At 47.3% G+C, this 288,358-nt stretch overlaps 1 protein-coding gene across 3 annotated transcripts; it reads right to left on the reverse strand.

Annotated features, from left to right (window-relative positions):
• Nucleotides 1–15,687: 15,687 nt before the first annotated feature.
• LOC146771981 (phosphoenolpyruvate carboxykinase [GTP], mitochondrial-like) lies at nucleotides 15,688–231,837 on the reverse strand. Of its 3 annotated transcripts, XM_085640278.1 has the most exons (12): nucleotides 221,366–221,678; nucleotides 147,426–147,680; nucleotides 127,997–128,181; nucleotides 124,421–124,624; nucleotides 123,574–123,761; nucleotides 123,186–123,348; nucleotides 122,806–123,024; nucleotides 116,003–116,140; nucleotides 113,917–114,012; nucleotides 18,571–18,660; nucleotides 16,907–17,029; nucleotides 15,688–15,971 (listed from the first exon to the last, which is right to left on the reverse strand). In XM_085640278.1, the coding sequence occupies exons 1-12, from the start codon at nucleotides 221,389–221,391 to the stop codon at nucleotides 15,703–15,705; spliced, it is 1,956 nt and encodes a 651-aa protein (XP_085496404.1). In that variant the 5' UTR covers nucleotides 221,392–221,678; the 3' UTR covers nucleotides 15,688–15,702. The 3 variants fall into 3 exon arrangements, with proteins under 3 accessions (XP_085496404.1, XP_085496406.1, XP_085496405.1); XM_085640280.1 differs by lacking the exons at nucleotides 15,688–15,971; nucleotides 16,907–17,029; nucleotides 18,571–18,660; nucleotides 221,366–221,678 and adding exons at nucleotides 91,286–92,066; nucleotides 231,640–231,837; XM_085640279.1 differs by lacking the exons at nucleotides 15,688–15,971; nucleotides 16,907–17,029; nucleotides 18,571–18,660 and adding an exon at nucleotides 91,286–92,066.
• Between the last annotated feature and the right edge of the window lie 56,521 nt (nucleotides 231,838–288,358).

Genomic DNA, 288,358 nt, shown 5'->3' on the forward strand with positions numbered 1-288,358 from the left:
TAAATATTTTTTATATATGTATATCTAAAGGTTAATGGATGAAAAAATGGGTAAATAAGTGTCTAAATGGATGTTTTTTTTTGTAAAATTAATTATATAACTGACTTATTAACAGTATCTTAGTGAATACAAGTATTAATGAGTGATGTTTAAATATTTAAATATCTGTATCAGCGTCTCGCTTTGTGTATAAGTGGCTGCATGGGTTGGTGAGTAGCTACATGAGTGTGTATATGGGTTATTAGTTCGTTTTTAGAGTATCAGTATGAGTGTCTGTATGGTTCAGTGGGGGATGTTACTTAGCGTATGGATGCATGAATGAGTGACTCACTGTTTGTATGTATTTTGAAGACAGTATGTGAGCAGGACAGTATGGGTGGATGAGTGTGTGTATGGGTGAGTAAGAGAGTGAATGACTGTCTCAATAGTGTCTTTATGAGTAAGTCCATATGTTTTGAACTAGTATATGTGAGTATTGATGTATATAAGTGAGGATATATGAGAGTGAGAGATTGGAAGAGTTCCTGTATAAATAAGTATGTGTTTCTATAAGTGATTGTTTTAGAGAGTAAGTATGTGTACGTTTCTGTAGAAGTAAGTGTACTGGTGTGTGTATAGCTGTACATGCAAGTAAATGGATGTTTATTTGCATGTGTGAGTATGTGTGTGAGTAACTTTATGTATGAGTGTAGGTGTGTAACAGGATGTATAGGTGTATGAGTACATATGATGACTGAGTACATGTATGAGTGACCATATAGAAGTGTTGATGAATGAGTGGATGCGTATGTAGATTTTGGAATTACTGAATAGGTTGTTCTAACTGGTATTGATATCTCTATAGTATTCAAAACCTTAGTTTGTATTTTTCAATGTGTGTATCAAAGTTTATATTCGGATAAGAGGAGGTCTGCCACTCTTACACAAGGATGATGTCATCAGTGATGTCATCAGTGGTGTCATGAGTGATGTCACTGACCATGTCATGAGTGATGTAATATGTGACGTCATCAGCAGTGGATTGCGGTCACGCGAGTTATAGTTAGCTGAACTAACTATAACGGGGGAATGTCAATGGTTTTGTACGAGTGAAATGTCCAGCTAACTATAACATGTGTGAAACCTATGGTTTTTTCAGTAAATTTGCAAGGTTTTTTAAATGCTAATTCCTAACTATAACGTGTGTTAAACCTATGGTTTTTTCAGTGAATTTGCAAGGTTTTTTAAATGCTAATTCCTAACAATAACGTGTGTGAAGCCTATGGTTTTTTAAGTGAATTTGCAAGGTTTTTTAAATGCTAATTTATGAATGTATTATTATATTTTTTAAATATTTATTTTACAATAAGCTACCTATGTATATAGTTATAGATTGACTATATCCTGTAATATGGAATGGCTCAGCTCTTTTTTTCTTTTAATTTGGATAAAGTTGAACAGCATAGTTAATATATTCTATAAACTTCTAAACACTTTAATTTTTGAAAAAAATTTTTTAAGGGTTTTTGACCGTGCGCGCACCATGCACGAACGGTGCGCGCATGCGTACGCGCTCCGTGTGCGCATGCGTACGTGCTCCATGTGCGCATGTGTACGTCGTGCGTGCTCTGTGCGCGCGTGCTCTGTACGCGCATGCACGCGTGCTCCGTACGCTGGTGCTCCGTACGCGCATGCGCGCGTGCTCCGTACGCGCGTGCTCCGTACACGCGTGCTTCGTACGGCAAGTCATGTGATTAAGAAACAACACTTTTCATTGGTTTATAGTAGTTTCAGGTCATGTGATTAAGAAACAACACTTTTCATTGGTTTATAGTAGTTTCAGTTCCAGAAACTTTCAACACCACACCCACTCCCCTCATTATTTCTTCTGATTCCCTGGGAGAAGGAGCTGAGCAGCTTTTCCAGTACTCCAGTACTTGAGAATGGCAGACCAGCAGTCATCTTCTGGGAGTGAGCAGGAGACCCTTGTGCCACAGAGACAGAGGAAACAGAAAGACTCTTTTATATGGCAATTTTTTACATTTCCAGAGGGGCAGAAGAAGGTGAATGCTCCGAAAGTCACCTGCACTATTTGTGGTGTTGTCTTATCAAGAGGAGATCCTAAAAAGAAATACTCTTTTAGTATTTTCACTATGATCAGGCACGTTAAAGGAGTACATCCTGTGGCTTATGCTCGAGCTGCTAGAGACAACCCTCCAGCAGCTCAGCCGAGCACATCCGCAGTAGCTCAGCCGAGCACATCATCGGCAGCTCAGCCGAGCACTTCATCTGCGGCGGCAGCTTCACCTGTTCCTCTGGATATACACCCTCTGTTCAAGAGGCTGCATATACGGTGCTGAAGAACCGGGCTCATTAAGCCTGGCGGCGCAGGGTACGCCTGAAATCTTCTGTGTTCGCCTTCCAAATTACAGAGACACGGAACACTCTGTTGGCATAGGAACTTCAATTTATTAGCTGCAGCTAGGTACAGTTATCCTAGAAGTACATCAGTGGTAGGTTCTCAGGAGACTGCCACTTCAATCCGTGGCTCACAGTCTTTTGTAGCGCTTGAATCCCCTAAAGCAACAAGCCCCTCAATGTGCAATAAAAATACTAATCATTCATAAGAAAACATTCTTCGTACAAGATACAGGATAATGGGTAATAGAAATTCCTTCCCTAAGGTCGTGTTCTCTACCTGACCCTATAGGTCAGGTGGCATGGCCATTCCTTGGTTAAATTAATTTACGACAGGACGTGTTTGCGTGTTGCAGATGGTGATTCGTAAAACAACTGGAGGGGCCGAGAACGGTCACCAAGGGTCAATAGATGGTTATCTCGGGGGTTAGTTACTTCGAGCTAAGTTTCAGAATGTACTTCGCTCAGAGAGACAGAAAAGGTTGTGTAATATGTTACAGTATAAGTTTGTAAAGAAACGCTACGAAAGTTGCCGGTGCCTGAGTGAGGGCAACAGCGTAATGGTGTCAATGCGAAAGATGGGGCCGTTATTAAATTTCCTCAGTTCAATGTGTGCAATGCTCTTCTCTCTTATGGTGACACCAGCATTCCCCTAATAGAGAGCAAGATACAGCAGCACACATGCAGCACCCCATAATTTTTTTCATTTTTTTGTTCCTCTGTTCCTCAATTAACACAACGGCTCTTTTTAGAGCCACCTAACATCTAAACACTTAAATTTGATTTTTAATTCTATTTTTTTATGATTTTTTCCACCGTGCGCGCACCCCGCGATTTTTTGAAAAAAAATAAAATGTTTTTTTCACCCTTCGGGGTCCTTCAGGTACCCCCTGACAAAAGCTAGGGGGTCAGGAACTCTGTACCCTGCTCCCTTTTCACGTTCTCCACCTTTCTTTTTCACTGTCACACACAAAATGGCGGATGACACTTCCTGATTTTGACCGATTCGAATGTTGACTGACATGTAACCACCAATCACAATTACGCTCGCGCACGTTAGGGTGCGCACACGGTGCGCGCACGGTGCGCGCTTATAGATATTTATGTACTTTTAACTGCAATTTTCTCAGGAACTACTGAACAGATTGAAACCATATATGCAAAAGGCACATCCCTGACCTGCGGACTACCTCTTTGCCAAATTTCAAGTAATTCTGTTCAGCCGTTCGGGCTGTATCTTCGACTAATGGTCCTATGGGAAAATGCATGGAGAAAACACGTTTTGGGACCCCCCTTTTTTCTCAGCCCTCGCTTGACGAATCACCCCGAGACTTTCAGGGTAAGAGCTGAGCGGAGAGCCCCATTCGTTTTGAAAATTTCGCAAGGATTCGTCAACCGGCGCCAAAATTATTCAAAATAGAATTTTCAGATTTCCTATGGGAACTCGGTCCTAACTATAACTATCTACTGGCGACCGCCAGTAGATAATATATATATATATATATATATATATATATATATATATATATATATATATATATATGTATATATATATATATATATATATATATATATATATATATACATATGCATTCATAGATATGTATGTGTATATATTTACATACATACATAAACATATATATACATCTGCATATCTATATAAATACAAGTATAAATGCATGCATACATATACATATATGCATACATATGTATGTTATGTACATGAAAGTTTGAAAACCACTAATAAAAGCAAAGCTAAAAAGCCACCTAATTACAAACAGAATTGCTTTAACTTAAACGAGGCCGAGACCTATTGCATTTTAATGCTTGTTAAGCCATGCTGCACAGCAGTGGCGTTTCTCACCAGCATGGCTAAAAGCATTGGCAGAGCCAATAGGTCTCATTGGCGAGACCTGTTGGGCTTTGCTAAAGGTTGTTTTATTTTTTTTAATCTTCACAAAAGGTGGCAACTGGTAGCTGTCACTCCACCACGTTGCACCAGATGGCACGTGAGGAACGAACGCTCGTTCAGTCAGTACTGCCACCCCTTGCTCACCTCGCCCTGTGGCCCTGAGAGCAAAAGACCACAACAACAGCTGTCAGCGAAAACACAGGGGAGGTGGTGGGAGGAGGCCGGACTGTGCCCCGGGCTTCAAGGCCACCTACGCCTGCCGCCCTCTGCACGTCGGTGCCGGGCCTACCGCCGCCGAGCCAATTCCGCCCATTTCCGCAAGTGAAGGTGCGTTTTATATGCTCCACAGATTTGAAAAACAGGTGGCGTTAATCGTTATCGTGTTTACATCTGGGAGTTAACCAAGTTTAGCACGTCAGCGGTTTGGGCCAAAGTGGGCGGTTTAGAAACGTTCCTGAAAAACAAAATATTGGATACACCATACGTCGAATGCATTATGGCGCTGCACCAGATCCCATTACGTTCAAAACAATATGGGGCTTATTTATAAGCCCCTTGCGCCGTCGGTACGTCACTTTCTCCCATGTTAAAAGTGACGCACTGGCAGCGCAAGGGGCTTGTAAATAAGTCCGTATATTTCGTACATTTCCTAATAAGAAACCTGGCGTCATGTCCATGTAAATGGGTGGGGGTGGACCGTGGAGGCCTCCTCACCCAGATATGAAAAGTCGAATGTCACAGACGTCCCTGGAGTTTAAGCTACCATGTGTTGGTTGCACGCAGATCCTGGAAGCAGAAACATTAACATTGGAATAAGCCATTTTTTTTGGTGTCGGGTAGAGGCAGATTTCTACAATGTGTGGGTCAGAAAGAATTATATATATATTTATTTAGGGTCCCGCACAGACCTTAATGGAGTGTAATGATGGGCTGTCTCAATAGTGTTTTTGGCAAACTCTAAAATAGCCAAGAGAATTAAATTGCATCTTTCTCCTACTGCACAAATGGTTCTTTTGAAGTATTTTCCAAGCTAATCATAGTGCCCTCACAGACATTGGAATTTCACTCCTGCCACCGTCGTTGTGCCAACAGATTTAAAAGAGATTCACTACTGTCCAGGCTACATAGCCCAAGTCATTAGCTGCAGAGCGTGAGACGGATACAGACGTCCGTGCGGAGAAAACCATTAAGTGGCGATCGTTTTGACGGCACCACCATTTTCCAGTTGAATCCTTCACTGTGAAGAATCCCTGATTAGTTCAGATGTCGGCTGAGAACTCTAACGAGAGAAAAGGAAATTAAAATCCCATATTACCCTGACTGCAGGCAGCCAGCCCTACTTTTTTGTCCTGAGGAAGACCCGTTCTAGATGCACACAACCCTGCACGATTATATAGGGTCGAAACGTCGACGTGCTCTGTCTAAATCGTCCACGCACTTCCACAATCAGAATTGGGAAATCATGTCCAATTGTGGTCAATGCTCTTGATTTGTGGACTCTATCTGTATCACTTTATGTTTGTTATTTATGTGATTCGTGTATATGGCAAATGTGATTTTTTGTTAATGAGTCTATGTAAGCACTGAATGTTTTATGTTGTATCTGTATTATGGTTGGTCAGACCTGTAAATGCACAGCTTTTTGAAAAATTTCCGGACACTGATTATAAAGTAAAAATTAATTTAATTTCTGAATCCTTTTGTTCATGTGGATATATTTTTTCCCCCTCTCCATGAATGAATGTTTATTGAATAAGGTTTAGCATTTATTGCAAGTGTAACTAAGCTTACCAATTCCCGACAGAACCATTTTTTGCCTTTATCATTTTTTACATAGCCCAAGAGACTTAAATGGTGACTCGTCCCCCACCAGTCTTCGTGGCCTCATAGATTTGAATGTCATTTTACATCTGGGCTGCCTCAGACCCTGGGTTTTAATATGTTATTGTCGTGAAGAGAGTCAGCGCCCCCCACGGACTCCAATGAGGTCTACACTACACTGCTCGGCCTTAATGCTCTGACAGACTGTCATGGAGTCTCCCTCTTGGTAACTTCTCTTGCCCTTGCCCAGAACTGTCCAGATCTCTTCACTCTTCCCAGCACCCGCCGCTGAAGTCCACTCTGTCAGAGGAGTTTTAATGCATGGCCTAATCGGGCATTTGCCCAGGGCTCCCTCTTTCCCAAAGGGCCCCTAGTAAAGTGAATGGCCTTTGAAATTCCTGCTATAGTTACGTTGCTCGTAACAAACAGCTTTGGGGCAGATTTATGTTTTCTGGCGCATCCCTGCAAATCAGCAGGGATGCGCCAGGAAAGATGCGTCACGCAAGGTTACCCTTGCGCCACCACAGACGCGCTGCAGCGCATCATGGAGCAAGGATAAACAGATGCGTGACGCATCTGATGGCATAAGGGCGGCGCATTGCTGGAGTCGTGTCGCAAGCACGACGCAACTCCAGCAATGCTCAGGGGCTGCCCATACCGAACATGCTGTGTGATGCCTTACGCCTGCTTCAAGCAGGCTCAGGGTTTTGACGCAGCAGTGTCGTAAAAGTGACTCAGTGAAATCTTGTAGATTTCACTGCGTCACTTTTCCGAGGCTTTTTCTGACGGAACGCCAACCCTGCATACATTAAACCTGACGCAGGTTTAATATAGCGCAGGGCATTACAACGTGACACATCTCCCTAGATGCGTCACGTTGTAAATAAGGCGCAACATGGCTCATGGTTTACGCCGCCGCTGCGTCACAGAAGTGACGCATCGGCGGCGTAAATGTCTCGCAAGGGGCTTGTAAATCTGCCCCTTTGTTTCCATTTGACAGCAGAGCATGCCTAACAGACACTTGAGGCCAGATTTACTAAGGGTTTGCGCTGGAGCACAGTCATGTACAGTGATGCTAAGCAGCGCTAAATCTGGCAAGGACGTTTACTTTCCAGTGCTAAAAAGGCATTTCACTTTGGAAACGTACGCTTTTCTCAGACCAAATAGCACTTTGAGCTTCTTTGCTCCGTTTTGCACCACTTTGCATCAAGGGGGTTGTGTTACTTGGGTTTCAATTGGGCTGATTAGTGATAATTTTTTCTGCAAAGCCCGATCTACTATGATAGCTACTAAAATGTTTTTATTTCTCCAAATACTTCAGATATTGCATATGTGTAATGTTTAAGAATTTGTCTAGGCATAGGATTCTGTACTGGAAAGGAATGCATCCCGTGCAAATCCTATGCCAGACAGCCCACTCTGCACTCATGGTGCAGAAGTTGTTTGTGGTGCTAGGCAGCCTGTTTGTGCACCTGTGCAATGGTTAGTGAGCAGCAGTAGGCTATGCTTATTAAATATGGATCTGCTGTCCTTTCTTGCACTGAGATGCATTAAAAAGTCTCTCACATTAAGGCAGTTGGTGGCAATTAAATAGAAAAATAATATTTGAGCCATTTCTAGTTACTTACTTCACTTCACCTCTTCTACATTAAGCCTCAGATTCTGTCTTTCCATCTTTGCTTCTCTATGTGTACCTGCCTCCTTTTTCCCTACCTCACCTTTGTCTTCCTTACCTCCCTCTGAATGTACCCAATACACCCCATTCAACCTCACCTCTCTCTACCTCACTACCGAACTTGCCCCCTCTATGACTCTTTGTTCCTACATTTTTATCTATCACATTTGATCCCTTCTTTCTACTTCAACTTTCTCTTTAGATCATCCCTTCTTTGGCCTCACTGTACTTTTTCCATCTGACTTCCCTGTACCTCTCCTCCATCTACTTTACTACTCATGCAGGCGCATCTCTATCTTTGCCTCATCTCTCTATCGCACTCTCCATGCCTCTACTACTCACCTCTCTCTCTACCTCACCACTCCTCTCACCTCTAAAGCTTGTTTTTCTCTAGCTCACATCACCCTCACTACATCACTTCTCTCTACCTCACCACTCTCTCTCTTGCTATCCAACTTCTCAATTTACTTTAACATTTGCTCACTACCTCACTTCTCCACCTCATGTTACTCTTGTTCAACCTCTGTTCCCTTTCCTTAGTCCTCGCTAAATATTTTACTCCTTTCTAGCTACCTCTATATTTCTATCTCTACTCCATTTTCGCTATCATAAACTCCTCTCTGTCTCTGTCTGCCTGTCTGTCTGTCTCTCTCTCTCTGTCTCTCTCTCTCTCTCTCTCTCTATTTGCCACTCTCACTTTCTCTCTCACACAAAAACATATATCGCTCTGGATTGCCTTCTTGATTTCAACTCCTCCCTTCCACCTCAACTAGCTCTTTCAACCTCTTTCTTTATAGATCTCTTTATCTCATGACTTTCGCTTTTTCTATCCCACAACTCTCTACCTCTGTATAAACCTCAACTACCTTTCTCTATTTCAAGTATGCCTCTCAGCTTCTTTTCACTCTACACCACGTTTCTCTTTCTACTCTTCACCGCTCTCTACCTTTCTCTCTTTCCCACTACCCTCTTTACTTGACCCATTTTTCTATACCTCTTCGCATTTTGCTGTCTCTCTTCCTTGCATCTCTTTGCTTTTCCTCAAGTCTCTCTGTCTTTGTCTGCCTCTTGCTACCCTTACCTCTCTATTCATTTACCTTTTTATACCTGACCTCTCTCCCTGTACCTCAGTCTCTATTGGCGTGTTGTCCATGAATTGATGTCTGGTGAGGAGAGGGGAGGGGAAAGGGGGAATAACCTTCCATATCTCACAGTGAACCATGTGAAGGAGCATTTTTCTCTCAAGAGAATTCTAGTGCGTGTCTTCCTTCTCATCTGTATTCCCACAAGGGTTATCTCTGGCCTATTCGGTATGCACTTCTTGTCCCTCTGTATCATCCCCTGTATCTTCCACTGGGTGTTCCCAGGACTCTAGCACTTCCGCACACAACCCCGCAATTGGATGTCTTCTCATGTCACGGGCATCCTCCCTAATCAGAGCTCTCTCTTCTGCTCTAGCCCAGCTGTGACATCTTTAACCCATGTCGCAGCCGCTGGTCCCGCCCTGGATTTCCACATCCTTGCTATGCGTCTCTTGGCCAAAGCCAGGGCCAGATCTAGGAATTTAGTGCCCACTTTCCTCCCCCGAGGTCTAGGAAACAACCCCAGCAGGCAGATCACCAAGGTGCAGGCAAGAGTGCGACCAAGTGTTGTGTTAAGTTTGCGTATCACTGTCTCCCAGAATGGTCACAGATGGTGACAGCTCCAAGTCATGTGACCAAAATCTGTGTCTAGGAATGTACATTTGGGGCAGGTTTGTGGCTTCCCTTCAAAGATGGCCCATAATATGTGGCATGTCAAATAGGTCATGTGGATTTAATTAAAGTGGGTTTATTTCAGCCTCCTATTCCTGGAGACTCTCTTGGGGTATGCCAAGATCTTACACCACTCTGAGTCTTTGAGCACCTGCCCCAACAGAGTAGCTTTGCAAGCAAAGCTCATTGGTTACTAAACAATTCCGCTGGGCCCAGTTCCTCCTGATGGGCTTTGTCATGCCACTGAGTCACCCACTGGAGCTACGCCACTAAACATTAAAGCTCAAAGTTATGGGCTTCTAATCCGCCCTCAACCAGGAAGGGGGGTGGGGGTGGCAGAGGGCCTCCAATGAAACTATGTGGCACCCACCGTCTCATATCAATTCCCTAAGGAGGTTATCCAGTTGCCGACACCAGGAACCCAGTTTCTTAACCGGGAGATTAGTGAAGACATATAATAATCTCACCTGCATGACCGTTTTGGACAACAAGATCCGAGCTATGATGGGCTGCTTCAGAGATCACTAAAAAGGGACACAGGACTAAAGGGATCTAAGAGCGTCCCCCAGGTTACCCTCCCGTAGGTCTTACAAAGAGTGGAACACACAGATACCCAGATACCGGAAGGTTGCCGAGGACCAGATCAAGTCCTGTGGCCTTTGGGCACCTGCTATTAAGGGGAACAGATATATCTGCCAGACTCCACGACACCGGCATACAGGGAACTGCCCTAGACTGGATCCGCTCCTTCCTCGCTGGCCGAACTCAAAGAATTAGACTCCTGCCATTCTCGGAACCCACAGAGATCAGATGCGGAGTACCCCAAGGATCCTCCCTCAGCCCCACGCTCTTCAACATCTACAAGGCCCCCCTCGCAACCATCATCAGAAAACACGGACTCAGCATAGTATCCTACGCCGACGACACCCAGCTCATTCTCTTCCTCACCAAGGAACCAAACATCGCCAGGCACAACTTCCAGGAAGGAATGAAGAACCTCACAACCTGGATGAGCAGCAGCTGCCTGAAACTCAACTTTGAGAAAATGGAAGTCCTCATCCTCGGATTCACCCCCTCTGATGGGGGGACGACACCTGGTGGCCCCCGCCATCGGCATCACTCCTACTCCCACAGACCACGCCCGCAACCTTGGCATCATACTAGACTCCTCCCTCACAATGAACCGACAGATCAACGCTGTATCCTCCACATGCTGCAACACCATCTGCATACTCCGCAAGACCTTCAAATGGATCCCGCACACCCCCCGAATCCAGGAAGACCCTCAACCACACACTCATCACCAGTGGACTGGACTACTGGAACGCCCTCTACGCCGGAATCAACAAATCTCTACTCCACAAACTCCAGACAGTCCAGCACGCCGCAACCAGACTTGTCCTCAGCATCCCACGACAAGACCACATCACCCAGCACCTACGAGACTTCCACTGGCTCCACGTCAAAAAAAGAGTGACCTTCAAGCTGCTCACACATGCCTACAAAGCACTCCATAACACCGGATTCCAATACCTCAACAAACAAATCTCCTTCTACGCCCCCAAGAGAAACCTCCACTCTGCTGACCTAGCCTTGGCCGAAATCCCTCGCATCCACAGAGCCAGAACGGGAGGCAGATCCTTCTACATCACGGCCTAGACCTGGAATGAACTCTCCCTCAGCATCAGATGAAGCCCCACATTGCAAGTATTCAGGAAGAGTCTTAACACCTGGCTTTTCAAATAACCGAGCTGCCCGAATCCCCCCATGCCTTGAGACCCTCACGGGTGAGTAGTGCGCTCTAAAAATCCCTGATTGATTGATTGGTCTTATTGACCCAGAGGCCAGAAAGTGTCACAGATTCACCCAGTAGGGTTGCTGCGGTCTCATCTTCCATTGGGTCATCGTTAAGATAGAGCAGCAGTTCATCCTCATACAAGGAGATGATATGTTCCCTGCGCTCTACTGTCACTCCATAGCCCGCCTCCTCCTGGTGGAAAAGCTCAGCCAGTGAAAAATATATATATTTTTTCCGGGATTGAGGCAAATGGGACTGCACTTATCTAGGTGTAAGATAATATGTCAATAGAGAGTCGTAAGGTGCTCAGGGCCGAGACTCACACCCCTAATTCTCCTGGGACCACAGAGATCCCTCAATAACATAAAAACCTGAATGATCCAGTACCCTTAGTTGTAGTTATTCACGAATGCAGTATAATTGCATAAATGAGTTTTTCATTCATTAATATTCTTTAGCCACGCAGTTAAACATGACATTGATTCAGCAGGTGTGTTTCAATCCCTTTATTCGTGATTTCTTCTTCACAATAGATAACACCGCAGCCAACGCGTTTCGTCCTCTCGGACTTCTTCAGGGCTTTATTTTACGAGGAGGTTCATCCCAATGTCGTTATTTTAAAGACAGGTGGAGAAACAGTCTGCGACAGCCAATCTGGTATTTGGACTTTATGTCTGGGGGTAATGCTTCAGTCAGTATTACCCCACTGTTAAACTTCTGATTTCCTATGGCTCGCATAACGGCGTGGAGTTAGCGATGTGTGCTATCTATTGTAAAGAAGAGATCCTGAATAAAAGGATTGAAATACGCCTGCTGAATCAATGTCATGTTTAACTGTGTGGCTAAAGAATATTAATGAATGAAAAACTCATTTATGCAATTGTACTGCATTTGTGAATAATTGCAATTAAGGGTGCTGAATCATTCAGGTTTTTATGCTCCGCCAGTGACTCAATAGCCAAAGCAAATTGGAGAGGGAATAGTGGACACCCCTGTCTGGTGCCTCTATACACATTGTATTGTGTGGAAATAGTGTGGCTGTTTTTCCCGAGTGGTGGAGTAGTGTATAGCAACTTAACCCAGTTCTCCCCAGCCCCATTTTATACATGACCTTAGAAAGAAAGTCCCACCTCACTTGGTCGAAGGCCTTTTAAAGGTCCACCAGCATGATGGTAGCGTTATGGTGGAGCAAAATATCTGGGTGATAAAGAACATGGTATAGTCTACGGAGGTTTAGAGAGGTGCTCCGCTCCGAGATAAACCAGTTTTGGTCTTGGTTAGGGCCAGGATCTTGCTAAGAAATTTAAACCTTAGTTAACAAGGATAAGGGACGGAATGCAGAATTGTGGGCACTCAGTACGTTGGATTTGGGAAGTGGAATTACCATCGGGTCTCTCGTGGATGCAGATAGAGAACCTAGTTACAGCAATTCAGCATATAGAGACTCCAGCCGAGGGGCCAAAGTCCCAGCAAAAGTGGTATAAAACTCCGCAGGTAGGCCATCAGAGCCCAGGGTTTTCCTGAAGGCCATTTTTTTAATGGCAAATTTGATCTCCTGAGTCGACACTGGGCCTCCCAGAGCTCCCCGGACTCCAGGGTCTAGTTAACGCTAAGGGATGTGGTCCAAGAAAGTGGTCAGGATCCCCGGTATGAGAGGGTCTGGACGCTTACAAAGGGATTCATAGTATTCCTGGAACAATGTATTGATCGCCCTGGGTGAGTGGAGTGGTGTGTCATCACTCGACAATATCTGCACAGTAGGTGCCCCCGGGATTCGGGCCTAATAAGCCAGACCAAGAGCCTGCCCTGTCTACTCACCTCGTCATGTGCCCTAGCAATATAGGGCCTGATTTAGATCTTAGCAGAAGGGTTACTCAGTCACAATGATGACAGATATCCAGTCCACTGAAATATAAATCCAATTATATCCTATGGGATTTATATTTCGGCAGATGGGATATTATTCACCGTTGTGACGGAGTAACCCATCCATATGCTATCATCACAACAAAGAAATCTAGGGTCCACTAACATACTAGATCAAGCAAATAGAGCACTTAACATAATCATACTAAATAATAAATCCCATCAGCCACCAAAATAGCAGCCCACGTCATTTGGGATCCGATAGCCCTTCCTGAGCCCTCAAGTTGATCAAGGCTGCAGATTGAACGGGCAACTTTAACCTCTCCATTCATCTCAGATGAGGTATATGGCCTGAGTCTTTATATGGCTATCTTATATATTAGTGGTGGTGATGGAAGCAGTGCAAAAATGAAAAGGTGGAAAGTGATAATGTTAAAATCATCAACCAGGACAGAAAAAAACTTTTAATAATATCTATCTGAGTGACAAAGTTAAAAACAGTGTAGAGCCAGTTTTAACAGAATAACTGCTCCAGTCCAAAAAACAGAGCGTCTACATGTTTCAGCCTAAGGATTGAATAGTAACCCGGCTTTCGTCAGGACCATCAAGAACCTGTGCTACTGCTGTGTATATCGTGTAATCCCAAAACAGTAAAAAACACCAATGAAAAAAATAACCCATCCACCAAGATCTAAATCAGGCCACTAGTCTTTATAATAATGGCAGTACAGGCACTCAAGTATAGTGTTGTAGTGCTCCCTGGCTTCCTTGAGTCGGGCCTGTGCGGCTTCATCAGTCCCTAGTATGTTATCGAAATCGTGTAGCTTACCACCCAACTGGCAAAGTTCCTCATTTAGCTTTCTCCTCACTCCAACTGACTGCCACAGACAGTGGCCTCACACCACCCCTTTAAATGCCTCCCACTCAAGGAGGCCAGATGATGCAGAGCCCTGATTGATTATGAGCAAAGTATTCAGTGATAGCAGTGCTTAATGAGTTGCTAAAGCATGAGTCCTCTAGGGACAGGAGATTAAGACGCCACGTGGAGATATCCGAGCGCTCCTCAACCGGTCGGAATTCTAAAGGTAATGGGCTATGGTCAACACTGTGCGTCCCAAGTATTCCATATGGGTCCCATATTGGTCAAGTCTGGTGGAACAAACAAACACATCCAGTCGAGTATGCAAATGGTAAATGCGGGAATAATACAAGTAGTCTTGTTCCTGCCCAAGCTGGACCCTCCAGATATCCGAAAATTCCCAGTGTTCTAACCAGTCCCTAAGGCCTTCAAAGGATTTATGTGCCAAGGCCCCGAGCGGGAAGGAGGGGGGTAGAAAGTTCAAGTGTACCATCAGCCACTCAGTAAAACCCCCCACTCCCCCAGTAAAATGTCATAGGTTACTAAAAGAGCTAGTGGGGTTGACAGCACCTGGAAAAAGCTACTTGGTCTTGGTTCGGGCATACACGCTCCCCAGTGGAATGTGCTTGACTAACAGTTTACCCCTAATCAGTACATATCATCCCTCTTGGCCGATTGTGGAGTGTGTAAGTTCAAAAGGTGTCCTTGCCTTTATCCATATAAGAGCACCCCTGGAATAGGCCAAGTAAGAGGTAGCAAATAATTGTACCTGCCATCTATGCAGTAAGTGGTCTACCCCCCGTAAGGTGAGTCCGTTGTAACATAGTCATTTGCACTCCTTGCCTCTTCAGATATCTGTGAATGTTGTGGCATTTAGGGCGGACCCCATCCCCCTGATGTTCCAGGACATAAAGTTTAGGTAAATTTAGGGTCTGCCATTTAGTAAATCAGTGCATGTGACCCCTGTGACGATCCTCAATCACCCCTGTGGCCCACCCGCTCGGAATCAACAGGCATTTCAACCCCTGAGACAAACGAACAAACCCCCAACTACAAAGTCCCTAATCCAAGAGCAGCCCAGCAACAGCCGGCCACCCAATCCTGAAAAGTAAAAAACATTGTTAATAGTCTGCCACCTCAAGTCTCCTGGCAGGGGCTAATTTGGGTGTGGAAGGATAGGTAGTATGTGCTTCACCAGTGTTGCGCCATCCCATTTCTAAGTGTTTGCCCAGGGACATGAGCCAGCTGGTGTCGTAGTTATCAAGAACTCCAGGGACCTTAGATTGAACAATAACCACATGCAGGGGTCAGAATCATTAAGCCTAAACAATATAATTCACCTGCGGTTTCCCCCAACTATATAGGTACTCAGTCCCAAATCATAGGCAGCAGCGCAATAAAACCCCAGTGCAATCCCCTCAGATCAGGTTGTCCACAGAGTGTGGGGTCACTTTAGGCAGGTTCTGCCCATTAACTATAAAAGTGTCTGATTCGCAGGCCACTGGTCTACATTCCGAAGAATGACAGTTTCAGTATCTGTATTTTGCACCAGTGCTAACTCTTCCACTGCAAGCAGTGCTGCCGCCCACTCCTGTTCAGTCTGGGAGGGGTACAGCCTCTTCAAGGATCTACCATGGGAAGCACCTCTTGTACGCTTCCTGGGTCTTTGCCTAGGTATTCCTGACTTGGGACTGGCTTTGGGGAGAATCGACCATCATGGCAGAAGTGAGTGGTGCCATCTAAAATGGAGGAGGCTTCAAGTGCTGCTGCAGTCTCCTCCTCCTCCTCTGAAAAGACCACCAGCCGCCGATATTCCTGCTGGATTGCCTCCAGCTTCCGGCGCCGTGCCTTGGCGGCCAACTCCTTCCGATTGACTTTGGAAGGAGTAGCTGTGTATCAAAAAGAAAAAAACAAGACAATTGTAAAATATACTCTTAGAAAAACAGTTAATTATACACATAGTGGCATGGTAGAGTAGCACTATAAAGCACAGTACATAACATTTTAAATCTCGCCCGTCCTTCTTCCTTCCACCCGTCTTTCACTTTTTAGTTGAACAGTGCACCAGGTGCTCTTCTCCATAAAACTACAAAGTGGAGTTGAAATCAGATAGATGAGGTCATTGGTTACTCAATACTCCCGCCCCTATGCCAATTAAAGGGTGTCTAGTCTAGTTCACTCCTCAAATGTTCACAACAACTCGTACTTACTTAGGACATCGGATGGCGGGCGGACAAAAGTCCGACCGCCATCCTCACGCTAAAAAGGGTGGGGGTCCCGTGGGGACAATTAGGAGGATGCGCCCGCTACAGTGGCGGGCGCATCCTGGTTTTTTTTCAATCTGGTGGGCGGTGCCGAAAGCAATGCTAAAAATACATGTTGTGCTTTTCCAAGCACAACATGACAGGCCCCGCGCGGAGCCTGTCACGTTTTGCTTTGAAAGGCAGGGGGGTACCATAGCATAGGTACCCTCCATGGGGGCCCCCAAGCATACTCTGCATGCCTTTCTGTGGCGGCCGGCAATGCTGCCATGCAAAGGCATTCCAAAATGCAGATTATATGGCTGGTGGTGTGTTCAGAGAGACACCACCACCATATTGAACCCTTTTCCTCCTGGTCGACATGTGGGGGGGTCTGATTCTTTTCTACAAGGATGGCGGGAGGTTTGCCCCTGCGGAGCGGCGGCGACTACCGCTGGCCTGGCGGGGGCAATCCGCCCGCCATCCTAATGGAGCCCTAAGTCTCAACAGTACAGTTTACATACAGTACACCCTTGCAGTGAGTGTACTGTCAACAATAGTTAAGGATTATGAATCTAACTTACCACCGCCCCCTACTGGTGCTGGCACTCCACCTACCGCTCCATCGTCGGTATCGGCAGCAACTGCCGCATCCTCTCCCTCCGCGTCGCCTTCGCTGGCCCCGGCAATGGTGGTCGGTAGTGCGCCTAGAAAACATTACACATTTATTAGGCGTCATATACACCTCCCCCTAATGGTCAGTAGCAAGATTGATAAATGAGTTAATAGTATATAACATACATCACTAGTACAAATCAGGTAGTAGTAGAGTAGACACTAATAGTTATATATGGTCCCCCGAGGGTCATTCTAGCCTTTTCTTAGTTAGCCCGAGCCATGCAACCATTTTACCTTTGTGTCTCTTATTTTTGCACATGTGACGTTACCTTGCAGCTTTTTGTATAAGACACCTTTGAGCCCACATGACCTGCCTCACACTGCTACTGTCTACGCATTGCATACAAGCGGTCAACAAAAACATTAACAAGCCACTTTTTTATGAAGTACTGGTGTACTGTTAGTCCATATTGCTTATCCATAAATGCTACACTTTTTGGCACGGCTGAGAAATGCTTGCAAGTTGCAATATACTAACGCGCACCATTTCATTTTTCGCATTACAGACGGAAGATTCCCTTCTACGAACCAGAGCTTTGCAGAGCTTATAAATGATGCAACAACTACCAGTACTAAGTTCTTCTAAGGTGAGGGGTCCCTTCACTCAGAGATCTTCATTGATAAATTTATATAAACTAAATTCCTAGGGGGATGGTGGTGCTCCCTTCCACCACTGTTCAGTTATCATGATTTAATTCCCAACTGTAAGTAAGTGTAACAATGTTTATTGTTTTAATGATATTGATTTTCCGGTTGGTGCTGCATTATATAATAGAACAATGTACAGAGCTTCTCAATTCAAAATAAACATTTTGAACTTACATAGATTGGTGGTATTTGGTGTGGACTTACACGAGGAGTGAGCAAATTAAAGGAAGGGTGTGCATGTGCATTGCTTCCACGACTGAGAAGTTGGGTGTGTTACGTTCTGGGTTTTCTACTTGTTGGGTATCTTGGGGGGAGGGTTCGGAGACCTAATAGTTATGACTAGACAGTACTATAGTCGGGCAGGAGATTGTGGTGGGTTCTGAATTTCTGATTGAGGTGTGTGAGGAAGGTCCAACCTACCATCACCAACATCCTATTTTCTTGTGCAAAGGTCTGTATGTGCAAGATCCCTACAACAGTAGTAGTATGTCCTATAGGCTATCATATCAAAATAGTAATAAATCTGGTTGGGCATTTGTTGCTGTGAATTGTCAAAGCCTCAAGATTAACAAAGACTCAAGATCAATAAGACTAGAAGTAGTACAAGAGGACGACCCAAAGGACTGGAATCTATGGCTAGAGCTACTGGTGAATCTGAGTTTTATTTACAACCTTTCAAATAAAGAGTGGTACTGGCCAACTGGGCAAGCTTAGCTACTACAGTACAGACAGACTGATAGTAGTAGTAGTACAGAGAGTCATCATAGCAGAGGCAGGGATAACAAGATTTTTGAAACCGTACAGATCGAAGGATAATTGTTGGTAAAAAATAGCATTGGGAAACTGAAACAATAGTTTGTGAAAAATATGGTGCAGTAAAAGTTATGGAATAGGAAATATTATTAAAAACAAGAAGACTTACTGGGGCCAGCAGAGGAGCCCTCGTTGGTGTCCTCATGGTGGTGGTGTTCTCCCGCCGACTGCCCACTCCCTGTCTGCCTGCCCCTGGGTGCTGATGAACAGGAAAGATATAAGAAAGAGACAAACATTGATGGATGGTGTCAAACAAATACAATATTTTTAAAGAACGGTCAAAAAACACCTATGTAAACAACAATTGCAATAACTAAATTGACCGATCTCATCTGGTCAACAAGTAGTATTGGGGGATTCGCGGATCGACTACTTAAGTTACTATTTATCAACAGTAATCTAGTCTTCCATTCTGATTCCAGAATACTAAGTTACAACTAAGCCTAAGTACGACGTACCACCCGACCTAGCCCACCTATTCCAGGGGTGCCAATTGTACATTAAGTATGCATTTCCACTTCTTTTTTGTCCTCAACAATGCATATGGTCAAATGGAGGACACATGACTACATTTTTTTTATACACCAAATTTTGGGTTGATTGATTGATGCTGATGTTCTGCTAGTGCTAAGCCAATTACCACCACTCATTGAACAAACTAGAAAAGGTTCTAATAAAGACTGGCGTACTAGCAGCACGTGACGTAACTGAGGGGGCATCATGCATACCACTAAAAAATTACAAACTCATACAAAGTACCTAAACCTAAGTATCAATCCGCCCCTCTCTCTTAATGACAGGACAAAGTAGGGACTAGAGTCACTGTAGCATTACGTAACTTAATTTCTCTAAAAAAAACTCTTACAGAATCACGCTAAGCGAGCGCAAACGCAAAGTTGCAAACAAGTAAGATTAGTAGTAGCGCAGAGGAGCACCTGTGTCATAACAATCACAGAAGACTTTTAAACGTAATTAACCTGGAATGTAAGCAGCAACATTCTAGCTGGTTGGAAGAAAAAAAGATATTCGTAATATAAAACAGAGCAGAAGAACAGACACAAAGTAGTGATAATTAAATAGTTACTCACCAAGACCCGGGACCTCCACTCCTAGCAGGTCCAGCAGGTCCTGCTCACGGTCCAGGATGTCGGACCACCGGTGCGTCAACTGCGCCTGAGTGCGCCGGACCCCAGAGCAGCGCAACACTGCCCGGCGCACCATCCCCCACCGCTGTCGACACGCCCGGAGGCCGTACCCGGACCCAGGCCTGCCACCTGCTGTCAGGGTTGAGGGGAGGTGGCGCTGCACAAAGAAAATTAGTGCAGCCAACTCCATCTCCCCAAATAAGGCCCGTGCCTGCACCCCTTTGAAGAACCGGGGTTTAACCCAGCGGCGTCAGGGACACGCCTAAGATCTTCGTGTTCACCTGTCTTGGTATACAGAGACACGGAATACTTCTGGATGGCATCAGAGACCAAGTTTATTAGCTGCAGCTAGTAACAGTGATCCTAGAAATACATCACGGTGTAAATTCTCAGGAGACTGCTCATTTTACTAAGGCGAGATGTCTCCTTTTATATCCAATATTCACATTATAAATGTACACCCACTGCACAAAATTCTAGCCAATAAGGTACATTTTCAAACAAAGTGTCACATAACAAAAACTCAATTTACAGTATCCCAACCCAAAAGTTAATTATTAGGAATGTCCCAAAATTCAATCTCCACAAGCCGGGACAAACCTATAATTGAAAGCATAACCCATGTAATGAAGAAACATAAAAAAAGAAACGGTAACAGATGCTGAACAAGATAAGGCATGTGCAAGAAACTAAAAGTTAACGATGTCCTGAACATTGATTGGCAATCTCAGACATAGATCGATCAGGAAAATTGGCTTTGCGGGGTCAGTTTCAGGTGCAGAGGTCAGTTTCTTACAGTTCATTTCAGAGTCAAAAAGAAACCTAGTTAATGTATACATGAACTAAGAAGGCCAGGCCACTTTATTCGCCAGGCTACCTTCACAGGCCTACGTGAGGGCAACACCAAATGGTGGCACAGAACAAAATGGAGTCAGACTCGAGAATTACAGAACCTCAGACCCTCCTTTTGCCATTACGTAGGCAATAACCTAAGACTCATGTTAATCTGAATCTAGGTCTATGTCGATATTCATGAGGTCATCAAGGTGTTGCTGTAGCATCATCTTATTATTCTCTACTTCTCTCGGGGACAGGTCTCCGAACACACATAGTAGCACAAAGACTACAAATGGCGGGACCACACTGGATGCAAAGACAACAAGAGAAAAGGATGGTTAAAACCATACCAAGGAATGTCAAAATCTTCCATCCCCATTTGGACAGCAGTCCACAAAACCATCCCGTCAATGACCAGTCTCCTTCGTCTACATGGATAGACTCAGAGATTTTATACAACCTAGAGATGGCTTGGTACACTGTAGGGGCATTATCTGGTATGTAAACACAGCAACTGGATCCAATCAATTTACATACTCCTCCTCGATCTGCAAGTATGATGTCTAATACCATACGGTTCTGCAAAGTCATAAGGCGGTCCGCTTGAAGCTCAGCTGTAACATTACTAAGAGCACCTGCCGTCTCATTAATAGTAGCTTCAACAACGCGGACAAGCTGTCGAATATGCCTACTATTGATCATAGGACCCCAAAAGGGTAAAAAGCCCTTGAAGAAATCTCCTACTTCGTGTGCTGCGGTATCTTCCTTATTGAAGACACCTCTACCATATCTCGTTCTATGATAGTCTGAAACAGTAGGGTATGTAGGGGGAAGAAGAAACACCACATAACACGTTCCTGAAAAATCAGGTGGCAACCATGTGTAGGCTCTGTCATGACAAACAAAATATGTGCCTTTAGCTGGCACAAACGGTGGAGAAGTCCGAGATGAATACTCTTACCTAGCTGAGCTTTCGGATTCCGACCATTACCTTGAAAACAAAAGTGGCTTCGGTGGGGTACAATCCAAATAGGGGGAGACCTTTTTCGTCTCTCCTTCTCTGTCAAACTGGTACTATATCCAGTCACGTTCCAACCAACGTAAGCCTGCACCTTATCCTTAGGGATAGCATTATATGCATCAATATCTAGGATCATAGCTACTATTCCCCTTATTAAGGCACTATTGCTCGAGTTATCTTTAATGGAACGTAAGGGGTGTACCTCATTTGCATAGATAAACATGGTCTGAAAAGCCCACACAGACCCATTAAAAGAAAAAGGCAAAACCAAATATGGCATACCTTTATCTTTCGTATGAGGCATAAGACCACAAACCCAACAATTAGTGGTATTTACTACTAACTGATGCTGATGCAACCACTGTATAAACGAGTTGTTGACAAATTCTGATCTCCTTGTCTGTTCATGTTCAGGCAACGTATAAAACTGGTGCAAAGAAACAGTAGTGGAAGAAAGCATAGGTTGGGAGGTGGGTGCAGATATCTGTTGTATAGCATAGACAGTCCAACCCACACAAGCCAATGTGATACTTAAAAACATTAAAAAGCACAATATTATAAAACATTTGCTATGTATCAATGTACAAAATCTTGTCTCAAGATCTATTCTCTCAACATCTTTCAGTTACAACAGACTCCATCCTCTAACGTGCTGTTCGCGGCAATTTTTCTTCTTCACTCAAGTGTGCGTCCAGGCGTCCTAGACGTCCCTTGAACCGCAGACCTTTCGTCAATACGCGGGCAACCACTTAAGTTCTTATACTGCGACCCTGCAAAAGAAAAATAGTCTCTTGTCTGAAAGAGTGTAATTCACAAAAAAATTCAAATTTTATTTGTCCTTTTTAGACCTTAAGTTGTAGCGTTCTTTACCAGGCACAGTTTGATCCTGAAAGAGTGTCTCTGGGTGCGTAGTATCAAGTCTCAAACACGGCGGCACAGCTTCTTGCAAGACTTTATCATCCGCACGTTCTGACTGAGTCCATTCCAGATGTGCATCGCTAAAAGGTACAAATCTCGGAACCCTTTCACTCTCGGAATCGGCAACACCTTCCCGGACCCACTTATCGTACGGTAAGGGCAAAGGTATCTTCTTACAATGGGTACCATGTACCCAGTTTTTGTTGCCGAACACCTTAATAGCAGTCTGAGTTGATAACAGGACTTGGTATGGACCGGTCCATCTTGGTTCCAAGTTCTTTGACCTCTGGAAATTCTTGGTTAGAACCCAGTCGCCAGGTTGAATCGTATGGCCTGCGTCTACAGAAATTGAAGGCAAAGTGTCATGGACCTGTTGGTGAAGAACACGCAATTTAGCAGTCAAATCATGTAAGTAGTCAACCAACATAGGATACTCGATATCACTGTACTTCTTAGGCCTCGGCACAACCCAGACATTCACCGGGCGTCCAAAAACAATCTCGTATGGGCTAAGTCCCACGCGAGAATGTACTGTCGTTCTCGTGGACAAAAGTGCCAATGGTAAGGCATCAGGCCATGTAAAACCAGAGCTCGCTTGCACCTTGGCCAACTTCAGCTTCAGAGTGCCATTATAGCACTCGACCAGGCCTGCTGATTGGGGGTGATTCGCAGCGTGAAACTTCTGTTTAATACCCAGACCCGCACATACTTTCTTCATAATCTGACCCACGAATTCACTTCCATTATCACTCCATACCATCCTCGGCAAGCCATATCTGGGAAAGAATTCTTTAAGCAAAACCTTGGCTGTAGACAAGGCAGTATTATCCTTTAGGGGGTAGGCCTCTATCCATCTGGAAAAGGCACAAACAACCACAAGGACATACTTTAAGTTATTGCATCTTTCCATATGAATATAGTCTATCTGCAGCACCTCGAACGGATACGTTGGAGGAGACAAATTACCCGCTGGAGTTGGGGTTCCCTTTCCAGGATTATGCATCAAGCAAATCATGCAGTGCTTAACCAAATTTTCAGCACACTTAGGAATTCCATCATTCTGCCATACCGGAGCCAACAACTTACATATCCCTTTTGAACTAATGTGAGCCAACCCATGAGCCATAGTAACCACCGGAAGCACATATGCATCCGGCAACAACCATCGCTGGTGCTCTGACAACTCAACCCAACAGCCTGTTGAATCCAACATTCCCGTACTCTCTCTCCACATATTCAATTCTTTCTCAGTAGCTTCTGCCTGAATCATCTTCACACTTTCTGTTGTATCTTCACACAACTTTTACACAACTTGTCGACACTCCCACACACATTAAAGGCCATATTCTTGACCTTGTGTGGACGACAGACACAAATGTCACTCTTAAAGATGTTACTCATTGTATATGGTCAGATCACCATCTAGTCTCTTGTAAGATACCCATTGATGGCCATATACATATTACATCATCAGAAACCAGGAGTACCCGTAATTGGACCGATGTTGATTTAATGGCCTTAACTAAGGTACTACTGCCATTGAATCAATCCTCAAATTTGGAACGTAGTCTGGACCAAGAATATACGGGTCTAATACAGAGCCTGGCCCAGGCCATTGACCAAATAGCGCCAGTAAAAACACAGCTGATAAGGGGTGCTGGTAAGGGGGCTCCCTGGTTCACGCCTTTATTAAGGGAACATAAAAGAAAGCTCAGAGCCTTGGAAAGGGGTTGGAGGAAAACCAAGCAAGACACAGCTAGAAACCTCTACAAAGCCTCCCTTAATTCTTATAAAAAGCTTACCGCTCTAGCTAAAGCGGAATATTATGAGTCCCGGCTAAATAAGGCAGCCAACATTCAGAAAGAGACTTTTAAAATCCTGTCAGAGCTAAGCAAAAAATCTGACAATTCCAAGTCCCCTATAGACTGTAACTCCTTTCAGGCGTACTTTCTAGAAAAAGTGAAGGCCATTATCACGGAAATAAAGAGTGGGTTGTTAAACGGAACTGCCACAACTTCAACCTCGCATAATCTAGCTGGCTGTACTATTACAGCATTTCCAGAGCTGGATGAGTTGAGTCTGGAGAAACTGATGGGAAAAACTAAATCTGGCTCTCCAGCGGATCCGTGCCCACCCAGCGTCTTTCGTGTAGCCCGTCCTCTATTGGAGAAATGTATCATGTCTCTCCTCAATAGATCTCTGGAAACAGGGTATATACCGGTGGAATTCAAGGAGGCACGTGTAAGGCCACTGCTGAAGAAACCCGGTGCGGATCCTGCAGTGCTAAAGAACTAGAGGCCTATTTCCCAACTGCCTTTCCTCTCCAAAATACTTGAACAACATGTATTAAAATCCCTGTCCCTGTATCTGGAATCTCACCACCTACTCCATGAGCGGCAGGCAGGATTTCGAGCTCATCACAGCACCGAGTTGGTGATGCTCTCGGTGCTGGATGAATTAAGAGGCATGGCTGACCATAAGAAACCGAGCGCCCTGATTCTGTTAGATCTATCAGCGGCGTTCGATACGGTCAGTCATGCCTTGCTTTTGGAGAGATTGAGAGACTTTGGGATCAAAGGTCTGGCCTTTAAGTGGTTGCAATCCTTCCTTTTGGGAAGAACGCAAAGGATACAACTGGGGGAACACACATCTGAGGTGGGGACCCTGGAATGTGGGGTGCCACAGGGCTCTGCCCTATCCCCACTGTTATTTAATATCTACCTACAACCGCTGATTGCATCACTGGCCAGTAGGGGCTGCAGAGTCTTTAACTACGCGGACGACACTCAGCTGTTGCTGAGTGTCGATAATTCAAGTACCGCACAACTCAATGCTCAGAACATATTGAGGTACACTGTGCAATGGATGACTGGAAACCTATTAAAGATCAATCCAGACAAGACCGAGGTATTGGTGATTCCTTCTACCGCCTCACCCTGGAGTGACCTCTATTGGCCAGCTGAGTTGGGCCCTGCTCCAAAACCAAGCATGAACGTAAAGAGTTTGGGGATCAAACTGGATTGCGACTTGTCAATGGCCAGTCAAATTTCATCTGTGGTGGGGAGCTGTACAAACATCATCCGACAGCTACGAAAGATAACCCCGGTCCTCTCCCAGTCAATGATGCGTTCAATTGTAGCAGCAACTGTCATCTCAAGGATAGACTACGGAAACGCTCTCTACCTTGGCCTACCCAAAACTCTTACTAACAGGCTGCAGGTCGTGATGAATGATGCTGCACGACTAATTTTTAGACTCCCAAGGAGAACTAAGGCCTCTCCCCTGTTACACAGCTTGCATTGGCTCCCCATTAAAGAGCGCGTGGAATTCAAAAACTTATGCACAGCTCATAAGGCAATCTATGGTCAGGCACCAGCTTACATCACTGAGCGTCTGGCGGTGTACAGTCCAGTGAGAACACTTAGATCCTCAGACTCTCAGCTTTTGGTCTGCCCCCGTTACAAACTTGTAACTAAGGGAGGAAGAGCCTTCTCTGTATTAGTCCCTCAGCTATGGAACACACTGCCTGAGGTGATGCACAGGGAGGGGAATCTTCTGCGATTTAGAAGGACGCTAAAAACATTGCTGTTTAAAAGAACCCTGGGAGTAAACTAGATCAAAAAGTGCCTCTCATTCTGTGTTTGCCGAGTTTGTTGTCTGTTACCATCGATTTCCGCGCGCCTAGAGACCTGTAGGTGATTGGGCGCGATATAAATCCAAAATAACAATAACAATAACAACACATTCCTCCTTCCACAACCCATCTGGCAGAACCTGCAACATACATCCGACTCGTCACATTTTTCGCCGTTTCTCTCGCTACTTCATCTGCAAACGCATTCCCTTGACCCACATCATCCGTAACCTTCTTATGCGCACTACACTTCACTATCGCAATTTGGGTCGGCAAAGTAAGTGATTCAAGAAGTTCACTCACTAATTGTCCATGCTGAATTTTCGTACCATGGGAAGTAAGAAATCCTCTCTCTTTCCACAAGCGACCAAAACTGTGAGCCACGCCAAATGCATATTGGCTATCAGTATAAACATTCACTCTCTTTCCTTTTGACAACACACACGCTCTAGTCAATGCTATCAACTCGGCTGCTTGCGCTGAATTCTGTGCAATACGTGCTGTTTCAACAATCGTGTGCAAAGTTGTGACAGCATATGCTGCAGTCGTCTCTCCATTCGGAAGCTTAAAGCACAAACCATCTACCCATAGGGTACCATCAGGATTCGAAAGAGGAGTATCTTTCAGATCAACTCTACCCTTCGTTTCCTCCTCTGTCCGGAGAAAACAGTCATGCTTTTCCTGAGCATCTGTCTCTACAGAAATCGGCAACAATGTAGCTGGATTCAATGTGTTGCACTTCTTGATGTGCACATGGCTAGCCAAAAGCGTCAACTCATAACCTGACAAACGCGCACTGGTAAGATGTTGAGTCTTCGTTCTATTCAATAGGGTATCCACTGCATGTGAGACCATCACAATCAATGTATTATCCAATACCAAACCAGCAGACTGTCGGATAGAAACAGCCGCTGCAGCTCTTAGACAACTAGGCAACACCCTACCTACCGGATCTAAAGTAGCTGAAAAATACGCACATGGGTGCTGCTTGTCTCCAAATTGTTGCGTCAACACTGACAACGCACAACCTTCACTCTCATGTACATAAAGTGTAAAAGGTTTACTGTAGTCGGGGGTACCCAACACCGGAGCAGAACACAATGCATCACGCAATTCGGAAAAACTCTTCTGACATTCGTCAGACCAAGGAAGAGGGTGTGGGGTGTGGTGTGTCCTTAAGAGTAAGTGCCAACAAAGGTTTCGCTAGCAAAGAAAAATTCGGAATCCACTGTCTACAGTACGAGGTGATACCTAAGAAGGCACACACCTCTCTCTGTGTGCATGGCACAGTCATTTGGGCAATCGCTTGAATACGCTCTGGTGTCAATCGCCTTCCCTCCTTCGACAAGAGATGACCTAAGTAGGTCACTTCTTGGTGGCAATACTGCAACTTCGAAGGTGACACTTTATGATGAAGGTCAGACAGGTGTCGCAACAAAGAAAGAGTAACTTCCTTACAAATCTCTTCATCATCAGCAGCAACCAACAGATCATCAACATACTGGATAAGAGTAACACCAGAAAGCAACGCAAGAGTATCAAGCTGAGTTTTCAAAGCCTGACTGTAAATGGAGGGACTCTCACAATAACCTTGAGGAGCGCGCTTAAACCGAAAACTGCGGCCTCCTAAAGAGAAACCAAAAATATCCCTACTTTCCTCAGCAATCGGAATACTGAAGAAAGCGTTCTTCAGATCAATAACAGAAAACCAAGCAGCTGAGGCAGGGATCATAGTCAATAAAGCAGTAATGTCCGGGACAACAGGAAACTGTGGCACAACAATCTTATTGACCTCCCGAAGGTCAATCACAAACCGATACACAGGTAGCTGAAAAGAGTCAGTACGCTTAAGGACAGGCAGAACAGGACTGTTGCACACATTACCTCTCGTTTCTTCAACCACACCTTTCTCAACCAAATCATAGATAATAGCTAAAAGAGCTCTTTCGCCATCCCTGGAAATTTTATACTGGGGAATGCGAGGTAATTTTGCATTCAACTTAAGGGTAACAACATAGGGTGGAATCTGCAAGAGACCAACATCATTGGGACCTGTAGCCCAAAGTGTATCAGGGAGAGAACGCAGTTCCAGTGGAAGACGATCCTTAGACAGATACATCGGGGAAATCACTTTCTTACCCACCGTAAGATGTACTCCCGAAGGAGAACAATTAATGTCGCATGCAATTTTTTCAACAAGTCCAAACCCAACAGATTCTCGCCACAGCCCGTCGCTAGAATAAGGGGAGCCTCCAATTCACAAGGACCAATAGAAAGGGGCAAAGGACAAGAAACCGGATTACGAACTGGGGTGCCAGAAAATCCTACTGAAACATTGGTCAAGCCAGACAAAGGTGCGCCGGGGAGTTTAGAGTGCATGATAGAACTCTTTGCTGCACCAGTATCCAAAAGAAAAGGTTCTACCACACCTGATGTAATCACCTCAACATAAGGTCCACTCTGGTCTACTGAAACTGACACTACTCCCTCCCTTTGTCCATGGCTGTCCTAACTATCATTAAAACCAGCACTCTCACTTCCAACATAATAATCATCAGTGTAGTACTGAGCAGACTGGACGGTCGGAGCATTCTGTCGGTCAAAATAATTCATAGAATTCTGAGGGGAAAAGAAACGTTCATTCTGGGGAAACGTACCACGTCCCCTACCCCTAGGTACTTGTTGGAAACCACCACGACCTCTCAGACCAGATATACCATTCGCAAGCTGTAGCAAGATCGGGCAACTATTCTTGAAGTGACCTTCTTCTTTACAATAAGCACACTGATTAGGGCCTAACGGGAGTCGCGAAGCAAAAGACTCAGGCTTCTGCAACAGTTTCTGAAACTGTGGGGGTTGCTGAAACTGAGAAGGTTGCTGAAACTGGCGCTGATTAGGGCGAGGCGGATAAGCCTGCTGCAGAAGAACTTTCGTTTTTAATTCTCTAGTCTTCTTCTCTACTTTATCCTTCTCATCTTTATCTCTATTCTCATAGTATTGTGCAGTAGCCAATATCTGAGCCGAAGAAGAAACAGCCCATGAACTCTCAGAGTCCTTTAACATATTAGAAAGTTCAGGAAGTAAATTAAAAACAAACTTATCTACAAACAACCTCTGACCAAATTCTGTACTCATATCCTTACCACTATGATCAATGAATGTTTCCTCAAACCTAGTGACGAAATCAGACACACTCTCGTCTTTCTTTTGTTTGCATGCTGCTAACTTGTCCCAATTCACCCGCAGAGGAGGCATCATAGTTTTCATTAAATTAATAATCCTACCAGGTAGTTCTGCAACTAAGGGTTCAGGTTTGGCACCTCCTACCTGCCGACCATCTGCAGCAGTAATATTAACCCACGTATCTCCTAACTGGTGCGTGATCCTTGTGACGGATCTTCGCCCACAAAGGTTGAGGAACTACATTACCCATCAACATCTCTATGTCCGCCAAATTCATAACACACGCATCAACTGTCTGAGACAACTCCTTATAATAACCAGCAGGATTTTTACGGGGGTCAGGCAAAGTCTGCTTAAGAGCCAGGACCTCAGCTCTCTTCCAAGGGACATGCACCCACACTCGCTGAAAATGAGCCGGTGCAGCCGCAATACCATGAGCGGCATCAGCCACAACTGCCTCTCTCCATACAGGGGGAACCTCCCTCATAGGATACTGGTTCACTTTTCTCCTAATAGAAGGGTCAGGTTCGAACAATGACTGAGGTGAAAGTCTAGACCTAAAAGTAAGTAGTGTCTCCACCGCTTCCTCAACATCAGAACCCACTATCGTCCCTTTAGCAAATTCAGACTAAACATTAAGTAATTCCAGTGGAATTGAACTCAACTCATTATCTTCCCACTCCTGACGAAGGAAGGTACACATGACATCAAAAACATACCTTTGTTTTGGTGCCTCCCACTGTAGGAAGATATCCATAACCACTTGTGGACTATACTTGGAGGCATTCAAAACCCATCTACGAGCAAGGAGATCTAACACTGCCCGCACTTCCGGACCAGGGAGCTGACTACGTCTCTGCTTACGTTCAGAAACAGGGGTCATATTCAGTGACCCAAAGAAAGGAGACAAAAGACTAGTGACAGTCTCAGTCATTCGTTGCCGAGCAGAAGGAGAAGAAGTTGACATGAGGACAGGAGACAAAGTGTTTTGAGGTGACAGAGGCGTAGGGACAGAAATAAGAGAAGTCGAAGATAAAGGAGTGTAAGGCAAAGGAGTTTGAGGCAAGGCTGGTGGCAAGGCTGGCGGCCCTGGAGGGGGCTGCGCCGGGGGAGGAAGAACCACCTGTGAAGCAACGGGTGGCTGAACTACAACAGGGGGTTGAACGACAACAAGGGGTGCAACAACTGGAGGTAACGGAGGTGCAGTGGCACCCTGCACAAAAGGGGGTGGTAATCTCAGTAAATGTAACATTAAAGGATCCTTTTCAGGGTCTACAGTCACATTTGAAAGGGGAGGTGGCAAAGCCGGGTAACATTTGTCAATGGCCATGCAATGTTGTCTATCTGACACTTCAATCGCACGATCTTCTTCATCTTCCTTAAACTGCCTAGCAGCTTGCATTACCGATATATTCCTTTCCTTCCTATCTCTCTTAGCTTGCTTAATTTTTCGCTGTTTGGCTTCCTTACGCCAAAGGCGGAAAGAGTCAAACATCGCCGGCCGGGCTTTCTTCTTAAATAGTGCAACTTCTAGGTTATCTAAAACATCTGATTCAAAACTACCATGTTGGGGCCATCGTAAAACACCATCTTTCCTTGTATAATGGACCCATACTTTATTAAAGGTAATGGGACCTACACCATGCTTTTAATAGAGCTCATAAGTTGGAGTTCCAACCGGAGCTATCGGACACGAGTCCTCCAATCGGGAATCCCTATTGCAACTACAACAAAACCATTTCCTAAATTTGCTAAAACCAGGCATCTTTTAGCTCACTAGTCTTGCTTCAAACTTCAAGGGGTCATCAAAAATGATACACTCGCAAATATACGAACACCCCGGCTTCGACTATTGCAATGGCCGAATCAAAACCGAGAAACAAAACAAAGTCGTGGGAGTGACCCACTTGTACTTAACCAAAATGTCTGTCACGCCACCAGAAGACCGTCTAACGTCTCGCCTTACAAATCATCACAAGAGGGTCCAAGACAGGGCGACAGTCAGGGCAGCAGTCCTTCGCAGCCGTCGGAAAGGGGAAGCCTCGCAGAAAAAACCTTCGGTCCACGTCGACATGCAGGGGTCGATGAAGTGGCGGCCGTCCTCCAGAATTTCCTCACGGGGCTCCTCACAATCTTCGGGCTTGGACCAGTACCGCTGAAGTCGCCCAACGTTGGGCGCCAGTTGAAGAACCGGGGTTTAACCCAGCGGCGTCAGGGGCACGCCTAAGATCTTCGAGTTCACCTTTCTTGGTATACAGAGACACGGAATACTTCTGGATGGCATCAGAGACCAAGTTTATTAGCTGCAGCTAGTAACAGTGATCCTAGAAATACATCACGGTGTAAATTCTCAGGAGACTGCTCATTTTACTAAGGCGAGATGTCTTCTTTTATATCCAATATTCACATTATAAATGTACACCCACTGCACAAAATTCTAGCCAATAAGGTACATTTTCAAACAAAGTGTCACATAACAAAAACTCAATTTACAGTATCCCAACCCAAAAGTTAATTATTAGGAATGTCCCAAATTCAATCTCCACAAGCCGGGACAAACCTATAAGAGAAAGCATAACCCATGTAATGAAGAAACATAAAAAAAGAAACGGTAACAGATGCTGAACAAGATAAGGCATGTGCAAGGAAACTAAAAGTTAACGATGTCCTGAACATTGATTGGCAATCTCAGACAAAGATCGATAAGGGAAATTGGCTGTGCGGGGTCAGTTTCAGGTGCAGAGGTCAGTTTCTTACAGTTCATTTCAGAGTCAAAAAGAAACCTAGTTAATGTATACATGAACTAAGAAGGCCAGGCCACTTTATTCGCCAGGCTACCTTCACAGGCCTACGTGAGGGCAACACAAAATGGTGGCACAGAACAAAATGGAGTCAGACTCGAGAATTACAGAACCTCAGGCCCTCCTTTTGCCATTACATAGGCAATAACCTAAGACTCATGTTAATCTGAATCTAGGTCTATGTCGATATTCATGAGGTCATCAAGGTGTTGCTGTAGCATCATCTTATTATTCTCTACTTCTCTCGGGGACAGGTCTCCGAACACACATAGTAGCACAAAGACTACAAATGGCGGGACCACACTGGATGCAAAGACAACAAGAGAAAAGGATGGTTAAAACCATACCAAGGAATGTCAAAATCTTCCATCCCCATTTGGACAGCAGTCCCCAAAACCATCCCGTCAATGACCAGTCTCCTTCGTCTACATGGATAGACTCAGATTTTATACAACCTAGAGATGGCTTGGTACACTGAGTCTGACTCGAGAATTACAGAACCTCACCTTGTGCGCGCCGCCTTCCACAAGGAAGGCGGTCGCGGCTCTGGCTGCGATGAGCCCTACCCTTTGACATGGTTCTGGGACGGGGCGGGAAAGAAAAGGTAATAAAATTTAAAAAGTAAGTAAAGGAAATAAATAGCAGGCAATAGAAAGAGTGAAAAAGTAGCTAAAAAACAAACAAAAAGTAGACAAAAACCAAAAATATAGAAGCAGAAAAATAGTTAGAGAAATAATAAATAAAAAAGATTAAAAAAAAGTGGCTTCAAACAAAGGATTGAAATGATGCAGGGAGGATTGAAAATCAGGCACCAGAACCATGCAATAGAGTGAAAAACAAGATGGCCGCGCCCGTTGCGACCACGTGCGCAAGTTCGCACTCCAATACTGCATGCCTCGCAGCAGCGCACGTGCTGCCCAGGCTCGACCTAAAAATTCATTACGTACAGTCTGGGTATTACTAAAATCTATATTTTGGAAGCACCATTTCATCTTAAACGTTTTTGCCCATTTCGTAGCAGTCTATCTTACACTGTGTGTAATTCAAGTTCAAAATGATCCATATTTACATTGCTTTCTTTCCAAGGCTGGGACCTAGTAGCACTAAAAATACCGAAGACACTATTCTCCACTGCACCAACCAACATTTAACTCTGTGGCTCTTTGGCTACACCCAGGCCTCTGCAGTGCATTAACTAAGAGAGGTTTCATAAAGTACCATAGTGCATTTGCCACGACTTAACTTAACTTTTTGCATGAATTTCTCATGTAAGCTGTGCGCTATTTTGTATGTAATTACCAGAAGGTTACGGATCAAAGAGATTACAGATAATTTTTTTAACCACACCTTTGATTTGCCTCCTCATCCCTATATACCCTGCCCCTCGCCTCACTTACAGCACCCACAACTCTTCAGTCTCAGTGCTCCCATAAATTACATCACCCCCAGGGGTCTCTTCAAACCATTGCCCACATCACTTCGCTGCCAGCATACATCACAACTCTTCACAAAAGGGATCACTACAGTGCTCCCATCATTTCACTTGCAGCCACTATTACAACTTTCTACCAAGCAGCCATGCCATCACTTCACGTTCAGCACCTATATCTGTAGATCCCTAGTGGTGACCCTTTGACTTCACTTGCAGACCCACCACACTCCTTCCCCCCCAGAATCTACCACAGAACTTCACCTTCAGCACCCACACAATCTCTTCCTATTTAGCGTCCATGACATCTCTTCAACCTAGTCACTTCCGTGTCTGCACCCACCCCTCTTTACCGCTGCACCTACCCTACCACCTCATCCCATCATCTACCACCTCTCTCCACCCCAGCACCTACAACCCCTTTTCACACCAGAACCAACCACCTCTCTTCACTCCAGCACCTACCACCTCTCTTCACCCCAGCACCAACCACCGCTCTTTACCCCAGCACCTACCACCTCTCTTCACTCCAGCACCTACCACCTCTCCTCGCCCTAGCACCTGCCACCTCTCTTCACCGCAGCACCTACCACCTCATTTAACCCCAGCACCTACCACCTCTCTTCACCCCAGCACCTACCACCTCTCTTCACCCCATCACCTACCACCTCTCTTCACCGCAGCACCTACCACATCTCTTCACACCAGCACCTGCCACCTCTCTTCAACCCAGCACCTACCGCCTCTCTTCACCCCAGCACCTACCGCCTCTCCTCGCCCTAGCACCTACCACCTCTCTTCGACCCAGCACCTACCGCCTCCCTTCACCCCAGCACCTACCTCCTCTCTTCACCTGTTCACCCCAGCATCTACCACCTCTCTTCTCCCCAGCACCTACCACCTCGCTTCACCCCAGCACCTACCACCTCTTTTCACCCCAGCACCTACCACATCTGTTCCCCCCAGCACCTACCAAATCTCTTCACCCGTTCACCCCAGCAACTACCACCTCTCTTCACCCCAGCCCCTACCACCTATCTTCACCCCAGCACCTACCACCTCTCTTCACCCCTGCATCCCACATATTTGTTCACCCAAGCACCTACCACATCTGTTCACCCCAGCACCTACCACATGTGTTCACCCCAGCACCTACCACATTTCTTCAGCCCAGCACCTACCACCTATCTTCACCCCAGCACCTACCGCCTCTCTTCAACCCAGCACCTACCGCATCTCTTCACCCCAGCACCTACCGGCTCTCTTCACCCCAGCACCAAACATATCTCTTCACCCCAGCACCTACCTCCTCTCTTCACCTGTTCACCCCAGCATCTACCACCTCTCTTCAACCCAGCACTTACCCCCCCTCTTCACCCCAGCACCTACCTCCTCTCTTCACCTGTTCACCCCAGCATCTACCACCTATCATCACCCCAGCACCTACCGCCTCTCTTCAACCCAGCACCTACGCCCTCTCTTCACCCCAGCACCTACCGCCTCTCCTCGCCCTAGCACCTACCACATCTCTTCACCCCAGCACCTACCGCCTCTCCTCGCCCTAGCACCCACCACATCTGTTCATCCCAGCACCTACCACATCTGTTCACCCCAGCACCTACTGCTGGAGCGGCTTAAATATTAAAAAACGATATAACCCCTCCATTCTGCATGTTTACATTTAAAAGATTAATTGATTAATAGTAATTATACTAATTGGTTTGCAGTATTTACTCATCAACCTACTAATACATGAAATACACGTGGGAATTGCTTTTGCATGGCCTAATTAATAAGTAAACTAAATTGTGTACGCATAGTAATAATAGACAATTAGAATATTGCATGATAAGTGTTGCTTTCGTGATGCATTTTGTGATTTGTGCTTTATAAAGTGAGTATAACCCGCAATGAGTGTTGCTTTTGCTAGATAAATACACACACATATGGGTTTTAGTGAGGGAATAACATTTTATTAGTCATTTCTATGTATTAATTACGTTTTTGTGTTTCTTTTGCTTAAGTTGGCCATTCGGGCCTGCCTAAAGATGGCTGCCTCTCATAACCGACATGACTGACAACACTCTATGAGTTTCTGGGTGAAGTGCGCATGCGCCACTACTAGCAACTGTGGCCTGGACCTGACCCCAGAAGAACATGTACCCCTCAAGGACGATCTGGGCTGCAAGCCAGATGCTCTGAAAGAACAATAAAAAGATACTTTGGACAGGAAAATTATGAACTATATCTAAAGAGACATTTAGCGCATGGGAACCCTGTTGAACAAATTTGACCAACCAATCAGAGACATTCAAAATTAATATTCGATACTTTTGGAATGTGATTTTACTATAAAATACCATAGAATAGAGAGGTTGTATGCGGCGCTTTCGATTTCCTGACGTTATGCTGACGGAGAGGACGGTGACACTACAGGACAGCTGTTCCCTTGACTCTATGACGGACTGATCGAATGAACTCTTACATTTGAGTAATAGAACGACCGAATCTGACTTAGAGGACGGCTTTTAGTCAGAATAGGTAAATATGATGATCAACTACTAAATTGATTAATGAATTCTCTTGCATTATTTAGATAAAATTTCATTTATTGATTACAGAAATGCGTTGAGTTGTTTATTTCCAAAATGAATTGATGGTTGAGAACTGTAGAATAAGGGGATCAAACCAACAACTAGGGTGATCTATGGCCTATTTATGAGAGGGATATCAAGAGGAGAATGTAAGTCTAAATAAATAGGGAAACTAGAGAATCAAATAGAACAGGTATTCCCTTTCATTGACTTGCGATATACAGAAAACGAGAAAATGTATTACGAACCACCGGACAAAGAGAAAAAGACGTGGTTTGGTAGAATTAAGAAATGGTTCAAGAAAGACAAACCAGTTAAGACTAGGGAAGGACAGTTACTTCCTCCACCGAAAACACCCGCATCTTTAATGATTGCGAAATATGGGTATCATACTTGTATTTGGTTAGACAATTGGGTAAAATATACCAAGGACGATGGAGTCTTGGCATTCCCAGAACATGGTTCCTTTAATTTGGCAGTTTTGAGAAATCTACGTGAGAGAATGATGTACTTAGAACCAAGGCCTAGACCGACGCAGTTTGAGGCATTGACGGAATGGGAAGACGAAATGCATGAACGAGAAAGACAAAGAAATGGTAGAGGTTCTAGGTATCTGTTTGGTAGGCCATACGGACATGAGACGCATGCTGATCGAATGAAAAGATGGCGGAATGCAAGCATGACTGAGGGTGTGTTTCCTGTAAGAACGGCAGGAGAAAATGAAGGAAGAAAGTGTGTAGAGAAAAGACATAATGTGGAAACGAGTGGGTATGAAGCGAAAGAATCGGAAGATGATGTTCTTGATGATGTGTTTTATAAGAATCCACCTCCGTATCGACCAGAACCAGAAGCATTGACACCAATGCCCCAATGAGAGAAACATTGCGAACTATTAAAACAGAGACTATGTCACCAGAGTTAGGGAAAAGTAACTCCGTGAGAGAAATAGAAAAACAGAAAGAAAGTAGAATAAATGGGGAAAATTCGACAGAATTGGCCAAAACTACTCTAGAATTAACTGAGAAAATAAGAGAATTGACCAAGAATCTAGAAGCTGTAACAGTTCCAGTAACAATAGGTCCAGTAATGCCCATATTTGAGAAACAGAAGGATAGTGAACATTGGTTAACAGTACCCTATAGAAGCAATAATTTGATTGAGAGTCCAGAACGAAGTCAAAATGAGAATCCGTGGGGACCGACAATAAACATGTTTGAACCCAGTGTTTCAAATAATCCATTCATAAGTCAAAATTATACAGAAAAGAGTAGAATGACGATGGAAACATTTTTAGAACCACAAAAGACTCCAGAACAAGGCAGTATAGAAAACCCAGTAGGACCGTCTGTAGAGGAATTAAGTGAATGGCTAAGAGGATTACAGAAAAAAGATAAAGAATCCCAGTCAATTGATGTGGCTAAATTACGAATGGTATTAGAAGAATTGATAGTAGGAACTATCCCTACTGAAAAATTTAAAACATATCAGGATGAAGAACTATTATTTTTGTGTAAAAGTGTGACATGGAGAGCGAAAAACTTGCACGAGAAACTAGGAGAAGTAGCGAAGGAGATGGGAATAGACATTGAAAAGGAAAAAGCTTTGCAAAAAACTTATCGAATTGACTTCACCGAAAAGGATATTGAAAACCTAAATACTACAGGACGGATAGGTCAGATTAAGGACATAATCGCTCTGTTGAGAAAATGGGGAGATGTGGATAAATGGAGAAGTAGATGGTATAGAAAACGTGACGATGCCTTAGAAAAGACAGTATCAGCATTTCCAGTTAGAGAGAAAGAAAAGGTAGCAACAGAATACCCATGAGGGAGATTCCAGGAGGAGGATATGTGCATGTTCCCTGGACAAGACAGAACATTTTGTCTTTTACGAATGATTTCCCTCGAGTACGCGAAAAGCCTGTCGAGTGGTACCGACAAGTAGACAGATTTGTAAAGTTGTCTAAAGTTCTATGGATAGATTTAAATAGCCTATTTGACATAATAGTGCCAGCAGATTTGTGGACAGAGTGCAAGCTTATGATTAACTGGCCTACATAAGAATACCCTAGGGATCCTAAGACAGGAGCTCCCGATCCAGAAGTAATGAAGAAATATGAACAAGTTATGGCATTTTTGAAAAACAAGGTACCCCCTAAAGAGACAGATTGGGTAAAAATTGACAGAACACATCAAGAGAGTAAAGAGTCAGTGCATGCATATTATGGAAGGTTAATTCAAGCTTTCAAACAATTCAGTGGAGATGAGAACCTGAGTGATAAGGATTTGAGTCCTTTCGTGTACAGATTTGTATATGGTTTACGACCAGACATTGGTGATATGATTAAACAGCATACAGTTGATTGGCAAAATAAGAAAATAGACCAAGTGTTGAGACATGCTAAATATTTCAGCGATGAGATTGAGGCCAAGCAGCGAAAACTAAAAGAAATGGCAATGTGGGCACAGGTAAAAGTAGCAGAACGACAGGAAGCTCAGTTAGTGGAACAAGCAAATAACCCAGGAACTAAACCAAGATTCAGCCCAGGAAAGGGGAAAGGTAATATAGAAGAAGCTAAAAAGAAGTTCCCATGCCATAATTGCGGTAGGTTAGGGCATTGGAAATCCGAGTGTAAATATCCTCCAAGTACTAATAATGAAAATCCATCATTGAATCCACAGGTGCAGAAAGAGGTGAGTGGTCAACTGCAGCAACAGCAGCAGGTGGTTACCTCACAGAATCAGGTGCCAAAACCGCCTTTCCCACAGAACAGAAACACACAGAAGTATAGTAATGAATCGGGATTCTACAATGAAGAACAGGTAAATAATCCATCACGCGCTCGCGCTGTTTCGCAGTATTGGCTGCAGCACGATGAGAGTGATTGAGAAGCAGGATATTGACGGTGCCGAAGGGAGGAAGAAGAGTGCGTACTTGGCGCAACTCTAGAAGTAGACCAGACAGGACCATTTGTAGATGGGAAGGTTAATGATGAAAATATTACTTTCCTAGTGGACACTGGTGCTACTCGATCAACTGTTAGATCAGCTGATGTAAAGAATCTTCCTCTTTCGGATGAAACAATCCAAGTAGTTGGTGTGTCCAACAGACAGATAAAAACATATCTTACAGAACCGGTGAAAGTCAGTATAGGGAAATTCTCTGAAATGCACCGCTTTGTGGTGTGTGACACTAGTCCTGTGAATTTGCTGGGTAGGGACTTGTTGTGCAAGATGAATTGCACCATATTTTGTACACCTGATGGAATAGCATTTGAAACACCAGATGAAGATGTATTGTATAAAATGACTATAGCTAATAGAGAAAGTGAAGCTATTGGAACATATGCAGTATTCAGCCCTGATGAATTGCCCAAAGAATTGAAACTATCGGTAAAAGCAGAAGTCTGGGATTTCACTGGAGAAGATGTAGAGCTGATGAGAAATGTAGACCCAATAAAAATAACTGTAAAAGAAGGAGTGAGTTATCCAAATGTTCCCCAGTATAAATTGACACCTGAAATAATTGAAGGAGTAACTCCAATAATTGAGAAAATGATCAAGCAAGGAATTCTGAGAGAAATAATGAGTAGCCCATGTAACTCACCCATAATGGGAGTGAAAAAGCCTAATGGGAAATTCAGAATAGTACAAGATTTGAGAAAAGTGAACAAAATTGTTGTGCCATGTTGTCCCATTGTACCAAATCCATCAGTGATTTTGTATCAGATTCCCCACGATGCGGAATGGTATACAGTGATTGATCTATGCCATGCATTCTTTTCTATTCCCTTGCATCATGACAGTCAGCAAATTTTTGCATTTCGTTTTGGAGACCGTATCTTGGCATGGTGCCGAATTCCACAGGGGTACACAGAAAGCCCCTCAATATTCAATCAGTTATTGAAGAAATCACTGGAAAGTGTAGAAATGCCCGAGAACTCAGTGTTAGTCCAGTACATCGATGACCTCCTTGTGGCATCGAAAACACGTGAAGCTTGTGAGGTAGACACTATAGCCTTACTGAATCATTTGGCAGATGGAGGATTGAAGGTATCCCCAGCCAAACTGCAGTTTTGCAAGAAAGAAGTGCAGTATTTGGTACACAACATTGAGAAAGGACTAAGGAGAATAACAATAGACAGAATCAGAATAATAAAAGGAATGAGAGCCCCCATGACCCAGAGAGAGGTGAGAATGTTTCTGGGAATGGTAGGGTACTGCCGTCAGTGGATCAGTAATTTTTCCCTGATTGCAAAACCCTTGGTACGACTGACCCGAAGTGATGTAAAAGATCCCCTTGAATTAAACAAGGAAGAATTGGCAGCATTTAAACAGCTGAGAGATGGCCTATGTGAAGCACCTGCCTTAGGTATGCCAGACTATGAAAAAGAATTTGAATTGTACTGTAGTGAGAGGAATGGATGTGCTCTCTCAGTGTTAACACAGAAACATGGAAAATTGAGAAGACCAATTGCATACTTTTCATCAATGCTTGACCCAGTGGCTGTAGCTTTACCTGGGTGTCTGAAAGCAGTGGCTGCAACATGTCGAAGTTTGGAGCAGAGTGAAGGAATTGTGATGGGATATCCTTTGAAAGTGTTTGTACCTCATGATGTGGCGATACTCTTGACAAGAAGTCGTACACAGTATATGACACATAGTCGGCTGACTAAGTATGAAAAGGTCATATTAGGTGCAACTAATGTGAGTCTTGCAAGATATGTGAATGTAAATCCTGCAACATTATTACCTGATGCTGAAAATGTGGAAGTCAGAGATGAAGTAGATCATGATTGTTTGGATGTACTTGATTTCTGCACAAAGCCGCGACCAGACATAAAAGATGTACCTTTGCCAGAAAGTGATTTTGTGATGTTCGTCAATGGGTCATGTTTGAGAACAGGAGAAGGAGTACTGAGTGCAGCATATGCACTATGTACAGTTGCAGCAGTTCTGGAAGCATCATACTTGAAAGGTGTCAGATCAGCTCAAGTGGCAGAATTGGTGGCCCTGACTCGAGCATGTAAGATTGGGAAAAGTGTAAGAGTGACTGTGATAACTGACAGCCAGTATGGCTTCGGAGTTGCCCATGATTTTGGCCAACTATGGCTACAAAGAGGTTTCCTGACCTCAAGTGGAACTCCTATTAAGAATGCTGAAGTGGTTGGGAAATTGCTTGAGGCGATACAGCTGCCTAGGCAACTGGCTGTGGTGAAATGTGCTGCCCATAGTCAGGGTGATGATTACATCACTACCGGAAACCACTATGCCAACGACATGGCGTAGTATTGTGCGCGTAATCAGAATTCTGTCAATCGGGGTAGGGAAAGAGAATTGTTTTCTTGCTCCTTGATGTTTACTAACGTTGTAGGAACATGGGAAGAGGTGAGGCAATTGCAAGAAGAAGCAGATGAGGAAATGAGGCAGTGGGTAAAAGCAGGATGTGCACCAAGAGAAAAGGACCATGTGTGGGTTTATCGAGATGGAAGACCAGTCATGCCAGATAGCATGATGTCTACCATGTCACGGATGTATCATGGCCAGGGACATCTAGGGAGAGACGCCATGATTAGGTCTTTTAAACAGACCTGGTACAACCCAAAATTTAGACTTGTAGCAGAAAGTCTATGTCAAAGATGCCTAATATGTCAGCAATACAATCCTGGGAGAAAGACAGTGGTGAGTCTAGGAACAATAGGCCGAGAAGGAGGGCCTTTCACGAGAATGCAGGTGGATTTTATTGAGATGCCTCCTTGTAACAGATTGAGGTATGTGTTGGTCATAGTCTGTCTGTTCTCCAGGTGGGTGGAAGCATTTCCAACAAGGAGAAATGATGGAATGACAGTGGCAAAACTGCTTTTGAGAGAATTCATCCTCAGGTTCGGGTTTCCAGTAACCCTTGAATCAGATAGAGGAGGACATTTCCATAATGAGATCGTAAAATTGATTAGTGAAGCATTAAATGTACAACAGAAACTGCATTGTGCCTACCGACCAGAGGCTTCTGGTGTGGTTGAACAAATGAATGGTACGATCAAAAACAGAATTGGGAAAATGTGTTTAGCCACAGGAATGAAATGGCCTGATGTCTTGCCTCTAGTATTAATGACCATCCGAGCGACACCAGACAGAACTACAGGGTTGAGTCCTCATGAAATAATCATGGGACGTGCAATACGGCATGTGTTTATCCCAGTCAACAACCTGATGACAATTACTGATGACATGGTGTTGGAATACAGTAAAGGCCTGGCTGACGCAGTTCATTCTGTGTTTCATCAGGTTGGAGCGGATGCCACCACTCTTGAAAGGAAGCCAGCCCATGATCTGAGCCCAGAGGACTGGGTACGGATAAAGGTTCACAGAAGAAGAAACTGTTTGGTTCCAAGCTGGGGAAAACCAAGACAAGTCATTCTGACCACGACAACAGCTGTAAAGTGCGCTGGACTGAAAAATTGGATCCATGCCAGTCATACTCTGAGGATTCCAAATCCAGTAGACAGCACTGAAAAAGAATACTATGATGAATCAGAGTCAAGTACTGAATCAGATAACGAAGAACTGAAAACACAAGAAAACTCTGAAAGGGGGGAAACAGAGCCAAGTCAAACTTTGGTCCCCAGAAGTAGCTCTCTGAGAAGAAGGTTGCAAATTTCTGAAACCAGTTCAGAATCTGAAAACGAAGAAGGGACAAGAATCCCTAGAAAGGAGCATAAAAAGAAGAAAGGAAAAAATAAAGAGGAAGAAGTAAAAGAGATTCGAGAAAAGGAAGTTCCAGATGAAAGACTGAGAGAAATTCCACCTGAAACAAAAGATCTAGACGAAGAAGGGACAGGTACAGAGAGAGAGGGACAGATTGCGGAAGACCCCCGAGGAGGTGTAGGGAACTGCAACATCCAGCTAGGTGAAGGGACAAGTAGTCAGCAGGAAGATTGCATGTCGGAGACCCGAGGAGGGACAGAAGTAGGGAAAACAAAACAAGTGGTGGAAAAAGAGACTGTTGAAAAGAAAAAGCAAGTTGAGACAGAGTCTGAAGAAAGCGAGAACGAGATGCCTGAAGGTCGAGTTCTGAGAAAGAGAGCTTGGAGAAATGAAAAGAATGAAAAGAATGACAAAGGAAGTAAACTAAAAGAACTGCTAAAGACGAAGTCTGGCCAAATAAAATAAAGAGACATAGATATCGGCTGACTCGAGTAAAGTCACCAAGAGCTGAACAGGTGAATGAAGTCACGAGTCAAGAGAAATCCAAAGGAAAAGAAACAGTCATAATTAAAGAGACTGGAAGAACAAGAAAACCTAACCAGAAGTATAAGTCACCGGAATGGACGTACGTGGCCCTGCCTGAAGAAAAACAAGAGGCAGATAGTCAAGGAAATCCAGAGGAGGCTATACTGAAAGTGGTTGAAGAAGAAGAGTCAGAAATCCTGAGAGTTCTCTTGTCCGATATTGGAGAAGAAGAAGCGGAAATTCAGGAAATTCTGTATCCAGATTACGAAGGGGAAGCAAAGGATGATGAAATGCCAAACTGAATAAATCCAGGAAGCTGTTGATGAAGATATAATTAAGTTACAAGAAATCAAGTAGTATAGAATAGAGGCTCAGAGCCTTGAACTAGAAAATTAGTCGTGAAGTAGAAGAGGCTAAGTCAAAAGACACGGTCCATTTTAGTAAAGATGGCTAACATAGAGAGTAGTAAAGGTAGATGTACCTTCATGAAAAGATGGTGTAAAACATGTTGCTGTTGTACAGGATTACTAATGCTTCTGTGGAGCATACTTGCTCTTGTGATCTCATTTAAAGTTATTATAGATACATTAGAAGGACATGGTGAAAATAAAACTAACATAGGTAAAATTGCAAAGGTAGTACCAACTGTAGAAGCTAACGTTCATTTACATAAAGATAGGTCCATAAACGATTTCGCTAATAATGTGTTTTCAAAATTATTGTATGAATATGTAAAAACAATGGATGTAAGGGACTGCTACGTCTGCATGCAGTTACCTGCCTCGGTTGCAGAGGGAGTGACTTATCATCACCTACCGGCAACTTACGAAATAACATGTAGTGTAATAGCTAGTTTGTTTTATCAAACAGGGAAATTAGAATATTATTTTTCAGATGTAGATAACATTTTTGCGCTAGTACCTGCTAATAGTAAATTAAACAAGGTGAAACCTGCTAAAGTATTAGGTGAATTTTTCTTAGAGACTAGTGAACTAACATTAGAAGAAGTATTTAAAAATAATTTGACTTGCAGTTTGCAGAAAGAAGAGAAGACATTTCTAGATATGGCTGAAGAAAGAAGACATAAAATGCATAGAAAGGCATCGGAAGGAAGGGTTGAGAAAACAGCTTGGGATATGGAAATGGAAAAACATCTGATGAAAGGAGAGTCTACTCCAACTATAGCTTTGGATAGGCCTCAGAAAGGAAAATTTAGTATAAGAAGGAATCAAACTGTATATGATAATTATTTCTTAGGTAATAGTGAGTGCCATGATACATACCAAATCATGGGTGGATGGGGATTCAAAGGTGGAAGAGATCCAGTTTTCCCTGGACTATATTTTATCTGTGGGAACAAGGCATATTATCGTTTGCCAGACCATTGGTATGGCACATGTTATGTTGGCTTGGTATTTCCAAAAATCTTTCACATGGACAGAGGAGAAGATGGTGTACATAGAAAAAGAGAATCTTGGACGGAAATTGTAGGTGACATTTTTGGAGCATTGATACCAGCAGTGAGAATATCTCTGAATGCAAATAAAATTAGAAAATTGTCTACAGTAGTGGATCGCTTGTCAACAAGCACCGCTGGAGGATTTTTATTGGTTAATACTGAAATGGTTGCCATGCGTGCTATGGTGATGCAAAATCGACTTGCCCTATTTATACTATTGGCAAAAGAGGGTGGAGTCTGTGGAATGCTGAAAGTTCAACATTGTTGCACTTACATTCCAGACGAAAGTAAAGATCTAAAAGTTTACATTAGAAATATTACTGAATTGCATGATGAAATTGTACCACTGGAGGTTGAAAATGTATGGACAAGAATTGGAAAGAAAATAGCTGCTATTAAAAATTTCTTAGTTAAAATAGGTAGTACATTTATAGGTAAAATATTATTTCCATTAACATGTGTGATTTTTTTACTTTTAGTGTTAAAATTAGGGTATATGTGTTGTAAAAATAAGAAAACAAAGAATAAAATAAAAAGAGAAAATCTTAAAAGGAAAGGAAAAGATCCAGAAAGAGATTTAGAAGAGATAACATTAGAAGAATGGAAAGAAAGTATTTACAAAAAGGCAAAAAGAGAAGAATATGAAGAAACTGAATTATGAGCAAGAAAACATTTCGAATTTTCCGTAAAAGGGTTCTAAAAGTTGGTGTTGTTGTGGTGATAAAATCACCAAAGAGGGGATTGCTGGAGCAGGCTTAAATATTAAAAAACAATATAACCCCTCCATTCTGCATGTTTACATTTAAAAGATTAATTGATTAATAGTAATTATACTAATTGGTTTGCAGTATTTACTCATCAACCTACTAATACATGAAATACACGTGGGAATTGCTTTTGCATGGCCTAATTAATACGTAAACTAAATTGTGTACGCATAGTAATAATAGGCAATTAGAATATTGCATGATAAGTGTTGCTTTCGTGATGTGTTTTGTGATTTGTGCTTTATAAAGTGAGTATAACCCGCAATGAGTGTTGCTTTTGCTAGATAAATACACACACATATGGGTTTTAGTGAGGGAATAACATTTTATTAGTCATTTCTATGTATTAATTACGATTTTGTGTTTCTTTTGCTTCAGTTGGCCATTCGGGCCTGCCTAAAGATGGCTGCCTCTCATAACCGACATGACTGACAACACTCTATGAGTTTCTGGGTGAAGTGCGCATGCGTCACTACTAGCAACTGTGGCCTGGACCTGACCCCAGAAGAACATGTACCCCTCAAGGATGATCTGGGCTGCAAGCCAGATGCTCTGAAAGAACAATAATAAGATACTTTGGACTGGAAAATTACGAACTATATCTAAAGAGACATTTAGCGCATGGGAACCCTGTTGAACAAATTTGACCAACCAATCAGAGACATTCAAAATTAATATTCGATACTTTTGGAATGTGATTTTACTATAAAATACCATAGAATAGAGAGGTTGTATGCCACGCTTTCGATTTCCTGATGTTATGCTGACGGAGAGGACGGTGACACTGCAGGACAGCTGTTCCCTTGACTCTATGACGGACTGATCGAATGAACTCTTACATTTGAGTAATAGAACGACCGAATCTGACTTAGAGGACGGCTTTTAGTCAGAATAGGTAAATATGATGATCAACTACTAAATTGATTAATGAATTCTCTTGCATTATTTAGATAAAATTTCATTTATTGATTACAGAAATGCGTTGAGTTGTTTATTTCCAAAATTAATTGATGGTTGAGAACTGTAGAATTAGAGGATCAAACCAACAACTAGGGTGATCTATGGCCTATTTATGAGAGGGATATCAAGAGGAGAATGTAAGTCTAAATAAATTGGGAAACTAGAGAATCAAATTGAACAGGTATTCCCTTTCATTACAGCGGTTGGAACAATTGCCTCCTTAAAAAAACAGACTGATGATGAATGAATGTTGGTGTTATGGGCCCCACCAGTGAATGTAATAAATGAGTGTGTTAGTAGAACTTTTGGTCTGTGACGAAGGGAGGGATTTTCTATTCCATGCTGCATCAGTTTTCTTCGTAGCAGAGTTATGGTTCCTTATTGTTTTGGTTTGGTTAGTATTGCTTGTAAATAGCTTATTGATCATTGATTGGTATTGGTCTATGTACTAAACACTCTATGTTGTTGCACCTACCTCCTCTCTTTACCTGTTCACCCCAGTATCTACCACCTCTCATCACCCCAGCACCTACCGCCTCTCTTCAACCCAGCACCTACCCCCTCTCTTCACCCCAGCACCTACCGCCTCTCCTCGCCCTAGCACCTACCACATCTCTTCAACCCAGCACCTACCGCCTCTCTTCACTCTAGCACCTACCTCCTCTCTGCACCCCAGCACCTACCTCCTCTCTTCACCCCAGCACCCACCACATCTGTTCATCCCAGCTCTCAGGGCGCCTTCCCAGGTAGGTATCCGGGTCCTGATTGGTCGCCCAAGCATTAGTGTGGCAGGGCACTTCCCTGTGGTGGCATGCGGTGTTGTTCTATATGCCCTTAGGACTTCATTGAGAGCCACTTGAAGATCCCTTTTCTCGACTGTAGCCTGTTGAAAAGTCTTCTTTAAAGTGGCCATGAACCTTTCAATAGTCCCGTTGGCCTGCGGCCACAAGGGCGTGACTTTGCGGTGCTTGAAATTCAAATGCTTTGTGAATTCACCAAATTTGTGCCCATTAAAAGGAGGGCCATTATCTATCTTGAGTTCCTTGGGAACACCCCATGCCTCAAACACTTCGTCTAACACCGCAATGGTGCTTGATGCACTGGTGGATGATACGAATTTGGCTAGTGGAAATCATGAATATTCATCCATTATTGCCAGGACATAATTTCCCGATTGAAGAGGTCCATAAAAGTCCATGGCAAGTTCTTGCCACACTCCACTGGGCAGTTTTGTCATTTGCAGAGGAGCTGGGGGAGCTCCTTGACTGACTAGTTGACATTGGGGACAGTCTTTGAGGGTGCGTTCCACCATTTGATCTAAAAGCGGAAACCACACCCGCACCCTGAGGGCTCTTTTTGTCGCGACCACTCCCCGGTGGCCTTCATGGGCGAGGTTGATGATGCCCTGACGTAATTGCGTCGGAATGACAATCCGTTGGTCCCTCAGCAAGAGACCTTCCGAGGTAGCAGAGAGTTCATCACTCACATGTCGGAATGCTTGCATTTCTTGTCGGATTTTGGGATCACTCCCTTCCTCTTCACTGTCATGTCTCCACCGATTAGTCTGCAGTCGACGTAATACTTTCTGCAGGATGACGTCTTGCGCAGTGGCCTCTTGAATGGCTTCCAGGGGAACTGCTGGTGGTTGAGCTTGGTCCACCACGAAGTGGATGTATTCCTCGGCCATCGATGATCGTGATGCCGGTGATGATTGAGGGTGTCGTGACATGTAGTCAGCCGGATTTGCCGAGGTGGCATCTTTGACCTGGGGTTTCCGAAGATGGTGACAAGCGCCTGATGATCGGTCACCATGGTAAAATGTTTGCCATAGATAAAGACATGGAAATGTTCGCAGGCCCATACAACTGCCAGACTTTCTTTCTCTGGTTGAGAATACGCCTTCTCCGTGTCCGACAAACTGCGACTGGCGTAAGCTACAATGTGCCGCTGATCGATGTCATTGTCTGACTGAGCCAAAATTGCACCCAGGCCCACAGGGCTAGCATCTACAGTTATCTCCGTCTTCCTCCTGGGGCTGAAATAAGCTAGGTTGTCGGCAGACTCAACTGCAAGTTTGATGTCTTGGAACGCCCGCTCACACTGAGGAGTCCAGACAAAAGGCTGTCCCTGCTACGTGAGTGTTCTGAGAGGGTGATTAATCGTGGTATAATCCTTTATGTATCTGGCGCAATAGCTGGCCATGCCCAGAAACGATCGAATGTCACTGACATCTTGGGGACTCTTAGTGTCATTGAGCGCCATCACTTTTTCAGGGTCCGGCTTCATCCCGGCTCCAGAGAACACATGTCCAAAAATTTTGAGAGTGGATTGATGGAATTCATACTTGTCCTTGTTTAGGGTCAGATTGGCTTCCAAGAGGGCATGACATAGCCGATCCAGAGCCTTATCATGTTCCTGAACGTTTGACCCATACACGAGAATATCATCACTGTAGTTCAACGTGTTGGGTATATGGTGTATAGTCTGGAGGATGGCCTCTTGAAAGATCTCCGCAGCCGAGGAAATACCAAAACTTAACCGTTTGTATCGAAACAGCCCCAAGTGAGTTGCGAATGTTGTTATGTATCTCGATTTTTCATGCAACTCCAGCTGGTGGTATCCCTTATTCAAGTCAAGTTTCGAAAATACCCTGGCACCATTTAATGCAGAGATCATGTCACTCAGATGGGGCCCGGGGTGACGTTCCCTTTTCGATGGCAGTGTTAGGGAGCCGCATGTCAACACATAGACGCACCTTTCCGGGGGTGCCTTTCTTCGGCACGATGACTACTGGCGACACCCATGATGTGGGACGGTCGGTCCGTTCAATGATGTCGGTTGCTAATAGTTCTTGAAGTTCATCCTCCACTGCTTGCTGAAGGTGGAAAGGCACTCGCCTGGGATGTTGTGCTACAGGCCTTATCTGTTCATTAAGTCGAATTTGGCATCTGTTCATCTTTCCCAGCCCGGTGAATAGCTTGGGGAATTTGTGTAGAATGTCCGGGTCATCACTAACCCTGTATAGAATCTCATCTAGACGAAGGCGCTCCGCAGTGGGTAAGCTGAGAAGACAATCAGCCTCCGGACCCTCAATTACGTGTATGAATGCCGGCACAGACATGGTCTGGTGCCTGAGTGTCGTTGGGAATTTTCCTAGACAGGGAAGGGGCTTCTTCGATATCCAGGTAAATACCCTGACATGCGCTGGACTCAAAGGCGGCTGCGGCTTCATTTTCTTGTATTCCGTCACAGGGATATAATTCCGTGACGCTCCACTGTCCAGAACAAATTTCGTGGCGTGATTCCCCACACTTATATTTAGTCTCGGGTATTTCTTGAGTTGGTCAGGATCTGCTACCATACTAGCGTATTCAATAGTGTATTCTGATTCACAGGACCCTGATCGGGAATCCCTGGATGGTGACCTCCTCGACCATTGGGACCTCCTTGATTCTCTGCTGGAGTGTGAAGAGCCAGAGGACGACTGAGGTCGATCTTGTACGGCTTTCACATGGTGCCGTCTGGTGTCAGGGCGAGGGGGCCTTGTCCTTTCATTCCTTCTTTCCCTGCGATAGTCTCCACACATTGCTTCAAAATGATTCGTTCGTCCACATTTCCGACATTGCTGACCCATGGCCGGACAGGCATCTATGTGCGGAAAGTCATACCCGCACCGATAACATTTTCTTGAGCTATCTTGTTTCTTGTCTCTCCGGCCTGACTCATGACACCTACGCTCTGTGTATTGATGGCGAGAGGACGGTCGGGATCTGTGCTGTCGCTCTCTCGAGCTTCTGCGACTACTGCTGGCCTGCACTCAGCATACCTGCTCTCTCATTTCAGTGCGCCCGGTCTCCATGCTCTTGGCGTGTTCCTCCGCTTGATCGTAAACACGGGTCATTTCCTCAATCTCATCCAGATTGTGACTCTTTCTCAATAATCTCCTCCTAAGCGTCTCGGATTGACAAACATCGATTATTTGTGATCTGATTGCATCATCCGTTGAGAACGCGTCAAATTCGCAATACCTGGACAGTCGACGTAGTCTCGTTATGAATGTGCTCATCACTTCCTCCTTCCCTTGACGGGATTGGTGAAAGGCATATCTCTCGTAATCCACGTTTCTCTTATGTAGGAACTTCTTGTTCAGAGCGTCTCGCACCTTATCATAGGTTCCTGTGTCTGCCGTCGGCAGTTCTTTGATTAACTTGCTGATTTCTTTACCCACAAGATGGCGCAGTGCAATCACCTTGTCTTCATCCTCTGTCACTTTTGATCCCTTGATATAATCTTCAAAGTCCTCGAGCCATTCCTGCCATCTGGGGCCCATGCTCCCTCCAGTCGTCAGCGTTAAGGGTTCTGGGGGGCGCAGATGTGACACACCCGTCAGGAGTGGTTTGACTTCATTTCTTTGTGGAGAGTTGTGGTTCGACATCTTGGCAGTACGCTTTTGTTTCTTTCTTGTCTATGCACGTGCTTGTTTGTCGTTTCTTGTTTGTATTGACTTGGGCTTGTTCGTTACTTCACGCTTGCTTTGGCTCGGGCTTATTTGTTATTTCCCATTTTCATTAACTTGTGTTTGTTTGTTAATTCACGCTTGCTTTGGATGGTGCTTGTTTACTTTTCAGGCCTTCTCTCGATCAATGCTTGTTTGCTTGGCATTGCCTGACTTCAAAATGGCCGCTCATGAACTTCATAGGGGTGTCTTTCAAGGATGCCTGACTCTAATTTGGCCGCTAAACAGAAACTTTCACCCCCATGAGATTTGGCTGCATTCCTTCTTCAGGCTCACCGAGCTTCATTCGGCACTCACCCGCAGCCACTTCCACAGGCGCAGTGTCTCGCACACCTTTTGGTCACTTCGCCTATCCAGGCAGGCTCAGGGTAAGCTCCCGACTTTTTCCTTCGCGCGCGTGACGTTCCTCACGCATCGGGGGTGAGCTTTTCCGCTCTTGGCGCGCAACGGCGCTCTTTCTTCCGATCACTTTCACGAGGCTTCAGCAGTGCCTCGGACACCTCCCGATCACCGGAGCAGCAGGCAGAATCGGGGTGGGCTCCCGATTTCTCCTCGTCACTCGCGTGCCGACTTGCACGCATCAGGGGTGAGTCGCAGTTGGGCGCGAACCGGCGTTCTGCTTCAAATGCCCTCAGCGTTCGCTGGCACTTCTCCTCGGGGCCCTACGCGACTAGCAACTCGCAGAGCAGGTGCAATCACCACTGGCCTCTTGATCTGGGCGGTGGGCTTACTTCGGGCACGTGCGTATCGACAGCGTTTTCCTCCTTCACGCTACAGGGGACGGGACGCTTCTTCCTGAGGTTCGGTGGGTGGTGGGCTACACCATCCCACCCTCGTCGCCAGTTGTAGTGTCTTTACCTAATAATGACAGACACTATATACTTTTATTACGAGCTTTATTCAGTGCTTCTTGCTCAGTCCCCGTCCCTACTCTAACTGCCCTCTTCCTGCTGTGTCTCCTCCTCTTCCCTTTGGCCCCGTAGGTCCGCCCACCCAACTACTAGAATGCTCACTTTCTACACCTCGTAACCACCATATATCCAACAACCAACAAATTCCCATCTCATACGAGCCAGCATGTGTCACCCGAGACGCCTGGTGGCGGAGGGGTCCGGGCACAGAGTGTAATGACAATAAAAATAACTCTGTATTAATAGCAGCGCTGGACATTCCCTGACCGGCGCCTGACTCCTGTGGGCTGTATGGGGGAAGGGAGGAGGCAGAAAGGATGACTCTGGGGCTGGCACACTGCTCCCAGGCGCTGCACCCTGTGATTGAACCCTGTGTCACAGCACTGCTATGTACTAAATACAAACACGCCACACTACTGCTATTGGGTCCTGGGCCTCCACAGCAGCCCCCCGGAGTGCCCCGCACCGTGCCGCGTCTGTCTGCACCCCATTGAGCGCTGACCGGCAGTAATACTTGTGATGCAGGGGCGCCACTTTACTTCCATTTGTCCTAGGTCAGCAGTGGTTCCATTTACCCTTAGCCCATTGAGCCCTGCGCCCTGCAGTCATGCCTGGCCCTCAGTGGCCTTCAGTAGTAACATTGAGCCCTATGTCCAGAAGTACCACCTTTGGGCTTTGCACAGAGTGACAATGGCCCTGCGCATGGCAGTGCTACCACCGGCCCGTACCCTGACACTACGACCATTGTGTCATGTGGGCTGCAATACTGCCATTGATGTCTGCACTCGGTAGTAATAGCCTCACAGTGCTGGCAGTTCTGGCGGTATCATCACGAGACCTTAAGGCTAGAAGTTCCTCCTGGGAGCCCTGTGGCTGGAAGTTCTAACACCAGACTGTGTCTACTGCGATTCCGTCACTCAACGCTAGGCCACAGCAGCACTACTACTGAGGCCCGTTCATTATCACCAGAGGTCAGTGGGCCGCAGGGGCAATATTGCACTCTGCAGCTGGCAGTATTATCAACAATTTACTGCCCAGTAGTTCTACCATTGTGCACTGTGGCATCAGTACCGCTATCAGTTTCTAGCCTGGGAGTTCTGCCTTTGCACCACACAACACGTGTAACACTCCAACCCATCCTTCTCTAGCTCACTTCGCCACCTCAGTTTGGACCCAGGCATATCCAAATCAGCCTTGGTCCTGCTCCAGTGGGAACAGTCCAGCCCAAACTGCCAGGCCAGGTCCTCCCTGAACAGGAACACAAGCAATTCAGTTTCGTTCTAGTTATGGGCTTGTCAGCTGGGTACAGCTTGCTTCCAGTGACACAGTAAGAATGGGACCCATGCCTGGGCATACCCATAACACTTATGGCGGTACATGAAACACACAAAATGTGATGAGAGGCTGCTTACAATAAGTATAACCTCTGGCATTCGCACAGGGCAGCACTCCAATTGGCATGCGTATGCCCACATGGGTCCCATGCTCACTTTGTGTCACTGGAACCAACCTGTATCCATCAAATGAGCACATACCTAGAGCGAAACTGGTCTCAGGATGCTTCTGTTCTGGATCAGGGAGGACCTGGCTTGGCAGTTCAGGCTGGACTGTTCCCATGGGTTGTGTGATGGAAAAATGCAGGAAAATACTCGGCATGCCTTTACCACACATTTTTTACCAGCATTTTTTAGGACGCATATGCTTTTACAGTGGATGCCTTTACCATGCATTGTTTATATATACTTATATATATAAACAACATATTTTTTGGGGGGAGACACCCACAACCCCGAACCTACCTTAAATGTGTGGTAAAGGCATATGCTGTAAAAGCATATGTATTCTAAAAATATGCATGGTAAACAATGCGTAGTGAAGGTACTACGTGGTAAAAATCTCGTTGTAAAGGCTGTTTCCTGTTCCTGTGAGGAGCAGGGTCAAAACTGATTTGCATATGGCTGGGTCCAAACTGAAGTTGCATGGTCAGCAAATGAACGATCTGTCGGAGTGCTACCCTGAGTGGTTGCCAGTGGTTAGACTTATTGCAAGCATCCTCCCATCACATTTTGTGTGCTTACAGTATCGCCATTGTGCCCTGTGGCCAGCAGTACTGCCATAAATTTCTAGCATGGTGACACTGCTACCAGATTGTGTGGTCAGCAGTTCACCCATGCTGCCATCAAACCTTGCACCTACAGTAATAGCCCTGCACTGGCCAGCACTTACATGGGGTCCCGGCCTAGCTAGCAATGCTGCCATGAACCCGTTTGGATGTCAGTACTGCCAAGTCCTGTGCCTTGCAGTGCCACCAGAGCTCAGTGGTCTTCAGTAGTAACTTTGATCCCTAATTTCGGCAGCACCACATTCAGGCTGTTGGGCCGGATGTAGCGTCATGGAGCCCTTATGCATCAGTCCAACCCTGGGGTTCAATGCCTGGCGGTCCTACCGTAGAGCGTTCCAGGACCATGAATCCGAACTAGATAGCGGTGCCATCATGCCATGTGGCAGCATTACACCATGAAAACCACACGCACCCAACAGAGCCATCATCAACCCACGGCAGTGCTCTTGTGGAACCTTCGGCCTAGTAATGCTGCTGCTGAGGCATGCAGCAGACGGAACTGCTACTAAGCTTACTGCCCCTAAAAACCTGCGCACAGCAGTAACACCATGTGCCCCTTAATTCGCCCATGGGACCTTGGCATCTTCCATCTGTCCCGACGGCACAGCATTACTGGGAGAGTGCTACTGTGGGCCCAATAATACTGCTACGAGCCCAGAGTACAGCTGAACCCTGGGAGTACTACCATCGAGTGAGTTAGAGAGTGAGTGCACAGCTCTACAATGAAATACTCATGCAGCGGCTTCCACCACTTGAGCCAGCGGACACTGGCACTTAACCCTCGCCCTCCCCTTCTGGTTAAACATAACCCAGAGAGGAGAGATTGCAGCCCTGGGCACATTCCTGAGACTGAACACGCAGGGCTGACATTGGCCGCCCTTGGTTCAAAGGGCGCCCACTCCCCAATCACTTCACGGCGGCTGATGTGGTTGAAGATTAGCGGCCAGAGATACACCGAAGAAGCAAGAGATTTCTCTCACAGACCTGACTGCACGGCTTCAAGGTGAATTTATGTAGCGAGGTCGAGTCTGGCTACCTCGAAGGTTGTGCACCGATCTCTGCCACAGCTGGCGCATTAAATTCCCGAGCAACATGGCACAAAACACTCACAGAACGTGACATCGGCGATATATATCTGCTTCGGCTCTCGCAGAGTGATGCTTTTCAAATGAACCGGCTCTGCACCAATCTGTGTGTCAACCTGCATTTAATGCAGAAAGCACTGGCGCTCTCAACATTCTGGACAGGTCCTGCACGAGGCTGGGACTTCGCAGCATCTCGTGCACGCCGCGCCCATGTAAAATACTCTTGTAGATGATGGTACCTGTTTGCCTAAGTAGAGCACAGCTACTTAGGCTGTGGCGGGACCATTCCAAATAACAGTGACCAACTGGGTGACAGCTTCTTCTGAACACGTGAAAAAACAAAACTCCATTCATTTGTAAATAGCCCCAAACGTTCAGTTTGCTCTCAAAGTTTCATCTTGAAATCACCACTGCGTTGATTTAAGTTTCCATCCTGCATGGGAATTGCTCTTCAGACCGTAGACTTAGAAGGGCTTCTAAGTCGGGACTGCCAGCTTTCTTTTCATAACCTAATTTAAAAAATACATATCTTTTAGCATTTGAACTGGGGATAGGGACAAGAAAAGACACAGCCATCCTTGAGCTTGCAAGGGAAAGGAAGATATAAGAGGGGGAATGGAAAGTGCGCGTGTGTTTGTGAGAGGAGCATTTCATTGATAGTATAGGGTGTGAGATTGTGTGTGAATGGTAAGGGGAGCAGTGGCACAGAAAAAGGGAGTTTTCAGAACGGTTGTGAGGAGAAGATGAAACTATAAGACGTGCAAGAAAGATGTACAAAAGAGATGCGTAAGATACAACCACGAGATAACTGCCAGGAAGAGTGACTAGGGAGACGGGTCAAAGCATCCCATGTGAGCCAGCCAGTGGAGATCCTAAAGGCCCTATCAGTAGCCCTCCTTCAGTGCTGCACCTTGTGGTGTCAGGTCTCAGGCCCACATGATGGCAATGAGTGACACAGACACCAGGTGGTAGGGTATAGTAACTGGCCACGAGCACCTGCACCCGGGCCCTTTTATTGGCGGGGCCACGTCATTGTGACACCCGTGATGGATGGGTGGGGGTGCAAGTGTGTCCAGCCCTCAAGGGAGTGGCTGGTAATACAGCTGCCTGCTGAACACTAGAACGTGTCCTGCAGGACACTACATTCCTCCCCAACTTTATTTAAGAACAACAATAAACATTAGCCCAACCTGTGGGGACAATCAAACAGTCAACTAAACACCACAGAGTCCATCAGTCTTACGAGTCAGGTGGCGGGAAGATGTGAGACATGGGCTGGTGACTCTGCCTGCAACAGCACCATCTCGGCGGGCACTCGTAGTTAAACCTGAGGGGTTCAGGACACGACCGCTGGCTTGGAGACGTCCGCTGCATACCGTCAGCTCACTGATGATGACGTGTCTTGCAGTCTTGCGTGGCTCCACTCTGCTGACGTCGGGGATGGTCTGTGGTGAGTTCTAACAGTTCATGCAATGGGATGAATCATGAGCATGGATGGAGTCCATGGTGAGAGTTCACGGAGGTGTTGCCTGATCGATTCTCTCTGTTGAACAGCTTGGCTGTAACCGATAACCGGTCGGTGGGGCAATGTTACTTCTCACTCTCCCGCCTGGGGAGGCCCGTTGTCGGGGTTGCTACAGGACTGCAGTAGGTCTGCGCTGGGGCCGCTTGTTTGCCGACTGGAGGCAGCTGGAGGACCACCGAGGAGCCGTTACTTAGTCGCACGAACAACCCTCGAGGGTGGATGAGTCTTGGCCAAGACATGCTCTTGCTGCCGCGGTTCAGGTGTAGGCCAGGTTCGCAAGTAGCCCCTGGTTTCTTTTGTCGGCTGGTGTGGCAACGGTGTAGTACTCCAGTCCATCGGTACTCTGGGAGTGGTGTTGCTTGACGCATGTGATGAGGGCTGGCGTGATGGCAGTTGCCAGCCATATGGTGAGTCGGAGTAACAGGTGGTGGTGACTTGCTGGGAAAGTTGGATGTCAGGAGGGACTTAGCAGCCATGTGTCTCCGCCTTGCCGAGGTTGATCTTCGGTGGTGGCACGCCACTTGGAGTGTGCGACTCCTCTCTTGCCTGTCTTGGGGCCACTGCCAACTCAATCTTGAGGCAGTGTGAGGAAGGACACTCAGTGCTTATCTTCACCCATGGCATCTGCGGTCAGGAGCAGGGATGCCGTTTGACTTCGGCTGCCGATGCTCGGGGATGGACGGTCACCTGGGAAAGCGTTGGGGAGAGACGCGGTTTGCGCTTGCTGCAGCTTATGTTCGGTTCTCCTGTGGGGCTGTGTCCAGGGACGTCGGTCCGCCTTGGTGGCTGTCTGGTGTGTCTGGGTGTGCTCTTGGCTTGCTGTGCGAGTCCTCGGTCTTCTCCCCTTGTTGGCCTGTTCAGCCCTCCTGTGTTCATATGGTTCTTCCAGGTGACAAGGCTGTCACTCTCCTTCCTTCAAGGGTATTGCGCTTGAACCTAGAGGCGGCACCATCGTGGCGCCTGCTTCTTCCTTCGTTACGGTTTTCTTGTCGGGACTGGCCACTTCGTGTAACGTGCTCCTTGCTTACTGTGCGACGAAACGTCCGGCCACGTGTCACCTGTTGATGGAGCACATGTTGCTGTGGCGGCCTGCCACGTGGAGTGTGCAACTCCTCTCTTGCCTGTCTTGGGTCACCGACTACTCCGTCTTGAGGCAGTGCAAGGGAGGAGACTCTGTGTTGTCTTCGGCCCACTGTGGGGCTTCGCTGGTGCAGTAGAGGTGTGGCTGCTCTCTGTGCTGCGTTCAGCAGTGCTTCTTTATGGAGATGTCTCTCTCTCCCAGACGCCTGCCCGTGCTGTCAGACTCGCTGGCGCCACCTTCTGTGCATCTCTGACTTAGTGAGCTCCATCTTCTTCTTGGGCGCTTTCTTCTGGCAATTGGGCAGCTACTTGTGGTGCACGCTCTGCACCAGTCTTTCTTGTGCTGTTGGTGTGGATGGATCCCTTGTGACGTTGCTGTCTGTTCGGCTTGCTGCTTTGGGCCCTTGCAGACTGACTGGCACAACTTGTCAGTATTCAGGGGTTTCCGAGTTTCGCTGGTGGTGAATGAAATGATGCCCTGCTGGGGTGTACGGTTTCTCTTGTCTTGGTCCTGGCTGCTGTGGTGATTTACAGCCACTGAGAGCGTGTGGTGTAATCAGCGTCAGTCCTGGCTGTGTCTCTCACAGCCTTCCTCTCCATTTCCTGCGGAAACCTTTCATGCCACCACTCTCTCTTTTGTGCGTCCATGCAGGGAAGGAGAGCGTGACAACAGTTTACGTTTGCTCCTCTGCTTGCAATGGCGGTAGACAACTGCTAGGGGGGCATGCAGCGCACAGTATCCTTTGTGGCTCGCTATCTATCAGGGCTTCTTTGCTGTGTACACCATTCCTCTACTCTTCAGGAAGTAGTCCGCCCACTTGGCCAGTATGCTTGTTGTGGCTGCTTGGGAGTGCAGGGCACTGGAGGTGATGATGTGGGGTTTGTACCACGCAATGGCAGGTTCGGCATGGCATGAGTCTCTGTTTTGTTGGCGCTCTTCTGGACTGGGGCAGCTTTGGGCGTCTTGGCATTCTCCGTTCTGGGGGATGTCATTTTCGCCGGTGCTGCACTCTCGTTCTCTCTCTGTTTGGGGGAAAAAGGTACACAGTCTCACTGACCTCCTGCTGCATGGGCAGACAGGCCGGCGGCGCGCTGCAGTCATCACCACATCAGAATACCTGCTGAGGGTCCGAATCAGGTTTTGGACGTGAAGAACCGGAATAACCCACTTACTGAGTCTTGGCGGTGGGGGAACTGCGCAAGTCTTCCATACCCTCCATACGTAGTAAAGAACAAGTTACTTACCTTCGGTAACGATGTATCTGTAAGAAACATTAGTTAGTTAGATTCCTCACCTTAGAATATCCCCAGGCGTCAGACTGGATCCGGAAGATTTTTCGTCAGCAATACCCCTTGCGCGTCGCTAGGCGTCGTCTGCGGCTCCGCGTCCGTCGTCGGCGTCGTGCGCCGGAATGACGTTGTCGGAGTACTTAGACTTCGCCCTCGCGCGCTGACGTCAGTTCTTGTACATAGCCTTCCGCGCCAGGAACGCAGAGCCATGCAAGATACCGACACTGGTGCCAAAAAATTCTAGGGCCCTGAAAGGGAAAGCCTTAACCCTAGATGTCAGTTCGCAGAACGGGGAGGATGGGTGGGTCGGTGAGGAATCTAACTAACTAATGTTTCTTACAGATACATCGTTACCGAAGGTAAGTAACTTGTTCATCTGAAAGAAACACGTTAGTTAGATTCCTCACCTTAGAATAGATACCCAAGCAATACCATCCCCGGTGGTGGGTCTGCGAACCAAGATCACACCAGAAAGTCCTGGAGGACAGAACGGCCAAAGAAGCCATCCCTCCGGACTTGGCTGTCGAGGCAATAATGCCTGGCAAACGTGTGTAGCGAAGCCCACGTTGCCGCCTGACAGATGTCCTGCAAAGGGACACCCCGTCCCAAAGCAGTAGTAGCCGCTGTGGCCCGAGTAGAATGGGCGCGCAGCCCAACAGGAGGGTCCTTTTTTGCCAAGGAATAACAAATTTTGATGCACAAAACGACCCACCGAGAGATGGTCCGTTTGTGCACAGCTTTCCCCTTCTTAGCACCCACGTATCCAACGAAAAGTTGGTCGTCCACCCGGAACTGCTTTGTGCGGTCCAGATAAAAGGAGAGCGCACGTTTTGGGTCCAGACGGTGGAGCCTCTCTTCCTCTTTGGAAGGATGCAGAGGCGGGAAGAAGGTGGGCAAGGTGACAGACTGCCCAAGATGAATGGGGGTCACCACTTTCGGAAGAAAGGAGGGACGAGGCAGAAGGACAACCTTGTCCGGATGAACAGAGAGAAAAGGAGGCTTTGATGATAAAGCCTGGAGCTCACTCACCCGTCTAGCCGAGGTGATGGCAACCAGAAAAGCAGTCTTAAGCGTCAGCAGATGAAGAGGACAATTATGAAGAGGCTCAAAGGGAGCGCACATTAGAAATGTGAGAACAAGATTCAAGTCCCACTGAGGCATTACAAAAGGGACAGGAGGGAACGTGTGAGTAATGCCTTTTAGAAAGCGTGTAACTACCGGGGACTTGAAAAGAGAAGGCTGATCAGGAAGCCTTAAGAAGGCAGAGATGACAGCAAGATAACCTTTAAGGTGCCCAGGGCAGAGCCCTGCCGGGCCAAGGAAAGACAAAAGAGGAGAACCTCAGAAAGAGGGGCGGAAAGGGGATCCACAGCCTTTGCTGTGCACCATGCCACAAATCTGTTCCACCGGCAGGCGTATACCGTCTTTGTGGAGGGACGCCTGGCTGCCAGAATGATATCACAGACTTCAGGAGGCAAGTCAAATGGCATCAACTGCCGCCGCTCAATCTCCACGCATGGAGGTGGAGGCTGGACAGGTTCGGGTGCAGGACCGTCCCCTGCTGCTGCGACAAAAGATCCTCCCGAAGGGGCAGACGTAATGGAGGATCGGTCAACATACTGAGTAGCTCGGGATACCAGTACCTTCGTGCCCAATCCGGGGCCACCAAGATGACTTGGGCCCGGTCGTGCCTGATCTTCTTCAGCACTCTGGGCAGAAGTGGTATAGGCGGAAAGGCGTACAACAGACCGCAACTCCACTCGCGACGAAAAGCGTCGCCGAGCGAGTGCCGCCTTGGAAATTCCAACGTGCAGATGCTGACATTGCGCGTTCTCTTCGGTGGCGAATAGATCTAACCAAGGCTATCCCCACTGCTGAAAGAGACCTTGCGCCACTTCGGAGTTCAGACGCCATTCGTGATCCATCATGCACCGGCGGCTGAGTTCGTCGGCTCTGGCGTTCAGAGAGCCCACCAGATGTTGAACCACTAGGGTGACGCCCTGGTGTTCCAGCCACGTCCAGAGGCGCAGAGCCTCCTGACAAAGGGTCCACGACCCCACCCCGCCCTGTTTGTTGTAATACCACATGGCGGTGGTGTTGTCCGTGAACACCTGCACGACACTTCCCCTGACAGAGGGAAGGAAGGCTTTCAGTGCAAGTCGGATCGCTCTCAACTCCAACAGGTTGATGTGGAGGCGAGACTCCGCCGGAGACCAGAGGCCTCTGATCTCCGCCTCTCCCATATGGCCACCCCATCCCAGGAGGGACGCATCCGTCACTACGACATGCTCCGGTCGGGGAAGGGAGAGGCTCTTGCCCGTGACCCAATCGCAGTCCGTGAGCCACCACTGCAATTGCTGTGCAGTGCCCTCCGAGATCAAGACAGGGTACGACAGGTTGCCGTGATGCTGGGCCCACTGAAACTTCAGGTCCCACTGCAGAGCCCGCATGCGCCGCCTGGCGAGATGCACTAGTAGGATGCAGGAGGCCATCAGCCCCAGAAGCCGCAACTCTAGCCTGACCGAAACCCAGGATAGAGGCCGAAAGATGGGAATCAGGGCCTGAATATCCCGGACCCGCTGTTCCGGCGGATAGACCCGGAACTGCGCCGAATCGAGAACCGCTCCGATGAAGAGGAGCTTCTGAGAGGGACTCAGGTGTGACTTCGGCATGTTGATGGAAAACCCCAGCAAATGCAGGAGATCCGCCGTAGTCTGGAGGTGGGAGACGACTGCCTGGGGCGAGCCCGCCTTCAACAACCAGTCGTCGAGATAGGGGAAGACTGGAACCCCTGATCAGCGCAGATGAGCTGCGACCACCGCCATCACTTTCGTGAACACCCGAGGGGCACTGGTGAGGCCGAAGGGGAGCACGGTGAACTGAAAATGCTCCTGGCCCACCGTGAACCGCAGGTAACGCCGGTGGGCCGGCAGGACGGGGATGTGGAAATATGCGTCCTGCAAGTCCAACGCTACCATCCAGTCTCCAGGGTCGAGGGCAGCTAGAACCTGAGCCAAAGTCAACATTTTGAACCGGTCCTTCCGGAGGAAGGCATTGACGTTCCTGAGGTCCAAGATAGGGCGTAGGCCCCCTTTGCCCTTCTTGGGAACCAGAAAGTAGTGGGAATAACAACCACGACCTACTTCTGGGCTCGGAACGCGCTCAACGGCCTCTTTGGCCAAGAGAGCCAAAACTTCTTCTCGCAGAAGACGCAAATGATCCTCCGAGATACGGTGGTGCTGCGGTGGCATGGCTGGAGGGGTCGTCTCGAAGGGGAGGGAGTAGCCCCTTCGGACGATTTGCAGCACCCACCTGTCCGAAGTGATGGTACGCCAGTGGAGCAGGTGATGGTGAACTCTGCCGCCCACTGGCGAGGAATGGGCCGGAAAGCTCGGACTAGGAAGGCTTGGAGGCGGATGCTGCCGGGGTGGATGTGGGCTGACCGCGTCGTCCTCCAGAACCGCCTCGGCGGAAACCACGTCCGCGACCGCGCACAGGTTGGTTCTGCGGCTGGTGGCTAGGCGGACGTGAGGAGGCACCCCTTCCTTGGCCACGAAAGGGGCGAAAGGCGGAAGTTTGCGACCACGGAGCCGAGAGGCCCAAGGACTTGGCCGTAGCCCAGGAGTCCGTAAAGCGATTCAGCGCACTGTCCACTTTCTCACCAAAAAGGCGAGTGCCATCAAAGGGCATGTCCATGAGAGTGCTCTGGACATCCCCCGAAAAGGACGTGGACCGCAGCCAGGCGTGACGTCTAAGCGCCACCGTGGTAGAAATCGCCCTACCCAGCGAGTCCGTAGTGTCAAGCCCACATCGGATTGCATGTCGTGCTGCATCCCTCCCATCGGCCAGAGCCTGGGTAAGTCGTGTCTGGGCCTCCTCCGGACACAGGGGCAGCACGTCCTCCACCGTATCCCACAGAGAGTGGGAATAACGGTCCAAAAGACAGGCGGTGTTCAAGGACCGCAGACCCAAACTAAGGGAGGAGAACAGCTTTTTGCCAAACTGTTCCAGTCTCTTGGAATCCCGGTCCGGCGGAGCGGTCGGGAAGGAGGATTGGGAGGTAGAATCCTGGATAACCAGGCTCTCGGGGGTGGGGTGTTGGGACAGAAAACTGGGGTCGCCCGGAGTAGGGCGGTGGCGCCTGGCGACGTTCCTGTCCACAGGAGGGACTGTGGAGGGCTTGGACCAGGTGCCCTGCAGAACGTCAATGAGGGCCTCATTGAATTGCAGCAGAGGCTCAGTGGAGCTTGCTACAGACTGAAGCACCTCAGTGAGGACGTTAGTCCTCACAGCCACGGCAGGCAGCTCGAGCCCAAGGGCTGCGGCCGTCTTGCGCAGCACCACAGAGAAAGCAGCACCCTCCTCCGAAGCCACAGTCGGAGGAGAGATGAATCCAGTGTCTGGAGAGGTATCCAGACCACTGGCCTCCCCCAGTTCATCTGCCCAGTCCTGTGACAGCTGAGCCTGAACGGCCATAGGATCCTCAGACCCCTCCCAGTCGCCCCCGTCATCCGATTCCTGGTAAACAGGAGGAAGGAGCGGAGCCGGACGATAGACATAATGTGTCTCTAACGGCGCCGTACGCGGCGTCCATCGACGCCGTAATGGCGCCGGATCCGGAGCAGGGCTGAACTGGGGCTCGACGCCGAGCGGAGCCGGCGTAGGAGGTGGAACCAGTGTCGAAGCCGGCGTAGGAGGTGGAACCAGTGTCGAATCCGGCGGAGGAGGCGTGACGAGGTCGATCGGCGTCGGCGGGGACTCGAGGACGAGTCCCTTGGAAACCTGCGGCGTCGGGGCCGAAGCCGGCGACGGCGCCGGGGCCGCAGCCGCCGGCATGCAAGGTTGCCCAGTCGGGTCCGCGGGGCCCGAAGGCGCGCTAGCGGGCGTCCACGGCTGAGCCAGGCTCCTCATGGCCGCGAGGAAGGCACTGACTTCCGCCGGCGCCGCGTCAGTCCCAGGGACCGGCGGGTATGGGGACTTGCGCGGCGCCTGCGGCTCCGCTGGAGCCGCGGGGGTGGAACCACCCTGACCCTCGGCCGAGTCGCGCGACCGGCGAGGGGAGTCCGAAGAGCGGTGTCGCCTCTTGGACTTCTTGGAGTGCTTCGACTTACCCGAAGACTTGGAGCCAGACGAGCGATGATGGCTGCGGCTCCGCAACCGATCCTTGGACCTCCTCCTGGACCGGGATCGAGAGGGGCGTGGAGCCGAGTGGCGAAGCTCGAGGAGCTTACGGGACCGCTCCCGTCTAGCCTTCGAGGTCAGGGCCTTGCAGTCCGAACACGACCCCGCGTCGTGGTCGAGGCCCAAACAGTAAAGGCACCGGCGGTGATGATCCGTAACCGACATCAAGCGGTTGCAGTCAGCACAGGCTTTGAAACCAGGCATCCTACCGGCACCGGAGTCGAGAAAAGATCAAAAAGGATCAAAAAACTTAGTCAAAAAAGACTAAAAGGGGTAGCTCTCCCGGATCTGCGCTTACTGGCGCGGAAAAAAGAAGAACTGACGTCAGCGCGCGAGGGCGGTGTCTAAGTACTCCGACGTCATTCCGGCGCACGACGCCGACGACGGACGCGGTGCCGCAGACGACGCCTAGCGACGCGCAAGGGGAATTGCTGACGAAAAATCTTCGGGATCCAGTCTGACGCCTGGGGATATTCTAAGGTGAGGAATCTAACTAACGTGTTTCTTTCAGATAGGAGACACAGGAGCCTTCGTCTGCAGGAGGAACCCAGATTTATTCAAATAGTCTGGGCTATGGAACAGAGTCCCAAGCTAGTCAGAGACAAAACCCAGGAGGCTGCTGCTTTACTCCACAGCCTACAAGCCTTTTATACTTTTTCATTGCAGTCTTTTGGCTGTTAGTTCATTGTTCAATCAGGGCAGTGTTTGCAGTTGATAACCAGATCCAGACAATGTTTGTAGGTGGTGACCTGGTCAAGGCTTGGTACACAAATCATTGTTCACTCAGTGTGATCAAAGCTGGTCTTGCAGGTCATTGTTCACTCAGCTTGATCAAAGCCCGGTCTTTCAGGTCATTGTTTAATCAGCCTGATCAAGGCACAGCAGACAGACCATTGTCCAGATAACCTGATCACGGTGTCAAGGATGTTTACCAGGCTGGGAGCAGGAGATGGAAAACAAATCATTTACCCAAGGCTTGAGTGTCTCATGGTTTCCTGTTGAACTGCAAAGAACAGGGGGGTTGGGTGTGCGACAGTTCCTGGGCAGAAATGCAGTCTGCAAGATGGTTTTTGTCATGTCAGTTAGAATGTTCCCAGGCATCAGCAGAAACGACCAGGTGGGTCGTGTGGAAATGTTTTGATACGAGATGGCAATGAAAAAACAATGGAGTCTCTGTACAAATTATGCAGATCAGAAGAACACTTTTCCTCAGACCCTCCTTTTGCCATTGAGTGGCAAATACTTTAAGAAATGTCAATGTTCATAAGGCCATCTGTTTCTTTTTGGAGCATCATCATCATATTGGTGTTATGAATGTAAGAGGGTGGAGGTTTGATGGTCTGGACACACATTGTACAGAGCACTGGCAAGCACTGAAAGCACAAACAGCAGGAGACCAGGACAGCTACTCCCAAGGCAAGGAAGATGAGGACCCTCCACCCCCACTGGGAAAGGAGGCCCCAGATCCAGCCTGTGAGGGACCAGTTGTCTTCATCCAGATGAATTTCAGAAGAAAGGCGATGCAGACGCTGGATGGCATTGTATACTGCAGGTGCGTTGTCTGGAATGTACACACAGCAGCTGGAGCCGATCAATTTACACACACCACCACGATCAGCAAGGATGACGTCAAGGACCATGCGGTTTTGGAGCGTTATAAGGCGGTCCGCCTGTAGCTCTGCAGTGATGTTGGAGAGGGTACCAGCTGTTACTGTGATGGTGGCCTCAAGGACCCTGGTCAGTCCTCGTATAGCCCGACTGTTCGCCATGGGGCCCCAGAATGGAAGGAAACCTTTAAAGAAGTCCCCGGCTTCCTGGCTTGCTGCATCCTCAGCTGATATGACGCCCCTACATGAGCGGCATAGAGCGCCCTTCATCAACAGGTGGTAACCTCCATTGGTAGAATATGTTGGTGGCGGAATCTAGAAAATGTTTGTCGAGTGGTTGAGTTGAATACTACCATCTCACCGAGTTCATCTGGTGGTAGTAGCAATGTGGATGAGCTGGTCGGGCAAAAAGGCGCATTGGCATTGCCAGATCTGTTCCGCCAGAAGTCATCCCGAAATGTCCCAAGGACAGAATTGGCAGTACCATTGACAGTGTAGGCCTCCTGCATCAACATCCACCATGCAAGACAAGACCCAGAGATGGAAAAGGAGTAGGGAAAGAATGGGACAGGGTGTATCATGGAATGCGGCATCAGTCCACAAACCCAACAGTTGGAAGTGTTCATGATCAGCTGATGGTGATGCAACATTTGGATGAAGGTGTTATTGAAGAAATCTGCACGGCGGGGCAATTCGTGGGCTGGTAGTGTGTAATACTGGTGCTCTGCAGGAGTCGGTGTAGGAGTTGGTGAGGTAACAGAATGGTAGATTAGTAACAGCCAACCAAGGATAGACAGGATGAGGGAGACAAACAGCATCACCACGGTGGCAATGAAGCATTTACTATGTCGGAGACTGACATATTGTTTCTGGATTCTAGTGTTTTGGACGGCATCCATTGTGTTAAGCCAGGGACCTCTAGTGGCTGTCTGTGATTGGTGGTTGCTTCACTGGGTGCAGGTGCCAAGGGCCCTATGGCGTACCTTAGTCTGACACACCAGCACTACTCTCAGCCGGGGAAGATCACAGCCCTACAGCCTATAGGCACTTGGCGAAGTCAAGGGCAAGCCTTCCCTCGGGGGCGCAAGTTATAGCAGTCGGAAGTAGGGACAGTATGGTCGGGAAACAATTGTTCTTGGTGTTGAGCAGAGTTAAGGGAGGGTTCCACCCTTCCTTTCAGTATGCTGTCACTCTCTGCTTCCGTAGATGTAGAATGCAGTCTGGCATCGCTGAATGGGACAAACGTCGGGACTGTTTCTGAGTCTCCTTGTCCTTCCCTCACCCACTGATCATAGGGGAGGGGCAGAGGCACACGCCTGCAGTGAGACGAATGCACCCAATTCTTCCGACCTTCTACTTTCACGGCGGTGCGGGTGGCCAGCAACACCTGAAGGGGCTGTGTCCAGCGGGGCTCGAGGCTCTTGGTCCGTTGAAAATTTCTCACTAAGACCCAATCACCAGGTTGAATGACGTGTCCTGGGCCCTCACTTTTGTCAGGTATGGCCTCATGCACCTGGTGATAAAGAGTACGAAAGGTATTAGTTAGACTGTACAGATAATCAGTTAATCCAGGGTATTCAACATCAGACAGTTTCTTAGGCCGTTGGACACCCCATACATTGGCAGGCCTCCCAAACACAATCTCATGGGGGGATAGCCCTATCCTGGTGTGGGCCGTTGTTCTGGTAGACAGTAGGGCCAAGGGAAGAGCATCAACCCAAGAGACACCCATCTCGGCTACTATTTTGGCCATTTTAGTTTTTAGGATGCCATTGTACACTTCCACTAGACCTGCTGACTGGGGGTGGTTAGCTGCATGACATTTTTGTTTTATACCCAATGCTGTACAGATATATTCCATAATCTGAGCCGTAAAGTGTGTCCCGTTGTCACTCCAGACCAAGCGGGGCAAACCGAATCGTGGGAGGTACTTTTTTAATAGCACTTTGGCGGTAGTGATAGCGGTGCAGTCTTTGACGGGGTAGGCCTCCACCCATCGGCTGAAGGTACAGACCACCACCAGGACATATTTCAAATTGTTACATCTGTCCATCTGGATGTTATCCATTTGGAGGACTTCAAAAGGGAAGGTAGGAGAAGAGAATCCTCCCTTAGGGGTAACTGTGCCTTTCCTGGGTTATACATTAGGCAAATCATGCATGTTTTAACCAGCTTTTCAGCATATGCTGGTATCTTAGAGTTGTACCATGTAGGTTACAACAGTTAACATATCCCTTTTGCACTAATATGTGCAGGACCATGGGCCATCGTAACTACTGGTAGCACATGACTGTCAGGTAACATCCATTGTCTTTCCATAGTCGTACGGACCCAGCAACCATCAATTCCCTCCTTTGCTAATTGCTCCTTCCACACCCTTAGTTCCTTAGGAGTAGTATGGGACTGAATATCAATCACACTTTGTACTGTGTTTTCAACCATGCCCTCGTCTGTCACCCACCTAGCGGGACCTCCTACATACATCCCTTCCCTTTTTCTAAGAGCTCTTTGTCTGGCCGTCTGGTCAGCCAGGGCATTGCCTTTCCCAACATCATCTGTCACTTTCTTATGGGCTTTACATTTTATAATGGCTACCTTTCTGGGGAGTGTCAGGGAGTCTAACAATCGGTGAATTAGGTGGCCATGTTGAATCTTGGTCCCATGGGAAGTAAGGAAATTCCTTTCTTTCCATAACCTCCCGAAGTTGTGGGCCTCCCCGAAGGAATATTGGCTGTCAGTATAAATATTCACCGTCATCCCTTTGCTTAACTCACAGGCTCTAGTGAGGGCCACTAATTCTGCTGCTTGAGCAGAGCACTGTGGAATCTGAGCTGTTTCTACTACTTGCCCTAAGGTCGTGAGGGCATAGGCGGCTGAGGTGTTACCATCTGGCCCTCTGAGACATGATCCGTCCACATACAGTGAACCTTCTGGTTCTGCTTTCGGGGTATCCTGTAAGTCAACCCGTCCCTTCGTCTCCTCCTCTGTCCTTAATATGCAGTCATGTGGGTCTAAGTGGGCATCCTGAGTATCCAGGGGGAGTAATGTGGCGGGGTTTAGTACAGTGCATCTTTTGATGTTAATGTGGCTGGCAAAGAGTGTCAGTTCATATCCTGTGAGACGTGTGCTAGTGAGGTACTGTGTCTTGGTGTTATTAAGGAGGGTATCTACAGAATGGGGGACCATCAGAGTCAGGGGGGAGTTCATGACGATTCCCGCACTCTGACGGACCATGAGGGCGGCCGCAGCGGTTGCCCGTTGGCATCCTGGGAGAGCCCTTGCAACAGGATCTAAGATGGCTGAAAAATAGGCACATGGCCGATGGTGACCACCGAACATCTGGGTCAAGACAGCGCATGCACAGCCATCTGTCTCATGCACAAAAAGAAAAAATTGTTTGCTATAATCAGGAGTACCGAGGACTGGAGCAGTACACAGTGCCCTCTTTAAATCTTGGAAGGCCTGCGCATGCTCTCTAGTCCATGGAAAGGAACTGTCTGATATGTCTTTAGTGGTGAGGGCAAGAAGAGGTTTGACCATGGCCGAAAAGTTGGAAATCCACTGTCTACAGTATGAGGTTAGGCCTATGAAGGCTCGCACCTGCTTTTGTGTTTGTGGGGCCGTCATAGCATTGATAATGGCTATACGATCAGCGGTGAGCTGCCTTCCCTCCTTCGAGAGCAGATGACCTGAACTGCTCTCGAAGCTTTTTCAAAGAGACTTTGTGATTATGGAGGGCAAGGTGGCGTAACAAACAGATAGTAGCTTCTTTACATGCTGGGGCAGAATTTGCAGCAATGAAGTCATCTACATATTGTAATTGTGTGGAATTATCAGGGAGTTCCAAGGAATCTAGTTGACTTTTTAGGACTTGAGTATAGATACTCGGGCTCTCGGTAAAACCTTGAGGGGCACGGCAGAATCTAGAGCTCCGCCCACGAAGGGAGAAACCAAAAAAATGTCTGCTGTCAGGATGTATAGGAATGCTGAAAAAAGCATTCTTCAGGTCTATGACAGAAAAGTGCGTGGCGTCAGAAGGGACCATCGTTAAGAGGGCTGTAATATCGGGGACAACAGGATATTGGGAGATTGTTATTTTGTTAAGGGCTCTTAGGTCAATTACGAATCTGTATATTTTAGGGAAGAGAGCATCTCCATTGGTCTTTTTAAGAACAGGAATAATGGGACTGTTACAGATATTGCCATGTGTTTCCTCCACTACGCCCTTGTCCATCAATTCAGATATTATTGTCAAAAGGGCCATTTCTCCTTCCGTGGGTAGTCGATACTGCCGGAGGCGGGGGAGAAGTGCACCTGGCTGGATGCGTACCACATGAGGGGATATGTTGAGACACCCTACATCAGTGTCTGATGATGCCCAGAGGTAGAAAGGTAAAGACTGCAACTCTGGCGGGAAGGGACCGGACAGGTACATATAGGAAGCTGCGGTGGGAGAAATTGTTAGGGATACACCTTGGGGACAACATGATATGGCCGCATACAGAGCTTTCAGTAAATCCATGCCTAACAAGTTTTCACTGCAACCTGTAGTAAGGACCAAGGGAGTGTCAACATGTGCAGGGCCAATATCGAGAGGGAGGGCTTCAGAGACAGGGCTGGTCACAAGTGTTCCTGCAAAACCCACGGAGACATTCATATTGCCAGAAAGGGGTGCCTCCGGGACTGACAGACGTGCAATAGAAGACCTGGTGGCCCCAGTATCCAAAAGAACATTCTGATCATTCCCCACAACTGACATTTGAACATGCGGGCCCCTTTGACCCACTGGAATTTGCACTCTGGTAATACCCCTTTCCTGGCTGTCCTATGCTTGGTAGGACCCTGTCTCATCAACTTCGTCATAATCATCATTGTAATAAGTGCATGTGGCTTCGTACCCATCAAACCTATTGGCCGGGCGCTGCCGGAAGGGAGCATCATTCCTGGGCCTGCGTTCTTTATCCTGTGGATGGGGCGGGCCATGGTCCCTAGTCGTCCTCCCCTCCCTGGGAGCGCGAGGCCGAGTCTTCCCTGTTCGGATATTTTCAGCTAACACGGGACACTCATCTATCCAATGGCCGTACCCCTTACAATAAGCACACTGATCTGTTTGGAGGGCTCCCGTACGTTGAGGGCTGGAGGGGGTAGACTGGCGAGCCCTCGGAGGGAGTTGGGGTTGGGGTCTGAAATTCCCGCGGGCATCGGGACCTCGGGGAGGGTAAGCCTGCTGCAGAAGTGCCTTAGTCTTAAGATCCCTAACCTTCTTACTTTCCTTGTCTCTATCTTCGTTCTCCCTATTCTCGTGATATTGTGCCATAGCCAAGATACCAGTCATTGTTTGGGCAGACCACGTACTTTCAACCTTCTTAAGCCTGGCGGAGATCTCAGGAAGCAAGTTGCTGACAAACTTAACGACAAACACTGGGCCAGAACCTGGGGTCCGGGGATCCAAACCACTATGTCCCTTGTATTCTGTCTCGAAACGGGTAAAGAAGTCAGCCATATTCATATCTTTTCGCTGCCTACAGGCGTTTATTTTATCCCAGTTAATGACAGTTTCCGGCAAAAGTGTTTTCATAAACGTCATTTTACCGGGCAAAGTCAGGATGGCAGCTTCTGGTTTAGTTCCTCCTACCCTTGCTTCTTCCATAGCCTCTTGGTTAGCCCATTTATCTCCCAATGCCACTTCATGATCAGTATGTCGAATCTTGTCCCAAATTTCAGTGAGGACAACCGTACCAAAAAGTAAATCTATATCCTCAAGAATGAGAGTACCTGCAGATATAATCTGACCTAATTCTCTGTAAAAGGCAGCTGAATTCTTCCGGGGATCTGGTAATTGTCCTTTTAACTGTATTACTTCTGACCTTTTCCAAGGAACATGAACCCAAAGCCTGCGCCAGTGTGCCTCAACAGCCCCTCGGCCATTATTTTGGCCATCGGTAAGTGCGTTAACAAAGACAGGGGCCTCTCTCGTTGGCATAGCTGTTTCTAGAGGGGTGTTGGGAAAAGCGGTCATATCACGGTAAGCCATTAAAGTAGACATAGCGCCAAACATCCCCTCTCCCTGAACATCGCCTCTTTTTATTTGTGACCTAAGGTCCATTAATCCAGTGGGTATCTGCATAAGCGCATTCTCAAATCTTTGCATGACCAGGGTACACAAGTATTCAGCCCAGGTGGTCTGTTCCATAATCGTCCACTGGGAAAAGGTGGACCATATTTCTTTAAAGGTATAAATATTCCCGTTATTTATCCCACATTCACACTGTTGCTTCTGCAGGTAATTTTCTCGAAGGGATGAAAAGCTGACTGCAGAGCGCAAGGAGGCCAGTCGGGGGGAATTCAACAATTTATATAGATCCTGCTTAACTGTAGACCACGGGGAAGTAGGGAAAGGGCGAGTAGGGGTAAAGCCGCAGGGGTTGGGCGGATGGGGACTTATTGTCATTCCCGCAGCGAGGACAGGGTTAGCGTGCGTGGTCGGTGTCATAGGAAAAATAGGGAGGGTCGGTGTGACAGGGAGAACAGTAGGAGGGGCGGTGGGGGCAGGAGTGGGCAGTGGCGGGGGGACATGCGGGATGTGAGGCGTCAGGGCAGGGTACATTGGGGCATATGCAGGCGGGCTTTCTTTCTAGCATGGTATCAAGTAAGGAATCACCTTCTTCTCTCCCTTCCATATCGCCCTTTCCGTTCTCCTCACGAGCTGGATAACATTTTTGTACCCAGGCACCATGCTCCCTATCGGCTATTTCTACCGATTTTGTCATTTGATTTTGTAAATTTTCTCTGGCATTGTCGGCCATTGACATACGTTCCTGTTTTCTTTCTTGAGCCTTCTGCTTTCTAGCTCTCTGCTCTATCTCTTTCCTCCAAAATCGGACAGATTCAAATATAGACGGGCGCGTTTTTCTTTTCATTAATTGTTCCTCTAAGTTGGAGAGAACTTGGGAATTAAAGGAGCCATAAAGTGGCCACTGTAATTCCGCGTTACTTTGTTTCGTATATTTTACCCAGAATGAGGAAAACATTATGGCAGAAGGACCATGTTTAACATAAATTGTATGGCCAGGGGTCCCTTCTGGAGGAAGCGGACAAGCCGCTTCCTCCAGAAGGGACATAATTTCTTGAACTTACTACTGACTGGCATGCTTGTAAACAGATAACAGACACCAGCGGGTTTTAAAAAACTCACCTCGCTTGCTTGGCTTTTGCAAAAGTCAATAACAGCAGAATCATACAGAACAGACACCAGCGGGTTTTTAAAAATTCACCTCACATGCTTGGCTTTTGCAAAAGTCAATAACAGCTTGGCTTTTGCAAAAGTCAATAACAGAATCATACAGACTTGGTGGGTGATCAGTCCACCCTTACCTTACAGGTGTAGTTCTCTTCTGCAGACGTAGGGCTGTGTCCTGCTCCAGAAATTATTTGCTAGGGGACTCCAGCGAGAACGCGGTCATGTGGCCCAGACCGGGTGGGGAAGAACAGCGGGGCGAGTCGTTCGGCTTTACCAGATTGCAAGAATCCCTCGGGTAGGGCGCCTCCGTCGGAGTCTCTCCGTGCACCTCCTCACATCCACCGGGCCTGACCTTCATGCTCGTGGAGTCCTTATTCGGGCGCCATTTGAAGAATCGGAATAACCCACTTACTGGGTCTCGGCGGCGGGGGAACCGCCCAAGTCTTCCATATCCTCCATACGTAGTAAAAGGAGACACAGGAGCCTTCGTCTGCAGGAGGAACCCAGATTTATTCAAATAGCCCGGGCTATGGAACAGAGTCCCAAGCAAGTCAGAGACAAAACCCAGGAGGCTGCTGCTTTACTCCGCAGCCTACAAGCCTTTTATACTTTTTCATTGCAGTCTTTTGGCTGTTAGTCCATTGTTCAATCAGGGCAGTGTTTTCAGTTGATAACCAGATCCAGACGATGTTTGTAGGTGGTGACCTGGTCAAGGCTTGGTACACAAATCATTGTTCACTCAGTGTGATCAAAGCTGGTCTTGCAGGTCATTGTTCACTCAGCTTGATCAAAGCCCGGTCTTTCAGGTCATTGTTTAATCACCCTGATCAAGGTCCAGCAGACAGACCATTGTCCAGATAACCTGATCACGGTGTCAAGGATGTTTACCAGGCTGGGAGCAGGAGATGGAAAACAAATCATTTACCCAGGGCTTGAGTGTCTCATGGCTTTCTGTTGAACTGCAAAGAACAAGGGGGTTGGGTGTGCGACAGTTCCTGGGCAGAAATGCAGGCTGCAAGATGGTTTTTGTCATGTCAGTTAGAATTTTCCCAGGCATCAGTAGAAACGACCAGGTGGGTCGTGTGGAAATGTTTTGACACGAGATGGCAATGAAAAAACAATGGAGTCTCGGTACAAATTATGCAGATCAGAAGAAGACTTTTCCTCAGACGTCTGCTTCTATTCACTGAATGGCTCCTACTATGTGTTTACTCTGAAAGGGATACGGAGAAAACTCCGTTCCAACGCACAGCGCACTGAGAGCAGCCCCTAAGGTTTCAATCTAAAGCATAAACATTTTACATCTTTCACTTATCATTTAAACATAATACACACATGTGATAAGTGAACGATGTAAAATGTATATGCTTTAGATTGAAACCTTAGGGGCTGCTCGCAGTGCGCTGTGCGTTGGAACAGAGTTCTCTTTGTTTCCCTTTCAGAGTAGATTTGTTATAATACTCACAAAAAATACCCGGCTGGTGTGACAACCATACCAAAATGTAAGTTGAGAAATAATGAGAAAGGTTAAAAATTGGAAAGACAATTATTTTTGTAAAGACGAGAACCCTCACTCACCCAAAGGTAACATGCTTCATCATTGGGTTCCCTCTTGCACAATGATGAAGCATGGGTAAATATTATAGTTTAGGAGTGGTACCGTGGATGGTAACAATTCCTCCTTGTATGACTTTGTAGTGAGATTATAGAGTAGATTTGTTCAAAGGGCCACAGGCAGGTCCTCAAGCTCACAGCAGTACGCATTGTTCATTAAACACTACATTAGTATCTTAAACTTTTGGAAATGATCAAACTAGGTGTGCAGGTTGGAACCGATCCTTTGTCTTAAAGATCCTCCTATGTGTTTGCCAGTACAGCGGTGTCGCAGTGGACCACTGGGTGGCGCTGCATATATCACTTTCTTCATGCCATGCGCGGTGCACAGGCAATCTGGACATTCACACTCAGGCTCAGAGTCCTCTCTTCCTTTTGTGCCTACTGTGAGAAGTTGGCCTGGTATATGCTGTCCACTAGTTAAAGTGGGCATTTGGTGTGCAGCAGTTGGGATTCAAGCTTGCCATTGCTTTACCAGATAACCTTATTGAGTGACTAACTGAAAGCCACTGTAGGTACACAGGTACATATAAACCAAGTCTACTGAACTTAGAGTTGGATAAGTCAAGGGTCTAGCACACCCTTTCTCCAACTCAAGAGAGTTTAGTAGTTCCCACTAGGTTAGGTAGGTGCCACACCACATAACACTAGTATGTCTTCTAGGACAGAACCAAGTGGGGCTCTGACCACTAAGTAAGACCATATCCCATTCCAAGAATTGAGGAGTTTGTGTACTGCTAGGAAACTGAAGACAGGAAAAAAACCAGAACTCAACGCCTCATAGAGGCTTTGCTTTTAGATGACCTCAGAAAGACCCCAGGGTCTGATGAGGCAGGCAAGTTGGGTGGGACAGCAGAAGAGGAAAGGTCGGGAGGTGAAAACCTCTATGACCTGACCCTGATGCTGGCTAGGAGGATCAAGATGATTCTAACCTGAACAATCCAATTCTTCCTGAAGGTGAGGGAGAAGACCTCAGTGGTCCTCTCTTTACCCCACCTGGAAGGGTTAACAGTTTACCAAGAAGATCAAGATCTCCTTCTCAGGAATCTAATCATTCTGGTACTTCTGTAGGGAACTCTATTTCTCATAGGACTTATTCTCATAAAACAGAGTCCTCTTATGATAAGAAGTGCCAACTGCTTGACTTCGAGAGAGCTAAGCTCAGAATCAAGAGAGAGCAATTGGCCTTAGATAGGGAATCCCTGGAGCTTCAGAGAGCTTCTAGAAAGTTCGGACTAGAGCCCCATGGTGGCAGAAACAGTGTCCCTAGAGGTAGAGAAAATACTCATGACCATAGGAACCTGAACAAGATTGTCCCTCCCAACCAGAGTGGGGGATGACATCCACAAACGGATAACTGCACTGGAGAGGGCCTGTAAAGTACAGAGGGTCCCTCAGGAGCAGTGGCAGCAATCTTGTGGCTCTCATTTGCAGACAAAGGTAGAGACAAGCGCCTTACTGTTCGAGAAGAGGATGCTGATAATTATACAGTCTTGAAGAGTGCACTGATTGATGGGTTTGGCTTAACCACTGAACAATACAGGATTAAGTTCAGAGATACCCAAAAGGCACGGACTCAAGACTGGGTTGACTTTGTAGATTGTGCTACTAAGGCTCTGGAAGGCGGATTACTTTGCAGTAAAGTGTGTGATTTTAAAGGATTGTACAGTTTAATTATGAGGGAGCAGATCCTTAATAATTGTCAAAATCAGTTGTTGCATCAGTGCCTGGTGGACTTTGATCTGACCTCTTCCCAAGAATTGGGCCAGAAGGCAGACAAATAAGTCAGAACCAGGGTGAGGCAGAAGGTTCAGAACCAAGGTGGTGACTCCAAGTAGCAGGATTCCAAAAACTCTGATAAGGGTGGGGAGAAGGGTAAAGACAAGACGCCTTCTCAAGGGCCCCAAGAATCTGCATCTGATGGGGAGTCACAATCCAACAAGGGAAACGGCAAGAAGAAACCATGGTGTCAAATCTGTAAACAGAAGACCCATTGGACAAGTGCTTGTACCAAGTCCAAGGACTCAACTCCAGCCACCATTGCCCCTAAGGCAACTGTTCCCCCTAGTTCAGCTCCAAGTGGTGGTACTCAGAAAAGGGTGTAGTAGGGTTAACCCTGGGATCTGAGATGGACTCTGGCCTAGTCAGAGTTCCTACTCAGGCTGTACTGATCTGTGATGGAGGCATGGATAGTACCTCCTTATTTGTCAGTCCCAGTAATCTGGGCAAATACAGACAGCAGCCTTTGATAAATGGAAAAGAGGCCTTGGCAGTCAGGGACATAGGAGCAAGTGTCACAATGGTGACAAAAGATCTTGTGGCTTCTGAGCAAATCATACCTGGTGGGGGTTCCCTTTGAGAGGGTTGGGATTGATATAGTTGGTCCCATGGATCCTCAAACTGCACCTGGGCACAGATTTATACTGGTGGTGGTGGACTAGGTATCCAGCTATCCAGAAACAATTCCCCTTAGAACCACCACAGCACCTGTGGTGGCAAGAGCCCTCCTGGGGATCTTTTCCAGAGTGGGTTTCCCTAAGGAGGTAGCATCAGACAGAGATGCAAACTTCATGTCATATCTAGTTACTTGACTGCTATGTGGAAGGAGTGTGGAGTAAATTAAAAATGTACATCCCCTTATCACCCACAATGCAATGGGTTAGTTGGAAGGTTCAACAAAACCCTCAAGGGCATGATTAAAGGTCTCCCAGAAAAGCTTAGCCACAGATAGGACATACATTTGCCCTGACTTCTCTTTGCCTACAGAGAGGTTCCACAGAAGGGGGTTGGTTACAGCCCATTTGAACTTCTGTTTAGACATCCAGTTAGGGGTCCATTATGTCTAGTGAAGGAGGGATGGGAGTTACCTCTCAAACCCCCTAAACAGGATATTGGGGACTATGTACTTGGTCTCCGCTCCAGGATGGCTGAGTACATAAAGAAGGCAAATAAAAACCTTGAGGCCAGCCAGGAATTGCAAAAGGCCTGGCATGACCAAAAGGCTGTGCTGACTGTTTACCAGCCAGGACAGAAAGTATGGGTGTTGGAGCCTGTGGCTCCAGCAGAGCTCCAAGAAAAGAGGAGTGGCCCCCATACCATAATTGAGCAGAAGGGAGAGGTTACCTACCGGGTGGACCTTGGAACTCCCAGGTGTCCCCATAGGGTGCGCTATGTCAACAGGCTCAAACCATATGTTGACAGGGCTGACATGGGCTTGCTCATGGCTACTGATGAGGTACAGGAGGAAGAGAGTGATCCACTCCCTGACCTGCTCTCACAGAACCCTGATGATGGTTTAGTAGATGGTGTAGAATTGGCAGGCAGCCTCACTGTCCAACAACAAACTGATTGCAGAAAAGTTCTCAATCAGTTTAGACATATGTTTTCACTGACTCCAAGTCAGACTACCTGGTGCACTCATGAAGTGGCACTGGGGACAGCCTGCCTGTTAAAAATACGATTTACAGGCAACTTGACCACGTCAGGGACTGTATCAGGACTGAAGTCCAGAAGATGTTAGATATGCGTGAAATTGAACCCTCAGATAGCCCTTGGGCTAGTCCAGTAGTCTTGGTATCCAAACCTCACACCAAAGATGGTAAAAGAGAGATGAGGTTTTGTGTAGACTACAGAGGTCCCAATGCAGTCACTAGGATTGATGCCCACCTAATCCCTAGGGCAGATGAGCTTATAGATACTTTGGCCTCCGCCAAGTTTCTGAGCACATTTGACCTAACAGATGTCTACTGGCAGATCAGACTAGCAAAGCCAAAGACAGCATTTTCTACCCCTAGTGGGCACTACCAATTTGTGGTAATGCCCTTTGGTTTGAAGAATGCACCTGCCACTTTTCAAAGGTTGGTGAACAAAGTCCTTACAGGCCTGGAAGCCTATAGTGCAGCATATCTAGATGATATTGCTGTCTTTAGCACCACCTGGGAGGATCACCTTGTTCACCTGAGAAATGTTTTGGAGGCCCTGCAGAAAGCAGGCCTAACTATCAAGGCCACCGAGTGCCAGATACGGCAGAGTCAGGTTGTGTACCTGGGCCACCTTGTGGGTGGAGACCAGGTTCAACCATTGCAGAGCAAAATCCAGACCATAATGGACTGGGTTGCTCCAAACTCCGGTCAGAGCTTTCTTGGGCGGCGAGGACGGCCTATGATGAAGCATGACACCAGGTGGTGTGTGAGGCCAGTCCTTCACTTTTTGTGAGATGCCCCCACTGGACATGCATCTCTAGTAATCCTGTAGGAATCCCAACTAGGGACAGCCCCATTTGTGTTTATATGTCGTATTGGAGGCTGGCTAGTCCCTAGGTCCTGTGCCTCTAGTTCCCATCCCTAGTTAACTACTAGGGCTAGTGTGTGTGACGTACCCTCATAAGTCCCTAGTATATGGTATACTATATACCCAGGGCATAGGTACCCCAGAGACCTCTCAGGGGCTGCAGCATGTATTATGCCACCCCTGGGAGACCATTCAAAATGGCACAACAGGTCTGCTACAGCAGCCTGTGCAAGGTGGTGTATGCAACCCTTACTTAGATATAGGTTCACTATAGCTATCCTAATCACTGCACATATAAACCTATCAGTCACCCCTATGGCAGGCTTTATCAATCCTGAAGGCAGGGTGCTGGGTTTTATATGAGAGGGTGCCCATGCATGAGCAGAGCCCCTCTGCAGCTTTTGGAACCTCTATTGCGAGGTTGTTTGTAATGCAGCCAACCATATATACTTAAGTGCATTATAACCTCGTGGTAAATGCTAACTTTAAAGCGGCTGCATGGAAACATGTCGTGTTTGGTGTCAAACACCTTGGAATCATACCTCCACACCAGTAACTGGTATGGGGGTATGATTCCACCCTACTAGAGGGAGAAACATGACAGCACCGGTACACCCGGTACCAGCTTTACAAACCCTGGCATCAGAAAATGGATGCTGCCAGCCACAGGCACAAGTCTGCCCTACTGCTGCTGGATGAAACTCCGGCAGGGGACGGCTGGACAATAGGTTTCCTGTCACAGGGAGTTGTGACCACCTGTAAGACAGGCTTTAGTGTATTGGGGCTGGTTGGGTACACTGAGAGTGCTTTGATGTCTGCACTGGGGGCACATTTGGTGTCCCTGTGCATAGTCCAGCTCAAACCAGTTGCTGGGGATATCAGCCCCTGCTCTGGCTCGAAACTGGACAAAGGACATGGGTGTAGCCTCCCCTCTGCCCTGAACCTCCCATAGGTGGTTCCCCAGAGTGTATCCCACCACTTCCTTGGGTAAAAAAGTAGGAACCCCTGGTTATAGGACTTTAGATTTACCTGGACGAAACTCTGCTACAGAAACCAAGTACTTCAACTATCTACACTACATCTACGCAGCTCCTGAAGGACTCCGAAGATTTTGCAACACAGGAGGTGGGTTCCTAAGCTTCCCCGAGGCCGACCAGTGCTCTCAGCAAACGTGAGACCCGCAGCCCTCGTGGGGACCGTGCAACCCGAACCCCTGGACACCATGCATATTTGCAGCAGCATATGCTTTTTGGCAATCTTTGAAGCTGTGCTTTGGGCTACTTGTAGTCCAGACCCCGAGCAGTGATTCCACCGAAAATTACTGGCCTACACTACACGAGTGTTCCGAGGGCTGGTATTTTGTGATTCCTCTTGAGGTCCCTTCGCGATCCATGGTCCGTTGACCTGTGGGTACCTGAGAAGGGTACTTTAACTTTCATTGGGATTTCCTGGTTGCTCCAGACGTGCCCTGATTCTCCATTGCTTGGGGAGTTCAAAGGACCTTGCTGGTCCACACCGAAGCATCTTTTCTCTGACCGCGTGGGTTGCAGTTGCCAAGGCTTGTTGGTCTCCAATCCGGACACTCACCCCCCAGCACTCAACATCCTTCGTGGTACAGCTCGCCTGAGGACTTTGGTCATTGTCGATATCTCCTGGTCCCCGTGGCTGCAGAGTCAAGCCTGTAAGGGAGTGCGTTGCAGAGTCCGTGGTCAGGTGGAGGCAGTAATGAAGAGGGATTCTCCCTGAAGACTCGCACAGAGGGAGCCTGAGTAGTGTCACTTGCCTGATACTCCCACATCAGAAACCTCCTCTTCCCATCATAGGAACATTACATAGAAAAAACACTGGGCCTTGTAAGACTAAGAAGAGATTAAGGAGGGCCCTGAAGCAGGCCTGCCCAGACATATATGCGACAAATCGAGCCCGCAGTGGCCCACCCAAATGCACCCTTGGCCCACCTAAATAAAAATTCCTAGAGCCGGGCATGATGTGGGCTATTGTTTATTGCCCAGAACGTTTACCGAGTCTCACGGGAGGTCTATATGGAATCAACAGGGTGATTCTACGGATTCCGAGATAGCGGTGGCCTGTTTATAGAATAGGGAACTGAAGATAATGTCTTGCAGTGGCCAATAGAGAGTCGGAGTGGACGACACCTACTTACACACAGGATCTACTAGGCCAAGCCACGGGGCTTTCATGAGCTAAAAGGTGAAAGGCCGTTTTGGGAAAAACAAACAAACCTGGCGTTTGTTTGAGAAAGGACTCGTCATGTTGTGACAGGCAGTGTAACTAAGGAGAGAGAGCGCGTGCAGTGGGCTCGGTGCAACTCCACAAACGTCAGAGGTTGTAGAGAAAGAAGTTCTAGCACGGCTTTTAAAAGTTGTGCTCCCCGGCCCTGTTCAATTGTTTTCCGACGTGCCCCACCCCTCCCCCCTACTCCATTGGACTTGGCAGCCTTCGAGTGCTCTTGGGTACCTCCTCCACCTTCTGTTCTGACCTTCGATGGTAGAACTGAGGCTGCCCCGTAGGCGAACCAGGCAAGCTTACCTCGCCGGTACTAGAGGGGGGCTGCTGCACCCTGTAAGCAGCCTATAGCGATCAGTCGGTCGATGTCCGGGGGCATCGTTGTTGTAAACCTGTTCTTCTGGCTTGAAGCATCATCCAGTATCCTGTAAATTTAGGCCGGCTGGCTGGACTGGCCGTGGCGGGCACCGGGCTTTCCCCCGTAGGCCGCCAGGGTGGGGGCCAGTTTTGGGCCTCTGGGGGGCCGATTTTGTTACAGGGACGTTTTTGCAGCATAGCTGCAATATCGGCTCTGTAACAAAATCGTCCGAAACTGACCCTGGCAAAGAGCTCGGCCGCCCCCCAAACCCCAGGGGGGCGGCCGAGCACTTTGCCAGGGCCGGTTTTGGTTCTCAGTCCAGCCCTGGCCAACACTACTGTCTTCGCGTTCCTCCCATGGTGCGGGATTTAAAGCGTGCCTGGCGTGTGTGCGAGTGAGAACAGGAGACCGTGGCAAGGAGAATGGGATTATAGGACATGGTTCAAATCTGAACAAAACGTTGGTTCCCCTGCTGCCCTCTACCATTATCTCCCTGTGGACGTGACAGACTGCGTGGCTTTGTTCTCTTGTTCCCTGTCCCGGGGCTGCAGAAACATTTTCTTCCCTTCACTAAAGTAGGATCTCCCACTTCACACGTTTCTGTGTTATACTTGCAATTGCCCAGTATCCAGGGTCTTAGCTGAGGATGTGTGGGTCCAGCCGTCTCCCCCCTGCCCCGACCAGTTGGGCTGGCTTTTTCGGTTGCCTTCTAAAACAAAGCCTTGGACAAATATGTAAAAGTTTAGTAACTACATGTTTGGGGGAAAAGGTGCAGCCACAGACTACTTGACTACAGTTTGTGTGGAAAATACTACTTCAATGGGGCAGGTGCCATCACTCTTGGCTCGCAGGACACCTACTTTGGTTTGGGAAAGATTCCTCTAGTATTGCTTCGAGTTCGAGCCAGCACCCCTCTTTTTGTAGTGTACTCTGCCACTCTGTGCTTGCTGTGCAGATAGTCTCCCATTACTGGGATTATCTCTCGCCAATTTCTGCTTGTGGTGGGACGCTGTTCCATGCTGGTGTTATCTTTCGCAGTCGAAACAGAATCGGTGAATCTTTTCTCCTTTTGGTTCCAGGTCACATGCTGAAGATGTCAGTAATCTGAGTCGTTCTGTGCGAGTGCTTGCTTCCGCGATTGTGTTCTAATGCTTAAACTTAACCCAGACATGCCAAGCCTCCCGATTCAGGCGGGAGACTGCCGATTTCAAGACTAGTCTCCCGCCTCCCGATTCAAGCATCCCGAAACCAGATTCCTCGGGGTTTCAGCTGACCGGGCTTGGTAATGTGTAAGGTGCTAATTCTTCCAGCTATAGTCAGAGTGGCGATGCAGGGGCTCTAGAAGGGGTGAAAAACCAACAAAGCCTCATTACCAAGCGAATGGTCTTTTAAAGACCTGTGAAGTACTGGGGGGGGAGGGGGAGGGGTGGCTGTGTGTGTGCCCGGGAAGCTGTTTCAGCCCGGGCTGCCACACACGAGGGGGAGGGGGGGGGGGCGTATGCACTGCCAGGCCAGTGCACAACACTTGCATCACCCTCTCTCTGCCTGCCATTGCGCTCCATGCTTCTGTAAGGTACGAAAAAAACGTGCATTTGCGTTTCAAATGTCCAGTCCTGCAGCAGCACACTTCCAAAGCCCATACATGACAGTAACCCGATTCAAGGCTCCTTTCTCCCGATTTTTTCTTAAAAATCTCCCGCTTTGCTCTTCTGAAACGTTGGCATGTATGTGAACCTGTTGGTGTTTCTCCATTTTTAGGTCTCGCCTTACTATCGCGTAAGCGATCGCAAAGCGAGACTATTATAAAAGGGCTTTTCAAAGTGCTCCCAAAAGCGGATTGCATGGCTAGCACACGCACAATCACGCGCATCGTGCCGCCATGCACTCCGCTTTTGGGAGCACTTCAAAGGGTCCGCTCCCCCGCCTGGAATGCGCTCCCCCGCCCCCGCCAAGCGTACGCGCCACGCTCCGCCGGGCTTGTGCTTGTGTATCCAGTGAGAGACTTCCTTTTGTTAGTTTCAGTTTACAGTTAGCTATTAACTGTCATCAAGCTCCCCCGCCAAGCGCGCGCGCCACGCTCCGCGGGGCTTGTGCTTGTTTATCTAGTCAGAGACTTCCTTTTGTTAGTTTCAGTTTACAGTTAGCTCCTTTCCATCTCTTCTCTCCGCGCCTTCATCCTTCACTTTCTGTGCGCTGTCCTCCCCCTTACAGTCACTACCTCGCTGCTCATTATTTATCTCCCCTTTCTCACTGCCTCTCCTAACTTTTCTCCCTCCTTCACAGTCTCGCTTTCTCTATCCTCTCTCCAACCTTTTCATCCCCCGATCCGATCGCTCAGTTTCGCACTCCCTCGTCTGCCGCTCTACTTTGCCACTCTTTCCCTCACCTGACACTCTTTAGCCACCCTCCTGAGTCCTGTTGTTACCCCAGCAGGTCACTCGCTGTGCTGCCCCGCTCTTTCCGTAGCCTCGCTTCCTATACTGTCCCTTCTCCTCACACCCTTTCCCACTCTCTCCTGCCTCTGCCCCACTTCACTGGTCTCTTTGACGTCTCTCCCCTTCCCGCACTCCATCTCCTCGTGCCCACTTTTCTGCCCCGTCTCCCTCGCTGCATTCCCTCTGCTGTCCTTTTCTCTACCCCTTCATTCCCCCTTCTCTCTTCTACTCAGTTGCCTCTTCCGCCCCTCTTCTTCAGTTTATTTTACTTCCTGCTGCCTTCATGTCCCTTTCTCTTCCCCGCCTCCTCACCCACTTCTCCTGTCACTGTCCTGCCCAAGTCTTCCTGCTCATTTTCTCTAGTGACTGCAGCAACAGCACCCGCCCCGCCTCGGCTCTCCCCTTCCCCCGCTCCATGTTCCTGCTGTAGCGAGGGGCAGATGTCCGGGAATGTCCCCCGAGGGTTTGGCCCATTCCTTTTTCTTCACCTAGAAGCGCGTCGCCCGCGCCCCCTCCCGAGGAGAAGATATTCATTATTCAGCAGCTCCACGGAGGGGGCAACAGAAGGTTGTCTGAATGTAACGGACTCTGATCTGTCACAGATTGCAGCGCAGCTGCCCAGCTAAGGACTGCATTACACTCAGGTGACCCCGCCAACTCCCTATCTTTCGCCACCGCAGGCTGTGCTCATAACTCTACCCTACCTACCACCAGCCCAGGGTATACACCCAACACCCAACCCAGGAAATACCAAACATAATAACCCCTGCTAAAAACCGACCTATCACCACGTTATACAGGTGTTCCACTACCCGTCCCTAGACAACGTCCTCCAACCACAAACAAGAACCTTGCGGGTATCGGAGCGCTTTACCTGCAAGATGTCAGGAGCAGATACAAATATAGTAGAGAATCTATGATTGAGTCTAATACATAGAAGTAGCTACCACTAGGGGGAAAAAAATATACATTCATTACAAGGTTATATACAAATTTTTTAGAAACATAATATCCCTGAGAATATAGTTCAAGAGTTGGTGTGATAGATCCAATACAAAGTAGTCACTAAAAATCCGGAAATGAAATGTTTCACGTAAACTTAGCCATGAGAATCGATTTCACTTCTTTTTTGAAAGAGGCAGTAGAGGGGTTCTGTCTCGTTTCTGGGGGTAGGGCATTCCAGATCCTAGGGGCCATTCCTGAGAAGGATTGGTTTTATGTTTTTTTCTTGGCAAATCTTTGCGGTTTCAAAAGAAGATTCTTGGAGCTTCTGGTGGATCTGTTACCACATGAGAGTGACAGTTTTTGTGATAGATAACTTCGGGTATTGTGGTGTAGGGCCTTGTGTGTCATACAAGCGATTTATAGATGAAATCTCGCCTCGAATGGTAGCCAATTGAGAACTCTAAGGTCCGGGGAGATATGACAGTTTCTTTTGGAGTCTGTGATCAGTCTAGCCGCTGTGTTGATTGTGGCTCTTAGCGGGGCAGTCGTTGATCTGGGAAGACCGCAAAGGGCGACACATCCATATTCTACTCTTGGGATTACTAAGGCTTGCACAGCCTGTTTGAAGTCATTTGCGGGCAAAAAGGGTTTCTGTTTTCTTAAGGTGTTTATTTGAAAATGTGCTCCATTTGTAGAGGCACTGATATGTTTCTGCATGTTTAGGTTTCTGTCCAGCGTTACTCCCAGTGATTTTGCTGAACCGACAATGAGTGGTTGACCTTTGAGTGCTGTTAGGTGATTCAGCCAGTCAGGAATGATGGAAGAATGGTTGAGTGGGGGCGATTAGAGGAATTCATTTTTGAGGGCGTTTAGTTTCAGATGGTTTTCGGCCAGCCAGGATTGAGTTTTTTCCAGCGTTGAATTGAGAGATTTGATGTCCCCAAGTGAATGGATCTTTAAGTAGAGTTGCGTATCATCTGCGTAGATGTGATAGTGGACCTTAGATGCGCTGAAGAGTTCGGTGAGTGGTTCCATATAGAGGTTGAAAAGAGTGGGTGAGAGGCATGATCCTTGCGGTACTCCTAAAGTTACTGGCACGGGATTGGATAAGGAATTGTTGACCTTGAATCTTTGTGATCTGTTTTGGAGGAAGGAGGTGAGCCAGGTAAGTACAGAGCCGGATAAACCCATTCTGTGTTTCAAGAGGTCTAGCAAGTTGTCGTGTTTGACTGTGTCAAAGGCCGAAGATAGGTCATGCAAGATTAGTAAACGAGTTTCGTTTTGGTCAAGGATTTTTAGTGCGTCGTCTATTATGAGTGTCATGGCTCATTCTGTACTGTGCTCTGCCCGGAAGCCAGATTGGTATTGGTTGAGCAGGTTGAAATGGACTATATGGTTGCCCAACTGTGTATGAACACATTTTTCTAGGAGTTTGGCCAGAGTGGGGATGTTGAATATTGGGCGATAGTTGTTTAAGTCCGATGGGTTGGCCGATGGCTTCTTTAAGATAGGGGATACATGTCCTGCTTTAAGGATATCTGGGATGGTTCCTTAACGGAGGGATATGTTTATGATCTTGGTCAACAGAAGTAGTACAAATGGTATTAGAAGTAGTACAAATGGTATTAAGTCTTTTAGGTAATTTGCGGGGAGAGGGTCTGTGAAGTGGTTGGAGGGATTCAAGGCCATCAGATTTTTTTAATGGATTCTTTACTGTAAAAGTTGAAGGAGGACCATGATGCGTTGTTTGAGGTCGAATTTTGAAGAACTGGAGGTTCGGGCTAGTGGTGTGGTAATTGGAGGGACTGTTTGAGTGTCCGTGAGAGTTATTAAGTCGTTGAGCAGGTCCGTCTTTATGTTTCCGTCGTCCTAGTAAAGAATGCAGAAAAATCCTCGCAATTGGGTCTTATGTCTGGATTATCCTGGCGGAGGGGGGGATGGGGCATCCTTAGTTTGCGCTTTGATTAATTCGAATAGTTTTTTGGGTCGGTTCTTAGCTAGGTTTGAGTGCTGAAGAAGTCCGCTTTACATCGTCTGACCTTTCTAAAATAGGCATTTCTCGTGGTTCTTAGAGCCTTGAGGTGGTCAGCGGATGGGATAGATCTCCACCGTCGTTCGATTAATTCGAGAGATCTTCTGTCTTCATTTAACCTGCCGTCATACCACGGTTTTGAGTCTTTTTTGGTGATTCTTTTCAGTTGAAGGGGAGCTACTTTGTCTAGAAACGTGCTCATGGAGTGGAAGTAGTGATTGGTCAGGCTATGAGCATCGGATGATCCTTCAAGGGGGAGCAAGCTGTTAGGGATGGAGCTTGAGAGTACGTTGGAACTGATATTTTTCATATCTCGCTTCCAAATTTTCCCTCTCGTGGGTTGTGTAGCCTTGGAAATAGGTTGACCGAGGTGTGCAGGAGCAAAAGAAACAAATACATGTTTTGCTTTGTGTAGAGACCTGCAGGGTACTTGCTTGTCATATCTGTGTGAAAGAGTATTTTTTCATTTATACTTTTGTTTGAAACATCGTCATTGCTAGACATTGCTTTTAGTTCCAACATTTTGATCTGAAGAAGTTGCTCGGCTGGGTTCCACTTTACTTGAAATTTGAAAGGAGAGAGATGTACTCACGATCTCTGTAAGACGCGTCTGAGTGTATTATGTGGCTGGGGATTTGCAAACTGTCACCCTTTTGTTGATTTTACCGGATTCCTCATAGAACTTGTGCTTCATCTGAGGCGACATCACGAGATCTTTCGAGATACTTGCTCACTCTGGTATTAGACATACCTGCAAAGGTTAGACTATCCCGTGGAGCACAGCGACATCACAAAGAGATGCTGATAGACTTCCAGAAGGATGTTTAATTGGGGTGTAACCAAAATAAATCCCCACCCATATTTAAGGGGGAATACTCCACAACCCCTACCCCTCACGGACACCGGCCTACGACGAGACTGGTAGTTGGCAGTGACATACTATTGTGGCAGAGCCAGCTTTACCTGTGGATTGGAGTGGACCCACTGGTCTTTCCCTTGTAAAACCTGAGCAGCATCTCAGACCTGGTGTCCTTTGTGGCCCTTCCTCACAGTCAAGGTTTTTTTGCGCATACACACACACATGGAGTATATGTGGAATCATGTCCATGGGAGTGTGTGGTAGACTGCAAAAAATGCTAATTCTCTTGTAGATTGGCTGTCTTTTCCCTCTGTGGATGCAAAAGCCTGCATGCTTCTTCCCCTGGATCTCTGCCCCGACACTCTAATAGTCATGATAGTAGCAGGGGGCAGCCACAATTCTCATTTGCCAAACCAGTTCCATACTGTACGACGGAGTATTTAACCTTTCAAGGAAACTTGAAGTTTGGCTGCCTCTAGTTCCTGCCACTGCCTCTGGAGTATGATGAATCTGGTCCTATTTAGAAGCCACAAACAGGTTAGTGTCAGGATTGTGAGGAGACCGTTCCTCGGCCCAACGAGCATATTCATGGGGATGCTGGAGCCGTTTCATACTACAGGGCAAGACCATGCTTCATTTCTACCAAAAGTGCGGCTAAAGAAGAGTATGGTGAAATTCCAGTAAGAGATGAAGAGCAGGTCCCTCACCAAGAGAGGAAGAGAGAAATCCAGATAGGTGAAGTCTACATGGAGACATCTAGAGTGATCCTAATGGAGCGGGTAGTACACAATTTTGTATACCCCCCTATTCTGCATGTTTATACTAATTAGAATAATCTATTAATTGTAATATTATTAATGTGTTTGCATGAAGTTTAATCAACATTACTAATGTACGAAATACACGTGGGATTTGCATTTTGCATGGCTAAAATAATTTGTAATTAACATACGTACGCATACTAATACTAGAAAAATAGAATATCGCATGATATATGTTGCTTTTGTGACGTTATCATATGTTGCACCAGATGACATCAATGTGTGAATATGAACGCTTTAAATGTCGCCATACGCTAGATAAATACAAGCACACAGAGGAATTAGTGAGGGTTTAACATTTTATTCGTTATTTCTATGTTTTAATTACTTTTTGTGTTTGTTTCGCTTAAGTTGTCCTTTGGGCCTAAAACCAAGATGGCCGCCTGACTGACTCGACGCGATGGCCACCATTCCACGAGGTTTCGGGCGAAGTGCGCCTGCGCCACCACATGTACCAATGGCCTCGGCATGACCCTAGACTTGCTGTGCCCAAGCAAGGTCACGATGGGATGCTCGCCAAGTATTCAAACAAAGGACTAATGCAAGGAACCGGATGGATCATGTCTAATGACATAACCTCCTGAACTGTGTGAAACCTCACCAGACGATCCAAACCAACCAATGGGATGAGCCCAAATTTTATAAAATGTATCTTTTAGACCTTACTTTCATTATAAAAGTGACGTTAGAATAGAGAGGTCATCTCTATCTCTACTGCTCCCGTACTTTACTGACGGAGACGACGGTGACTCTACATGACGGCTGCGTTCCTGAATCTTTGACAGACTGAATTGCTGCCCAATTTCTTGATGAACTGAGGACTACCTAAAATCTATGGGCACTGATCGATGCTTGCACATCTCTGGTCCTTGACCCAATCTTTGGGACTGTAGCGTGCTGCATGAAGAACTTTCGAATTCTGACTAATTGACGACCAAATTTGATGACTTAGAGGACGACTGATAGCCAGATTAGGTAAATATGGTGTTCTGTGATTTGCGTAATGATTAATAAATGTATTAGATGGAACTAAATTCTTGCATTAATTAGATAAACAAAAATATTGATTAACAAGAAAATGTGTTTGGTCGTTTATTGAGAAGAGATAGATCAGGATCTTTGAGTATGTTTTAGCGGGAATAAATCATCACTCCAATCCAACTAAATGATCCATTGATCACGTGGGAGGAGTATCTTAATGTTTAGGTTTAAGGTTTGTAGATATAAGAATATTAGTGTATAGATGTGTGAATAAATCTCTCTCCATAGGTCATAAGGTATTCTTTCCATGTCTGCGCTTGGAACATTTATCTCTCCTGTAAGTGCAGACCAGTTGAGGAAATTTGATTACGGCTCCATCTTGCGTATTGACACCATTGCGATGTTGCCCTCACTCAGGCACAGACAACCTTCGTAGCGTTTCTTTCATACTCTGTACTGTAACATGTTAAACGACCTTTTCCTGTCTCTCTGAGCAAAGTACATTCTGAGACCCGGCTCGAAGCAACTAATTCCCGTGATAACCATCTATTGACCCTTGGTGATCTTTCTCTGCCTCTCCAATTGTTTAACGAATCACCACCTGCAACACGCAAACACGTCCTGTTGTAAATTAATTTAACTTAGGAATGCTCATGCCACCTGGCCTATAGGGTCAGGTAGAGAACACGACCCTAGGGAAGGAATTTCTATTACCTATTATCCTGTATCTTGTACAAAGAATGTTTGCTAGTGGATGATTTGTTCGTTTTTATTGCACATTGAGGGGGTTGTTGCTTTAGGGGATTCAAGCACTATAAAAGACTGTGAGCCACGGATTGAAGTGGCAGTCTCCTGAGAACCTACCACTGATGTACTTCTAGGACAACTGTACCTAGCTGCAGCTAATAAATTGAAGTTCCTATGGCAACAGAGTGTTCCGTGTCTCTGTACATTTAGAAGGCGAACTCAGAAGATTTCAGGCGTACCCTGCGCCGACAGCATAATTCAGCCTGTTTCTTCACAGTAAGATGTGAAGTGTGAATGTTGGTGTTATGGGCCCCACCAGTGATTGAATGAGTGAATGTGTTAACGTGATGTCTGGTCTGTGATAAAGGGATGCTATTCGGTACGGGTTTTGCCTTGATTCCCGTTACGCAGGTTTCCGCGCTGCAACAATCCGACCAGAGACACAAGGACTTGTCAGGCCAGAATCCCCAAAACCTAACTGCAGGGATGCAGTACAATTTAGGACAGCAAGTGTAACGAGCCTACACCTTCCCTGCCCAGTTCCCGTAGGGGAAACCAGGGTCAGCCTAGATCTAGCCCCCGGGTGATCAGTCGCTGTACAGAAGTCTTGGATCGTATCTGGGAATCAGAACCTATTGCCTTTCTTTGTTTTTGTCTATAAATGAATTTCAGCTGGCTTATTAAACCTCCCTGTAAATAGGAAATATTGTATTTACAAAAGTAGCTGTTCTGACTGGACTTGGAGTTTATTAATTGTCAATGTGGGTGCTCCCAAAGAGTTAAACTCCTAAATATAGTAATGTGGTTATTCAACTGGAGTGCAACATAACCTTAGTCTCTTGGATACCTTGCTAAATGAATGAGCCACACTGATTTTCCTTAGTGACCAGTTATTGCAATAGGACAGAAGAACAAACCTCCAACATTTTTCGCAAACAGACTTGAGTCTAGTAATCCAAACTCACAGCATAGTTCTTTATTTTTCTTCAACAAGTACAGAAAACACACTTCCCTCAATTTATTTCTGTACAAAGAGAGTTAAAAGGCAAAAAACACCGAAAAGACCAAACCCAATCCCTATTTCCCTCCCCTTCCTCCCCACAGAAAGCTGTCTATGGTTCATGATGAAGAGTGTCTTCCCTGAAAAATAATCAGATTTTTGTCCTTAAAAAATCATGTAAACAATGGAATGTTTCACAGTTTCACCCCTTGTAGGAGTGTAACCATTACTCCCTCACTAACAGAGCAGCCAGGCAGTAAAGACTTGCACCTTCTTCCTTCAGACACTCACATCTTCTTCACCCGTTCCTCCAGCGCGTCCAGCTCACTAACTACCTCACCAGGCAAGTATTGGTTCACCTGTTCAGTCAGGTAGTGCCTGACCTCGCCTACCTCCTGCTCCCAGAATCCCTTGGGTAGGGAGAAGAGCTCATTTGTATCAATTGGGGGCAGCCCTTGCAAGTCCAGTGCTCCTTCTGCAGGCACATAACCAATGGGTGTAACCCGGGCACCAGGTTCGCCATCCACACGTCGGAAGATCCAGTCCAGGACTCGCGAGTTCTCCCCAAAGCCGGGCCACAGGAAGTTGTTTTCGGAGTCCTTTCTGAACCAGTTGACGTGGAAGATCTTGGGAAGGTGGACAGATGGACGGTTCTGCATGCTCAGCCAGTGTGATAAGTAGTGGCCAAAGTTGTATCCAAAGAATGGGCGCATGGCGAAGGGGTCATGCATGATGACTTTCCCTGGGAGACAAGAAAGAAGGGAAGACGGTAAACAGCTGTATATTTTGGGTAACGTTGCCAAGTCCTTATAGACACCATGTTGGGTCAGACTCACATAGTTCTTAGAGACCGTTTGAGTTGTGGCTTTCACAGACCCCAACAAGGAAAAAGCTCTCAAAGACACTACATCCGGTGTGTCTCTCCTAATGATAACATGGTGGCTTTGCTACCATATATCTCAAAAACACCATTCTGAGTGGGCCACTCCGAGACTCCTTAGGGGCGCTGTTACAAAGTTCTTAGACTTCATTGTTTAATAAACTGTTTTACTAGCTATTCATGTACCAATCAACAGGAGAAGAAAATGTCAGGGGGCATGGAACAGTGACATCCCCCCATTTGCGAGTACCAAGCACATTAGTCCTATCTGTACGTAAAAGTGGATTGAAGTAGGTTATTAAGTAAAGAAGTCCAAAGCAATTGTAGCATTAAGTTGATTTATTGAGGGAAGTTATATTTAATAGCACTCCACCACAAGCATGTTGGCATCAGCTCAGGCCTAGCCATTCTGAGCTCCTCCGTCTGATTGGTGGCATCTACTGCACATCAGGGTTCTACAACACCTCACAGACACCATAGACACAGAGAGCAGACATTAGATACACAGCATATAAAACTGGATATAACAAAGTGCAACATAGCAAGAACAATTACTACATTTATAAACACAATGGAGTGCCTTAGTTGGAGGCATCTCGATATTGTTCGTTTCCCACCATTTGCTGTGCTTCTGTGGGTGGTTCTGAGCCTCATTTATTGTTTGTAGGAGAGTAGGGTCTGCTATCCTATGGCCACCCCAAATTTTTGCTTTTTGCTTCACTGGTTTTTGACATATTGAGGCTGTGGGCCTGCTAATCAGACCCCCAGCCTGCTGTTCTCTCTAACTAAATTGACACTATGCACCCTAGGTGCATAACCAATTGGAAGTGGATCACCCTGTGAGCCCATGTACCAGTGTACACTAGGTACCCAGGGCATTGGTGTATCTAAGGCCTGCCAGGGGCTGAAGCATGTATTATGCCACCCCTGGCCTGGCCTAACAAATTTGACACAACCGGCTGATCACTCAGCTGGGGTAAGTTGGTGTAACCACCTCTTACTTAGGTGTAGTATATCTATACCTAACCTTAAATGGGACACCTGGTAACCTATAAGTCACTCCTATGGCAGGCCTTAACAATCCTGAAGGCAGAGTGCTTGGTTCCATGTGAGATGAACTGAGCCTGTCTGCAGTGGTCGGAACAACTTCCTTCTACCGTTTCCAGATATCGTCATACCATATGCTCTTAAGTGCATTATGAACCTCGCGGTTAAATGCTATCTTTGGTTTGGCTTTATCAAAACATGTCGAGTAAGGTGTCATACGAATTGGAATACTAACCCCTCGCCAATTCTGGCGACGGGGTTAGCATTCCACCCTTCTAGAGGGACACGACATGTACAGTACCTGAAACCCGGGTAAAATCAGACATAGCCTCAGCTCCACAAAATGGATGCTGCCACCACAGACACAAGTCTGCCCTCCTGCTGCTGGGAGTCCTTCCAGCTTGGGAGGTGTGGACAAAGGGTTCCCTGCCAGGGGAGGTGCGTGCACCACCCCAGACAGAATTTTGTGTATTGGTCAGGTAGGGTTTGAAAGGAATCAGACATGCCTGAGGCTCACAAGGAGCCTCGGTGCATATGCCAGTTCAAACCGGTCCTGGGGCACACCAGCCCCGGACCTGGGGCGAGCTGGACAAAGGATTGCGGTTGTAACCACCCCCCTTCCTGGTCCCACCCTTAGGGAGGGACCTAACAGGTAGTCCGGTCCCTAAAATCCGCTTAAAGGTAGGAGCTGTGTCCTAAGACTTCAGACATCCTGGAATCAACTTAACTACAAAGAAGAAGACGGGAACTTCGACGCTCTGCTGCACAGAGGACTGAAGGAAATCTCCCCTATGGTCAGGGAGTGACCATCTTGCTAACGCAAGCACCAACCAGCTATCCAACGTCTGCTTTGCCGCCGCCTCCCGCCGGAGCCCGAGCCCAGAGCCCGACAAGACCTGGACCTCCAGACCTCTCACCGCCCGATCCACAGTCCCTGAAAAGAAGGAACCCGTGGAGGCACCGAGACACGTGGAGCCAGCCATCTTGAAAGACCGACGACAAGCTGCAAGCGCGACAACAGAGGCTCCCTCCGAGTTGTGCTTTGGGTCCTGAGAAGCCCAACCACCGAGCAGCATCTGCACCAAAGGTGAGCCCTCCAGCATCTCCACGATCTGCGTGGGGCCCCTCTGCACTTTGCATCTCGACGCGCCTGCCCGGTCCCTGGCCTGTTGGCTAGTGGCCATTTTGGCGACCTATTTTGAAATCAACGACGCTGGTCTGGTTGCTCCAGACTGGCCCCAGCTGCTCTCCAAAAGAGCAGCCCCTCTGACCTTGCTGGTCAGAACAATCAGCTTTCTTGAATTTCCACGACTCCTGCCTTTGCCAAGGCTTGTTTGCTTCTTTCGAGTTGCCGACACCGCCGACAGCGAGAGCCTGCGTGGGACAGCTCGTGACTCGACTCCTGGACGTCGTCGACCTTCAGGGACCACGTGGCTGCGGAGACAAGCTACACCTCTTTGCCTGTTTACACCCGACATCGCCTGGTACCTACCTGGTGCCACGCCGGTCACTGGCTAGTGACTGTGAACACTGTCCCCTCTGCTTTCAGGTCTTCTACAACTCCGATCCACCCTTGGATCCACCGCATCTCTTCTGGACCGACCGCCTGCAGCATCTTTGTCATCAGGCTCCATTGAATCGATAGAAGAAACCCGACGCACTTCGAGACCTATGCACCCGCTTCCTGTGGGTGAGGTAAAGCTGGCACTCCGGTGCCCAAGTGTAGAGAAACATCTCTAGTGTCTGTGATTTGAATCTTAAGATCGTAGTCCATCCAGAAGACCCTTTCTGCAGTAACTTTTGAACTTTTACGCACCCATTGAAAACCTATGGGAGCCCGCGTGTAACTTTCCTCACTGCACACGCGACCCGTGGACCTCCTGGTCACTAACTGAAGTTAGCTCCTTGTAGGCCCAGCGATTCTAGAGGCCCTAGGCCTTTTCACTTTCCTGTTCGTGGTACTTATACCACTATTTTAGTATATGGTTTGAGTGGCCACCAGGGCCCATCCATATAAAGTGCAACTTCTGTATATTATAACGTTGTCTTGTTTAACGATTTGTGCTCCTGTGCTCATAAAGAGTCTAGGGGATACTTTGAGTAATAAATACATATATATTTTGAATATATATCTGTGTGGTGTCCTTTCATTGGTATAAAGGGGGGTTACATATGGTAAAACAGCCTGCTTAACACGCTTTAACGAGTTTAGCCTCAAAGACTGCTTAGCCTACGCTACCACTAGGGCAGCTAGTCCGAAAAGGTTGACTTACAACCACACCATAAGGGTTGCTTGGCATGGTACAAGGTGGTCACTTTAACTAGTGAACATCATATACCAGGCCAACTTTTCACATTGGTGGCAGCGGTGGGATTTGAGCTTGCTGTGTTTTACCTCTGTAATCTCTTTGTTACCAATTGAAAGATCATACAGGTACCTTTGGGTACATATAAAACAAGATTAGATATACTTAAGTTCTACTGAACTTAGTTGTTGTAGAGCAAAGGGAGTAGCACACCCTGACTACAACTACTAGATGGGTTTAGTAGGAAAACCCAAGTGTAGGTAGATTGCAACACATCCACCCACACTTAAGAGCAATGGAGGGGGCAGAGGGGTCCAAGGTACCCATCTCTGTCGAGAGTGACCCCCAGAGGGCACCAACTCTCTTTGCTACCCTAAATCAAAATGAGCTCAGGCAGTTGGCAAATATCAGGGGCCTTAAACAGCCCAAGAACCCTACTTCTGCTGAGCTCAGAGAACTCTTACAGGCTGATGAAGATCAGAGAGCTCTCAAGAAAGCCTCCCAGTTAGGCCCCTTAGGGACTGGAACAGGAGGCCCCCCTTCTGAAGATGCTACTGAGGTACCCCTTTCCAATAGTCACTCCTTAGATGAGAATCATACTACAGAGGATGAAAGTGATAAGGGTACTGATACAGAAGGTAGTGGGGATGAAGGGAGAACTAGCCCAGTGCCAAGTGTTATACGTGGCCCAGCTAACCTAAGGCTATTGGGGACTGACAATGGGATCATCCCATTGGATCTCCCTAGTGGACTTAACCAGGGGCTTGGGAGGCAAAGGAATCACTCAGGTGAATCTAATGCTTCTCATGCCTCTAGAGGCTCTCAAGGTCACTCCAGGAGAAGGATGCCCACCCCTCAGAGGAGGGAGTATGAGGCCAGAATGCAGGAAGCCCAGCTGAGGATCAGGAAGCAGGAGCTAGAAGTAGCCCTGATGGGAGAGAAACTGAACAAGGCTAGGCAACCTAGAGAGAGTGGGTCTATACCCACTGGTGGCAGCATTGTCCCCAAGGTCAAAGATAGGGTCTTTGACAATAGGAACCTGTCCAAGGCTGTGCCCCCCTACAAAAGTGGGGATGACATCCACAAATGGATGACTGCTCTTGAGAGAGCCTGCAAAGTGCAGCAGGTTCCTGAAGACCAGTGGGCAGCAATCTTATGGCTCTCCTTTGAAGGAAGAGGCAGATATAGACTCCTCACTGTTAGGGAGGAGGATGTCAGAAACTACAGAGCCCTGAAGAGTGTCCTAGTTGATGGGTTAGGCTTAACCACTGAACAGTACAGGTTAATGTTCAGAGACACCCAGAAGACACAGACTCAGGACTGGTCTGAATACATTGAATGTGCCACTAAGGCTTTGGAGGGTTGGTTGCTGGGAAGTAAGGTAACTGATTATACAGGATTGTACAATTTGATGATGAGAGAACAGATTTTAAATAACTGTCAGAACCAGCAACTGCATCAACACTTGGTTGACTCAGATCTGACCTCTCCCCAAGAATTGGGAAAGAAGGCAGACAAATGGGTCAGAACCAGGGTTAAGCAAAAGAACCAGAACTAGGGCCAAGGGGGTGATCAGAAGAAAACAGACCAAAAGGGTGGAGATCAGAAATCTAAAGACCAGAAGTCTTCAACAGGGCCCCAAACTAGTACTAACGAGGGTGGGTCCCAGCCTAAAGGGAAGAAGAAAGAAGGTCCAAAGAAACCCTGGTGCAAATCTTGCAAGAATACAACTCACTGGACTAGTGATTGTAAGAAGGGTGGAGCCCCCAACACTGTTGCCCCTAAGGCACCTGCTCCCAGTACTACTGTTAGCAGTGTTGGTCCCCAGACAAAGGGTGTAGTGGGAATCACTATGGGAACTGAAGGAGATTCTGACTTAGACAGAACCCTGACACAGGCAGTCTTGATCTGTGATGGGGACATGGATTTGTCCCTGACTGTGAGCCCCAGTAACCTGGGCAAGTACAGACAGACTCCTTTAATAAATGAAAAAGTGGCTCAAGCCTACAGGGACACATGTGCCAGTGTCACTATGGTGACACCAGGCTTTGTGGACCCTGGACAGTACATACCAGGTGAGAACTACCTGGTGACCAATGCCAGCAATGCCACTACTTCACATAGTGTGGCAGTTGTTAACTTCTCATGGGGAGGGGTAACTGGCCTCAAAAGGGTTGTGGTTAGTGCAGACCTCCCAGTAGAATGTTTGTTGGGCAATGACCTAGAGAGTTCTCTATGGTCAGAAGTGGAGTACAGGACACATGCAGAGATGTTAGGTATATCACCACATGTCCTTGCTGTGACCAGGTCACAGGCCAAAAAGTGCCTTACTGAACCACAGGTCTTGGATCCTGGAACAATGGACCAAGCACCTACCAAGAAGAAGAACAGGAGGGTTAAGGCTGTGCCTTCCCCCCTGCCTCCAAGTGATGATCAGCCTTCCCAGGAAGATGATCTAGAGAACCCTGAAGGAACTGTCCCTGAAGAGCTTGAACCTGATCAGGTTGAGTTTCTGGGGACAGGGGGACCTTCCAGGGCTGACTTGGGGCAGGCTCAGTTAACCTGTCCATCTCTTGAACCCCTCAGACAGCTGGCTGCTGCTGAGGCTGCTGGGAATGCTCAAGTTACCCATAAAGTGTATTGGGATGATGGGCTCCTTTATTCAGAGGCTAGAGACCCAAAACCTGGTGCAACCAGGAGGTTGGTTATACCTCTGCAATTTAGGGGCTTCCTTCTTACCTTGGCCCATGATATTCCTCTAGCAGGACACTTAGGCCAGAACAAGACTTGGGACAGGCTTGTCCCTCACTTTCACTGGCCTCACATGAATGAAGATACCAAGGAGTTTTGTCGCTCCTGTGTAACCTGCCAAGCCAGTGGCAAATCAGGTGGCACAACAAAGGCCCCCCTAATACCACTACCTGTGGTGGGGGTCCCCTTTGAAAGAGTGGGAATAGATATAGTGGGTCCCATGGATCCTCCCACTGCATCTGGGCACAGATTTATACTGGTGGTAGTGGATCATGCCACCAGGTATCCAGAGGCAATTCCCCTTAGGACCACTACAGCTCCTGTTGTGGCCAGGGCCCTGCTGGGAGTATTCTCCAGAGTGGGGTTTCCTAAGGAGGTGGTTTCAGACAGAGGTACCAACTTCATGTCAGGATACTTGACAGCTATGTGGAAGGAATGTGGTGTCAACTACAAGTTCACCACACCTTATCACCCACAATGCAATGGGCTTGTTGAGAGATTCAACAAGACCCTAAAGGGTATGATCAAAGGATTACCTGAAAAGCTCAGGCGAAGATGGGACATCCTTCTACCCTGCCTTCTGTTTGCTTACAGAGAGGTCCCACAAAAAGGAGTTGGCTACAGCCCCTTTGAATTGTTGTTTGGGCACCCTGTAAGAGGCCCACTGGGTTTAGTGAAGGAAGGATGGGAGTTACCTCTCAAAAAGCCTAAACAAGACATAGTGGACTATGTACTTGGTCTCCGCTCCAGGATGGCTGAGTATATGGAGAAGGCATCCAAAAACCTTGAGGCAAGCCAGGCCTTACAGAAAGCTTGGCATGACCAAAAGGCTGTCTTGGTTGAGTTTCAGCCAGGACAGAAGGTATGGGTGTTGGAGCCAGTGGCCCCAGCAGCACTCCAAGACAAATAGTCTGGACCCCATACAATCCTGGAAAAGAAGGGAGAGGTTACCTACTTGGTGGACCTAGGCACTCCCAAGAGTCCCCACAGGGTACTCCATGTTAACAGGTTAAAAGCATATGTTGACAGGACAGACATGGGCTTGCTCATGGCTACAGATGAGGGACAGGAGGAAGAGAGTGACCCTCTCCCAGACCTGTTGTCTCAGAACCCTGAGGATGGTTCAGTTGAAGGAGTGACCCTTGGAGGCAACCTCACTGAGCATCAGCAGATTGAATGTAGACAGGTTCTACAATCATTTCAACATATGTTCTCACTGATACCTAGTCAAACTGACTGGTGTACCCATGTGGTGGACACTAGTGACAGTCTCCCTGTAAAGAACAAACTTTACAGACAACCTGACCACGTCAGGGACTGTATAAAGGCTGAGGTACACAAAATGCTGGAATTAGGTGTCATTGAACCCTCAGAGAGCCCCTGGGCTAGCCCAGTGGTTCTGGTCCCCAAACCTCACACCAAAGATGGCAAGAGAGAGATGAGGTTCTGTGTGGATTACAGAGGACTCAATGCTGTCACTAGGACAGATGCACATCCTATTCCAAGGGCAGATGAGCTCATAGACAAACTAGCTTCTGCTAAGTTTTTGAGCACATTTGACTTGACAGCTGGCTATTGGCAAATCAGATTAGCTGAGGATTCTAAGGCCGAAACAGCATTCTCAACCCCAGGTGGGCATTATCAATTTTTGGTGATGCCCTTTGGTCTGAAGAATGCACCTGCCACCTTCCAAAGGTTGGTGAATCAAGTCCTTACTGGGTTGGATGACTTTTGTGCAGCATATCTTGATGACATTGCTGTCTTTAGCTCCACCTGGGAGGATCACCTGATCAACCTGAAGAAGGCTCTTGAGGCTCTGCAAAGGGCAGGCCTCACTATCAAGGCTACTAAGTGCCAGATAGGGCAGAGTAAGGTTGTGTATTTGGGCCACCTTGTAGGTGGAGGCCAAGTTCAACCACTGGAGAGTAAGATACAATCCATCAAGGACTGGTCTCCTCCAACCACCCAGACTCAAGTTCGAGCTTTCTTGGGCTTGACTGGGTACTACAGGAAGTTTGTTAAGAACTATGGGTCCATTGTGACTCCTCTTAATGATCTGACATCCAAGAAGATGCCCAAAAAGGTTCAGTGGACAGTAAGCTGTCAAAAGGCATTTGATGACCTGAAGAAGGCCATGTGCTCTGCACCTATCCTGAAAAGTCCTGAATACTCCAAAGAGTTTATTGTCCAAACAGATGCTTCTGAGTTGGGTGTGGGAGCTGTGCTGTCACAACTTAATGTAGATGGTCAAGACCAACCCATTGCTTTTATAAGCAGAAGGTTGACCCCCAGAGAGAAGAATTGGTCAGCTATTGAGAGGGAGGCCTTTGCTGTGGTGTGGGCCCTGAAGAAGCTGAGGCCATACTTGTTTGGCACTCACTTCAAGATTCAGACCGACCATAAGCCCCTCTTGTGGCTAAATCAGATGAAGGGTGAAAACCCCAAACTGCTTAGGTGGTCCATTTCCCTACAGGGGATGGACTTTACAGTGGAGCACCGGCCAGGTACAGACCATGGGAATGCAGATGGTCTGTCCAGGTACTTCCACTTAGAACATGAAGACGAGACTGGTCAAGGCTAGTTTAATGTCCCTGCGTTTGGGGGGGGGGGTTGTGTAGGAGAGTAGGGTCTGCTATCCTATGGTCACCCCAAATTTTTGCTTTTTGCTTCACTGGTTTTTGACATATTGAGGCTGTGGGCCTGCTAATCAGACCCCCAGCCTGCTGTTCTCTCTAACTAAATTGACACTATGCACCCTAGGTGCATAACCAATTGGAAGTGGATCACCCTGTGAGCCCCTGTACCAGTGTACACTAGGTACCCAGGGCATTGGTGTATCTAAGGCCTGCCAGGGGCTGAAGCATGTATTATGCCACCCCTGGCCTGGCCTAACAAATTTGACACAACTGGCTGATCACTCAGCTGGGGTAAGTTGGTGTAACCACCTCTTACTTAGGTGTAGTATACCTATACCTAACCTTAAATGGGACACCTGGTAACCTATAAGTCACTCCTATGGCAGGCCTTAACAATCCTGAAGGCAGAGTGCTTGGTTCCATGTGAGATGGTGCTCTGGCATGAGCTGAGCCTGTCTGCAGTGGTCGGAACAACTTCCTTCTACCGTTTCCAGATATCGTCATACCATATGCTCTTAAGTGCATTATGAACCTCGCGGTTAAATGCTATCTTTGGTTTGGCTTTATCAAAACATGTCAAGTAAGGTGTCATACGAAATTGGAATACTAACCCCTCGCCAATTCTGGCGACGGGGTTAGCATTCCACCCTTCTAGAGGGACACGACATGTACAGTACCTGAAACCCGGGTAAAATCAGACATAGCCTCAGCTCCACAAAATGGATGCTGCCACCACAGACACAAGTCTGCCCTCCTGCTGCTGGGAGTCCTTCCAGCTTGGGAGGTGTGGACAAAGGGTTTCCTGCCAGGGGAGGTGCGTGCACCACCCCAGACAGGATTTTGTGTATTGGTCAGGTAGGGCTTGAAAGGAATCAGACATGCCTGAGGCTCACAAGGAGCCTCGGTGCATATGCCAGTTCAAAAAGGTCCTGGGGCAAAGCAGCCCCGGACCTGGGCCGAGCTGGACAAAGGATTGGGGGTGTAACCACCCCCCTTCCTGGTCCCACCCTTAGGGAGGGACCTAGCAGGTAGTCCGGCCCCTAGAATCCGCTTAAAGGTAGGAGCTGTGTCCTAAGACTTCAGACATCCTGGAATCAACTTAACTACAAAGAAGAAGACGGGAACTTCGACGCTCTGCTGCACAGAGGACTGAAGGAAATCTCCCCTATGGTCAGGGAGTGACCATCTTGCTAACGCAAGCACCAACCAGCTATCCAACGTCTGCTTTGCCGCCGCCTCCCGCCGGAGCCCAGAGCCCGACAAGACCTGGACCTCCAGACCTCTCACCGCCCGATCCACAGTCCCTGAAAAGAAGGAACCCATGGAGGCACCGAGACACGTGGAGCCAGCCATCTTGGAAGACCGACGACAAGCTGCAAGCGCGACAACAGAGGCTTCCTCCGAGTTGTGCTTTGGGTCCTGAGAAGCCCAACCACCGAGCAGCATCTGCACCAAAGGTGAGCCCTCCAGCATCTCCACGATCTGCGTGGGGCCCCTCTGCACTTTGCATCTCGACGCACCTGCCCGGTCCCTGGCCCGTTGGCAAGTGGCCATTTTGGCGACCTATTTTGAAATCAACAACGCTGGTCTGGTTGCTCCAGACTGGCCCCAGCTGCTCTCCAAAAGAGCAGCCCCTCTGACCTTGCTGGTCAGAACAATCAGCTTTCTTGAATTTCCACGACTCCTGCCTTTGCCAAGGCTTGTTTGCTTCTTTCGAGTCGCCGACACCACCGACAGCGAGAGCCTGCGTGGGACAGCTCGTGACTCGACTCCTGGACGTCGTCGACCTTCAGGGACCACGTGGCTGCGGAGACAAGCTACACCTCTTTGCCTGTTTGCACCCGACATCGCCTGGTACCTACCTGGTGCCACGCCGGTCACTGGCTAGTGACTGTGAACACTGTCCCCTCTGCTTTCAGGTCTTCTACAACTCCGATCCACCCTTGGATCCACCGCATCTCTTCTGGCCCGACCGCCTGCAGCATCTTTGTCATCAGGCTCCATTGAATCGATAGAAGAAACCCGACGCACTTCGAGACCTATGCACCCGCTTCCTGTGGGTGAGGTAAAGCTGGCACTCCGGTGCCCAAGTGTAGAGAAACATATCTAGTGTCTGTGTTTTGAATCTTAAGATCGTAGTCCATCCAGAAGACCCTTTCTGCAGTAACTTTTGAACTTTTACGCACCCATTGAAAACCTATGGGAGCCCGCGTGTAACTTTCCTCACTGCACACGCGACCCGTGGACCTCCTGGTCACTAACTGAAGTTAGCTCCTTGTAGGCCCAGCGATTCTAGAGGCCCTAGGCCTTTTCACTTTCCTGTTCGTGGTACTTATACCACTATTTTAGTATATGGTTTGAGTGGCCACCAGGGCCCATCCATATAAAGTGCAACTTCTGTATATTATAACGGTATAAAGATAGAATATCGACGGGAAAATATCGACTAGCATTAATATCGTGGTAAGAATATCGACTGTGAAAAATATCGTAATAGAAAATATCTTTTTAAAAAATATCGTTTCGTGAGAATGACAAAAATATCGTCATAAAAAAATATCGATGAACAAAATATCGTTGAACAAAATGTCGTTTCATATAATATCGACAGAAAAATATAAGTTGTTATAAATTTATAAAAAAATATGTATTATGTTTTTAAAAAACTTACAAAACTCCTACTAGTAATAATATGTGTTAAAAAATATTTTCTACAAAAGAATTGTTAAAATTTTAGTAGCGGGTTATTGGTATTATAGGGGATAAGGGTGGGTAGTAATTTAAAATTTGGTTTTTAAAAAATTTATAAAATATAAACAAATTAGAAAATATTTAAGAAATCCAAATTTTAATTTGAAATTTCGAATTCTTCACGAAATTAAATTTGTAATTAAATTTTATAATTTCAAATAAAAATTTTAGGAGCGGGTTTTTGGTATTATAGGGGATTAGGGTGGGTAGTAATTTAAAAATGTAGTGTTTAAAAATTGTATAAAATATTAATAAATTAGAAATTTATAATGAAATCAAATTTTAACCTCGAAATTTAAAATTTTATACGAAATTTATTTTTAATATTAATAAAAAATATTACATTAATATTGAAGAAGCGTTATTTTGGTATTATAGGGGAATAGGGTCTAAAAAATAATTTAGATAGAAAAATGTATATTGTTTACTAACCTGCACATTTCCTGATTTATGTTGGATTGGAGTTAGAATAGTAAATTATTATAAAATATAAACAAATTAGAAAATAATTAAGAAATTTAAAATTTAATTTTAAATTTCTAATTGTTTACGAATTTACATTTGTAATTAAATTTAAAAATTTCAAATAAAAATTTTAGGAGCGGGTTTTTGGTATTATAGGGGATTAGGGTGGGTAGTAATTTAAAAATGTAGTCTTTAAAAATTGTATAAAATATTAATACATTAGAAATGTATCATGAAAGCAAAATTTAACATCGAAATTAAAAATTTTACACGAAATTTATTTTTTAATATTAATAAAAAATATTAAATTAATATTGAAGAAGCGTTATTTTGGTATTATAGGGGAATAGGGTCTAAAAAATAATTTAGATAGAAAAAATTATTTTGTTTACTAACCTGCACATTTCCTGACTTATGTTGGATTGGAGTTAGAATAGTAATTTATTATAGTTTACTATCCAGCACTTTCCCTGAGTTATGTTATGTTTGGAGTTAGAATAGTAATTTATTATGGTTTACTATCCAGCACTTTCCCTGACTTATGTTGGATTGGAGTTAGAATAGTAATTTATTATGGTTTACTATCCAGCACTTTCCCTGACTTATGTTGGAATGGAGTTAGAATAGTAATTTATTATGGTTTACTATCCAGCACTTTCCCTGAGTTATGTTATGTTTGGAGTTAGAATAGTAATTTATTATGGTTTACTATCCAGCACTTTCCCTGACTTATGTTGGATTGGAGTTAGAATAGTAATTTGTTATGGTTTACTATCCAGCACTTTCCCTGAGTTATGTTATGTTTGGAGTTAGAATAGTAATTTATTATGGTTTACTATCCAGCAGTTTCCATGACTTATGTTGGATTGGAGTTAGAATAGTCATTTATTATGGTTTACTATCCAGCACTCTCCCTGACTTATGTTATGGTTTACTATCCAGCATTTTCCCTGACTTATGTTATGTTTGGAGTTAGAATAGTAATTTATTATGGTTTACTATCCAGCACTTTCCCTGACTTATGTTGGATTGGAGTTAGAATAGTAATTTATTATGGTTTACTATCCAGCACTTTCCCTGACTTATGTTATGTTTGGAGTTAGAATAGTAATTTATTATGGTTTACTATCCAGCACTTTCCCTGACTTATGTTGGATTGGAGTTAGAATAGTAATTTATTATGGTTTACTATCCAGAACTTTCCCTGAGTTTGCAATTTATTTTTGATCAAAAGGGTATTTAGTCCTCTGGAACGCGTAGACCCTCGGTTTGAGTCGTCAAATACTGTAACTACATATTCTGTGGGAAAGTTATGTCAATCCTGGCTGCGACATTCCACCTTAGCATCTGTCAAAGTTCATTTATCGAAGTTACATGACAAAATAGATTTGAATTATTTTGTTAAAGGTCCTGTGGGTGGCAGAACCAAAAGGTGGGCGTATGCTATTTACAACGAAGTGTGGAAATTTTCGCAAATTGAGGCGGCTTCAAGATGGAGAGCTATTGACCAAGCAAACATGGAAAAGGTTTTAGCCGTTATAGATAACAGCATTAGCACTCTCTCTTCCAGAATTTATACATTAGATAATATTGTTTCGTCAGTTGTTGATATTGTGCATGATGATATGTCTGTGTTATATAATGGTCAAAACCAGTTGCGTTCTGTTATGCAGTTTGCATGGACATTGCAGACGTTAAAGGCAGGGAGGGTCCCTTGGGACTATTTGAGCACTACATCGTTATTCATTCCTTTTAACATTACTGATAAGCAGCTATTTATGTCCATGAAAGATGCTACATATTCATTATTACATATAGAAAAATTAGAACCGTTACCTTTCTCTGTGGCGGAAATCAATTCAGTCACGTGGCTTATATACGGGTTGATAACTCTACCGTTCGCACTTCTTAAGTTTACGTCTTGTATGAAACATTATGCTCTGGGTAGATATGAACAGCTGGGCACCGCTTTCATACATGAGGTTTGGTCCCTCCCCTTTACGTATAGATGTACTAGGGACGGAACTGAGGTTTATCTGAAGGGTGAGGAATGTACCACGACACCAGATCATTCCTTGGTATGTAGGCACATTCAATTACACGGTGCATGCAATGTACAAGCCCCGATTTTGGCCTGCGTCCTACGAGGTGTCCCAGTGCCTGTGATTACGCCTTCTTTGACGCTGCTTGCAAACAGTAGTTATTTAATTTTGAATAATGAAGCTTGCTGCGGGATGTTAGTGGGAATCCCATATATAGTAACTGTATCGGAGAGGGTTGTCTGCTGCAATAATATTCTCTTTTCACCCCCGCACGGGCGGGTGGATGTTTCCATCTGGCCTTCGATTCCAACCTTGAAAGCAGAGTTCAACAAGTTGAGCAGAATAAGAGCTGTATTGTCCCAAAAAGAGGTGTCATTGACTTCCTCTCGTGAAACATTTGTCCTTCACGTTGCTAATACGCGCACTGAGGTACAGGCGGTTTTGAATACTGACCTCCCCCTACATTTCGGAGCTTTGATCCTAACTATTTTCAATGCCTCGTCCACGACCGGCCTGGCTCATTTTTTTAAACTTGTAGGCTCAGGCCTCGTGACCTCTTTCCAAACTATTTTTGGTGTGATTCCGGCATTTTTTCATTCGATTTTCTCGAGCATCTTTGGAGGTGTTCCGTTGCTTCTGGCGCTGGTGGCAGGTGTGCTGCTTTTACTTTTCATACTACGGAATGGCTGCTGTTTCTGTGCCACACGAGCACCTGTCCCGTCTGCATCTTCTTCGTGATAGGATGCTTGACTTTTATGGTACTCTGCCATTGGCGACTTTAAGCCTGGCATATGGATTATCCTTCAGGTATTCCTACTTCACCTGCGTGCAACCTGTATTTCACTGCCTGGATTGTCCCTTTGAATGGCCTCTGGATTTGTGCTTGACCAACACGGTGTCTCCGGTGCCGGATTTCGATCGACTGATGAGGCCCTTAGTGACTCACGAGTTGGCCTGTTCTGGTGTCCGGATTATGGCTTGTGGTGCGGCGCATGGTATCCTGGGTAATTGGGACATATCAACGGCTGCCTACGACTTCTTGGCTATGAGCTATTTAGAGGAACATTCCGGTTGCCCTCTGATTGTGCTAGAGGCTCCGATGGTTGAAGAACACGTATGTTCCTTTTCTTTAATTAATTGGATGGCTGAGACTTTTAGTGGCCCTGCAAACGATTTTTTGTTGGAAGCAGTTGCCATGTATGCTGCCTATACATTCATGGATTAACTGAACTATCCTCCTTTGCGCCTGTGCTACTGGACAGCAACCTCGCGCAGCATTCATTTTTTTTTCCTAATCATTGTGTTACTTATAGTATTTGGATGATAGTAGTTGTTAATATATGAAGTAAATTGTACATTTACTTAGCAAGTTTAAATAATTTTAGTCAGCTATCTAAGTAGACATGGATAAGGTAGTTAATAAATGTTTTTACATGTAAGTTTCTGGTCGTTGTTGATAAGTTCAACATGTTCTTTTTTTTACTCTAAAGAAGAACACTTTTTAATTTAGGGAGTTTATCTACTTTATGCTAAGTTCGAATGAAAAAAGCAATGGGATTTTACTTACTTCAAGTGTAGTATGACGTTTTGTAGTTGTAGTCGTAGGTTTGTATTTTCTTCTCTCAGCAAGGTAACCGTTTTTCTCCAAGTTTGGCCCAAAAATGGTAAATTACGTTAAGTGTATAATTGTTTTTATATTAGTGAGTTAATTAATGGTAGCTTTTGATTGGTTCAATTAGTGAAATTTCAAAATCATTGGTCGAGAACGTTATTTTGAATTAGAAAACCGTTAAATAATTATATGTGTGAATAGTTTTGTAAAGTAAAATAGTTAAAAAAAGTGTGTAAAATAAAAGAATAGTGCATATCGAGTTGGTAATAAAAAGACGATATTTTTTGTATATTTCTATAAGCAGATAGGTCGTCGATGTTAGTGTAGTCGATATATATGTCTAAGGTCATGTTATTTAAAATAAAGTCGATCATGTAGTAGTCGATATTTATGTTGTCGATATTAGTGTGAACGATATTAGGGTTGTCGATAAAAAAAAATCGATATTTGTGTGAATCCTTGTTTAAGTATAGGATGACGATATTAATGTAAGCGATATTTTAGTGACGATATTTATTTCTGACGATATTTATGTTAACGATATTCCATCATGGAACCATTATAACGTTGTCTTGTTTAACGATTTGTGCTCCTGTGCTCATAAAGAGTCTAGGGGATACTTTGAGTAATAAATACATATATATTTTGAATATATATCTGTGTGGTGTCCTTTCATTGGTATAAAGGGGGGTTACATATGGTAAAACAGCCTGCTTAACACGCTTTAACGAGTTTAGCCTCAAAGACTGCTTAGTCTACGCTACCACTAGGGCAGCTAGTCCGAAAAGGTTGACTTACAACCACACCATAAGGGTTGCTTGGCATGGTACAAGGTGGTCACTTTAACTAGTGAACATCATATACCAGGCCAACTTCTCACATTGTTTTTTCTAGCTTTCTGCACCGGTCTATCCCTGCTTAAGCAGGCTTAGAGCTTCCGCCTCCCTCCTGTGCCGATCAGTCTCCCTTTTAGCGTCTTTCAAGTCTAGGTCCCTAAAAGTAAGGCAACATCTGTTTAAATCCATTTAATCTAGACCGTTTAGTAGCACAAGGGGGGCTGGGGCTTGAGGACTGCTCGGTGCCCTAATATGCTGACAGTAACTCCAGCACTGCATCCCAGAAGCCCCTAAAGAAAGTCACCATTCGCTGACATTTCATACATGTTGGGCGGGGGGAGATGGGGTGGGAGGGGCGAGGGGGTTTGTTGCGAGAGAGTATCTACTAATATTCCAGAGTCTTGTTCTTGTGAAGTATACATGGCGTGAATATTTAAATTGGATAAGCTTGTAGGCTGATGATATGGCTATTGGACTAGGGGCCATCAGTGCAGTAAGCCGCTCCACTACATCCAAGGGACCAACGTAAGCCTCCTATGCCTCTATTAGTACTGAGAAGGTGCCTGGCGTATGCATCACCACTGCTTTAAACATTCACATTATCTTTTTATCTGTGAGTTTAGACATGGTGAGTTTCACCACTAATGGGTGGATTGGGGGAGCTCCTCAAGAATGGTTTGGTAGAGTGTCAGTGCATGGCGGAGCTGTAAGCAGCAGAAGAACTGGGGCTATAAAAGTCCAAACTCCTTCCTCACGGTTGTGAATGAATTTGTAGACTTACAATTGACCACAATCCCTATTATAAAGATGTCAAGTACACCCCAGCCCTGGAAACCCTCAACAGCTGCAACACTATGTCGGGAGTATCCCTGCACAGGGATGGGTTTCTCTTGTTAGCTTATTTGTCCACCCCAGGGCATGCAAGGTGTCTCTCCTTCTTACCAGTACTATCTTAGTGGCTGGTAGATCATCACTGCTGACACCTACCCCACCCAGCCCCCACAGATGTCATGTATAGGTGTTATTCCATTCATCACCCAGCTCGCTCAGAGTATTCCACGGTAACAAACATACAGTCAGTCATGACCGCTAAGTAAAACGCTTGGTAGTATGCCATAAAATCTGCCATGCCTGGATCCTCGTCAAAGACCGATTTACAATACCAGGTCAGTTCCAATCTGGCAGCTTGACTATTCCATAGACCCCCTGTCAAAAGAGAAGAGTTCGGGCCGGTTCACCCAAGAATCAGGACATGCCAGAAAGGGCCCAGTAGTTTATACCACCCTACTGGCCCCATTGGGGGCAGAACTCCCCCACCCCGAAGTCTGGTGGTAACTGGAGGCGGGAGTTACCCGCAGTAAGCCCTGGCATCCTTATGAGCCTCCAACCCAGGAGACTACCCAGAAGTCTTTGTGTCCCCCTTTCCGGGGGACGACTGGAGAATTTGCCCCGAATCTTTCCCGGGAGATGGCAGAAAGCACACTGATGCCAGGGATATTTCTTAAAGAAATAATGGGATGGGGGCTGTCTTGACATCATATACCCCTAACATTATTTGATCCCCCATGAGGACCAGAGCATTCCCATGGCAAGCAAAAGGAAATCTGCATTCTTTTAGGCGTAGTTTTGGCATATGGTTTTCACAATTGAGCTAAATCCCAATTTCCCGTCACTTGCCATGCTGAATGGCAGCACTATTCGGACTCTGGGTCAGCCAACAACCAGGAAACCGTTCTGAATTTAGACATTTCTGAAAACTAAACACCCAATGGAGTCCAGGTTGGCGCGACTTGCATGGCTCCCACTAAGTTTTCTTACTCAGAATGCCATGGAAACCCAAACTTTGGGTAAAATCACCTATTTCCCTGACATTTCTTTGAGAGAAACTTCCGGGATATGTAGTGTTCCACAAGTTCCTATCACCATGCGTTTCCACACTTCTCCTGATAAAAATGGTACCCTCACTTCTCTAAGCAATCATAACAGGAGCGGATCAAACCAGAGACCATGCACTTTGCATGGTCTCTAATTTGATCCATTCCTGTCACAGGTGCTAAATGTATCTGGTTGGCGGTTAAGCTCAGTGCTAGTCTCAGCCACAATGCAGCTATGGTATGCAAGGAAGACCTGGCCTGGATTCAGTCATATGAGGGCAAAAATGTGCTCCCATTTCAGATTATTAAAGTCTTGTCAAAGTCTATCTGAAGGACTGCTAGTACCAGGCCATGGTTATAGTGCTGTTAGTCGTGATATACATTGACTTTTGTGACATCACATATATTATAGCTTCAACATAAATGAAATTGTCGCAGCAGTTGACTGGACACTCAGGTTTACGCACTGTGGTTATGTCCACCTCAATGGAGTTTTGCGGTATCTCACCCAATTCCCTTGCAGCTGTGTGCGTGGTCAATAGATATGGTCCAGTGTGCTGGAGTGTAACTTTACTAATTCTACGGAGAATCCATTAGTTCCCAGGGCTTTCTATGAGGACATTTGACCAATAGCGCCAGTCACCTTTTTCCTCGGTAATGGGGTAGTCAATAGGGTCGCTCGTCATGTCAGTGAGGCTCTTCAGTTAAAGATCTGCTACGGAGGCCTCAGGGTAACACTATTTGAGAGCGCCCTCCCTGCTAGAACTCAGTGCTGCTGCTGGGTCTGTTACTCTCTGCCCTTCCGTATTTCAGGTGTATACGAAATGGTGTATATTTTCCTTTTTAGTCCCCAGTCCGTAGAATAAGTTTACAGTTTTATCATCTTGGTCGTAAAACTGGCTTTGGGCAATAACCACAGATTTTGGCCTCTTCTGTGAGAAGCTGTCGATACTGCAATTTGCCATTCTTAATATCAAGCAGTGGCGTTGCTGTCTGTATAGTCCCTCCACGTTAAGGAGTACCAACTCTGCAGCACAGATTTCCTCCTGCTTGCCATGCTTTATTTTCAAGATGTAGTCTACAGCCCTGCCTCTCACTACGGATTAAAATGCTTTCCATAATATTGCTGGGGAATCAATGGAACCTTTGTTAAGTCAATGGAATTTCTCGGTTTCTTTTTGTAGGGCCATCCTAAGACTAGTGTTGCTAAGACTAGTGTTTTTTTAACCCCAAGCATTAAGTCGTTACATGTTGGTTTGCTGAGCCTTGCCTCCCCTCCCTCTAGTCCTTAGCCAATTGGGGTGTACTTTGAGAGCCCTGTGGCTAAAATGTCTACCTCGGTTACCATTCTCACATTCGATAAAAAAAATTAAAACAAATAGAACTTAGAAATGGATCTGTGCACTCTTGAAAAAAAGGCGTATTATTGGTTGTAGGCATGGCAGTGCTGCCATGCATAATGTAAGCTACATGCCGTCACAAAGCAGCTGCAACAAAGTCCTCCATTGGAGTCTAGTGTGCCATGTCTGTTATTAATGGGTTATATCACTCAATTGAAGTTTACCCCACTGTGATCTCTGCAGGAGGCTGTTGGATCAATGATCAGGCTCTACCTCAAAACAAGCACACCAACCATCTGAGAGAGTACGCCACTGGCTCTAGGAAGGCTTCGGGATGATTGCCCTTCACACCCTCTGCGAAGCCCACGCATTTTAGACTGATGTGGCAGGCTCGTCCCGCTGCATCCTCTACTTCATCTATTTAGAAGATACAGACTTGTTGGCTTGCACCTCCTTAACCACTTCAAGTTTGGATATTCAGTCCTGAGCTTCATTGACTCGATTCACCGTATTCTTCGATCCTGGTGGGGGAGCACCACACCCATGCCCACTTCCCTAATATTGATCTATGGAGATGAGCATGAGAACTGGATCATCAGTGAATGAATTCTGCAGAGACTGATGAGTCAAGGTGGCTTGCGCCTGCATTGTTGTGACACAGCCAAACCCGGGGTCCATCGGTGCTATGCCATCTAACTTCGCAAATGTATCCATTTGACCTTGCTTCAGGATGAGGCTGGGTTTATCTTTATTCAAACACTCAGAAAGGGGGTGGGAGAGGAATGTAATTGATCCACCATACATCCTGCCAGATACAATAACCAAACAACGCAGTGTAAATTCCCTTGGGGTGTAGTGCAGAAAATTGTGTTCTACCTAAATTCATGGAGGTCTTACTTTTAGATAACAAGGACCCTCACCCACTAAGAATGAGTGCTTCATCCTCTGGTCCTGCTCCTCGTTGAGCAAGTCCCAACAGGCTTGAAAGATGGAGCGCTTAGTGGATGGGTTGCCTAGGCGATATGTAGAAAGGGCTTGTAAGAGGTGACTGAGGATCACCTGGAGATAAACAGTAGTTTATTTATAACTTTTTTGCTACCTTCGCCAAGGTTAAAAAGTTGAGTCTGACATGATGAAATAAAGTAGTCCTATGTTCTCCGTACTGGTCAATGAGTTTCTGCCTAGTGTTGCCTCTATAGGTCGGTAGCATTTGTTAGCTCAAAGGAGTAATATGTAAGCCTCAATCAAAATCTTGTCCTTAATCTAGATGTGTGTAAAGTTTTGAAAAATAGAGAGAAAAAAGTGTACAAATGACAAACTACAGTGAGAAAGACAATAGAGAGCGTTTATACTAAACTGTTTGTTGCATCGCCTCTATAGACCCTAGTGGTCTGTAGTTCATGCATCATGAGGAGCAAGGGCCTGGTGAAATCCTAACAGTCAGACAGTCGTTACAGGTTACACAGGCAAGTAACCCCTGAGTTGCAGGCTCATGACCTCAGAAGGGTTTATCTTTAGCCATGGCATCTCAAGGGTTTGGCCTTTCACCATTCAATCCCACCACTTTGTAGAGCGACTGCATCTCTAAAACGGATTGTATGCCTACCATGCTGAAAATGCCCAACAGCCTCTTGTACGTCCCTCATCTAGAGACCTAGCTCATGTCCAGTAATGGATGTAACTACTATACAGCCCTTACACGTGTCAGGTTACGTAGAGGTCAAACACATACACACCCCATCTTAGGTTAACGCTGCTGATCTGCTTTTTTTTATTTTTTACACAATACTAGGCAGACCCTACTACTCACAGTGAAGCCATGATGGGCAAGGATCCTGCATCTCAGACCTCACTGGGTAAGGTCTCTGCCAAGCTACTTTCAGACCACAATGAGTGGGCTGGCATACCTCTAACCTTGAAAGGCACTTAACACTTGGCATCCACTTCTCAAAGGCCCCATGTTGGGTGACTCTCCCCATGCTTCTGCCAAACAAGTCGATGGAGGCATTCCCACAGCTGTCACATGCAGATTGGGTTTGGCACAGGTCTTACCTTTATGTTCAGCTGCTGCCGTGGACTCTGATCGCATAGCGGCACCGACAAACACCCCGTGACGCCAGCTGAACGACTCGTACACCAAAGGCACTCCTAGAAGTGAAAGATGGCAGAGGTCACAACACCGTAAAGAAACTGATGGGGTTTCAAGGGGTAAGGCGGGAGGCCTGAGAGTTAGGCGGTGACCTTTAAGTGGTACCTCACAGCAAACCTCGAAGCTACTGCTCCACAATAAAAATGCCACTGTCAGATATGCTGCGTTTAATAACTGGGCTACATTGAGTTTCAAGCATGTGCAGAACAAGATGAAGTCATCACAGACTGAAACTGATCATGGGACCTGCTGAATGTTTCCCAGATACCCAAATAGTGCCCCAGGTGTTTTCACTACTTAAGGCATTTCCAAAAGCAAGATTCAACAGGTCCTGAGGCTCCAGGGTGGACTTCCCTGAGATTCACAGGGATCATTTTAAGCAGCAAGGTAAGGGGACCCACAACATGACTTGGAATACAAATAATGGAAAGATTACTTCTGCAGTTTAGATGAGGTCATAACCTGATTCATGTGCGATGTGACATGGGAGACAGAGACAATGGAGGGAGGGCCATGTTAAATAAGTGGTGCGCCTCAAGATAACCAGCTCACCACAAATCCCATTTATAAAACCATAATTGGAAGATTGTGGGCAAAGATATGGGGGTGGGGCTTGCATGTGGGAAGTAAAGATCCACCCCACATGGGTATTCACTGAGGGGAAAAGCTACTGAAGTAAACAGCCAAGTATTGAGAGTGAGAGCCAAGTGATGAGAGAGGCTATGAGCAGTAAATACCTGCCCCCATGGAGCTATGTATGGGTGAATGGCTGTGGATATTAAATAACCAGCCCTGCGGGCTAATAATTGTGGTGACTGTCTACAGGTAATAAATTCCCACTCCTCAGTAGTGGCTCCTGGTGGGAGTGCTGCGGGGTGGTGAGGCGGGACGGGGGAGGGGCAGGGTAGGGGGTAGTAAACCACGGAATACGGCCAAATTGAGGTAAGTACATAAATAGATAAAACTAATTACATTACGCACATTTGGCGTTGCGGCGTGCGCAATGTGATTTGTTTTATTTATTTATTAATGTACTTACCTCCGTTCGGCCGTATTCTGTGGTTTTCTACCCCCTCCGCCCCGCCTCACCGCTCCGCAGCACTCCCACCAGGAGCCGCTACTGCCACTCCTGGGTGGTAATAATGGAGCTGAAATGCTGTGGGCTGTGCATTCTAATCCCGAAGGATGTATAATGGTGATATAAATGATGGGAAAAGCAATAGGAAGAATATACCCTCTAAGATTTTAATGGACATTTAAAAAACGCCATGACCCCGCATTTTATTGAATAATAGTATGCACTGAAAAGAAACACTGGAGGTGAAAACTATCTTCTATAAACACCCCCTGAGGAAGATCGTAATGGAGGTGAAGACCTAGGAGCAGTAAATCCCAAGGCCTGGTGTATAAATGGAGGTGAAAGTTTCCAGGGGAGAGGAGTTGGCCTAACGGCTAGGGCGGTCGACCTCGAATCTGGGGAACTGGGTTCGAGTCTCGGCAATGACGCTGAACACCCTGTGATTCTGGGCGAATCACTTAATCTCCCTTTGCCTAACAAAAATGTAATGCAATTGGTGCTCATGTAGAGTGCTTCGATACCCGATTCGGGTCAAGTTCGGGCTATATAAAACTCTGTAAAGTAAAAATTTTAAAAACAGGCAGTGAAGCCTCAGGCCCAGAGTACAAACGAGGAAAAAGGGAAAAAAAAGGCTAAGATCAATGAAATTCCAAGCCTGGTGTTAGCAATGGTGGCTATATATTTCTCAACAACTTTCATGTATTTCGGGTTATGAGCAATGGTGAATGCCTATGGGCGTCAAATACCCACCATGCGTATATGAAGCAAGATGGGGAAAACCCTATGAAATGTACTATTTCACTGATAAAGATCACCCTACCTCCTCCACCAGCAGTGCTCCATCACCTTTCATCAGCAGCTGATGGCATCACTAGCCCCCCTCTCTCATGTATACCACTAACTGGACTTACCTTTGGGTCTCCGGCCCCCAAAGATGATTGCTTCAATGGGCACTCCTTCTGGCGACTCCCAGGCTTCATCAATGATGGGGCATTGCCCTGCGGGAGCACAGAAACGGGAGTTTGGGTGGGCACATGGCTCCTTGTCACCTGGAAAACAGAAGGGAACAGATTGAGGGTTAATATAAATAAACAAAAATGTATTAAAAAAAGGGGGGGGGGGGGAGAAGAAGACATCAAGCATCCCTGAGACTATGTGACGATAACACTCCGCCCCCTCCACCTTGCAAGTAGAATGGTCTCCATGACCAACAAGCATTGGCATAGCCAATAGGTCTCGCATTTGGGACCTTATAAGTGTTTAGCCATGCAACAGTTGGTGTTGTTGCACCAAGGATATTGTGCTGCATAACTAAATACTTACAAAGGTCCCAAAAACGAGACCTATTGGCTATGCCAATGCGTGTTCATTTTTGAGATTTTGTGCGGTCCACGGTGTCTGCTAAAGTTTCATGTCGCCCAGGAGTGTGAAAGGTGGCTCGGTGACAGGGAGAGTGGATGAGGGCGTGTAACAAATGATCCTTTAGAGTGCAGATTGGATCTGACAGTCCAAGGAACTCCCCCTCAAAGGAGCTTTTTTTTTTTTAGCAGAGTTTTATATAGCGCAAACTTGACCCAAATCCAATCAGGTATCAGAGTGCTTTACATAGCACCGGTTACGTTACATGAGGACACACATTCATTTTGGTTAGGCACAGGGAGATTAAGTGATTTGCCCAGAATCACAGGATGTTCAGCGTCGTTACCGAGGCTCGAACCCAGTTCCCCAGGTCCACACAGACTACATGCATTTACACAAATTTGCTTATTTAGGTCTTTCTCGGAAAAGGATCATGACGGACCTGCACACATATACCGGCTGTTTTGCCATGGGTACTGCGCAAGCGCTGTGCCGGCGAAACCTGACAACACAGATGGCTTGTGCAATAGGATCCTGTAATTTCCCTTTCTTAGAAGGGTTACTCGCAATCGGTGATTATCTGGCAAATGAGGTTCAGCGTTCCCTGAAGCACTAAACCTCGAACCGGACTGCTTTGATATGTTTTAGAGAAAACCCGGTAATTCTGGCTCCTTTGGAATGTTATTTCCAGGAAGTACGAAGCCCCCGCCAAGAGACCTTTATATGTATTGTGCGTTTAAAAAAGTATAAATCAGTCAAATCATAACAAAACTCCCTCTATAGCACAGTTCTTCAAACTGTGGGGCGCGCCCCCCTGGGGGGGCGTGGATGGGTTCCCAGGGGGGCGCGAAGGCCTCTGCAAGCACATGTAAATGAAGACGCCTGGAAGTGCAGCGATGTTTATTCGCTGCATTTCCAGGCTGTCTTCATTTACTCCGAAGCCCTAAGAGTGCCGTGGGGCAAGAGGTCAGTGAGTGTGCTGCTGGGGGCTCACTGGGCAGTGTCTGGAGTCTTATTAAGACTCCAGCACGCCCACGTTTTTCACCGGTCTTTAAAGACCATTTGCATACCTTAGGAAACAGGTTATGGAGGCTGTTTTGTTTTTCTTTTTCCAGTAACCCCTGGGTCCCGGCTCTGCCTATTCCTCCTTAAATTTGTATTTTACATATACTGCTGTAGTGTGAAAATGCATTTCATGAAAATTAATATAAAAAAAGGGTTGCCAATAGAAAAAATACCAGCCATGTATGTTTAAAGAGCCTGCAAAGACCTTGCTTTGACACTAAATAGGTTCTTAAATAAAAAAGTAGGTATTCATTTGTAATTTGACTCTGTCTGTTCCTTTTATTTTCAGTCATGAAACATTCAGGCAGCCCTAGAACACATTTAAAAGTGCTTTATATTTGCTTTTCCCAGTATGCACAGATAAAGTGCTGAAAATAGGGCTTTAGGTGACTGTTTATTTGTGTACCTTCTGCAACATCAGAATAATGAGCTGGCAACCCTAATCATAAGACTGGAAGTTTGTTGCAGGATCAGCACATTATTTATTTCCTTCACCCTCGATTCCCTGATTTAATTCCATAGTAGCAATAGTTTAACTTGTATCTGAAACCCTACGCCCGCCAATAACATGCTGATTAACTTCAAGTGTCTGGGAATTCAACCTGCATTCGGACAACTCACTCCTCATTCTCACCCTGCACTCACAGCGCATAGTTATGGTTTTCCCGCATTTGCCACACAATCCATCATCTGCTGTATAATTTGCAGATTAAAAAATGCAGCAACACGTTACCTCATAGTGGAAGGCCCTTTCTAAATGTTGACTGGTCACCTTTCTGTTGCTTACTGCTATATGTGGGTGTTAATGTGGTACTTATGAGGGGCAATAAAGGCCAGGACAATGTTAACAAGTGTAAAAGTAGCAAAATAGTGCAGTAATGCCATCACAAAATATGCAGCATAATTTGCCTTTGCTTGCTGCAGAATTTAGTCAACCATGCTGCATGTTTTGGTCTTCTCCTGCCGCATAATTCCAATGGCCCTGTATATAGTGCTATGAGGTCCCAGCCTGTGGCAGAAAGCACTGTGAACATGCAAGTCATTATTTTAAAACAGTATTTACATACTCTAAGCTAGGCAGCGGCAACATGATGCAGTGATTGAGATAAAACAAGTTCTTACAAAACATACTTTTTAGTAATAAGTAATCAAACTGTATCAAATGCAGACATTTTTGTAAGTGTCTCCACTATTCCAGATTCCAGCTGATAACTCCTTTACATTACATCTTAAAAAGAATAGATCTTTGCCACCATAAAGCTTTAAGCAGATCCACTGGAATTATTCAGCAGAAGAGGACAACATTATGCGGCAGGGTTGACTAAATTATGCAGCAAGAAAAGGTAAATTATGCGGCACAATGCGCCACATTTTGTGGTTAATATTACTTCATTATTTTGTCATTTTAACTCACGGTAACACTGTCAGGGGAAATATTTCACCTCATTAGTACCAGTGTAGCACCCAAATACAGCAGTAAGCAACCACAAGATTACCAGTCAATCTTTGCAAAGGGCCTTCCACTGCTCCGGAACACTTTGTCACGCTTTAAGTAACTTTTGTTCCGTTTGAGCTAGAATCAAGTTTTTTTTGTTGAAATCTGCAGAGTATGTAGCACATGCAATACACTGATAATTATGTGGAAAACGCTGCTGCAGAAACTCATAATTCCATGGTTTCTTTTTTAACTTTCTGCACTACCACCCGCACTTCAATTTCAGGCAGAGGCATCTCAAAGTCAGTATTAACCATTCAGGGGCAGTTTTTTTGTGAAAGCTGAGTCCATGGGGTGGCAGGTAGAAGGCCAGCAGGGTGCATTCAGATGCAGAGCCCTAATCCTCTCGACCCCTGGGGCCTCACAGTAATGGTCTAGGAGACAGAGGAAAGGAGCGAGATTCATAGATATTGTCAAACAGAAGGCCCAGAATAGGGAGCACTGTATGCGGACTCATTTTTATGTTTACAAATGGTCTGAGACCACTTCTTCAGCGAGATACCCCAAAGAAGGGGACAATATGAGTGTTTTTGTTTTTTTAAAAGGGACATTCATTAGTGAAGCTGGTACTGCTGCCAAGTGTGTAAGTGGCCACTGCTGGTTATCATAAAGGAGCAGATGCAGCAGGACTGGGGCCCATGGATTTTGGGGGGCCCACTGCATCACAATTATGACCGTCTACCTTTAAAAAAAGGGGCATCAGAGCTTATTGTCCTTTCAAGCATTAGGACAGAGGTGATGATCCATCATGGAGGGGAAGAGGTAAAAAAAGCAAAGGAGATAGCCTGCTACTCAGGACTGCAGTTATTATTAATGCAGCAGGTATAGTTGCATTGGGGTCAAACAGTGTGAGGGGCTCACAACACCCCAATTATGGGTAGCAGTTTGTTTGGGATATCTGTTTTTGTTTGATGCATTTGCTGTTTTATAAGTCTCCTATTTGGTGCAGTTCATAAGCTATAGAAAAAGTATTCCTGAAATCATCTTATAAGCCTCGCTTCCTGCACGCAGCCATGTCCCTCCCGCTCCCCCAATCCTGGTCATGAAGTTTTGGAGGGGGGCCTGACCTCAAAACATTTTGCTTAGGGGGGGCTCAGAGTTAAAAAGTTTGAAGACCTCTGCTCTATAGCCATGCATCATTTCCTGGATAGATGTCATTCTCACGTTTTCATTTTGTTTGCATCACGGCCATTTTGCATATTTTGTCTCCTGCTACTTGTCTAACATTTTATGCATTTAAAAAATGTTTAATGCTTGAATACTGGTTGCATTGTCCCCCCGGAGCTTTTGGTGTCAACACAACAAGTGTGGCACACCTGGGCATACACGTCATCAATTCAGTCATTGATTAAAAATTAAACATTAAAGTGCAGGTACTCTGACTCCCAGGATACCTGGCTGCAACGCAGAAGTGCAGATACGCTATCATTAAAAGTTTGCTAGTTAAAAATACGGAACTGTGCCTTTCAAATTCAAAAGTGCAGCTACCTAATAACTGTCCATTTAAAGCATGGATTTTCTTGTTAAGGGGCGGACCTCCCTAGTTTAATGAGTCAAAGCCCATTTCGCTCTCGTTTTATTGAAGAAATGCAAACGTCTGTCTGCCTGCTAAATCGCTAAAACATTCCCCCGGTCCGAAACAGAGAGGTCTGAATTGAATCATTCTAATATAAGGCGGATCTCATAATAAAGTTCCTGGCTTGGGAGCCGTGTGCTGACAGTACTCTACGTGCGCATGGGCTGCGGGACGATGACTTGTGAAATGCCTTTGGTTTCTAGGTCATTTCTTTAATTAGAGACCAGTTCAAAAGATGCTCGACCTCTGTGGTTTGTGGCTAGGTGCGAGGTGTGTGAGCCTGAAGGCCACCCTAAAAGAAAGGCTGGCAGCAAGATGAGCAACAGGGCGCGAGGCTTGCAGAACTGAGCCTCACTGTACTGACTGTACAGTATTCTGAGAACTGCTGCTATGAGATCCCCGCCCCTGCACACCTACTGGCTGTACATCCATGAAAATGAATGCGTCCGTCTGTAATGCAGCTGGTGCTCAAGTGAAGCACTCCGATACCTTCAGTTCGCGTTGGCGCTTAGTAAAATGACTTTAAAAAAAAAGAAAGAACAGCAGGAGTGGGAGGAGATAGGAAGCACAAGCAGAGGGAAGGGTAAAGCAGCACGAAGGAGCAAGAGGGCATGGAGACTGTAAGCCCAAAAAAACAAGCAGGAAGTGGGATAAGGGAGGGGGTGGCAAATGGTGAGCACTTTAGCGGCCGCTTTGATGTTCTCAGTGGCCGCGCGGCTCACTGAGAACATCAAAGCGCCCGCGAAAGAGATCAGGCAGGCTGACAAATGGTGCGCGCGCCCGGCGCACATGCACTGTATTTGGAGGCCTGAAAAGCACTAGTCTGCACTTCCAGATCCCCCTTTAACAAAAGCTCTCGCGAGAGCAGCGCTAAAGCGCTGGATCAGACGAGACCTGAAAATGGAACACATGTCCCTTCTTACCCTGCATTATCCACTAGTTTCTGGTGTCATAACTATCACAGGGTTTACTCCCTCTCTCGATGTGCCTCGAACTCAGTTCTCCATGCCTCCCAACTCTACCACTGACCCTCACAGTTCAGCTCCCCGAGCATCACAAATCTCAGCACCCAAGTATACATCTGGCCCAGGCGTCCAGGTGGACACGGGCCCCAGTGAGAACCATTTCATCTCTTCAGAAAAATGCATCAAGTCTCAGATATCCTACGTGCCAGCCGTCAGTGGGCTTCTCCCCCCCATCCTGAGTATAGCAAAGTCACTCCAGCCCAGCCAGAAGTACGTATGCTACTGGTAGTCACAGCACTTCAGTGAAGCCCAAGAAAATGTTGTTTTCTGTATCGTAACCGCTACAGGGACAATTGGTGTTTGGGATTTAACTTTAAACTTGGTCTGAGCATTTCAGCATAGATTACCTCCATGCTGTAAATATATTTTTGATACAGTTTACTAAATCAACGTTTACAAATTAACAGCCACAGTACTTTTGATATAGGTGGAGACACATCATTCAGTAAAGGCTATTAGGGAAACATGAAACTAAAAAGGATATGTCTTAGAAGCAGGTGGGGCAAATCTATCTTTGACTCGTACTAGCCATATCTGTCCCTGTGCAAGCTGTGCAGAGATAGCTCTCTTGCAAGAGTGACAGTGATAGCACTTTGGAAATAACAAAAGTCTGTCCTTGGAACATACCAAATGTGGCTGTGCCGAGTTAGCAGGTTACAGCACCCACTGTGGATGTCCACGGGACAGGAGTGAACACAGCGGAAAGGTTGCATTCCTTCCAGTACTCATCTTATTTCATGAATAATGGAAGGCTGGAAAAGTAAGTTAGCCTGGTCAGAATTGTAACTTGAGACAAGCAGCTCACAGGGAATGTCTACATCAAGTACTAAACATGGTGTCATGTTGTCTCATTGTAACACTGTGCAATGCGGAATGGTCAATGGGTCTTCGCTGCATCTGTCATTCCGCATAAAACGGACAGGCTTTCTGTGTGTGCGCCATAAGAGCACACCGGACAGACCATTTCTATTTCCTTGATGGATCTCACAGTTCCCTTTTGCCTCGGATACAAAGGGTGAGGGGGACATGCTTGACGGACCACCGGGTCTGTGCTCATAGCGCTGCTAAGCAGGTCAGGATTTGGGTATGCCTGTATGGATTGTAACAAAGACTAAAAGGGCCACAAGTCAGGGGGCATAGACATGATATGGTTACTAAAGGGAATCCTCCATTGCTCCCCTCAAAGGCACTCACCCTGCTTCCATGGCTTGCCAAGCCAGGACACGACCGTAGCCCCGGAAGGCAGAGGCTCGTCGATGCCCTCCCAGTAGACGCCGCCTTCACTGGTCTCTGCCACATTGGTGAAGACCGTGTTCTTCTGCATGGTCCTCATGGCATTGGGATTAGTCTTCATGGAGGTACCTGGCGCTACGCCAAAGAAGCCATTTTCAGGGTTGATGGCTCGGAGGCGCCCTGCAGAGGAGACAGAAACAAAGGGTTAGGGGGAGATGAAAGGGGGAGCCTCAGGGAAGGAAATGCAGATGTGTCGAACGAGTGAGTCGAGAGAGAGAAGTGAGAGGAGGTTTCACACATGAAGCTAGCAGAAGAGAGCCGCTTGTAGGAAGGATGGTCACCTTCAGCGTCAAACTTCATCCACGCAATGTCATCCCCAACACACTCCACTTTCCAGCCAGGCAGGGAGGGGCTCATCATGGCCAGGTTGGTTTTCCCGCAGGCACTGGGGAAAGCTGCTGCAATGTACTTCTTCCGTCCCTGCGGATTCGTGATTCCTAAAATCTGGAAGAAGTTGGTGAGAAAGACATTTATGAAAATATGAAGCCAATCCATCTTTCTATGCCCAGCTCTGCCAGTCATTCTTCACTTCGGTCTTACTCTGCAGTTTTACTCTGCTCACTAGCGCGTGATTAACCCATCATCGCTTAGCCTTGAGCATCCTATGACCATCTCCCATGCCTCCCTTCTCTGGCCCTTTTCCCCCTCTCACATTTTTGCTGTACTTACCAACATGTGCTCAGCCAGCCAGCCCTCATCTTTGGCAATGCGGGACGCAATGCGCAGTGCGAAGCATTTCTTGCCGAGCAGAGAGTTGCCGCCGTAACCGCTGCCAAAGGAGAAGATCTCCCTCCGATCTGGCACGTGGGCAATCAGGGTGCTCTCGGGATTACAAGGCCAGCCATTGGTAAGCGGTGCTTTGTGGGAGGCAAGGGGACCCATATGCATGAATGTCAAAAGTACAGTCTGACCAGGCTGAAAGAACGAAGCTTATGCCCACATGTCATGCCCTCATACCCCCATACTAGCGCTTGTTCACACTAAAGAAACTCCTCCCCAGCGATGCTGGTCAGTGGTGGAACTCTTCAAACTTGTCCCCTTGAACCCCCACTCTGGAGACACTCCAATACCAGTCGCAAGCAAATGTCTCCACCCAGCTATGGGATACAACTTATTCCACCCTCCAGCCATTCCCAACCAACCATTCAATACAACACTCCCATCGGCCACTCCACACCCTGTAATACTAAACAAGACACTCAAATACAATCCAAGTGACACAATACTCCACAGCCCCCACAGTCGTGTAACACTTCACACAGCCAGTTTCTTGATAATCCACTGCTCTCCCCAAAACTACACAACAAGCCACACTGCTTCTTCTGTCCATAATCAGGAAAAAACCCAACTCAACATATCAAGGAACACGCTACGTTGGACGGATGGGAGATACGCTACTACTTCTTAGTGAACCTCTGGCTCTCCGGAGATGGGAGATACGCTACCACTTCTTAGTGGACCTCTGGCTCTCCGGACTGGAGCTCCATCTCAGATGGCTATGAAGCTACTTAGTTACCTCGCAATGGCAGGGGTCGTCCCACGGAGTGTAGGCACTTCACAAACTCCTCATCCCCAAGAGTGGCCAGCACACGGGACCCCATCCGTGTCATTATTTTCATACTGGCAACGACGTATGGCGAGTCTGTGACCTGGACTCCGATCTTAGAGAGGGGAGATCCAATAGGACCCATGCTGTACGGAATCACATACATGGTGCGACCTATGGGGCAGACATGATACAATGCAAGGAGCATTACCATACATGGGGATAAGGTTATAATCAGGTAGATTGGAGACAGCGTTTCACTGGTGTGAGAAAAAGAAAGATTAAAAAGTAGGGTGTTATTAAAAATGGAAAGAAAACATAAGGGAGTCAGAGGTAAACTCGAGACAAAATAATCTCCCTGTGATCGACGGTCACAGATGTTCTTATTACAACGAATTTGTTCTAATTTCATAATTCGCTTGGAAAAAGCAAATGATATCATATGTAGTATGCAGCATTTAATGATAGGTTACTAGAGGCATCACTTTTAATCCACGAGCACCACTGGCACATGGCTTTTCCTGTCCTCCCTCAATAACAAAGTGAGATGATGGGCAGTATGTGGAGTGGTAAAAGGCTTTTGCCATTTTTCAGCTCAACGTGGATGGCACCAACTAATTCTATGCTTAAAGACTTTCCTGCAAAAATGGCAAAAGACCGTCAATGTTCAAGCTCGGCGTAGATGGCACTATGCTACTCTTATGCTTACAAACTCTGCTGGGAAAAAAGGCATTTGAGGCGAGTAGTTTGAGAGTGTTCCATATGAAGGAGCTGCACTCCACCTAAAACCTGGAACTACTCCGGGTTCCTATTGTGTGTGTGCATAATCCATGGGGCACTCCAAGCCTGTAAAATGGCTGGGTATGGATAAGATCAGAAAATGCGCCTTTTTTATAAATAAATACACAAAGGGAGTGGGTTAGAGAAGCATTGAAACAAGGGAGATGTATGTCGGTCAGAGAACATGTGTCAGGTAAACATGAAGAAGGAGCTACACAACAACAAACCCCTGTGGCTGTCCTTCTGCTTCAGCTTTTTATGTTAGAAAATGGGTGGACCTCGTATGTTGTTCTCCATTAGAGAGTGGTCAGAACTATACAATGGCGGCGCCCATAAAGCTTGCATCCTTTTCTTGATTTAAGCGCTCTGAATTGAAGGAGTGAAATGGCAGATCATACGCGTTACTGAGATACTACAGCAAGGGACTCTGGAATCCCACTGTCACCGTGATACTCCTTGGTGACTTGTGGTGCCTGGAGTACATGTAGTTCGGGTACTTCAGTGGTGTGTCCATATGTTATAGAGGTTAGTGCCTGTAGTTAGGATTAGGTAAGGGTTTCCGGTTAAAGGCATGTTTTGCTTTCTTAATGAATCTGACATCAGTCAACAAATCTGGGCTTAAATGTGTTCCACTTTGGTTCTTTATGACAAGCTGGGTGCAGATCTGTTTATTGAGGGCCAAAACTAAAACTGATATTTCGAATTTCAACTCCCCTAGGTACAGGTCACACGGATAAACAGAATTACACCAAACTTGCCATGCAAATGGAACTTTACTCAAGGGAGTAAGTGCATTTGTTTAGTGTGGTGTAAACCCGGTCAGTAGTTTGAGAAATTAGAATTTAAAAAGTGTTCCAGTCTAGACTTGAAGAGGTAAAATTTTAGCGATATCAATCATTAATTTACGAACCCTCCACGCATTCAGAAATCCATGGGCGGGGGGGGGGGGAAGAGAAGAGAGAGAAGAGAGAGAGAGAGAGAGAGAGAGAGAGAGAGAAAGGAGAGAGAGAGAAGAGAGAGAAGGAGAGAGAGAGAGAGAAGGAGAGAGAGAGAGAGAGAAGGAGAGAGAGAGAGAAGGAGAGAGAGAGAGAGAGAGAGAGAGAAGGAGAGAGAGAGAGAAGGAGAGAGAGAGAGAGAAGAGAGAGAAGGAGAGAGAGAGAGAGAGAGAGAGAGAAGAGAGAGAGAGAAAAGAGAGAGAGAGAGAGAGAGAGAGAGAGAGAGAGAGGGAGAGAGAGAAGAGAGAGAAGGAGAGAGAGAGAGAGAAGGAGAGAGAGAGAGAGAGAAGGAGAGAGAGAGAGAAGGAGAGAGAGAGAGAGAGAGAGAGAGAGAGAGAGAGAGAGTAAAAGAAGAAGAATAAAAAGAATTATTATTATTATTGTTATTGTGTTGTCGCTGCTATTACCCAACACGGAGCACCAAACAAAGAAAAAAGATACATACGGGAACAGGGTGAAGCTACCCTAAAGCACGTGAGGGCCCCCAAAGGAACCCCATCAAAAAAATGGATATATATATATATTTTTTTTTTAAACATGGTGAGACTCAGAAATCATGTGCTGGATTTGTGAATTCTAGAGCCTCCCAGAGTCCAAAGGTTTGCAAAATCCTCAAATGAAAAAAAGAAGAATGGATGATGCAGCTGGAGGTGCCACACGCGAGGTTTGGCACTCGGCCCTGCGGTCAACAATGATGCACAGGCTGGAGGCCGCGGTTGGCAGCCTGCAGTGGGTTGGCGAAGGAACTAGCAAACGGCCAGACCCTGATCCCAAGCCATGTCTGTGGCCAGTGCTACCCCCACCCCCCCAGAGGTACTGTCGAAGGCCCCCTGTGAAGCAGGAATTGGCTTCCCATAGTGGGTTTGGCCACATGCCAGGCCTTAGCCCTATGTGCCAGCCCTCACTGGGCAGGGCGTCTGCAGCAGGGACTGGCTGTCAATAGAAGATTGGGGGCAAGGAGCAGTTTCAGACGATTTCAAAAAACTGAAATTCACTGAAAAACCAAAGGTTAAAAAAGTAAAGCTATGGTTACCAGTGCATAATTTTGTAAGTTAGTTCACCTAACCATAACTGGCCATTTTCAGTAATTTGTGTTTGGGTTTTAGAATCATAACTGCACTTTAAATGTGATTTTTTCAATGAATTTCAGAGGTGTTTTTTAAAACACATTTTAAGGTCGTATTACCAAGGCTAACTATAACTTGAATTTAACCTTTCGCTGTTTTCCACTCAATATATATATATTATCCTCTAAACAAATTGGTGTTAGAAGGAAGTTAAGGTTGACTAATATTTCAAAAAGTGGCTATACCATAAAACAAATGTGGTCTGAAACTCACAGGTTGAGATGGTGCTTCCACCTGGCGATCCAACTGACCCTGCGCTAAGTCAACAGCACGAGTGAAAAATGATTTTGCCCCCCCCACCCCCCTTTGAAACTTCTGAATTTTGTGACTAATCTGCATGAAAGTCGTCACGCACTTAGATGTATTCTAAATTATTGTCATTGCCAACTTTGGTAGAGATTAGTCAAAAGGGGAAAGTTATTAAGGATTCAAACATCCATTTTCCAATGGCGTGAGATAGAAAGAAAGTCATTAAAACAAGGGGTAAGAGAAAGAGTGTTAGAATAAGGGATGGAGAGGGCATTCTAATAGGGGAAGGATTGAAAGAGCACTTTTAGAATGAGGGAAGGGAAACTTGCAACCAAAAATAGACAGCTGTCAGAAAGCAGGGGGAAAAAAGTAGGTTCCTCTCACATCCAACTTACCCTTCATGCACCCTGGGAACCGTGCACCAGCCGCCCGCTCAAAGTCCTCAGGAGACATCCAGTTGCCCAGCTGACCCTTGGCACCACCAACAGGAATGGGCACAGTGTCCCGCTGATTTTCGGTCACAATCACAGTCTTTGATTCCACTCGTGCCACATCCTTAGGATCCGTCCTGGTCAGCCAGCTACAAGAAGAGCAACAATGCCGGCATGATTAATATAAAAGATACGCCCCAAATAATGACTTTAACCCCAATAGAAATGAAGAACAGTGGACGTGGTGTGTCGGCTACCAGAAGAGCAGTTTACTTATGTGTTACAAGGGTAGGTGTCCAGATAGGCTCTGAATGGCCACCTTAAAGAGGACTACTCAATCCTGATTGGCTGGCCACAACCTGAGCAATAAGCTATGGCAGCCATTACAGGACTCTGGAACATGGTCCCTGCATCCTGAAAACAAATGAAAAAACATATAAGAGGCAGGCAGGGTGAGTTCAACCGGACACCAATAGGCATGTGGGGGAGGGACTCTCCAAAGAGTCCCCTTCCCCATGACTGGCTGGCCACAACCTGAGCAATAAGCTATGGCAGCCAATACAGGACTCTGGAACATGGTCCCTGCATCCTGAAAACAAATGAAAAAACATATAAGAGGCAGGCAGGGTGAGTTCAACCTGGCACCAATAGGCATGTGGGGGAGGGACTCTCCAAAGAGGCCCCTTCCCCATGACTGGCTGGCCACAACCTGAGCAATAAGCTATGGCAGCCAATACAGGACTCTGGAACATGGTCCCTGCATCCTGAAAACAAATGAAAAAACATATAAGAGGCAGGCAGGGTGAGTTCAGCCGGACACCAATAGGCATGTGGGGGAGGGACTCTCCAAAGAGGCCCCTTCCCTATGACTGGCTAGCCACAACCTGAGCAATAAGCTATGGCAGCCATTACAGGACTCTGGAACATGGTCCCTGCATCCTGAAAACAAATGAAAAAACATATAAGAGGCAGGCAGGGTGAGTTCAACCTGACACCAATAGGCATGTGGGGGAGGGACTCTCCAAAGAGGCCCCTTCCCCATGACTGGCTGGCCACAACCTGAGCAATAAGCTATGGCAGCCATTACAGGACTCTGGAACATGGTCCCTGCATCCTGAAAACAAATGAAAAAACATATAAGAGGCAGGCAGGGTGAGTTCAACCTGACACCAATAGGCATGTGGGGGAGGGACTCTCCAAAGAGGCCCCTTCCCTATGACTGGCTGGCCACAACCTGAGCAATAAGCTATGGCAGCCATTACAGGACTCTGGAACATGGTCCCTGCATCCTGAAAACAAATGAAAAAACATATAAGAGGCAGGCAGGGTGAGTTCAACCTGACACCAATAGGCATGTGGGGGAGGGACTCTCCAAAGAGGCCCCTTCCCTATGACTGGCTGGCCACAACCTGAGCAATAAGCTATGGCAGCCATTACAGGACTCTGGAACATGGTCCCTGCATCCTGAAAACAAATGAAAAAACATATAAGAGGCAGGCAGGGTGAGTTCAACCTGACACCAATAGGCATGTGGGGGAGGGACTCTCCAAAGAGGCCCCTTCCCTATGACTGGCTGGCCACAACATGAGCAATAAGCTATGGCAGCCATTACAGGACTCTGGAACATGGTCCCTGCATCCTGAAAACAAATGAAAAAACATATAAGAGGCAGGCAGGGTGAGTTCAACCGGACACCAATAGGCATGTGGGGGAGGGACTCTCCAGAGAGGCCCCTTCCCCATGACTGGCTAGCCACAACATGGACAGTCATTATAGATGATGTGGGCATGTTCCCTTTTGAAATGCATTGTAGTAAATGCCAGGTTTTGAGGGTCATAAAAAGGAGCACATATAAAGGGCGATAACGGCTTTTAGTTCGAATATAAATCTGTTGAGTGTACCATACTCATTGTAAGATTTGTGGTGTGTTCTACAGTGATGTTATCATGAGAAAAACGCTGACCTTCTGCTGAGATTTGATGAACCATGTTTGAAAAAAAAAGTGTTTTCTCTTATGATTTTCTCATAGAGATTATGGAAGGTGCTCCAGGAGGCAACACTTTTTCTATATTCACACTATCTTCCTTAGCCATCGGAGTACAAAGTTTGATGTTCGGAGTAAAACATATACTTTCAGCAGCAGCCTGTCAGTTCTCTCCCCTGCGTTCTGCGAATCTTTCCAAGGGGTTCTATTGAACAACTAGAGCAGTAACATTTCTATGTATGACAAAACCATAGCACACTTTAAGCCATCTTCAAGGAATTCAAGCTGGAAAACCTAAAGAATTTCCTTTAAAAATTAACAAAATTATGGGGTGTTCTTTTTGTCATAGAAATGATGGCTACAGTGCTAGAAAGCTAAAATGAGGAAAGGACAGATTTTCTAGGAGTTCTCAAAGGTTCCGTATCTATTTCAGTAAAATATTCGGACGCGCAGACTGGAGCATGCTATTTCAACACAAGTCTGTCAGTAAACTCTGTTGTGGTCAACTGCAGCTTTACCACAAAGTTTAAATGAGCAACAAGAGTGCTAACATTCTGTATTTAGGATAAAAGTGTGGCACACCTGAGCTCCATCTTGATGGAATCAAAACTAGAGAATACAGCAGTAAATTTTAAAAAAAAGTTTTTTTGTTATAGTAATTATGGTCAGTGCTCTAGACAGCTAAAATTAGATCACAATCTCTGTGTGGTCTTAAATATCTTCCTCGTCCATTTTAGTAAAACATTCTGACATGCAGAGTGAAACATGCACTTCCAACACCAGCAGCAGTGTGTCAGTTAACTCCAGTGGCGGCTGGTGAAGTTTGAGAGTGGCGAGGCTGGACTGCACACGGGAGGGGAAGGGATGAGGGGGAGGCAGCTTTGGGGTTCACTTTAGGGGGGTCAGCATTTTTTGGGAGGCCGGGCGCCATTCCCCATGCAAATCTTTTCAATTAATTGCATTTCTCACTCTTTCATCTGCATAGCCAGCAAAGTATGTGGCTAACCGAACAATTATGGGGCACCATATTTCTTAAATTTGCATTGCGGAGTTCATTTTGTGCGATTTAAAACTGTAAGCCACACAGAAAAATAAAGGTTAAAATGCATTAAGTGATTAAGAAAACTTGAATGCAATATGGTATAATATCGGTACATGTAGAGAATTAATAGTTACGTTTCCTTGCCAGCAGGAACACCGAAAACACTTGGCTGCTTCTCTTAAATCGCATTTATAGAGACTGTGTGGTGTGTGATGGAAATCATGTGCAACTTCTGTCCTGCAACAAATTCATTTATTGAGAGATGCTGTGGCGGGGCTGCAGACCGGCGCAGACTTCATAAACAGTGTGCCCCTATGTGGAGGAGCCTACATCATACACTTAATTTCTCTGGCATACTGATACAGCGATTGGCAATGAAATCTTAGACCACTGCACTGGATTAATATTAGGCGAGTCGTACTTGCAGGGACGAATTGATCATTATTAGACTTAAAGTTAGAATCAAATTTAACAGAGTCCGAGCATCAAAAATAAAATGAGGGTCATCTGGGAGCTGCAGTGTCTGCTGGTATCCCTGGGCTCTGCATGATCTCGGTGTCTGGACGGAGTCTATTTGTGGTGGCAGCCGGGCGAGGATAGACCGCGCACCCTCAGAGCAGAAGCCACATGAATTTTCTGTAGCACAGGAGATGATGCGGGTAGTTTTCCTCATAGCCAAAAACGGACACTCATGAGTCCAGCGGGCACGGTAGACAACAGAGCCGTCGTATTGTGTGTCATTAAGCATATGGCTCGCGTGAACACCTTTACCGCATACAATGCCCTGCCGCATTGCCCAACAACTGCTCTTGAATAGGAGCTGATTTGCAGCCAGTGTCATCTCGGTGCGAGGCAGAGGCCCCCCTGACCTCCCACCTCCACTGCCTCGTCTTTTACGGAGAGGGCGGCAGAGGGTTTGCACCTCGCAGTCCATGAGCTCATTTCATTACAGCTGAAAACAAATACTGGGAGAGTTCGTCTAGCAAGTCATTCGCTCAATAAAGACTCTAGAGTAACACATTGCGCAATAAACAGACCACACCGTGTCTTTAGCGTAAAAGGCCATTTATTAGGACCAGGCTGCACAACATTAACAATACCAAAACATTATATGAATAAACTTTCCCCCAACACTCTACCATCCTTCACTCCTTTCACCCACTCCACACTCCCCTTTTGTACCACTCCATGCCCCTTCCGTTCCTCACCATTCCACAAACCTCCTTGCATCCTCCCGGCTCTCCTCGGCCATTTCACTCACGCCTCCAATACCCCCACCTCGTTCACTCTTCCCCCCCCCCGAGGGATGGGTGTGCCCGCTAATGACTCCCCCCACCCCTCCAAAGTACCGCCACCCCGCAGCCTGTCCTAAACTGGCACGCTGTAGCCAACCCTGTAAACCCAACCCTCAACTGCAGGGCGGGTGGGTGGCCTTTTCTAAACCCTCCCGATGGTGCCGAGCGCAGGAAGAGGAAGTCGCCTTCCTCCCCTGCGCTCATATACCCACCCCCTAACTCCACCCCTTGACCCTACCTGGTCCTACCCTCGCGCGAATGACCCCGGGGGAAGACTAGTCTGCGACTCTGCTTCCCCCGGGGCCCGGCATCGCGCAATAAACAGACCACACCGTGTCTTTAGCGTAAAAGGCCATTTATTAGGACCAGGCTGCACAACATTAACAATACCAAAACATTATATGAATAAACTTTCCCCCAACACTCTACCATCCTTCACTCCTTTCACCCACTCCACACTCCCCTTTTGTACCACTCCATGCCCCTTCCGTTCCTCACCATTCCACAAACCTCCTTGCATCCTCCCGGCTCTCCTCGGCCATTTCACTCACGCCTCCAATACCCCCACCTCGTTCACTCTTCCCCCCCCCCGAGGGATGGGTGTGCCCGCTAATGACTCCCCCCACCCCTCCAAAGTACCGCCAACCAGGTAGCCCCCTGTAGGGCGGGTACCTGCCCCACCCCCTAGGCCAGGACCCCTCACACATCCCTGCGACACCAGATTGCCTCATTCCAGAGCTTGCTGACCACATCCCTCATTTCCATCATATAATAGGCGTTCCCCAATCGAGACAGATGCACCCCGTCATCCCTAAATAGCAGTGGTTCCTCCAGTCGTAGTCCCGGGTGACTGATCACCTTGACGTCCTTCTCCCCACAAAAAACGCGCATTGCTCTGTTCAATTTTCGACGCGCTTTCTCAATTGCCCCATGCTTAACAGCTCCCCTCCAGATCCTCCTCGGAACAAACTCTGTCCATGCAATGCAAGCCCCCGCCAGTCTGTGCTTAAGTACTTCCAAGTCTCTCTGCATCAGCTGTAAGAGCGCCAAACCCGACAGCCGAACCAAGTCATTTTCCCCCAAGTGTATAATCAACAGATCCGGGCAACCCTTCTGTGGGACCATCTTCGCGAGCCAGGGCAGTAGTGCCCCCCATCGCATTCCCCCTTTACCCCACCAGTGCACTTCGTGAAGTTGTCCTCTGAGTCCCAGGTTACGGCCGTACACCTGTTGCTCCGCATATTTCGACGCCCAGTGCACAAAAGAATGCCCCACGATCCATGTGACCGTCTTGGCCCCAGGGCCTCCCACGCAACCTAAGAGAGAAACAGAGGTGAGAGACGCACCAAGAATGCCAAACCCCGCTCCATCCAACCCCCCACACCCAGCACCCCGCCCCGTCACTTTCGCACGTAACGCTCACAACACCTTGACCTCCACCTCCCAATCTGTCGGATCCTATCCCAGGACCACCCCAGCCGAGCAGCCGCTGTCGCCGCCCCAATCCGGAAGGAGTGAGTTCCAAAACCCGCCGGCTCCAAACCCACACGCACCAACGCCATGCGCAACACCGCCAACAACTGGCCAGCCGTCACTCGTGCCCCAGACATGTGACAAAATATTTCCCCTACCCCAAGCTGCCGCACCCTCACAAAAGCCTGCCACTCAGCCACCGGGCACACACCCCCTCCCTGATTCTCATTCAGCCAAACCCACTTACCCCGGCCCAACTGGTCTGTCTTCGACCGACCGAGCCAAATCCCCAGGCGCCCCGCATCCAATCTGACGTCCTCATACCTCTGCCCCTCCCCAGCCCGCGTGCCCAGCAACTCAGACACCCGGAATGCCCCAAAAAACATCCAGACCATGCACAAGCGAAAAACCCGAACCTCAAACTCATCATAGCAACAGAGCGGCAACGCCGCAACCAACCGAACCAACACCTCAAACGTTATGGCCTCCCGCGGCACAGAGCCCCCAACCCGCTCCCTACCCCAACCCCGCAACACCCTACTAACAATCACACCTTTCGTAGGGTCAAAACCAAAAAACAGACAGCAATAAAAGGACACCCCTGCCAGCTTTCCTGAAATGGTTGCCGCCGACAACCCCTTATCCATACAGTGCAGCACAAACTGTAACACTCCACGCTCCACCCCCACCTGTCCCCCAGCCTCAGAAACCCCGCTCCAACCCATAAAGGCGACAAACTCTGCCCACGCCCGTCTGTAGGTCCGCCTGGTGGTAACAGCAACAGAATTTTCCACTAGGTCAACCACCCTCACTCCCCTAGGGCCCAAATGCCATCCGGCAGCCCCGTCTTGCACAGATCCGCTCCAGGTGCCAGTCGCCGGAATCGCTGCCACTGCGAACGAGACAAAGCATCCGCAATGTCATTATTCGCCCCTGGCACATGCTTGGCTCGAAAAGTCACATTCAGCCGCAAACACTTCAGCATGAAACTCCTCAACAAGCGCAACACCCTCAGGTCCCTTGCCCTCTGCCGGTTGACCAACTCGACCACCGTCATGTTGTCCACATGGAACAACACCGCCCTGTTTTGAAACTCAGAACCCCACACTTCCAGTGCCACCAACAAAGGAAAGAATTCCAAAAAGGCAATGCTCCTCCCCTGCTTCCTCCAGTGTTCCGGCCAGGTCTCTGCACACCACCTCCCGTCCCAGAAAATGCCAAAGCCATCCGCCCCAGCTGCATCCGAGTAAATTTGGATTTGCCAAACCGTGTTTTCCTCCACAAAGTCCAATGAGACCCCATTGAAATCCATCAAGAACAGCAACCACGTCCGCAGATCCGCCCTCACTCCCATGGAGATCCTGACCCTGTGGTGTGGAAGCACTGCCCCCGACATGGCCATGCCGAGCCGTCGGCAGAACGTCCGCCCCGCCCTGACTACCCGGCACGCAAAGTTCAAGAACCCCAGCAGCCTCTGGACCGCCCGCAGCGCAATCCGTTTCTCACCAATCGCCCACTGGAGGCACTCCTGAATTTCCTCTACCTTCGCGGCCGGGAGCCTCGCTGTCCATTGTATGGAATCCAGCTCAATGCCCAAGAATGTCAAAACGCAAGCCGGCCCACTCGTCTTTTCGGGCGCCAACGGAACCCCAAATCCCTCCGCCAACTCCTGGAACCCTGACAGAGCCCTGCCACAGTCCCCCGAACCTGCCTTCCCCAGAAAGAGGAAATCATCCAGATAGTGCGTGACATCCCGGTGCCCAGTTCGCTGCGTGAAGGCCCACTGCAGGAAGGTGCTAAACATCTCGAACAAGGCGCAAGAAATCGCACACCCCATGGGCAAGACTTTGTCCATGAAGATGGCCCCCCCGAACTGCATCCCGAGGAGCGCAAAATCCGCCGGGTGAATAGGCAGCAAGCGGAAAGCCGACTTCACGTCACATTTCGCCAATTCCGCCCCCGGCCCACACACCCGCACAAGGCGGATCGCATCGTCCACCGACGCATACAGCACCCGGGAATCCTCCTCCGCGATGAAGTCGTTCACTGACTGCCCCTCTGGCCACGATAGGTGATGAATCATCCGAAACTCACCCTCCTCCTTTTTGGGCACCACCCCCAGTGGAGAAACGATCAAATCCTCCATCGGCCAGTCATAAAAGGGGCCCGCAATCCTCCCTTCCTCCACCTCCTTCAAGAGTTTAGCCGCCACCACCCCCGGCAATTCCTTCGCTGACTTGAGGTTGTCGGCCCATCTCCGTGATCTGGGACCTTGATACCCGACCCGAAAACCATCCGTAAAGCCCCACTGAATCTTTAAGGCGGCCTCCCTGTCCGGGTAGAGGGAGAGCCATGGGGCCATCTCCTCCACCCTAACCGGTGTAGGGGCCCTTCTGTCCAGGCTGCCCCTTCCCCTTGGCATTCCGCCATTGTTCGGAAGGAGTGGTGAGTGTAAGGCATTGCGTAAGGGGGTGCTTCCCCCCGCACTTAGAGCACTCGTGCTTGAACTTGCACGGGTACCTGGAACAATACCCCCTATTGTAACTCCAACAGGCCCCGGTATTGTAAGTGCCGGGCTTGCTAGACTGTCCGGCCCCACCTGTGGGTGCTGTGGTCCCCCCCGCCCCAGTATGGGCGGGACGCGACTGAAAAGACCGATACGAGACCGGCAAACCACTCGCCGTGTGAGTTGATGCGGATGAATGCGTAGACGCCATCCATTGCATCCACAATTCCTGGTCCACCTCACCCCAGTGCTTCTCGGGGTTCGCACTGACCCGCGCCCTGAACTCCTCATCGTAACTCAACCACGCGAAACCCCCAAACTGCATCTGAGCCTTCCTGATGATATCCATGTATTTCAGCAATGCGATTGCCCTATCGGGATGTTTCTCGCAATAGATACTCGCGTAAATGAGAAAGGCAGAGGTCCAATTCTCCATATTCACCGGCACCCGCGGCCGCCTAGTCAGCTCCCACTCTTCCTCCTTGGAGCCCTCTTTGGCCTGCACCTCCCTATGCAATAATTTAAATACGTCCACGTACTCATGCTTCCAGATCTTCCCCTTTATTTTGTCGGACAAGTGCGACCCCAACGGCATAGCCAGGCCCATGTAGGGCAGTTTTTTGGGGAGCTTACTCCCCGACGCCTCCTCCTTACCCCCATCCTTCTCTGTCTGCACCCCCGCCGACGCCACCGCCTTGCCCCCAACCGCTTTGTCCTCACTCGGGAGCCCACCCTTGGGAGCCTCCACCACCTCCCGCACAGAGCCGTCTCCCACCCCAACCGACCTACAAGCCTTCTTTCTTCCCCCATTGGGACCCCCGTCCCACACCGACCACCAAACCCGCTCACCTGTCAAAGTCGGCTGTCGCTCGCTGAGCCGTCCTCCGGAGGGGGTCGCCCGCCGCGTCTCTACCGTCTCCTTGTCCGCCGATCTCCGGGGGACCTGTAACACACCAACCTCTCTGTTGTCCTTGCCAGCGCCCGTCTCGTCACAGTCATCCCGCACTTCCCGTCCTCCAGCTCATCACTTTCTGCCTCATAATCCAACTCCACATCTGCCTCCACACCGCCAGGCACCCACAACACCTCTCTCGCCGCTCTCTTCACACCCTTGCCATTCAGTTCACCAGACATGCGTGACCCCTTCCCCCCCGCTGCCACTGCCCGTTCCCGCGCTGGAGGGATGGCCGCCGCGGACCGCCCTACTGCTTCTTGACGGCGGTAAGGGGCCGTCTTGCGCCCCACCGTACTCCCCTTAACTCTGCCGACAGCCGCCGGCTTGGATCCCCCCCGCCCCCCAGGTCGCTCAAACCTGGGCGGGCCCCGGCACCATCGGGCCTCAAAGCCGTCCTGGCCGTCCCTGCCTGCGTCCGCGGACCCCTGACAGCCCCCCCCACCCGCCCCCTCGCCCTCTCCGCCCTCCCCCGCTCCTCCTGCTCCGCCCACCGCTCCTCCTCCGACGTGGGCGACGGGGGCCCCTCCGCCTCGGCCTCCCACACCGCCCCCACCCACCTCTCCTGCTCTGCCCGCCGTGCCTCCTCAGCTTGCGCCCAAAGGCGCTGTTCCCGCAGCCTGTCCTCCCAAGTCCACGCGCACCAACCCGGAAGCCGTGGGGGGGGGCGGGTACCCAAAGACCCCCCCTCCAAAATCCCCGAAGCAGGCTGACCAAGCCCCACCGGTGGCACGACCCCTCCGGGCGGAACCTCGGGGACCCCCCCTCCCGGCCGCCCCGCGCCGCCAGCCGACACACCAGGGGTCGAGGCCCGAGACCCCCCCGAAACAAATCCAGGGGCCCCTCAGCTTCCAAAGCCCCCCCCACTCCCTCTACACCAGCCAGAACGTCCACCGCCTCGCCCGCGGGCCCCAGCCCCCCAGCCCCCACCCCCACCACAACCTCCGCCACCTCGCCCCCCCCAGCCGCCACGAGCTCGTCCCCCGGCCCCCCCACTCCCCCACCCGCCCCACCCTCCACATCGCCGGCCCGCCCGGCCGCAGCCGCAATCACCGGGGGCCGCACCTCCGCGGCAAACGTCGACGCCACGCCCCCGTCCGCCTCGTGGGCCCGGAACGACAATTGAGGGAAACGAAGACGCGGAGGCAGGCTCCTGCGCCGTCCTCCGTGCGCCTGGCTAGCTCGGCCCGCACCCCGCCCCCTCCCCCGCAGACCCGAGAGACACAGAGGTGGCGGCAGCGGCGGCTCCTCCTGACACGCCAGTACCGCCGCCGCCACCCCCGCCGAGGCTGCCCGCGGAACCCTCTCATAGCCCACCCACGCCTCTCCCAGCACCCCGGGCCGCAGAAGATCCTCCCTCCCGGCCCGCCCCAGAACCAACAACGCCCGCCTCACCTCCTCAGAGGTCGCCGCACCGTTGCCTCCGTCACGCTCCATAACCGCGATGTCCACCGCACCCAGAAACCGCTGACACCACGAAAAACTCTTCCCAGGCCTAGCCCTACACTACTCTACACACACTCCCCTTTTCTAAACCCTCCCGATGGTGCAGAGCGCAGGAAGAGGAAGTCGCCTTCCTCCCCTGCGCTCATATACCCACCCCCTAACTCCACCCCTTGACCCTACCTGGTCCTACCCTCGCGCGAATGACCCCGGGGGAAGACTAGTCTGCGACTCTGCTTTCCCCGGGGCCCGGCATTCAGAGCAACATGATTTGTGCTATTGCTGTACTGAATTACAGTGAATCTAGCGCACCAGTGCTTGGACCAATACGTTCCCAGTTGTGTAGTATAAAGCGCTCCACATAGAGTGAGTTAAGATCCTTTGCCCCTATTCCAACTTTGCTTTACATAATCCTTCATGACTTTTCCTCTTCACTCGTTTTCAGAGGTGCAGGGTGGTGAATTAATTTGGGGTGTTTTCTGACAGGTGCTGGCGTGCTCTGCTCAATGTGCAAACAGGGTTGTTTCTTGAAAGGCCATTGCCTCTGAAAGGGCGCAGTGTTTTTCCGTGACCTAGAGAGGTGGTGTGCTAGCTCAGTAGGTTAATGCTCTTACGGCAGGCCTGTGAGATTCTTCAAATGCAGCATGGCTGACTCAACCTTTCATCCACCCAGTGTCAACAAAAAGAGTACGATTAATTATTGTAACCGTAACACCTTTTTTCCAAAGATTTGAGGCCCTGTTTAGATAGACCTGGATGAGAGATTGGGTATTTTTATTGTTCGTAGCACAAAACGGAAAACTGGATTAATTCAAGTTGACATTAACCCAAAAAGAACAACTTGAAGAAAATGAAGAAAATACTCGCTAAGCTTTTTTTTTTTTTTTTTTTTTTAAGCTTACCCCTCTTTGTGCCATGGCCCACGAGCAAAGTTGGGGGTGCACTAGGGAACCATCGGGGCCTTCAATTGTCGGGGAAGCTCAAGCTTCTAGGCGAGGCTGACACGAACCTGCAGTGCGCACCACCTTTTCTGCTCCTCAGCTCCTGGCCACCAGTGCAGGCCCAGTAACATAGAGACACTGAAGCTGGAGCTCAAAACATGGTGTCTGCATTAGGCCCGATTCTAGAGGGTGGGCACCCAAACATGAGCCTGGCCCACCAAACATGAGCCTTGGCCTTCACAGTGAATCTGCCACCCATGTACAACAATAAAAAATGTTTAGATAAATGGTGATTTATGATCCTGCTGGAGAGCAATCATTTGTCTGTTTGTAGTTTTTAAATGCAGATAAACTGAATTTTATGTGGATAGCTCAGTGGGTTAGTGCCTTTGTCACAGAGATCCCTGTGTTACTCGCAGTTCAGAAGTTGCAATCCTAACATAGAGCTGCATACAAACTTTGGCTTTTTTGTGTTGTGATATAGTTAGAACGTCCACCGTCTTTCATTATTCTAATGCTTCTAAAAAGAGTTTGGGCAGTTATACATTTTTATCAGTAAGGTCAACCCCCAACCACTGGAGGACTCTTTAAATCCTGAGTTTGTTCTTCTCCAGACCAAATCTTCGTAAAATGTATTGCCCACCAGCATGGATGACGCGATTCCTACACTTGTAATCCTCATTGCCTTATGTGACAGTCCCAGTAGAATTACTTATTTTCTCTGTAGAACGTGTGCGTGATGTAAAGTACTGTGACACCCTACACTGATATGAGTAGCGCTATACAACAAATGAAATGCATATGAGAAAGGGGCAACGGAGAGATGAGGGGCACTGGTGGAGGGTGGTAGTGAGGGAATCCGAGGAGGAGTTCATGGGGTGGGGGAGGAGCTATGGAGAGATGAGGGGCACTAGTGGAGGATGGCAGTGAGGGACTCCGAGGAGGAGGTCATGGGGAGGGTGGGGGAGGGGCTATGGAGAGATGAGAGGCACCGGTAGAGGGTGGTAGTGAGGGAGTCTGAGGAGGAGGTCATGAGGGGGAGGGGCTACAGAGAGATGAGGGGCACTGTTGGAGGGTCGCAGTTAGGGAATCCGAGGAGGAGGTCAATAGGGGGGGCCATGGAGGGATGAGGGGCACTGTTGGAAGGTGGTAGTAAAGGTATCTACCGAGAAAGAGGTTATTTGTGCGGCTCCAAAAATTTGTTTCGCATCAGCACTAAAGCCGGCCCTGACATGGCCTTTCTGTTTTTGGTTAATTAATTAACAGTCGGGTCATTAGGGCTATTGTGGAACATACTTTAAAGTACATGTTAATTACATTTACTGCTATATTCAAAGTTTTAAGTTTGAAGGTGATTTTACTAGTGTTTTTTCCCAGGAAGAATGAAATTGGAACCGGATGGTGGCTGATATGGGGCTGGGGCCCAAGGTCAGCTGTGAGATAAGGTGCACTGGAGAGGAGTAGTGGATAATCAAGCCTGAAAGGGAGTGTGTTGCGGAGTCTGGGGTCAGGTGGAGGTAGCAATGAAGAGGGATCCTCCATGAAGGCTCGCACAGAGGGAGCCTGTAAGGGAGTGCGTTGCAGAGTCTGGGGTCAGGTGGAGGTAGTAATGAAGAGGGATTCTCACTGAAGGCTCGCACAGAGGGAGCCTGTAAGGGAGTGTGCTGCAGAGTCAGGGGTCAGGTGGAGGTAGTAATAAAGAGGGATTCTCCCTGAAGGCTCGCACAGAGGGAGCCTGCAAGGGAGTGCGCTGCAGAGTCTGGGGTCAGGTGGAGGTAGTAATGAAGAGGGTTTCTCCCTGAAGGATCGCACAGAGGGGGCCCGAGAAGTGTCACTTGCCTGATACTTCCACCTCAGAAACCTCCTCTTCCCATCAAAGGGACATTAAATGGGAAAAAAAACTGTTTTTGAGAGTGATAACATTGAGAAAGATTTGGAAAAGAGTACGTTTTACTAGGCCTTGTAAGACTAAGAAGAGATAAAGGAGGGCTTGTAAGCAGGCCTGGCTAGACATATAAGAGACAAATCAGGCCCGCAGTGGCAAACCCGAATACACCCTTGTCCCACCCAAATAAAAATTCCTGGAGCCGGGCCTGGTCTGCATAATCCTGCTGTTCACAGCCGCACGGGAAGCATACAACTCGAGTCTGCGCGGTGAGTGATGACAAACTGCGCAGACTCGATTTTTGAGCAACCCGCCTCCCTGCAGCCTCTACCCCACCCTTTCCCAACTCATCACAGGGTGAGACCCACCCCCAATGACGAGTTGGAAAAGGGTGGGGTGACCATCCTCTCCACTCCTTGACGGACGTGTAGCCCCAGTGTTACAGGGCTTTAGTCTAAAACGTCGGGGCTATTTTTACCCCCAAGTTATCAGGGGGTGCAGACTGGTCCTTTAGGCACTTTCTTTGCCGAGCTGATGACCTCACAAGCCTCAGGGCTGTGAGCTCCTCAGCCCGGCAAAAACTATAGACTCTGGGCCCACCCACAGACAGCAGATTAAGGGAATGCATCGGTGTAACTTGACAGTGACAACACAGTGCCAGAATCTAATCGCAGCAACAAAAGTCTCATCCGAATCGGACTCAAGAAATTTGCGTTTGTACAATTTTTTCGTTAAAACCCCCCCCCCAAAAAACGGATGTAAAGTTAGTCATTGTAAATTTGTTATTTTTATTTCTTTTTTGAACATTCCTTGCTTGCGGTGTTTGATATTGTGTTCCTCTTGCCTGCTGTGTTTGATTCTCTGTCCTGCTAGTTTTGTACGTTCTATTTTGTAACATTTCTCTCATGTTACGTAACTGGTTCTATTGTACAGCGCTCTGACACCTTCGGGTAAAGTCCGCGCTTTATAAAAATGCATAAATAAATAAAGTGTGTATTTTAACTTTGACAATGGCCGACCCTGGGGGATTAAAGTAAAGGGGCGGAGCCCCGACGCCCTGGTTTAGAAACCGCCACTGGTGAACTCCCAAGTAATCAACTGCAGCATCACTACAGGGGTCTAATGAACAACTAGAGTGCTAGCAATTTGCATTCAAGGCAAAAGAGGTACGCCTGAACACCATTCTGTTGAACTATGAGCTGCTGGATTTACAGCCTTTCATTAAGAGCAGTCTGAAGTAAATCAGCATTGAACTGTTAATGCAGGCATGGAACCTGAGAGTTAAAAATGTGAGAAGAGGTCTGCGCCATAGTAATTTAATCCACGATGTATTTTTAAAGGGCTAAATGTCGGTAATAAGAGATATCTGCATAAATAGAGCATCCAATATCCGTGTGTCTACTCAGCCTCCTGATCTTCTCAGTTGCTTAACAGGTCCCTAATGTATATTAACTTTGTGACTATGGTCTTATCCCTGCTGTCACCAGTGATGTAATTTGACAAATCATCAGCGACGTAATATGTGAGGTCATAAGCAGGGCGCAATTTAGAGTTAGCTCAGTAAACGGTAACTGGTGAATTTCCAGGATATTAAGTGGGCCTTCTCGCGGTGCCCGTGAGAATAAAAAGGAGCCTTTTCATGGTATCTGGGAGAAAGGGAACTTTTCACAGTGCCCAGGTATGAAGAGTACGCATTCCCACAGTATCCTGAAGGACGCGGACCTTCTCATAGGGCCCATGGAGAGATGAGTGATCTTCATAGTGCCTAAAAGAGAATAAGATCATCTCAAAAGGGCCATGGAGCCCTGGAGTGGCTCATACAATGCTAAGGAAGATGAGGGATGCCTTTTAAAGTGCCTGGAATTCTTTCTCACAGTGCTCAGCAGTAGGATATATTCACACAGGGGAGAGAAAGGGGCCTCATCACAGTGACCCGGGCAGGAGGCCTTTTCACTGTGCCCAGAACAGAAGGGGAATTGGTGCACAGGAGTAGATGCCATGTTTTTTCTAGCCGGATTACCTTTTTACTAGTGCACATTACAAAATGGATGTTTTGTGTATAGCGGACAACCTGAGATATAGCGTTCTTTGTGGGCATTGTATACCACAGCTAGCAGATTTGTGCGTTTTTGTACGTTTGAGCCAGAACCAAAAGTCAATTTTTACACAGGGGCTTTGGTCAATCCTCTTCATCCACTGGTCTGTTCAATTAGTATTTGCATTTTGGTTCTATCCACCACAACATGGAGCGTAGGGTGGCTATCAGCTTACTCCTGTTATTGGCTTTCTTCACTGCAGTCAATGTCATTTTTACGTATGATCATCCACCCAAAAAGCATTCCACTTCAGCGCAAGGGATGGTGACATATTGTTTATATTTCTACTTTTATTTCATTCTTTTTTCATTCATTTCTGTGATAGGTAATTTTAATTGATTTGTTTTTCACCAACATATGAACATCACCTTTAGACGACAGCAATTTCCAGGTCGGCCTACCAGAACATACAGCTGTTTGCTGCTAAAGACAGATTGTATGCTTCCCAAGAACAGAGAGGCTTGAAACCGACCCACTGTTTAAAATTGTTTGGCTTTACTGTCACTCTTATTTGTCTACTTTGTATTCGCTGGCTTGCCTAGTCCATTTTGTGTCTGTCCAACCCCTGGAGCATTGCCAATTTACTTGCGTCTTTCCACTCTTCACTTTTAGGGAACAGTTTTTTCTTTGGCCTAGAGCTCTTCATGAGAGTGCATGCGTTTTCCAGTTGTTCTCCTGACCCTTGGCATATCTGGAACTGTTAAGGTTGAAAAACAGAGACGTCCCTGTCTATTGCACTGTGCAGCCCTTCTGAAGGACGCCTTGTATCGAGCGGCTCCCATCGTTCTTGCTTAGTCAGTGACCTTCGTTTGCTCCAGCAAGTCATCTACTGCTCCACCAAACAGGTAGTCTCCTGTATGTGGTCTATTGACCAATTAGGCCTATACCTTTGGTTTGAAGGTTGGAATCATGAGTACTGTGTGTTTTGTCACTACTGTTCCAATACACAATTATCTATTGGCAATGTCTGCGGATGATTTCGCGAATGTATTTGATCGGGTCTTTCCCTCTTGAGTGGCACATTTTAACCTATTTTTATAGTTTTCTGGTGGATACAGCATGAGGTCTCACTCTCCATTGTTGATGAAAGCATCTGCTGAGCTGATTAGTGGAGCTCACTGTTCTCTGTTTAGTTGTGCTGCCCTGTCTGTGTTCTCCTAACTACATACAGCCTTCTGCTGTGTTTGTCTGGTGGTGGCTCTCTTATGGGCTGTTGTCTCCATTAAGAAATCCACAGATATATTGGTTCTAATGTATCCACAGGTCTTGAGGTAAGGCCATATATTCCTTCCCCTCTCAAAGTTACCACCTTTAGTGAGGCTGGTTCACTGATGGCTTCCTTACCATCGTGAATTATGCTTTGAAGGAATTGGCTGGTTTCATCTCCGTTTTGGGTGTAGCGATTCTTGTAGGAAACCTAACGGTCTGTTCTTCCGCTAGCTGTACTCCTTACGGGCCGGGTTTCTCTTCCTAAGAGTAGGGTACAGGCAGCGCTCATCGGGGGGTGATGGCTGGGTGCTGGAAGTAAGGATGCAAGGAGCGCTGCAACAACTCCAGTAAAACCAAACTGGAATTCAGCGATATGGAGATTGGTGTTTACGTTTCTTTCTCTGACTGCAACTTTGTAGGATTTTGTAAAGTGATCTATGATCTATGTGATAGACTTACCTGGAATACAGTGAATGAGAAAGGAAAGGCTGGGTGCCTATTTTTATCTAACACACAACACAATTTAAATACCGGTCAATGAACTGTACAATATTTCAGAATATATCACCAGTTACAAGAGCACAAATGAAGCACGGTTTTTTGTAATTCTGAAGTGTTATGGAAACAAAGGGTTTTCATATGATCGAAACAAATCAAGACATGTTACTCAGTGATGCACAAATGATAAATACTCGCTGAAAACCGACACGTTATCGATCATGTGTGCTCTGTATAGTTTTATCAGTATATCTGTGCAAAGTTAGTGGCCATTTCAATGGAATATATGCTGCCTCCAAATGGCATTGTCCTACCTCCCATGCTTTAATCATGGATTTGCGACAGTGTGCTCCAAAATGCACCCAAGGCTGCAAATCACATCCTTACCTGCTGCTGAATGGGCGTGGCTCATTTGCTACACTTGATCTTTCTGTGACGCATTAAAATCCCTTCAGTGATATTACATTGATGACAGCACCCCCACTCTGAAAATTGTTCCATCAACACTGGGGGGGCGGCCTTCATGGGTAGGAATCTACTACCCCCTGTGGTGAATATGCTGTTACATCCTGCCATTAATTTTTCATCCCAGCGTGTGTCCTCATTTAAGGGGACATTTTTCTTCCTCACCAATTGAATGCTCACCATCCTAGAGCTCCCATAGAGGTTTTGGGGTTGCTTTTAGGAGTTCTTCCACTGTCTCTGTGCCTGGCGTGGGGGATTTTTGAAGCACATAATCTGTGATCAATAGCCTTCTCCAGTAGCAGCGCTGCCATTTCGACTTCAGGCATTCATTTCTCTTCTCAAAGCCGCCTCGATGTTGACGATTGATCCCCTCTTCTTCTGGTATATCTTTCTCCCTTGGGATGTCCTTGTCCTTTCTTTCAGTCTCTTGAAGCCAAGCGCCAAGGTTTATCTGCACTGAGGTCTCGTCTTCGGCCCAGTCGGCTCCTTGGTCTTTGAGGTTGTTCGACTGCCAAATATTTCAGCATCTAAGGCTGTTTCCTTTCTTCAAATACAACTCTTGTGGCTTTCACTTTAAGGAATTGTAGGTGCACATTTTGTTTCTGATGTCGAAATTACTTTTTCTGAGATTTTCTCATACTACTGATGCAGACTCTTGCAGACACTTTCTGCTCCCCCATGGATCCTCCTGCATCTGCTTCTTCTGGGACATGCAAATCTTCTTAAACTAATAGTCCTACAGCCTTTAAAGATGGTATCTCCTGCATCTTCAAGGTTTTAGAATTACATTTCTCACCAGTCTTATGGCCTTCAGGTTTCTGATCTTTTGGAAGACGTGCTAGTTTATGTTGTCACTTCAGGCAAAAACGAAAGGGAGCATTTTCTTAAAGGCTTTGAAGAACCTTTTTCCTTTGTTTTTCAGCGATTGTTTTCAGCATCTGTGTACTTTTTCTCAACGTCTCTGTGCTTTGCCGCCAATTCTTAATTTGAAGAACCGGTTTAAACCTAGCCACTTTTCTTTCCCCTGATTTTTGGTGGCCGTCTACCTAGAGTTCACAGCGATGTGTCAAAACCCAACAGTGATAAAAATTCTAAAAGAAGGCTACTGTGGCGCCTGTTCAACACTCAAAAACAAATAAAATAAATAAATAGCGAATGTTTCGGGATGCCAGGTTTAGATGGTGAAATGATGCACAGCATGGGACTCTAGAATAAGTTCCACATCAAAATAAAATGATCTTCAAGTACCCTGGAGGAGAGAGAAGAGTTTTTTTTTTTTTTAACAGTGTCCAGGATGAAAAAAAGTACATTCTCACAGTGCCTGTGCAGTTGATGGTGTTGCAGTGGAGGGTCTCACAGTGAGCATTTCCTGAATCTTTCAGTGTCTCAATTCTTGTGTCAGCCAAGTAGCTAACCTTGAAGCACTTCCCTTCTAGTACCTCCTTGCAATTGTTAAAATGCCTTGGAAGTAGTCCTTGGACTACCAAATGCAATTCAATCCCATAAAGACATAAAATAAATAATAACTGCTCAGTGTGCACTATATAAGTGCCAGGTAACAAAAACGCCCACCCACGCCCTGCCACCCCGCTGCCTGCTCTTACCAGTTCTCATATTTGCTCAGTCTCTTGATCATGCCATCCTTCTGCAGCAGTGCAAGCACACTGCGCTCCTCTTCTGGCGTGCCATCACATATGTGGATGCTGTCTGGTTGGCATAGCTTGGCACTGCTCACCACAAACTCCCTCACCCTGCCAGATAGCAGGTCCAGATCCCCATTCAGGACCCGCAGAGCATGCACTGAGCGACCTGGACTCTTCTGTGCCGCTGCACATTGTTTCAGCGAATGGGAACAGATCCTGCAAGGGGGAGGACACGAGATCATAAGAAAAGAGAACACGCGTCAGACAGTGCAAAGACTAGGGCGTGGTTTCTTTTTAGATTGGCAAAACATTCTATTCTGCCTTTGCACTATTTCAGTTCAACTCAGGGCAGCCCGCTCTAAGGTTTTGTCAAAAAGCAATAACAGACCATTTCCCCTAATTTCTGTACATATAGACAAAGCTTACAACAGTAAAATACGAATAACCCCTTCACCCCCCTCCCCCCCCCCCCACCTCCCCCTCCCTGTCTTTTCCTCTTGGGGTTTTCTTGATAAGCCAGGGGAAAAACCAAGGTGTGCATATCATCCACACAAATGAGTGAAGCAGCATGGCCAATGTCTTTCTTACCCAACTGACTACCCCATTAACGTATAATATATCAGATAAAGTACCCTCTGACGTACAGTATAAGGATATTGCAAGTCACCAACAGTTCCATCACCCTCTAGAGGAACGAGACCAAAAGAACAAATTCTTTATGGGGGTCATAAATCTCCAAGGTGACTTGTAATAGCCTTATAATGTACAGCAGATTATATTTTATTCTTTAAAATACATGGTTACGCCATACTTGCGTTTTCATGTTCATTGAAGACTAGAAGAATAAAAGCAGAATCTTTAGATTGCAATTAAATGCAACAAAAGCAGTTCATATTTTTATTTATTTATTAGAATCAGTTTAAGGCAACTCAAGTTAAAAAGTGTTGTGGCTCAAGTGACATAAAACATCCAGAGATTGTAGCTTTCCTATAATAACCTATAGTGTGAAAAAATAAACATATTGCTATAAATATCTCATTTCTGCTGATCACTTTTTCTATTCACAAAAACCTAGCAGAGGAAGTATACACGAGTTCCTGGTTTCCCTGTTTAAACTGCAGCTGTAATCATACTCCATGACCCGCCCTTCACCCTTGTTACTGGCTCTGGCATCTGAAAGAGCTATTATGTTTACACCCATGAAGAACAAAAGTATACTCTGTAGTGCAAAATACATACAATAAAAAGTAGTTACAAGTGTGTTGCAAAAAGAAAGGTAGAATCAGTTTAAGATTAAGAAAATCTGCTGTGGCTCAGAACGTATAGCAATATATACTATGCTGTTCCTGTAGTTACCTAGGTGGAAAAAATAAACATGTTGCCACAAAAATCTAATTTTTGCTGATCACTCTTTATTTTAGAAAAAGAAAATCAGAGGAACGAAAAGCCATTTCTCCTTTTAGTTACTTAAATGAAGCTGTTAACTGCTTTTCACCTTGGCTGCTGGCAGGATACGTTATGATTAGGTCTCCCGGTTTTATTGTATTTATTTTTTCAACATTTCCGTCTGTATTTATCCACATTTATTTTTTGCTAATTTGTTCTATATTCATCCATTTTTATTTTGTGTTCACTGTATAAATGAAGCAGCAATAAGTATTTTTCCACATTTATTTAAATTGTAAATGTATACTCGCATTTCAATGTCCTAATGGTTTCATCGGTATACAGTGCAATAGCGTGGTCTGAAAACACTTGCATTGTAGAATAGCATAAATAACTGTAGAACTGCCCTTAGTTAAGCTTAATTAAGAAATCTATTGTCTTTTTTTTTTAATCTCCCCTACTTCTCAATCGGTACACTACTGACCTGGCACTCATAATTGACAGTAGAAAAAAAAAAATCACCCAAGCAGGCCTATTTTCCATATTTTTCTGTATTTAAAAATGAATACACACAGGAATATACATAGTTTTCTGTCTGTATTTATCTGTAAAAATCAGTAAAAACGGAAAACAGGGAGCCCTAATTATGATGTCAGAACTCCACTGAAAAAGTTATTACAGTTGATCAGGTCCATCATTTATTTATTACAGGCCTCTAGACACATCACAACTCGACTGCAATAAGGAAATTAGAGACTGGCTTTTATAAAGTAATTGCAGGCTTCTATGTATTAAAAAGGCATAAAAGGGCTGCTGTACACTCTAATGATGTATTCATAAATGTGATGTGCACGTGCCACAGCGGTTAAGGATAAGGTCCCTCAAGTGTTTGGACAAATATACGAGGCATAGGAGCACGCAGACACCTGTGCAGTCAAGGAATTAATACAATTTTAAATCAGACTCTAATATGAATCTATCTTTTATTGATGTAAAGAGTATTCTCCACGGCGCCACTAAATACAAATTACTAACTAGACGCATGTTTTCAAAATGACCGCAAAAGACAAACTGAATCATCGTTTCAACACCATAGTATAAACTTGGAGCTTTCCAAACACGTGGCCTGGCCCATTCCTTCTGCCTTTAGAGATGTGCTTGCTCTTACTCCAAACAAATACAGGGAAATATCTGACCATGCTTGAATCATCACTAGCAAGAGAATACCTCATAATGGAAAGGAATATTCTACATAGGGACCAGATAGACTTCCCACCCAAGTAGCGAACAACAGACAAAAACGTTGTCTTTCCACTTACTCACTTTAGAAGGCGAGCTTAAAACTTTTGAAATGCTTAAGATACAATTTCAACTCCCTGCCTCCCAAGAGGGGAATTTCTTACAACTAAAACAAGCCCTATCTCGGAGACTAGGACCATTTCCTTGGATAGTTGAGGATTCCCCAGTATTACAATACTTACAAATTTGGGGGAAATTCAAAGGCGCAGTCTCTGGATTTTATAATCGAATAGTGCATAAATTACACTCATACCCATTACTTGCACAGCTCCATGTCAAATGGCAAGGGTTAATTACTTTAGCTTATTCCGATGAGGAATGGGAGGATATTATTATGAACATGGATAAGGGTATCAGAGAGGCCAGAATGAAATTTACTCTTTTCAAAATTCTTCATAACTGGTACTGGTCACCACAAAAACTCAAGTCAGCAGGTTTACTACATCAATCAACCTGTTGGAAGTGCCCACAGGTGGACTGCGATATACTACACATTTTATTCCGATGCCCAATTTTGAAGGAATATTGGTCTTCCGTAACTGCCTCTCTACACAGAGCTATACAAGTGTCCATTCCTTTAACGGAAAAATTAGTTCTATTACATGATGTTACTGATCTCCCAAATCTCACAAACCATACAAGACGATTGATAGCTATTGGACTCACTGTAGGGAAAATTTGTATATTAAGACATTGGAGAACACCACAATGCCCTACACATGACGAATGGCTTATTGAAATGTATAAAATAGCATCATATGAAAAACTCATTTATAGATTGCAGGACAATGTTGCAACTTTCATCCAAATTTGGAACCCCTTTCTAGCTAATAAATGTTCTATTTCTGGTAATATTTCAGATTTTTCTTCTAGTTAAGAACTACAATAAGTGAATTACTTCTGTTTTCATTTCCTTATTAATTCATTACCATCATTATTTATATTCATGCTGTTGATGTTATCATTAGGCCTGTTGATGCTGTAGCCACGAACACTGTTAATTGAATTTGGACTTACTGTTCACCTATTTGAAATTGTTGAGTTAGTGGGAATATCTTGACTTGAAATAATATATTTGTATGATCTTATCGCTACTATCTTCCAACTATCTATAATACATGGTTTACTACATACTGTATACTATCTTTATCATCTTCTCCCTAGTCCACCTTTCCTATTTCTTCCTTTCCAGGTTTTATGAGTACCTCAACTATTGTATCTTTTGATATCTGTATTATCCTTTTTATATTTAAAAATCTGAGAAGGTAACATTTCATAGTAATTTATTGTGTGGCCATAATTTGATTTATTTATACTCCCTTTTTTATGTATTGTTTATAAACTGACATGTACTTCTCAATAAACATATACCAGAAACAAAAACGTTGTCTTCCAAACTCTGATGGACGGATATGTAAAGAACAAGAACAGTGCACACATATTTGCTTGCTTTTAGGTACTTTTGAAAAGCTGTTTACCTCACCGGGCAACCAAGACGAGACAGGAGACTGGAATTGGGGAAAAAAGCATACGACATACTAAATCTATGGTATGCCTTAAACAGTGCTTTAAATGGGCCGGTACTGTCCGGTACGGAGTACCAGCACTTTTTTTTAATTTGATAGAGAGTGTAGCGGCACTTCTCAAAAGAAATGCAAGACTTTTAATTGGAAAGTACCGGCACTTCTCAGAAACACGCAGGTACTCTTGTATAGAGTACCTGCATTTCTATTTTTCCATTTCAAGCACTGCCTTAAACAACTATTAACGCAAGCTAAACAACAAGAAAAACACACACATTGCCAATAGGTGTGACATTGGCTTGCATCCTTTTGGCTTCTAGAATGCTGGATTTGTCATGGTTTTTGTAACAAGCTTTGGCAGGCCAATAGGTCTCGCCTATGTGAAAGCTAATGGGTTTGCTGTAGCCATGTTGTAGTGCAGCGTGACTGCGCAGCATGGCTAAAAGTAAAGCGCTATGCTCAGCCAGCACTTTTTTCTAACTTTACTTTTTGCCATGATGCTGTACAACATGGCTATAAGACACAGGCAAAGCCACTAACGTTTGCATAGGCAAGACCTAACGGCCTTACCAATACTTGTTATTGTCTCCATTTACCCCTATTAAGGTTATTGGGGTTTTGTCTGCCATTAACAAGTGGGACTGCTTTGCCACGCTTATCTCAGTTTGTCCTCCAAGCATGCAAATCGTGCATTTTATTTACATTTTGCATCACATCTGATCTTTACTGGCTGTTTGTTTTAGTAGAGGAGTTAGCGCACTGTCAGACTCTTCACGAGACAAGTTTCTCCTAGTTCCCAAAAAGTCTTAAGAATTTCTTCTCATGGTCTGAGACTTTTATAGCCTCAAATGGGGCATGTTTTCCTATTTTCCTCTGTGGCTATGCCCATACCTTAATTATGTTGACAACACAGGAGTACATCATTTTTGTGGTTTTGCTTACTTGAAACGTTTTCTGTCATCTTTGAAGAACCTCTACAAATCCTATTGAAATGCCCTTTGATGAAAGATATTTAAACATCGCTGCATCTTCATTCCACATGCCACAACATAAACCACTTCTTTTTCTGATCTGCAACCGAAGGAAAGTGGCATTTTGAGTGGAGTGCATGAGAGCAGAGAGTATGGCCCAGATGTACTAAATGTCAGGAAGCACAACTCACTGTTAAAATCTATTGTGCTGCGTTTTGAGAATAGTATACAAATTGTACAGTCCCTTATTTACAAACAGTGATGCACTGATGACGTCGTTGACCATGCTTGCACAATTAATGCCATGTTAGTGTGACGCTAAGAGTCATGGCAGGGATCAAATGCAATATAGTGGGGTCTTGCAGGACATTTGTACTTGAGGTATACCAATCTCTACAAATGTCTACGTGATGAGAAATGTCCACAGATAAGCCTCCTAAAATGCTTTCGTTGCATCTTGTGATACCCTGCCTGCCCATGGTTTGCCCACTGGTTTCATGTATGGCTAGGATTTAATGCAAAGGCAAGTTCGGGCTACTTTAGAAGAGTTGGCTCTGTGTGAAATCATAGGGCTATTCACAACATTCCCACCCTAGTATACCACATTCGCTACGCAACTCAAAGCCACTGGCTGCGGCACCCGGTCTACGTTTCAACAACTTTTATTTCACACAGGAAAGTTGATTGTTGCTGCAGTCTGATATGTCTGGCATCAAGTAGCGATGCATTGCCTGGCACAGGTGCCCTTGACAACGCATATGCCCATTACATTTTTAGAAGAATTTAATACAAATGTGTGTGCATGTGTTTGTAGGAGGGAAGAATAAAAGTGGCAGCACTTGTGTGTCTGTGCAAGTGGCCACACGTGAGCGTTTATATGTGTGGACTATTTCATGTCAAATAAGATGGAACTGCCAAACTGAACCAGACAAACCTATCGGCGCGATGATCGACAGGTCCCTCAAACATTTTAAATATGTTAAAAGTACATTATAGTATGTGGAACACAAGGTTTGATGCAGAAACATTTCCTTTAGTCCAATGTGTGGTTGTTGGCAATCAAAGTGGCCTTGTAGTATATAATACTAAAGAATGCGCGCTTTATTATAACTACATTTTCATTGAGTGCATCAGGCTCATTTCATTTGTTGTTTAGTGTACTCAGGATTGCACAGTTTCTGTATAACAGATCATATCAAAGAATGCCAATAATAACGAATAGCTAGTCAAGGACCATATCAACTCCCGCTTTGTGTGAACATGGTTGTGTTGCTTCTGTTTGCAGCAGTGACTGTGTAATAGTTTTAATTCTTTATTTTTTTAACTCTGGAAGCTTATTCGTCACTCCAGCACAGGCCGGCATGCAGTGCTCCTTATGCCTGCGAAATGCTGTAATGTTTAGATTACTTCTAGAATACCAATAACCGGTGCTTGGAGGCGCAAACAGCGACTGGACGTGTTACCGTGGGCAGTACTGTCTGCTACCTGGTTTACAAAACATCCTTATGGTGCATCGTGACTGTGCAGAGCCAACCAATACACAGTGCCCCCATCTGTGTGTGTGAAGGTGTTCCATAAGAGCTCTCTTGCAGTGATTTATACTAGAAAGGTTAATCCCAAGAGAAAATGGACACAAACCAACAGCCAGCCCAGAATTCGCACAACAAGGCAGTGTGCTCTTTCACAAAACAGCCGACCAACTAAAAAGTATCGCCATCTGAGTGCGAGCAGTGGAAGAACATTACTCTGTACTTGGTCCACACTCCACCAAAGGGACGAACACACGAAGAGGAAGTGCAGTCTGCATGCGCTAACCAACAAGATGTGGACAAGAACAAAGTAACCCCCACTCCTTTTTTAACATCTTCTTTGTCATTGTGTAAAATCAAAAAGTGCTCCCACGTAGTCCGTAGGCCGCATCATGCCCCGATCTGCAGCAGAATGGGATTGACCCGATGATGAAGCATGCTACCAAGGGGTAAACCTGGTGGGTGAGGGTTTTTACAAGAAAACCTTTTTTTTCATATGTTTTTTTCAGTATAGAGTTATTTCGCATGACATAGCTGGGTTTCTATTTTTGGAATGATACTGAATAGGAGATGAAACAAAATTGTACGCATTCATTTGTAACACAGCTTTTAGGCCTTCGTTTATCTTAATTATTAATCAATGTAGCTCTAGAACACATTTAAAAGTGCTTTCTATTTGTACATGATGTATGAAGTATACACCGATTAGGACTAAAAATACTGGCTTGAAGTGATTTTGCTTATTTATGTACTGTGCGTTACATTACAACACCAGTGGTGCCTAAATCAGCAGCATAATGTAAACTCATTGCAACCCCTTCCCCTGTAAAACTCACTTAAGGGTCCCCAACCAAGGCTGCCTCTTGTGCTTGAATGTCTCTCACTTGCAGTCTGCAACGGCCTATGAGGGGCCCCTGAAAGTTGACATCAAGGCGCTGGGGGTTGAGGGCTCTATGCATTCCGACAATTTGCGTTTCTTGTAAGGTTCCTTTTTCTTTTAACTGACGAGTAACGCTTATTTAGGCTCAGCATACATGCGAACCCTCCTGGTTCAGGCAAGAGACTACCGATTTCAAGGCTTCTCTCCCGTCTCCCGATTCCTACATGCAAGAACCTGATTCCTCGACAGGCGTCTGCCGACCAGGACTGGTCTAGTGTGATTCAGCATATGAACTGCCATTAACCTGCTCCTGCAGGCCAGTGCACAATGTTTTTGTCACGCTTTCTCTGCTTGCTGTAGAGCTTTCTATGTGCTGCTGACAGGCAAGAACAAAATATATATGTGCATTTCTGATATCCCACCTAAGTTGCAGCAGCACACTTACAAGTCCCACGCATGACCATAGCCCTGACTTAGGCCTCGCCCTTAATAGAAGTCAATAGGAGAAATACATTCTCTCTGTTCTATTTTTTAAATCTCCAACTTTCCTCTTCTAAAATATTCTATTTTATTGTAGAGAAGGAGAACGCCAGTAATTCCAGGAAACACTGATAATGTCCAGAATCTTCTTTTATTTGTAGATTACAGGAAGTAGTAGTATGCAGGACGGAGCCCACGGCATAAGCAGTTGCGGGAGCAAGAACCAAACAGCAACTGACCAGGCATGGAATCAAAAATGACATAACGGTATTCTAAACATAACATTTTAGTAAATTAAAGGAACAGTAGTAAATACCACATACCCTTCCCCCATATAATACAAAACTTTAATATAATACATAATCATGAAATTTGACAGGCGTTTTACAAACTCGTTGATTACGTGCAGATGTCATAGCTAGTGAATTATAAGAACGAGTACTAGGTGAAACAACATTAGAGCAACTTGGGGAAGAAAATGCAGTAGAATCAGAGTTAACCAATGCATTATGAAAGTTTATGATGTCAAAACCAGGTCCAAAAGTAAAATCAGTATCATCTTCATTAGACCTGTTGCCATAACCGTTGTTAAATATGCTAACTTGATTGTCAGTAAGTTTCACAATATTGTTCTTATTCCACCAACCTTTGTTTTCTAAAAGGACAGGTTTGGTGACCCTGATAACCCGAACTGGTAGTGTGAACTTAGATTGGCCCTTGCAAACCTTGTAGGTTTTTTTTATGAGAACCCAATCATTAGTTTTGAGATCAGGGCCAAGAGATGTAGAAAACCCATCTTAGGATTGCTTTTGCAGTGATTGCTTTGCAGCAACTCTAGCTTTAATTACTTTTGGAATGGTAGCCAATGGCAACCAGACAGTACCTTTTGTCTGAGGGTAACAAATTAAAAGGTCCTGAAAAGTCCAAGGCAATTGTTTTTCAAGGGGAATCAGGGAATGGAACTGGAAGTAAAGGCTTCTTGTTGGTTTTTCAATGTTTGTCGGAAACAACACAATTAGGGCAATTATCTATGAAAAGGGCCACTTGTCTGTCTAAACCTGGCCACCAGTAGATGTCTTCTAATCTTTTATAGGTAGCGGAAATACCTAAATGGCCTTCATGGCCAATCTTGATGATCTTCTCTCTGAGGGTAGTGGGAGGTAGAAACAAACATTCCTCACGCAAACTCCATTTTCAAAAGACAATAATTCACTGATTTGTGCAAAGCACTTTACACCTTTGCTCAAATTTTTATTAGCAGGCTATTTACTCTTAATGAACACCACCACTTTTTTGAGAGTCTCATCAAGTGCCATGGCAGAAGCCCATTCATCCTGTGAGATGCTGCCATTGCACATGGAAACAGCATCTATAAGACCAACCACACAATCTTTGTGGACATTATTTTCACCTTCACTGCAATCAGGGAGAGGAATACGAGAAAGGCAATCAGCCCGGATGTTTTTACCCCCTTTGAATATATTTTATAATAAGATTATATTCTTGTAATTTGGAAAGTAACCTAACCAGCCTGGCAGAGGATTTTCCCAGACCATTGCCAGATAATAAGGAAACCAAAGGTTTGTGAACAGTGAAAATCTCACACTGAGTTCCCCAAATGTATGTTTAGAATTTCTGAACTGCCCAAGAGCCTCCCGTTCAATCGTGCTGTAGTTGCATTCAGTAGGTGTTAAGGCACGGGAGGCAAAAGCAATGGTGTTTTCTTTGCCATCATACCATTGTCCAAAAACTGCCCCAAGACCTTTCTGACTGGCATCCACAGACACAAAAGGACTGGCGTTAGAAACGAATGGGTGTATGGCAGGTGCATTGATAACTAAAAGTTTTATTTTTTCAAATGTCTCACATAGAGTGTCATTCCATTCAAATTCAGTACCTTTCTTGAGGAGACACCTTAGTGGTTGCACTAATTGTGCGTAATCAGGTATGAACCTGGCATAGTATTCGCACAGGCCAGGATACAAAGGTAAGGCGTCAGAAGCAGGAGGTGGATTACGTATAGCTTCTACATTACAAAATGTTGGTTTGATGCCTTCACTTGATATAGTGTGACCCAGATATTCAACTGTATTAACAAGTAATATACATTTATTAGCTTTTACAGTCATGCCTCTGTCTTGTAAAATAGTTAGTACTTTGTTACGAATTTGTAGGTGTTTCTCCTTGGTTTCTGTGTGAATTAATAAATCATCTTGGAATGCTTGCACTTGCGAAAAACCACCAAACAAACTGTCCATGAGTTTTTGAAAAACACTCGCGGCTGAAGCGAGGCCAAAAGTTAACCTAAGATACTTAAAAGCCCCAAAAGGGGTTACAAAGGCAGTAAGTGCTTGACAGTTAGGAGAAAGTTGAATTTGGAGGTAGGAGGAGTGTAAGTCAATAGTGGAGAAAAACTTTTACTTCCCAATATTTGCTAACCTTTCGTGTATGAGAGGTAGGGGGTGGCAATCGACAAGAATGTTTTGATTGAGAGATCTTAAATCCACACAGTCTCAGGTCCCCAGTCTTTTTTTCCGTAAAACAACCGGAGAAATCCATTTTGATGAATCTATAGGAGAAATGATACCTTCAGTTTGGAGGTCATTAAGCAGAGACTTTAAATCCTCTCTGATACTAAGAGGTACATGTCTGACCTTATGCACTATGGGAACAGCATTTTTTTTTTAACATAATAGTGTGTTCGTAGCCTTTGATAGTGCTAACAGAATTTTTAAATACATTTGGAAAAGCTTTTTAAAAATCTTCAACAATTGAGTCTGGTTGACTGACAGATAAAATATTTGAGGGAAAATCACCTAAGATAATTGGAGGATCTTGTCCAGGACGATACCTAGAAGTCAAGGTCCTTCCATCCAATGAAGTCTCTTCCTTTGATGCCTACTAACATTTTGTCCTAACAAATCTGCCCAGACACTCCAGACTGTCCTAAAAATAACCCAGCAGATCAATGTCTTGTTCCCCGAAAACTTTGGGGTTGATATCAGAGATAAGATGTGGCATGTCATTAGGCCAAAATTTGTAAAATGTACAATCTGCTAGAATAGTAACAGGAGCTCCTGAATCAGCCATGGCTAGAATAATTCTACCATCAATGGAAATGTCAACTAATGGCCCTATAATAGGTTTGTCCGAAGATTCAGGGACTTCGACAGTAACTAAAATATTAGCAAATTGAGAAGTACAATCTTGGACATCAGGAGTGTCCAAAGAAATGCTTGAAACTTTAACCCTACTTGATGGTGTAGTATTCATACCACTCCTACATACACCCTGAAAGTGTCCAAATTTCTGACATTTAGTAAATGTTTTCCCTAAGGCTGGACAACTGCGATTGTTTGCTATGTGGTTTCTAGAACCACACCGAAAACAAACCAATTGGCCTCTTGAAGGTTGATTTTTGTTGAAAGTCTGTTTAGCATTCATAGCACACACAGTATTGTCACCAGAAACCAGACTTATATTAGAAGAAATTGCGGACTGAGTAGGAAGAAGTGTAGTTTGGTTAGAATGACCAGATAAAACCTTAGATGTAACAATTGATCTTTCAATGCTTTTAGCAATATCAATTGTTTCAGCCTGAGGTTCCGTGTGGGACGGAACGACACTTTTGAGTGGTGACGAATATGGATGAGTTTGGTGTCTACGAACCGCAAATGACGAGTATAGTGGGTGTACTCAGTTTCGCTATGCAACCACGTATAGTTCGTCTTATTTTTGGGTTTATTCATCCGAACCCTCGGGTTCCATTTTAGATACAGCATCCATTTTGTTTCTTGCCCTCAAGTAGCCAGCGAACGGACTTTGTCCGCTTCGTGACCCTGGGATTCCCAAGCTTACACGAGGGACACGTGTTTCTTTGAGGGTGACTTTACGATGAGGGAAATGACACGGCGAAGGCAGATGGCCCCGCTCGAGGCTCATCTTGCCGTGCCGTTCTATTGTTTCAGTCATGCATACATTGGACACGAGGTCTTTGATCCCGTTATCAAGTTTCCTTTATTACTCCCAACACTCTTTCCTAATCTGTTGTGCATCCTTGTCCTTTCTTTGCATCTGTTTTCGTTCCCTTTTTCTAATGGGTTTACGGTCAGGATGGAAAGTGTTTTATTGCGGAAAAGATATGTTTTTACAGTTGGGAACCGGCAATACTGTTGTAATTATGTTCCGGCCTCCTGAAACATGAACACTATTTTGGTGAAGTTTATTGTGGGAACTGTGTTGTAACCTTTGTTCGCCATACTGTGCAATGGCAAAAATGTGTATAAAAGGAGCGATCCACTTTTGCAAATCGAAGCAGTCTCCGAGAACCTACACGTTGTGTACTTCTTGTGACTTCTGTATCCCTGCAGTAAATAAACGCTGATCTCTGACGTCGCTGGAAGTGTCCCGTGTCTCTGTGTTTTGTACGCCGGAACAGGTAACCCACGAAGGTTTCAGGTGTTGTTCCCTGGCACCGCTGGGTCTTAGAATAACCCAGTCCTTCAGTTGGCGCCCAACGTGGGGCGACATCAACGGTACCGGTCCAAAGCCCGACGATCGTGAGGAACTTCGTGTGAAATCTCCGAGGGAAGGTGCACCCCGCTTCATCGATCCAGTTGTCGAAATAAGTGGCCCGAAAACTTTTCCCGCGAAGATCCCCGCCTCCTGATGGCTGCGACGGACTGATGCCCTGACTGTCGACCTGTTTTGGCGCCTGGCGTAGTCCTTTGTACGGCGAGACGATAGACGGGCCTTCCTGGTGACGCCATTGTTCTCTCAGTTAAGTATTTGTGGGTCGCTCCCAGTGTTCCTTCGTTGTTTGCATGGTTCCATAGCATTTGTGGTTCTTAGTTGTTGGATTTTATTTGACGATTGCAATTGCCAAAAACCGAGGGTCTTGCATTTTTGTGCGAGGACATCATAATTCGATAGCCCTCGAAGTTTGTATACTCGGTTAGTGTGCACGATGCCTGGCCGTAGTACTTTGTTTGGGTTTCTCAAATGTTGCAGAATGGATTCCCGGCTGGAGGATTCGTGTCCGATACCTCCGGTTGGAACTCCAATTTACGAGCTCTATAGTCGCCATGGCGTGGGTCCTATCGTATATAATGAATATTGGGTCCGCTACACTAAAAATGATGGCGTTCTTAGTTGGCCATCACATGGTAGTTTCGAAACTGCCGTCTTAGATAATTTGGAAGCTAAACTGTTTAAAAAGAAGGCTAGGCCGGCCATGTTTGATTCCTTCCGGTTCTGGCGGAAAGAGGCTAAGCAGAAAGAAATCAAACAGAGTAAGAAAAATAAAAAAAGAAGGTGTCATTACGGTGATGCGAAATGCAGAACAGTATCAGCGAGACAAAGATGAGAAAGAGCAAGAAGTTAGTGTTCGAATTCATCATATGGCAGTGGATAAATGTTATCCGGTGTTACCGTCTAATGCCGATAAGACGGGAGAAGAAGCGATAGAGGATTCGCTACTATCTTATTTGTTGAAATCGCCCCCTCCCTATGCTCCTGATACTATGGGTCCTGTGATTCTACCTCTTCCTCAACCTGCTGTTTTGGCGGCTGCTGGTCAGCCCGCCGTTCCTCCCGCTCTCCCGAATCCTCTTGTACCGCAGATCGTTCATCCTCCTTTGCCGGCTTTTCTTCCTACTGCGCCTCTCCAAGTCCCTCCTCAGCCTGTCGTTCCCGCTACTCCTGGTGCCGCGTCTACTTCTACTGCCTCTACTCCTACTGTCGCTGCGCCTACACCTTCTTCCTCTTCTCCTTCTGTTCGTAGCCGTCTCCTGACTGCTGTTGCTACTCTTTATTCTCCGCTTTTTGGGCCAATACTCGGCTCGACTCTTTCAGATGTTGCCCAGAGGCGCAGCCAGCTTCCTGATGGTAGGGAACGTGAATCGTTGGTAAAAATGGCACGTAAATGGATTCGTAATCCTGTTAAATACTCCTCGCGTGTAGTGTTTGAAACATTTTCCCAGTTTAATGCGCCCACGCAACGACTCGTGTTTGAGGAATTGTGTAAATCGTTGAGGGAGGAGTGGGATCATGATGTGGTCGATAATGTACCGTCTGAGGTTTCTGAGCTCCAGCATCAATTCACGACTGGCGGGATTGTAGGTGATAAGGTTCGAGATGCTCCAGAACGCCTGTTATCCTTTCGGTGTACAGTGCAACCTCGAGCATTGTTTAAAGAAGAGACCGCAGAGTGGATGGCGCAACCTGGTCAATATCCTATGCGGGAAGTTCCTCCAGTGTGGATGCCAGGTGATCCTAATGCTAACCCTGCTGTCCCAGGCCGTTTTCAGAGAGTGTGGATACACCTCCCTTGGAAACGATCGGAAGGTGAAGCAAACTTTGCCTGATCCTCGTAAAAATCCTGCAGGTTATTATAAGGAGCTGTCCCAATTAGTGGATGCTACTGTTATGAACCTTGCTGATATTGACATGTTGTTTGGTAATGTAGTGCCTCAGCCGATATGGGCGAAAATTCGTCACGAGAATCACGCGGCCGAGTTAGGCGGTGACTGGGCTGCCCTTACGACGGCAGACGCTCAGCAAGTTGGTGGGGCTAAACCTGAACAGCTTATTGTGGAGCTGCCCCAGAGGATAATTACCCTCATGAAGACGCTTATGCCAGCGATGCGTGTCAATTGGGACAAGTTGTCCGCGTGCAAGCAAAAGAGGGATGAAAGCGTCTCCGATTTCTTTACGAGATTCGAGGAAGCATTTGTTGATCATAGTGGTCAAGACATGAGTTCGGAGGGTGGTCAGCGGTTGTTCGTTGTTAAGTTTGTATCAAACTTGTTGCCTGAACTTAGCAACAAGTTGAAAAATTCTGAGAGTTCGTGGGCTGTTTCTACCACTGCTCAAATATTGGCTACGGCCCAATATTACGAAAATAGAGAAAAGGAAGAAAGTGAACGTGCAGATAAGAAAACGAAAGATCTTAAAACTAAGGTCTTATTGCAGCAAGCGTATCCTCCGCGCTCAAATTTCAGTGACTCGAAACAGCCAAATCGATCACAATCACAGTTTTCCAGGTCGCAGACGCGAAATGACTCTCCCGCACCTCGTTTTGTGTTGGGATATAATCAATGTGCATATTGTCGAGGGGAGGGCCATTTGAAGTTTAATTGTCCAGTTCTCCGTGATAGGAACAATGGTGTGTCAGCTCGAGGAGGTCGTAGTGGTCCTCAACAAGCTTCACGTGGTAGAGGTCGTGGAGTTACTCAGAATCAGGCCGAGCGTCTTGCCACATCCTCAGACTCGCAGAATTGTTTCGATCGACGCGACCTCTCGTCTGGTAGATCTGCACAGTATCATGTGGATGACTATTACGTCGAGCGTGATGTTGATACGGATGGTATCTACTAGGACAGCCATAGACAAAGGAAGGGAGAAGTATCAGTTCCGGTTGATCAGAGAGGGCCCTATGTTGCAGTTGCTGCATTGGGCGTCGTTGAGCCTTTTCTGTTGGACACTGGTGCAGCGAAAAGTTCCATTATGCATTCGAAACTCCCTGGCGCACCTTTGTCTGGCTTAACGAATGTTTCCGTTGGATTCTCTGGCGCCCCCGTTAGTAATCCAGTTTCTAGCCCCTTGCCCCTTACGATTGGGTCTCATGAGTTAGAAGCTCCTTTGATTTTGACTACTGGTTGTGGTGAGAATCTTCTGGGCTTGGATTTGTTGAAGAGGTTACATGCGACTTTGTACTGCTCTCCTACAGGTGTGGAGCTTACATTGGGTGAGAGGGTGATTTCTCTTATGTATCTATCGATCGATAAGCTCCCACAGGAATTGAGTTCTCTTCCGGCTTCTTTGTGGGCGACAGGTCCCAATGATGTGGGCCTGCTGGATATACCACCTTATGTTGTTCAATTGAAAGTTGATGCGCGCTTACCACGCATACCACAGTATCACCGTTCACCCTTGATGGTGAACGGGCACTATTAGCGATCATTTATGATCTGATCGATAAAGATGTTATCGAGGAGACACGAGGTAACGTGTGTAATAGTCCCGTGTTGCCTATTTTGAAGCGAACTGATCCCTCCAAGCCTCCCGTGTACCGTCTAGTCATTGACCTACGGGAAGTAAATAAAATTGTTGTCCCGCAGTTTCCTGTGGTGCCCGACATTACAGCTTTACTGACTCCGATTCCAGCCTCTGCATCATGGTTTTCGGTAATCGATTTGAAGAATGCGTTCTTTAGCATTCCGATTGCTGAGGAAAGTCGTGATTTGTTCGGCTTTTCATTAGGTGGTCGTAGCTTCCGGTTCAAACGTGCACCTCAAGGCTACTGTGAGAGCCCATCGATCTACAGCCAAGCTCTTAAGAGTCAACTGGATGCATTTGTGCTGCCGACTGGTGCGGCTTTGATTCAGTACGTTGACGATTTGTTGGTAGCTGCAGACACTGAACAAGTTTGCAAGACTGCTACTGTGTCACTGTTACAGCATCTCTGTGGTTTACACCACAAGGTGTCACCTTCTAAACTACAATATTGTTGTCAAGAAGTTACCTACTTAGGTCACTTATTGTCAAAGGCGGGAAGAAGGTTGACCCCTGAAAGAATCGCAGCAATTGCTCGAATGGCTGTGCCGACAACTCAGAGAGATGTGCGTGCCTTTTTAGGTATCACGTCATACTGTAGACAGTGGATTCCAAATTTTTCACTGTTAGCGAAGCCATTGATAGCTCTCACGTGCAAGGATGTTTCGACTCCCTTGGCATGGACGGAGGAATGTCAGAAAAGTTTTTCTGAACTACGTGATGCGTTGTGTTCGGCTCCTGTGTTAGGTACTCCTGATTACAGCAAGCCATTCACACTATACGTCCACGAGAGGGAAGGTTGTGCGTTAAGTGTTTTAACGCAACAATTTGGTGGCAAGCAGCGCCCGTGTGCATATTTTTCCTCGACCTTAGACCCGGTAGCCAGAGCGTTGCCAAGTTGCTTGAGGGCGACAGCGGCAGCAGCGGCGTCTATTCGGCAGTCCGCAGGTCTTGTCATGGATAATATGCTCATGGTGATGGTTCCGCATGCGGTTGACACTCTCTTGAATCGGACAAAGACTCAACATCTGACGAGTGCAAGGTTGTCTGGGTACGAGCTGACCCTTTTGGCAAGTCATATACAGATTAAACGTTGTAATGTACTGAATCCGGCGACATTGTTGCCGATTAATATGGAATCAGATGATATACCACCACATGATTGTTATTTACGAACTGAGGAAGAAACAAAGGGTCGTGTGGACCTGAAAAACACTCCCTTGACAGATCCTGATGGTACTTTGTAAGTGGATGGTTCCTGCTTCAAATTGCCGAATGGCGATGTGACGACTGCGTATGCTGTAGTGACGTTGAGCACGGTTGTGGAAACTGCGAGATTGAATCAGAATTCAGCACAAGCGGCAGAATTGATTCCATTGACAAGAGCGTGTGTTTTGTCTAAAGGAAAGCGAGTGAATGTGTTTACCGACAGTCAGTACGCATTCGGCGTTGCGCATAACTTTGGAAGACTGTGGAGAGAAAGAGGATTTATGACATCGCATGGTACGAAGATTCAACATGGGCAGCTCGTGAATGACCTTTTGGATGCACTTACATTGCCTAAAGTGGCGATCGTTAAATGTAGTGCACATCGAAAAGTGACGGATGACGTTGGTCGTGGTAATGCGTTTGCGGATGAGATTGCTAAGGAAACGGCTAAGGATTGTACGACCCGAATGTATGTTACGAGTTCTGTGAGGTGGCCGACGGAGACTGGTATGTGTGAAAATACTGTCGAGAGTGTGAAAGCAATTCAGAACGAAGCTACTAAAGCTGAAAAGACCAAGTGGAAAGAAAGTACGGGGAAGTTGGATATGCATGGATGTTGGGTTGACCTGACGGAATGTCAGAGGTGGGTGTTACCAGATGCGTACGTATTAGCTGTTGTGACGATGGCTCATGGGTTGTCACATATTAGTGCAAAATGAATATGTAGGTTCTTGTCCCCTGTATGGAAGAATGAGGGTATTGCTAAGTGTGCCGAGAGAGTGGTTAAGAATTGTATGGTGTGTTTGATGCATAATCCTGGCAAGGGCACCCCCACCCCACCTGGTCATTTTGCTCCTCCTGTCTGTCCCTTTGAGGTTATTCAACTGGACTTTATCCATATGGAGAGATGCAATAACTTGAAGTATGTTTTGGTTGTGGTTTGTGCGTTCTCCAGATGGATTGAGGCCTATCCTCTTAAAGATAATACTGCCCTGTCCACAGCGAAAATCCTGCTGAAGGAATACTTTCCTCGGTATGGAATGCCACGGATCGTGTGGTCGGATAATGGAAGTGAGTTTGTGGGAAGTGTAATGCAGAGTGTGTGTAAGGGCCTTGGAATTCGTCAAAAATTCCATAGCGCTAATCATCCTCAGGCAGCGGGTTTGGTTGAAGGGTACAATGGTACCCTGAAACTCAAACTCGCCAAGATACAGGCTACGACTGGTCTATCATGGCCAGATGCCTTGCCTCTGGCTCTCCTATCAACCAGAGCGACTGTACACTCTCGAGTAGGGCTTAGCCCATATGAGATTGTGTTCGGCCGCCCAGCGAACATTTGGGGAGTCCCGAGACCTAAGGCTTTTGATAGTCTTGAGTATCCAATGCTAATTGATTATCTTCATGATTTGACCACTAAACTACGGTTAATCCATCAACAGGTCTTTGAAGCTCTACCGGCGCAGACAGAGGGTCCTGGACATCAGCTCCAGCCAGGCGACTGGGTCGTTACCCGAAATTTTGGTCGGAAACGTAACTTGGAGCCCAGATTCGTAGGACCCTTTCAAGTCTTGTTGACAACGAGGACTGCGGTTCGACTGGAGGGCCGGAAAAACTGGGTCCATGCTAGCCACACGAAAAAGGTACCGATCCCCTTACCAACAGACGGTTGGGTGAGAGCTGGGATTTCGGCAACGGAAACTGAGACTCCTTTACACTTTGGGCCGTTTAGTGACGCTCAACCTGTAAGAGATGATTTGCCACTGCCAAATCCACATGTGGAGTCATCAGTAGCAGAGAACCCGAGGTCCGACTCGTTGTCCATTTTATCAAACACTGTTGCGCCAGCTGAACAATTGTTTACAGAACAAACTCGACCTGGAAGAAGTCGATACTTTCTTCGTTCAAGGACTAATAAAAATTAAGTTGTATATTGGTTTTTCCTTTTCCGGTGCGATGAGCATTATGGACAATTACATCCTTTCTTTTTGAGTTTTTTATGTCTTCCACTGCTAAAGAGATTTGTATTAAAATTGAACGTTTTGAGAAATACCTACCATCCGGGTTACCGTAGGGCCGTGCGGGTACTCCTTTCTGTTTAGCAGGTTTCTGACGCTAGGTCGGTTACTTTTGTCGATTCCTGGGAACTCCTGGGGATTGATAATCGCTACTCAGAACGAAGTGCGTCAAGTACGTCACGGACGGTTTGTAGAGGATGGCGTTCTCCAAGCTGTTGGAAGTAGAAAGGATGTCGGCGCAGAGATCAGAGATATATAGGGTTGTACGAACAAAATGTTTTCTGTTTCAGGTGTTCCTATTGTTTCTGACCGTATCTATGCTAGTGGTGGGTGGAGTGTATTTTGGAGTATCGTTGTTATTACCTTCTGTTCCACCTACTCTTTCTCCCAAACTAAGCTCCCTCACCACTGTTTCCCCACATTCTTTTCACCCGTTGCCTCAACATGAACAGGTTAGACGTGCGGAATTTATGAATAACTCCTTCGTTCAACTTCTACATCAGCATCAGCTGGTGATGAATACTACCAATTGTTGGGTGTGTGGGTTAATGCCACATACCATGGATAGGGGTATTCCATATTTGGTCCTTCCTTACAGCTCCCAGGGCTCAGCTCGAGCATTCCAAACTATGTTCCGTAGTGCACTAGATTCCTACCCCAGTCGAGAGCCACGTTCTGTCAATTTTGGTTCTGGGCCGTATCACAAGCCTTTGGCGATAGCGATAGCGGATTTAGATAGAGATGTTTTTGATGCATCGCTTATCCCAGATGAAGAAGTGCAGGCCTATAAGGATCTGAGCGAGGCTGAGTATAGTACGTCAGTGGGTGATAGACAGCTTAAGAGCTCGTCCCCAATATGGATTGTACCACACCTCGGTAATTTCTGCTTGAAAGGTTTGGGTCAAAAGCCGAGAGCACAACTTGGGAACAGCGCTTGCACTGACACGTATGTTCTACCGATGCTCTCTTCCCCTGTTTTTCTGACCGCTAAGGGCACTTATTTCGTATGTTATGAACGCGCATATACATGGTTACCCCGTGATTTTTCGGGTACCTGTTATATTGCGAATCTTTTACCACCGACTTTCACAGTTGCCTCAGACTATCACAAAACTAGAGTTTTGAGAGGCGTTATTAGTAAAGAGGATACTGCCGGTCAAGAAGCAGGAGACTTCTTTAAGGGTTTCTTGCCGTTTTGGGGACCTATGGTTAATAGTAGGAACCTAAGACAGTTGACCCGTGTAGTTGAGTCGACTGCTAATATTACTGCAAGTGCCCTTGGTAATTTAACAGCTGAACTTCAGGCGGATAGACTCATGACATTGCAGAACCGTATGGTTCTAGATGTTGTTCTTGCAGCTAGAGGTGGTGTGTGTAAAGTTATCCATTCGAGTTGTTGCATTTTTATTCCTGACAATGCTCCAACTGTTTACCAAGCCATCTCGAAGTTGCACAAGATTTCCGAGTCCATACACGTGGACGAAGGTAATTGGACGCTTCTAGGATGGTTTTGGGGCCTGATGTCAACTTGGGGTTGGAAGATTCTGATGATCGTAGGGGTTGTTGTAACGTTTCTGTTCACGTGTTGTCTTTGTGTACAGTGTGGTCCTGCCTTATGTGGCCTCTGTGCTACAACGTGTATAAGACGGCCATCTGTTACCAAGGAGACGTTGATGAATAGAATGATGTTTCAGCAGCAGCTGAACGATTTGATGAATATTGAAATAGACTCCGATCTGGACTAGTGCTTGCCTACATGAGGGCAAAAGGAGCGTCTGAGGTTCCGTGTGGGACGGAACGACACTTTTGAGTGGTGACGAATATGGATGAGTTTGGTGTCTACGAACCGCAAATGACGAGTATAGTGGGTGTACTCAGTTTCGCTATGCAACCACGTATGGTTCGTCTTATTTTTGGGTTTGTTCATCCGAACCCTCGGGTTCCATTTTAGATACAGCATCCATTTTGTTTCTTGCCCTCAAGTAGCCAGCGAACGGACTTTGTCCGCTTCGTGACCCTGGGATTCCCAAGCTTACACGAGGGACATGTGTTTCTTTGAGGGTGACTTTACGATGAGGGAAATGACACGGCGAAGGCAGATGGCCCCGCTCGAGGCTCATCTTGCCGTGCCGTTCTATTGTTTCAGTCATGCATACATTGGACACGAGGTCTTTGATCCCGTTATCAAGTTTCCTTTATTACTCCCAACACTCTTTCCTAATCTGTTGTGCATCCTTGTCCTTTCTTTGCATCTGTTTTCGTTCCCTTTTTCTAATGTGTTTACGGTCAGGATGGAATGTGTTTTATTGCGGAAAAGATATGTTTTTACAGTTGGGAACCGGCAATGCTGTTGTAATTATGTTCCGGCCTCCTGAAACATGAACACTATTTTGGTGAAGTTTATTGTGGGAACTGAGTTGTAACCTTTGTTCGCCATACTGTGCAATGGCAAAAATGTGTATAAAAGGAGCGATCCACTTTTGCAAATCGAAGCAGTCTCCGAGAACCTACACGTTGTGTACTTCTTGTGACTTCTGTATCCCTGCAGTAAATAAACGCTGATCTCTGACGTCGCTGGAAGTGTCCCGTGTCTCTGTGTTTTGTACGCCGGAACAGGTAACCCACGAAGGTTTCAGGTGTTGTTCCCTGGCACCGCTGGGTCTTAGAATAACCCAGTCCTTCAAGCCAAGGTGGGATTACGTGAGGTAAGAAGGCGCTATTGGATCTTCTTGGAATAACAATAGAAGACAAACTGGTCCCTTTGAATGTCAACATTGGGGCCAAACTTACACTTCTCAGCTAGAACCCTCAAAGTTGCTACGTAATCTTCCACAGACTCCTCTAAAGATTGCTTGCACATGGTGAAAGTAAATCTCTCTAATAGAACACTTGTTGAGTCGGAATACTGTTTGGCCATGCGTAATTTAGCTTTGATGAAAACATTCCATACAGTATCTTCAGATGTAGGAGAAGGATAGCATGATAGATTGTCAAAGACCCTGCGACCAGCTGTGCCCAGATGATTTATTAGCAAAGCTAATTTCCTCGAAGGAGAGTAACCATCAGCATCAATGGCCGTAAGGTAATTTTCGAAATCTCTTAGCCATTCGCTCCACTTTAAATCAGACTTGCCTGGTTTTGACAAAAAAGGTGCGGGCTGAATAACTCCCTGGCTGGACGCCATACTGAATGAACAAAGGATGTAATAAAATTGAAAGAATTGCACTGAAAAAACTACAAATGCACAAATTAGAAATAAAAAAATATATAAATAAAATAACGAGTGAGCCACCGAGAAGAGAAGTATAATATATGCAATATGGACTTATTAGTTGATAAAACAGGCACAGAAAGGTGTGCGAATCACAGTGTGTCACACCACAAAAGATCCAAATGGAAAGGTGAAGGCAGGAAAAAAATTAAATTGTTAGACTGTGGTGTGCGAATCACCGGTGGCGGTATCGCACTTGGTAGAAGCAGACACTTACTGTAAATAGCATATGGTGTGCAAATCACCGTTCGAATCGTCACACAAATGAGAGGCAAACAATCGCTGTAAGTACAACGCAGTAATCCAGTTTCTGACTCACCTAAAATGGCCGCCGCTGTGAGTGTGTCATCAAGGAGTCTCCCAGGATGCACCGCGGCAACTTCCTTTCGGCGACGTCAGAGGAAGCAACAGGGAGAACAAAATGGAGGACGAAATTCCAGAGGAATTAAAAATTTGTGAACATTTGTGACTAGAATTTTCAATTCTATTAAGGACAACGGAGGCGAGGATTATGCTTCTCATTCTTTGCTTTATTACCAACAGCAGCCAATAAAAAAACATCTTTTTTATTCCAAAACTACAAATCCCATGAATGCAATGCATCAGAATACCATAGAGACTATCAGTACATAAGGCCCAGCTGAGGCAGACACCTCCTCTTTCTTTGCGTGACCGATAACTGTTAAGTCCAGAACTTGAACAAATCACTCCTTCTTGAACTGAGATCTTGAACCATTGTCCATGTGAACTAACATCCGAAAACCAATAGGCGAACTTCGGCTCCGAGGAACGAAACTCTGAAGATCAAAACAGGCGAGCGACCCTCACATCGCGAAGGGGAAAGCCATTCCCAACGATATCCTGAACAGAAACAAGTTTCACTTGCCACTGGAATCTAAAACAAAGATAAAAATTCCGTAATAACGGTAATCTCCCAGACAATGTTCCAATCACAATGGTATAAGAACTACAACAACAGGGTGGGAACAAGAGAGAGCAATAAGGCAGTCAGTATATTGCAACCTGAAATCATCATAACTTGATTTACATCTATATTCAAATAACATATAAACTCTGGGTGGGATAATCCTCACCTCCGTTGTCCTTAATAGAATTGAAAATTCTTGTCACGGATGTTCGCAAATTTTTTATTCTATGTCAGGACCGGAGGCTCCGATTATGCTGGTTTAAAGCCGAGCCACCACCACTGATGCAATATCCATTATAGGTTTGTAATAAAATGACTTAAAGGTGGACTCATTCGACCAATCCACAGTATTCATGATGTCAGCTAAGGTTACACCCAAGGAAAAGGATTTAGACGCCATTGCGCCACGCACAGAATGCGCACCAAACTGAGACACATCAATGCCTGCTTCATTCATGAGCCAACGCACCCATCTCGCCAAAGTAGCTGAGGACACTGGGCGAAAGGGTTTCTGCAAAGCAATCAGCAGTTGACCCTGCAAGTCAGAACGGAAACTGGATGTACTCACCTCGTACGCTTTCACACATTGCACCACACATAAGTTGGGATTATCCGGAAAGGCCGGATAAGACACTGAAGTGGAATTGCTTTTGGTCCGTCTGGAAATAGTGAAAGTCACCCCTTCCGGGGAAAACCGACGGCCCGCGAGATCCAAAGCTCGAATATCAGAAACTCTCTTGCAAGAGACCAAACATAATAACATCGCCAGTTTGGCGGAAAGCTGTTTCCGCGACAGGTGCTCGTTAGGTGGCCAAGAATCCAAAAAGCGAAGTACCACCGTAACGTCCCACAAAAAAAGAGTACTTTGGACACGGGGGCATGACCATCCAGATACCCTTAAGTAGTTTGCACACCAGAGGGTGTTCTCCCTCTGGCTTGCCCTCCAACGGAGCATGCCCAGCGGAAATAGCGGATCTAAAATTGTTGACTGTCCTATAAGCAAAACCAGAGGACGCCAAAGAAGCCAGGAAATTCATGACCATGGTGACATTAGTTGCAGTGGGATCGACGTCCCGTTGAACACACCAGCTACACCACTTGTTCCATGCTGATGAATACCGCCTATGGGTACTATCTGACCACGCCTGCTTGACGAAGGCAGAAGCGTCTGTCGAAAGTCCCGGGACCTGCCATCTGTCCCTGAAGTTGCTTGTTCAGCCGTGACGCAAACAGGTCCAACTGACACGGACCCCATAGGAGATTCAACATCCGGAATACTCGAGGGTGTAACCCAAATCGCTGTAATCCCGTAGGTACCGGGAGTGCCAATAGGCCACCTCGTTCTTCCGGCCCGGGAGGTATTCCGCCACTATTGACAGATTGTACTGAAGGCAATAATGCCAAAAGTCTTTGGCAATCTCCGCCAGGATGCGGGATCGTGTACCCCCAAGTTTGTTCACGTAACGGACTGCTGATATGTTGTCCATTCTTAGTAGAATGCAGCAGTTCATCTTCTGCGGGGAGAGACTGCGAATTGCGAACGATCCCACTAACAACTCCAGGCAATTGATGTGAAGGGAGAGTTCCTCCGGAGACCACCGACCCCCCGTCGAGATCGGACCGCAGCGGGCTCCCCAGCCCCAACGACTGGCGTCCAATTCGATCACTACCTCCGGATTGGACCCAAAAATGGCTCTGCCATTCCACGATTCCATGTGGTCGAGCCACCACAACATTTCCCACCTCGCTTCCTCTGAAAGAGGGATCTGATCGGCATAGCTGAGGCCTTTGCGGAGATGTTGAATCTTTAATCGTTGGAGAGCACGGTAGTGAAGGGGGCCCGGAAATATGGCCTGAATCGAGGAGGCCAACAAGCCTACTACCCGGGCTATGGATCTCAAGGACACAGTCCGCTTGTTCACAATCAACCTCAATTCTTTCTTTATCGTTCTGATCTTGGGTGCGGGTAGGAGAAGCTGGCAGGTGCGAGAATCCACCTGAAAGCCCAGAAACTCTATAGACTGCGTAGGCACCAGAGCGGACTTCTGAGAATTCACAATGAAGCCCAGATCCTGAAGAAGGTGAATGGACCACTCTAGATGTGTTGTCACTAGATGCGGACACTGTGCCATGATAATGACGTCGTCCAGATAGACTATCAGCCTCACCCCGCGCGAGCGAAGTGATTCCATTACCGGACGAAGGTGTTTCGTGAAGCACCATGGTGCTGACGAAAGTCCGAAGGGAAGAACCGCGTACTCGTAACAGACGCCTTGCCACAGAAATTGAAGAAAGCGCCGATGAGGAGCGTATATGGGCACGGCCAGGTAAGTGTCCTTCAGGTCCAGCCGAACCATCCAATCGCCTTCCTGCAGCAGATCGCGCAGCAAATGGACGCCCTCCATTTTGAAATGGCGGTAAATGATCCAGCCATTGAATTCCTTGAGGTTCAGAACCAACCTGTACCCGCCCCCTTTCTTCTCGACCAGGAACACGTTGCTTAGAAAACCGAGAGGATGCGGTTGAGACTCGACAACCGCCCCCTTCTGTAAAAGGGAATGTATTTCGCCCGTGATAAAACTCTGATCGAGTTGGGAAAAATGGATGGGAGGGGGGGTGGGGAGGGGGGGGTACGCTGGACGGGGGTGTTGAACATTTCCAATTTGTAACCCTGTACCGTTTCCAGGATCCAGGGATCCTGCGAGAGCGTTTGCCAAGCATGCAGGAAACATTAAATGCGACCCACCAACTGTACCTCCGAACAAAGGATAAGTCTCACCTGCTAATCCGGAATCCTGGTGGTTTCCCTGGTTACCACCGAACCTGCCTCTGCGGAACCGGTTCCGCGCTCGTCTGGAGGGGTAGAAGTTGGAGTTCCCAGAGTAGTTATCCTGGTAACCTCCTCTGTTGTGTTGTTGACCGCGCTGGGCGCCTTGGGGATGACCTAGGCCGGACGACCGCCCTCGATTTCGTCAGGGCCCTGGCGAAAACCGGTCGGAAGGCTCGTCGTAGCGACTCCTGCGCTTTATCCAGGCCGCTGAAAGTAGCCACGAATTTGGTGAGCTCTTTCAAAAAGGGTTGTCCGAAAAGGAGACCCTGGGCTACTGGACCTGCCTCCGAGGAAGACAATTCCGCCAATTTCGGGTCGAGCTTGAGGAGGATCGATCTCCGCCGGACTCCTTCGCTTGGAGACCCAAATCCAGAAGTTTTGCCAACAGCCCCGACAAATCTAGAAGTTTATCCTGGCATGACCGCCAGGCGCGGTCAATGCCCTTTTTTGGGTCCTTAGAGTATTTCCTAAGGTAGGTCATCATGGTCGGGTCCACCTCAGGAGTTTCCGCCACACGGGCTGCCAGGTCAGGCCTGGGGCACTCAGACTTAAGGCGGGCCCTTACGTCCTTTTCAAAAGGGCGGAGGTTTGACTGGAGGTAATCCGCCACTTCCTGCAAGGGGGTCCATGCCGTTGAATTGGGGTGGATGATATCGGACGGGTCGAAAGTCAGGTGTCTAGGCGGTGGCGTGGGCTCCGTATGATGCTCCTTTCTAGTCTTTTTAGCAGGCTGCGCGCTTTCCTCTAGATCGGACTCCCCGTCCGCCGAGGAATCCCCCTTGTCTTCATGAGAAGACTCAACCTGGTCAGTGCACGCCAAATAAGAGTGATCATTCGCAAGGGCCCTGGAAAGCCGAGCGAAGTCCTCAGAGTGGGGGTTAGAAGCCTTCTTACTAGTTGGCTTGGGGTGGGTACTTGTAGCCGGAAGCCATCCTTGCTGTCGTGCATAATCTTTCAAATGCCGTTTCAGGGGCGCAATCGCCCTTACCAGCGCTGGGCTGACAGAATGCTGAACCCCAGCATCTAAGGCTTCAACGAGCTCTTGCTCAAAGGAACCCGCAGGTTCTGACTCGTAATACTCCGCCTCATAAGAGTATTCAGCCATGGTGCTAGTAACACGTATACCATTATAGCACAACAATGGTGCGAAGGGAGGAGTAAATCAGGGGGAGAGGAACAACCCCAAGCAGGCCAGGCACAAAAATGCCACAATACTTGATTAAAACAGTGGAAGGAGGGCCTGCTACCTCTCTCAGCAGAGCCTATGCATATATTGTACAGCCCGAGGTTTAATTTCTCCTTGGGCGTCAGTCGGGGCACAAATACGGGCTTTGAATTTGAAAAAAACAAGCATTTCCCGCTCTGACAACAACTCCGATCAGACCGAGATCGGAAAATGGCCGCCGCGCATGCGCGGAGACGGCCGCCCGTGAAAAGAGAAAGAGGACGCACGCGAGTAGAGACGTGCCGTCTTCAGGCCCCCAGTTACTTCCGCTCCACTCAGAACGAGGCTGCGGGCGCAGAGCGCACGGCCGAAGCGCTCCCAGCTGATCAGCACAGACGCGAGCGCTCCGCTGCACGAGCAGCGTGACGGTAAGGAGGGGACAACGAAGGTTAACGTCGCGTCAATAAATAAGTAGCCAAACGCTTTAGCAGAGCGAAACTCACAGCAATACAGCAAATACAATTATAACAGCGCGCGTTCTACATATGAAAGCTAATTATCATATACAGTGCGCATCCAACCCATACACCACAATCATAAGAAAAGCAGTAAGGGAGAGGCACTTAACTGGCTGCGGAGCAGCAAAGAAAGAGGAGGTGTCTGCCTCAGCTGGGCCTTATGTACTGATAGTCTGTATGGTATTCTGATGCATTGCATTCATGGGATTTGTAGTTTTGGAATAAAAAAGATGTTTTTGTATTGGCTGCTGTTGGTAATAAAGCAAAGAATGAGAAGCATAATCGGAGCCTCCGGTCCTGACATAGATTTTGGAACGATGAGGTGGGAGCGGTAAGAATGAGCCAGGCAAGCGACTTTTGAAATAGGAGTGCGCGGCCCAATATAAGAAAGCTTGCGTGAATGATAAAATTGACAAAGTTTCGACCCACCTCAAAACTATGTCCCGAGAGGTCGTCAGGGTGCCAGGCACTCAGAGAAGGTAGTCCGGTGGGCTCCAAATTAGATGCAGGACAGCACAGAATAGGTGGAAGAAATTACCCCACTCCTGCTACCAATATGTAGAGGAGGGGAACGCCAAAATTCCAGGAAACGCTGATAATGTCCAGAATCTTCTTTTATTTGTAGATTACAGGAAGTAGTAGTATGCAAGACGGAGCCCACGGCATACGCAGTTGCGGGAGCAAGAACCAAACAGCAACTGACCAGGCATGGAATCAAAAATGACATACCAGTATTCTAAACATAAGATTCTAGTAACTCTTCTAGTAACTCAAAGGAACAGTAGTAAATACCACATCTATAACCTACAGAGGTGTCTGTACCCAGGGGCGTAGGAGACACTAAAATTCTGGGGGGGACAGGGACAACCTTGTGCACTTTCCAGTGACCCTATACAAATCACCGCCCGTTAAACAAATACAATTGCATACTTTCGAAGTGAAATATTGAGAAAAGCAGGCATGTAGTCACAGTTTGCATGTATGCTTTATTGTTATTTACATTCATATAGTAATGAGACCAAATGTTTAAAAAAAACATATATATGAATCTTGCATCTTAATGCACAAAGCAAACAAAGGCCGCTGACTTAGGGTGGGGGCGTCGTGTTTGCAAGTGCATTTGGGTTTGAAAAGTACCTGCTGCTGCATTCCTGGTCTCCAGCAATTTTCAGGCAACAATAAAAATGTGAAGATAACTTTGGTGATTAATGTTCTTTTTTGAGAGAGATCGAAGGCTTGTCTAGTGAAAGTTTTAATTCAATAGGTCAGTGAGTTACTGCTTTTGTCTGAGATATTCTTTTGGTATTTGAAGTTTATAAGTTAAAATCCTAACATTGAACAGTGAGCTATTAACCGTCATCAAAGAGCTGCATAAAAACTTCAATGTATAGATTAGAACGTTATGATTTTTCTCCAGTCTTTCCCTATCCTAATGTTGGAAAATGGGTTCATTAGGATAGAAATCAATTCTGATTATTGTAGAGAACCCCCCAACCATGGTGTTAAGTTTTACATTCTGAGTTTGTGTTTCTCTAGTGTTGCAAAGCCGCCCTGGGCACTCCCCAACTTTTTGCTGACTGGTACTGGTGGTACCTGACTGACTGACCCTGGCCTCTGCCTAAACAGCCAGTGCTATTCTGGCACTTAAAAATACAGTGAAAACACCTACATACACTAGGGTTCACTATGGGTTAGGGTACCCCTATGATTGGCATGACCTCTCCTATAAGGCCCTAGTACATAATAGGGCAGGGGGATTAGAACTACTTTTAAGTCCCTAGAATATAATAAGGCATGGCAGTTTAGAGGCCAGCAGCCCTTTCTGCGCTTGCATGTGTGCACTGCTGAAGCCTGAGGTCAGTTTAAAAGTAGCCCTGTGTTATAGGGCTGCTTTTAAAATGCAAATTGTGCCCAAACTCGACTTTTGGGTTTGGGGAACTTACAAATTGATCAACTACAATGTTGGGGCAAAATTAAGTGGAAAAATGTTTTCCACTTAACTATGGCTGTATCATATTTGCTACATAATACATCATCTGCTGCATAATCTAACGATTTCCTCCAAAACAATTTTGTAGCTCAAACGGATCCCAAATTACTAAAAGAAATGCGACTTGTGTTGCTGTGAAGTTTAGGGCCCTTTGCAAAGGTTAGTAAAGAAAATAATTCCTAAGAAAACAATTGGTCCCAGACACTCCTAATGACACTCAAATTAATACCTGTAGGAGAGTGTAGTATGCAATCAATTCATACAACCAAAAATGTATAATGTAAAGGCACATTCAACAGGGAAATCTCATAGATAAGAGGCCAACCAAAGTCAATTAAATTGCAAACAACAATTTATTACCCGCTGATTCATATTCATAAAATGCAAACTTAGGGGCTGACTACGATGGCAGGCGGACTTCAGTACCACCGCCATCGAATCGGGGAATGGGACCGCTGGCCTTTAAGGTGGAGGCCCCACGATAGGCATTACAATGCGACTACCACTACGGTGTTCGCAGTGCCTATCTTTTACAGTGCAGCAGGTGCTGCTGGCTGCATCATCCGTCGCAAAGTTAAAAAAAAAAGGAACATGTTAAATATATCAGTGCCTGCCACATGGTGCAGTGATATGTTGTGGGGCATCATAGATGCCCCCCAGGACCCATGTCTGAGGGCCAGGGGTAAAGGGGCCTGCTACGGGCCCCCAATGTCCCTTTCGCCAGCATTTCCATGGCAGGTGAACCGCCATTGATAAGCTGGCGGGTAAGGGACATCGTAATCCCTGCTGCGGTGCATGGTAGGCACCACCAGCATTGTAGGAACCACGAGCCCCTCCACCACACCGGCAGGCTCAAGAAGCCCGTCGGGTGCGTGGTGGTTGGTCTTTCCGACTGCCAGGTAACCACCCGCCATTGTAATATGGCGGGCTGTGATGCAGTCACCAATGGCGGTGGGACCGCCACTGACGGGGTGACGTGGCGGTCCCACTGCCATTATAATCACCCCCTAAGTTTGGTGTGCATGCAAATCCTACATTGCCAACACCTGGCAAGTTGCACTGCTAGTGCTGGAAAAAGGCCAATGGAGGTACCAATGGGTGAGGTGGACTGGCCTCAAGGGTCTTGTGACCTCAGTGACAGATTCACTGTCGATCTAGGATGTGCTTCTTCATATGCCTGCCCGTAAGACTGGAAGTGAACTGCAGTATGGATTGTGGTGGACAGGTCCACCTGCGGGTGCTAAGACACCTGGGCTTCTAAGGTCTATCGGGCCTTCTAAGGTGTAGCATCGGAATAAGCTTTGTCAGGAGTGAGGTCTGGTGGACTTGTCATGAAGGCTGAACATGGTTCTCCAGTTCCAAATTCAGCAGCTCTGGCCAGAGTGCCACATTCTCTCCCACACTGAACACCATACTGCCCCACTGAGAGAAACTCGCACTGTCTTCAGCACAACTCAATTGTGCTGCGACTAAATTCAAATTATGCACTAGACAACAGTAAAATGCTGCCTGAAAAAAAATGAATTACACCCTGGAAAAAGCAAACACTCATAGGGAATGCAAGAATAAGCAAAGCATGTGAACTGTAATCAGAAAAAAAACATGGTTACATTAACGGTTTTAAACTCATTATTCAGAAATCAGTAAGTGATTTTGCCTGAAAAGTTCAAGACATGGCTACAGGACCAGGAAGGGACCCCTTTCAATGTCCATTGCTTATATCCTTTCAAAATGTATGCAGTTTGGTTTAAAAAAGACCACATCCCCAAACACAGAGCCGCATTTTATAAGCTAAAATAATTAAAAAGTTGAAAACGATCATATTAAACGTTTCCACTCGACCCATCAACCAGGTATTGCAGTCCCTTTAGGAATGGCACACTTACCCACCCTGGGAAAACAATGTTGTTCAAAGAAAGAAGATAAAAAGAAAGTAGCGCTTTCACTGGCAAACTCTGTAAAGTGGCGCTAATGTGTGTGGGTGTAAATAACAGTCTGGCCTGTCTGCTGTCCACTCTGTATTGCTTTATTTAGGTATTTAACTATTTTTTCTCTCCATTCCGAGGTTTTTCTTTTCAATAGAAAACGGTCAGAACATGAGGACATTTACAGCCAAAGTGTTCAGCCTTTTTTGGATCAATTTCACAGGGGAACAAATAAAGAAAAGGAGAGGCAAGAGAGAGTACCTTAAGAGCTGCCTTTTGAAATCAGCACGTAAGCAGGAGCGAGACAGAGACAGAAAGAGATGGAGGAATAAAGAGAGGAGGGCAGCCGCCAGAGGCAGGTCAGGAGTAGTGGACACGGTCCTTGCCATGAAGGAAAAGAGACCGCGTTTATTTTTTAGGTCTCGTATAGAGCAGCGCATGCGCTGCCTCTGCGAGGCATCAAGTAATCAGTAGGTTATGTGAAACTCTAGGTAATTTCTCAGGCTGCTTGCCATTGGTTTAACTCTGGCATTGCTCTTCTTATCCGGCTTTTTATTGGCTGTTGTTCCCATACTCACTTTCGGTTATTCCGGAAGCAGCACAGCCCAACTACAGTTTTTATCCGCTTTTGTGTGTTCATATGTAGTTGGTGAGCACTATATTCTTTTAGGGTCTCCTAGTCTTCCTCTTCCGACTTCACCACAGACTCACTTGCGACCCCCACAGAAGTCGGTAATGAGGAAGGAAGTCCCGTGCTTTGTTCTGCTCTGGGTGCTCGCCTATATTATATAATTAAGCTGTTTGGGATGCCATTCACTTTAAAAGTTTATTTATTTTATTTAGTGTGGATAGAACATTTCCAGGATATTAAGCCTACTGCCCAGGCTCGAACATGGATCCCCAGCTCCGAAGCCTGCAGCTCTGACTGCTGAGCCACGGCTTCTCGCTCTGGGGAGACCTGCTGGAGTCGATAACTCTGGGCCGGGCACCTTTGGTCACGATCCCCATGGAGGCCCACGGGAGATCCAGTGATGCCACTCTACACTGATTGCTGCCAAACTGTGCTGAGATCAGCGGGTCCCCCTAGAGACACCATTGCAGCAGAGCAGCGGTCCCTAGGCAGGCCACTCCGACCACTGTCCCAAGGAGCCCGGGGAAATCACTGAGCACCGCTCATGTTTTTTCCCGTCTGCCTCCCACAGCAGCACAGGCTCGGTGCTTTGGCAGCGGCTTGAGTCGCAATCAGCTATTGGCACCGGGAAGGGGGTCCAGCCCACGACCGAGCCACGTCTGATGCCTAGCGCCACTGCTTGCAGGCCCCAGAGGTCAGGAGATGCCTCATGTTTGCCTTTATTCACTGTGAAGGGAGGCGGCTGCCAGGCACAATCTGCAGCGGTCGCCTTCTCCTGGTCGGGTACACCCGAGGGCTTCACTGAGCTGCTCAAGTCCTCCGCATAGCCTTCAGGATCATGTGGGGTATCGATGGGGCTCAGGGTCGCCGGATCATGACAGGATTAAGTGGGGCCCAGAAGGAGCTCCGTGTGGGGACCAGAGGCGGCCGCGGCGCGGACCAGGTCAGGTAAGTTTTCAAGTTCTTTAACTTTATTTTTAACCCCCCGGCCCCCGCGTTCCCACCCCCCTCCCCCCCGCGAGTATCGTGAGCCGCGACTTTTGTGCCCTTCTCCGAAGCCTCGCCAAATTCCACGCGCTTTTGCTGCTCTCTCTCGTTTCGCTCACAGGCCTGAATACTGGAAAGTTAGCTCAGCCTTAAATCATTCCAATGTCTGTTAAATTAGTACAATAGACTTGAATAGCAGCAGCAGTTATTTACAGCCCTGTGAAACTGTGAGACTATGTCAGCAAAACACTATTGAATAATTCTGCATTTTATTCTGTCCACGGGGGACATCATTCTACCAAGCATTAAAACAAAATAAATGCGAAATGTACGGACGTTATTTTTCACGTAACTGTGAGACGATCTGCAACTCTTTTTTACCCCGTACCACTCTTCAGTCCCCCGATTTCTTATCTTGCCCTTCTCTGCTTATTTTTTTCCGCTTCTCATACCTCTTCTCCTTGTTCCACTCTTCTCTCCTTTTTTGACTTTTTTATCTGTTGTAAATTCCTACTCACTTTCAACTCTCATTCTCTGTTCTGGCTGGCATGTTGTACTATGTTTTCCTATGTTATGTTGTGATGTAAGAGCACGCACTAGAATTAAGACGTATTTGCTAGCGTTTCAGCTCAAGCTCCACAGATTCAAATTCTCACTTGTGAATGATTTACTGTGCTCCCCGGAAGAGCAGTACTGGTGTCTGTACTAGAATAATGGTGTGTCACGTGAGCACTGGTCTTGCAGTCCTGGTGCTCCGCCGCAGCCATTCTAAGAGCAGTGTGATGCCTCACTGTGGACACCACAGCTGTGGTAAAGATGTCTCACTGGCACTTCTGGAAAAACAGTACTGGGTCCTCACTGCAACCTACAGAACGATATTTACTGTGACCACTGATAGAACAGTACTGTCACGTCACTGGAAGCACCGGAGTAGTGGCACTGGCATCACTGGGGACACAGTGCGGTTCGCTCATTAAGCCTACTGTAAGAGCAGGAGCGTACAGTACTGGCGCCTCGGTGTAATGAGCGGCAGAGCAGTACTGGTGCAGTGCCAGATAGTGGTATTCAGGGCTCACTGGAGGAACAGCAGCGCTGCCTCGATGAGAGCCAGGGCTTTAACTGGGAAGGAAAAACTGTGTGTGTGTGGGGGAGGGGAGGGGTCTCTCAAAGGTACCTAGCCTATGTAATTTAGGGCGTGGCTTAAAAAACAAGTAAACTCAAACCCTTAGCACAGTGTGCCCCTGAATGGTATTTTGCTGTTTCTATCATTGCATTCAGATATATAATACCGCAAGTAACATTACAACTACAAGCCAGGACTGTTGGCGTTGTCAATGGTTGTTAGTTGCATAAGATAAAAAATAAACAACTATGGCTTCGTTGTCTAGAATATTGAAAATGCCACAGTTTTGAAATGATGAGACTGAAATAACTATAACCAGTTTCTTTGAAGTTACATCAAAGGCAGTGAAGGGTAGTGTTGATGCAGAGTTACCGTTTTTTAGGTCTCGGCTAGCGATGGCTGCGCTTGCGCAGTCTCGCTCGCGAGACATAATGACTTGGGTGAAGAGGGGCTTGAACCCGCCCCTCTTCTTCCCTGTTCTCCATTGGCTGGCCTAGTAAATGCTGGCCAGCCATTGGAGAAGAGGTCCCGTCACTCTAATCCTGCCCCGTCCTTTTCGGATCGGGGGGCGTGTTTTTTGCGAGAAGTCTCGGGGAGGAGACAACAGCAAAACACGCCCCCCAATCCGAAAAGGACACTCCCTTTCTCCGAGGCATTTTCTGCTGTGCCTCGGAGAAAGGCGGTGGTGTCCCGGCGTTGCTCCCTCACCTGATCTCCTTCGTGCCAGATACAGTTAGTTGGACAAATAAACCTGCTTATTGTAATGCTGTCAAGAGGAAGATGACAGCTACGAGGGTCGCGTATGCTCAGCACGACTGGGAAGCCTGCTATTATGGCAGCAGAACATGGTCGTCCTCGCCCAGCCACGCAGGAAGCTTTCTTACGAGGGCAGTGGAGGATCACGGAACAGCACTGTGTCCCGATGAGCTGGAAACGGGAGCAGAGAGCGTGTTTACACTGAGGCGCCCTCCCGCCTCCTCCGTTACGCCATAGCCAGGAGTGCCCGTCTCACGTCACAAGCTGCCTCCCGCCTGCTGCACGTGACTACCACTAACCCCGCACCCCCTCCCCCCGGGCTCTAGTAACAACAAAGGGCACACAATACAGCAACACTGGTGTGCTGCTAGCTAAGCTTTACGGCCATGTGCTACGCTCCTTCACAGGCAGCTTTACACGCACGGGGCTGATGAGCACACTGCACGCCCCCTTAAACAGGCAGCGTGGAACGCGGAAGCACTCACGTGCTGCGCTGCCATCCTCCGCCTCACTCTGGTCTCGGGGCTCCGTACCCATCTGCAGTATAGCCTCCCTCTACCCGCGCGAGCAGATATCTGGCTCTTTGTTGCCGCCTCCTGTCATTGCACAAGTCCCTCCCCAAAGCCTGCCCCGCTCTGGGTCAAGGTCTCGTCTAGCACATGCTGCACGGAAAGTCCCGGCGGCAGGTCGGTAGGCACATGAAGCCACATCCGGAAGTCAGATATTTGGAAATTGTTGCTTGGTCACCGGTGTCATGTGCCTTCACCGCTAATGCGTATGTATACCACTGTTACAGGGGCCTTTAAGTGGGCTGGGTCCTGCCAGTGCTGTTTTAAAAAGCAGTTGCTAAGAGCTCCCCGTTTACTTTATGCCCTCACCCTCGGGGTGGGAAACATTTTTTAACGGTTTTTAATATAACTTTTTTTTAAATTCTATACTGCGTGAACTTTACCCGAATATATTGGAGCGTCTTACATTAGCACCAGTTAAATTGCACAAAGACAACGATCATGTTATTTTTAGTAGGCACGGGGATTGTCCAGAATCACGCCAGCTCCAAGGTCGGCAACTCTATTCTTACGCCGCAACTTCGCCCACAAGAAATAAACAATTTTCAATGGTATATACAACGAAGCCATATTTGTTGCTTATTTATCTTATGCAATCAACAACCATTAACAAAGTCAACAATACTGTTTGTTGTAGGTGTAATGTTACTTGTTGTCTTGTAGATCTGCATGCAATGACAAGCAGCAAAATACCAGTTGCTAAGCAGCACAGATTTCTAGTTTAAAGTGTATAAGCGACGCCTTTAATTATGTTGGTCACGCCCCTTTGGGAGACACCCCCCTCCCCACCCCGTTTTTTCATCCCACTTAAAGCCCTGCCATTACTGTAAATATTTCTCTTCCAAAAACACAATAGAACCCTACAAGATACTTCTCAACCCCTTTTGGTGGTTATTAGACGCTTTTATTTTTATGGTCTGGCTTGACAGGCAGCTGTCGCCTGACTGAGATAACTACCAAGAGAGGGGCATTGGCTCGGCCCACGTCGGGGTCGGGGTCGTAGTACATGTTTTGATTGGGCAGAAGTTGCATGCTTCCAGAAAAATCAGTGCATGCCCTCCCCAAAGCTGTAAGCTGTGATACCTTTTTAGGTCTCGGCTAGCGATGGCTGCGCTTGCGCAGTCTCGCTCGCGAGACATAATGACTTGGGTGAAGAGGGGCTTGAACCCGCCCCTCTTCTTCCCTGTTCTCCATTGGCTGGCCTAGTAAATGCTGGCCAGCCATTGGAGAAGAGGTCCCGTCACTCTAATCCTGCCCCGTCCTTTTCGGATCGGGGGGCGTGTTTTTTGCGAGAAGTCTCAGGGAGGAGACAACAGCAAAACACGCCCTCAATCCGAAAAGGACACTCCCTTTCTCCGAGGCATTTTCTGCTGTGCCTCGGAGAAAGGCGGTGGTGTCCCGGCGTTGCTCCCTCACCTGATCTCCTTCGTACTCCCACGCTGGCTCCTGCGTGGTGTCTCCGGTCTTGCTGTTTAGGCCCAGCTCGCCCGGCAGCCTATTGCCTTCCTCCGCCATCCTTACCGGAAGTAGATCTCGCCCGCCACCGGCTCCTAAGGCACCGGAAAACAGACAGCACAGACTGAGATGGTGGCCCTTTTCTGAAAACATAGACACCTCCCCGTGAAGCCTTATAAGACTTCGGGATTTGCAAAAAAAACCTGTATTTTTGTCTCCTTTTCGTTTTTACCGTTATATAGCGCGAACTCAACCCGAAAGTATTTGAGCTCGTTACAAGAGCTCCGTTACACAACACATTTTTGTAGGTAGGAAAATTAAGTGCTTTGCCCAGAATCATAGGATTTTGAGCCCACGCTAAAACTCGAACCCGATTCCTCCGTTACAAAGTCGGCAACTCTGGCCATTACACCACATTATCTCCCGCTCTTACATTTTCCTTTGATTTAATTCAATATGCTTCGTAATGAATAAAAAATAGCATCGTGCATTCGAAAGTTGGGAGGTTTCCCCCCTGCGTAAGCAGGCACCTGGCTCCATTAAGTCATCTCTAAACAGAATTACTATCTCACAAAATCCAACATACTCCCATTCAAAGATGGCCGCCGTAAACCCGTCTGCCGTAAACCCGTCTGCCGTATTCAGCACGCTCATGCATTCGACTGTTTACCAATGCGGCAAACCGAGGGCTGTTCTGACTGCCTCCAGCTTTCCGGGCGGTGGCGGCTACTTGGTCACGTGAGAGGCTCGTCACGCAGGGCGGAGCTCCGCGGGCCCAGCCGCCGCCGAGGTCTCTGCGCTTCCGTCTGAAGCTGGGAAGGAGGAAGCACAGCCTGGACAAGATGGAGTCGGAGTCTGTGATCGAGGACAAGACTATCGAGCTGATGGTGAGTCAGTGGCTCAGACAACAGCTACCACTCAGGTCCTATGATCGCAGTCGGTTGCGTCTGTTAGAAGCTGGACATTAGTGACGCATGCTTTTGCCCGGTTGGAGGTTGACGGCCTTCTCTCTTACAGCTACTGAATCCGTCTCCAAGTCAGGGATCTTAGCCCCACTCCCACTACAGTGTGGATTGTCCTCTCTACTCATCCAGTGGGGTGTTCTTGTCCAGTCTGGGCCTTCCCTTCTTCTGCTGAGGAGTTATTTTTCTTCCCTTAGATGTTGGGTTTTCATTTTCCTCCTCTTCCAATAGAAAGAGGAGTGCAGTGGAGGCATATTTCCTAACTTGATCGAGGCAGCCCCCCCTGCCTCTCCGGTATGAGAGAGTCTTTCCATTTCCCGTTGGGGGATCGATTCCCTTCCTTATTTAGTGTGGGGGTGTCCTGTTATTCCATCTTCCTCTATGTGGAACCTTTCTTTTGCCCACCGGGGAAGGCCTCTTCCACCATAAATCGGTAGGTGTCTACCCATTATTTTAAAATTGTAGTTTCCTTCAAAAGCCAGTCGCTGGTCACACAAAGGTGGTTGTCTCTTTCCTTCAGAGGTGATGTTTGGGGTACGGTTTTGTACCTTGCTCTTTTCACCTTTATGTATTGGCAGCGACATTATATTGTACTACCTTGCCCATCCTTTACTCGGAAAACAAACGTGAGAGAGTGCCTGGTGTTTGAAGGGACGGCACCCAAGTATATCCCTTGAACCCTGCATGGGAAATCTGACTGGTGGGGAACGTCTTTGAGAATCTGGGTCCTCTTCTATGACAGGCAAAGAAGCACAGTTTGACGCATGTCCAGCGGTTCTAGAGGGTGAGACAAATAATCTTAATCGTTTTCCTAGTGGCGGCCTAATTTAAGTTCTATTAAATAACAGGTGTTCAAACCCTTATTCAAAAATGTTTGGATTATGGTTTTTGTTTTAGAGCTTAAAAGGGCTCTGAAAAGCAGGCACACATTTAATAGACGGTTCCTTATATCACTATTTGTGTTGACTTATCGTAATCATTCTTCCTATTTGTCGATGCACTTTCTACTTATTATATCATGCGACTAAGTTCATAGGAGCAAACTGCATTGACAACATTTACAACTAAATATGATTAACTCTTTACCCATCACTAATATTGTTTTAAACTGCTCTTATATGTATGGTTTCATGTTCATGTGCCTTTGTGTTTTTGTGCGCTGTCAACTGGTATATCTAGAATCCGATGACAAACTACATGTTTGTTGATTGTTAGTCTAATTTTTTTACCCCGCCCATTACGTAGAAAGCCACCTGCCATGCTACATTTTGTCATTTGTTTGAAAGGCTAGTTACCAGATCGCTTGGAAACATATGTTCCATTGGTACACCTTCAAATGTTTTTGCGTGAAAGTTTTAACACCAACAGTTGGGTAGCTCTAGATGCTGTGGTCACACACCAATTTGTTAATGGGAAAAAAAACAGAGTATGCCGAATTTAGTTTTAAACAAACCGTCTTGTAAATAGATGGCCATTTTGACTCCCGTTTATTACGAAGATTACACATCACATCAGTGCATGGGTTTTTGTGCATCAATTCGGTAATTTCGCGCATGCGTTTTGTAGCCGCATATTTTTCTACTATCCTTCAACTTTATGGTTTGGATTTCTTAATGAAGTTAGTTTCGTTCTTGTGTATGGACGTCCCTGATATGTTCCTTTGAGATGCTAGAAGTCATCTTCTTTTTCGTGTGTTAACTATTACCAATGTGATATGTCCAAAACGCAATTGCAAGGATGAATGTTAAAATTAATGCAACTCTAAAAAGCATGTACCTCTTACCATGCACGGGCTTTCTAAGCACTAGATGTGGCTTATCAACAGCATGTTATAGAAAGTAAAGTTGCTTTGCGCCCTTGGGGTCGCAGCCCTGTAGTGCATGTTTCAGTATTTTGAAAATCAAGTATGATTTTGGGGCCCCGTGTCCATATTTCTTTCAAAGAGGTACAGAAATCAAAACTAAATAATTTTCCAATTTTTGAGAGTGCACATTTATAGTTACTTGTGTTGTGCAAAAACTCCTGTACCTCAAAAATGTTTTGGGTGAATTTACGTTTAATTTATAGAAATGCACAGTTGGTCAGATGTCCTACTATTTTTATCAAACCACTCCCTAACCTTGCCATTGTCCTTTGTTACGGATTGTCTGTTTACGGAATATTGCATCTTTATTTTCTCACAAGGCAGAATATTATCACTTTTAGGTGCTCTTTTGTTGGGTCTCTAGACCCGAAAAGTTGACCAACCCAGAATATATACAGACCAGTGGATTGACAGCAACCCAGCAAGTGTTTTGGTCTTACATGTGACTTTTCAGGATTACCTCTATTTTCTAGTTTAAAACAGTAGGTTTTATGAAATGATCAGTTTTCTAATAGTATTTGTTATGTCTCTTCTTAACCATTTTGTCTGGGTATTTACCCTCCTTTTCCTTTCTCCTCCTTATTCTTTCGTTTGCAGTCTCCCATTCTCTGAGCTTTCACTCCTTATGTCACCCAGACCACCTCTTCCTTTAGCTTGATGAGGTGTACATTCCACCCAACTGTCTGCCTTTTTGGGGAGATAATTAGATTTTTCCATGTGTCTGTTTTTGAAAGTGCTTATCTTTTTGAGTGATTAAACATCGTTTATGTGTAAGTAACACAAGGTTGTGTTGTATCAAATTTTTCCTGGTTTGGCAGTGCCATACTTGCATGCTTTTTCGGTCTCGGCTGCGAAAGGCTGCGCTTGCGCAGTCTCGCTCCGAGATTTAATGAGTTTGAGTGACTTTGAGAAGAGGGGCTTGCACCCGCCCCTCTTCTCTCCTGTTCTCCATTGGCTGGCCTCTTAAATGCTGGCCAGCCACTGGAGAAGAGGTCCAGTCACTCCGTTGAAGCCCAGTCCTTTTCGGATCGGGGGGCGTGTTTTTTGCGAGAAGTCTCAGGGAGGAGACAACAGCAAAACACGCCCCCAAATCCGAAAAGGACGTGGCGTTTCTCCGAGGCATTTTCTGCTGTGCCTCGGAGAAAGGCGGTGGTGTCCCGGCGTTGCTCCCTCACCTGATCTCCTTCGTACTCCCACGCTGGCTCCTGCGTGGTGTCTCCGGTCTTGCTGTTTAGGCCCAGCTCGCCCGGCAGCCTATTGCCTTCCTCCGCCATCCTTACCGGAAGTAGATCTCGCCCGCCACCGGCTCCTAAGGCACCGGAAAACAGACAGCACAGACTGAGATGGTGGCCCTTTTCTGAAAACATAGACACCTCCCCGTGATTCCTCCTGGTTACAAACAACGCCCACATGCGGGGTTGCACACTGAGGAGAGTGCGCGAGTTCCCGCGAGAACTGGCTGCCTCGCGAGAACTCAACGGTCGTTTCCCAATCGAGGTTCAGCAACCGAAAGTACGAAGCGTCCGAAGTACCAGTGGAAAGAGACGGAGATACCGAGCCAACTGACGACGGCTGCTAACACGCTAAAAGCAAATCCTGACAGGAATAAATCTCGTTTCCATGGCCATAGAAACAAAAGGACAGTTTTTGTGTCACGCAGTCCTTTCAATGTAACGGGGCCTACCATCTTGGGATAGTGACGTGTTTCTTAATGACTCTCCCATCAATTACAGCATCTTGAATTACAAGTTGGAAGTGCTCCAAACATATGGCATTCTACCAGGCCAAACGAACATTTTTTGTATTTATATTCTTTAAAAATTGTGAAATGATTAACACTCGTGAGGATGATCAAAGTTAGACATGGAGTGTTTAAAAATTATTTGCGACATGCCTCTCAGATTCACACTCGTTTCTCGTCAAAGTGCTTTTGATTGCCCGGCCTCTCTGGACGAGGCTTACAAGATGGCTGTCGTTCTTGCTATAATGTGCCCGTTTTTTGGGGCAGGTACAGGCAAAGTTCACATTCAGTTTTCTACGTGCATGTTCATCTGCATCTTTGCATGTCGCGTAGCCATATTAAGGATGGGCAAAACGACCCTATACGAGTGGACTATTGAGTTGTTTTGTTTGGTCTCGGCATTGGTTAAGTTAGAGCTATTGGCATTGCTCATGACAATGCCGTTTCTTTACATGTTTTAAAAACAAAAACATAAACAAAAATAATGTCATGAGCAATGCCAATAGCTCTAACTTTACCAATGCCGAGACCATTGCATTGTAAATGCTTGTTTCACCCTGAGGGGGAGGGCAAACATGGACAGCACCCGTTTGGGCATCTGCTTTTTAGGTCTCGGCTAGGCAGCGCACATGCGCTGTCTCTCCAAGACTTCAAGTAATCTGTGTTTCAAGAAGACACACACACGTGATGACAGGAGGTAATCTGAGACGACAAAGGCAAGCAGTCAGAATGGCAAGAGCACCAATCAATGTTTTTGGCTCATATAGAAAAGGATGCTTATGCATCACAGACAAGTGACAAAGGTCTGAGTGTTGGAACAGGATCACAATCAATCAAGGACATCTGAGCTAGCACAAGGGAGTGGAGCAGACCACATTTGTGCATGATAATGATATGAAAACATAATTAGAACATTGAAGTGCCAACCGCAGCACTGGAAACCCTGGTCAAAGATTCATTGCAAAGGCAAGTGGAGCAAGACAGAGAGCTAAGGTGTATTGTATTGTATTGTAATTGCATTTATATAGCGCTTACTACCCCTGACGAGGCGTCGAAGCGCTTGAGACAAGGAGGTTCCAACTACAGTTCAGTTACTCTGCAGCGAGTGGGAAATTGATCTTTTTCACAATTCTCCTCCCTCATTTCCCTTTATTTATTCTATACGTCTTGTCCATCCCCCTCCCTTATTTCACTCAATCCCTCTTCTTCCTCTTCCTTGCTTCCCTTCTACTCTCTCTTCCCATTTTTTCTTCTTTACTCAATTTTTCTGTACACCTCCCCCTTTCCTATTTTCCATTTTACTCCCACTTCTTCCCCTCCTATCACTGCATACCCCTCATGTTCCTTTTCCTTTCCCCCGCCCTCTTTTCACTGGTATTGCTTTCTTTTCTATATACTTTCTCTTGTTCCCTTCTTTTACACACACCCTCCATCTTCTCCTTTCCCCCTTCTTTCTTTATCTCTGTCCCTTACCTTGTTTCATTGTTCACTTGTTCCATTTCTCTCTGCCCCATGGTTGTCATCTCTCCACGAGCTTGAAAAGGGTACAATTCCTCCTTCCACCAGGTTTTAGAGCCTCCTTAATTGGTGCAGTGGTTACCTACTTTCTAGTTCACAGTAATGTTCTCTATTGGCACTTTGTTAGGAAAAGCCTCAAATCCTCAAAAAAGCCAACAGGCAGGAGTCTGCTGCGTCTATGGATCAGCTAAAACAGACCAGTTAGACAAGCTCTTCTATGGCACCCTGCAGGCACTAGAATTCAATTAAAGCGCTAGTGTGTGCTCTCTAAAAAGCTAAGAGGGAACCCATCCTCTTCACTGAATGAAAATGTGGGCGTACCTTCCTAGCAGAATGCTGCTTTCAGTTGGCAGCAATTTGCTATGCCAGAAGGGTTTTTAACTTTTTACTGTCAAAGGGCATAGACTAGGAAGTTTGGGGATTTGGTGGTGGAAAGTCCTGTTAGATAAGCTCTTACAGGAAAAGTTTTTATATCTTCAAGACAAGGCGTAAAGATAACCTGTTCTAACTCTGGTCCTCACAGGCTACATTATCAGTGTGAGGGCCTAGAAATAACTTTGTGTATAGTGTGCATTATCTATCTATCTATCCTCTTAGTCATTCTGCCACTCAGTCCCTCTCCTCAACTCTCGATTTCACTCTCCATCTCTTTCTATTCCTTTTCCCTCTGTCCTCCTCCCTCATTTTTAGTCTCATCCTACTTTCGCCCACTCACTCCTCTCAATTTTATTGCCTTCTATTATTTCCCTTTCATACTCCTCATCACTTATTTTCTTTCACTTCTTTGTTTTACATTTCTACCTTCTTACCCATATTTTCATTAGCTCATCCACACTTTCATTACTATTCTATTTCCCTTCCCACTTTTCTCTCTTACTCTCCCCTTGCCTTATTTCACTTTTCAGTTCCCAACTCCCTCTTGCAATATGTTAGCTTCTAGTTTAGGAATCGGCTCAAAATCCTGTGTTTTTGGGTAAATCACTTAATCGCCCCCCTGCCTATGAACAATGAATATCATCTTATCGTGTAATATAAGTAACAGTCGTGTAAAGTGCTCAAATACATTTGGGCCGAGTTCATGCTATATAAAAACTGCTGTAAAATCCACAAAGAGATTAAAACAAAGCCTTAACAAGACACCTTGGTGCCCATTTCCTGGCTGATTTGCACAAAGTTAAATTAGAAAACATGGATAAATTGCGGCTTTTCAGCTTAAATTGTGTGATCTTAGACAAATATTTTATTTCACTGAAACTATTTTTTTCTTCATTAACACTTATGAAAGCACTTTCAGATATTTGAGTTCAGAATGCCAGTTGTAAACAAGCATTTGCAATGCAATAGGTCTTGCATTTTAGAAACTTTGACCTATTGGTATTGTAAATGACAATGCCTTTTATTATTGCATTTTTTTTTAAACAAATAAATAAATTGCATTGCCATTTACAATGCCAATAGGTCAAAATCTTGCAATTACGAGACCTATTGCATTGCAAATGCTTGTTCTCCGTTCTCTGCCCTTCCCAGAACGGCTGAGCCTTCCTGCAGCATAACAAAAGGCAGAGGGCGGGTGGCCTCTGACTCCAGGCAGGTCAAGTGCAGGGCCATTAGGTAGCGCTTTCGCGTTGGCCCTGCGATAACAGAAGGGAGAGGGGAAATTCCTTTGTCCCCTCCCCCCCCCCCCCCCCACCCTTGTCCCCAGTGTCCCCCCCACTCCAAAATCTGGGGGGATATATCCCCCGCGTCCCCCACACTTCCTACGCCCATGTCTGTACCCTCTGTAGGTTAATCAGGACAGGGAGGGGCTCCGATTGTCTGATTCCTGCTCCTCCTAGCCCCTAGGCGCTGTTAACCCAGCTCTCATTTATAGTAACCTGAAGAGCCGGATCGACTTGAGAGGGAGGGTGCCGGAGAATGGACGTGGAGGGTGAAAGTGCCGGGTCACAAGCAAGAAGTGCAAGAGGTATCGATGGCAAGCTCTAGTAAACAAGAATCAAATATTAGAGGACGTTTGAGACGAGCAACAAAGGGCGATACTAGCACTTGCCAGATGTTCCGTTGACATTTGGACTTTACACAGGTTCCCGGTACTTTACATTTAATTGGGCGGTACGAGAATTTCTCATCAAGGGCATTTCTATATGGGCAGTGTCAGTGCGTCTCATCAATGCTAACCTCTAAACTAAACATTATTACAGTAGTCACACACCCACGCACGTGGATGCACCCCCTGCGTGAACCCCACCTGTTCCCCAGACATCGCTCGACTTCGTGCAATACATTTGTTTCATGAACTTTCACCCAGATGTGGAACCAGGCAAGGCAGCACGTACGCAGGCTGCTGAAACGTGGAGGTCCGAAGCGCCTCCTCGAGGAATTTAATCCGAGGAGTTCCCTCCCGTAGCCCGCCCCGTCCCACCCCTTCCCTGGAGGCAGAGTCCTCCCCGCCCCCTGTCCCCTCCTTAGCCCCGCCTCCCGACCATGAATTATTGAGTGCAATTTATGTCCGCCAGCAGCAACGCTTTTCAGTGCAGTTATGAGGTGGGCACCCGAACGTAGCCTCGAAAGCTCGGCCGTTACTGCCACCCTCTGGTTCTACCCTGTGCTGTGACGTAGCAAGGCTGTCACGAACTCGAATGCAAGGAAAAAGTCCTCTGTATTCTGTTCGAGGATTAAACGAGCATTAACAAAGATAACAGTCCCTTACCAACAAAAGTCCTCGTGGAATTTCTAAAGGTATTCCTGTCTCATCCCTCCTCAACGGATCTCACCCTCCAGCTATAGGAATGCAAGTAATACATTTCCACTGTCTGGAGAAGCTGGCCTCATTGTCCATCCTATGCCATACCAAGTCACGGTTATCCAAAATAGATCCCACTGATCTCAGTACTCAGGCTTACTCGCTCACGGACCCCTGCTACTATACTTGTGCTACTCACTCACTGTATGTAGGCTGCCCCTGCATCATTCTGGGCACTGCAATAACAGTGTAACTTCAAACGAGGGGGCCCTATAAGGTTCACTCTCAGTGACAGAGATAAAAAGGTCTGGTCACATTTTTTATCTCCAAAACCGAGTTTACTGCCACCACCACTTGGTGCGCTTTACCTAGGACAGAGACAGTAGTACACGGTTCACTGTGAGGGCACGCTGGACACAGGACAGGTTCAGGACCGCACATTGTCGGTGACAGGACAAGGCCACCGTGTCCATGCTTAGGTTAGAGTGACACTAGGACCAAAATAGAAGTCAGGTTAACCGATATACCTGCAGTCAGGCACCCAGACAAGGAAACACACCCACATATTCTCACCCCAACACAAGCCACCCAATTAAGAGGATGGTAAAGAAGCTATGGTTTAGAAAAAAACCAAGCATATGAAGAAGGAAAGCCACTGAATGAGAAGCAAGAAAAATGATACCGACAAGAAAGCCAACCAATGGTAGGCAACAGGCTGACCCAAAGCAGACTATGTGTTGTTATTGTCAGGTCTTTGACAACAGCTAAAGCTTCTGGAGGAGAGACCTAAAAAGAGCCATTGTTGGGGTGAGGTGGTCCTGCCAAGCCTGTGTGCCCTGGCACCACTGTACATGCTACATTAATAAAAATTGTACCCCTCTTATTAAGCCATTTACACTGCACAGTGAAGTGCTGCATAACTGTTTTTAGGAGCAACACCTATGTGCATGATAAATCCGTGCAGTGAAATACTCTCCAACTGCAAAAGCATGGCACGTTGAATATGCCATGTGAACATCAGTCTTCTCGGGTCATCACTGCAGAGCTTCCATCCCCAATCAGCATTAGACAGTTTCAGAGATCGGCAATGGGGTCCTTGGTGTTACCACCCTGGCCCAGTTCTGCGTGTCTGCTCCCTGCGAGTGTGAGGAGCACGAGGCAGATCTGTGTGGGTTGGTGAGTGGGTCTGTGCCAGAATATGCTGGAGGACTAAGATATCCACAGTGTTAAAATGCACACAGACCGGCTTTTTACAGGGGGCTTCGGTTTGGGGTCTGCAAGACCCAACTATGCCCTTTTGACCCTGTGCTGTTCACGGCCTTCTGCAGTGCGGGGATGGTTTGAATATTTTTGCCAAGACTAATTTGTCTTTACAGTCAAACCTCTGAGTATGTGCACGTGTATGGTCAGAAGGCCCACTCCTAAGTGTGTTGTGTCAAAGTTGTCCTAAAATATTGAGTGTGTGCATGCTTGCATTGCCCATCAAAGGTTGTGGGACTGAGACAGGGTTCCCCAGTAGTATCTTTTTGTAAGTCAGTCCTGAGGGTGTGTGGTGGAAAGGAGACCAGCTGTGTCACCAACGAGAGTATAATATGGCATTGCGGAGTTGAGACTAGCTGTCATGGCAGTGGCTGCGTGGTTCTATGTGCGATGGGGGAGGCAAGATGGTTTTGTGGGGCGGACACAGACTGTTTCTTATTTGAATTACTTTGAGGCCCTGATACCTTATAATAAATACCAACAGCTCCTATTGTACTGTGTCTCCTCGGAGCTGCCTTGTATTTGGTTTGTGTCGTCTAAGAATGAAACAGACTTTGAAGTCACGATTAAACAATGCTTTTGTGGCCGAACCCAAACAAAACAGTGTGCACTCAACTTTATAAAAAAATTATTTATGTCAACCACTGTGCTGGAGACAATAATTACTTTTCTGTACAGGAAGCAGCAGCCCGTCATGAATTGAGCAAAAGTGGCGAATCTGGACTGAAATCAAACTATGAGTTTAGAATGTGTGGAATAGAGATGATTGGGACACACAGAGAGAGCATCATCTGTGCCAAAGATCGATGCCCTAGCCTGCTCCGGCGACCCGTGGGCGCATCTTTACGCACGCCAAATTGCTACCTCCCGCGGTCCCTTATCTCTCGACTGGTGGGCCCTAGCGGAGGTCAATCTTCACTTCCAAGAGTTCCCCTGGTTGCTCCAGGCCTGCTCTTCCATCTCCTCGCTGGAGACCTCGCTCAGACCTCGTGGGTCTGCACCAGTAGCTGTGTTGTGATTCTTGCATGGGTTGCGGTTGCCTAGGCTTAGTGGATCCAATCCAGACACTAACACCACATCGACCCTCATCCTTCGTGGGACAGTCGCCCTCCAGAAGCTGGCCTTCCTTGAAGCCTCCCGGAGCCCGTGGCTGCTGATCCAAGCTGCTCCTCTTCCACCTGGAAGCACCCGACATTGAAGGGCTCTTTTCCTTGAGCCCCCTGGTCACTGTGCCATGACCCAGACTGTCCCTTCTGCTTTCAGGTCCTTCTCATCAATATCTACATCTGCAATCTTCACGACATTGACGACGCTTCTTGCTAGCAGCAGTTCTTCATGTTTTCCCATTGAAAACCAGCCCGCGACCTGACATCGAAAACGACCTATGCACCCGGCTTCCCTGGGGCAGGTAACCGTGGTACCTCAGTACTCTCGTGGGTGTGGGCACTTCAAAAGCTTAACTCTAAGCTCCTGAACTTGAACTCCTGCTAGAAGTGTTTTTAATCTTGTAAAGTTCAACCACGACAATCTCCATAGGGTTTAATAGAGATCCCGACAGCAGCTTATACCACTGCACGCGTCTCCCGTGGGCCCCCTTCCTCACTACCATGAGTGGTTTCTTAAGGGGCCAGCGACCCTCAATGCTCTAGGCATTATCTGTAGAATTGTCGTGGTTCTTATACCACTTTTTAGGTGTCAGCTAGCGATGGCTGCGCTTGCGCAGTCTCGCTCGCGAGAGATAATGACTTGGGAGAAGAGGGGCTTGAACCCGCCCCTCTTCTCCCCTGTTCTCCATTGGCTGGCCTAGTAAATGCTGGCCAGCCATTGGAGAAGAGGTCCCGTCACTCCAATAATGCCCCGTCCTTTTCGGATCGGGGGGCATGTTTTTTGCGAAAAGTCTCAGGGAGGAGACAACAGCAAAACACGCCCCCGAATCCGAAAAGGACGCTGCGTTTCTCCGAGGCATTTCTACTCTGCCTCGGAGAAAGGCGGTGGTGTCTTCCGGTGCCCTCGGCTTGTTTCAGACCGTATCTGCAGCGTCTGCTCAGTCCGCTCTCTCGTTTTTCTATGTGTGTGCTCATACTTTCTAACCCCAGGAAGTCATTGGCAGTTGCTGTTATGACATCACCAAACACTTGTTCGCTTCCCCACCTACTTCCTTTCGCTTGCTCTTCCTATTACTCAGAATGCAGCGCCTTCGCTGGTGATCTCTCCTTCCTCCCCTTTGTTCGTCTATGCGGGTGCTGACGTTTGTTGGAGGAGGTGCTCGGCTTGTCGTTTTAGAGTTGAACGGTGGAAGAGGCGGTGTGTCCAGACCGAAAGTGCCAGAGAATCCGTGAAGGAGACTGGGGGAGGTGAAGGAGACTGGGGGAGCTGACGGAGGAGCCCCGTACGCGGGCGCTTCCGGTCACCATGGCGGTATGTAGTGAGTCTCGGCGGGTGGTGACGTACCGCGGCGGGTGGTGACGTACCGCGGTCCTGAGCGCGCGCATTTCTTTCGTTGTTTCGGTTGAGTCTTGTACATAACATGTCTCTTCCTCTCCTGGTACTTTAGAGGACCCCATCTCGTAAATAGTTAGATCCGTCTCGCATTCGATTTCCAGGGTGCTTAATCGCTGCCAAAGTCCCTCCTCCACCATCCGCCATCTTTGTGCCGTCCCGCCCCTACTGACTTCGCTGCTCAAGTCCGCCATCACTGTCTGCCCCCCCCCACACACACAGCTGATCTCTGTTTCTGATCACTTCATGCATGTTAATTGCACAAATTTGTTTCCCCATGCCTATATTACCTACGTGCCTTTCTGTTCTCAACTTCTGAGTGTGTAGAGTCCTTACATTATTTTTCATGTGTATTGCGTTTCATGGTGCTCTTTTTGCCCAAATAGTTGCTACATATGACCCCTTTTCATTGCGATTTTGCCAGTACCACCAATTGGGAATTGTAGAAATCAAGACATAGGATGCTAATTGTGGTTGATCAAAAAATGTGCACTCTATAGACGTGTCACGTAGCATGCTTCCACTTGGCAGATATGCAGAAAACGCCTTGATTACAGATTGTTTTGTTGTAGTTTGCATTCAGCTATCGTTAAAATGCTCAACACGATGTTACTTGTTATATATCTGGATGCAATGACAGAAACAGCAACATACAAGTGGGGCGGCACACTATGCAAAGCACAGATTTTTAGTATACGTGTTTTTAAGCCACGCCGTTAATTACATTGGCCATGCCCCATTGAGAGACCTCCGAGTTTTTCCATCCCACTGAAAGCCCTGGTTACAAGGAACAGGCAACATCAGTGTACATTAGTGGGAAAAAAATTATAATTTCACATTAACAAAATTAATCAACATTACACTGAGATCGATAATAATATTATAAGATCAAAGGGGTAGGATAATATGATCAACTGCTACCGTTGCTTCATTAAGTATAGAAACACGAACGGCAACGGAACATAAGGCTGGGGAACGGCGAGCAACATAATAGGCACGCCGCCTTTTGAAAACACTAAGCAATAAAGCACAGAAAAAGTACAAGGGCAACATTAACAAGCATTTACAATGCAACGGTCTCGGCATTGTTAAAGTTAGAGCTATTGGCATTGCTCATGACAATGCCGTTTCTTTAAATGTTTTAAAAACAAAAACATAAACAAAAATAATATCATGAGCAATGCCAATAGCTCTAACTTTACCAATGCCGAGACCATTGCATTGTAAATGCTTGTTTAATATATGGTTTGGTCCCCCCCTGGGGCCCAATGATTCCAGTGCTATTTATTGTAACTATCAATGCTTGTTTGAATTGTAACTTTACCTCCAGCCTCATAAAGTGACTAGTGGGATTCTGCTTAGAATAAATACATATATTTTATATATATACACCTGTGTGGACTACTCTTCCATTTGGTTATTCAAGAGGTTATCTATGGTAAAACGATAAGCTTAACACTCCTTCAAGACTTAGCCTGAAGGCTGCTCTCCACAGCTACCACTAGGATCGCTTTCTTTAAAGGTTGTCTTTAACCTATCATCAATAAGAGTCGAATTGGACGGGTGCAAGGTGTCCCCTATAACTAGAGGACAGCATATGCCAGGCCAACTTCTCACAGCCCCCAGATGGCTGCCTGGAACCAGGGCACAACAAGTTGAACTTCGAAGCAACCTAGGGAGTCCTCCTAGAGTTGCAAGGGGCACAGACCATAGCTATACCTCCCTAAAAAGACAAGGACGGGTTCTCTTGCCTGTTGTATCCTCCCAAGTGACCATCAGCACAGCCTAGGACCATCAACCAAGACAGTGAAAGGGGAGGTGCTAAGAAAGACTCATTTTCGAGTAGAGAACTGCGGCAGAGAAGGAGATGATCCTGGGAGCGCTTCAACAGGGTGGGAAGATATACTTCCCCCGTGAGAGGATGCTTAAGTGCTCAGACTACAGCAGGGCCTCCGTGAGATGGCGCCATCAACTACAGAGAATTAAGAAAGGCTTGATTGCCACAGGCGCGGAGTAATCGCTATGGCATCCTGCGAGACTGCAGGTGGTTTCTGAGGGCAAGTGGCATTTTTTCCACATATGAAAGCAGTGGGGTCTGCCTGTTAATATTGCTGGGTGCAGTGGGATGGCAGGGGTTCCTAGTTGTCCGACAGCATCTCTCCTTACATTTAATATGCCATCGCCGTCTTCTAAGGCTGCAGGTGGAGTTACAGGTTTCTGCAGACTGGGTTACACACAAGTCTGTTTGGTTGCTGCCACTTCCTTCTCTTCCCATACAACCCGGACTGGGATGGGAGGGCGCCATATGCTGCCCGTGAGGGGGCATATGGTGATGGAAAAAAGTATATATTTGGTCCGACCTGGAATAAAGTGTGCTGATGTAATCACTCTGATTAAATGAGGACGTTTAGTCTGTCTTCAAAGTTCTATTTGTAGCCTTACTTTCATTTATGTTTAAAAACGATTTAAATATAAACAACCAACACATTGATCATCTTATTGAGGCGAGTAATACAGTGGAGGGTGCGGAGCCAATTCTTTAAGGAACACAACCCTTCTAAGTAGAAGTATGCAATTGGCGTCCTTTAATAGCCCAACGAGATGTTATATTGAGAAATTCAGCCCCAAAGAAGTTCCAAAATTGTATTTAAAAAATCGGATTTATTTACTTTCCCAAGAAATTCAGTGGCGATGTCAAAGCGCTCTCTGGTAACTTGACACATAATTGTGTCACTCCATGAGAGGTAAGTTTATTGTGTACAATACCAGAAAGACAAGAGACAAATGAGACAGTCATGGAAAAAAGCATACTTTTTTCAAAGATAAGTGCGTGTGGTTCCCCATACATTGTATTTTGTTTAGCATTTATACAGCGCATTACTACTACTACTACTACATTAAGTGACAGTCCTACCCTCCCTGTGCGCTTGAGCAAGCTGTAGACAGCGGGCTCGGTTATTATTCTGTTCACATGGCCCACCACGGTGCTGTCAGCAGATCTGTAAACATGCACCGCCCTGTGCTGTAACAGCAAGTGTTGTCGCTCTGATATAAGACCTGTTTTATTAGGTTTGTCTTCTATAAAAAAAAACCCACAAAAAGTTGTTGTCAAATAGTAACACGTTTTAAAAAACCGTTGCTGACGAGGGGAATTACGTTTTGTGTGACTGGTTAGTTTCATTGCACCCTTGATCTATGGGGTGAACTGCCCTTATAACTTGTGGTTCTGCCTTAAGCCCGGCCCTGTTACTTGTAAGTTTGTCCTTGGCACAACTGACTAAGTTGCACGCTACCAGGTTTCACCTAAGCAGAGGATGATCATGTTTTCCAAGAATCGTGTATATATTCTTTTATGAAATAAGTGTTTTTTTATAAAAAGAATTTTTTGTGTAATGATTTATTTTTTTTGTATCTATGTTGCGCCTTTTCTTTTAAATTTGTTTTAATAAAGCATGTATTGATTAATTAAATTCACTCTACGTATGCATCTTGTTTATTACATTGCTGTGTATTGGATCACCCTTATGACACTCTATTGGAAAGGTCGATTTTCATTCTTTGGTTCTTTTTTTGTATATTATTAGGGAGTTTCGAACCCCGTATGGCCACTTATTTGGGCTTGGTAGACACTCTTACAAGTGATATCTTTCCTTGATAGGACACCTTAGCAGTGCCTCTATTATTTATGTGTGACAGTCCAAAGGGAAAATCTTTTACTTCACAGTATATTTTGGTGCTCTGTTCCTTTGGATGTTATTGAGCCCCTCTCCTTGTTTTTACAAGACTTCCAAGAATCGATGCCATAAAAAGGCGTGTACCACTTCAGGGACCGGTTCTTCCGGATATCGCTCGAAGAATGCAACAGAACTGCATTGGCTACATATGATTGACAGTAACAATACATAAGTGCTGGTGTGTCCTAATGAGCATTGGTGGACCCAGAACTTAAGGCATGAAGCCCAGGGCCTCGCCCACAGCCTTCGTGACCAGTTAAAAACTCAGCAGTCGCACCGAAATGCTCATTTGAGGCCCAAAATGAGGCCATCGTTATAGCATGGCACTTCTCAGTCAGCATCTTAAGGCTTGCGTTTCCAGAAACCAACCCTCTATAGTTTACACTCTAACCTTAGAAGAGGGAGTGCTACAGGCGCACAAACCTGGGGCTGCGGTGGCACGTCGCCCCAATAACCACTCCACGCAAGTTGTTAGCGTAAAAGGCCATTTATTAGGACAGGGTTGGACAACCATAACCAAACACTAAACAAACCCCCCAACGACATATCTCTCATCTTTCCATTCTCTCCCATAATCCAAATACTCAGTCCCGCATCACACAGCAACCTCCTCACTTATCCCATTCGCTTCCTCACTTCTCTTCCAACCTCCTCCATCATCTCCATCCATCGTAATCCGGTATGACGCACCCCCACCTTGCACCAGTTTGCCCCTCCCCGGAAGGGTGAGTATGCCCGTCATGGACTCCCCCCCCCAAATCTGCCAACCAGGGAACCCCCGGAGGGCGGTTACCTGTCCCACCCCATTCCAGGGCACCTTTCGTCCTCACTCTCTCCGGCACCAAATGGACTCATTCCATAACGCGCTGATGACATCCCTCAACTCCATCATATAATACGCATTGCCCATGTGCGAAAGGTACACTCCGTTGTCCCTAAAAAGCAGGGGCTCTTCGAGCCGCAGCCCCGTGTGCGCAATCACTTTGATTCCAGTGTTCTCACAAAAGACCCGCATTGCCCTATTCAACTTCCTCCTTGCTCGATCCACAGCTGCAGGCTTCAATGCCCCCCTCCAGATCCGCCGTGGGATGAACTCAGTCCATACAATGCAGGCGCCAGCCAGATTGCGTCTCATAGCCTCCAAGTCCCTTTGCATCAAGTGAAGCAACGACACCCCTGATTGTTTCACCAGATCATTTTCCCCCAGATGGATAACGAGCATGTCCGGGCATCCCCTCTGTGAAACTTTGTCAGCCAGGGCAGCAGTTCACCCCAGCGCATCCCACTCTTGCCCCACCAATGTACCTCATGATGACTGCTTCGCAGGCCAAGGCTACGACCGTACACCTGCCTGTCCGAATATTTGGAGGCCCAATGCACAAAGGAATGTCCAACGATCCAGGTAACCGTCTTGGCTCCCGGACCCCCCACGCAACCTACGGAGAGAAAAGAAATTAGAACACGAAACAGAGCCCCACCGCTCCAGCTGCCCTCACGCCCCTTCGCGCTCAACAGCCCTACTTTCGCACATACCGCTCGCAACAACGCGACCTCCACCTACCAATCTGCCTGATCTTCTCCCAGGACCACCCCAGCCGAGCTGCCGCAGTCGCCGCGCCAATCCGAAAGGAGTGCGTCCCATACAAAGCCGGGTCCCTGCCTGGGCGCTTTACTGCCATACGTAACACTGCCAGCAGCTGAAACGCTGTGACCCTCTTTCCCGAGGCGTGACAAAAAATCTCCCCCTCTCTCCTACCCGCCTGCCTGCAAAACGCTCTCCATTCTTGCACCGGAGAAGCCCACGCCCCACCCGACTCGCACAACCACACCCATTTCCCCCTCCCTGCCTGATCTGTTTTTGTCCGCCCCAACCAAATACCCAGCCGTGCCTCGTCCACTCGCACGTCCTCAAATCGCTTGCCAGGCGCACCTCTCGCCCCCAACAACTCAGAAACCCTGAACGCCCCAAAAAACATCCATGTCATGCACAAACGAAACACAGCCAGCTCGGCCGCATCATAACAACAGAGCCTCAATTCTGCAAATATCTCTACCAACAAATCAAACGTGATAGCCTCCCGCAAAGCTGCCCCCCCAACTCCCCCCCTCACCCTACCCCAACATCCTACTCAACAACTCGCTGGATCAAAACCCAAATACACCATGCCATAGAAGGAAATACCCGCTAACTTTCCCGCAATCGTAACATGCGACAAACCCCTGTCCATACAGTCCAACACAAACCTCATCACCCCTTCCTCACAGCCGTCCTGCGCCAAGTTTCCTTTGACCACCCCAAAAACGCTCCAAACTCAGCCCAAGCCAATCGATACGCTCGCCTTGTGGAATCAGCAATAGACTTCTCAACCAGCTCCACTACTCTCACTCCCCTGAGCTCCAGATACCCTCCGGCACCTCGGTCTTGCAAGCCTCTGCTCCTGGCGCCAACCTCCTGAAGCGCTGCCACTGCGAATGAGACAATGCATCCGCAATGTCATTGCTAGCGCCCGGCACATGTTTCGCGTGAAACAGCACATTGAAACGCAGACACAGCAGCATAAAACTTCGCAGTAAGCGCAGCACCCGCAGATCCCTTGCCTTCTGATTGTTCACCAGGTCCACCACCGTCCTGTTGTCCACGTGGAACAATACCGATCTGTTCTGAAACTCCAACCCCCACATCTGCAGCGCGACCAGCAACGGAAAGAACTCCAAAAATGCAATACTCCTGCCCTGTGTCAACCAATGTGCCTGCCACTGCTCCGCACACCACCTCCCGTCCCAGAAAATGCCAAAACCTTGTGCTCCAGCCGCATCCGAAAAAATCTGCACTTGCCACACCATATTGTCGTCCACAAAATCCAAAGACACCCCGTTGAACTCGCTCAGAAAAACGTTCCAGATCCGCAAATCCGCCCGAACGCCCATGGAAATCCGCACTCTGTGATGGGGAAGCACCGCCCCGGACATGGCCATGCCCAACCGTCTACAAAAAGTCCTGCCAGCCCGCACCACGCGACAAGCGAAGTTCAACAAACCCAACAGCCGTTGCAGCGATCTCAAGTCAATCTTCCGCTGTGCCACCACCTGTAGCAAGAATTCCTGCATCTCCCCCGACTTCTGCTGGGGCAAACGCGCCGCCCATGCCACGGAGTCCAATTCGATACCCAAAAATGACAGACAACAGCTAGGCCCAGCCGTCTTTTCCGGCGCCAATGGAACCCCAAAGTCACCGGCCAGTCGCTGAAATTGCCGCAAAGCCTCCCCACACTCTCCCGACTGACCGCGCCCAACAAACAAGAAGTCATCCAAATAGTGGGACACCAGCCGGTGTCCCGATCTGTCTGTGAAGGCCCACTGCAAGAAAGAACTGAATGTTTCGAACAACGCACAGGATACATCACAGCCCATCGGCAAAACCTTATCCACAAAAATCGCCCCCCCCAAACTGCATACCCAGCAATGGAAAATCCGCCGGATGAATGGGAAGGAGGCGAAACGCAGATTTAATGTCACAGTTAGCCAATTCCGCCCCCCTGCCATAGGCCCTCACCAGATCAATCGCAGCATCCACCGACGCGTACAGTACCCTGGAATCCTCCACCGCGATAAAATCATTCACAGACGACCCCTCCGGCCACGACAGGTGGTGAATCAGATGAAACTCCCCTTGCTCCTTTTTAGGTACTACCCCCAATGGAGATATGATGAGCTCAGGCATTGGCCACGTGTCAAACGGGCCGGCAATTCTACCCTCCAGATTTTCCTTTCGCAACTTGGCCTCCACCACCCCCGGCAATTCCTTTGCCGACCGCAAATTCTCTGCCCATCTCTGCTCCCGAGGACCCTGATAACCCACTCGAAAACCCTCTGCAAACCCCCAGTAAAGCTTCCGCGCAGCCTCCCTGTCAGGGTATCGGGAGAGCCATGGACCCATGGCCTCCACCTTAACCGGCGTAGGAGCCCTTTGGCCCAGCCTGTCCCCTTCCTTTGGCAATCCGCCACTGCTCAGAGGGAGTAGCCAGTGTGAAACATTGTGTGACCGGGTGACGTCCCCTACACTTAGAACACTCGTGTTTGAATTTACACGGATGGCGGGTGCAGAAACCCTTGTTAAAGTTCCAACATGCCCCTGTGGTAGCTCCCCCACTCTTACTTGACTGTCCTGATGCCGCCGAAGTGGAGGCCTGTCCTCCCGACACCACTTTGCCCCCCCGCCCCGGTTTGGGCGGGACGAGACTGAAAAAAACGATACGTCACCGGAAGCCCACTAGCCATGTGCGTAGAAGCGGACGACTGCGTGGAAGACATCCATTGTACCCACAACTCCTGGTCCACCTCCCCCCCAGGGTTTATCGGGATTAAGACTGATTCGGGCCCTAAACTCCTCGTCGTAGCTGAGCCAAGCGAACCCCCCAAAGTGCATCTGCGCTTTGCGTATAATATCCATATACTTCAATAACGCGATAGCCCTGTCCTGGTGCTTTTCACAATATATGCTCGCATAGATCAAAAAGGCCGACGTCCAATTCTCCATATTCACCGGCACCCGAGGCCTCCTTGTCAATTCCCACTCCTCTTCCTTCGAACCCTCCTTGGCCTGTATCTCCCTGTGCAACAATTTGAACACATCTACATATTCGTGCTTCCAAATCCTCGTCCTCGTCGATAAGTGTGACCCCAAGGGCATCGCCAGGCCCAGGTATGGCAACTTCTTCTTGTGCTTCTCTCCCACCTCGTCCTTCCCCTCTGTCTCCCCCACCTTGTCCGTCTGCAAACCAGCCCCCATGAACCGTCTCCATTCCCCGCCACGTCTACCCCCTTCAACGGCGCTCCCACCTCCCTCACCGACCCTTCACCTACACCTACTGACCTACAGGCCTTCTTCCGTCCCCCCCTGTCTCCCACCTCCCACGCCTCCCACCAAGCACCCTCACCTGCAAGATTCACTGGCGCCTCCCGCTCCCTGAAACTGAAAATCGACCGTTTTCACTCTATTCTACAGTAAGATTTGTTTTACATATTTCTATTATATTAACCCCTTCCCCGCTCATGACGGAGCCGGAGCAAGAATATTTCATTAATTATTTTGCTACTCTTGAGGATAATGGTAGTGTTATGTCTCCTGAAAGAAAAAAAAAGAATGTTAATGCATTGTTTAGGACCTGAGTTTATAACCAAATGCAGAAAAATGAAAGAAGTGGTGATGTTGACGTCTTCAGATGCGCCATAGCTGACCTAGATGACCATTATTCACCTATTGTTTGTGCAGCAGTATCCAGACGCACGTTTTATAAACGTAAACAAGAGACTAACGAATCGATTGAGGATTATGTCTCTGCTTTAAAGAGTCTTGCCATAAAGTGCAAATTTGGTTCTTTGCATGACGACATGATAAGAGACCAAATAGTTATGTGCACCAAAAATAAGAGTATCCAGGACAAACTTTGGATTGAAGGTGATGCTAGTCTTAAAGATCTAATTACGTTAGTTAAAAAAGCAGAATTATCAGAAAGATGTGCTAAAGCAGTTTCTCCTTCAAGTGAAACAGTGACTGTCAATAAAATTACTGACACCAGGAAAGACAAAGGTCTTACTTACAAGCAACCTAGATCTTATCAAAACAATAATTGGAAACCACATCAAATCTCTAACTCTAAAAAAGAAGAAAATCTTTATCAGTCTGGCTTTGTATGTTACAGATGTGGGAGTACTTCTCATACAGCAAGATTTGAAAAATTCCCTGCCAAATCTACGAAATGTTCAGTATGTGGAATTATTGGAAATTTTTCCAAAGTTTGTAGGAGGAAACGTTATAAAAAAAAATCACATGTAACTTGTATTACGAACAGCAATTCTGATTTATCAGATAACAATGAAGATGAAGACTCTTTAGAGAACTCGAAGGTTTCCAGTGGTGTAACTAAGCATGTTGTGGTCAATATTACAAGCAATGATAGCAATAAGCCCTTATGTATGATTTCTTTTGGTGGCATAATTTTACAGGTTGCAGCGGACTCTGGATCTCCGTTCACCATCATCGCTAAATCAGTGTGGGATAATAAATTTGTTAACACTATTGGCCCACAGTTACAACCAACTGATGTGAACCCAGAAAGCTTCACTGGACAAAAAATTGATATGCTTGGCTTTAGATCTTTAATATTCGAGTTCAAGGGTAGAAGGGCATTGTGTAAATTGTATGTAGCCCAAGATGGGCCTTCAGTTTTAGGTTGGAAAGACCAACGTTCTCTTGATATTATTTTGAAGCCCAAAAGTCCTGAGCAAGTGTTAGTCATGTGTGAAGCAGAGAACACAAAGAAATGGATTTTGGAAGAATTTCCAAAAGTTGGCGCTAGGTGGCGCACTTGCGGAATGGCTGCCCTTGGGTGAAGATCCCGCAGTCCGGTGGAATAATCCGTCCATTAATCCTCCTTCCTGATCAGGCATGAGCTGCAAATGCATGGCACTGATGGGGAACTGATCGGTCTACAAATCTGGCGAGTTCTGCGGCTGGCGGTGGGGTGAGGAGCCGATACGAGGAGGTAACATCCCCGACCGGAGGTAGACATCCGCCTAACTGGAGACCGTGCTAGGCAGGACACAGCTACGAGAGATCGGTGCGCCCACGAGGTGTGCAGGCCACGACGGTCTGGGACTCGCGGCTGCGAAGGCACAAGAAGGCCATAGAGGGGCGGACAGGTCGCTGTGGCGCCAGAGTGACAACGCCTGCAGCGGCAGGAAAGAGCGACACGTCCAGGGAACTCGTGGGGGCGGACTGCGGAAAGCGCGTAGCGCACCGGAGGACTGGGAAGATCGCACGCTGCGACCCTCGGTGGCGACCTGAGACCGGAGCGGAGGCGCCCGGGAGGTAGCGGCGGCAGAGCCCTGGCCCTGACAACGGAGAGCTGCCCAAGACAAAGTAAGCTCCTAGAATTGACTGATAGCGGCGCTGCTGGGGATGCGGCGCTGAGGTGTATACGACTCTATTGTAGCGCCAGGGAGCTGCGACACAGGTGCTATTAAAACGTTGTGGGCACAGCGAGGAGCGGCGACTGGGAGCGCGACCATCGACTGTGAGGGTGTGAAAAAAAAAAAAAAGAAAACAAACCGGGCAGACGCAGGAGGACATCGCCCACATAATACCCTGGAGGCGCCACACGGGGCTAAGTCCTGAGGCCTAGAGGAACAGAGGCGCTTGGCAGGTCGGGGGTGGACGGGCCGTGCGAGCTGGCTTTGTGGAGCTGCTATTGAAGCTGCGAAGGTCGAGAGGAGACAACAGAGCAATTAAAAACGGACACATTGCGACATACCTGAAGAGGCCTGGTCTCCATTCTGTCGCATGGTGCTGGGAGAGCGCCCTTCGAACGGATGGTGAGTGAGGTCTACGAGGCGCTCCATTGCGCGACACCCTACAACGCGGCGCGGAGTATGGCGATTAGCTGGCCGGGGGCTTTACGTGAAGGGTGACCGCTGCCAAGGCCGTGTGGCACTGCGCTTGCGACGGGGAGGACGGAGCACTACACGACCAGACCACGATACGAAAAACCCCTGGGGACAATCTATAGAGGGAAGGCACCCCAGACACAGCGAGTGCTGCAGCGCCCCGAACACTGGCCGATGGGGACATCTACGTGTCGCTCGGCGGAAAGATTTGAGCCACTGCCTGAGCTCTCCTGGGTACTAGTAGTGGCAACCCGTGACCCGCAGAGATGGGTAAGACGGATCCTCACCAGCCTCGGCTCCAGTTCGAGTCGAAAAAAAATCCCAAGGCGAGCTCGGAAGGTGACATCGAGCCCATGGCAACGAAAACCCCCGACTTGGCGATGGAACCTGACGTAGACATGAAAACTATCCTTATGGAAGTACGACAGGGAATAGCTTTGATCGTGGGCAAAATGGATGACATGACCACACGAATGGACACTATTGTGCGTAAAATAGATGGGCATGAAAACCGGCTCAAGGAGGCGGAGACGCGCATTTCAGACTCGGAGGACGCTGCTGCACGCATGCAACACACAATGACCCAAATGGACAAACTCTTGAAAGTCATTGCAGCTAAGAGCGAGGACATGGAAGCGAGGAGCCGCCGCAACAATCTCCGCCTTTTAGGAATACCTGAAACTACGAATACAGGTAGGATGGAGCTGTACGTAGAGAAACTACTCATGGCGACAGTGGGGGCAGAATCCTCTCAATTCGTGGTGGAGAGCGCACACCGATCGCTGGACCCAAGACCACCGGTGGGGTGACCTCCGCGGCCCGTTATCGCACGTCTCCTCAACTATAGAGACCGGGATGTGGCCCTCAGGGTGGCACGGGAGAAGAAGCAGCTTCAGTATGACGGAGTCACTTTCACTATATACCCGGACTTTACTGCTACGGTGCAGGAGAACAGGAGAAAATTCCTCCCCGTGAAACAAAAGCTTCGGCAAGCACAAATAGACTATGCTCTGCTCTACCCGGCCCGGCTCCGCATCACCCACCAGGGCAAACAATCATTCTTCACTACACCACAGCAAGCTGAGGACTTCTTGAAGCAATTAAGGTGCCGAAATAAAGGGGGAACGCCTTACTGCGGGGTCCCAATCGACTACCACCTCAGACATTGATTGATTGATAGGGGTGTTATCTGTCGTGGGATGGCAACCAACGCGGAAGCGAATAGTGCACCTCACATTGGCGACAGACCTGCACCACTTGTTGAAATATTTCCCCACATCATACAGTATACTAGTTCTGGTAATGAAGACTTTCCATGGACCACACCGGACACCCATGCCTTCCTGACGGGGTACGGCGCGTTCCTGCGAGTCCCCGGGGAGGCAGGTGATACCTGTGAGCCACCTGGTGACAACCCCATCTGGGAGATCCCTCAGAGTGTTTTTCCATTTTGAAGAATCTCTTCGGCAATTAGCTAAAGTGTCTTTGTTTTTGTTGGGGGTTAAGTTGCGAAGGGAAAGGGGGGGAGGGAACAGAGGTACTGGCATGGTTGGGATGCTTCAGTGGGAGGAGGGTTGGGGGATGGATAGGAAGAATGGTTTAGAATTGGTTCAGATGTTTTCAGACAGACGAATGTGCAACTGTACAGAAGTAGACCGTGACACACCCATTGGGATACGGAAGGTTCCTGTAACTATTAATGGAGCGAGCGGAAGGCAGGGTGCCTGACAATTGTATAGGGATACTGTCCTGGAATGTAAGGGGAATGGGGGACCCTAGAAAGAAGAGACAAATACTCTCCTATTTAGATCGACATAAAATCAGTATTGCACTATTGCAGGAGACACACTGTGCTCCACACACTAGTAATACATTCGCGGGAAGATGGGCGACTTGCAGGCTCTTCTCCTCCTACTTCTCCTATGCCAGAGGTGTTGCCATTTTAGTAAAGCGCCATGCGCCCTTCGTGCCGCAGGGAGAACTAATGGATCCGCAGGGAAGATATGCGATAGTGTGGGGGAGACTGGGAGCTGATACATTCACGTTAGTGAGCTGCTATGAGCCAAATGTGGACACACCAGACTTCTTCACTGTCCTCTGGGGCAAAATACTGGCGCTAGGCACCACACACGTCATCTGGGGCGGAGACTTGAATGTAGCCTTCAACCCTGTCATGGACAGATCAAGGGCGCTGCCACACCATTACAATCGCACACAGGCCACGATGCGAGAGATCATGGAAGAAGGCAGACTAATAGACACTTGGCGCCACATGCACCCACAATCCATGGAGGGCACGCACTTTGTGTCAAGCATGGCCTCGGACAGATTACTGTCTAACATCCAGGGGACTGGGGCCATGCATTGGAGGAGTCCGCCATCTGCCGCGCACATACTCGGATCACTCACCAGTACACCTTGTGCTTGACCTGCTGGGTGGGAGGGGAGCGCAGCGGGCGTGGAGGCTGCAGCCCGCAGCACTGCTGGATGCGGTGTTCCATGCTGAGCTGGAGGAGGAAATTGGGCTTTTCTTCCAGAGAAATAGGGGTTCCGTGACTTCGGTGGAGATTATATGGGAAGCATTTAAGGTCACGATCAGGGGTGTGTGCATTTCAAAGAGCTGTGGGGTGCTCCGAGATATGTGTGGGCAGCTCCAGAGGCTAGAAACCGAGCTGAGGGCGCTGGAGGTGCGGATGACTCAGGACGCCAGGGGACGGGCACATGCAGAATTTAGGGACAAGCTAACGGAATATACAGATGCCGCTGAGAGAGAATCTAGGTTCTTGGGGAAATACTGGATGGCTCGGAGGTATGGGGAGGCAGAACGCCCGGGAAGGGCGCTAGCTGAAGCCATACAGAAACCTAGGTTCTCCAATTATATTCTTGAAATAGCAGACGTAGGGGGGGAGCTATGCAGAGACATGGGGACGGTGCAGGATATATTCGTTGACCATTATGCTAAATTGTATGCGACACAGCGCAGAGACCCCTTGGAATTCGAGACGTTCCTGGGAGACGTTGCATTGGGATGGTCGGAGGACCATCATAGAGAGTTCCTCTGCGCCCCATTTGAGTTAGACGGGATCCGCGAGACTATAATGCAGCAGAAATCTGGGAGGGCGCCGGGCCTCGACGGACTCCCTGCTGAATTTTATAAAACGTATGTAGATACTATGGCCCCTATATTGAAAGAACTCTTTGAGGAGGCTCTTGAGGGTGGAACATTACCCCCTTCCATGCGTGAAGCCCTGATTACGTCAATATTAAAGCCTGGCAAGGAACCACAATTTTGCGCTTCCTACAGACAGCTATCGCTCCTTAACTGTGACACCAAGATATTGGCAAAGCTCATAGCGAATCGAGTCCTCCTCCTCATAGGCAAACTGGTCCTGCCGGATCAGGCGGGATTCGTTCCAGGGAGGGCAACCTCTCATAATCTTCGTACGCTGTGCTCGATCCTACGGAATGTATCGCCGGAGCTCCCATTGGCTGCGGTGTTCCTGGACGCTACTAAAGCGTTTGACTCCGTCGAATGGGATAATCTATTTGGCATTATGCTCCGCATGGGGTTCCCCCCGGGATTTGTGTCCTGGGTCCAGCTGCTATATCGAAAGCCCACAGCTAGGGTACTCGTTAACGGCCGCGTTTCGCATGCATTTCCCGTTACAAGAGGGACTAGACAAGGGTGCCCACTGTCCCCCCTCTTGTTCGCCCTTGCGATCGAACCCCTGGCGTGCAGACTGCGACAGCACCATAATGATAGAGCGCTCCGATGCCCCCTGTGACAAATATTGATATCAATGTACGCAGATGATCTGACTCTTTATGTTCGAGACCCCCAGACTAACCTCAACCCCCTGCTGCGAGAATTTATACTCTTCGGGAAACTGTCTGGCATTCATATTAACTGGGAAAAATCGCATGCATTTCCCTTGACGGCGGCAGTGGTCAAATTCCCACTGGACTACCCACTTGAATGGTGTGACACAGACCTGAGATATCTGGGGATCCAGATCTCAGGAGATAGGGAGGAAATGATACGACTAAACTATGGCACTGCCATGAGTCGGCTCACCGACAACGTCACTCGCTGGATTGCCTGGCCCCTGTCAATGGCAGGACGAGCCTCATTGATTAAGATGGTGATATTGCCGCAGTTTTTATACCTATTTCTTAATCTCCCTTTCTACCCGGGGAGTTTCTTCCTTAAAACGCTGCGTTCCGAGCTTATACGACTGTTTGGGGGGGGCAGAAGGCCGCGGGTCCAGTGGAAGGTGCTTACCCAGGCCTGCACTGAATGGAGGGTTTGACATCCCGGACTTCGAGCTATATCATGCCTGCACCCAAGCCCATTACGCCTACTACTGGGTGCATCCGCCGGCATGCATGCCACAGGTGGCGGCGGAACACTGGCTGGCAGACCCGATTCCCCTGGATGGAATGATACTTGCGCCTTCTCGCCCTCGGAATAATGCACCAACTACAATCACAAGCACTATTGACGCCTGGCAGTATGTTATGAGGACCCTGGGGGTTTCGACCCTTTATTCCCCAACTTTGCCTCGGACGTATCACCCCCGGCTGACGCTGTTGCAGGAGACAAGTTTCAGACAATTATGCACTCGAGTGGGCAGACGAACCTGGGGAGACCGGTTTAGTAGTGGTAAATTTTGCACGTCCGCTCAGTTCTTTGGGGACGCACAACACACTCCCCTGGAAATGTTTCTGTATGTAAGATTGCGGCAGGGCATGCAGGCCATTCTCCCGAGCTTTCCGCGGGAGCCAGAGATACTGAAGCCACTACACCAGATGCTACAGAGTGTAAATCCTGGATACCTGGTGTCCAGCATGTATCGCACGATACGAGCGGAATGCAAGATCCCTCATGACATGGCGCGGACGCACTGGGCGACTGACCTGAAAAGGCTCGAGTTGGTGGGTCCCCCCTGACGGACCTGATAACAGCGATAGTAGAATCACCCCCCTGTGACTGGGAATTGATGCGGAATCCGGGGAGCTGATGGTGCCTCCTCGAACGGCAGTAACGGTGGGTGGTAAGCTATGGGAATGAACTGATTCCGGCAATATGCCATATAATATATATTTAGGGCCACTGAAATTACACATCTGAAGAAAAATGTGAAAATAGAGACTACGCAAAGATATGTATTGTGTTTGGGGGAGGACTAAATGGTGTGCAGACTGTATCCCGCAGAATGTCCCGGTTCATGTGACTGCAAAATCCAGGGAAAACTACTAATAACTGTGGACATGCCCCAGTGCCTTCCTGCTTTTCTGTATATCTGTGTCTTCTGGTCGTGCATTTTGTATATGCTGATTTGTTTGTGTATTGTATGTATTATGGTTGCATCACCATTTAATAATAATAATTAAAAAAAAAATGTTTTAAAAATTTGATAGCTATCCAAGGTAAACCAGCTTGCAATCACCCCTGTAAATGTACGTTTATAACCCAACACTGGATTCAGTAATTGGTATTCGGTTTATTCCTCCAGCATCTGGTCGCCCTTCTTATGTATTTGATTTAGTAGGTCAACAGACCCTAAGATCAAATTGGACTTTTTACATTTTTATTTTGCTCTATACAGTTTAATTTAATCAATTGTACTTATTTCTATTGGAACAACTAATAAAGTTGGTTTACAAAGGTCAAAAAAAAAAAATTCCAAACGTTTTTAGTGGCAGCATTGGGAATCTTGAGGGTTTTACACATAAAATTTTAGTCAGACCCAATGCAATTTCCAAAATTCATAAAGTACGTCACATTCTACTAATTGTTCGAGAGGAGGTAAAAGCAGAACTTAAAAAATTATCCTGATTGGATTTCCCCGATTGTTATTGCCATACGCGCTAATGGGAAAATTTGCATGTGCATAGACTTAAGGTATTTGAATGAAAATATAATCATTGATCAATTTCTTCTCCCGAGAATCAATGAAATGCTTTCATTAACCAAAGGTGCAAAATGGTTCTCAACGATTGATTTATCGTGTGCATATCACCAAATATCTTTACATCCTTTGAGTAAACATCTCACACCTTTCTGTACTCCTTTTGGTTGTTACCAGTTTCGCCGCATGCCATTCGGGTTAGCGTCCGCAGCTGCGGTATTTCAAAGGCTCATGCATGAATTATTTGGTGATATGCAAGGTATAATAATCTTCCAAGATGATATTCTTATAATGGGTCCTAACAAAAAAATTAATGATGAACGTTTAAGGAAAGTTATGGGCATCTTACAAGACAAAGAAGTTGAACTTTCAAATGTAAATTTGCAGAAAATAACGTGACATATCTGGGTCATGAAGTCAGTGCCTTAGGTATTAGACCCAAAACCAGCCTGGTAAGTGCCATTAAAGATGCTCCTCCACCCAAATCGAAAGAGGATCTTAGATCTTTCTTAGGACTTGCAGAATTTTACTCAAAATTTGTGGACAAGTTCTCAGAGAAAACTTGTGTAATGTGATCCCTACTTAAAAACAAGGCACAGTTTATTTGGTGTGCTTCTTGACAAAAATCATTTGAGGAAATAAAAACAGCCATTGCGCAAGCACCTAGTCTTCAAGGTTTTGATCCTTGCGCACAAACCATTGTCACCACTGATGCTAGGAGCAGGTGGTTAGGTAGCGTACTGACACAATTAGATGAGAACAACAAAGAAGTCATTATTGCTTTCGCATCACGTTCTCTCACTCCTACTGAGGAACGTTACTCTGTTGTAGAAAGGGAGACCCTAGCTTGTGTATGGGCTCTAGAACATTTTAGGAAATTTCTTTGGGGAAGGAAATTTATCTTACGATGCAACCATAAACCATTGACTAAATTACTGACCACTGATGGTTTGACCAATGCCACAGCCAGAATTGCTAGATTATCCAGGAGACTACAGGACTTCATGTATGAAGTTCAATATATGCCTGGTGTCAAAAACTTTACTGCAGATTTTCTAAGTCGTATGTCTTTACCATTGGTTGAGCTCGACATGAATTCTTGGAATGATTTTTTCAGTAGCTCACATATCATCAAATAGGACTCAAAGTAGTGTTAGCAAAGAAGAATGGCTCGAAGCAGAGAACTCTGATCAAATATTACTTGTCCTCAAACAATTAATTATGAAGGGATGGAATGGAATTGATAAAAAATTTGTCAATGATGAATTGAGAGGTTTTTGGAAAGTTCAGAATGAACTAAGTCTTTCTGATACACTGGTTTTACGTGGTGATAAAATTGTACCACCAAAAAACTCAAGGAATAAAATAGTTGATCTATGTCATGAAGGACATTCAGGAATTACACGCACCAAACTACGTCTGAAAGAATTATATTGGTGGCCTAGGATTGATTTAGATGTAGAAAGATGTGTGAGATCATGTGTGAAGTGTGAGATTTCTGATAAAACGCTTAAAACATCCAATCCACCTTTAGCTTCTCCTGGTTGCCCTAATTTTCCCTGGGAAGTTGTTGCCATTGACTGTATGGGACCAATTTGTTGGCAAGATAGTTCCCAGAAATACATTTTGCTACTCATTGATACTTTTTCAAGATGGTTAGAAATGTGTGTTGTAGATATCATCAATACTAAAACGGTAATAACATTTTTAGATGATATTTTATTAAGGGAAGGTTTCCCTAAGTACATTCTATCTGACAATGGAGTACAATTTAAATCCCTTGAAATGAAAAACTATTTAAATGCTTCTGGGATTCAACAGAGATTCACGGCATTGTATCACCCAAGCGGTAATGGTATTGTTGAGAGAGCCAACCGTAGTATTAAAGGAGTTATCCAACTTGCTAACAAAAGTAACCTATCTTGGGAAGAAGAATTTAAAAAACTCCTTTGGGCATATAGAAGTACTATCCATGGTACTACTAGTAAAAGTCCTTTTTCTTTAATGAGAGGCAGAATTCCACATTCAAAAATCAATCCTGGTTGGTTAAATAAAAGTGGAATAGTTTCTTGCGACATACCTATTGTGAGAGAGAATATTAAAGAATCTCAGATGAAAAACAAAACCTATTATGATTTGAAACATGGCACCAAACAGGTTAACTTACATAGAGGTCAATGGGTTAGAGTTAAAAATGCTAAGAGAGTTTCAAAAACCGAAAGCAAGTTTAGTGAAACTAAACTAGAAGTCAAGGTTATGAACAACACTGCTTTACTTCAAAATGGTGAAGTTTGGCATTGTAGTCGTCTTGCACCAGTTTCATATAATTCTGAAACAGAAGAATGTAATAAATGCAAGAATTTTTGGTTGTTAGATACATGTGATTTCTCACAACATATTGATAATTCTAATTCAAATGATGAAAGTGTAACTTCTGATTGTTCTACTATTCCAAGAATATCTTCTGATGTTAATCTTGAGGATTCACATGATTGTATTGTCTCTCCAAAAAGTGTTTCCTTACCTGAGGTTTCATCAGATGTCAATTCTCCCCTGGGTGACACAAGCCACATGATGTTCAGAATTCTGTTACACCATAGTTATCTTGTAATGAAAACATCGTAAAAACATCTAGTGGTAGAATTGTTAAAAAAACAAAATCTTTAGAAATCTTTGATTGTAGTTGATTTTATTTAGATAATTTTTTTTGTTGTTTTTTTGTTGTTGTGGTTGTTTTGTTTCCTTTAAGAAGGGGGATTGTGTAGTATGTTGCTTTAAGACGAGTCACACTATTCTAGATTGTAGAATGTATTGTATTGTTAGATTCTTTCTTAAGACAGTTCTGCTACGGAGACTGTCCGCGCTGGAGGTGCTTTTCCTGTATGCGGGGGGCTGAAATAAAGAACTCAGCAATTTCATCTTTATTTGGGTTGAGTCTCATTTAAGGATACTACAGTCTTGTCGCTTCAGTACCTTGCAACACGCGGCGTTACCATCCCCCCAAATAAAGTCGAAGGATTTCATTATAATACACTCTAAAATAGGCCCTTTTTGCATGGTTCCCGTGACTCACAGTGACCTGCAGGTTTCGTACAGATCTTCGCTGCAGGCAGTGACTGTTATACCTGCTTTCAATTAAATAATAATTTAAGGGCTATTAGCCCTAAGTAAACAAAATTGAATTTGTACCCGTATTTTATATAGCGCTTACTACCCCCGAGGAGGCGATTAAGAAAACTTCAACTCGTGAATGTGTTTCTCCAGGTCAGTGCACACTTATCTGAATGATTGGCGAGTGTATGAGCGTGCACGCGCTGTTATTTATGGAAACTACAAAATACAAAAGAGAAACCTCAGAGGCGAATGAAGCCAATGGGAGGTGTCCCACTGCCTTCTTAACCCCTGCGATCCTCCAAATGAGAGTTGAAAGATGCTCCTGGAAGTGCTCCTGCTGTCAGAGATTCACCATTGCCACTGTAAGCATTTTAAGGTCTGCAGCCGAGGTTTATAACGAAGGCTTCAAGTTTGCTGATTTTATATATTTATTTATTTTTACAGATTTTTAAAGTCAAACAGACAGAAAACCATCTAGTTCTCTGGCTGTATTTATTTAAATGTTGTATAAACTGGAAAGTGCATCTTTCTTTGTGTGATTCTTAATGGTGCCAACAAGGACTCATCTGTGCATAACGACAGGCGGAGTGTACAAAGGGGTCTGTGTCTAGAACCTTTAACCCCTTGAGTGCCCCGTCCTTTCCCCTCCCTGTGCCGGCCCTTTCATTAGCGGGCGGGGTTCATGACGAGATAGTCTCGTCATGGGCACAGCGCAACCGCGCTCCATGACAAGACCATCTCGTCATGGGCACTGAAGGAGTTAAACAGCTACAGATATGCGTACACTTGTGCTACAATCCGAATGATTCATTGCACTGCATAGGAGAGCTGCATTAAACAGGGCTTCTGAAAGTGCTAACATCCTTTCAAGTAAGAATGCCCTTTATTGATTGAATAAGTGCAGAAATGCACTAGTCGTAGATATGTTTTCTTACCCCAAATAAATATGGATAAACAAACAAAATGATAAAAATAAACATGGAAAAATACAGACAGAAATGTATTGACAATATAAATACCATAAAACTGTAAGCCCTATTTATAACAGAGCAACATTTGCTCAGGGGACATCATCAGCCTTCCAAATCGAGTAAGGTGCACGCATGCAGAGTGTTTGTTCAGTCACAGCGAGTATTGGCCAAAGGAGTGGGGTGTCTAATGTCACAGTGCGCTTGATCCCTGTCCGCCAGGACACGCATCTAGTGCTTGATGGGTATTCTCATGTTTCATTACTGGCATCCCTCCTCAGGCATTTTTTTCTTATCATGTGATCTCATGATCACACCTCCTGTGCCCTATGTCTCTTCTTAGGCCCTTCCATCTTCTGAAACCACCACTAGAACCCACACATTGTTGAACCTATGCACCAACAACTATCCCCACTGCACCAGAGGGGCCCCTCACACATTATAATTCCCAAATACAGTACCGACACCACCCACAAACTGGTATCACACCTGATACACCACCTGTATCCCAACACCTTCTGACGCCAAGGGTCCTTATAGATGTAAGCCACTTCTATAGGCCCTAGCATCTATAGATGCGACTGAAATAAGCGGACCAGAACACATTATATTATCACCCAGAGAGCCCAGTGCTGCCTGTTATCAACTCCGTGGACTATCAGACCTTCTGAGATCACCACCACGGGCTCGCACTCCATCTCACATCTCCACATGGACCTTCTCATTTCCTCCTTTACCCCTAGAGGCCACAAACCACAGAAACACCAACGTGAACCATCACATCCTCTGATATCACAATGAGGGGCCTCTCACACCTCATATCGACCCCAGTATTCCACACATCTAGCATCATCGTTTGCACCTTCTTTTTCACCCGTACCCCATGGACTCTCATGCCACCTCCATCACACCCAAGGACCTGACACTGACAACATCGCAGGCACTCTTGCAGCCCTCATACTACTGATATTACCACCAGGACCCTGTGCTCCCTCAGACATCTCCACCATGACCCTCAACTTTTTTTAATTCAACCTTAGGAATCTTTTCACCTTGGGTACTACCATAAGGGCCACACACCATCTGGTATCACCACCGGAGCGCTCACATCTGACATGACGGCAACAACCCACACACGTTCTGACTTATCCAAATGGATCCATGCATGTTCTGGTACACCTCAAGGAATCCTTACACTTTTGATACAAATACATGGACTAGTAGATATCATATCTAGGGGTCTGACACCAAACACAAGTACTTCCACACATCCAAGGAGCCCCCACATGTGCCCCACAGACATTCTTACACCTTCAAAACCCATCTTGCTAACTCACCTACTGATACTGCAGACAACGAGCCTCACTCTCTCGAATAAACGACTGGAGACACGTAAATGGGCCCACCCCAGAGACCCTAGTACCATTTGGTTATACTTTCCTATACAGCCTCAACACCAATAGAGACCGCCATACCTTTCCAAACCACCCTTAAGAATCCTTACACCTTATTCCACCTTCCACTCACACGAACTTCATACTCACCTTCACCATCAAAAGGGTTCCTCGTATGATGGTATGTACTGTCGTCCTGCCCTGAGGGACCTTTCTACCTCCATATCCCATCCATACACCTATAGGAGCGCTCACACCATTAAACAGTATGTCATATCTCCCTCACCCATCCATAGAAGCCTTAGAACTTTCGAAGCAGTCCAGTTATACCCCCACACCTTTCAGAACCACCCATAGGCACCTGCATGTCTTTCCATTATGCCCAGACAGACCCTTACACCTGCTAAATCCGAGTACAGGGGAACTAATACTTTCCTAAACAACCAATAACTTTCCTCAAATTAACATAGGTTGTTCATAAACTACCTGCAGCAACAGAACTAACCCTTATTCCTGCCTATACCACCAAGGATGACCCCTGTACCTTTCTATACTGCTGATTGTGGCTGCCTTAAACTAGACTTATGAAACCCAATACTTTCAAACACAACACAGGTTCTATCATCGTATACCACCTATAGAAACCGCATACCATTGTATACCACCGATAGGGGCCCTCAACGCATACTACACAACCTATCTCCCAGCATGACCCGTGACAGTCCTTAGCTGCTTTACACCGCCCATGTCAGGTGTGCGATAGGACTCCATCTCACCACAGTCACAAGGCTCCACATCCGGGCATGTATGTTACAATCAAGTGTATTCTGGTAGTTGCAGTCTTGGTTCACGTCTCTGAAACCAACTGGATCGAATTAGCAGAATATAAAAGCTTGCACAGGTAAAGCAGCGAGGGGTATTTGCATCGAGTGGCATGGACGCTGCTGGTCGAACTTTTGCACATCTTGCCAGTTTACTGTATTCAGTGTCCGTGAACTAACCTCCGGGTGCCTCGTATCTTATACTGCTCACATGAACGGTGAACCCTAATACCTCCCCACACCACGCACAGGACCCTTCTTGGCTTCTGATGACACAGAGCTCTCATGTGACCCTATTAGGATTACAAGACCCAAAATGCAAAGGAAAAATACTGTTCTGGGAGGAAAATAAACTCGAAGCTGCGTCAGGGAAACTTGAGAGCTCCGCGAGACTCTCCCGTACAAGGGTAAAGGAAATGATGGCGCTACTCACCCCAAAATCCGTCCGTAGGAGGGCATGTTGCGAGCCCCCGATCACCGCCCCTTTGCGCCCTCTGCAGACCGGTCTGCACCCTGCAGCCGGAGAGAGCGGTGAGGGGGAGACAGGAGGCAGCACACTGCCGAGAAGTTGGAGACTTGGGAAAGAACGACAGCTGAGGGGAGCAGGACTCACGGGACAGGAGACTCAAGAAGGACAGTCAGGGGACCCGGAGAGGGGACAGGACTATTTGTGAAGCCCAGGTGACTTGGGACCTTTGGAACCAGTCGAGAGGGAAGCAGAGTCCAGTATTTACCGGTAGGGGCCGGACTATGAACCCGAGGGCGTGGACGGAGGAGGAGAAAGAGGAGGGGTAATAGGAGGATGCAAGGAGGAGAAGGCGGGCATGCGGCCTGCAGACACTTGATGGGAGAATCCTCCGAACAATGGCCGGAGAGGGCATGATATACTCACAAAACACACACGCAAAACACAAGGTTCCAACGCAGAGTATTACAAGGCCATGTTTGCAGTATTTGCGATTTGTATGTGTTTGCTCCATTTATTTTGACTGCACATCGTTTTCCTTCCCAGTATATTAGAGACGATTAATATTTTGGAGGGTCGCACAAAAAACGTGCACTTAAGCAAGACAGTGCAGTTACAGTGAGGGTCTGACCAATCAATCCTGGGTCCGTTGGCATCTGGAGCAAAGCGGAAGACACACAATTGATGGACGGAATGCAGAACAAATCAAAATATTCACCCCAGTCAAGAGATCTGGGTTAAATCCATCATTCAGCTCACCATGCCACCCCAGTTTAGACCTGGCCATATGCAAATCAGTCTTGATCCTGTGCCTCATGGGAACAGTCCAGCCCGAACTGCCAAGCCAGGTCCTCCCTGGACCGGAAACAAGCCTCCTAGGACCGGTTTCAGGGTTTCACCCCTCTTCAGCCAGGATAGCTTGACTCCAGTGGCACAGTGAGCCCAGGACTCACGTCTGAGCATACCTGGCGCACTTAGGGCGAGAAAGCAAAAGACACACAATTGATGGACGGAATGCAGAACAAATCAAAACATTCACCCCCAGTCAAGAGATCTGGGTTAAATCCATCATTCTTTTGCTCACCATGCCACCCTAGTTTAGACCTGGTTATATGCAAATCAGTCTTGACCTTGTGCCTCATGGGAACAGACCAGTCCGAACTGCCAAGCCAGGTCCTCCCTGGACCGGAAACAAGCATCCTAGGACCGGTTTCGGGGTTTCACCCCTCTTCAGCCAGGATAGCTTGATTCCAGTGGCACAGTGAGCCCAGGACTCACGTCTGAGCATACCTGGTGCACTTAGGGCGAGAAAGCAAAAGACACACAATTGATGGACGGAATGCAGAACAAATCAAAACATTCACCCCCAGTCAAGAGATCTGGGTTAAATCCATCATTCTTTTGCTCACCATGCCACCCTAGTTTAGACCTGGTTATATGCAAATCAGTCTTGACCTTGTGCCTCATGGGAACAGACCAGTCCGAACTGCCAAGCCAGGTCCTCCCTGGACCGGAAACAAGCATCCTAGGACCGGTTTCGGGGTTTCACCCCTCTTCAGCCAGGATGGCTTGATTCCAGTGGCACAGTGAGCCCAGGACTCACGTCTGAGCATACCTGGCGCACTTAGGACGAGAAAGCAAAAGACACACAATTGATGGACGGAATGTGAATGTATGACATTGTTCTGCATTCTGTCCATCAATAATTCTTTTTGCATCTGGAGCAAAGCAAGCGCCGCCAGTGAATACGATACTGAATAAAGTGCCACCAATAACGTTTCCAGTATTATGGGGCACACCCCTCCTTAGAGGAAATAGGGCCCTAGTATTATTAGGTGTCGCCTGGCGTTGCAGCGCTACTCGCTGGGCGAGAGATTTTGTAGGAGAGTAGACTTGAGAAGGGTACTTGAAGCCCCGCCCCTCATTTTCATTGGCTGGCGTCACCGTTTATTCTAAACAGTGGCCTGCCATTGGAAATGAGGGTTTTTTGGTGACGCCCTTTCGCTTTTTCATCTGGCCAATCCGGACTGGCTCGTCTGCTTTGCGGCTGTCGCAAAGCACTTTGTTATCTTTACGGGGCCATGTGTTTCTAATTAGCGTGGAGGCGCACACTGCCCCGACCTCTCAAAGGAAATAAATCTTGCTTTTGTCAAGATTTTTTTCCTTTGAGAGGTCGGGGGCAGTGTGCGCCTCCACGCTAATTAGAAACACATGGCCCCATAAAGATAAGAGATCGATGCTTGTTTTGTAAACAACCCATGTCTTCAACTCCCAGAATGCATGGGATTGTCAAATGAAAGCCCAGCAGCAGAAAAATGTTATCCTGATGGCATGGATGTAGCTGGCTAACCTGATGGCCTCGTTATCCTCACACATGCTGGGCACAGTTTGAAACCCTTGTTTTTTCCTCGGTGTCCGGAAGCGCTTAGAAGCTCTTGCCGATGTGCTTATGTTGCTTGGTTTTGTGCTTCAGCGGGGATTGGTTACCAGACATCCAACATCCGCTATCATTCCTCCACCCCCCAACAGTTCTCCTCTCTTCACCCCACCACTCTGTCCCTTTCTCCGCATCTTCTCATCCTCTCCGCCCATCATCTTTAGAAAGACATTATTCCCTTTCCATCAGCTCTGCCTTTCATCCTTACGCAGTTTGCCTTTCCTCTCACCCACTTTACATTCTCAGCTGTGTTTGGTGGCCAGTGAGATGGTGATTTATTTTCTGTCTTTTTTTTTAAAGCTGCTGTAATAAGGCACGTGCGTGACACGCCAGAGGTCCCTGTGATTAGAGTGCTTGTGATTGGAGTGTTTGGTGTTGATTTATTCTCGTCTCCTTCTTAAATAATTATACAATGTACCGTAAAGTGAAAGACTTGCTATTAAAAAAAGCCCACTAGTAAAGCAGCCGCCTCAGTGAATGTTTTATAATGTAAACATTTTTATTGCGAGCGTATAGCAGCCAAGTTCAGACACCTGCATTTGATTTCATTTATTTTTGTGCCATGGGCTTGCATTTGAAAAAGAGAGGCAACGAAAGCCCCGCCATGTGATTTTAAGGGTGCACAGCTGAGTGAGAGCTGTTGGGGCACACGAGCTGTGTGTGCACCCGCCTCTCTCTTTTACACTGGAAAGAACGCACGTTGTATGATGCTGGCAGGACAAGTGCTCTCTGCCTCTGCTTCTTGGCGCTACATTTGCAGTTTTATAGAGTGTGAACTTGACCCGAAGGTATCGGAGCCCTTTATATGAGCACTAGTTAAGTTACAGGACACATTCATTTTTGCTAGGCAGGGGGAGAATACGTGATTTGCCCAGAATCACAGGATGTTAAGCCGATGCCGAGAGTCCAATGAACCCGGATCCTCCGCTCCGAAGTCGTCAGCTCTGGTTGTTGGGTGACATCCTCTCCATGTGCCTGTGCAGGCTCGCTCACTGTACTGTGCATCTGAACTCAGCTGCCAAAAGGCGCTCTCTTACACCAGGATGTAAAAACCACTGCAGTTCAGGAAAAGGGCTTTTAACAAGTGATGAGGGCAAGAACTGGGGCTGTGGGCAATAGAGCACCACCCTCCTTGCCAAACATGCACCCTGGCACTGGTGACAGTACCTGGTGCATTGACTCCAGTGTCAGGGGTGGAAGGCAGAGCTCAGGGGCTGCAGAACGCCTCCTGCTGGAACAAGTTACAAACGAATGCAGGTTAGGACTTTATTCAAAGTGGCTTATTTACATGTTATTGTGTGTTGTCGCCCTACATGCCACGTGTGTGTCCTGCGCATGCGCACCGCTGCTCTCTCCTGCAGCCACACACATGTATGATGCACACATACAAGACCCACATTTTCCTGTGCTCTAAACAGTACCAAACAGATTTGTGTTGGTTTTTGATATAATGTCATAAATGTCATGGTAGGTTTTTAAAGCACTGGTATCCCGGAGTTTCTTGGCACTATAGAGGGCAGCAACATATTCAACATTTTTAAACTGCAGTGGACTTTAGTCCATAACAAATGACTTTTATTAATGGAAACCCGTTGCTAAACATTAGAAGGAGCAGTTTTCAGCTCTTGTGGAAGGTTGTGGGAGAAGTTCCTTGTACAGCGCTTTGCTTCCCCCCTGCATGTCCGGACCTCACCCTCTCTTCAGGAATTCAGAAGGGGGCTCAAGACCTGTCTGTTCAACTGATGCCACCCGTGCAGCTTGGTTCTCAGTGCATGGGTGTCCTCCCGGGTGATTAGCTGCGCTTATAAATCCTGTTTGATTGATCCCTTGCTGCCTTTTGACTAGGTTGGCGCTCTAGAAATCTCACATATATACCTTCGTACGGAGCTCCAGGGGAAGCTGGTTCCATTCTTTGGCAGCTGCCATTGAAAAGTCCTGTTACAAAGTTTAAATCTTTTTTAAAGTGTTATTCCCGCTATTTTAGAGATGTACAGGATAAGAATAATAATCTTTTTTGCTTATAAAGAATTTCATGATATATTGTAATACTATGGGACTGGAAATCTGTATATATTATTTTAATATATTGTGGATCTGGATGAGGCCTATATAAATCAATACATTTCATTTCATTCCTGTCTCCATGCTGGATGCGCCCTGTCGCCACCCTCCGATGCGCGTAGTCGGTGTTGCGACACCGCGTGGACTCCCCATCACTTTGTGTCGCAGAGAGAGCATGCTGGGTGCCAACACCAACCACAACTGAAAACTGATTTTGTTGATGTTACTTCCAGTGCTTTCCTCACAATAAAAAGTCAATTTCTATATTGTCTTGAGAGGTCAGAGGTCACCTGATGCCACTTTGGTGTTGTCATTGGATCAGGCGCTATATTAACCACCTAACGAATGCCCAATGAGCCGGCCGACCAATGGTCCTACTTTTGGCAGGTTTCCCCCACAGTCGTGTCTCCTGTCCTGCTGCCCAGACAGAGGCACCACAGAATGCCAGTTGCCACCCCTGGCCCCATCATAGGACAAGCAGGGGGGGGGGGGGGCAGGCAGGGCACCTGGTAGGGTGCCCAGCTCTTGCAGCTATGCATGAACCGTAAAAGGGGTGCCTGTCGGTGGCTGGGGGGCGGATTGCAGCACGGGGGGGGGGGTTGAAGCATGGGGGTCCTGCACCAGATTCAGGAGCAGAGGTGCCGTCACAACCACCCGCTGTTTGCAGGTTTGAACGAGTGACCGCGCGCCAAGAAACCTTGGGTGATCGTGCGCTCTAATAAAGAGGTCTAACATCCGAGACCAGGCTGGGCGCTGTGCTGGGACATGGGGCGGTTTTTAATCACCCTCTAAATTATATTTTCCTATATGTCGAGGATGGCGCGAGGAGAGTGGGCCCTTTCTTTGCGTCCTGTGGCAGTCGATGATCAGTGGGCAGCATCTGTGATGGAGCTCATCTGGTGTCTCCCGCCATAAGACTATTTCATTCCGTTTGGATTACAGAATTGTTGCTGTAAACTGGTCTCCTCGCAAACAGTCAAGACTTACTCCTGGAGGTGGTAAAGGGGCTGGAGCTCAAATCCAGCTTGAATAGTAATCAGACTCCATTGGTTTAATCTTAGTGAGTTATATTGTTTAAGATGACCTGGATTAAAGGAGGGATTATGGAATGAAACCCCCAAAAGGTACTCTGCGTCTGTCCTGCCGCTCCCTTGCAAACGCTGTCCGATGTCTACATGCGCAGTGTTCCCTGCGCAGTGATAATGGACAGTTGACCACAGTAAATAGACATCTTATAACACAGACGTCATCTGTTCTCGAATACTGTTATTAGAAACATTCATAGCATTAAATGCTAGTAAATGTTTTACTTCACCTCCTCGCCTTCATACAGCTCAGGAAATATCACAAGTGTAAAGCTGTCAACAAAGCCAAAGTACCGAAAAAGGAATACCCTGATGTATTATGGATTTGTAAATGCTTGTTATCTTCTTTGATCTGGTTGTGTTGCTGCATCATAGGGGCTAATCCCATCTTCCATGCTCTTACATTTGTAAAGGCTTGTTACCTCCCCTAAACTGGCTGGGAATGCTGGATGTGTGGCTGCGCTGCTGGTTCTTAGCAGGTACTACCAGCTTCGCTTCTCTTAGCTTTGACGGAGTTGAGTATCTCGTTGAGATCTGTAAGAGGCAGGGCTTTGAAGGGCGACCATGATGGGATTCTACGAGTAGGTGTGGCCATAAGAGGCGAATCGGGCGTTCGTTGATGTACTGTCAGATCATCCTGTATTTTTCAACTGAAGAAGAGGTTGATTGCACTGCATCTTTCTGTGGAGTGAGGAAGAGGAGGGTCCGGCAGGGGGTGGAGGCCGTGCTCGATTGTCATGAAGAGTGTTCTGCATCTATTGGGCGCGTCATTGATGGTGTTGGACACTACTTTGCTTTGGCTGATGTGACGAACTGTCTACGTGTTGCGTGGTGGGACTTCAGTTTCATGACGTCATCAGGAGTTCTGTTTTTCTGCCATTTTCTTTCCCGCCTGCGGATGGACTGTTTATTTTCGGTGATGTGTTTAGAGTATCGGGGTGCTGAAAGTTTTGGCTTCCACCTGCTTGTTTTCAGTGGAGCCAAAAAAAGCATTGACGACACCTAAGAAGGTGGTTGCATTGGACGTGGAGCTGGCAGGGTGGGAGTTGAGTTCATGAATTAAGTTGCCGATGGAAAAGTCTTTGAAGCATCTGCAGGTTTAGTTTTTCTCTTCTGGGTTGACTTTGTTTTGTTGTTAGATGCTGAGAAGGGAGATAGAGATGGTGAGGTGTTTGGTCTGGACCATGTGTGGCTTGCGTTAGATTGCTGGTGCTGTTGAGATGACGCGGTCATAGTTGTGGCATTTGAAGAGTATTGGTTGAACAATGGGTTGCATCATGTTGACTGTGTCAATGAGGTAGGTGAGGGTGTCTCTTGTGTTTTTTGAGCTCTGGTTTTCTGGGAAGGTGAAGTTACCCAAGAGGGTGGTGCGGGTGTGTCTGAAAGATGAGGTGGTGAGACCACCCGAGAATTCATCAATTATGTTCTTGTATGCCCAAGAAGCCTTTGGCGTCGAGTATTACTTACATAAGGTGCAGGACCAGGCTGATTTACGGATGACAGTGAAGACTTCTCTCTTCTTTTGTGCACAGTCCACACGATGGCTGCTGTAGCCTATGTGGAGATGGTTCCTAGGATGTGGGTGTGAGCCATGTTTTTGTGATGAGGAGGGTATCAAGCTTGTCATAGGAGATGAGGTCTGCGACGTCTGGTGCATGGAGTATGCTGAGTGATCGTTAATGAGCATGAGTTAGCATGTGTGCTCTGTAGTTAAAGAGGTGTGCGCGGTAGTTAGTGGGGGGTGTACAAGGTTGTGTCTATGTGTAGTGCCAATGCTATGCAAGTGTCTGGCTTGTCTTCATCTCGATGTGGGTGTTTGGGTTTATAGTATGCAGGGCTGGGTGATGCAGGGTGTTTCTGGCACAAACAGTCAGTGCTTTTGCCTGAGTCCGTGCTTTCCTGGGGTGCCCTGGGGAGTTACCTGAAGTAAGGAGAAGGCAGGATGTGATGTCACTTCCTGTGCGGATGGATGATGGGAAGTGAAGTGATCTCCTCTTGTTGGCTTCTCCTTTTCAAGTTGGTTTTTGGTGGGATGCCAGTGATGTTGCTTGCTGAGGAGACTAATGATGGGTCATTTATTATGTGGTGCCTCTGTGCAAGATAAACCTCTCTTTACAGTTTATAATCGGTACTGTCAATTGTAAGCAACTGGAGAGCCAATTGCTCCTATAAGCTTCTTAGTTGAGGCATTTGGGCATCAAATACTGTTTTTAGGTCGAGCCTGGGCAGCGCATACGCTGCTCTGCGAGGCATGCTGTATTCAGGTATGGACTTGAAGCTCCGCCCACTCTGTGCCCATATTTTTCATTGGCTTGTATTATTGTCCACTGTAAACTGTGTGTTTTTAATTGGTCTAAGCTTTGTAGTCCCTCCCTTAGTACCGCTTTGTCTTATTTTGTACCCTCCCCTGAGGACACCACCTGTTACGTGTGTTGTTACTCGGTAGGCTTTAATTACAGCCTCCTACTATTTTCTCAAATGGCTTTGTCCTGCCTTCTGTTGCAGGCTGGACACGCTCTCTCATAACGCTGTAAAATAAATCTTTACAGCACGGGCACAGAACGCAATTGTGAGAGCTTAAGCTATTGGCATTGTACATGGCAATGCCTTTAATTTATCGGTTTTAAAAACAACACAAAAATAAAGGGCATCGTCATTAACAATGCCAGTAGCTCAAACTCTCCTAAATGCGAGACCTATTGCATTGCAAATGCTTGTTTTTTTATAGCGCTAACTCTACGGCATTAAAGCTTTTCTGGTAAAATAGCAGCGCATTTTTATCATTTGTTCTACAATTTACTGACATGTCCATGGGCGAGTGGCACGACAGACAATTTCACGTATATGCACCCATGAGGTACTGGGAAGAACTGGTTTAAAACTAGTATGGGCAGCCGTCCTGGCGCCACTGACCCGTGGTCTAATTAATGCCCCCTCCTGCAGGGCGGGAAAGGAAAGGGGCCGGGACGAGCCAGAGATGTGATTTGTTCGCCCATGGCAAGCCCCTAGCCCGCCCATCCACCGGCGTTCTCTGGCCGCGCCTCTCCCCTTTCTGTCCCTGATAGGATGTCAGAAATCAAACGACTTGCACTGGGTATGGACTGGTAGCACTGAGAGAAGCAGGCCCACGGTCTAGCTTTTTAGAGCAGGATCCAGATTATTTTAATATGAGGTGGAATGTGGTCCCTCTCAATAATGTGTGGCAGCAGAAAGAGTTTTATGGGAATTTTTTAGACTTCATTAGATTTTAAAACAAAACAAAATGAGGTGGGGTGGACTACCCAAGGTATGCAGTAGACAAGTGGCATCACAGCGTGTTGCATCACAGGAAGTGAAGTCTCAGGTGGCGGCCTCACAAAGTCACAGAAAGTGACCACAAGAAGTGGCATTGGATCTTAAGTCCTCACACATGTTTAGCAGCTCTATCATGAGAACATTTGAGCGCATTATGAGATTTCACAAATGAAAGTGGAGGAGTACTTAAGCCTATGACTTGAGTTCCCTGTTTGAAGGAATAAACAGCTCAAATGTGGATGAAGTTTGGTGTCTGTCTGACTAACTAAGGCAGACAAGCCTTTAAGTTCTACAAGCCAGAGATACAAATCTTTGGAACAAGAACTAAACACAGTTCATGCATTGAATAAAAAATGCTAGAAGCTGCAATTGTGACTAATAAAACTATAACATTTATTAACCTACCATACATACCACTATTATCTACACTGACAATTTTAGCACTTTAACCATTATATAAATTAAAAATGCACGTTTCCCACTCAAATTGCTATTCTGAGCATGGCAAATGGGATTCCCTAAGAAAGATACAATTTTAACTGGAGATTCTGCACATACATTATAGAGCAGTATTGACACAAGATGTTTAACCACAAGATATGAGTAATTAGTGAGACCTTTTGCATAAAAGAATCCCTCACATGTGGGTAATAAAATAACTTAATACTATGAAGCCGGTAACTTTTGTTGTGATGGGCAGGGCTTTAATTGGGCCGGGTTTCACCGGTGCTGAGCACTGGCAGTTTTTTAAAGGGGCCTCGAAACAGGTCTCTATCGGGCTCTGTTGTGTGCCCTGGCACAGGCGGTCCGTTGTTTTCCGCACTTCGATGTGCATTTGCTCACACTGCTCACTAGTGGTTAAGTTAAAGCATAATGTTATGTGTAGGGAAGGGTAATGAGTAGCGGAGACAGAAGGACGTTTTAATGCAGGTTTTATTTTTCTATAGACTTTTTTTGTATAGTACTTCAGTCTGTATTGGTGGGGATAATGCTTCTTATCCTCCTCCGTGTTAGGAACAGGGTTTGTGGTCTCCGGTCTGCAGAAAGCGGATTGTTAAAATGTTTCTTATCGCCGTTTCCTTGTAAGGCCGGCGACATTTCCCCCTAGCACATCCTCTCTCCCGTGGGTCAGGTCTTCTTGGTGCACTTGGTGTTAGGGAGAAAGAGAGAGACAAAAAATATGGCGTCCTTGAGGTTCTGGGAATAGTAATGAGTGAAGGGGAAAAGGAGTGAGGGATCACCGGTGCAGTGTCACACAATCTAGGCGGGTGATAGTGCAGGGAATCCGGGGTTGAGGCAGGATGACGGGAAGGACATTAAGCAGCAGGCTTCCTCCCCACCCACCCGGTAACGCGCTCCCGTACCTGTTGACGCCACGCTCCTCCTGGAGCGTAGCTCCGCGCAGCACCGTCTCGGAGGCCTCCTGGCTCTCTCGACGATACCGCCTTCACATTGGAAGTACACAGCAAGGCTCGGTCTCTCCTTCTCATACTTCTCAGCTCCTCGACTCTCCAACACACTCCAGTGCTTCTGGATTCCTGGCCCACTAACCTGCAAAGGTCATCTAGACGAGCGCAACATCACTTTTATGAGGCCTTCTTGCCCAATCTAAATGCCCTACCAACATATTTAAAGGGAGATGTGGCCAATCATGTTACGCAAAAAATGTAAAACCACCAATCCGGAGCCCCGTGTCATCCTTCAAGTGGAAATAAAATATTGCTTCTGGACCAGAGAGGGCAGCACGGTGTAGGCGCCCTCCTTGGATATAAAATGCCATGAAATAGCTGGCACCAATAAGGAGTCTGAATGTGTCAAAACGCGTTACTTTCAGCGCGAAGGTGTAAGAAGCAAACCCACTCATTGGCCAAGAGCTGCAGCCAATCACAAACGTTTATCTCCGACCGCATAACTGGGAAATTCATGAATCCAAGACATTCTCCACGGGCAGGAGCGGTGGACCAGAGAGGAAACTACCCACCGTGTGAACTCATTGGATCAACAAAAACGTCCAATAGCATGACTCCTTTCATCTGTACTTCCTGAAATGCCTGCGATGTTGACCAAAGATGCGCCCTCATTGGACAAAAATACCATTGGCGTCAGTTCAGCTTCCTGTGACTCTGTGTAAACCACTTGTCCCCCCCCCCCACACTCCCTGCCTACCAAAAAGGACGGTGTCCTTCTGTGACGTAACAGGTGCCCGTGTAAAGCGCTCTGATGCCTTCGGGTCGAGTTCACGCTATATCAAACTGCAAAAATGAAGGAACCGGAAAGCTTGTGCGTTCATGGCCGGAAAGTAAACTGCCAAACTCTTCTGCTCTTCGGACCAGGGTAACGTCCAATGTCTGCCCTCGATACCTTCCATCCCACGTTCAACAAACTGATGAAGAGGACCGGAGAGGAAACCCATACACACTCGTTCTCATTGGTTTTATTTATTTATTTGTGCATTTTTATAAAGCGCGGACATTACCCGAAGGTGTCAGAGCGCTGTACAATAGAGCCAGTTACATTACAAAAGAACCGTGGAACACAATAAAACATTGCAAAGAAAAACAGTAGTGCTGTACAATAGAGCCAGTTACGTTACAAAAGAACAGTGGAACACAATAAAACATTACAAAGAAAAACAGGAGACTAAAAATGATGGTTACATAGACACAAATTCAGATAAAGCACGCAGGAGAGAGGAATGTACAGGAAAAAATACAAAATTTTACAATGAGGAGCGAACTTCCAAGAGGGGCCTGAGAATGAAAGTATTAGTTCTCAAAGTGTCTTTGGAAGAGGCGAGATTTGAGATCAGCTTTGAAGATCCGGGTAGAGGAGGTAGCACGGAGCAATGGGGGAAGTGAGTTCCATATTCTCACCGCATTGCCTGAGAAGGATTGCGCCATCGATCTTTCCCTTTTGAAGACGGGGGGGGGGGGGCTCAAGCAGAAGCTTTTCCGCATTGCGAGAGGGTCGAGAGCCTCCGGACAATTTCAATTTGTTTGCCAGGTAACAAGGGGAGGACGTGTGTAAGGTTTTATGTGTGATGCAAGCAGTTTTGTAAATGGATCTTGCCTCAATCGGAAGCCATCGAAGAGAGGACAGGATAGGGGTTTTTAAGGGGCATATTAACAAGGAACAGGGAAAATTAACGCTAAGGGCGCTTAGCGTTAATTTTTTTAACGCCCGCTATCGCTGGATAATATCGCCTGGTTATCGCATTATTAACAACGCTAATCGCCTAGGCGATAAAAAAATCCAGCGACAGCGGCATTTTGGGAGGTTATCGCTGGTAATGCAGCGATAAAACTACAAGTATAGGGATATCCTTGTTGATAGCCCATGGTGGACTTAGCCATGTAATCCACCTCCCATTGGATTACATAGCTAAGTCTGAAAATTAGCAGACGTAAAAAAGCAGCGTTAACCGTGGTTAGCGCTGCTTTTTTTTGTCTCTAACAGGGTTAGCGTGAAGCTTGATAATAGGAGAAATTTTGCTTAGCGACATTTTTCCTATTATTTTGCTCTGGAACGCCACTTTGCATCTCATTAGAGATGCAAAGGGAAGCGTAGTGAAAAAGGGTGCTAACATGCAATTTTGCATGTTAGCACCCTGTTGTTGCTAGCGCGATATTTTTATCTCCGCTTCTTTGGCTTTGGCCGGTAAGAGGGAGGCTGGTAGGTTCTGACAGAGGAGATAGTCTGAATAGTGAACTGCGTTGAATTCTTAGGAGAGGATGGTGGAGGGGGGGGGTGATGCTGGTGGACATGTAGCTGGCTAGTAAGTTGGAGATGCCTGTAGAGGACAGACTGTTGGCTTTATTGGGGTGCGGGAGCACGGAACTCCTCGGGAGGATATTAGGGAAGGGGGACATCTTGGCACTTAAAAGTGAGATATAAGCTATAAGCTGGGAGATAGAAGAGATGAGAGAATCAAGTTTATTTTCCAGGGAGAGGAGAGCAGAGCACGGAGTGTTGGGAGGCACGAAGGAAAAGGGTGGGAGTGCGGAGGGTGTGTGGGGATGGGGAGGGGTGGGGGGGAACAGGATAAGGGAGGTGGTGCCGAGGGTGATTGAGGGCGGGCGGGATGGAGGATCGGGAAACTGGATGGAGAGCAGGGAGTGCGGGAGGACAGGGCAGGGTAGGGGAACGGGATAAGGGAGGAAGTGCAGAGGGTCGGAGGGGTAGGGGAATGGGTGGGGATTTGGGGAGCAAGGGTGGAAGGTGTGGGAAGGTGGTGGGCGATAGGAGTGTATGGAAACACAGTGGTGGGAAGAGAAAAATTATTACTGGTGTTGAACAGAGAGGAGGAGTGGAGATCAACAATAGGAGGAGAAGGTTGAGGAGTAGGAGGGGGGTCAAATGAAGGCCAAAGGAAAGGGGATAGGAGAGGAGAAGAGGCTGAGCAGGGAGGGGAGGCCAGGGGGTTAGATGAATGCCACAGGTTCGTGGAGAAGAGGGGAGAGGTGGCTGTACAGGGGGGGGAATGAGGGGGGTCCCAGGAAGGCCATGAGTATGGGGAGAAAAGAGAGGATGGTGCTGGACAGGAACTGTAGGTTATGAACGGTGGATGAAGGGGGACAGGTGCCAGGTGGAGTGGGGGGGATTGGGCTAGGTGGAAACTGAGGGAGAATGGGACTGCAAGGTCAGAGGGAGAGACGAGGAAGGAGTTGTCAAGGAGGGAGACATGGTTGGGAAGCAAAGGAAGAGGGAGGGGAGGTTGAAGAGAGAGGGGAGGTGGAAGAGAAGAATTTGGGGAGGGAGACATGGTTGGGAAGCAAAGGAAGAGGGAGGGGAGGTTGAAGAGAGAGGAGAGCGGGGAGGTGGAAGAGAAGAATTTGGGGTAAGGGGGATGGGGAAGAGAGGAAAGGGATAGGGTGAAAGGGGGAGGGAAAGGGGAAGGTAAGGAAAGTTGAACGGTAGAACTGGTTGTAAAACAGGTGGAATAAGAAGGGGGAAGGTTGGATGGATTAGGGGGGAGGCGAAAGCGTTAGAGACTCGGGCAGGTGCAGGGTGGGGAGGGGAGTGGGTGCCGGAGGCAAGGCAGACGGGATAGGGGGAGGAACATATTGGGAAGTGGGAAGAGTGGGAGAGGAGGGCGCAGAAGTAGGGGGGAATAAAGGGTGGGCCTGTGACTCCCGGGAACGTGGCCTGAGGGCGCATCGGGGAGTCAGGGGGGGAGAAAGGAGAGGAGCTCAAGGAAGAATCTAGGGAGATCATAGTTGTATGGGTTGGACAAAGGGAGTGGAAAAGATGGTCAAAGAGAGAGAGACATGAGACTGTAGCTTGAATCATGACAGTGCCATTATTGTAAAGTGTAATGGTGAGAGAGCCACTAAAGCTGGCGGAAGGGGAAATATTTAGCTGCTGTCCATGCGGGATAGATGAGGAGGAGGAGACGTTAAAGGAATTGTAGTAGCTGGTGGACCAGGAAGGGATATCGTGAGTGAAAAAAATCAGGTCATTTTTGAGCTTCTCTAGGCACCCATTGTGGAATTGATCAACAAAGAGGGAATCAGGAACTGTTCAATGGTGTTGTGCTTGAACCGTTTTGCTGCTGCTTTGAAAAGATTAGGGGATAAATGACTTTGAAGCAGTTAACTCAGGACTTAATTCGAATGGAAGCTGTTAGAAATGGGATTTCTGGTTGGCTAAGGCTTGCGCCAAAGTCAGGCAGAAACCACCACTCTAGTCAGGGCAAGGAAGTTACACGCCAAAGATAACCCCTGCCCACCCCCTTGGTAGCTTGGCACGAGCAGACAGGCTTATCCCTGAGGCGATGTGTAAAGCGTTTGCGCACGCACCCAGCAACAACACCCAAGGCCCACCACAAAGGAAACTCCACACAAGGTATTATATAAAAATAACCTTTGTATTATACACAACACATTAGATAAAAACACACACTTTACAATGTGCCAACAGGCACGGGCAGAATTTACAAGGGATTATATATACAGGGGACAGGGCCACATGGACCACTGTCAGGAATTAGCACTTTGTAGAAATAGCACTTAGAACGTAGGAATAATACTTTAGAACATAGGAGTAAAACTTTAGACCATAGCACTTACAATCACTGTAGCACTAAAAATAGAACATATAGCACACAACCAGTAACTACTGGTAACCAGAAAGTACCACCTACGCAACCCTAACCACCTTTAGGAATATCACGCAGGGAACTAGGACCTCACTAGTACCACCTGTACTAAGGAGAAAACAACCACCTAAGTATCACTCTACCTGTAGGGGTCTAAGCACATAAACACATGATGCATAACATTCAGAGGTGTAAACACAATTCAGGACAGAAAATATCATGAAGGCATTGCGCAGGCGCAAAAAGTACATGTATGAAAATCACCAAGTGCCCTAGGGGAGGGTACAACACAAGATAACTGTCCGCAGGCCAACTGGCCTCTCAGGATGCAGAAATACCCAATATACAGCGATATCAGGGAGCGACTATGCAGGCTGCGCAAGCCAGGCGCACAAGGCACAACCTAAACGTGGCAGCTGCCCACTAAGTGCTGGGCAGCTGTAGGGACTGGGGCCTGGGCACCTCTGGGCCCTTAGAACAAATATGGCATGCCTTGGAGCCTCCCTGGGCTCTGCCAAAAAGAATGCCCCCTGTTGGAGTCCTCTGGACTCAGAAAAGCGAAAGGCTGCCCCACAACGTTAGAGTCCTGCGCAGGGACTCGAGAAATGGTGCCCCCAGACGTTGGAGTCACCTCTGGGACTCAGAATCACCAATGAAATGCCCCCGAATAACGTGGGAGCCTCGTGGGCTCTGCAAACACCTGGGCACCGCGTTAGAGCCTCACGGGGCTCGGTGAACACTTAGTCCCCCTTCGTTGGAGTCCTTCTCATGGACTCAAAAGGAATAATGCCCCCAGAGCCTCACAGGCTCTAAAAACAAGAATGCCCCCGTGGAGCCTTCACGGCTCTTAAGAAAAATGTCCCTGACGTTGGAGCGTGCAACGCGCTCAAGGAATGCTGCCCCCGTATAGGTTGGAGCCTCACAGGCTCGAGGAGCACTGCGCCCGCCCTTCGAGGGAGCGTCCGGCGCTCTGAGGCCCACAAGGCTGCCCCCACTCACCGGCACTCTGGCGGCTGCACTTGCGAGGCTCCCTCGATGGATCCTCTGTGCGTCTCCTCCGGCTGGGCTCAGCTTCCGCCCGCGAGCCAGACGACGGACTTCCTCCCTCCAAACCAGGCCCCGCCCACGTCTCGGCGCAGGTTGCCTGGCTTCCTGGATGTCCCGGGCGGCGGCGGTGAATTTAGCACGGGCGAGCGGGGTGGGCTCCCGCCTACGCCTTAAGTCGATAAAGTGGCAGGGTGGCACCCGTCACCGGTAAAATACAGTCAGCAACGGGGTAGGCTCCCGTTTAAGCACGTAGACGCGGGGTAGGCACCCGCTCGTAATCTCGGCCCAAAGAGGGGGGGAATCCCGACACCGGGGATTCCCTGACACGGCAAAGGCGACACAGAAGCGCTCACGAAGCGCTGGGGCACGAAATGAAGCGCTCCTAGCGCTATGAGTAAAATAAAGCGCTTCCAGGCGCTTAGGGGAGAATGTAAAAGTCCAGCACAATCCTGGAAGGTAGGCAGGGGGCAAGGCTGGGCCAGGGGCCAGCTCACTGGGCCCTCCAGGCAGGAAGGCAGTCCAAAGTGGCGGTTCCTCCTGGCCTCCAGCAGCAGCAGCCCCCCTCAGGATCCTGGAAGAGAACAGTTTCTGTGGGGACACAGCCCCATTTTTATACAGGCAAACCCTTTGTTCTGGGTTCAGGGTGAGGGGGAAAACCAGTCGCAGCTGGTTGGGGAGCACCCTTGATGTGCTCAGCCCCTCACTCTATTCACTGGCAGGGCTAGGGTCGTCAGTCGCACCACAGGGGGCGGGGCCAGCATTGTGTGTGGAAAACCCTGTCCTATTCAGGACCCAGGTGTACTCCTCCCACCCATCTAGCTGCTGATCTCCCCATTCACCACTGGGTGACTCATCCTGACTTTGGGGAATCCCTAGCCCGTCACATGACACGACCAGCCAATCACGCGACAGACACACTGCACACAGAAGTGCCCACTTCTAGAAGTGGCACTTCCACACTAGGTACATGCACGCCGCACACATCATCGCGCAGCATTCACTCCCACGAGTCCGCACATACCAAACTCGGGCCTGCACACCCCACGCATCAGGAACTACTAGGGACACATACATTCCCCATGCATTCCTATGGGAGGGCAGGCCTATCTCACCACATGCACTCAGAGCACGCACGCACTTTACCCTGGGACACAGGGAAAGTGCGCAGAGACCAAACAATTACCACACCAAGTCATCAGTAAAAAGAAAAAAAGTTCAGGGGTGAACCTGCCAGAAGGGCCAAGTCCAACACAACCCCCTTCCAGCCAAAACGCAGGGCAGCCCAATCACCACCGTGATGGACTTCCCTGCTTGGGGCGATAGAACACGGACGCGGGCCCGCAACTGCAGGGACACCCTCCGGTTCTACGCCACGGTGAACCCATGGAATTCTTTCTAACACCACTGTCTGGACCAACTGGGCTACCCCACTGGTACTCCCAAGCTGTCCGCGGCCAAGACCAGGCCCTAGGCCACCCAGGTGCCACTGGTCTTTGCCTAACCACAGAGTGGGGGGTAGTAACCCCTGGCACATAGCGGCCATTCTCCACTCTTCCTCTCTGAAAGACAGGACTAGACTGCCACTGGTTCTCCAGCCTAGGGTCTACACCCTCAGGCGGACCAGGAGTCTCAGGGAAGGCTCTCCTCCCCCTACCTCTTCTCCTAGGGTTCCTCCTCCTCTGGCGAGGGGTACACCTAGAACGCCATTCCAACCCAGGGTTTAACCCCTCAGGTTGTACCGGGGGCAGAGGTGGGCTCTCCCACCCTCTGCACCCCCTTCCAGAACCCTGCTCCCTACCAACTGGGGCGGTACCTCTGGAAGAAGAACTGGTCGGGACGCTGATTACAGACGTCCCACCCTTCAGGTCAGGCTGATCCCGAACCTGGCCTTCCAACCGCCGGCCTAGAACCTTTGGTGGAATAATTGCCTGGCACTCCAGGACTTCTGGGGATCTCCACTCCATCCCCCTGAGGCTATAAAATGACACATATGTCGAGCGACTGTCTGTCTGGTGCTGATCTCCCGTCCCCTGTCCACCTGACAGTGCGCGGAGATCCCCCAGAACAGAAGTGGTGTCACCCTGGTCACTACACGGGAACCTAGCCCAACTGGGAAGTCCCTGACCCACCGGCTCTTCCACTGGGGAACTCATCCCCCAATCACTCACGCTGGACTCCTGTACCCTCCCTACCGGAGCGGTACCGCCAGACTCCAGAACCACAGGAGCCCTGGTTACAGGTGCTCCAGGTCCTCCACTCACTAAGAGATCTTCCTCAAGTGGACTAACAGGACAGCCTAGGTCCCCAACTTGGTGTTCCCTCATGAAACCATCCAAGTCCTGAGGCAGGGTTTCGGGCGTCTGGGGACCCTCTGTCACCCCCTCACTCCTGCTCCACTGAGCCAGGCAGTGAGCCCCTACACCCTCCTCGCTATCCTGGGACCTAGCTGGGCTACACTGAGCCTCCTCCACCACGCTGGGCTGGAGGATCTCTGACCCACTATTGTTGGAATCACTCACTAATGACACTAGAGAACCTCTGGCCCTTTCCCAGCGGTCTGCTTCCTCTGCAAGTTCAAATGGACAAAAAGAGTTATACCTCAACAGGTGTTGGCGCAACCCTGGAGAACAACTACTGAGCATCTGCTCCTTGATAATCATATTTAGTACTCCATCCAAATCCTGCTCCGGGTTAAACACCAACCAGTCCACCAGGGCATCATGACATTCCTCCACAGCCTCCTCCCAAGACTGGTGAGACAGCTTCTTACTGCCCCTGAACTTCAACCTACATTCCTCCTCTCGGGAACAAGGTACCACACTCGGGGAACTGGGACTGGGACTCTCTATACTGCACTTTATATTGCTGCCCCCCCTGGACTCCACCCTCACTGGGGAATCCAGAAACCTACCACTGCGCTCAGGGGACAGGGAAAGGGATGAGGCGCTGTCTTCTACGCTGGACCCAGCAAGGGACTCCCTACCTACGGGGTCCTCACTCTCTACTGGCGTCCAGGTACTGTCATCTTCTTCTGAGTCTTCAGGGCTCCCCACAGACCCACCACCCTCCAGGTGTGAGGCCCGGGCCCTTTCTTCCTCACTGCGCTCACGTTTCCATTCATCTGCTTGCCATCCAATCATGTAGTTCCTCAATTCGTACACAGTGTCTGACTCTCTCACCCCTATGTTTCTTTCTCTACAGAACCTTTCCAACTCCTGCATACTGTAATAAACTAGATCACTGAGATCAAAAGCAGGCTCCATTCTGGCAGACGTTCTAGAGAAAAGATCACACAGGGAACCTAGGGGTCTGAGTTTAACAGGAGTACACAATTCACAAAAAGATTCAGCAAGCTCTCTAACCCAGAGAACTCACACTCACTTGCCTAGTGCCACTCACCACTCATCCACACACAACCCTCCCCTCGGACTGGTAAGGCAGTTTCTACCACCCCTGATTCCTCAACCTGACCACCACGTGACACAGGTACCAACTCTGGGCGCAGGGCGGGGGACAAATGTACAGGACACTATTACGCTGCCACCACTGGATCCCACCCTCTGGTGAATCCAGAAAACACAATGCACTAAGGGGGATGATCTACCCTCCCGAGCTAGGGACACCTAACTCACAGTGCACAAAAACACATTTCCAAGGAAATGACAATTAAAAACAATTTTAAAACAATAATCCCTATACCATGTGATTTATCTAAATGCAGAGTTTTGTAGTGCGGCCAGTTGCCGCTGCGGTACAGCGCAAACGCAAGTCCAAATCCCACCGCTGATCACCAATGTTAGAAATGGGATTTCTGGTTGGCTAAGGCTTGCGCCAAAGTCAGGCAGAAACCACCACTCTAGTCAGGGCAAGGAAGTTACACGCCAAAGATAACCCCTGCCCACCCCCTTGGTAGCTTGGCACGAGCAGACAGGCTTATCCCTGAGGCGATGTGTAAAGCGTTTGCGCACGCACCCAGCAACAACACCCAAGGCCCACCACAAAGGAAACTCCACACAAGGTATTATATAAAAATAACCTTTGTATTATACACAACACATTAGATAAAAACACACACTTTACAATGTGCCAACAGGCACGGGCAGAATTTACAAGGGATTATATATACAGGGGACAGGGCCACATGGACCACTGTCAGGAATTAGCACTTTGTAGAAATAGCACTTAGAACGTAGGAATAATACTTTAGAACATAGGAGTAAAACTTTAGACCATAGCACTTACAATCACTGTAGCACTAAAAATAGAACATATAGCACACAACCAGTAACTACTGGTAACCAGAAAGTACCACCTACGCAACCCTAACCACCTTTAGGAATATCACGCAGGGAACTAGGACCTCACTAGTACCACCTGTACTAAGGAGAAAACAACCACCTAAGTATCACTCTACCTGTAGGGGTCTAAGCACATAAACACATGATGCATAACATTCAGAGGTGTAAACACAATTCAGGACAGAAAATATCATGAAGGCATTGCGCAGGCGCAAAAAGTACATGTATGAAAATCACCAAGTGCCCTAGGGGAGGGTACAACACAAGATAACTGTCCGCAGGCCAACTGGCCTCTCAGGATGCAGAAATACCCAATATACAGCGATATCAGGGAGCGACTATGCAGGCTGCGCAAGCCAGGCGCACAAGGCACAACCTAAACGTGGCAGCTGCCCACTAAGTGCTGGGCAGCTGTAGGGACTGGGGCCTGGGCACCTCTGGGCCCTTAGAACAAATATGGCATGCCTTGGAGCCTCCCTGGGCTCTGCCAAAAAGAATGCCCCCTGTTGGAGTCCCTCTGGACTCAGAAAAGCGAAAGGCTGCCCCACAACGTTAGAGTCCTGCGCAGGGACTCGAGAAATGGTGCCCCCAGACGTTGGAGTCACCTCTGGGACTCAGAATCACCAATGAAATGCCCCCGAATAACGTGGGAGCCTCGTGGGCTCTGCAAACACCTGGGCACCGCGTTAGAGCCTCACGGGGCTCGGTGAACACTTAGTCCCCCTTCGTTGGAGTCCTTCTCATGGACTCAAAAGGAATAATGCCCCCAGAGCCTCACAGGCTCTAAAAACAAGAATGCCCCCGTGGAGCCTTCACGGCTCTTAAGAAAAATGTCCCTGACGTTGGAGCGTGCAACGCGCTCAAGGAATGCTGCCCCCGTATAGGTTGGAGCCTCACAGGCTCGAGGAGCACTGCGCCCGCCCTTCGAGGGAGCGTCCGGCGCTCTGAGGCCCACAAGGCTGCCCCCACTCACCGGCACTCTGGCGGCTGCACTTGCGAGGCTCCCTCGATGGATCCTCTGTGCGTCTCCTCCGGCTGGGCTCAGCTTCCGCCCGCGAGCCAGACGACGGACTTCCTCCCTCCAAACCAGGCCCCGCCCACGTCTCGGCGCAGGTTGCCTGGCTTCCTGGATGTCCCGGGCGGCGGCGGTGAATTTAGCACGGGCGAGCGGGGTGGGCTCCCGCCTACGCCTTAAGTCGATAAAGTGGCAGGGTGGCACCCGTCACCGGTAAAATACAGTCAGCAACGGGGTAGGCTCCCGTTTAAGCACGTAGACGCGGGGTAGGCACCCGCTCGTAATCTCGGCCCAAAGAGGGGGGGAATCCCGACACCGGGGATTCCCTGACACGGCAAAGGCGACACAGAAGCGCTCACGAAGCGCTGGGGCACGAAATGAAGCGCTCCTAGCGCTATGAGTAAAATAAAGCGCTTCCAGGCGCTTAGGGGAGAATGTAAAAGTCCAGCACAATCCTGGAAGGTAGGCAGGGGGCAAGGCTGGGCCAGGGGCCAGCTCACTGGGCCCTCCAGGCAGGAAGGCAGTCCAAAGTGGCGGTTCCTCCTGGCCTCCAGCAGCAGCAGCCCCCCTCAGGATCCTGGAAGAGAACAGTTTCTGTGGGGACACAGCCCCATTTTTATACAGGCAAACCCTTTGTTCTGGGTTCAGGGTGAGGGGGAAAACCAGTCGCAGCTGGTTGGGGAGCACCCTTGATGTGCTCAGCCCCTCACTCTATTCACTGGCAGGGCTAGGGTCGTCAGTCGCACCACAGGGGGCGGGGCCAGCATTGTGTGTGGAAAACCCTGTCCTATTCAGGACCCAGGTGTACTCCTCCCACCCATCTAGCTGCTGATCTCCCCATTCACCACTGGGTGACTCATCCTGACTTTGGGGAATCCCTAGCCCGTCACATGACACGACCAGCCAATCACGCGACAGACACACTGCACACAGAAGTGCCCACTTCTAGAAGTGGCACTTCCACACTAGGTACATGCACGCCGCACACATCATCGCGCAGCATTCACTCCCACGAGTCCGCACATACCAAACTCGGGCCTGCACACCCCACGCATCAGGAACTACTAGGGACACATACATTCCCCATGCATTCCTATGGGAGGGCAGGCCTATCTCACCACATGCACTCAGAGCACGCACGCACTTTACCCTGGGACACAGGGAAAGTGCGCAGAGACCAAACAATTACCACACCAAGTCATCAGTAAAAAGAAAAAAAGTTCAGGGGTGAACCTGCCAGAAGGGCCAAGTCCAACAGAAGCCATGATAGGGAGGGAAGGGGCCACTAGGGTAGCGATAGCGCAGCGAATAAGAATAGGAGGGCGCATATTCCGGAGGTCGAGTGAGGATAATATAATAAGATTGTGGACAGGAGGTAACTAGAAGTGCAGGGCCAGGGATTCTGGTCTAACTCCCCTCTAAGCCATCGTACCGGTGGCATAGAGGGCTAGTTTGTCTCCCGTGGCGGAACTAGAACGTACTTCAAGTAAGATTCCTTCTCTGAGCTATCCGCAGTTTCCGTTGGACCTAGAGCAACGCCTTGCTCTGTGGAAGATTCCATTGTGCGTGTTTGGCGCCTGCTTTCAAATGGGGTTATTTAGGGTCTAACTTGCCCAAGTTCCCGAAACAATGGTTTCTTTCTGCTCAGCTCCCCCCACAGACGTGTCTCACCATGCAGTTGTTTATGGCGTCGCAGACAACAAACTTCTGATGTTAACCTTGGCTTTGTGGGTGAATAACTAGTCCCGCAAAGGTCAATGCAGTGGACTGGAACCCTCAAATTCCCTCTATTAAACTGACTGCGTAGCCACTAGCGCGGTGTAGTAGCCACTGACTTCACGACTATCGCATCGGTTGACAGGGGACCAATGGCACAATGCTACCGAAGGCAAAGATCAGCTGTTGTAAGATTGCGCAGGTGTACCACAGCACCGTCGCCACCAGAAAGCAGGGGGGGGCACCACTAATAGTATACAGTTCTGTGGGCAACAACGGAGCTAGTGGCCGCCACAGAAAAGGCAGAGTCAGAGTCACATACAATGTGGAAGGCTCGCAGTGTTTAGGTGCACAACCACAGGGTCAGTAGCTAGCCTGTGGATTCCCAGAATACACAAAGAGGGCAACTCCACCAACCAATGTGCATGAAGCGGATGGTGGGTATGTGAAGAGGAAACCATGCCCAGGTCGCGGAACGCAAGAAGGGTGACCCGGCGAGCCACCACAGTCCTCAAGCCACCCCCGCAGAATTTACAAGGGGGGAGGCCAGGGGCTGCCCGTGTCCAGTCGCAGCCAACACCCACAGCGCACCAGCTGGCCCAAGTCAGAGCGACTGTCAGATGGAGGGGGCAGGCAGGGGCACAAATAACAATCAAGGTGCAGCAGTCCCGCGTTAGCGCACCCCGGGGCCACCAGACAAGAGAAATTAGACGGGCCCCGGTCGCGCAACGGGAGCACATCCAGTCCAAGGTCAGCTATTAGGCCAGCCGCACTCACCTCGTCGTCGCCTTATACCGCTGAGATGGCACCGGCAATCGTCGCCACCTCCGCACTCCAGCTCAGCCGCAGGCAGCAGTTGATCAAATTTCAAAGTCATTCCGCAGTCCCGCCAGGACGGCCCACGAGCCTCACCACCTGCACTCCGGTGCAGTGAGTTCTGTACCCGCCGGCCGGCTCCACTACACTGCGATGCATCAGCTGCTCGCTTCCCGCAGTGCGGAGCTCCCCACCGTGTCCCTGGAGTTCGCGCTGGGTCACGATCAAATGTAGAAAGACTTGCAGATGTCTTCGCACCGGAGAGAAAATGTCGGTAGCGGTGGTATTTATTGGTGCAGATCTTACTAGACAGTGGCAGTGGCAGCTGCAGTCGTCCCTTTTACTTTCCTTCTCTTAGCCTCGGTGACTTTGGTCAAGCTCATCCGCATTTATACGCAGTTCTTGTTGCGTCTCTGAGTCGTCTCTCACCGCGGAGTGGGGGCCGTACTCCCTCCTCGAGAATTTGGTTCTGGTCCTCCTGCCTGCTCTGCTGGTGCGGGGGTCGCCTCTTCCACCCTGGCACCCCCCTCTCCACTCAAACTCTGTTCATCTCTATCGCTCTGGTCCGGTCCGGTCCCTCTCTTCACGCTGGCTTCTTGCCCCGTTGCCCGGCTGGAGATGGCTGTCTCTAGACTTCTAGGAGGGGGTGTCTCGGGAAGAGTTTTTTGGATGAGGGAGGGGGCAGGGGGTGTGAATGTAATTTTTAGGTCTCGCTGAGCCAGCGCATGTGCTGCTCTGCGAGACATTTAGTGTACGGGTTTCCAAAGTGCTGCCACAGGCTTTTGGTGGCCTAGCGCTTGCGTTCACACGAGTGCGCACGCACGCAGCCGCCATCTGCCTCCCTTCCAGCACAATCACTTTCACATGCTGCTGCGCATCACCAGTGTGTCGTTTTGTATTTTTTTAACATTACTATAAGCTCAAAGTTTCTTTTCTATTAGTTGTTTAATGTTCTAGTTTTATCCTATACCCCAAACACTGTTACTCATTTGCCTCTGAGCGTGTGCTGGTATTTAAGGATATTACATTTTGTCGTATTGTCTGTCTGCGATTTTTTGGGTGTCAATATCTAATATTTGACCATTCTTGAGAGCTCGATCTGGTTTCGTCTGTGTCACACCCACCACGAGTTCCCACACTTGAATACAACACAGTGCCTGCAGAATTCCATGTGATTTACAATAAAGTGAGATTCCATGCTTCTCGTTTTTGCAATGCTTTTCTAAGGCGGTAATCTGCTGGAAATTGCGCACTGCATGTTTTTATCCTGTCGCACGTGTTTTTGTTTCTGTTGTACCTCTGAGCAGGAGGGGGTGTGTGGTAAGTTTTGTTAAGAAACGCAGGGGCCATGAATCGCAGCTTTTTTATATGAAGGGTAATCACAATTGGCTTCTTTATATACAATGTATTCATCATGCAGCATGGCTCCTGCAGCCAGGCCTCGCCCCCTCGTTTCCTGCCCTCAGAGGCCGCCTCATCCCCCCTCCCCTGATGGACCCCATAGTTCAGTGGAAGCGATAAGGACATTCCTGACATAGCGATACCATGAGGCGCACTTTTAATAATCTGCCATCGCCCTTTCCTGCCCCCTCCACCTTCAGCAGGGCCTCCTGACATCCCACAGCCTCCCTTCCACCAAAGCCGGGTGCCCAGCAAACCCCCAAGTGCCAATCAACACACACCCAGCTATACATGGGCAGGCACTTTCAGCCACGGAGTACCTACACTCACTGAATTTGAAATGGAGACAACCAGGATTTATCAGCAGTATGCAGTACTTTTACTCGGAAAGTACCAGCACTTACCAGTAGCAAACAGGTATTCCCCTTGATACCTTTCCAGGGACTGCGGACTGCCACTGAGCGGCGTTAGCCCTTCATGGAAGCAGGGCGTATTTTCCAGTTCAACAAAGGGGTGCTAAAGTAGCCGGATATTTTATTTTGATATAGACTTCTTAAACTTTTCATCTTGCAAACTTTACCAAATTAAAAAAAATTATGAACATTCAAGCCATCAGACTTCACAACATCACACACACACACAGGCCTTTATCCACCATACCACTGATCCCCCATAATAATGTGATCTGGGGTTCCCAAGTGAGCACCACTCAGCATCACTCAGAAAAGGTCAAAATATAACCAGCCTGTTTAAGCCTTCCATGACCATTTCAGGACACAGAATACAAAATTGTATTTTGTTTTCAAGAATAGATGAGTTGAATTCTCACCATCACTGGGCAATGGCACTCACACATTGAGCTCAAGGGGTATGATTGATTTTATTCTTTAAGAGTTAATGTCAGAGAGTGCTGTCAATTGGTTACAGAGATTATATATATATATATCTATATCTACACACACAAACACACATTCACATATATATGGGTGTGCGTGTCTAAGGGGAAAGATGGAGATCTATGTGTGCATGTTTGTGATGGATGGAGATGTGTGTGTTTTGACTAATAACGTGTGTTTATATGAGTGGTGCATTTTGATGGCATGTTCTCATGCTTACCACAATAGCCATCTATGAGAGCCATCGTGGCCATGTTTGATGTAAGCTGGGAGATCTGTCCAACATGTTCTGTTAGACGTCAATAGTGACATCTTTCTAGAAAGTACTGTTGGTGTGAGCGTAGTAATGGTAGCCAACTATATGGCACATCTGTGCAGTTTTGGGTGTATGCAAGCTGGCTTAGCTAATGCATTCGGTCGTAAGATTCTGTATATTGCCTCCATAGCATTCGTTACCCTTTGGGTTTCTTGCTGGCCCATAGGCATCTACTGAGTGCAAATTTAGCAAGAGAAGTAGCAAACTGCTTTCTGTGTTTACATCAACACAGCATAATCACAGAAATCCTGAGCCGGCCATGAACAATACACACTGCTGTGCATCTGTGGCAAACGAGCCATACCATTATAAATCACTGCAATCAATGGCAGAGCTGTTCTCACCCCACAAATCCCAGAAACATGGGGGTGGAGGGGCTCAACTAGGCTGGGCAGGCAGAAGGGCCTCGATGTCCTCGATACTGCAACGTGGGGGGTGCCTGGTTTGAAGCTCCCGGCTCTCTCGGATTTCTTGCTGTGCGGGGTGTCACCTTCATGCATCGGAGCGCATGATCAGGACTGACCCACCCATGAGAACGCACTTCTGGTCCACCCGAAAGTGCGTTGTTATGGGTGCGTCTATCGTGATCCTGGGGCTGCCCAAAGGGGGAGAGGGGGGCTATGGTAGTTCACTCTTTAACTCGCCCTCGGATGCCTCAGGACATGAGCGCCACCAACTCTTACCTTTAAATGTGTCTGTTGGGGTGGGGTCTTCGCAGTGGATTTGTTAATTCTGTGCTTCACAGGTTGTGTTACATTATGTTGGCATTTTCCTTTTTTAGTCGTCCGAGTGGATGAGGTTATTATTTCTCCAGTTAGTATTGTTCATGCTTTTGGGCAACTTCATCTCTCAGTTTGGCATGTGAATGCCTTGCATGAACAATTTTGCCCCTAGTGTAGGCCACTGAGGGAGTTGGTAGTTTTGGGGGGAACTGAACCTTGAAGGGGAACTCATGCTTCTGACCCCAGTGTCTCCAACCTAAGAGATCACAAAATGCATTATTAGAGAGCCTGATGAACTGGTATGTACACGAGATACCGTAGATTGGGAGTGATGAGAGGAAAGAGATTATAGCCATTATCTATTAAAAAGTATTTATTAACAAGCATTGGCATAGCCAATAGGTCTCGCTTTTGGGACCTTATGAGTATTTAGTTATGCAGCACAATATCCTTGATGCAACAACAACTGTTGCATGACTAAACACTTATAAGGTCCCAAAGGCGAGACCTACTGGCTATGCCAATGCTTGTTGCCTCTGTTTCTCCGCCCTGATCACGGATGAGCTCGTGTTTAGAAGTACAAGGTTTGGTAGACATCTGCCAGCCAATGGGAAGACATAGGTGGCCTAAGGTAAGAGATGCATTTTACAGTCAGAGCTAATGACAGGCCGCCCCTCCCACCTGCGCACCACCCTCCCTCCCTGACAACTTTTCTTTTCTTCTCTTTATGGCAGGGAGCAGCGAGTGAGAGACAGCGTGCGCGAGGGGCCCTCCCTAACAAGGGGACCCCGGGCCATATCACCAGGGACCCCGGTTTCCTTATAAAATAATTGTACCCGATTGCCCAAAAATGAATGGCGGGGACAACCCCGTTGATGTGACTATGTCAAACCTGGGGATTTGTAGACAGGTCTGTGCCTCGGAAAGGCAGGTTAGGATGGGTCAGAGTCAGTCAATCACCAGACAACGCGTCACAAGATCTGCCTTGTGAGACTCGGTTTCCCACAGGTCCAGTTGAGAGACAGCCAGCCATGTCTCAGCCTGAGATGAGGCTGTCTCTCTCCGACCCCGAGAGGGTTTGCAGAGTTACAGCATGACATGCGACTGACTCCGTCGCAACCCGCCAGCTTCTTAGCGGCACCGACATGCAGGCACAGCCTGACACGTAAGTGACCTTTTACGAATCCCAGCCTGCCTTTAGGGGCCTTGCATCTAGATGCCGTCAGTGGAGAAGGCCGGTTAGCAAAGCCTGGCATGTGACTGGCTCTTCCCAGCGTTACGTGTCTGAGGTGCGTGCACCGGCACTGAACATAGCGCTACCCGCCCCCCCTCTGCACCACCAGTCGACGGGCGCTATTTGCCATGTAGCAACCTGCTAGCGATGTGGCCATAAGATATCAATTTAAAAGAGATAACTATGCAGGAGGAACACTCAGTGGGTTGGACACGTGCTGCACATGTTCATGATCACGGAATTGAATCAGCCACAGACTTTCCTGTTTACTAAAGTGGATAAAATAAGTTCAATTGAGTTGGCATTTTGTAAATGGGGGCTGGGGCTGAGGAGGCAGGGGTAATGTGGCACCTAAATTATATACGAATGAAATTGGGGGGAAATGGTGGAGAAAAACGAGGACGGCATGAGTGGGATGATGTCTTCTTAGTTAACAATAGTGTTTTCACTAACGTGTTATAATAAAATCTTAATGCAGAACAAGTGCTAACAATAAACACATATCTCCACGGCGCTACATGCGGGCATAAAGCTGTTTGGCACTACAGAGGAAGGATTGCAGACAATATCGGCACAGGTGAAACCATTAGTTATACTAACTCGGGTCACACATATAGCATATACTACTAGCTGAATTAGCTCAAGGCACTTTACAAATACAGCAACGCTGGCCATGTTTTTGCTCTGTGAAAGACCTACCATCTCTCATTATATTGATACGCGTTAACAGTGAAGGCCGAGCGATGCCCTTCAGAGGTGTCACTGTTAAGTGAGAGCGGGCGCCGCTTGCTGACCTTGCACGAGGAAGCAGCGCTTCCGTGATTGGGATAATCCTATTGGACTGAAAGCGCAGGCGCGTTGTGCACTTCACTGTAGTGCCACAGGTGAGCAGTGCTGCAATTATCATCATCAGCAGACAGGTCCACCCACTCACCGTCGCCGAGGAGAGACTGCACCCTTGGAAGCCAGTTTCACTGTCTGGATTATTGGCGGAGCTCAGATCATATTAGCAGCTTTTGAAGCAAGATGTCAAGAGTGTCCCAGGGGGTACCTTACCGACACATGTGAGAGTCCATACAAAGACCAAGGAATGGACAAACACGTCAGGCTCCAGAACCAGGAATAAGCCACTGTTGTATTCGTTTTATATTGTGCTAGGCATTCAACCAGCACTGGATGCCAAAGTTGCACTCTCTTGAACCCTGAAAGCAAGGAACACATACTAAAACAAGCGCAGTCCCGAAAGTGAAAGGAGGACCACGCTGCAGCCGGAGCATGGGCTTCTCTTGTCTTTATGGCGCCATGTGTTTCCAACACATGGCCCCATAAAGATAAGAAACTGCTTTGCGACAGACGCAAAGCAGGCCACCGAGCCCGGCTCGGAGGCCAAAGGGCGTTCACCAAAAGCCCTAATTTCCATTGGCAGGCCACCGTTTACCATAAATGGTGACGCCGGCCATTGGGAATACGTTTTCTGAAACTACTCCTTAGCAATAAATGTCGCGAGGCGAGCAGCGCATGCGCTGCCACGCCACGCGAGACCTAATAAATCTCGCGAGGCGAGCAGCGCATGTGCTGCTACACCACGCGAGACCTAAAAACGATTTTCTGTAAAATCCTCTGTATTTTTTTTAAATATGTTGATTATAATCATTGTTTAAGAATTGCACATATTTAAAAATACTTTTTAGGCTATTTCTTTCTGCATTTGCAATTTTAGCTTTAGGTTTCAAAGCCTGCAAAATACCTGCTTTTGCTTCCTTTTTTTAAATCTATTACAGCCATGCATACAAATACTAGTCAGGCGAGTAAATAACCATCCAGACGGCATCCCCACCTGTACTTTGTACATGTTCACTTGCTGATGCCTTTACAGTAGCAGATTTATGTTTAAGAGGATATTGTAACCACTGCCTGTCATTACCTGTTCTGTGTATGAGGGAAGATTGCACTGCTGCTGCTTGTGCTGTACCCTTCTGTGCGCGGGGTAGGTTGCACTGCTTGCGCTGCACTTCTGTGTTAGAGGGAAGCTTGCACTGCTGTTGCTTGTGGTGCACCTCTTCTGTTTGTGAGGAAAACCTGCACTGCTGTTTCTTGTGCTGCACGTCTGTGTGTGAGTGACGCTTCCACTGCTGGTATTTGTGCTGCATCTCTTCTGTGTGTGAGGGACGCTTATACTACTGTTGTTTGTACTGCACTTTTGTATGTGAGGGAAGCTCCCAGTGCTGTTGTTTTTACTGCATCTCTCCTGTGTGAAGGAAGCTTGCACTGCTGTTGCTTGTGGTGCGCCTCTTTTCTCTGTGTGAGTGAAGCTTGCACTGTTGTTGTCTGTGCTGCACCTCTTCTGTGTGAAGGAAGCTTGCACTGCTGTTGTCTGTGATGCACCTCTTCTGTATGAGGGAAGCTTGCACTGTTGTTGTCTGTGCTGCACCTCTTCTGTGTGAAGGAAGCTTGCACTGCTGTTGTCTGTGATGCACCTCTTCTGTATGAGGGAAGCTTGCACTGCTGGTGTCTGTGCTGCACCTCCTCTGTGTGAAGGAAGCTTACACTGTTGTCTGTGATGCACCTCTTCGGTATGGGGGAAGCTTGCACTGCTGGTGTCTGTGTTGAACCTCTTCTGTATGAGGGAAGCTTGCACTGTTTTTGCTTGTGATGCACCTCTTTTGTGTGTGATGGAAGCTTGCACTGCTGTTGTCTGTGTTGCACCTCTTCTGAATGAGGGAAGCTTGCAGTGCTGGCGCCTGTGCTGCATGTCTTTTGTGTGAGGTAGACTTGTACTGCTGGCGTCTGTGTTCCCTCTTCTGTGGGAGGGAAGCTTGCACTGCTGTTGTATTGTCTGTGATGCACCCCATTTGCCTATAGTGCACCTGTGTAGAGGAAGCATGAACTGCTATTGCCTGTAATTAACCTGTTCTGTGTATGAGGGAAACTCAAATCGTCGTTGTGTGTGCCTTGTGTACCTTTTATGAATGTAAAGATGTTCAAAGTTGACATTTTCATATCTTGGATCTTTTTTCTCCTGTAAAAGCGATCACTTTCTCAAATTCAAGCTAGGGGCTGATTTGATATGCCTTGTGTTTTAAAATCTGCCTCTTGAGTATTCCCAGATGTGGCATTGATGACTGTGTCCTGATTGTGACTGTTCCATATATAAGGGAAGTCTGCATTGCTGCTGTACCCATCATGTGTGCGAAGGAAGCTTGTTCTACCTGTATGATCTTGCACTGTGCCTGTTCCATGTGTGAGCACTGCTGCTGCTGTACCCATCCTGTGTGTGAAGGTAGCTTGCTCTGCCTGTACTGGTTTGATACTGCACTGTGCCTGCCCAGTGTGTGAGAACTTCTGCTGCTACTGCGCTTAACTTTGTGAGGGAGAATCATGCACTCTGATGGCATGTGCTCTGCTCAGATTGTATATACAAGAAGATTGCACTGTGGCTGCTTGTGCTGTACTCTCTGTGAATAAGAAGCTTGGACTGTTGGTGCCGTATTCTGTATGTGAGTGAGAAGATTGCACCATGACTGCCTGTGCTGTACTCTGTGTGAATAAGAAGCTTGCACCGTGGGTGCTGGTGCCGTATTCTGTGTGAGTGAGAAGATTGCACCATGACTGCCTGTGATGTACTCTGTGTGACTAAGAAGCGTGCACTGTCGGTGCTGGTGCCGTATTCTGTATGTGAGTGAGAAGATTGCACCATGACTGCCTGTGATGTACTCTGTGTGACTAAGAAGCTTGCACTGTCGGTGCTGGTGCCGTATTCTGTATGTGAGTGAGAAGCTTGACTGTGACTGCCTGTGCTGTACTCTGTGTGAATAAGAAGCTTGCACCGTGGGTGCTGGTGCCGTATTCTGTGTGAGTGAGAAGCTAACACCGTAACTGCCTGTGATGTACTCTGTGTGACTAAGAACCTTGCACTGTCAGTGCTGGTAGCGCATTCTGTGTGTGAGTTAGAAGCTAGCACCGTGACTGCCTGTGCTGTAGTCAGATGGTGAGTGCAAGATTGATGTACCATGGTTACGTCTTCTAAACCCACGAGCATATTTATTAAACTTTGGCACACCACAGGGTGTGAGAAGTTGGCCTGGTATATGCTGTCCACTAGTTATAGTGGGCATCTTGCACCAGTCCAAACAACTCTTATTGATGATAGGTTTAAAGACAACCTTTATTGAAAGCTATCCTAGTGGTAGCTGTGGAGAGCAGCCTTCAGGCTAACGCTTGAAGGAGCGTAAAGTAGCTTGGTTTACCAGATTATAGCCTTCTGAATAACTAGATGAAAGGAGAACCACACAAGGTTTATATAAAATATATGTATTTATTTCTAAACACTCACTAATAATCTCTTTATGAGATTAGAGTCCAAGATACACAATAATACAGTTCCAAAACGACAGTAAATAGCACAATATACAATGGGCCCCAGGGGCGGACCAAACCATATACTAAGAAAGTGGCATAAGAACCACGACTTGACTAGACACAGTGCCTAGAGCTCATAGAATCACTGGGACCCCAAGAAACCACCCAAGGTAGTGACACAGGAGACCCACTGGGGACGTCTGCAGTGTGAGAACACAGCTGCGAGCCCCGTACTATTCTATGGGAAAGTCACGGTTGAAATTTTAAAGTTTAAGGACCCTTAGGAGAGGACTTTGAGCTAAACCCTTTAGACTTAGGGGGTTCTAGGGACAACAGCCACAGGAGCACTGGAGTACTTGAGTTACCTCACCCAGGGAAGCCGGGTGCATAGGTGTCAAATGGTGTCAGGTCGCGTCATCGTTTTCAATGGCGACCTGCTACAAAGTGCTGCTGTCGGGAAGAAGAGAAGTGTCCGGAGGGATCCAATCCTGGATCGAAGATCAGAAGAACCTTAAAGCAGAGGGGACAGAGTCTGGGTCACTTGACAGTGACCAGGGGCATGATAGACGAATGCCCACTGATGTTGGGTGCTTCAGGTGCGAAGACGTGAAGCTTGACTCTGCAGCCATGAGGACCAGGAGGCGTTGATGACAACCAGGAGCTGGATTCGAGCTGTCCCACGAAGGATATGGAGTGCTGTAGTGTCGGTGCTCGGATTGAACACAACAAGCCTTGGCAACAGCAACCCACGCAGGAAGAGAAAAGATGCTTCGGTGCAGACCAGCAAGGTCCTGGGGACTCCCCAAGTGATGGAGAGTCAGGGCACATCTGAGGCAACCAGGTAAGCCCAATTAAAGTTAAAGTTCCCTTCACAGGGACCCACCAGTTGATGGACTAGAGATCGCGAATCACACAATACCAGCCCACGGGACACTCGGTGAGTGTAGGCTAATAATCTTCAGTGGAAACGTTACGCGGGGCGTGGACTACAAGTAGCCCAAATCACAGCCTCAAGGATCAACGAGAAGCTTATGCACTTGCAAATGTGCATGGTGTCCAGGGGTTCCAGTTGCACGGTCCCCACGAGGGCTACGGGTCTCAGCTTTGCTGGGAGCTTGGGTCAGCCTCTGGGAAGTCTGGGAACCCACCTCCTGTATTGCAAATTCTTCGGAGTCCGGCGGGAGCCTCGGAGATGCAAACCGGTCAGATGCTTTTTAGGTGGCTGCCTTGCACGGGAGTAATTCCTTTACTCCAAGGGAGATTCTTCAGTCATCCAGCGCCTTGTAGCTCATCGAAGTTCCAGGATTATGTGTCAGAGTTTCATCCAGGAAAATCTAAAGTCCTGTAGCCAGGCGTTCCTATCTTATATCCAAGGAAGGGGTGGGACAAACTCTAGGGACCCACCTATGGGAGGGTCAGGAAAGAGGGGTGGCTACACCCATTTCCTTTGTCCAGTTTCACGCCAGAGCAGGGGCTGGTAGCCCCTGCAACCAGTTTGAGCTGGACTATGCAAATGGACACCAAGTATGCCCCCAGTGCAGACTTCAAAGCACTCTTGCAGTGCACCCACCCAGCCCCAATACACTAAAGCCTGTCTGGGAGGTGGTCACACCTCCCTGTGACAAGAAACCTATTGTCCAGGCCACCTCTGCTGGAGTTTTGTCCAGCAGCAGGAGGTCAGACTCGTGTTTGTGGCTGTAGCATCCATTTTGTGATGCCAGGGCTCTGTTAAGCTGGTACCGGGTATACCGGTGCAATCATGTTTCTCCCTCTAGTAGGGTGGGATCATACTCCCACACCAGTTACTGTAGTGGGGGTATGATTCCAAGGTGTTTGACACCAAACCCGACATGTTTCCATGCAGCCATTCCAAAGTTAGCATTTACCGTTTGATTATAATGCACTTAAGAGTATATGGTTTGGCTGCATCACAAACAACCCTGGAATAGAGATTCCGAAAGCTGCAGAGGGGCTCTGCTCACGCATGGGCACCCTCTCATATAAAACCCAGCACCCTGCCTTCAGGATTGTTAAGGCCTGCCATAGGGGTGACTGATAGGTTTACATGTGCAGTGATTTGGAGAGATATAGGTAACCTACATCTCAGTTAGGGGTGCATGCACCACCCTACCCAGGCTGCAGTAGCGGACCTGTGGTGTCATTTTCGATGCTTTCCCAGGGGTGGCATAATACATGCTTCAGCCCCTGGTAGGCCTCTGGGGTACCTATGCCCTGGGTACATAGTATACCATATACTAGGGACTCACAAGGGTACCCCAGAATCCAATCTGGAGTCTACCTAAAGGACATGTAATCAATTTAAAGGGGAAGGCAGATAGACTAGGGTCCCGAATAGCAGGATCCCAGCCAAACTAAGTCAAAAACCAGCAAAACACCAGGAAAAAAGTGGGGGCAACCATGCAGTCAGATTCCACCTTCCTACACGGGGGAGCATGCAAAGTTGTTGCACTCAGTTGTGTGAAAGTGAGAGAGCAGAAATGCTCCATATTTACAAAGATATGGAACATTTGTGCTCTCTCCTTGCCCTGGCACACTGTGTGCTGACTAGCGCACAATGCAGGCACAGGTGCACAAAAACCATTGGGCTTCAAGGGCTTCAGCCCCCCCACACAACCCTCTGCCATGTGCCATGGGCTGGGCTGAGAATGCCAGCCTGTTATCCAGGACCATTCAAAGTATTACTGGCTGTCCTAAAGCCCCGCCATTCACAGCAAGCCTCTGTGTTTATCTTCGTTTCTGTTTCTTTCTTTGAGCAGCCCCCCGTGTATTGTCTTGTGAATAAAAGAATGCTGGAACTCTTTTGATTCCCACTTTACACCATATGTCTGTGACGTAAGCGTTGAAGAGATGAGTTGAAGGCAGGCTTAGAATGTTGAGTTCTGACTTGCACACAGCATGCTAAAGACTTGTAAAATTACTCTCCATGTGGCGTGGTTATTGGCGAGAGCCTGGGCTGGCAGGACGCTACAACTGGTGACGAGATAAGGAATACGAAGCCCGCATGCTGAAAGCGCTGTTTCAAAGAGATTGCCGCGGTCTAGCCAACTACTAGTGCATGCCATGTGTACTGCAGTTGAAGTACAGAATCAACCCTGGCACCGGTGGAGTCTCAGCGCAACGCCAGCCTGTATAAAAGGCTTGAAGCTAAAGAAAGTGACTTAGAAAGTCTACATGTTGGTGGCCTGTACCTGAAGGAAACAACCGCAAATAAAAGGTACTGCTCCAGTACGTTAATTAATGCCATACGCTACATGGAGTAAGAACGCTAAAGGCGGATGCAACCATGTTATGAAAGCAGCGCACAGCAATGTTTCAGTACAAATCAAATTGAAATTCATGTGTTATGAAGCCGTGATTAACCAAGTGTTTGTGAAGAGACTTTAAGCACAAAGCAGACCAAATATCATAACGTTATCTGCTTTCATGGACTAGTAGAGTACAACGCTTATCTACTTACGAAAACCACTTACGAATCGTCGGACAACAACGTGCTGTGAAGTGGCCCCAGAGGGAGGGTCAGGGTGGTACTTGTGGAGCTGCTATGCCAGAAGAAGCCAAACCACCACCAAAACTGCCGCATAGGGGTCCAGAACAACTCCTTAAGACAAGGAGCTCCGAAGGAGAGCAGGCCGATATAGAGCTGTTCCCCCAAAAGAGCAACCCCCTCACTAAAACTGCCGCAGTGGGGCCCAGAACAATTTCACAGACCGCCGTCAAGTAAATGCTCCAATGGAGAGCAAGGCTGAGATCCAAGCTCCAAAAGTTGTCATGGGTGACACCGAAGCCAGCACGTCATAAGGGGCTAGAGAGACTGTGCCTGCTTTAGTTCCCCAAGAAGCTCCTGCAAGACCACTACTTACCACCAACGTATATATGGCTGCTGCATTAATACAGCCAAGAAACACAATATTGGCAATAGATGGACTGCATGGATAAAGACTTTTGAAAATTTCATAGATGAAAAAGACGATAAAAATATTCTAAAGTATCTGAAGAACATGGCATGTGAAGGAATGAAAGGTGCTACAAAAAAGATACCACAAGAAGGTGTCATGACATACGATCTAATCAAAACCGCCTTAAATATCAAATTGAATCCAGTGCCAAATGTGGATAATGAAAGATACATAATCAGCCAAGAACACCAAAGACTAGGCAAAACCATTTGTTGAGTTTGTTGAGAGAGTGGATGTTCTGGTGAGGCACGGCAAATTCAGTGAGTTTAATGATGAGGAGCTACCCGCCTCAGAGTAATCAATGGATGTCGGCCAGATTCCTTTCAATGATCAATGTTGGCGGAAATTCTGAGCTTAGAACAAGTCCTCATGGCGTCCGGCGCTGAAGAGTGTGCTGATTGTTAAGCAACTGACATGGAGGCGCCTAAAATGCATCAGTCATGAGCATGAAAAGTAAGCCAAATTATAAGGCTGGGGACACAAGGTGATGTCACCAAAGAAAACATGTTATAGATGTGGACTGTTGTTTCCACACAAAGGTAAATGTCCTGCCATTGGACAAATATGAATTGGCTGTGGTAAGACAAACCATTTCGTGACAACATGCAAGGTGAAGAGAAAAGTAAGTGCGTCACAGCATGAAGACAAAATGGCCAACCAAACGCTACCTCAGACACCAGACAATGTTGATCGTTGTGCAAATCAGCGACAAAGACTTTCTCAGTATCCGTTTCCAGTGGCAATGACAATTGTGCAATGTTTACTTCAAAAAGGCATGCACATGTGGGACAAGTCAGATGTCGGCTGCTTCAACGTTTCTAAAAAGTCAAGGTTCGTTTGTAGCTACGATAAAACATAAGGAAACTCTGATACAAGCGCCTGTTTATATACTTCAAGGAACAGCTTCAAGTGCCTGTTTGATGAGTTTTAACACTGCTGATGATATATGACTGATATCAGTGAACTACAATATGTAGCTCATCATGAAATTTTTTAAGTCAAATTCCTTCTTTATTTCTCGGGCTAGGAAAACTCAAAGCAATGAAAGTAAAGGTACACATAAATGAGAATGTTCGTCCTGTTGCTCAAAGACACAGACTAGTCGAGTTTCACTTACAAAAATCTGTTGAAAAAGAACCTAATTTGTTGCTTAAACAGGACATCTTTGAATGCTCAACTGGTCATGATGGGTTTCTCCCATTGTAATAGTGCCTAAAAGAAACTGCAAGGAGCTGTACGCATATGCGCTGACATGTGTCAGCCCAACAAGGCCATTGAGTGAGGAGAGACATCTCAGTCTGCACATTGCTGATATGATAACTCAATTGAATGGCCCAAAGTTCCTCACCCGGCTTACATAAAGGATAACACCAACTGGAGCTTGTAGACAAATCCTGGTACATTACAATCTTTTCTACGCATACTCAAGCAAATGAGTTTGGTATATCCTATGCTACAGAACTTTCCAAGACGTCATTGGATGTGTCATACAGCCTACAGTAAATTAATTTAACTATAGTGATGACATTTTGGTTTTTGGAACCACACAGAAAAAGCATGACAAAGCTCATGGTCAAGTAAGTTGTTTGCTGAACAATGAAGGCTTAACTCTGAATGCTGACGAATGTGAATTTCACAAGAAAAGTTTGAAATTCTTTGGCTATCTATTTTCTGATGGGGCTATTAAATCTGATCCGGCAAAAGTGCAAGCATTGTCTATGGCAAATCCCCAATAAGGCATTTCTGTATTACGATCATTCCTTGGAATGGCCAATTGCTGTTCTAGATACATGATACAAGGCTTTGCCATGGTCAGTGCACCATTACGAAAATTAACGAGAAAGAGTTTGTCTTTTCATTGGTCACGAGAATGTGAGAAGAGATCCCAAAAATCAATCAAGCTATTGAGGGTGCCACTGAAATGGCCTAATTTGATTCTGAGCTTCACACAGAGGTTGTTGTTGAATCTAGCCATGTAGGGTTAGGTGCAATCCTAGCAATAGAACAACGTACAGCCAAACTTCCAGAGAATTATTGCAGCAGTGCCAGTAAAAGCCTGTTACAAATGGAACATGTTTATTCACAACCTGAGAAAAAAAGTTTGGCAGAGGTCTGGGCTTGCAGATATTTCCAAGTGCTTTTGTACGGAAAGCCTTTCACAGTTGTGACTGATCATCAAGCACTGTTAATGATATGAGGCAATCCCAAAGTCAAATTACCCCCTATCAATCAATCAATCAATCAATCAATCAATCAATCAATCAATCAATCAATCAATCAATCAATCAATCAGGTGTTTATAAAGCATAAGCTACTCACCCGGTACAGGTCTCAAGGCCCTGAGAGAAAGGGGGATGGGGGGGGAGAAGGTCCACAGATCCTGGAGGTTCACTGAGTTTTAGAATTGAACGTCTGGGTTTGAGGTTACAAGAATACAGCTATACAAATCTTCATCATCCAGGGAAAGATCGAAATCTTGCTAATTTTTTTTCAAGAGTGTGGTTACAGTGCCCAGGTACCCCATCTAAGACAGCGAAGGCCTCCATCAATTTTATTTTGAAATCGAGCAGACCAGCTGCCATGTCTTTAGAACAAACTGCCACCACCACGAGCCAAGATGGTGACAAGTTGAAAGACATTATTGCTCATCAATCATGGAACCAGCACTCTCGACCTCTCGCTAATGGCAGTGAGTACTTGAAGTTCAAAAATGGAAGAATAAACTTTCAGTGATTCAAAAGGGCGTCACTGGGGGTACATGAATTGTCATTGCAGAGAGTTGTCTCCAACAACAAGTAACTGATGTTGCCCATGAGGAACATTAAGGAATCGTTGCCACTAAGAGAGCTCTCCGTGATTGAGTCTGGTTTCCGTATACTAAAGAAAGGGTCAACAAAGAATTGAAGACTTGTCACATATGCAACTGTCTTTCATCTGAAGTTATTCAGCACCCTTTTGAATTGCCACATCATGCGTAGGAGAAAATTGCTATTGATTTCTTTGGTCCTCGGGAGAATCAACAGCATCGTATAGTTCTTGTTGAAGAATACTCCCGTTTTCCATTGGTAGGCGACCATTCAGAGGTGCACAGAAGGCCACACCTGGGAATCTGACAGTACGAGCAGCAGCCCTGGAAAGAGAACCCTCGAAGAGTGAGAAGTAATGATGCTTGAAAGAGGCCACACCAGCTGGCCGCCCCAGCACCGAATGTCCACCGTTGGTCCATCAATGAGAATTTCACACGTGTGTGACCAACCCTGCCCAGTACGCAAATAACTGAGACAGGACCGAGGGCTGCAATGGCACAGCCGTAAGGCACAAGCACTGCACCCCCAAGCAAAGGCAGAAAGATGATCCTTCATCCAGGGAGCAGAGCACCAAGAAGATCTCTGAGGAAGAGATCGGACCTGCGAGAGGTCCCTGGCGAAAGAAGAGTCCTGTCCTGCAAAAAGGACAGGACTTGCAAGGAATGTATGTTGTCATCCCACAGTCTTTTTCCCCGCAGGGAATCACAACGTGGTCGTTACAACGACCGCGTTGTGATTCCCTGAAGGGAAAAAGTTTAGTGGTAAACGTTGTTTACCCTTGCAAGAGGTCCAAGGTGTAAGAAGATACACTGTCCTATAAACAGGACGCGACCAGCAAGAGGTCCATGTGAAGTGAACATGCGACACGTGGCAGGACACCACATCACAGTGAGAGGCCTGGTCAGACAAAGAGAAGAGCGTGGCACGATGCCACATCGTGAAAGAATTGGAAAGGAGAAGAGAGAAGAGTATCGCACAATGCCACATCATGAAGGAGAAGTGAAGAGGAGTGAAAGGTGTGTGACAGACCTGCCACACAGAAGATCCCAACAACTGCAGGTCTGCAGGAGGAATGTAGAAATGTGGCAAGACCGAGGACTTGTGCCACTACTGGAGAGTGCATCTGCAGACACAAGCCAGTCACAGAGGTGGAGAGACATTCCTGAAGACAGATTCGCGGGAGGACCAAATGTGAGTCACCAGCAAACGCGAACTGCATCTCTCCCACATGCTTCCCAGTGTGAATGTCCGTTCCCTGGCACCGTCTGCTTGAGGTAGATGATATCCCTGCTCGCAAACACACATGCCAAAGAAGTAGAAGTCCCCGCCAATGATGTAACAAGTTATGTGGCCACAAAGTCCCTCCAGTCATCCGCACTCCAAGCAAGTCATCACCACAGGTGGTCAAATGGTAACTATGTCATCATTACCACATGCATCACCCCAGACACCTACAGAGCATCTCACCACCAGAATGTAGCCTTACGCCTGCGAAACATCAGGAGACTGACAAGGCACTCCTGGCATCGTGGAAGACCAATTATCCAGAGACTATCTGTTAGACCCCACGTGCACCTGAGTCCTGCTGATGAAAGCATGTCCGACCGTTGTACCATCTACCCTTGTAGTTGTACGAGCGACTCGGCCGTGGCCCTGCGGCAGCCTCCACATGCCCACGCGGTCCCGTGACAACCCAGCAGAAAAGGCCTAAGGACCTTTTTGCATGATGGAATTCCAGCGCAAGAGATATGTCAAAGCTGCTCTTCCTTCAGGTACTGGGAGGCTCCGGGCCTCAGAGGAAGATGTCCGGACACCGTCAATGTTCTCCCAGCCTTTGAGGGTTTGCCTTACATGGAGTCAGAGCACCTCAAAAGAAACCTCTGCAGCGGACTCCACCAATGCTCCTGATTCATGATTCCTGATTGCATGGTCCCCAGCCTGGTGGCCTGACAGTCTAGGTCCACCACCCTTACCTGTGATAAAAGCCAAAAACCTGGGCTTTATTATTGATAAGCTCAAATTTGGAGCACAGGTATCTAAGGTAGTCTCGTCTTCCTTTCATACCATTAGGATGATAAGGAAAATCCTCTTTCATTCCCTGCAAGACCAGGAAAATAGTGATTTCTGCATTAGTCCTCTCAAAATGTGACTACTGCAACTTATTGTATATGAATTTATAGGGAAAACTGATGAGAGAACTTCAATCAGTCCAAAATGCAGCACCCACAATGATTCTTAATCTCCCAAAATCTCATTCGATCTCCTCAGGTATTCGAGAGCTGCACTGGCTCCAAGTTCACAAGTGAATTACATTCAAGGCCCTCTGTGTGACTTACAAAGACCTGCATCATGTCTTCGTGAGGCACACAGAAGGCTTTGATTTGGGAACATCTTAAGTGGTACACTCCTAACCGACATCTGCTTCGGCTACAACCAGAATGATCGATACTACTAGATTCAAGAAAGTGAACTGGGGAGGAAGGAGCTTTGTCACCAGCACTGCCAGGCGCTGGAACACTCTCCCTCCACATCTTAGAGCCATCCATCTCCCCCCTGCTCGCCTTTAGCAAGGAGCTTAGAACGTGGCTGTTCAACAACTAATGGCTCCCCTCTCAGCATGTTCAGGCTCAGCAAGCACCAAGATGCAAGCTACATAAATCTTTTAAACATAGCATAACATTCAACCCCCCGCCCCCCCAGTTTGAACTCTTTAAATCAACTCCAACACCATGAGAGCAGGTGGGACTGAACAACATCCAATAGGACTGTAACCAGATGGACATGCTGTCTAGGGACCCAGACTACATCCACACCGTGTTCATGCTCAGAATCATCTGGTTAAATGACAGATGCGTACCGGGACGCCAGGTGCTCGGAGCTGCACCTGTCCACTTATCCTGTACGTTCTTGCGGACTGAGAGACTCTGTGGTGTTTTGTTCTTTATTAATCTCCACAGGTTGGACTTGAGTTTTTTAATAAAGTTTGGGAGGGACGAAGAGTCTTGCTGGGCACGTTCTAGTGTCTGGCAAGGTACTGGTGTACCAGCCACTCCCTGAGGGCTGGCTTTCACACTCATCCCACACCCATCCAGCACAGGAGTCACTGCCAATAAAAGAGGCCGGCTGCACGTGCCCTGGGCCTGGTTATTCACTCGTACTTAGCTTGCTGGTTGAATTCCCGGTTGCCCTCAATGGTAGCAAGTGCTAAGACGCCATGGCATACATGCGCTCTATAAAAACCTACATTTCATTTAATTTCATATCGAAGTGTCAGTGTCATTCCTTTATTGGCATGAGGGCCTCGGGTCCACAACCCTACAGTCCACCCAACCCCAATTTTCAGTCAGCAAAAACGATTCTAGAACATCCCTACCTGACGTCTTCTTGGGTTCCGACCTCCTTCAAAAGAGGGTCCCTTTTTTTCAAAATCTTTTTATTGGTTTTAAACAACACTCAACAATGATAGCTGCCACGTGCACAGTTCGTAAGCCAAGAGTTACAGAGGTCACAAAGAAAACACAGCATGTTCACAAGGTCTCGGCATTACTTAGTGTCCATCTTTTATCATCCCTAAAATATTAGTCCTGTCGCAGCAGGGCTACAAATGCACAACTTACATAGTTTTGGGAAGTAAAAATGATTAGTGCTCGCGCACCCGTGCGCAACTCGTCACTGCAACCAGAATAAAACATGAACATAAAACTCACATCATGGTGTCTTTGTATTGAAGATCTAGCTGGAGCGGGGGGACAGTCAGGGGCGGCCTCTGTCACTCCTTCCTAATACCTCTTGGTTTCCCAAATGCGCCCCAAGGTGAGGCGGAGCAGCAATCACAGCAGTAGCGGTGTGGGGTCCAGGTGGGCCTCACCGTCTGGGGAACCATAGGAGTCCCTTGATCGATTATATCTGAAAGAGGTAATCTGGGGCCACAAGCAAACAGGGGCCAGATAGCGCCCCCCCATAGCCTAGCATGCCATTGCGTAAGGGAGGGGGCCTCTGCTTTTTTTCAGGATCTGGCTATTGCCATTTCGGCCGCTCCCAGGCACAGCCACATAATGGAGCGATCCCCTTGTGTTTGGTATTTCAGACTGGGATCACGCATCCGCAGGAGAGTGTGTTCAATGTTGTCTGGGATTGGGTAGCCTAGAAACTGTTTGAGTTGCAAGAGTATTTCTTTCCAAAATGGTTGGATAGAGGAACAGTCCCACCAAATGTGGCGGAAGTCTCCCAGCAACCCGCAGCCCCTCCAGCATTTATTTGAAGTGTTGGGGGAAATTGTGTGCAGTTTCTGGGGTTAAAGATACTAGTCGTACATAATTTTGTAGTGGGCTTCTCTCAGAAACATGGATCAGTTACATTTGGTGATGTCCTTGTACAGGGAGCCCCACTGCTTGTCCCCCATGGGGATGGTAATGATAGTGTCCCGGAATTTCCGATGTCGTCGAGCTGACTTGGTGCTCACGCTAGGATGAGGGAGTACAGGAATGAAATGCAGCCCTTAGTCGTAGTGCTTAATTATGCAAACTTCTCAATAGGTAATATGTCTCTGGTCGTGGCCAGCTGCACCTGAGGTTGTTGCACCCAATGCTTAAGTTGTAAATAGTGGTATTCTTCTGTGGGGGATAGCTTAAATAGACCCGTACACTCTTGAAAGGTAAGCAATTTTCTCCTCTTGTAGAGGTCCGATATCATGAGGCAGCCCCCCGCCCGCCATCCCTCAAAGGGACCCTCCTGAAGTGCCGGGGAGAATTCCGGACTGAAATGAATGGGGGCATAGGAGGACGGAAAGGTCGTCAAAGGCAGGGCCCTAGTGAGACTGTCCCATGTTTGTAGAGTGGTGGCCGTGGGGGTGCTGAGGTATGCGTTGAGCGGCCTATCCTGCTTCCGTTTCCACAAAAGGTCCCATATGATTCTGCCTGTGATCTGCCAATTCATATGGAGCCAATGTTTCTCAGAGGCTTTGAGGGACCATTAAGTCACCACCCGTTGTTGGGCGGCCCTGTAGTACCAAAGAATCAGGAAGGGCCAGCCCACCTTCTGGTGCGGTTTAGTTAGGAGTCTTTGGGATAAGCAAGCTCTTTGTCCCTGCCAAATGAACGTAGTTGTCCGCTTTTTCAATCGGCAGGCCCTGGAAAATATATAATAAACGAGGGAGGACATTCATCTTGATAGCATTTATTCTGCCTATCCATGAGATGTATGCAGATCCACACCCATTGAAGTCGGCTTTAAGCTGTCGCAGCAGGGGAGGGAAGTTGGCTTTATAAGGATCTGTATTTTGGGAGTAATTTTGATACCGAGATATGTGATTTCTTTATGGACACAGCAGAAAGGGGAGGTCTCCTCAATCCCAGCCATCACCTCTCGAGGCAGAGTCAAATTTAATAAAAAGGATTTAGCCAGGTTTACCTTGAATCCTGCAGCTCTTTCAAAAAGGTTGATTCTGGCTTGGATTGCTGGTAGAGATCTCAGCGGGTCAGTTACGGGGAGCAGAACATCGTCCGCAAATGGGGAAATTTTATGCACGTACTCCTCGAATGTCAAATGTCGGGATCTGCCCTAATTTGCTCCGCCAGTAGTTCGATGCATAAAGCAAAAAGCACGGGGGAAATGCAACATCCCTGTTTTGGTTCTTGTGACAGTCGAAAGGAGTCCTAAGCTACCCCATTTACCAAGATGCGGGATTGAGAGAAATGGTAGTTGACCCTCACCGTGCCTATGAAGGTTTCACAGAACCCACAACGGCTCAGCGCCCTATTTGAAAAGGACCAGTCGACGCGGTCAAAAGTCTTCAGAATCATCTAAAGATAGGACGGCTGCCGGGATATGTTTTTTCTGTACTTTTTCCATTACATGCACTATTCTACGTAGATTATCATGGGTCTGTCGCCCGTTGATGAATCCTGATTGGTCTGGCTGAATTAACGCGGGTAGATGATTTTCTAAACGACTGGCCAGTATTTTGGAATATAGTTTAGCGTCAAAGTTTAAAAGTGCTATAGACCGGTATGATGCGCGGGCTTTAGGGTCTTTTCCTGCTTTAGGGATTATAGTAACTAGAGCTTCACCCATGGTAGCTGGAACCTGTTAAGTAGCTGCTATGTCGTTGAAAAGGTTTGTTAGGTGGGGAGTTAGCTCGGGCGCAAATGTTCGGTAGATTTGCACAATCAGATCGTCGGGGGCTTTCTGTAATTTAAGCGCATCTATCGCTTTTTGTGCTTCTTCTATTGAAATAGATTTACTCAGTTCCTCATTAGAAGTGGAGGGACCTGCAGGAAATCCAGGGTCTCCAAGTAACCTGTCTGGTCCTGAGGCGACAGGCGTTCTGCAGTGTACAGGGTGCGATAAAAGTTCCCAAATGGGTTCACTTTCCCTTCTTCACTAAAATGGGAGGCGTCATCCACTATGAGTTTCACATATTCTTTTTCTTGTTTTGCTTTAAGCGGACGTGCCAGCATTGTACCTATTTTGTTTCACCCGTCATAACCCCGGGCCTGCAGGCGTAAGATGGTCTTTTCTGCCTTGTTGGTGTAATTGGCCTGAAGCTTCCCCTTTACGGCTGTTACCCTCCTCAGGGCCTGCATCGAAGGGCTATCTTTATGCGTTTGTTCGGCTTTCCGCAGTTCCCCGTCCAGTAGGAGTCTCACTTCCTTCTGCTGATTTTTAAGAATGGTGGCGATGGCGGTGCACTTGCCTCTTCTGACTGCCTTGAAGGCGTCCCAATTGTTCACATGGCATGTAGCTATGGGGTCGTTCATGTCAAAATATTCTTTAATCGATTTCCTCAGGTCATCCCTAAGAAGTCTGTCTCTGCTAAGGAAGTTAGTGAACTACCATCTTGGGGATCCGCTTCATTTTTCCATCATTATTTCACCTCATTTTACACTGGGGGGCACATTGGTCCACAGGCCCCCTGGTCCAGCAGGAGCTTTTTTGAAAGCACTAGATGAGGACATTGTTCCCTAGGCCTTGTGTTTCTCACATTTTTTATTTCTTGGGGATTTTAATATTCCAGGGAGTTTTTTGACTTACTGAACATCGCCCGGCTCTCCCAATGGATCAGTTCCCCTACGCATCGGGGAGGCTCATCCTTGAACCGGTTTGCTCTAATTTCCCTATCTGTGTCAAACAACCCCTCCAAGTTTTCCAATCCATTTTTCATGGACCATTCAGAATTCCCACCCACATAACTGGCATCGCCAGGGCAGACCCTCCCAAAAAATTAATCCTTCCGCCTTTAGCTTGGTCCTGGCAGATGCTCAGGCCTGCCTTCACCAGGGATTTGGTAGGAGCCCTGGAGAGTTTTACTAGTTGGATTTTGCATGCGGTGGAATATTTATCCCATTTCTCCTCTGACAAGTGCTCTAGAGACTCCCCCTCTGAACCATGGTTTTCCAAAGAGTTAAAAGAGCAAAAACAGCATTGCAAAAAATTAGAACGCTGTTGGAGACTGGCTTACTGTTCTCTTGCTAAAGCGGCATTAAGGAAGGCACAGAAATCTTATTACACTTCCATACATCACGCAAAAAGACCATACTATTCGGAGCATATTACTCTCTCTAAAAACAATGCGAAAGAAATTTTCTGAATCGTGCAGAGCTTCATAGCCCCTAGCGCTGAGCTTATCACTTTACCAACCTTGGACACATGGTGTGAGAAACTGTCTAGCTTCTTTATTGACAAGATTCAGTTGATTCATGTACTATAGCGCCAAGGTACCCGTTGGGTGATAGTCGCACTTTATAAATATCGCATACAATACAATACAATCTACTGCGCAGTCACTCTCATAGCGGTCTCTTGATGCTGACGGCAATGGCCTCAGTGGTGTCTATCTACTGCGCAGTCACTCTCATAGCGGTCTCTTGATGCTGACGTCAATAGCCTCAGTGGTGTTTATTTACCCTATGTGGGATGAATAAAAGGTAGCCCAGGTGAACTCTTGATTATGATGGTACAATCTGACATAATGTCCTGCACTTTGCATTATGCTCATTATATGAAATTCCCAAGGCTACTCTATTACACTATGTTGTATAATTTTTTGTAATCAAAGAGAAAATGTATCACTTGTACCTGTGAATCCCACCATCAATTCTGGTAACTGATATTAAAACCCTCAGTCACATACAGGAGTGATGAAAGCCTCTTCATTGGGTTTTCTTATGAAATGCTTTTCCTCCACCTGGAGGTAAGACCGCTGGTTTTAGCAGTAGTGACCAGAAATAGGGTTGAAGAAGTGAGGTGAGAGAAGGGAAACGTGAGTTAAAATTGCTTCGCTCTTCTTCCTAAACAAACTTTATTCGGGAGGAGTGGTGGCAAGGTTAAAAAACAAGGTGGTGCTACTATAGAAAAGTTAGTATTCTGTAGCACCGTGCTGTTCTAGGGAAGGTCAAAGGTCGACATGTTTCAGCCCTGCGTTTATGCCCAGGAGGGGTCTGAGGGCTTTCTTCAGGACCTATGGGAAAATATTGGGTCACAAATACTATAAGTATCCATTGAAGGTGGTTTATTGACCATTCTTCTTGGTCACAGGTCAATGGTACCTGTAACTGACAAAAATAAACACAACACAGAATTTCAGGTGTCTTGTGCATCAAAACAATAAGTTGTCAGTAAAGTTGAGCCAGGTGGAAGAAGCCAAAGAAGCTGTCTTTGGCAGAGTCACACGAGGGTGATGTAGCAAAAGAAGCAGAAGATACGTTAACACTGACAGAAAAAAGACAAAATGCTCAGTTCTACAATGCGATACTTGGTGAGTCTTAAAGAACAGCGCAGGGTTAATCGCTGTAGGACCGGGGGTCACCAGGCCCTCTGGGGGTAACGTGACTCGAGCAGGTAGGCACCCAAAGGCTTACGTGTAAAGTGACCATACAGCACACACATCCACTGAGACAGGAAACGCACGCAATAATTGACACCACATCAGTAGGTTGAATAAAACCAATCAGTTTTATCTAGATCAACATTAGGATCAAGAGCATTTCATTAGAATAGATTGGGCAGTTCATTAACATATCAAAACCTGGCATGGAATCAAAACATATCGCTGCACATATCAAATCAATAGCGCTTCACATATGGCATTTTAACATAGCGCTGCACATAGCAAATTATTAGCGCTTCAAATATGGCATCTAAACATAGCGCTGCACATAGCAGATCAATAGCGCTTCAAAACAGGGCAATACACTGAAGACTGAAACATGGCATTACATAGGCGCATGAAACCTGGCTGGTCATTGAAGCGCTACCTTGTAAATCACTGAAGCGTTAGACATCCTATCCCTGAAGCGCTAAGCAGTCTAGCTCACTGAAGTGCTACTCCTCACACCACTGGAGCGCTTACCAGGGTAGATCCCTGAAGCGCTAAACCTCACAACCGCCGCACGCGGAGTCAGAGTAGGGAGTCAGAGCATGGCATTGGAGCCTTGAATTAGGGCCTGGAATTCTCTCTTGGAGTTCTGGTAGTCTGAGGTAGGGGGTGAACAGTCCCCCCTATCTTCCCCCAATAAGCCTCAATAGTGATGGCCGCAGTCGGCCGGTGTCGGGCCCTGTCCGGTGGGCTAGGGGGCCAAATGACGTGTCAGGGGATTCCCCCCTGGGGGAGGGGTGTGCTCCAGGCTCCACGGGGGCCTCCCGCCCTCTTCCCCTGGGGGGTTACCTGGTTTTTCGGCCTCAGCGAGGCCCTTACGCAGCTCGTCCTTTGCTCCTCAACCCCTCGCGGGTCACTCCCGATGGTCCTCGGCTGGGCGGGGGCTCCCGCTCCTCAGAGCCCCTCCCGCCAGCCGCGCGAGTCTCCCGGCGGTGTCCGGGCCGATCCGGACTCGGTACTTCCTAGGAGGTGGTGGGAGCTCGCACCCGCAGCCGCCAATGACAGCGCGCCTGCGGGGGCGCGGCCCACTCGACGAATAGCACAGCGGTGGGGGCGGCGTTTGGCAGTCCGCCCCCGTCAGGTGACTGGAGTCTTTGGCTTCGGGCCTACGCGGCCTTCGTTCGTCTACGGCGGCCCTCTCCCAGTCACGGCCTGCGTCGCGCGGACGTCTTCGGTCGCGACGGGGCCCCGGTCTTCCCCGTGGGCCCCCGTGGATGTCAGGGGACAAACTACTTGGCCCCGGGCCGCAGCGGTGAGTGTGTTTCAGGTCCCCTCAGCGGAGGGGGGGTGGAAATTAAGGGGTGGCCTGGAGCTTGGGGGGTGGCGATTGGTTTGGCGCCTAGCGCCCCCTTTTTTCCTCAGACGTCCCAGCTTGGGGCAGGCAGGCTGGGAGGCGGCAGGCCACACGCCAGTGGCAGAACAAGCTAGGAAGTGGGCCCAGGTGACGTCAGGGAGCGCAGGAGTGGCACAGCGCAGGTACCTGGTCGATCCCCCAGCAGTTCTGTGGTAAGTTTCTGTGGTGAGTTTCTCTGGTAAGTTTCTGTTGTACATTTCTGTTGTCCTTTTGGCGCATGTTGGATCTGGCGCCCTTAGCAGTTTTGTTCCTTGGGGGTGGAGGGGAGGGGGGGGGGTTAGGTTGAGTTGGTGCCTAAAGGGGGTTCCCAGTCAGGCTTGGTAGGTTGTCCCTGGGATCCCCTCCCGCTGGGCCAGGTCAGTGGGCTAGTTCAGGATCCCTCACTCAACTTAAAAGGCAGCACCTAAGCCCTGTCACTTTCAGTGGCATAGGTCCCTGACTAGGCCCTACCTCCTAAAACTCCTGCATAGGTTCCCCCAGGTCTGCGTCACCCCGACTGACTAGAAAATGTTCCCTCCTTCCCTTAAGTATCCCTAGGTCAGGTGACCCTTCTCTAAGGCGGCAAAAGTAAACCCCACCCTTCTTCTAGAAGGTTCCAGCAAGTTCCAGGAGCTTCCCCACTCTAGCTATAGGACAAAAAGGCGGGCTGGTGTCGCAACATTGTAGTAGGGTCCCCGCCAGCTCCTGGCAACTAGGGTGCTACTAAAAAGGCCACTCTGCAGTAGCAGGGGCCTGTGGCAGCCATCTTGGGGGAAGAGAGCACCTGCACCTTAACACTGATTAGCAGTGAAAAGGCGCTCGAAGACATAAGGCCAACGAAAAAGGAGGGTGGAAAAAATGAGGCAAGGGCAAAAATACAGGGAAAGACCACCCTAGGGCTGACAGGTCTAACAATCGCCTAAAGTCACACCTTACAGGTCTTAATCATGAGATCCCCTGGCACTCATTCACATAGTGAGATTCTACATCTGTCAACGGTTATCACTAGATACACCATATAAAACTAGAACCAGGATTACTGTCAGTGCCTAAGGCCAAGTGCGACCAGATAAAGTCTCATACCGTCATTTTATACCTAGTAGTCATCTGATTTAGCTGGACTACTGTTTACACACCAACTCGAAATACCTACAGAAACACTTGTTTATATTATTCCACAATCATCCAGATCACGTCTTTGTACAGGAATTATGCATGAATGTATTTATAAAATGTATTGTTGACATACTATCAATATAATACACTTAATCCCTCTTCCGTATATTCCACACATGGAGAAAGATATCGAGAAGGAAGTCTCTCTACCATTCTGATGATTTACTTCAGTCAATAACACAATCAGCTGACTACCATAACAGTGTTTATTTAATTTTAGGTATGTGTTTTATTTTTAAGGTATGTTGCTAAATATGTCCCTTTTCTTATTTAAAAGTCTGGTGTATTTAATATTTTATCACACTATTTGTCCCTAATGCACATAGAATACCCGACGAGCAGTCTCTCTTCCATGCCCGCTCCCAGCACTTAAAATCATCCTGTGACGGGCCCGCGTCACCGGGGCTCCGTCACAGGAGCGGGCAAGAACAAAGGCCTGCAACTAAAGGTGAGACGTTAGATACTAGAATAGTTAAGGGGGGACCTCTCCCTTTCTAACCATTCCACCCGCTAAACACTCACCTGGCAGGCGGCAAAAAACACCATAAAAGCAGAAAAAACAAACACAAACTGACCAACACCCAAGCACCATGGAGACAGCCGGAGCAGGCGCAGAGGACGAGTGCAACCCCATAAGCACCCCGGACGACAGGGAAGGGCAAGGACAAGAAGACGAGGAAGACTAAATTCAGTCCGCAGGCGAACAGGATCATAGCCACGGAGGTGATGGAACACCATCAACAACTGTTTGTCACCTCCAACGTGTCATTGGGCACCAAAACTGCAATATGGCGGGACATCGTCGACAAGGTGAATGCCGTCAGAGCACAAGAGGACAATGGACGAGGTCAAGAGGCGATGGAATGACATCAAGCGGAAGACCAAGGAGAAACTCTCCGCCAACCAGAAGGCAGCAACGCTGACTGGAGGTAGAGGCCCAGCGCCACAGTTGGAGCTGGATGACATGGAGTAGCTTGTGTCCACAGTCATCAGTGTGGAGACTGTGGCCAGAGTCGGGGGGCCGGACACTGCTCGACATGACACAACACAACCGCAACAGGGTGAGTGACCACCAGGTACTGAGGGGGTTGGGTGGAGATGGCCACAATGGCATACATGCACAATCATGCAGGTCACAGTGCACACCCACAATGACCCTGGATCCCCGCCCAGACCCACAGACTGTCACAATGAACAATGCCATGCTGTCTGATTGTCAACATGTATCATGCGGCAACATACATGTGGACACATTGTAATACACCATCTCCCCTTCACACTGCAGGGCCACCGTCAACACCCCCTGCAGAGCAGTCCCAGCCACTCTTCACCGATGATGAGGAGGACAACACCAGCATCGACATCCAAACCATCCAAGACATCATTGACCTCATCCGCCAATCACCACCAGGATCAGGGTAGCCCAGCTACATCGATGAGACCCCACCCACCACCCAAACCATCCAGCAGGAGGCACCCACAGCCCCGGCACTCTCCCAAGACCCCCAGGAACAACACATGGCCTTCCAACGCCGTGTGCTGGAGGGCCAGAGTGAGATGGCTGAGCAGGTGCGGGTGGGGTTCGACCTCATGGCTACCAAACTGGACGCCATCCTTGGGTGTCTAGTCCTGACCCATGGTTTCCAACGAGCCCTGACTGACATCGCTGGAGTCATGACGTGGAGGGAAGAACACCTGTCCGCTCAGAGTGGCTCCAGCGATGCCAGCCGTGAGCTGGCACACATACGGAGGATCATGGAGGACATGGTGCGGATGGAGGCGGAAAGGATTGCAGCCACTGCTACACATCTGCAAAATGTAGCTGGGATCTATCATGCCCTGCAGGTCTACATCATGGCATCGCCGCCACAAGGCGTGGCGCTGATGAATGCTGCTGCTCCCACACCATCCACATCTCAGCCCACTGGTGTATCAGTGCCTCCCAGTGCGGCAGGCCTATCCACCCAGGCACCTGATGTGTCAGTGGCACACAGTGCCGCAGCTGGAATAGCAACACCCACAGGTGGGGCAGGCAACACATCTGGGGACGAGGACGTGGATGGGTTTGTGATCAGAAGGAGGCAATAGCATTCATTTCCACCAACGGGCCTGTTGCTGCTTGGTCCCGAACATCGCCTCATGACCTTCCACTGTCCCCCGATTCCCTCCGATGCACTCACCTGGGACAGCGACATGGACTGACACATCCTGTCCGACGAACAATGACACGGCGAACAGACTGCGGACTGTACCCTTCCTCTACTGCAGTACATGTCATCCCCGGATGGACTCTGGCTGACCCTCCACGGGCCCATATTGTGTGGTGTGCTCTGAATTGCCCTGTACCGCTCCAGCTGCAGAACTGCACTGGATGTGCCAATAAACATCAAGTGACGCACTGCTTTGTCATGTCTTACATCATTCAGGTGTGGATGGATGTGTGGACAGTGCCTTCCCTTGCGTCACTGATGTTCAACCTGCGGAATGCGAGTCAGAGTGTGCGACATTGTGTTTTGTGTACATGGTCCCGTGGACACTACAACAGACACACGCATCAGTCACTTCGTTGTCCGGACATGAACTGAACCACGCCCAGAGCCCACGAGTCATTGTTGCAAGCCCTGTGCTGGACCGGCGTACGACTGGCCAGACCACTCCGCTTACGCTCCGAGAGGGGGCCACATTGCTACCCCTCGCAGGTGTACTCGCTGGTGGTGTTCAAGTCACTGGTCTAGTCGTCAGCATGTCACAGCCACTCCCTGAGGGAAGGTTTTCACACACACCACACCCATCCGGCACAGGCGTCACTGGCCATGTGACTGCGCCAACATAAGGGGCCGACTGTGTCACATCCCTCTCTTCCGATGCTGACTGAATGATGGACACTTCACGCTTCTCATCCATGATGGGCACATTAGTTGTTGCGCACAGGGTTGGTGGCATCTGGGGCCTGGCGGACGGCACGGGCCGAACGCCACATGGTGCTGACTGGGCTTGCACAGGGTTAGTGGGACCCCGAGGCCTTGCAGCCATAATGGGCCTGCCACCACGTGGCGCTGACTGGGGTTGCACAGGGTTAGTGGCATTGGAGGCCCTGCGTATGGCACAGGCACCCCGCCAAGGGACGGTGGCTTCGGGTGCAATGAGTCAGTGGCACCTTAAGCTGCTGAGCGGGTGTGCAGCCTATGATGATGCCCCGTCCCGGCGGTCCGGCCAGCTCAGGTAATGTGTGCCCTGCTGGACCGCAGTGTGGGCCAGAGCCAGCGGCCGGCGCGGGCCTTCTGCCACGTGGCGTCGCCTCCTGAATCAGAGTTAGTGGCACCCATAGGGCTGAGAGGGTGTGCAGCTGCGATGGTGTGGGGTGCACTGGTATGTCACATGCCATGGAGTAATCAGGACCCAGCATAACACGTGAGACCTGGTGGCCTGCGGAGCGTGGCTGCATGGTGTGGAGGGTGCCATGTCCGCGGGCCCCGGGCTTGTGGCTTGCAGCAGCACGTGGTGGGACCTCCCGTCTACGTGCTGGTGGTGGAAGGTGAGCATTGAGGCCTGGGTGTGCATGGGCGGCCAAGCTCCGATGGGCGGCGGGAGGGGCTGGTGTGCCTCTGCTTGGGTGTGCATGGGCGGGCAGGCAATGTTGTCTTGTGCAATTGTGTGTACTGTGCCAATCGTGTATCTGGACTCGGTTTCAGATGACGGCTCTGTCTCAGATGTGTGACCTGGGTTACTGCTATGCATGCCAGCAAGTGGTTGGAGACACACCGGTGGCAGCGGGTGAGCAGTGTGCCCTGGGTGTGCAGGGGCAGCTCTCCCTCACCCTCTCTTCATCTCTCTCTCTCCTCCCCTCTCCCTCACCCTCTCTTCTCTCTCTCTCTTCTTCTTTCTCTCCCTCTCTTCTTCTCTCTCTCCTTCGCTCTGTCTGTCCTTTGATGTACGCATGACACACCTTCTCATCATGTTTTTTGTCTTGCAGGCTGGGACCTGCGGATTGTCCAGAGGGGAGTGGCCATTTGTCATCATTTCATTTCTGTGTTATTTTTAATAAAGTAAAATTGGTTGCTTCGGAAGTGAATGTGTACTGCTCATTTCTGTTTCGACACATGCATGTCACCAGTTGTGATTGTGCGACGGCAGGCTGATTATTTTGTACATGTTTGGGGGTAGCTGAAGTGGCATGTCTTTGGTCGGGGGGAGTGTCAGGGAGGGGTGGTCCGGGGGGTGGTGTCGGTGGGTGTTGTGGCCCTCTTGGGTGTCCGGGCCGCATGATGTGTGGCTCCATGGCATTGTCTGGAAAAAATCCTTTAAGCAGTGCAAATCATTTAATCACCACATTTGCAACAAAAGGGAGTACAAAAAGGTTTATTGTACATGCCAGGCTAATTCAGCTGGGAGAGTGATGTGCTATGAATGAAGCACAAGTCAGTCTCAACTTACATACACTTCAAGTCTACTATTTATAATACTAATTTTGGCCTAGATCCATATTTAATACAATGTTCACCATAGAAAAAGCTTCCTGCTTTTCCGTTATGTCCCACCCAGATTACATACATTTATTTAAAGAACAGGTCTTTCCTGTTTGTGACTTCTCATGCCAAGATAACAGACTACAATGGAAAACATTCTTGCTGCTCTGAATTTCCTGTTACATATCCTAGGCAGGACGTTCTCAGCTCGAATACAATTAAGAGGAAAAAACACTTAAACCAAACTGCATTGAGACCTTTTTTTGAAAGCAGGCTGTAGGTTATTTCCAGATGCAATTGTGCAACTTTAACATGCACGTTTAAACAGCATTATACCGTTTTTCTGTCTTTACATAATATTTTACAGTGTGTGGGCACGTGACAGATAAAACGGAATAATTAGGTCCTAAATCTAAATTAGGGTTTTGATCCCTTTCATTCCCCTCTCTAGTCGATTCTTCGACTACTTCTTCACTACCCCTGTGCCTTTCTTCCAATTCTATGTTTTGCATCTCTTTATTTCTCCTTATAGGGAACATACCTCCCACTTTAGCAGGAACCCCTTTTGCAACCTGCTAAGATAACCTGAAATTCTAGGCACATCAATAGCAACAGAACTATTATAGGCAACAAGGCCTTAGACAACCCCGACATCCAGGACGGCACCCAATCAAACCAGCCAGTGAACCACTCATCAGGAGCACCCCCCTCTTTCTTCATCTGTGCGTGCAAATTATGCTAAGTCAATATGGCCTGAGTTAGATTTCTTTCATCTTCATCATTCACCGGTATGAAAGTACAGCATACTGAATTACGTTTTTTACATACTCCTCCTTCGATTGCTGTCATTAAGTCCAAAACATATCTGTTTTCCAACACCACAAGTTTGATTGAACGCAGCTCTTCTTTAATTGCATTAAAGCCATCTTCAGTAGCATTTATGGCTTTCATCAGCTTCCAGCGGGTGATCTGAACCCAGCGAGCAGTTGCTTTTGCATGAAACATAGGTATCAGACTTCCAAAAAATGTTTGGGCGTCATTGAACAACCTATACTTTTTGGGCACATCCTGCCACACTGAAGCTCCAAAGTACTCAGCCATCCTTGTTCTTCTGTGATGATACAGCAAAGTTGATGCTTTACTCATGGAATGCAAATGAAAATTTTGTATTTCTTTTGCTGGTTTTACCATAGATGGAGTATGCAAAGTCACCAGAGAGCAGATTCCGCTCCAATCGGGGGGTAATTGAGTGTATATTCGAGCTCCACACCGCCAGTAAAAATCCATAAGGCTGCAGGTATCACCCTGCATATCGGCATTGTAAATAGTTTAACTGCAATTGAGATTCCGTCCCACTTTAACAATCCCATTATCCTGAAAGAAAAGAGAAAATCTCATTAGTTTCACAGCCAGCTTAGGATGAAGTTTAGTTCCAGTCCATGTATATCTCTGTATGTTTTCATCCCCTACTTGCTGACATGATGTTTTTATATCATCAAATCTCAAATGATTTTTTGTTTCTGTGCCATTCCATAAAGATATGGCCCTACATGAAAACCTAGCTCCAGTAAACCATTTATTATTGGCAAATACTGATGCTTCAATACTTAATACTGGCCTGGCTGCGCAATCTGGGTGCAGTGGTTTGGCAGAAAAATTATACAATACAATACAATTTGTAAAGCGCGCTACATACCCGTGAGGGTCTCAAGGCGCTGGGGGGGGGGGGGAGACTCCTGAAGGCCAGCAGGTCCTGGGTCTGTTGTAAGTTGGTAGGGAGAGTGTTCTAGGTCTTGGCGGCGAGGTAGGAGAAGGATCTGCCGCCGGCGGTGGTTTTTCTGGTACGGGGTACTGTGGCAAGGGCGAGGTTGGCAGAGCGGAGGTAGCGGGTGGGGGTGTGGAAGTTGAGTCGGTGGTTGAGGTATACTGGTCCGGCGTTGTGGAGGGCCCTGTGTGCGTGGTGAGGAGCTTGAAGGTGATCCTCTTGTTGACAGGGAGCCAGCGCAGGTCTCTCAGGTGGGGTGTGATGTGGTTGCGTCGTGGTATGTTGAGGATCAGTCGTGCTGCGGCGTTCTGGATGCGTTGCAGCCGCTTCAGGAGCTTGGTTGTTCCTGCGTAGAGGGCGTTGCCGTAGTCCAGTCTGCTGGTGACGAGGGCGTGGGTGACGGTCCTTCTAGTGTCGGGGGGGATCCATTTGAAGATTCTGCGGAGCATACAGAGGGTGTTGAAGCAAGATGCGGAGATTGCGTTGACCTGCTTGGTCATGGAGAGGGCGGAGTCTAGGACGATCCCTAGGCTGCGTGCGTGGTCGGTGGGATGCGGGCTGTTCCTAGCGAAGTAGGCCACCAGGAGTCCTCCCAGGCTGAGGGGGTGGAGCCGAGGATGAGGACCTCCGTCTTGTCTGAGTTTAGCTTCAATCTGCTGTGCTTCATCCATTCGGCGACGACCTTCATTCCTCTGTGGAGGTTGGCTTTGGCGGTGAAGGGGTCTCCAGTGAGGGATATGATCAGCTGGGTGTTGTCGGCGTAGGAGATGATGTTGAGGCTATGTTGTCGTGCGACGCGGGCGAGTGGTGCCATGTAGATGTTGAACAGGGTTGGGCTGAAGGAGGATCCCTGTGGGACGCCGCAGATGATCTCGGTGGTCTTGGAGTGGAAGGGTGGGAGGCGGACGCTCTGGGTTCTGCCGGTGAGGAAGGATGTGGTCCAGGCCAGGGCCCTCTCTTGGATTCTGGCGTCGTGGAGGCGAGCTGTTAGGGTGTGGTGGCAGACCGTGTCGAAGGCTGCTGATAGGTCTAGAAGGATGAGGGCGGCTGTTTCTCCCTTGTCCATCAGGACCCTGATGTCGGTGGCGGCGATGAGAGCGGTCTCAGTGCTGTGGTTGCTGCGGAATCCTGACTGCGATGGGTCCAGGATGTTGTTGTCTTCGAGGTAGCGGGTCAGTTGTCTGTTGACAATCTTCTCTGCGACCTTTGCCGGGAAGGGGAGCAGGGAGATGGGCCGGAAGTTCCTGAGGTCGTTGGGGTCCGCCTTGGGTTTCTTCAGTAGGGCTTTGATCTCGGGCTGCTTCCAGCTAAGGGAAGGTTGCAGTTTCGAAGGAGGAGTTGATTGTTTTCCGGAGATGGGGTGCGATGGATGTGCTGGCTTTGTTGAAGACGTGGTGGGGGCAGGGGTCAGAAGGGGATCCGGAGTGTATGGCGTTCATGGTTTTGATGGTGTCTTCGTCGCTGGCGTTGGTCCAGGCGGTCAGGCGGCTTGTGCGGGTCGTACGGGTGGTTGTCTCGGCAGTGGGTGAAGGGGTGTAGGAGTTGAAGCTGTCGTGGATGGCGGTGATCTTGCAAGAAGGTTGCCAGTGAGTCGCACAGGTCCTGTGAAGGTGGGACGTCGTTGGTGCTGGCTCTGAGTTTGGAGAGTTCTTTCACGATGTTGAAGAGCTCTTTGGAGTTGTGTGCCTTGTTGTCTAGGCGATCTTTGAAGGCGGTCCTCTTGGCGGTCCTGATGAGTTGGTGGTGTTTGCGCATCGCGTTCTTGTGGGCCGTGTAGCTGTCTGGTGCATGGTCTCAGAGACATTTCTTCTCCAGGTTTCGGCAGGTGTGCTTGGAGGTCCTGAGGTCTTCGGTGAACCATGCGGCATTCTTGTTGGTGTGGTTGGTTACGGGGGTCTTGAGAGGGGCGAGGGTGTCGGTGCACTTGCTGAGCTACAGTTTCAGGTTGGTGGTGGCGGTGGCGGTGCCGGGGTCGGTGGGGTCGGCCTGTGGTCTGAGGGCGAGGGTGGTGGTCAGTTGGTCTTTGGTGATTTTGCCCCAGCATCGGCGTGGCGGCTGTTGGGTGCGGTGGTGTGTGGTGGGTTTCTTGAAGGTGAAGTGGATGCATCGGTGGTCGGTCCAGTGGGGTTCGGTGGTGTGGTTGAAGGAGACGTGGGGACTTGCGGAGAAGATGGGGTCTAATGTGTGTCCGGCGGCGTGGGTTGGTGCCGTCACAAGCTGTTTCAGTCCGAGGTTGGCGAGGTTGGCGATTAGGGTGGTGGAGTTGGCGTCGTTGTCCTTGAGGTGGAAGTTTAGGTCCCCGAGGAGGATGTAGTCTGTGGAGGCGATGGCGTGGGTGCTGATGAGGTCGGTGATGGTGTCGTTGAAGTGTGGTCGGGGTTCGGGAGGTCTGTAGACGAGAGTTCCTCTGAGGGTGGTGTTGGGGTCGGCGTGGATCTGGAAGTGCATGTGCTCGGCGGAGGTGAGGGTGTCTTCGGTATTGGTTGAGACTCGGAGGGTGTCTTTGTGGATGATGGCGATTCCTCCTCCCACTCCGTTGGTGCGGTCTCTGCGGGAGATCTTATAGCCTTCTGGGATGGCTATGGCGATGTCTGGTGCCGAGGAGGCGTTCAGCCAGGTCTCTGTTAGGAAGGCGACGTCCGGGGTGGTTGAGTCTAGGAGGTCCCAGAGTTCGATGGCGTGTTTGCAGGCGGAGCGGGTGTTGAGGAGGATGCATCGGAGGTGGTTGGGTTCTCTGGTTGATGGTTTCGCTGGCCGAATGCTGGTGAAGCTGCAGTTCCGGCAGGTGAAAAGTCCTTGGGTGTGCTTTGGGGTGGCCCGGTAGCAGGAGTGGTCGCGTCCGAGGTTAAGTGCTTGGAGGGAGCTGGAACTGTAGTGCAGTCTGGTGTTCTGGCGGGTCCGGGTCCAGGGGTTCTGGCGTTGGGCGTGGTCCAGGCGCGGACGGGTGCAGACGGGCTTGCCTTTGGCACGCCTTCGGCACGCTCGCTGCGCACGTCCGCTGCGCTTCCGCGCGGCATCCTCCATAAGAGGCCAAGTGGGAGGGAGGAGCAGCTGGGAGGCGGGAGCGGCCAATGGGAAGGGGCACAGAAGAAAAGGGGGCGGGCCGTGGGGAGCAGCGGCGGGGAGCAGAGGGGGCACAGAGGGCAGCGGCGATAAGGATCGCCTATGGACAGGGAAGAAAAAACAGAGATACTAGGCAGAGAGTAGAAAATGCTGTAAAAAACGATAAAAATGGATTAGATCTCCCTAGAATACCTCGTTCCAATACGGCTTCCTCCCAATTTGCATAACTATATTTCTGCCCTGCTCCTTTCATTCTGGATATCTCTTTCATTATCTCTGTTTTATCTGTCACAATTTGCAACATTTCAGGGGTTGTATCAAATCTGGTTGTATTAACTCTGGCTGTCATAGGACTAACATGCGTTGGCTGTAACTGTGTTTTTATCCTACACAAGAAAAGATGCAATAAACACTTTGTCATATTAACAGGCACTTCTTTAGGATACACTAAAGGTGGTGTTTCTAAGGCATGGCGAATAATAGAACATACATTACAACTATCATTTTGTGTATTGGTACCTATGTCATGCATGCTTTGTACCACAAATTATCAAGTAGAGAATCATGCAGGAACCGATGCTGATGGCTGTAGACAAGGGCAGGGGTGCTGCAGTACTGTTGGCCTATGGCAGCTGAACCTTTTTAGAATAAACCTGTACAGCCTTTGTTAAGGCAGACATGTATGCATTCATTTCTTGGAAAAACACTTTCTGATGCAGACTTGGCATCAGAACGAATCATTTGATTTTGTTTAAAAGAAAAATTAGAATGCCTACCTGTTACGACTTGGTGAGGGGTCAAATGAAGATCTTTTGAAGGGGCATTTCTCAATGCATACAGAGCAAGGGGAAGGCAGTAAAGCCAATTATTTTTCAGTGTCTCACACATTTTTGACACTTTGCTTTTCAATAAGCCATTCATCCTCTCAACAATTCCATTACTCTCTGGGTGGTAAACTGAGGTAAACTGGTGTTCTACTCCTAATAGTGTAGGAATTTGCTGAAATACTGTGTTAGCAAAGTGTTTTCCATTATCGCTGCGTATCGCTGCCGGAAACCCCCACCTAGGTATGACTTGTCTCACCAGGAATTTGGCTGCCTGGTCAGCATCGCACCTGGAGCAGGGTCCTGCTTCAATCCATCATGAAAATGGACACACCACTACTAACAAATACCTATATCCATTACATTTTTGTATCATATCTACAAAATCTATGTGTAACTGTATGAAAGGACCTATTGGTCTTGGAATGGAGGATGCAGGCATTTTTGGTGACTTCTTAGAGGATTGATAACAAACATGACATGAAGCTAGAAATGCATCAACTAATGATCCTAGATTAGGGATAAACCAGCTTTTATTTAATTCATCCATCATTACTCTTTTAGAATTGTGTGTTGGTAAATGAAGTTGTCGAAGGGCTGTTATAAGTAGTGACTGAGGCATTTTAACTTTACCTGAAGTTGCTAATCTATAAAGAAGATCTGGAAATCCAGTCACTCCCCCCCTTGATTTCCAGAGATCTTTCTCATGTTGTGGAGCTGCATTTTGAATGTCTAATAATGCCTCTGTAGAAACATTCTCATAGTGTTGTATCTCAACCTCATCATCTGCATCTGAAGTGTGCATACTGCATGTTTTCATTGCATATAAACGAGCTTCCTTTGCTGCTGTATCATCAGCTTCATTTCCCTTAGACACCAAATCTATTCCTTTTGTGTGTGCCTGGCACTCAACCTCCGCTACTTGACATGGTATTTGTAATGCAGCAATAAGGTCAGATAAAAGATGTGGGTGCGCTACTGGTGTCCCATCAGATTTAAGAAATCCTCGCCTTTCCCATCTCTTCAGCCCGGAGTGAACTGTGGAAGCTACATATGCTGAATCAGTGTATATTGTTACTGGCTGACCCTGACAAGCCTGTAGGGCCGTTATCAATGCTTTTAATTCAGCCACTTGGGCTGAGTCTTGGGATGGCAAGGGTAAGATGTGCAACGTGTGTAAGGTGTAATCAGTAGGTGTACCAATAGCCTCAACAACAGCTGCACCTCTATGTCTTTTACCTGTCTCCTGGCCTATCCATGAGGAACCATCAATAAACAATTGTCGGGCATCAGACAAGGGGTCCTCGTGTGCCAGGTGATCGTCCTCCTCCAATGTTGCACTACAGTCATGATCAGTGGACTGTAGTGGGTGCACTAAAAAAGTTGCAGGATGGACTGAGTGTACTCGCTCAATGCAGAGAGAAGGGTTTGACAGTATTAGTTCATAACCTGCTGCTCTTTGAGTGGTCAGTGTACTTTTACTTTTCTGCAGCACAGCGAATGGAGAGTGCTCAACATACAACGTTACAGCGCATCCTGCTGTAATAGTACTACTCTTTTCTACTGCAAAAGCTGCTGCTGCAAGCGCTCGCTCACAAGGAAAGTGACCTTTCATTACTGGATCTAATAGTCCACTAAAATAGGCGACGGGTTTGTGACCCATTGGGTATTTTTGAGTAAGGACTGATATCATGGAATCCTCTGTGGCAGCAGAAAACAGAAAAAATCTCTTTGTATAGTTTGGATTTGCTAGCACTGGGGCTGAAGCAATTGCTTCTTTCAATGTCTGAAATGCACTTACACTGTCATCACTCCACTATATGCCTGTGTTGTCAGTTTTAGCTTGCTTCATTGCATATAATAGTGGTTCTAGAACCTGCTATCTTTTTGCCTTCTGCAGACAACACTTGGCCCAAATACAGCCCTTCTTTTTGCACAAACTGTAAGTTTTTCCTATCCACTTTGTATCCCTAAGTAGCGTTAGGAGATTGACAGTGTCCAATAGACATTCAGATTCTGTTTTACTGTATATTAATAAACAATCTACATATTACAAAACTGTACTGTCTGACTGGAAATTTAACAAATCACCTCTCAATACTCTATTAAACATAGATGGAGACTCACAATAGCCTTGTGGGAGTCTAGAGTACTGGATTTGTTCACCATCAAAACTCAACGCTGTCAAATAATGACTGTCCGGATGTAAAGGTATGCTAAAAAAAGCATTCTTTAAATCCACCACAGAAAACCATTTGCTGTCACTTGATATATTAGTTAATATCACAGATGGGTCTGGCACTATAGGGTACTCTGCTAATACTATGGCATTAAGGGGGTGAAAATCCTGAACCATCCTCAAACTATTACCTGTAGATTTTTTTACAGGATAAATTGCTGTGTTACAAGGCGATGGACAGGAATACAGGACTCCCTGATCCTTTAGTCTTTGTATTGTCCCTCTAATACCTTCTTTTGTTTCTTTAGACAGTGGATACTCTTTTACACGTGGCAATTGTGCACCTGGCTTCAACTTTAACTTAAATGGTTCTGCAGATAGTATCAGTCCTACCTCATCTGGAGCTGATGTCCAGACAAGGTGGGACTGCTGCAAGTGCTTCAATATCATTGGAGGGGGATGGCACAACTGCTAACATGGTCTGTGCACAGTAAACACATACTAACAAGGGTGCAGTGTGTGTATAAACTATGTCAGTCCTGGTGGGATCGTCTGAAAAGAGTTCTGAATCAGAAATGTCCCGCGGTCTCAGACCAGGTATAAGAAAAATCAGGAGCTTCCAAATTCCTCCATCATTATCTGATGCCACCAGAGCGCCCCACCTTCTGGATATTTACATGCACTCATGATAAAGGGTATTCATCTGTCCTAGTTCATCACCACCAGCTTGTCTCCTGAAAATTACTCTTGGTGGTAATTCCATCCATCTCCCTAAAAGTATTTCCTCTGTCTTCAGAACCGTAAGTACTGCATCTGCTAGCAATTTATAATGCACTGGCTCTGCCCTTCCAACCACATTTTCCTCTGGTATTCTTAGTAAATGTATCCCACATTTCGCTTGCCCTGGTATTTCACATGTCATGGACCCATCAGAGGAAAACCTTATTGTCATGTTTAATTTAGACAGGATATCCCTTCCTAATAAATTTGCTGGTGAATTTGGAGAATAAAGGAGACGCTCCTGCGTTTGCACTCCTGCCACCTCTATGGGCACATGTGTTGTGTATGGAATGTGCTGTACTTCACCAGAGAGGCCCTGCGTATCCCTGGTGGCAGAGGACAATGGAACATTTCCTTCTGAGAGGCAAGATTTTGTTGCCCCTGTATCAACCAAAAAAGCATACCTCCTTCCCATTATAATCATTTCTACCATTGGTTCTTCCTCTGGGTCTATAGTCCTAGCTACCACAGTACTATTGGGATTCCCTGGTGCGTCCCATCAGGCTGTATGATAAAAGGGGTTTCCGCCTTGAACAATCACTCTCCCTTGTCCTTGACTCCCTGTGCTCACCAGTGCAGTCGTCTGCACCTGATGCTGGCCTCCTGCCTGCACAACAGGTGCTGGTGCCCCTTGAATAGGTACGTTAGCAAATTGCTGTTGTGGCATGTAAACCTGTGGTAGTGGAGTTATTTGTTGTTGAGGATAGGGGGCATACTGATAAGGACCATATTGGGGTGCTGGCCCTGACGTGTTCACATTTTGTCTTACCCTTCCTATTCCTATCACTCCCTGCGCTTCATCACTCTTCTTAAAGCGGCATTCAGCAATAAAATGTCCAATATTACCGCAGTAATGGCATTTAAAATTTCTTCTTGCTTGCATCTGGCTCCCCTCTCTTTGACCTCTTCCTTGCTCCCTGTTTGCAACAGGAACCTGCACAGTCATTTCTGTTCCTGGCTTTTCCTTCTCATTTTTCTGTAACTGCTGTGTCACCAGTTTAGCTTGGGTTCTGTCACTTTGGTCTTTATTTCCCCTCTCCTTTTGTTCCTTTTTTCTACAAAAATGTATAATATGTGTTTGTATTTCTGCCCAGGGTTTTACATCTAAAGCCGCAACCTGATCTAAATGGTCTTGTATGTCTCCCGGTAGCCCCTATTTTAAAACATTGTAGAATAATCTACAACTACCTCCCATGTCTACAGGTCCTACATCTGCTTCCCACTTTTTCTTCATCATCGTTATGTAGTCTGCACAAGACTGTCCTGGAGACATAGTTTGTGTCATCAATGCCCCAATATCTGGTCGGTCTGGGTACCTATTCCTTAATTCAGTCCACACTCTAGAGCGCACTACTCCAAAAGCAGACCCATCATGTTTTCCTTTAGCAATAGTTACTCCTTGTATCCCTGCACTTCTCATTATACTATCCACCTCATCCCCTACTATGGAGCTCCAAAGGCTCTTTACATCCCCAAGAGCTAAAGGTATCCCAGCTGTTGCATTTTCAAAAGCTTTTATCCATTTCCCTGCTCCTTCATGTAATGGAGGCAGGCCTTGTTTTAGATTTTCTTTATCCATGTGTTGCCATGGAACATAGACAGGCTGTGCTCCCTGTGTCTTATACACCAGTGGCATCTCCATTACAACGGTATACCTGTCACCATGTCCATCATAAGGTGTGTCAGACCTTAAAGCATATTTCTTCCACACACACAGACTTTGTTGCATGTAATCATAATCCCACTCTGGATCCCCATAACCCTGAAAAATACATAAATCAGCCATATTTATCAACTCAGGGTCAAAGGATCCTGCTCTTGGCCACACTTTCATCTGTGACACCATACCTGCTGTCCAATCTGCAAGGTTATTAGTAAATGGGACAACATTTTACCAACTATTTTCTCCCTTTGCTACTATTTCATTGGGTGTCAAGTCACTGTTTCCTTTCTTTCTTTTCTCTGTATAAAATGTTTCATTCCCTGCATATTTCTTACATGAAGGGATCTTACTTCAGCAGGAGGGGAACTTTGTCCTAACTCTATCATACCCTCTGCGCGAAATGGACGCCCAGACCTTGTTGTACTACTGGGAAACATCTACTCTTCTCTTAATTGCTCTCTACAAGCACTTTGTTCCTCTAATCTTCTTTTATTTATTTCAGCATTTCTGTTCTCAGCCTTGTGCCACAATTCCATGCATTCCCGGTCAAGAACCCTTCTAATTTCACTCTCCACTCAGTTTATTTCTTCCTCATCTTTCTCATCCTTTCCTGTCACATTCTTAATTTCTAGATCATATCCTATGTCCCTTACAACTGGCTTTGCATCTGGTTTAAATGATATGGAGTTACATCTATTTGAAAAGTCATCAGCAATAAGGCTTAATCTCTTAATTGTATTCTGTATTCCCTTCACACTGGTGGTCATGTCACGATAACCCTTATCCTCTTCCTGATATATTTTTGATCATGGCCCTAAATCAAGCTTCACCTGTGGGGTGCTAGTATAATATCAATTTTCCTCACTTGAGTTTTGAGGAATCTTGCTAGCCCATTCTAATATATCTTTTGACTTTTGTTCCAGCAATTTTCCATTGTTGTCTTGTCTTAATTTTACTGAAATGTCTCCTGTTAAGGGCACTGTTCCCTCACATACTTTTTCAGGTTTAAGAGGGTATTTATTAATTGTTTGAGCAAGATCAACCTCCCCCATTTTTAATAAGTCATCAACCTTTGGTGTAACTTTGTTTATGTCAGTCAAGGGAATTAATATTGGATCTTTATAGCCTAAAGCTGGAACATCAGTGTCCACTGAGTCTATTGAGGTAGTGAATTCCTTATCTTCCACTGACAATGATGGATACATACCCTGATGGCATAAGGGCCCTTTAATTATCTCAGAATATGTCGGGGTGGTGC

Source organism: Triturus cristatus, unplaced genomic scaffold (genome assembly GCF_964204655.1).
Source record: "Triturus cristatus unplaced genomic scaffold, aTriCri1.1 SCAFFOLD_168, whole genome shotgun sequence".
NCBI lineage: Eukaryota > Metazoa > Chordata > Amphibia > Caudata > Salamandridae > Triturus > Triturus cristatus.

Coding starts and splice junctions, on each gene's coding strand:
- LOC146771981 (XM_085640278.1), bottom strand. CDS start 221,391: ATGCCCTCCTACGGACGGATTTTGGG. Junction 124,625..127,996: donor GTTCCCAGGGTGCATGAAGG/GTAAGTTGGATG, acceptor TCTGCCCCATAG/GTCGCACCATGTATGTGATT. Junction 123,025..123,185: donor GATGAAGTTTGACGCTGAAG/GTGACCATCCTT, acceptor TCTCCTCTGCAG/GGCGCCTCCGAGCCATCAAC.